The sequence below is a fragment of the Phocoena sinus genome, chromosome X (assembly GCF_008692025.1).
Source record: "Phocoena sinus isolate mPhoSin1 chromosome X, mPhoSin1.pri, whole genome shotgun sequence".
Lineage (NCBI taxonomy): Eukaryota > Metazoa > Chordata > Mammalia > Artiodactyla > Phocoenidae > Phocoena > Phocoena sinus.
In genome coordinates, this window is record NC_045784.1 from 123851334 (window position 1) to 124139691 (window position 288358).

The following is a 288358-nucleotide window of genomic DNA, read 5'->3' on the forward strand; positions in this document are numbered from 1 at the left end:
TAGGGAACGCATTTTGTTATTCATAACAAGCCCTTTTCAATCACACTTGCATTTATGCTGATGAGGTGACTTAGCATGGGGGCCCTAGATAGCCTTGGGGTGGGACTGGTCACCAGAAAAAGTGATTAGAGCGTTGGAGATTGAGCTCTATAAAAATTCTTCAACAGTGAGATTCAGAGAGCTTCTGGGTGGGTGAAGACTTTGAGGTGCTAGGAGGGAGGAGCTCTTCACCTTCTCCAGCCCTCACCCCTCACCCTATGCATTTGGTTCCATTTGAGTAGTATCCTTTATAAGAAATTGGTAAATGTAAATAAGGTGTTATTCTGAGTTCTATGAGCCATTCTAGCAAATTATTGAAAATGAGGGGTTGGCCCTGGACACCCCCAAATTTGTAGTTGGTCGGGCAAAAGTTTAGGTAGCCTGGCACCCCCTTTGTGGCTGGCATCTGTAGTGGGGGTAGTCTTCTGGGAATGAGCTCTTTAACTTATGGGATCTGATGCTAAGTCCAGGTAGATAGTGTCAGAATTTAATTCAATTGTTGGACACCCAGATGGTGAGTCATGCATGACTCCATTTATATAACATTCTCAAATGATAAAATTATGGAGCTAGAGGAACATTCATGGCTTCCAGGATCAGGGAGGTGGTTGTGACTATAAAGGGGTAGCATGAGGGCAATTTTCGTGGTGATTGAATAGTTCTGTGTCTTTATTGCCATGGTGGACTTTACACAGATTTACACGTGATGAATTGACAAAGTAGTATACTCACACTTTACACATGTTAATTTCCTGGTTTTGATATTGTGCTATAATTATATAAGATGTAACCATGGGGAGGGGCTTGGATGGTGTGAAGGTTGTGGCTGCATGGGACCTCTCTGTACTACCATTCTATCTTTGTAACTTCCTGTGAATCTGCAATTATTTCAAAATAAAAAGGTGAAAAAATCCCTCATAGTCACCATTGACTCCTCCATCACCCTTTCCACCACTGGCATCTAATTACCAAGTCTTATGCATGTCGTTATTTATATTTTTTCTCCATCCTCACTACTACTGTCTCAGTACAGGCTACCATAATTTCTTTCCTCGGTTATTACCATACCTTTCTAACTGGCTCTAGGCTTCCATTCAGGCCCTTTCCAATCAAATCCCCATTCTGGTGAAATGGTATTTCAAAAATATGTATATCCTCATAGCATGCTTTCTCATAAACTTCTTAAGATTCTTAATTGCCTACAGAATTATGTCAGTTTCGCAGCATGGCATTTAAGGTATCTCACAGCTTCCCTTTAAGCCTCATTTCCCACTCCACTGCACCAGGGGTCTTTTGTTACTAGCACACCAGGCTAATCATCCTTTCATGATCATACCCTAAACATTTGCTCAGGCTACCTCTTTTACCTAGATTCCCTTCCTTTTACTCTCACAAGCATGCTGAAAACCCAGACTTCAGCTTCTGGTCAAATATACTATTCTCTGTGATGTTTTCTTGCTTACTCAAATTTTAATTTTATTTTCAAATTAGCATTCATTTCTTTATTTAATATAGGAAACTGAGTATATTTTAGTCACTGTGCTGTAATAAACACATATGTTCCCTGATTCCAGGTAAGTCATATTTTAAAAAAAATTATTTGCACTCTGTCCTGTTTCACAAAGCATAGTTAAGCATTTCTGTAAATGTATTTATTGCAAAAAAATATCAAAATACTATGGTTGGAGCAAAGGGACTATTTGATTAGAATAGTAATAGTTGGAGTAAAATTAATATTTAAAGTGAATTGACTTCAGAGCTCTGGTAATAAAAGATGGCTTGTAAATTTGATGTCTTTTACTATCATTTTGACTGGAGGTGCTTGATGCAGATATGTTAATAGATAAATTATAATGCAATCTGGTAAATGATCTAATAGAGTTATATAGGAGGAAAGAAGCTGGAGGGGGTGAGTTACTACCTAAAAAAATCAGGATGTGTTTCTGGTTGTAGATGGCTGAATTGTTCTTTGCAAAGGGTAGGGGATGGGAGTTTAAAAGCAGAGGGAATGATGTGCATAATGGCACAGTTATAAAAGGGGAGTAAGACAAATTCAGTGTAGCGTGATTATAGGGTCCATATAGGTAAAGTGACAGGTATGGCTGGAGTTAAAACAAGGGAGAGGTTCGCTCCTGGCTGTTACCTCCTTATATACCAAATAAGGAGTTTTTATTTTATCCTTAACTTGTGTTCATGTAAGCTGTGTTTTAACTCTGTGATAACATTTACAATACTCTTGTATTATATCTAGTTGAATTCCTCTCCTTGCAAGACTGTGGAATCTTCAAAGGCAATGAACATTTCCCACTGATCTTTGTATACCCAACAATTAAAACTCACAGATGTAGAAGACAAACTTATGGTTACCAGGGAGTAAGGGGGGGAAGGATACATTGGGGGATTGGGAATGACATATACACACTATTATATATATAATAGATAACTAATAAGGACCTATTGTATAGCACAGGGAACTCTGCTCAGTATTCTGTAATGGCCTATGTGGGAAAAGAATGTAAAAAAGAGTGGATATATGTATATGTATAACTGATTCACTTTGCTGTACACCTGAAACTAATACAACATTGTAAATCAACTATACTCCAATAAAAATAAAAAAAACCCAACTCTATTGATAATGCAGAGTCTGTGATTATTGACTGGCTAAAGCAGAGTGAGCTCTGGTTCAGCTCAACTCCATGGTTTTTCTTCCCTTTGTTTATAAGCACTTTTTTTTTTTTTGGCGGTACGCGGGCCTCTCACTGTTGTGGCCTCTCCCGTTGCGGAGCACAGGCTCCGGACGCGCAGGCTCAGCGGCCATGGCTCACGGGCCCAGCCGCTCCGCGGCACGTGGGATCTTCCCGGACCGGGGCACGAACCTGTGTCCTCTGCATCAGCAGGCAGACTCTCAACCACTGCGCCACCAGGGAAACCCAACCACTTTGTTTTACTGTCTGATTCAGGAATGCGCACTGCCTGTATTAGTGAATGGTAGGCAGTGGTAAGATAAAAAGCGTCTTCACCCGTGCTGCAAACTTCCAGCTCTGCTGTGTCGCAAAGTAACACGATCCTGGTAGTTGCTATGGTAGAGAAAAGTTTCCTGCTGCAGAGCTTGTTTTTGAAACTATTTTTACAGATAACTTAGAAACTGAAATTAAATATTATTTATAACCATTATTTATTTGTATTGCAGAACTAAAAGGGTCCATGTAGACCATCTAGTCTAACCATCCAATATTTTAAAATTTGAAACTGAGTCCAAAAGAGGTTAAAAAAAATCACCTGAGTTCACGCATTTAGAGATTCTGAGTTAGGACCAAAACCCAGGACTCCTAACACTGTCCATTGCTTACTTTTAACACAAAGTTCCCTCCACTTTTTTCAGGGGAAAGCATTGCCATTTAAGATGTCACACTATTAACGTTTCTTTAACCAGTGAATCAAAATCCCCCAAAATACAGACTTTTTTAATTGGCTGAATGGCAGTCAACATTCTATTTTATAATCTTCACCCTTCATTTTTTCAAAGCAAATGAAAAATATCTACAAATAAGGATTCATATCACTTCAGAAAAATATATAATCAAACTTTTACTGCCCATCTAAAATTATGTGGTACTTACATGGGTGTCATTTTATATTAATAATTTCCCCTACTTAAAAATCTAAAATATCAAATTATATACTTTTAACTTACACTCCTCTTTCCAAAAAAAGGTTTTTGTGTGAGTGTTTGTCATTTAAAAGTCACTAAACGGTTGAGTTCAGTTACCCAGGAAATCAGCTGATTTATTACAAGGATCTGGTACTGAAGGAAATTAGGTGGTACTCAAAGGAAAATCTACATAAACCCAAGAGTCAGTGTGGTTTGTGTGTGTTATCTAGTTCACGTGTAAATTGTAACTAAGTGTTGGACTCACATCAAGAAGTGATTAAAGATCACTAAGTAACACAGTTAGAAATAGCCCTAATACAGTAAAAGAGGACAGAAGATAGCTAGGAAAATTAAGAACAGAAGATGGAAGATTAAAACATGACAGTATGTCATCTTGTTCCATGGATCTTGGATGGAAGCTGGTCGTTTACTTGGCCCAGAAGTCCTGGGTAGAAGCTTGAGGTCTCTGGTAGGGATCGTCACTCAGAGTAATCCTTGTGGAGTTTGAATACAGATTTCTCTTAGCAATCCTTTTCTGACTTGAATCCAATGGCTGACATTCTATAATATTCTCTTTGATCCTCTAAAGATTTAGTCTCTTGAGCTATAATAGGGGTTAGGATCTTAGTGAGGGCTTAGAGATGAAGTACCAGACCTCAGGATTAGCTAGAACATTTTCTTTAGCCTCCACCTTATCTCCTTTTGTATGTGCCCCTCCCTTAATAATAGCCACCTACTTAGTAAGCATTAGAGCAATCAAAATTTCTGTTATCTTTTGACCACTCTTAATTGGGGTAACTGCTGAAGACAGGAACATTAGCTGCTTCCGAAGCATTCCAAAATCGTGAACAAACCCCCAAACCCTATCTGCTACTAATGTATTTATTTACCCTCTTACCTCTAGCTAAGCAACAATCTCTTATGAGCACAGTGAGTTCTGTCATGTAGGAATATTTTGCTAATGGAAAATAGTATTTGGTTTGTGTGCTATAGGAAAGCAGAGACTGACTAATTATGACTCTGAAGTCCCAAACAAATCTACATCTCTGCCCAGTAGGTTTTCTGACTACAAGGTTCAGAGTGTTAACAGGACTGGTACAAAATCTGATGAGTCCTTTTTCTAATAGGCTTCTAACTATTCTGTAGCTTATGGTTTATGCGGGTATTGTATGAGTTTGGGTAGAGGTTTAGATAGGGCAGTCTGAACTTTCATGGGTTCAGTCCCAATAATCCTACCTGTATCAAATTATTTTGCCCACAAAAATGTCTCATACCACTTTGAGATCTTCCATTTGGGTTTGATTTATACACAAGGGTAGCAGTAAATCAGTGTGTCTAAATTAGCTATGATCTTACCATGAATAAAGGAGTTTTCAAGGATTTTGAGGAAGAGGTGATCAGGAGATCCTTTTACCTGGCAACAGTAAATCCCTTTCTATCAAGTTCGGGAATGTGGTATCATAGAAGAGGAAATAATGTGGGTTTTTTTTTGGCTAAAGATCTGAGGATGATTATTATGGACCAGAACATGGGGAATGTCCATGAATTATTAGAGATACCCCCCAGCTGAGAAGTTTGTTGACTGCAAGGGAGATGTGTAACAGTGTTAGGCTTAAGGTTTATATTATAGTGCTCACCTTATTCAGGTTGTCCTTTAATATTCTGAGAAATGTCTTCTTGTGTGTTTAAGGGTAAGGACAGGAAATTTGGTATTTTATTTCCCTTTGGAGCATCTTTGTTGATTAATCATATTACATTTTTTTCCTTTGTTTTCTTAGCTAACACAGGATAATTTTTTTCCAATATCTTTTCAGTTTAGAATTTATAACAAGTGTCTGTTTTGAGAGACTACCTCCTTCCAGTGTGTAATGACTGGGATGGGAGCATCATTCTTTTCTATATGGCCATCAATTTATTTTGAGTCACACTCTGTCTCTAGTCTAAGGCCCTTTCAAAATGTTCAGAGAGATGTTGGAGATGTGCAAAGGAGGCTGTTTCCCATTCGAATATTTGCTTGCCTTTAAATTCCTTCCCAACTTCTGGCTTAAGATACTTCACAAAAAGCGAGGTGAGAGATGAGAACATTTATGCTTCAGAGTTTATTCTGAACACTGTAAATGTGTTAAGATGCTTACCTTTGAAGTCTCCAATGGACGCATTCTTTTCTTTTCTTCCAGGACTGAATCAGAGTCCAATCTATTTTCATAAGAAAGACTGAAGATAGGCTACAAAAGATACTGTCCAATGTTTAAAGCTTTTCTAAACTTCTCTGGGAATGGATTAGGCCAAAGACTTGAATGGATAATGTCACAGTTTAAGATTAGATGATCCCTACAGACTCTTTCACACAGACTTTGTGTGAAGAAGTGCTGAACTTCACCTAAAAGTTGCAAAAATTAATGGTTTACATATATTTGTAAAAAAATGATTTGAAGTTTTTCCTTAAGAAGAAAACTTAAGACCACTTATTTGAAGACAAAGATGAAGTCTCACTTTCTAACTTGCTTTCTCATTAGTTCCTTCCAAAGTAAGATATTAAAGATGTGAATGATATTTTTCTCATAATGAGTCATCTCAGGACATTGTGTAGCTTGTGAAAAGTACAAAGGGAGAAGACATTTTAACTTTAACAGCTTTATTTTCTGTCTAACCCTCCCTAATTGAATGCTTTTCTCTTCTTGTTTTATTAAGACAAAGTACAAATCAGCACAGCTATTCAGTTTCCAATATTTTAAGATGTGACTTAACAGAAAGTATTTTGCATAGGGTTGTGTATGTATTGTGTATATACTCCAAGTTAATGTCTTTGAGTTATGTTTGAAAGAAAAGTGAATAACAAAAATTAATAATACTCTTAGTTATAACCCTAATGAGATGAGTACAGACAGTCCCCAACTTACATTGGTTCGACTTACAATTTTTCAACTTTACCATGATGCGAAAGCAATACACATTCAGTAGAAACCATATGTCTTGGGATGCTGGGCAGCAGCAGTGAGCCAGAGCTCCCAGTCAGCCACGTGATCACGAGGCTAATTGACCGATATACTTACAACCATTCTGTGCCCATGCAGCCATTCTGTTTTTCACTTTCAGTACAGTACTCAACAAATTACATGAGATATTCAACACTTCACTATAAGATAGGCTTTGCGTCAGATGATTTTGTCCAACTGTAGGTTAATGTTTAAGTGTTCTGAGCACCTTTAAGTTAGGCTAGGCTGAGCTATGATGTTTGGCAGGTTAAGTGTATTAAATGCATTTTTGACTTACTGTATTTTCAACTTAAGATGGGTTTATCAGGAAGTAACCCCATTGTAAGTTGAGGAAGATCTGAACTGGCATTGGTGTTGAGTGCCACTTTGTACTTTCCCTGTGTGTTCTGTGTATTATAGTAACAGACCCTCAAATCACTGAACTGCTCTTAAAAAGAAAGAAAGAAAGGATGAAAGAAAATGAAGGGGAACAGAATAGGCCATCCCAAAATATGCCTCTTTATCATAAGGATTATTTTGAGCTGATTATTTCCAAGAAAGAGCAGACACAGGAAAAACCCTAAAAATCAGTAGAAGTTGCCCTTTTATAAGGGATATTACATGTATAAGGGAAATCTCCATTTGTAAGGGTGTTGCCCTCTCTGTACCAGGAGGAGAGGGATGAAAAAGAGTCTAGGAACTCTTAACAATGGAGAAGGCTTGAACTTAAATCTGCGATACAACCTTACCCTAGTTCACTGTGCTCTTCCTGGTCACCTCTCATAACTGGCTCCCCCACCCCCAGTATCTTCTTTTGTCTTTAGCTGGGGATGGTATTTAAGGTGGTGGCTTGGGCCATTTCAGGGGTTACTCAGTTTTTCTGGGTCTCTCCCATGTGTAAGGAGGAATACGTGGTATTAAACTCCTGTTTGTTTTTCTCCTGTTAATCTTTTATTACAGCAGGTCTCAGCTAAGAACCTACGAGGGTGGAGGGAAAATTATTTTTCTTACTCTATAAAGGGAAGGAAGGAAGGAAAAAAGGAAAAGCGATAAAGCTTGGCATTGTGCAGCTATTTTTATAAAATCACACACAGAAAAATATGTAATGCAACTGAATGGAATAAATTTCAAAATCCTGAATTAGTATTACTAATGGGCAGAGTGGCACAGTGAACAAGTATCACATTATTCCCTTTATTGGTCCTCATGCCATTCATATTACTGAATAAATTGTTAACCCATTAATCAATCAATTGTGATTAAAATTATCAAATGATTTTTTTTCTCCACACTAATTAAAAACTGCTGGGTGAAACACTTCCATCCAGGAAAGTAACACTCTAAAAATATTATCAAATAATTTAGCTAGGCTATTTCTAGGTATTAAATTATAGGTCAAGCATTCAAAGTGAATTTTAGATTAAAATAAAGCATATTTTCCAAGCAATGACATTCATTTCTTATTTTTGAAATTTTTTATTTTAGGAATTGGAGTAGTTTCAGAGTTTTTATCTCCATTACTTGTCTTTTATCTTTTCTAATCACACGAATACATTGTTTGACCACTAGAAAATTAAATATTTTAAAATTCTTTTAAGAATTTGGTTTAAAAATTGACTGATGGCATATTATTTTTATGAAGAAGTAAACTGGCCTATCATAACTTAAAAACACACACACACAAAGAATGGCAGAACAATTTTATAAATCTTTTATCTGATATGGGACTTGAATCTAGACAATATAAAGATAATATAAAGAATTCTACAAGTCAACGATAGAAAGAAAAGTAACCCAATTCAAATATATGCAAAGGATTAGAAGTATAAGTGTATACACAGATATACAAATGTCTACTCAACACATGAAAAGGTGTCCAACATCACTGGTCATCAGGAAAATTTGAGTGAAAACCATAGTGAGATATCACTTCACACACATTAGGACTGCCATAATTAAAATGATAGATAATACGGTTTGATGAGGATATGGAAAAATTGTAACCCTCATATACTGCCAGTAACAATGTAAAATGGCACAGCTTCTGTGGAAAATAGTTTGGTGGTTCCTGAAAAAGTTAAAAATGGAGTTACTATGTGACCAAGCAATTTCACTTCTAGGTATATTTCCAAGGGAAATGAAAACTTATGAGTTATATATAAAAACTTATACACAAATGTTCATAACAACGTTATTCATAATAACAAAAAATGGAAACAACACAAATGTCTGTTCAATGGACAAATAAAATGTGGCACATCCATATAGTGTAATATTATTCATCCATAAAAAGGAATGAGGTACTGGTACACGCTATACCCTTAATGAACTTTGGAAATACAATAAGTGAAAGAAGTTACAAAAGACCGCTGGTTATATGATTTCATTTATGTAAAATGTTCAAAACAGGCAAATTTATGCAGGCAGAAAGTGTGTTATTGGTTGTCTAGTGTTGTGTAGCTTTGGGGGAAATAGGCAGCGACTGCTGATGAGGCTGGAGTTTCTCTTTAGTGTGATGAAAATGTTCTAAAATTGATTGTGGTGATGGATGTACAACTCTGTGAATATACTAAAGTCATTGAGTTGTACACTTTAAGTGAGTGAATTGTATGTATGTGCATCGTTTCTCAATAAGTGGTTATAATTTATTGTGTGTGTACTGTGGTGGGCAGAAAAGTGGCTCCCCAAATATATCCATGTCCTAATCCCTGGGATCTGTGACTGTATCACTTACATGGCAAAAGTGACACTGAAGGTATAATTAAGTTAAAGATCTTGAGATACGGAGATTATTCTGGATTATCCTTGTGAGCCCAGTGTAACCACAAGGATACTTAAAGATGGAAGATCAGAGGCTGAAATCCAAAGAATGCTGCAATGTTAGCTTTGAAGGTGGAGGAAGGGGCCACAAACTGAGCAATTGAGGCAACCTCTAGAAGCTGGAAAAGGCAAGGAACAGATTGCCTCCTAGAGCCTCCAGAAAGAATACATCTCTGACGGCACCTTGATTTTAGCCCAGTTAAGACCCATTTCAGACTTCTGACCTCAAAAGCTATAAAAGAATACATTTATGTTGTGTTATACCACTGTGTGTGGTAATTTGTTACATCGTCAATAGGAGACTGATGCAGATGCTATGTGCCAGTTTCTGTGCTGTGTTCTGGTGATACTGTGGGGGCAAGTTACCATGATAAGCTTTCTGCCTTCATGGTGCTTACAGTCTAGTAGTGACCACAAATAATTTGGAACTGGTAAAAACATTTCTTCTTCTTCTCAAGAACAATGGTCTAGTTTGAAATAGCTACTAGATCAGAGGTTCCAAAACTTTTAGGGCTCAGGGACTTTCTACAGTCTTAAAATTATTAAGAACCCCAACGAGCCTTTGTTTATGTGATTTTTCTCTTTCAATATTTACTGTATAGGAAATTCAAACAGAAAAAAAAACATTTTGAAGTCAGGTTCACTGAGGTATTATTTACATTCAGTTAGCTACATCCTTTAGAATGAATAGTTCTGAGAGTTCTGACAAATGCAAGCATTCATATAAACAGCACCACTAAAAGATAGGTATAGAACATTTCCATTACTCCAAAAAGTTTTTCTGCGGCCCCTTTGTATTCAATTTTTCCTTCCACCCCCAGTCTTTGGTAATCAGTAATATGTTTTCTATCTTTATAATTTTTCTTGTTCACAATGCCACGTAAATGGAACGATACATTGTTTTCTATCACTTGGCACAATGCATCTAATATTCATCTATATTTTTGTAAGACATAAATTTACTGTGTTAAAGTTCTATAGGTCATAAGCATGACATAGATATTACTGGACTAAAATCAAGCTATCAGTGGGGATCTGCTCCTTTCTGGAGGCTCTAGGGGAGCAGCCATTTTTGTGCCTTTTCTAGCTTCTACAAGCCATATCCATTCCTTGTCTTGTGGTCCTGTTCCTCCATCTTCTAAGCCAGCAACACTGGATCTCTCTTACCCTATCGTCACAGTTCTCTCTGGCTGCTACCAGGAAATGTTTTCTGCTTTTAAGTATCGATGATACTAGATTGGCCTGCCTGGATAATCTTGGATAATTTCCCTATTTCAAGGTCCTTAACCTTATTCACATGTGAAAGTTCCTTTTATGATATAACATATTCACAGGTTCCAAGGATTAGGACATGAACATCTTTAGAGGGTCATGTTTCCTGCCTACCACAAGTTCCTGTTTATTGCTGATTATGCTATTGTATTGATATACCACAATTGATTTAGCCAATTACCAGTTGATGGGCATTTGAGTTTCCAGTTTGGGCTTATTATGAATAAAGCTCCAATTAACATTCTGTGGATCTGCGTTTTCACCTCAATTGGGCAAATACTTAGATAATAGCTATATAATGATATTTTATTTTATTTTTTAAAAATTTATTTTTTTATTTATTTCTGGCTGTGTTGGGTCTTTGTTGATGTGCGTGGGCTTTCTCTAGTTGTGGTGAATGGGGGCTACTCTTCGTTGCAGAGTACAGGCTCTAGGCGCACAGGCTTCGGTAGTTGCAGTGCGCAGGCTTCTCATTGTGGTGTTTTTTCTTGTTGTGGAGCACGGGCTCTAGGTGCATGGGCTTCAGTAGTTGTGGCACGTGAGCTCAGTAGTTGTGGCTTGTGGGCTCTAGAGCGCAGGCTCAGTAGTTGTGGCTCATGGAGTTAGTTGTTCCGCGGCTTGTGGGATCTTCCCAGACCAGGGCTTGAACCTGTGTGCCCTGCATTGGCAGGCGGATTCTTAACCACTGCGCCACCAGGGAAGCCCCATAATGATATTTTAAAATATCACCGATCATCAGAAGGGAGTTTAAGTATTAGGAACTTTCAAGCTTACTGTGGTGGATGCAAATTTTCCAAAATTTTAATTTTCACTAAGAACTTTGAATTTTATCATTGGTAGTCTTTTTTCTTGAAGTGACAGCATGATTTGTTCATCTCCAAGGAACTGTTTGCTAAATATCCATATCTGACAAAGGCATAGTTTGTAAGCTGTTATTATCAAGTGAAAATGGTATGTCATGAAAAACTGGTTAATTTGGCTTCAAACTTAACCAATCACACAAGTGCTTTTCCTTAAGACAACCATCTTACTTCCGTATATAAGAGTAGTGTTTTATGTGTACTCCTCATGTATCATACAGAATATTAAAAATTCATGGCCTCGGGCTTCCCTGGTGGCACAGTGGTTGGGAGTCCGCCTGCTGATGCAGGGAACACAGGTTCGTGCCCCGGTCCGGGAAGATCCCACATGCCGCTGGGCCTGTGCGTCCGGAGCCTGTGCTCTGCAACAGGAGAGGCCACAGTAGTGAGAGGCCCGTGTACTGCAAAAAAAAAAAAAAAAAAAATTCATGGCCTCATGGTCAAGGCTTAATAATTTTCCTTGCTTCTTCAGGGATATATTTTTTTTTTTTTGCGGTACACGGGCCTCTCACTGTTGTGGCCTCTCCTGTTGCGGAGCACAGGCTCCGGACGCGCAGGCTCAGCGGCCATGGCTCATGGGCCCAGCCGCTCCGCGGCATGTGGGATCTTCCTGGACCGGGGCACGCACCCGTGTCCCCTACATCGGCAGGCAGACTCCCAACCACTGCGCCACCAGGGAAGCCCCAAGGATATTCTTAAATGAAACTGACTTTCTTTTTGGAGCCACTGCCTTGATTCATGCTGAGGCAGCAGCAGTTTGTCCACCACAATGAAAATGGCAAATAATGCCTTACTATTACTGAGAACATAGTTTTGACTTCACAGACCCCTCGAAAGGGTCTTAGGGATCCAAAGACGTCTATGACCACACACTGAGAATAACTGCTATGGATCAATCATTGTCCATAGACCCCTTAAAGGTAAAAGTTACTTTTTTTTTTTTTCTGCGGTACGCGGGCCTCTCCCTGCGGTGTCCTCTCCCGTTGCGGAGCACAGGCTCCGGACGCGCAGGCTCAGCGGCCATGGCTCATGGGCCCAGCCGCTCCGCGGCATGTGGGATCTTCCCGGACCGGGGCACGAACCTGTGTCCCCTGCATCGGCAGGCGGACTCTCAACCACTGCGCCACCAGGGAAGCCCGAGGTTACTTTTTTAAGGAAAAAAACTTAGAGAATTTATTTGGAAAGTAGGAAATAAAAAGCATGATTTCAATATTTATTTAGAATATGAACAAAAGTAGAAAAAATTAAACCACAGAAAAGAAGGCAGACAGTACTGAAGTTGGCTTAATGGTCATAGAGAGGTTACTTTCAAAAAGTAATGAAACACTCCGATTGACAAGTACAGAGAAACATCAGTGTACTAAAAATGTCTAATCTGTATTGTATATATTTGGCATTTCCAGTATCTACTTTAGTAACTGAGATGACATTAGGGTGATTTTATTCATTAAACATGATTCAGCTACCATTTACTGAAAAATTCAATGTAAAAAATGTGATCGGTGAGGTAATGTTACTATCTCTATTTTATAGATGAGGAATTTTTAGTTCTGGGAAGTTAATCAATTTCATAATAGGAAATGAAGTCAAATTTTAAAGCCAGGTCTGTCTTAATTGATGAGCTGGGATCTTTCTTCTATATCATGCATTCCTCCCATAATATAAATAGTAACTCTGGAAATGAAGCGGGGATAATAATAGAAGTCAGTAGTTAGATGCACATGTCAACATATTTCTGTTCCATTTTATATATAAAATATTGAATTGCACATTTTATATGAGACTCAGCCTCAATGAGCTTTTCTATGGATGTTACTTTAAATTTCTCTCATGATATCTAGTTCAGTTTGAAACCTGAGGCTTCTAATAACTGTCATTTGATTTATCCAGTCACAAATTAGTGAACTCAAAATCAATTAAGTTTTGTCACTGTTCTATCCTTAATCTTTCAAGTTTTTCCTAAGTAATTTCCTTGTAATTTATTTAGTTTATGGAAATTGCTAGTGGTGGAATTATGTTTGAGATCTCCCCCAAAGAGAACTTCATTAAAGTTAAGAACTGAGTTTGAAAAAAATTATTTACATTGTTCAGAGACATGTTGGGGCTAAATTTTCCATGCCTTCAGTTCATGTCTGGGCAACTATGGCCATGTACTTCTGACACTGGCAGAATTGGATATAACATAAATGTTTGGTTGATCCAATGTTTTGTGCTTCTTTATGATGTCCCCACATAGAGCAAAGTCAGTATTACTACAATTCATTATTCATGGATCTATGCAAACAGGCTACAGTGTATCATAGTGAATGTTTCATTCATGCCACTCTGGGCTTAAGACACAGGGTGAGGAGTTGGATGGATCAACTGAAATGACTTCCTTCCATGCTGAACACTCTAAACCAACTACAGCCTTGAGTTTCTCAGCCTATTTCTATGACTGTCACTTTCCTCTGTATCTACTGTTATCTGATTTTATTCATACCCTAAATGTGGACAGAACACAGAGCAAGGAATAGGATGACTTGAGATGTGGAAAATACTGTAATCTAGGGTACATCTTTTCTCCTTTCTGGACCTCAGTTTCCTTAGCTGCAAAAGGAAGGGATTGGGTAAAATGAACTTAAGCCCTTTCAAGCTCTGTCTCTGTGAGTGTGGAGGAAAAGTAAGGAAACGTGTGGTATAATATTCACCTACAGAATTAATCTAACTAGAGTCTAAGGAATGATACTGTAAATTTACTCTCTTTTGATAATCCTGGTCAGAATTGTGTGGTCCACTTCATGGTAAGGTCATAGAGAGACATCATTATCCTTTGAGGTCACTCATAGAGCGATTCTATATAATATGTTGAATCCAGCTAGCTATATCTAAAATACCACCAACATGAGGGATCAGTTCAGTGGATGAAAACATCAGCTTAACATTACTTTAAAAATATGGTTACCCCCCAAATTATCTGAATGGATTGATTTGTCCCTCTTTAATAGTTCTACTAACCTGATAAAGATGTAATCTCAAATTGGAAGCATCAATAAGAGCATCAAAATATTTAATGGTATTTTTTAATTCACAAAAGCTCATAAATAGTCTATAATATAGGAAATATGAGGACATTAAAGTGACTTTGAGCCAAAAGTCTGAAACAGATTAAATTATATTCAAAGGTTATGCTAACCAAATTGAGTCACTATTTAGAATATTGTCCTTCTACATTGTGCAGTCTTGGCTGCTAAAAACAGTGATAAAACACACTGTTACTGCACTGATCCAGCAAATGCCCGATTGGCCCTATGCATGCTGGGCTTTACTGCACAGCACAGTGAGTGCCTACAGTTGCCCAAAAGGCCATTTAGTAATGCGCCAGGCAGGCCTGGTTAGAGTTATTACATGACTGTGGAAAGCTCATTCTTAATGAGCTTAGCAAGGAGGCATTTTTATAACTATAACCAGTGCTTTGAAAAATATTTGTATTTGTAATAGTCTGTTCCGTATGGAAAGAAAAACTGCTTAGAGAGAAATCCAAAGGTAAATGGCTACCCGTGTTGAGGATCTCAACTGGAATATAGGAGAATGGCTACTATCTCAGGTTCCTGGGGTTGGGGGGGGAGGGGTTCTTGATATTCGACTTTTCTCACTCTCTGCTTAGCCAGAGCATTAGAAAAAAAAAAGGTACAACATGGCTCTGGTAGGGACAAGGATCTCAGCACTAAGTCAGGGAATTTCAGGGAGGTAGGAAGGTGGGAACATAATACTCCCTTGAAATGGTTTCTACACAAGGGAAGTACTGAATTAATCATACTCCACACACTGGCTCAAAGAGGGCATTTCCTGTTGTCTTTGTGGACTTACATTCTCAGGAAAACAGATCACAGCACTGCTGCAGGTTACTGTGAAAAATTTAAGAGAAGAAATTTGAGTATGTGGAAGAGTTTATTCCATAGGGCTACTAAATTCTGAATCAAAACACAAGAAGCATTACAAAGAGCAAGTTAATCTATAATCAGCGTACATAGATACACAGAAGCACGGATCAGAAGCATGAGCCTAATACAATCAAGTCTGTGCTTTCACATTTTGATGGAAATATTGCCTTTTGAAGCCATCAATGTTGTTAGCATGCTCTGCAGTGCTGTGGATGACTTTGGCATTGACTACTGGCATATAGGTACCAAGAGAAATGTGAATGTTGTCACAAATTCATATTTGTGAGTTACAACATTAAGCTGTATATTGTAGAGTATATAGAAGCCAGACTCTTCCTTCTAAGAATGTAACGCCTAAGGATGAGGATTGTGACTAAAGGGACAATGTATAGACTTAGTTGTCTAAAAAGAAAAATACAGAGTGCTACATAAGTGTTTAACAGGGAGGATGACTTGTTCTGGAGTATCAGTGAAGATCTGCTCTGTTACGGGAAGCTGACGTATATGGAATACACAATGTTCTCTGACTTCTGGTTGGGTTTGGCCAGTGGGGATACTCCGGCAAAATAGAGGAAGAGAGGATAGAAAGGTAGATACATTTATTCCTCTAGCTCCCTCCTCACATGACTGTCTTGGGTTGGTTTTGTCCCTTGACTATCCATCACTGTACTTCTCCATCTTGCTCTTACTATACAATTCTCTCCCTCCTTATCTCCTGCTCTAGTGGTGTTAGTTGCCCTAGGGTACTGCAGTCTCTTGAAGTTTCCCTACATGTGTCCACATCTTTGTAAATAGTGTCTTAGTTAAGCCCTCCTTTAATTATTCTAGTTTGGGCATGCCATCTGTTTCTTGCTGAGTCCCTGACTAATAGATGCTCTATTAAGGGTATTTAAACTGGGACGAGGAGGATGCCTAGGGGCTTCATTGGCAGAGAGAGTTGTGTGTGAAGGCATAGGAAGCAGATCAGTAATGGAGAATACTGCCAGCATGGAACCAGCATATACAGAGTCTTCAAGGCAGGAAAGAGACTGGTACGTTTTAGGCATCAAAGAAATGTCAGTATGGCTGAAGGCAAGAGAGCTGAGGGAAGAGTGATATGAGTAAACCAGAGAGAGTAGACCAGGGTTAGGAGTTTGATGCTATAAGGATTATAACCAGCTGGTTTGGACCTCAGAGGAGGAGGTAACTTTATGAGTGAATGAGTAATTGATTGTTCTCATATTATCACTAGAAAGCACAAAAGAAAATGTTCTCATTTTCCAACCCCAAGTTATAAAGGGTCAGAGAAAAGAACTGGACTCATTTTGAGAGGGTTGTAGATAAAAGACGTATCTTTGGGGAAAGTGGTATTTCACTTTAAGGTTGGAGGTGGAGAATGCTGGAGGAGATTGCTAACTGTGATGTCAGAGTGAATGACATCAGAATGTCAGGAATGGTAGGAAGGTAGGAATGAGGTTGGTTACATAGCACGTGAAGTTCATAGCAGTGTGAAGACCCGGGGAAGAATAGAGTAGAGCTCTCTTGGAGTTCCTAATTTGGATGATAGTAATGAACAACAGACAGGTGAGAAATGGTAGAATTAGTCCTAAACTAGGCCAGACCTCAAGAGGTTTGATAACTGGCAAGAATGATTTGGACTGGATCTCATTGGTTACTACTTTGTTTTACTATAAAACCAGCGAACAGTATAGAATGGATGCCAATAAGATCTAGGATACCTGGTGTAAATGAGGAGGCACAGCTTCCCTTGCCCCCTACTCTCTCACAGAGGATTTCCCAGAGTTTGGAGTTTGGTGGCCTAGTTAGTTTGACTGTAGTGAACCTAGTTAGTTTGACTGTAGTGAACCACAAATGCCGCTCCACGGCATGTGGGATCCCCCCGGACCGGGGCACGAACCCGTGTGCCCTGCCTCGGCAGGCGGACTCTCAACTGCTGCGCCACCACGGAAGCCCTAGCTTTATTCTTAAAGCCCAGGAAAACTGGGAAGATCCCACTATGCCGCGGAGCGGCTGGGCCCGTGAGCCATGGCCGCTGAGCCTGCGCGTCCGGAGCCTGTGCTCCGCAATGGGAGAGGCCACAGCAGGGAGAGGCCCGCGTACCGGAAAAAAAAAAAAAAAAAAAAAAAGAAAATAACAAATAACTTTTCAGCGTTGCTGAAAAGGTCACAATTGTGGTACTGTCCTGTTTGTCTCCAGACAGAGAAATCTAGTATTATTTCTCAATATTATTTCTCGAGTATTTCCTTACTTTGATACCAAGTTTTGATTTGATGAGATAAAATTTGAGTGTGCTTTAATATAATAATTATTTTGTATGCAATAAGTTATGCTTATGTTTTTTCTATGTGATTATTGTCATTACTCTTAAGTTTCAAGTCTTTTGTTATCTTATGGTTTTGTTTTGTGTGTGTGTGTTTGAATATTTTATCTATTTATTTTTAAAATCATTTTTAATTGGAGTATAGTTAATTTACAAGGTTGTCCTAGTTTCAGGTGTATTTGTGGTTTCATTTTTTAACTCTGTGATACAACTGGAATTCATGTTTTGAAAGGCGATTCCAATTTGATATTTTTGCTGAAATGTTGACAACTTGTCTAAGCAGTGTTCATGCAATGATCTCCCCTTTCTACATTGATTACTGATGGTCTTTTTAATCATCTATTAAATAAATTCCTGGGCTCAGATATCTTTTCATTTTTATTCATTTTCAAACTCTTCTTATGCTAGTTCCTCACTCTGTTCATTATTATAGCTTCATGTTATCATATCAGGTAGAGATAACTCCCTGCTGTTAGTCTCCTTCATGGAATTCTTTTAGCTCTTCTTACAGTTGAAATTGAGAATAGTTTTGACAGATTTAAAGAAAATAATCTTGTCAAGTTTTTATTGTGATTGTGCTAAATGCATGTAGTAATTTGGAAATATTTGGCATCCTTACAATATTCAGTTATCTTTTCAGAAATCATGACATCTTTCTTCATGTTTTCAAGTCTTCTTTTATGCTTAGTAATACCATTTTGTACTTTCTGTCATAATATGACATATGAATATTATGTCATAATATTCCTTCCCAGTTTCTTACTAAGGAATATTTTGTTGTTGTTATTTCCAGTGGGAATAGAACTGTCCTAGGAATATTTTATTTATTCTTCCAAATGTTGCACAGTTAAAGATACTGAAGGATATATCATTTCTTTCTCTGTCTACTAGAGGTGCCCAAGAAGAATCAAACAAAGCATTTGTGCATACATTAGAACATTATACGGTTGAATATACTTCAGCAGTTCATTGGTTTTCTGAGGAAGTATTTTTACATTCTCCCTGCAACAGTGATTTCACTTTTTAAAATACAAATATACTGTGAAGTTAACAGGAACATGAAAAAAAATCTTAAAGAAGAACAGAACGTCTCTCTGTCATTAACAGACTTAATCTAACTCCTTGGTGTGACAGTAATATATCTTTGCCAGGAGAAAAGCAAAGGTCCTATTATTCATTCTCTTGACAAATATTTAGAGAGTGCCTTCTGCTATGTACCTGCTACTTCTAGAGTGAGGTACTGGGGACAGAAAAGAAGGGTCATACAAATTTGAGTAGAATGTAGTTGCCACAGATATGGAGTCAGAATCTGGTGGACAAGACAGAAGCACAAGTAATATACGATACGATGTGTGGTGTTTTTCATAGAGGTAATCCAATGTGCTTTGGGATTGTCACGAAGGGAAGTATTAGTTTTGAACAGAGGAAGATCTTATATATTGATGTGACATTTGAAGGGGACTTCTAAGGTTGAGTAGAAATTTAACAGGCTGAACCTAATATGAGTGAGATTTAAAAGTAGAGAGTATTGATGCATTCATTTGCTCAACAAATATGTATTGAGTGCGTTCTGTGTGTGCCAGGCACTGGAGATATAACAATGCAAAAAACTGGACAAAACCCAAGCCCTCATTAACCTCATATTCTGATGAGGGTGACTCACATTAAACAAATATGTAATATTTTGGGTAGTAAATATTCTATAAAGAGAAGTAAACAAGATAGTGGAAAGAGAGCACTGGGGTAGGTGTGTGTATAGGTCACAATTTTAGACAGAGTGGTCGTGCAAGGACTCTCTAAATAAAGTAAAGGAGCAACGCAAGCAAAGATCTGGGGGAAGAGTGTTAGTGGACAGAAGGGATATCAAGTGAAAGGCTGATAGAAGAAAGCTTGGGAGTATATTCAGAGGATAGTAATCAGATCAGTAATTGCTTTATGGTAGTTTGGGGAGAGAATAAGAAGGGTCTTGTATGCCACACCAAACAGTTTTAATTTTTTCTCAGTTTTACTGTCATATAATTGACACATAACATTTTCTAAATTTAAGGTATACAATGTATTGATTAGATACACTTATATATTGCAAAAAATCACCACCATATAACATTAGCTAACACCTGCCTCATGCCACCTAATTACCATCTCTTTTCTGTGGTGAGAACATTTAAGATCTACCCTCTTAGCAATTTTCAATTACATAGTACAGGATTATTAACAATAATCACTATGCTTTATATTAGATCCCGAGAACTTATTCATCTTTTAACTGGAAGTTTGTATCCTTTGACCAACATCTCCCTTTTTCCCTCATCCCCAAGCCCCTGGTAACCAACATTCTAGTTTCTGTTTCTATGAGTTGGGCTTTTGTAGATTTTACATATAAGTGACATCGTAGGGTATTTGTCTTTCTCTGTCTGACTTATTTCACTAAGCATAGTGTCTTCTAAGTCCATCTATATTCTCACAAATGGCAGGAATTCCTTTCTTATGGCTGTATAATATTGTACTGTATATATATACTGCATCTTCTTTATCCATTCATCTATTGATAGACACTTAGGTTGTTTCTATGTCTTGGCTATTGTGAATAATGCTGCAATGAACATGGGAGTAGAGATAACTCTTTGAGATCTCATTTTCATTTCCTTTGGATACATACCCAGAAGTGGGACTGCTGAGTCATATGGTGGTTCTATTTTTAATTGATTAAGGAACCTCCATACTGTTTTCCATTGTGACTGCACCAACTTATGGTCCCACCAACAGTTCATGAATGTTCGTTTTTCCACACATCCTGACCAACACTTGTTATCTCTTGTCTTTTAGATGATAGCTGTTCTTACAGGTATGAGGTAATATCTCATTGTGGGTTTTTTGTTTGTTTGTTTGTTTTGTTTTTTGCAGTACGTGGGCCTCTCACTGTTGTGGCCTCTCCCGTTGCGGAGCACAGGCTCCGGACGTGCAGGCTCACAGCCATGGCTCACGGGCCCAGCCGCTCCGCGGTATGTGGGATCTTCCCGGACCGGGACACGAACCTGCGTCCCCTGCATCGGCAGGCGGACTCTCAACCACTGCACCACCAGGGAAGCCCCTCATTGTGGTTTTGATTTGCATTCCCCTGATAATTAGTGATGTTGAGCACCTTTTCATTAATTTTAAGTAATGGGAACTATGACTTGTTTAAAAGTAAAGTTTATTGGAATCCTGGTTGATAATTTGAAAGATGATATAGAAGAAGAAAAGAAGGGAGGCAAGAAATCAAGCTAGGAAGAGAGTACATAACATTGGCTAAGATGCTTTTGGCCTAAATTAGGACAATGGCTGTGGTGTGGGAGAGGAAGGGGTAGATTTGAATGTTATGCAGAAAAATTGGATAAGAATGTAGGCAGTATGAGAGCAAGGATTTTTGTTTGCTTCTATTTTGTTCATTGCAATATTCCCAAGCATCTAGAATACTGTTTGGCACATGACAGGTGTTCAATAACTATCTGTTGGATGAATGACATATGTGGTGGCTGACTAATTGTTTTGGAGGAAAATTAATGAGAAGTATGTTTGAGGGAGTAGCAGAAGATGACACTGAGGTTTTCTAGTTTTGTGATAAGGTGAAAGATGCTGCCATCGGTAAAGGTAGGCAAATCTGAGAATAGATGAACTAGGAATGTGAAGGGGCTGAGGAGGGAAAATTGTGCCTTATATCTTTTGGGGTGAAATTGCTTGGAACTGGTTGGAATTTCTCATAATCTGAGTACATTCTGTGATTCCATTGTACATCTCTAGCATGCCTAGCTGCAGTATTTCTTTCAGCATGGGCAATTTTACCTGGATAACCCTGTGATTTGCTGAGGACCATCTTAAGGTGGAGTGTAAAGAAGCAGAATAATGAGCATAAGCGGCAAGCTAAGGAGATGAACATTCCTTCCACACATTGGTGATGGTTACAAAGCTGAGAAAGAAATGAGCACCTCTAAAATGTTGGCTTTTATCCACTATGAAAACAAAATAATGTGTTTAGCTATCAAATGAGATTCCCCTGTTGATAGGCAAGGCTCCAATCCCAAGGAGGACTCAACAGCCCACTTGCATGCCAGAGTAAATGTAAGGAGAAGTTAATGCTTATCATGCTATGTGGAAGCCTTCCCCTCTAGTTTCCATAAGCCTGAGACACCTGTTAATCCCCCCACTAAGTACATCTACTTGATGTTGGATTTACTGGGAGGAGATTATGCACTGAGCTCAGAGAATAATTTAACACTTTCCACTTAGGGTTAACAATTCCTCCTGAAGAGAAACTAAAATTGTGAAAGGAAGAACCTTGGAAAGTGATTAGATCTTTCCAACCAACTTTACCTCCCCCAGTTCTTTCTCAACCAGGCACTTCTTGCCTTTGTCACACTGGGGAAAAATCTTTTAGAATTACAGTTTTATAAACAATAGCAATAAGAGATACAATTGTTGCCGAAGAAAAGCATTTTTTTCCTAAAGTATATTACTGTGTAAACTTTGATCTTTACAGATATGATGGTATGGCATCTTCTGGAGGCAGAGCAGTGGGGAAAGTGGTATGTCAGGAAGGAGAGGTGGCAGTGGAGGAGAGAGCCAATGTACAGCCTAGACAGCACCATGGCTCTGTGCTGCCCAGGCAGCTTCCCAGGCCAGCGATTCAGGCAACAGACTCCTCTGGAAACCATAAGAATACAGTACCCCCTCAAGCTTCTCCTCAGTTCCAAGGACTCCCAGGGTTTATCAAAATTCCCCGAGACAATTCACTCAAACGTTACCGTCCATTGCCAAGTTTGAACAAAGACAACCATCAAGACCATACCCAATCACCAGTCGTAAGCTATAGTCCCTTACAGCCAAGATGGTTACACTCGATGCAAGAGAACATGATGGAGTGTAAAACAACCAACTCTTATCCAGTGATGCAAGTGAGAAAGTCCCAGGTAGAGGAGGAATCCTGCAACAAATGGAAAAAAATGAGAAGACCATGTGTAGAGAAAAAAATGCCAATTCGGAGAGCACCTCAAGCCACTCCAGATCCAGTGCCTGAGAGAAGAAAAACAGCTCCCGTTAACCCTGCATATACAGTTCGAAAATCACGTGTGCCCAATACTGTCCACACACAGCCATACAGGGACAGGGTGATTCACTTATTGGCACTGAAGGACTACAAGAAACCTGAACTACTTGCTCGACTTCAGAAAGACGGCATCACCCCAAATGACGAGAACTCCCTTGAAAAACTTCTGCAGGAAGTAGCCCATCTGAATACTCAGGATTTTTCATATTCCTTAAAAGGTTATGTTTTTAAAGAGCTCCAAAGCGACTGGCCTGGATACAGTTACCTAGACAGGCAGTCATTGGAGTTAGCGCTTTCCACAAAAACAGGTCTATGTCAGAATGCTCCTGGCACCAACCACCCAGAATCTTCTGTAGATTCTAGTATAGATAAAACATCATCTCCTTCTCAGGAACAGCTTTCCAATTCAGCTGTTACTGATTTTTCAAGGAAGAAAAAAGCTAGAATATCTCACCTGACAACTAGAGTACAGTCAGCATCAAAATGTCGTTTGGATAACACCAGTGAAAAATCCACCACCCACTGAAGCTACTGCCAATCCCATCACTCCCGCATTGCCCACAATCCGCCTTCCCATTTCAAATCCTCCTCAACCTGTCCATTCCAACTGCAGTTCTTGTAACGTTGCAGAAGGACCTGAGACTCAACACCCATATATTGACAGTTTTAGTCAAAACAGTAGAATCTTTGAGCACCAGCAGGGTAAACATACTTCTTTGCCAACATTAGCCTCTATTTCAGTTCAAGTGAAGTGTCCGAAGCTCGTGGAGAAAAAACATTTGATATCTGATGAGAAGTTCTAACATACATTTATGGAACATAAAGCAAAGAACCAAGAGTACTATATTAAGATTATGGAGAAACAGAAGATAGATTGTGAAAGACAAGGTGAAGGTGCAAACCTAATTCAAGAGAAGAAGTTAAAAAGGTTTGCACTCCCTCTGGGAAGACTTGTTCAACATCTGAGCTTCCAGATTATTTGACTAACTATGTCACTATAGTGTCCTCTGAGCAACATCAGCATTATAAGCGGGAATTTACAGTAGAATATGAGGAATATAAGGCCTTATATGCCAAGATGCTGACTTTATCTAACATATTTATTCACCTAAAACCAGAAAGGAAGCACCTTTCTCCAGGCTCAAAAGAATATCAGGATATTGATTTTAAAAATCTCACTAGAATATCAGAAGCTGAAACAGAAGGATCCCACTTATTGTGTAGAAAAAACATAGATGCCAATATCTTTACAAAAAGCTGGTTCACATTAAAAACATGATAAATAATTATGACCAGCAGCGAGTGGAGTCATAGCACGAGAACAGTGCTAGGACTAGAGTAAATAAATATAAGCTTATTTATTTAAAATTTCGTATCACTTGCTCTAAGGTTATAAAGGGATGAAGCTTCTCTGTTGAAGCAGTACTACTATTGTATTTTAATTTTTCTTTCTTTTTGTTTTTATGTTTATTTTTTTAGATTTGTTTATTATTACTTTATGTTGATTTATGTTTTTTATGTTGATTTTTGTTTTTAAGTTTCTTTTTATTTATTATTATTTACTTTTCATTTCATTTTGTCTTGCTTTTCTGTACTTTCGAAACTGCTTCAGCTGTTCCCTTTTACCTACAAAATTTGTCTTCATTCCCTTTTTAAAACATACTGAGGATCCAGTGTCTTTGAATCAAAATTGTACACATTTAAAAAATAAAAGCCTGTAATGAGTTATATGAAGTGCTTCTGAATAAACACTCTTTGTTTTACACTTATGCAAATTCTTCCTTGAAACACAGATATTTAGAAATTTGTACAAAATACTATGATTCTTCATTCAGTACACATTTTCATTTCATTAAGTTTATTTGTTGTTCATGCTTGAAACTTGTTTTTATCTTAGGGAACACAAGTTATGTGGTCAAACATGCAAAGGTTTTGAACTAACAATTACAACCGTGTTGTCTCTGCAAAGTACTGCCATGTGAAACAGAAAGTATTATGTCTACAAATTTAAGTTTTTAAATGTTTTCCACAATTTGAGTATTGTCTTTAGTAAATGTTTGTTTCCACCATCCAAAAGAAAGTTAGTACATACCAGAGAATGACAGTTATGTACAATAGGAAGCCTAATGATAAAATGAACACTTAAGGACTTGAAAACCAACTTAGGAAATAGAACATTCCCAAGTCCGTTGCAGCTACCTTTGTTCTCTTATCTATCCTGTGCCCCTGCCTCCCCCAAAGTGATAAATCATCCCCCAAATTTACGTTTATCTTTCCTTTGCTATTTTTTTTCCTTTGCTATTCTTTTAAAATACTTCTACTATATTTATAAGCATCCTTAAATAGTATATTGTCCTCTTTCTTAATCTTTGTGAAAATGATGTCACATTGTATGTAGTAGTCATCTTGACTTTTCCAGCCAACCTTATGCTTCTAATTTATTTATGCTGATGTGTAAATCAGTAGCTTATTTATTTTTTGACTTACATGTTGGGTCATCATATGCCCTCAGCATAATTTAGTTGTCCATTCTCTTGTTATTAGAGATTGGGTTGTTTCTCAATTTTATTTTTTTGTTATTACAATGTTGCTGTGAACATTTTTTACACATTTACCCCTTTCCATCATCTGCTCTTATTTTCATTCTGTTTTCAACCCCATAGGAACTCATTATTGTTTTTGTATGATAGATATTTATTTAGATTTACATGAATTTTCCATTGGTTTTCAGGCTCTTCTCTATTTTCCTATTTTTTTCTTGATAGAATTATATTTTATTAAATAATAATAATACATAGTAATCATCATTATTAAATCAGCTTCCTTTTCAATATAAACCAAGTGCTTCTAACCTTTTAAGAAAACCCCTTGGGCTTCCCTGGTGGTGCAGTGGTTAAGAATCTGCCAATGCAGGGGACACAGGTTCGAGCCCTGGTCCGGGAAGATCCCACATGCCGCAGAGCAACTAAGCCCATGTGCCACAACTACTGAGCCTGCGCTCTAGAGCCCACGGGCCATGACTACTGAGCCCACCCACCACAACTACTGAAGCCCACACACCTAGAGCCCATGCTCCACAACAAGAGAAGCCACTGCAATGAGAAGCCCCTGCGCTGCAACGAAGAGTAGCCCCCACTCGCCGCAGCTAGAGAAAGCCAGCTCGCAGCTATGAAGACCCAACGCAGCCAAAAATAAAATAAATTAATAATAAAAAAGGAAACCCCTTTATTTTAATAATGCTCAGCAGATATTTGTGCTATTTCGCAAAATTTGTAGTTTTCTTCCTTCTGGGCCCAGAATCTTTGATATTAGTCATGACCAAAGGACTTGCTTTGACCAATGAAATGTGATTGGAAGTGATAGGCATCACTTCAGGGCAGAAACAGGTAAGAATCTGTGTGCAGTTCTCCATCTTCCCTGCAGTGGATGCTGGTGATGCCTCTCCCAGATCCCTTATTTTCTTATTTCTCACTGAGATGATTTTCTTTCTTCTTGAAAAGTTCCTTTTATTCTTTTATGTGGGTCTGCTGGCCATGAATCCTCTCAGTTTTTTTAGTATGTATATGCTTTTAATTGGTCTTTACTTTTGAAGAACATGTTAACTATTGAATTGAAGAATTCCAAGTTGGTGGTTATTTTCATTGGCAGTACCAGCATACATCTGAGATATTACAGGTTTGGTTCCAGACCATTGCAATAAAGCAAATATTGCAATAAAGCAAGTCACATGGATTTTTGGTTTCCCTGAGATTCAAACCCAGTTCTGTCTAACTTAACACATCTACATGAGGAAGTCTAAGCAGTCATGCTACTGAGAGAGATTCCAAGTGAGCAGGTAATCAGAAGAGTTAACAACACTCTTTGCCCTTCTAATGCATTGTGGCAGGAGACTAGGTTTTCAATTCATAACTGGAATTGAATCCTGACTCTGCCACTTTCTGTGTAACTTTGGAGAAGTTACGTAATAGCCTTGGAGATTGTTTTTCCTATCTGTATGTTGGTGTTAATAATACCTCACAGGGTGATTGTGTCTAGTACAAGGTAAGCACTCAATGAAAAAGAGCTGATCTTGTTATGATTACTTTTCCCTGTTAGATGTGGGCAACAAAAATGGGCACATATGTATTACAAATCAGTGGGCAGCAGGATTAGCTTCAAAGCTATCTGCAGAACAAGGAATATTTACTCTGGCTTGGGGTCCATAGGGAAACACTTGAGTTAGCAACATGGAAAAGATGGGCTGTTTGATGAGTTCAGGTGCGTGAGGTCTCTGAAGTCAGTATATATTTGTGGAGGAAAACTTCCCCTAGGCTCTACAGATAAAATAAGAAAAGCAGATCTTGTCCTAGTTCATGACCAAAACCTAAGCACAGCATACCAGCCAGGCATTTTCTTACGGTGTCACATCACCTTTTAGAAGCAGTATGAGAAGGTTGACAGTCCAGTTGGTTGGTGACTCAGGGGACCAGCATTCTATTTTCTTTTGCTGAGTTTCCTCAAGCAAGACATTTAACAGGGATATGTTGATATGACAGTATAGTGATAACCACATTAGGCGGAAGAGCTAGTATAGATGCATTAGCTCTGTGAGGTGGCACAAGGGATATACCATTGATAGTAGTGGTAGCTGCAGCTGTGAGATAAGAGACTATAACTGCTAAGGAACACAATATAGAGAAGAGAGTCAATGACTTGTTCTGCCCTGGGAAAGGCACCTACATTTAGGGTATAAGAGAAGGAGCAGAAGCCAGCAGAATGGCCAGATAAGGAGAATGAAAACTTCAATGGCTAGGATCCAAGCAAGAGATACAGAGAAGTCAAGATACTTAAGTTCAACTCCCCACAGAGCAGCATGAAGATGCAGAACTATGGAGATCCTGCATAACTCTGTTAGGAGCGCTGACGCCTCTGCAACATAAATCAAAATCATACATTGATTTCACTTCCAGAGACATCCAAGATACTTAATCCAAAAGGTATGAAATATCTGAATTCCACATGAAATTTTCAGTAATTTACAGTAAGTCCCCTACATATGAACAAGTTCTGTTCTGACAGCATGTTCATAAGTCCAATTTGTTCGTAAGTCCAACAAAGTTAGCCTAGGTACCCAACTAACACAATCGGCTATATAGTACTGTACTGTAATGGGTTTATAATACTTTTCACTCAAATAATACGTAAAAATCAAACACAAGATAAAGAAAACATTTTTAATCTTACAGTACAGTACCTTGAAAAATACAGTGGTACAGTACAACAGCTGGCATCCAGGGGCTGGCATCGCGGGAACAGGCAAGAAGAGTTACTGACTGGAGAAGGGAGAGGAGGTGGGAGATGGTAGAGCTGAAGGAGCGTTAGCAGTAGAAGACGAAGGGCAAGCTGCAATTTCACTCACGCCTGACGTGGATGGCACAGGTTCTGGTTCCTTGCTGGATTCAATTCTATCTACCCTCTTGAAAAAATGATCCAGTGATGTCTGGGTAGTAGCTTTTTTTTCTTGTAGATGACACAGTAGCACTGGATTGCATTCTGAACAGCTGCTGCAACCTTCGTGCACCGTTCTATGTTCAGGTCCTATGCCTCAAAAGCTAACAGTGCCTTCTCAAATAAAGAAAGTCCCCTTGCCATTTCCTGTGTCGTGAATCTCTTTGGTTCTTCAGTTACTTCTTCTTTCTCTTGTCTCTCTTCCTCCTTTCTCTGCGCACATTTACATCTTTGAAAGTTCGCAACTTGAAGGTTCCGTATGTAGGGGACTCACTGTAGTGGATGATAAATGACTATTCTTAGGTGGATTAGATACTTATGTAGTAAGAACCTGGAATGTTTTGAGACATTATCACCTCTATCTGAAGTATATAAACACGTGGAATATTCAACTGTTCATTTTTCTTCTGGTAGTTTAAGAAATGTTTCTCAGAGTAGGTGATTTTGATGGCCAAAGTGAAATTTATTTGATGTCCAGAATGTGTGTGCTGTGCTGGTTTTATATTACATAATGATAATCAATTTAAGTGGGTGATGAATCTGCTCTGTTTATCTTTTAAGTTTCAACAAACTTTCACTTCATGCTTTTTAAAAAAATAAATTTATTTATTTTATTTTATTTTTGGCTGTGTTGGGTCTTTGTTGCTACACACGGGCTTTCTCTAGTTGTGGCGAGTGGCAGCTACTCTTTGTTGCGGTGTGTGGGCTTCTCATTGCAGTGGTTTCTCTTGTTGCGGAGCATGGGCTCTAGGCACGCAGGCTCAGTAGTTGTGACTTGCAGGCTCTAGAGCGCAGGCTCAGTAGTTGTGGCTCATGGGCTTAGTTGCTCCGTGGCATGTGGGATCTTCCTGCACCAGGGCCCAAACCCATTTCCCCTGCACTGGCAGGCGGATTCTTAACCACTGCGCCACCAGGGAAGTCCCTCACTTCATATTTTTGATTAAGAAATTGTTGCTAAATTTTGGCACTATCATCTGTATGGTTTTCACTATCACCAATACAGACTACTTTTGTTGTTGTTGCTGGTGTTATATTATTGTAATGAAGCAATATATCAGAAGTGCTGAGGCCTGAGTGTGAAATGAAAAAGTATTGTTATCTAATTTACAGGAAAGAATTTTGACATAGTAGCAAGATATACACCTATTATACTCTGTGGGTCACTAGTCACATATTTGCTGTTTTCATTTTAATTTCTTTCCCCTTAAAACGAGGTACTTTTAACATTGGTCAAACATATTGCTTCTCCTATGTTTTGTAATCCTTTAAAGCATTTGAACAATATGCATGCTCTTTTTAGTCTAAGCCAACACTTCCTGTGAAAAATATAACATTAGAATTTACAAGTTAGTTAATTACTTCTTAATTTCATTTGGAGTAATCTTTGATCATAAACACAATGCATTTTTTTTCTCTTTGCACAAACACGAGTCTTTCCCAGGTATAGCTGAGGTTTAGAGTGGCACTTCTTTGTTAACCCAACAAGCTACCCCTTCAGTGGAAAGTCTGTCCTCCTCTCAAGAAGATGAGATATCAAAACCCGACTTAGAATCACCCTTCTCAGATCCATGTCCTTGTCTGCCATTTGCCTAACTGGGTGCTTACTTGACACAAAATTGGCTTTTCTCATTCATTAATGGTGTGGAACCTGAAAAGCGTGTTTCTGCATTTGCTTTTCACAACATCTCAAATTAACCTCCACTCAAAAATACAATAGAAGAGAAATAGTGATGGTCTCACCTACCTGTTTCAGTAAGACTTTTTCTCAAATAATGAGTGACTTTCAAATTGAAACCAAGTAATCTGTCACAACTAGTTCAGGAAGAATTTGTAATCACTGTCTTGAATCTTCTTATGTCTGCACTAGCTTTATTTAATAGGGGTAATTCAGCTCTGGCAGAGAGATGATAATTGGTAACCTGTGCTTCCCATGAAGCCATCAGAGAAAGTTGGTTACCTGGATACGATAGACATCTGAAACCTTTTCATCTGTTTCTCACAACAAAAGCGTATGTAAACAGTATCAAACATTTTGAACAGCTAAGCACTGTAAATTGTGTCTTTATTGGGCTTCTGATGGTATAGTGGAAAGAGCCAGTGTGCTTGGGTTTATTCCTCTTAAAGTACTTTTAAAATGACCACAATTTATAGGATCCTGTATATGTGGTTAATTCCCTAATAAGAGATTAATCAAGTCAGTAGAAGATGAATAAAGTATGCTACACAATGTTATCATTTTCTGTACGAGATCTCCATGGGACATAAAACTTTTGATACAGATCTGTAAAACTTGAAAGATAGATCTATGCAATCAATTATTTAATAGTACTGTGGCTTGGGGTTTATAGAGAAACACTTGAATTAGCAACACAGAAGAAAATCAAATGGACTGTTTGGTGAACTCAAGTGCCTGAGGTCTCTGAAGGCAACCCAAAAATGAGAAGGAAAACTTCACCTACTCTATACAGATAGAAGAATAAAAACAGGTTTTGTTGTAGTTTGTGACCAAAACTTCAGCAAATACTTCCAGCTAGGCATTTCTCACAGTGTCACATTGTCTGTTGGAAGCTGTGCGATGAGGTTGACAGTCCAGTTGACTGGGAAGCCCAGAGACCAGCATTCTATTACCTTTGCCAGATTTTCTCAAGTCATTTACCTTGCCTCTGTATCAGATTATTCTGAAATGCGTTTGAAAATAACTGCTGTTTCTAAGATATTTTTTTTTCTCCTGGCACACCCTTTCATTAAAGGTGAAGCTAGGGATAGATAGGTTTCTAACTTCCCATCTAGTAGGGATGGAGTCTTACCTCCTGCCTCCCATGTGGTCATGGCCATTTAAAAACAAGTCTCTATGTCAGGTGTGTCATTAAACTATGGCCTGTATTCCAACTCCAGACAGCTGCCTATTTTTATGGCCTATGAGCTATGAATAATTTTCACATTTTAACTGGTAACATTTTAAATGGTTACCTAAGTACCTAAATAATATCCTCAATTTTGCCTCTTTGGTCCACAAAGCCTAAAATATTTGCCCTTTGGCTCCTTTGAACTGTATTGAATGTTTTGGTACTCTTCCATGAGGGCAATTCATTATATCGAGCTTATTAGTGGAGAGTCTTTGAGACATGGTGAAAATCTTTTACAGATGAGGAAATCAAAACCTAGAGAAATAAAGTGATTTGCTTAATTTAGGGTTTCTTAATCTCAACACTGTTGACATCTTGAGCTGGATAATTCCTTGTCATGGGGGTGGGTGTGGCCTGCACATTGTGGAATGTCAAGCAGCCTCTCTGGCCTCTATTCATTAGATCCCAGTAGCAAACCCCTAGTTATGATTATGAAAAATGTTTCCAAGTATTGCTAACTGTCCCTTGGGGGTAAAATAGGCCTCAATTGCGAACTACTGGCGCAAGTCACACAGCAGGATAGCGGCAAGATTTAGGAATGGAGTTCCAGGCCTCCTGACTCCTACTCTGATGTTATTCAGCTACATCACCTTACACGTGAATTGGTACTTTGAGTGAGGGTAGATATCAAGCTAGCACCCTTAGTTTGCCAAGAGAGAACCTCCTCTAGAGTTTGGCTCGTCACATTTTGCTGTTATATTGTCCCACACCAGAAAAATGAAAACATGCAAATAGAAAAAGGGCAAGTTGACAAATGTGAGTGATTTATTGAAAAGAGCCCTGATTGTTTACAATTACTAACATGTAGTGTGTGCATCTCATTAATGACGAATATACTTAGCAGTGTATGTCTAACAAAATTAGTCATTGCAGTAAATACTCATTTCAGTATGCAAAAGTCAGATTCAATAGCTACATCATGAATACCTTCAAGTGATAAATTTCATCCGTGCTAATAATAGTTCAACAGCTTCATAAAATGCACACGATATTTTAACAATATTTATATTCAACATTTATATTCAATTTATGTTTATATTATACAATATTATATATTATGTTGTATTATATATTATGTACATTATATAATTACAATATTGTATTATATATTATGTATATCATATATATATTTATATTCAAATTAAATGTCAAACTTTTTAAGGTTTGGCAGATGACCTGTGTATCCAGGGGATGAGAATATGACACTCTGTAGGGCAACAATGTAAAAGGACTGAATGATGTGATAAATTAATATTGATTCCAGTGGAAAGATTTTTACTATATCTTAACTGAAAAGTAGGTATTAATACAGTATTATGATGGTGGTCCAGTGGTTAAGACTCCTAGCTTCCACTGTGGGGGGCACAGGTTCAATCCCTGGTTGGGGAACTAAGATCCTGCATGCTGCATGGCGTGGCCAAAAAAGAAATTAAAAAAAGTATTATGATGGGGCTTCCCTGGTGGCGCAGTGGTTGAGAGTCCGCCTGCCGATGCAGGGGACACGGGTTCGTGCCCCGGTCCGGGAAGATCCCATGTGCCGCGGAGCGGCTGGGCCCGTGAGCCATGGCTGCTGAGCCTGCATGTCCGGAGCCTGTGCTCTGCAACAGGAGAGACCACAACAGTGAGAGGCCCGCGTACCGCAAAAAAAAAAAAAAAAAAAAAAAAAAAAAAATTATGATGTAATCAATGTTCATATAATGTCTGACAGCAATATTGAGATGGTAAGGATGTGTCTTGGTGGTAAGGATAATGGCTTCTCTTTAGAATTTTTTCCTTCTATCTATGGTTTCTAACTTATCCACAATGTATTATTTTTATATTATAAATATAAGGTTCTATGGAGAGAACTAAAGTGGGGTAGAGGAGGATGGGGAGTGCCAGTCGGCGATGGAATTCCAAGTTTAATCAGGGTGGCCAGGGAAAACCTCACTGAGAAGGTGGCTTTGAACAAGACTTCAAGGAGGCATTGGAGTATGTCATGCAGCTAGCTGGAGAAATAGCGTTCTCAGGCATAGGGAAGGGCAAATGCAACAGCCACAAATGAGAAATACGTTCTGAAATGCTTGAATGACATCAGGAACAATAGTGTTTCTGAAACAAAATGAGTAAGTAGTTGTGGAAGAGAGAACACACCTAGATCACGTAAGGCCTTCTACCCATTGTAAGGAGTTTGGTTTTCCTGAGTGAGATGAAGGGATACTGGAAGGTTTCATATGGAGAAATGCCATGATCTACTTAGTTTTAGAAACATTACTCTGGCTGCTGTGTTTGGAATATACTATAAGGGACAAGAATCAAAAGAGGGACAGCAGTTAGGATGGTACCAAAATTATCCAGACAAAACATAGTGACAGCTAGGTTGAAAACAGAATTAGTGTTAGAAGTGGGGAAAATAATTAAATTCTGGATATTTTGAAGGTATAGCAAATACACTTTTCCTAATGGTTGGATGAGGGGTGTGAGAGAGTTAATAATGTCTCTAAGTTTTTGGCTTGAGAAAGGTGACAGATGGAGCAAAGATGGGGAAACCTGTGTAAGAAACAGACTTGGGGGAAAGATAGGAGCATGGTTTGGTACAAGTTATGTTTGAGATGCCATTATTTATCCAAGAGTATATATGAGTTTTGCTTTCAGAGGACAGGTCCAGGATGGAGATATGTATTTTGTAGTTATCTGTGTATAGTTATATTTAAAGCTGCAGGGATGGACAGGATCACTAAATAAGTGAAAGAACATTCTAGGAATGAGCCCTGAGGTACTCCCACCCTTGAAAGTTTAGTGAGATGAGGAGGAGTTGGCTAAGGAGACTGAGGAGAAGCGGCCAGTGGCATAGAAAGGATGCTAGGAGAGTGTGGTGTCATGGAATCAAAGTTAAGAGACTGCAAAGGGAGATGATCAAGTATGTCAAATGCTGCTGATAGGGCAAATAAGATGAGGAGTGAGACAGTGACTGGGTTTAAATACATGGAGGTTATTTGTTACATTGACTGGAATGGGCCCAAGAAAGTATGGGAGGAGAGCAATGGGAAACCTCGAGTGCAGGCAAGTCATTTGAGAAATTTTGGGGTTAAGGGAAATAGAGAAGAAGGGCTGTAGGTACAAGTAGAGGTAGGGTCAGAAGTGGTTTAAGATAATAGGAGAAATTATAGCATGTTTGTGTGCTGATGGGAAAAAGCCAACAGAAAGGAAAATTATGATTCTGGAAAGAGGGAGAATTTAAAGAGTGATGTTCTTTTCCTTAGTGTCTTGGGTAAAAGTGGAGGAGGTGACCTTGGAGTGGAACATGGACAATGTGCCATTATTAACAGGAAGAAAGGCAGAGCTTATGTGCACATTTATGGGATGTATATAATCTAGATTCTTATAACTTGTGAGGTTCTTTTCTGAACTCATCTGTCTGTCTGTCTGTCTGTCTCTCTCCCCTCCTTTATTTTCTTGTTTTCAAGCAATGCCATCAGCTGAGTAAAGGTTGAGAAGGAAGTGTTGGATATTTGAAGTGCAAGGGTAATGCACAAAATAAGTTTCTATGACAATAGGGGAAGGATTGAATTATAGAAATATCTTAAAATTGCCTGGCAGCATTAAGGGCCTGGCCTAACTTCAAAAGGTGTAGAATGGTAATCTTTCTAGGTTTCTGGGAGTGTAGGAAAACCGGATATTAATAAACAGTTATAATGTCTAAGATACTGATAGACTGTGAAATTTAAGCTAGAGGGAAATGAGGACATGAGAGGGCAAGGCATAGCGAGAAGTTACTAAGGGTAACGGGCCTTGGTGGGGAGGGGATAATTGGAGTTGGGGAACTGGACGAAGTGAACTAACTGAAAATATAGGGTGCGTAGACAAAATGGGATGTTTGAAGTTGAAATCATGGAGTGGTTACATCTTTGGTTCTGACAGGGTCTCGGGTATACCCATGGGAGTAAGGTGATAAGATAGGGCGGAAGACAAGAACATTTGGGAAGAGGAAGTCAAATAAATGAACTTTCAGGGTGTTTGAAGCATCATCCATGTGGATAATGAAATTATCAAGAATTATGGTTGGAGTAGTATTGGAGAGAGTGACAGTTAGCCAAGAGATAAAATCTCCAGGAATGATGGAGAGTGACACTGAAGTCCACAGATGGTTGCAACAGGGAGTGGTGTAGTCTGATAATATGATATTCAAAGCAAGGAGATTTAGGGATGGAGGAAGGGGAATAGAATTAAAACATTTTATAGATAGTTTGAGTGGGAGGGGGCGTGGCCATTTCCAAGGTCATTACAAAGGCAGAATGTTGACTGTTATCTGATGTCATCATCCTCCTCTAAATAACTAAAGCCAGAGGGTTAATTTTATTCACAGTTACCAAATTGTAACATTTCTTCAGATAATTAATTGATTGTTCAGCAGTCATCCATGAGTGACCTGGAAATGATTCACTAAGTGTGGAGATTTTCCTCAAAGTAGAAATATAAAAATGGAAACTGGGGGGCTTCCCTGGTGGCGCAGTGGTTGGGAGTCTGCCTGCCGATGCAGGGGACACGGGTTCGTGCCCCGGTCCGGGAGGATCCCACATGCTGCAGAGCGGCTGTGCCCGTGAGCCATGGCCGCTGAGCCTGCGCGTCCGGAGCCTGTTGCTCAGCAATGGGAGAGGCCACAACAGTGAGAGGCCCACGTACCGCAAAACAAACAAACAAACGAACAAAAAAGGAAACTAGGAATCATTAGTTTAGCTGAAGAATTTGGAAATCCAAGGGAAAGTAATTCAATTAAGATCATACTGTTAATAAGCAGCAGAGCCAACAATAGAACAGAACTGAGGTTTCTGAGTTAAGGTTGGCAGATTTAGCCAAAAAGCAAAATAAAACAAAATAAGAGCCACAATAGCTGCAACAATGACAAACAAAAAAGAAAATTGGATGACCTGCTAAATTTGGATTTCAGATAAACAATGAATTTTTTTTTTTCGTATTAGTATCTCTCAAATATTGCCACGGAACATTCTTATATTTATGTGTTGGCAACCCTGTCTTGACTCAGTTCACTTGCTTTGTCTGCCTCTGTTGCTGGTACTAGATAGTCTAGTTGTATAGGTTATGTGGGGGAGGGTTGTTATAATATAAAAAACAATTGTTTGTGTTTCCTTTGTCCTTAAGCCTGATACACTTATGGAGGCAATTAAAACAGAAAATCAGATAAGCCAAACAGATGCTGTGGTAGGTAAAGTCTTTGTTTAAAGGCTGCCTCATCAGACTAAGTTTGCATCTCTTATACGGACTGCTTCTCGTTTCTCCTTCTGATATTCTAACAATTTAAGAGCTTCCTGCCAAGAATAGTTGCAATTTCTGGGAGAAAGAGAACTTTTATTGGAAGGTCAGTCAAGCATACTAATCTTTACCATTTTCCTTGCCATGGTTGTTTGTATTTATTTAGAACCATATTATTAGCATAAACAGATATTATTTAAAACCAAGGACAATAAATGGTCACCAACTGACACTGGTTTCTATTAAACCTTTTCCTGAAACTATTGCCTGGTCTCTTTCAGTGACAGACCCTTTGGTTCCACAACTATTCAAATATTTCTAAATGACTTACCACATCATTAGAGATTACAACTCTCTCCTGGACAAAATCGATCCATTTAAATAGGAAATGATTTGTTCCCAGATTAACACAACATTAACATTTCAAATTCTTGACTAAAAATGTCAGCCTTTCACATTTTAGATGAACAGACTTGTAGTTACCAAAATGATGAGGTGGCCAAACAAATAGTGGTTGGTCTCTTGTTATTTTCCACAAATGGCATTTTAAAAATAGATATGAAAAACATTATTTCCTTGCTATTAGTTTGGCTCTGTTCCTATGCTCTACTTAATTTGAATTGGGATTAATCAGTTATTAGGCATTCTTTTTCTAAAATTCTCCCACAAATTCTCAATGTTTAAAGACATGAGATAATGTTTTAGTTTCTTAAGATATTGTAAAAATGGTGATCATTTACAAATATAAGAAAATCTCACATAAAGAAATATTCACATATTAATTAGCAAGTTGAAAACCTCCATAAAAATGAATTACTGCCTAAATTTCCCAGTGGTACTAACTTAGGGTTTTAGAAATTGATATTAGCTTTCCTAAGTTGGTAATAATTTTCCCTTTACTCCTAAGTGTATGTATTGTATCATTTATTTCTCATAATGAAGCTGTGCAATTATTTTGGATGTCAAAACCAAAGCTCAGAAAGGTAAGTAACTTGCTCAATATCATGTAGGTGGCAGAGCTGGCATACAAATTTCAAAGCTTGTGATCTGTCTGCTGTGGAGTTACGCAAACCTTTGAAAAAGAACTCAGTACTGGTAGGTGATGTGTTTTGCAAGATGCTTTCTGATTATTCTGAAAAAAATCATTATTCCCATAGACAATAACTTATTTGTATAATGCATTACCATTCTCAAAGTACTTTTATTTATACTACCATATGTACTATATACATAGGATAAATATTTACACTAACTCAATTTCATTTTAAACTCATATCAACCATCAGAGCTAGATATGGTCAGTATATATTTAGTTCAATGTTACTAATAAAGTGGCCAAGATATTAAGTGATGTTGGCAAGGTCATAGATGATGCAACAGAGCGGGGATCATATCCAGATCTCTTGTTCCTAAGGTCTTTTACCACATCATGCTGATAATGTCCTTTGGATGCCATCCTCACTTTACTTGTGTTCTGACAGATTGCACTGGGCATCCTTCTTTTGCAGATACCGTCATTCTTCCACTTGCTTTCTGCTACCCCAGGCTGGGCCTCCCTTCCATGGTGACACCCACCTTACATTAGTCAGGCTCAGACACCTTTCTCTGGGCCACCATAGCTTCTTCCAGACTCCAGGCATTGGGAACCTGCCTTGCTTGGGTCATCTAATATCTTTAGGACTGAATTGTTCTGGAAAAGAAGGAGAAAAGGAACATCTCTTAAGGGATATGATCCCTGAAAGAAGGGAATCACCCATGAACAGCCTCACTGTTACCTCTGTAGTTTGCTGAAAACACTTCCCAGTTGGCTGAAAGCAAGAGGCAGCCTTACTGGACGAATTTGTAACAAGTCAAAGTTTGTGGATGTCAGAGTGAATGGATACTGAGGGGGAAAATCTTCAGAGAGGAGAGAACTATAGAATGGGGAATCTCCCAATATGTGTTTCTCATAAAAGACATAGTTGGCTCACTGCAGACCTGCACAAAAGCAGGGCTAGGCTCCAAAGAACCAAGCAGAAGTTAGCAACTAGGAGGCTAACGACCTGAACAGAGACTCCAGCTGCTCTGTTTCAAGACATTCTCTTTCCATAATTATTTGTCTAATTTTTCTTCCCATGTGGAAGAAATAGTATATGCCTTTTACCCCTCCCATCAACCTCTGGATTTCTTAGACCATATTAATGTGATATAGCTATAAGTACTCTTATTACAATCCAATAATTATTTTTTTCATTATATGTCTCTTTAATAATTATTTTTACATTGACATAGAGCTTTATTTTAACATCTTTATTAGAGTATAATTGCTTTACAATGGTGTGCCAGTTTCTGCTCTATAACAAAGTGAATCAGTTATAATTATACATATGTCCCCATATCTCTTCCCTCTTGCGTCTCCCTGCCTCCCACCCTCCCTATCCCACCCTTCTAGGTGGTCACAAAACACCGAGCTGATCTCCCTGTGCTATGAGGCTGCTTCCCACTAGCTATCTATTTTACGTTTGGTAGTGTATATATGTCCATGCCACTCTCTCACTTTGTCCCAGCTTACCCTTCCCCCTCCCCGTATCCTCAAGTCCATTCTCTAGTAGGTCTGCATCTTTATATTCCCATCTTGCCCCCTAGGTTCTTCTCACAATTTTCTTTTTCCTTTTTTTTTTTTTTTTAAGATTCCATATATATGTGTTAGCATACAGTACTTGTTTTTCTCTTTCTGACTTACTTAACTCTGTATGACAGTCCTAGGTCTATCCACCTCTCTACAAATAACTCAATTACATTTCTTTTTATAGCTGAGTAATATTCCATTGTATATATGTGCCACATCTTCTTTATCCATTCATCTGTTGCTTCTATGCCCTGGCAATTGTAAATAGAGCTGCAATGAACATTTTGGTACATGACCCTTCTTAAATTATGGTTTTCTCAGGGTATATGCCCAGTAGTGGGATTGCTGGGTCATATGGTAGTTCTATTTGTAGTTTTTTAAGGAACCTCCATACTGTTCTCCATAGTGGCTGTATCAATTTACATTCCCACCAACAGTGCAAGAGGGTTCCCTTTTCTCCACACCCTCTCCAGCATTTATTGTTTGTAGATTTTTTGATGATGGCCATTCTGACCGCTGTGAGATGATATCTCATTGTAGTTTTGATTTGCATTTCTCTAATGATTAATGATGTTAGCATTTGTTGTAAAGCTGGTTTGGTGGTGCTGAATTCTCTTAGCTTTTGCTTGTGTGTAAAGCTTTTAATTTCTCTGTGAAATCTGAATGAGATCCTTGCTGGCTAGAGTAATATTGGTTGTAGGTTTTTCTCTTTCATCACTTTAAATATGTCCAGCCACTCCCTTCTGGCTTGCAGAGTTTCTGCTGAAAGATCAGCTGTTAACCTTATGGGGATTCCCTTATGTGTCACTTGTTTTTCCCTTGCTGCTTTTAATATTTGTTCTTTGTATTTACTTTTTGATAGTTGGATTAATATGTGTCTTGGCATGTTTCTCCTTGGATTTATCCTGTATGGGACTCTCTGTGCTTCCTGGACTTGATTAACTATTTTCTTTCCTATATTAGGGAAGTTTTCAACTATAATCTCTTCAAATATCTTCTCAGTCCCTTTCTTTTTCTCTTCTTCTTCTGGGACCCCTATAATTCAAATGTTGGTTCGTTTAATATTGTCTCAGAGGTCTCTGAGCCTGTCCTCAATTCTTTTCATTCTTTTTTCTTTATTCTGCTCTGAAGTAGTTATTTCCACTATTTTATCTTCCAGGTCACTTATCCGTTCTTCTGCCTCATTTCTTCTGCTATTGATTCCTTTTGGAGAATTTTTAATTTCATTTATTGTGTTGTTCATCATTGCTTGTTTCCTCTTTAGTTCTTCTAGGTCCTTGTTAAATGTTTCTTGCATTTTCTCTATTCTATTTGCAAGATTTTGGATCATCTTTCCTATCATTACTCTGAATTCTTTTTCAGGTAGACTGCCTATTTCCTCTTCATTTGTTAGGTCTGGTGGGTTTTGCCTTGCTCCTTCATGTGCTGTGTGCTTCTCTGTCTTCTCATTTTGCTTAACTTACTGTGTTTGGGGTCTCCTTTTCGCAGGCTGCCCGTTCGTAGTTTCCATTGTTTCTGGTGTTTGCCCCCAGTGGCTAAGGTTGGTTCAGTGGGTTGTGTAGGCTTACTGCTGGCGGGGACTAGTGCCTCTGTTCTGGTGGGTGAGGCTGGATCTTGTCTTTCTGGTGGGCAGGTCCACATCTGGTGGTTTGTTTTGGGGTGTCTGTGGCCTTATTATGATTTTAGACAGCCTCTGTGCTAATGGATGGGGTTGTGTTCCTGTCTTGATAGTTGTTTGGCATAGGGTGTCCAGCACTGTAGCTTGTTGGTCGTTGAGTGGAGCTGGGTCTTGGCATTGAGATGGAGATCTCTGGGAGATTTGTGCCGTTTGATATCACGTGGAGCTGGGAGGTCTCTTGTGGACCAGTGTCCTGAACTTGGCTCTCCCACCTCAGAGGCACAGCTCTGACGCCTGGCTGGAGCACCAAGAGCCTGTTTTCCACACGGCTCAGAATAAAAGGGAGAGAAAGAAAGAAAGAAAGGGAGGGAGGGAGAGAGAGAGAGAGAGAGGGAGAGAAAGAGAAAGGAGATAAAATAAAGTAAAATAAAGTTATTAAAATAAAACATAAAATAATTATTAAGAACAAAAATTTTTTAAGTAATAAAGAAAAAAAAAAACGGACAGAACCCTAGGACAAATGGTAAAAGCAAAGCTATACAGACAAAGTCATACACAGAAGCATATACATACACACTCAGAAACAGAGAAAAAGAGGGAAAAAAATATATATCGTTGCACCCAAAGTCCCCCTCCTCAATTTGGCACGATTCGTTGTCTATTCAGGTATTCCACATATGCAGGGTACATCAAGTTGATTGTGGAGATTTAAACCGCTGCTGCTGAGGCTGCTGGGAGGCATTTCCCTTTCTCTTTTTTGTTCGCTCTGCTCCCGGGGCTGAGCTTTGGATTTAGACCCGTCTGTGCTTGTAGGTCGTCTGAGGGCACCTCTTCTTCGCTCAGACAGGACGGGGTTAAAGGAGCAGCTGCTTCAGGGACCCAGCTCACTCAGGCCGGAGGGGAGGGAGGGGCACGGAGTGAGGGGCGGGCCTGCGGCGGCAGAGGCCGGCGTGACGTTGCGCCGTCGTGACGTTGCTCCAGCCTGAGGCGCGCCGAGCGTTCTCCCGCGGAAGTTGTTCCTGGATCCCGGGACCCTGGCAGTGGCGGGCTGCACAGGCTCCCCGGAAGGGGGGTGTGGATAGTGACCTGTGCCCACACACAGACTTCTTGGTGGGGGCAGCAGCAGCCTTGGCGTCTCATGCCTGTCTCTGGGGTCCGCGCTTTTAGCCGCGGCTCGCGCCCGTCTCTGGAGCTCCTTAAAGCAGCGCTCTCAATCCCCTCTCCTCACGCACCAGGTACGTGGGGTTTTTTTTGCCTTTTGGGAGGTCTGAGGTCTTCTGCCAGCGTTCAGTAGGTGTTCTGTAGGAGTTGTTCCACGTGTAGATGTATTTCTGGTGTATCTGTGGGGAGGAAGGTGATCTCCGCGTCTTACTCTTCCGCCATCTTGAAGGTCCTTCAAGTTGTACTCACTCACTGCCCGGAGAGAAATTCCAACAGCAGGTATTGGAGACACATCCTCTTCTTTAGCAGGTGGCAGACTGGCAACTCGTGACTGTAGGTAAGAGGCCTCAGTTCCTTGCCACATCGATCTCTCCTTAGGGCTGCTTCAGTGTCCTCATGGCACGGCAGCTCGCTTACCCAGGATGAGTGATGTGGCCCGCGGTCCCAAGGACTGTCATGGCTTCGGCTGGTGGGGCCCCTCCAGAGCCAGCAGCCTCAGTGAGGCCGCCCTCCTCTCGGGCTCCAGGGCAGTTCAGTGATGGAGGAGGGAAGAGACCCCGAGCCAGGCGTTTCAGCTCTGTGGAAACGCGGGCTCCATTCTCTGACATAGAGTCTTATAAATAATTTAAATTTAAGTTTGAAGACTAACTATAAATCTCGATGGCACTTGATAATGGTGAACTCTCTGTGCTGTTCTCTGTGTGTGGTGGGTTAAGCATTTGAGGTAAATTATCTTAAAATCATGATTCTGTATCCATGGGTCATTTATTCTAAGTGTTTTTTTTCATGTAATAAAAGTCACTCTGATTGGAATAATGGCAAATGACATGACCAAACAGTTCAGAAAGGGAGAAACACAAATAACCAGGAAGAATATGCAAAATGTTCAAGTTCATTAATTATCACTGGAATGAAACTTAAAACAACAGTTATCACGTTTAAAACATCAGAAAATATAAAGAAGAAGAATACCCAGAGTTGGCATGGGTGTGAGAAAATGGGTCCTTTTATACATTGCTAAGGGAAATGTAGATTTGTATAAGTTTTTAGAGGGACTATGTGACAATATATATCAACAATTTTAATTTGTTCATATCCATTTTTCTGGTGGGATTGTTATAAATATTGCTGCTATAGACATAGTTTATTTAACATGTACCCTTGGTTCAAGAGTTTCTTCTAGGATAGCAGTTCTCAAACACTGGTCTTAGGAACTCTTTAAATTCTTAAAAATAATTGAGGACTCCAAAGCGATATATACACACACACACACACACACATATGCACACATATATGTACACAGATACATATGTATATATACATGTGTACACCAGATTAGACAGTAAAATTGAGAAACAGATATTTCATTTCATTTGAAAATAATAAACCCATTACATAGTATAATAACATTTTAATAAAAAGTAAGCATATTTTCAAAGCAAAAAATAGTGGGAAGAGTGGCATTCTTTTACATTTTGCCAATACCTTTTAATGTCTAGATTAAGAGCAGCCAATTGGGTTCATATATCTTTTTCTGTACTCAGTCTATTGCAATATGTCATTGTGGTTGAAGTAAGTTTTTGTAATATATGCATTTAAAACAAATTTTAATAAGACTTAAACCCAAATTTTGATATGCAATATTTTTATTAACATTCAGTTTTAAATATTTTATAATTTTATTATTATTTAATTTTTGATCTATGTTTTATTTAGACCAGTGATGTCCTCAAAATAAAAGTTCAAATTAAGTGTTCCAAAATCACCAGGTGGGGAATTCCCTGGCAGTCTGGTGGTTAGGACTTGGTGCTTTCACTGCCGAGGGCCCGGGTTCGATCCCTGGTTGGGGAAGTAAGATCCCACAAGCCGTGTAGTTTGGCCAAAAAGAAAAAAAAGAAGCACCAGGTGCCCATATGAAAAATGTAGTTTTTATGTTCATTTATTTTCATGGTTCCCATTTTTCCTTGTTAATTCCATACTTTCTCATTCGTTATTTGATGCTTTTAAGAAGGTGTGGGACATTTCATTTCACAATATGTATGTGTGTCAAGTTATCACATTGTACACCTTAAACATACATATGTCATATATCAATAATATATCAGTTATGCTAGGCGGAAAAAGGAGGCATGGTGGCAGGGAATATGGTCTGTGTGGGTAGATCCAGCTTCTTTAGTTGCTGAAATGTTGGACTGAATAACCTAGCCCACAGTTGCTACAAAAAGAAATACCTTTACTATCTTTTTAATTATTAGTGTTTTTTTCTTTTAAATTTTAGAAGTTCTATTTGGCTCTTTTATAAATCCCAATAATCTTTTTAAAAAGAATATCTTCTGTTTTATGTGTTTCATTTTTATCTTTTATTTATTTAAATATAAATACACTAAATTTTATATTTTATATTAGATAATTCTATTAGGTACAGATTCTGGGCTGTCTGTAGAGATTATTGTTTCTGCTGATTCTGGTTGGAGGTAGATTATTTTCTGTTCTGTTATGTATTGGGGGATTGAAAACTCACGTAGAGTCCAGTTCTTTCTGTGGAGATCCTAGATAGTGTGAGTTGAGGATCCATATCTCTAGAAAAGTTTAGCATTTGTTTCTTCCAAGAATACCAGATTGCTACTCAACTGAGACCACCTGATGTTAATTTCTTGTCTTTTTCCCGCATATCACAGAGGGAATGTAAATTCAAGTCCCCTCACCCGTGTAAGGATTGTGCTAATGCTGTGACTTTTCATAGGATACTTCTTTTTCACCTAGACTCCAATATGAGACAAAATTTTCTTTATTATCTTCCTTTATCATCTTGTGGATTTTCCCCCCTAGTCCCTCTTCTTACTCAAGGTGTAGCTTTTTGAGAATCCCAAATTTATGCAGGGTGTTTTAGTTTGAATTCCTTACTTATGGGGCTCAAGGCTTGAATACTTTCCTTCACTTTGCTGGATAATAAAAAGCCTCTTGGTTACCCAGATAGATAGACACCTGCAGAGAGCAACGACAGTTATGACTTTGGCATCTGTTTAGTGTGCTGGTTCTCAGCTACTTCAGTTCTTCATTAATATCTTGTAAAATCAGATATACATTAAGAAGTTGTGTTTGATATTTTATCTGGCCTATATAGCTGTTTTATATTGAAGTGATTTTTAAGTTATCTAATATACTTCCAGAAAGAGCAGTCTCATAAAAATCTTTATAAAGTTGCTATTATGAGTATATTTTTCAAGGTTCTGATGAAGAAAATGCCTTCTCAGCTCCCTCTGGGGTTATAGAAAAGGTACACATGGGAAGGGCACGCAAAGCAAATCTTTTTCATTGGGTTCATTCCTCTACGTTATACAGAGGAATTTCTAGCATTTCAATTATATTTAGTATGACTACTATTACTAAGAAGTTTTATTCAACTAACTGAGAAACAGTCTTAGGTTCCTGCTAGCCTATCTGAAAAAATCCCCTTGTATTGATAATTTTATCCCAATATAAAAATGCTTTTCCTTGCTTGGTTGATCGTATTCAGAAACCATCCTCATAATTAACGTATAGATTTATTTGGATACAAATCAGAAAAGTCCGGTAATCCATGTTCTGTATGACTTCTGCTCTAGCATTAAGCTTTTAAATTAATCTCCCTAGAGAATGCTGGGATCTGCCTCTATTATTAGTCCAGGAGACAACAATGGATAGGGTTAGAGGTAAGAGGAGTACTGGCTTGTACTCAGGAGCTAACTCAAGGACAGTGTTAGTATCTGCAAGCAAGAGTATATAGACAATACTTACATTCACTAAGAGAGGCAGGGATATTTTGGCTGTGGGTTTTTGGGTTTGGGAATACTCTGAGACCTCTGTATCCACTGATATTACCGTTCCTATTATCTATATCCAACTTGTTTCTGCTCAGTGCCATAACTTTCCCAATAGAGAATTGGTGAGGCTGTGTATTTAACTGCAATTGTGATTTGGCAACTTGTGGGGTCACATTAAGTATAGGGTTTTCCTCTTAACGCTATAAATGCAAGAGACAATAGATTCATTTAGCATCATGGCCATATAAATCCTTGCCTTGATCCTAGAATTTAGGGATTTGAAAATCTTGTTCTTTTTCTATAACGTGTCCAGAGCTGTTGGAAGCAGCCACCTCCACCCCATGGTCCTTGAATTTCTGCTTATGTCCTAAAAAGTGACAACCACTCGCCCCAAATTTTACCTTCAATGATTACCACATTCTAGATGCCTGATTTAATAATCTGCTTTGTCATTGTATGCCATGGACTACTAGATGATTATCTGTAAATATTAATAGGATCTTTCACTGCATTCAGTCCACACCAAACAAAACAATTAATCCTAGCTTTTCCTATATCCCTGGGTATTTGTGACATGCAACACACTCACTGTACTGCTCTCAGTATCAGTTGATGTTCTTGGTTGCAAACAACAGAAACCAACTCTAGTTGACTTAAGCAAAATGGTCAAAGGCATTGAAAGTATACCACTTATCTTACAGAACTGACTGAGGGATAGAGAAGCAGCCTCAAAATATACACAGGAAACAAGGAGACTAGGGTTTGCCTTCAAGTGTTTTCTGCTGACAGCAGAAAACAAACTAAAAAAAGTAACAAATGACAAGTATAGTGAATAAAAACATGATTTTAAGTCCTAGTATATGTCAACAGGAATTAGTCAAGCAGTGAAGCAAGTTGTTTTAAGAAGGTAACGATGAGCATCAGGAGAACCAATCCAGAAAGGATATTAGCATATGTACAAAGTAATCAGATATAGGACACAAGATAGGAACTCAGTCCAACTTGGAAAGAGACAAATAGGAATGCACTTCCCACAAGTTAGCAAGTTCTTGTGAACAGTGTATTAGGGCTATGGCTATAACCAAATGGCAAAGCTTTGCAAGCTTACGTTCTCATCTAAGAATACCACTCTACTTTGTATGGAAAGATAAGTGATTGCATACTGAAAGTCAGAGGTAGTCTGCTTGATACCTCTCTTGGGACTCCAGCAGTTGCCCACAGCAGATACAAAAACGGAATAGCAAGAGGTTAGGTTAAGTTAGATCAGAACCATAACTTGGTTTTGATATGAAAACTTTCTGTATTACAAAGGAGCATGAAAGCACTAAGAGTTTTTATTGTATTAGGGGCAAAGCTCTGGCATTTTGGCTTTTAAATTTCATAGTCTTCCTTTCTAGCTAAGTTCTTCAAAACACATTCAAGCACTTACCCCTTAATAATTACTACCTGCTTTCCCATTTGAACTCTCTTTACCTAATTAGGTAATACCCTTAATATCTGTCATTCTCAGCACCATAATTCCCACCAATTAACCTGGAGAGGGAAAAACAGGTGAAACTATGCTCCCTTTTCTTCCTTTGTCCACTTGAACAGTTTGGTCCAATTAGAAGAGACCTTTGGGAGAAATGGTTATTCTTTGAGCTCAAAACATAATATTTGAATAGTACAGCATTGGGGGATAATAATAATTATTTCTCAACAGCTATGAACTTAATCCTCTAAAGGGCAAATATAAAACCTGTTTTTAATTGGAATATTATTTTCAGGAAGCAAAACTGAAAACCAGGTTAAGTTTAAAATCTGATTTTGAAAGCATCATTCCTGTTTCAATCTGCCAGTTTTGATATATAGGCTTGCCTGAGCATTCTGTTTGACTTTTTCAGTGTTCACTTCAAATGTCATCTTTTGTAAGATTGATATTAAAAATTTAACTTCCTTCTTGTCAAAATGATAAAAACATTTGTAAACAATAACTCAAGATTTGTCAGCTTTATCCAAAAGCAAAATTAGGATAAGGTCAGTGATTTGAGGTTTTATCTCCCTGTTGTATTTTAGGTCTTTGGAGAAGGGTAATTGGAAAAGTTTAGTTTTCTCTAGGGATAGTCAAATCTAAGGATTAAAAATTGTATGCCATAGCACTTATCATACTGTATTGGAATTACATGTGAGCTGTTTGGAAAGAAGGTGTGGAAACTAACCTTCAGTGTGGCTCCCAGTGATCCTTGCATCTTGTATTGATGCCCCTATATTATCCTCTCCCATAGAGAATCAGGGCTGACTCTCTATAACTAATAGGATATGGCAGAGTGGCAGTTTATGACTTCCAAGGCTGTCATAAAAAGCAATATGGCTTCCACATTGCTCTCCTGTCACTCACAATGGGGAAATCCAGCTGCCATGTAAGAACACTCAAGTAGCCATGTGGTGAGGATCATGTAGAGAGGAACAGTGCTCTCCTGCTCTCAGCCAGCACCGCAATTTGCCAGCCATGTAATTGAGCAAACTTGGAAACTTATCTCCCAGCCACAGTGAAGCCTTCAGATGATTGACATCTGACTGAGAAACATGGAACCACAACTGCCCAGTGAAGTAATACTGGAATTCCTGACCCAGAGAAACAATAAGTGATATAACTTCCTGTCGTTTTAAGCCACTGTGGTTTGGTGTTATTTGTTAAGAAGCAATAGAGAACTAATTAATAAGGCAATGTGTCTGACTTATTACCACGAGTTGGCAACAAATAAATGTTTTCTTTTAAGTGAATGAATGAATGTCCATAGAAGTAGAGAATCTCTAAAAAGCAATGGTAATTAGGTATCAACTTCCCAGTTAGAGGCACCTTTGGTTAGCCCTTGGGAATGTGACTCATTGGAAAAAAGGCCCCTTCTGAATCTTTCCTAGTCCATCATACACAGTTAATATTATCAATTCAAATGAAGAAGATAGTGTTATTAGTGTTCTCTTCTTGGTCTTCCTGTGTCATCAGGAAGTTTCATTGGCTAAAGTATACTAAGGTGACCTAATTTTTAGGATCCTGAATTCCTTTGTAGTTGCAAGGGTAGTTGCTCATTTTATGGGATCAAGCTGCATTTGCCTGCATTAGTCTTCTTTTCCATTATGATCATATTGTTATGCTAAAAGTTAAAACCATTTTATAAAGCAGTATTTTAGATGGGGAGAAATCTGCCCATTTTTCTTCCTCCCTTTCACCTTATGAAAGATGACCATCAATAAACCCTTTATTCTAATGGAAAATTATTCCAAAGCTATTCTAATGAGGCTGCTTATGAAATGTTACTTACAGCTTGTAAAAATCTGCAAAACCCTGCCCCATGATAGCCATTTAATAATTTTGACTGAATAAACTATTCAAAAAGCAATCAATTCTCCAACTGATGCTTTGTTTTATGTTTATTTTTCCTCCTATACTGACTAATCTTGGACTAAGTCAACTGAATTGCCTGGGATGTCTTAGTGTCACATATACACAGTATTAATGTCCGGGAGCAATAGTAATCAAAATTGGGCTCTGGTGGCATGAAAGTGCATTTTCACTGGTAGATCCGCGTCTAAACATTCCCATTTTAATTTTACTTTTTTTTCATTTTAATTTACAAAATATTTCAGATGCACAACAAAAGTAAAAAACAAATATGATCTCCATTCAGATTTAACAGATAGTAATTTTTGCCTTATTTGTATCAGATTTTTAAAAGAAAATAATGTACTAATCCAAATAATTTTTCCTTTTTTCCCCATGGAGAAGTTGTATAGCATCCCCATGTCAAGTTTTAAAATTTTACTATATATTTATGTGTGTTTATAATCAATATGTGGTACTATTTTATGTTATTTTAAAACTTATATAAGCTTGATTAAAGCTAATAAACCTAATAAAAACACAAGGCTAATAAAAACGACATTAGCCTTTATAGATAATTTTGTAACCTTGTATTTACTCAGCATTATGATTTTAGGAATTATCCGTGTTGATTCAAGTAAATCTAGTTCATTGATTTTCAGTGCCATGTATTGGTCAATATATACTAATATCACAGTTAATTTACTCATTCCTCTATTATAGATTTCTTAGATTTTCCCCTCTTTTTGGATATTCAGCCTCATTGAAACATGAATCTCATTTTCATATTTGTACCTTAAATTGTTATTGTAAGACCCTTTAACCTTTGTCAGTCTGACAGGTGAGAAATTGTATCTCAGTATTGTTTCAATTTTGTATGTTTCTGAATAATAAGGCTTTGAATGTATCATTTTTTAATGGCCATTCAGAAATTTTTTGTGACTTTCTTTAATTTTTGTTGGAGTATAGTTGATTTACAATGTGGTGTTAGTTTCTGCTGTACAGCAAAGTGAATCAGTTATACAGATACAGTAAGTCCCCTACATATGAACCTTCAAGTTGCAAACTTTCAAAGATGCAAACACGCGTTCCCACGTCCAATCACCTAAGTTAGTTCAGGTGTCTGGTGTACATTGCCACGTGTGTACATCCTCTACAAGTAGTTGTGCTTTTATGTAGTTTACTGTACAGTACTGTATAGAGTACAATAGTACAGTATCTTTATTTGAAGCCCAAGATGTCGGGAAGCAAGCGTAAAAGCAGTGGTGGTGTAGCAGTCCAGTGCTACCATGTCATCTATGATGAGAAAGAAAGAGCTACTACCCAGACATCACTGGATCATTTTTTTCAAAAGGGTAGGTAGAATTGAATCCAGCAAGGAACCAGAACCTGTGCCATCAACATCAGTCATGAGTGAAATTGCAGCTTGCCCTCCATTTCCTATTGCTGACGATCCTTCAGCTCTGCCATCTCCCACCTCCTCTCTCTCCTCCAGTCAGTAACTCTTCTTGCCTGTTCACTCAATGCCAGCCCCTGTATGCCAGCTGTTGTACTGTACTGCTGTACTTTTCAAGGGACTGTACTGTAAGATTAAAAATGTTTTCTTTATATTTTTGTGTTTGTTTTTACTGTATTATCTGTGTGAAAAGTATTATAAACTTATTACAGTACAGTGCTATATAGCTAATTGTGTTAGTTGGGTACCTAGGCTAACTTTGTTGGACTTACAAACAAATTGGACGTATGAACGTGCTCTTGGAATGGAACTCATTCGTATGTAGGGACTTACTGTACATATATCCACTCTCTTAGATTCTTTTCTCATATAGGTCATTACAGAGTATTGAATAGAGTTCCCTGTGGTATACAGTAGGTCCTTATTAGTTATCTATATATAATGACTTTCTTTATCATACACTTTGAGCTGTTTTTTTTTAAGTCTTTACTGCTTTTTATATTATTGATGGAACTAGTTTTTAAAAAATTTTTTTTGGAGTATAGGTGCTTTACAATGCTGTGTTAGTTTCTACTGTACAGCAAAGTGAGTCAGCTATACGTATACGTATATCCCCTCTTTTTTGGATTTCCTTCCCATTTAGGTCACTGCAGAGCACTGAGTAGAGTTCCCTGTGCTATACAGTAGGTTCTCATTAGTTACCTATTTTATGCATAGTATAAATAGTGTATATATGTCAATCCCAATCACAGACATAGAGAACAAAACGTATGGATACCAAGGGGGAAGTGGGGGTGGGATGAATTGATCTATTTTTAATGGGATGTTTGGTTTTTTCTTATTTATTTTTGGAACTCTTTGTATATTTTAGATAGTAATCTTTTGTTGTTTATATCATTTGCAAGTTTAATCTCCCGATCTGTGATTTGTCACTTAATGGCATGTATTCATAAACAGAAGTTTCACATTTTTTAAAAAATTTATTTATTTTTGGCTGTGTTGGGTCTTCGTTGCTGCACGGGGGCTTTCTCTCATCGTGGTGCGCGGGCTTCTCATTGCGGTGGCCTCTCTTGTTGCAGAGCATGGGCTCTAGGCGTGCGGGCTCAGTAGTTGTGGCTCTTGGGCTCCAGAGCACAGGCTCAGCAGTTGGGGTGCACGGGCCTAGTTGCTCCGCGGCATGTGGAATCTTCCCGGACCAGGGCTCGAACCCGTGTCCCCTGCATTGGCAGGCAGACTCTCAACCACTGTGCCACCAGGGAAGCCCGAAGTCTCACATTTTTATGTAGTGTTATGTATCAATATTTCCTTTGTATGATTTTTTAGTATCTTGTTTAAGAAATTCTCTACTGTGAAACAATAAATATGAAGATATTCGCCTATATTTTCTTCTGGATTTCACAGTTTTAATTTTCATATTTGTCTTTAATCTATTTAGAATTTATCTTGATATATGATGTGAAGTAGTGATCTAATTTTATCTTTTCCCATGTGAATAACGAATTATCCAAAAGTCATTATTGAATGGTCCTTGCTTTTACTATTGATTTGAAGGATATAGTAATACACAAATTTCCAAATGCACATGCAGATCTATTCCTGCCTTCATTATTTCATTGCATGTGTCTTTGTCTTCCTATTTTTGAATGAATATCTCACTGTTTAAATTGCTATAGATATATACTAAGTCTTGAATTTTAGTCGGGAGAGTTCTCTTTTTTCTTCTTTGAAATTAGGCTATTTTTGGCCCTTTATTCTTTGAATAAATTAGAAAAATTTCATCTGCAAGTGTCAGAGGAGATAAATGTACATGATTTAAGCATACTTTTCACATATAACCAGAATTCTAGATGTAGGTAGCTGCTGGCGTTGTCTCCGTAGCTTAGCAATGTCAGAGCTGGTGCCTCTATGAGTCCCTTGGTCTTTTCCTCAAGGGTGTATTGTATGTATTCCTCAAGGAATATGTCTGCCCACAGCTTCCAATATCATTTTCAAGACAGGGAGAAGTGGGGAGGGGTGCCCCCTGTGATGTGTCTCACTGGAAATCAAAAGCCTTACCAGAGCCCTTGTTAGATTTCTCTATATATACCATTGGCCAAAACAGAATCTCATGTTCAACCCTTGCTGCAAGGGAGTCTGGGAAAGGGATGTTTGGATTTTCCATTCTCTACTGAGAAAGCAGGCAAGGGAAAATGCCATGAATAGTCTGTCCTGCTCTTCCACACTAATTATTGGATCAGCTTTTCAGCCTGTGAGAAAACCTGTTGGGTGTTTTGATCGGGATTCAGAGATTGAATTTATGGTTTAATTTGAGGAGAAATGGCACATATTTATTCTCATTCTAGAACATAGATATTTATGTCTTCTCATGTTTTCCAATAAAATTTATGATTTTCTTTATAAGGAACTTGAACTTTTATTTTTAATATTCATTCCTAGTTATCTTACTGTCTTGCTGCTAATGTAATGGCATATTTAAAATATATTTGTTTTACCTTTTATTGATGGACAGGAATACTACTGATTCCTGTCTATTAGAATGTAAATTTCATGAGGGAAGGAATTCTTTTGTTCACTGCTGGGTCCTCAGTGCCTAGAACCATGCCTGGCACATAGTTTGTGTTTAATAAATATTTGTTGAATGAATGAATGAAATGATTGATCTAGTATCTAGGAACTTTTGAAGCTCTTTTTAATATAAAATGCTTTTTTGTAAATTCTCTTGTAGAAACTTTCCTGTGAACGATGATACCTTTGCTTCTTCCTTTCTAAATCTAATACAGTCAGCCTTCCATGTCTGTGGGTTCTGCATCTGCTGATATGGAGGGCTGACTGTATTTCTTTTTTTTTGTCTTATGTTATTGAGGATCTCCAGTATTATGTTGCTAATGATAATATTAGACCTTCTTCTCTTGTTTATGATTTAGAAGGGAGTGTTCCTATAGTTTCACCATTGAGGATGATGTTTACTACAGATTTTTGGTAGATACCCTTATGTTTAGGATGTTCTTTCCTTTCCATTCTCAGTTTGATGTTGTTTTTTAAAATCAGTTATCTATTGATACAATTCAAAGATTTTTTTCTGTTAATATGGTAAGGCATTGAATTAAATTAATAGATTTTCTGTTGTTGTCTTTGTATTCCTGGGCTGAAATATATTTGGCCATGATATATTATTTTTTACACATTGATGGAATCACTTTGCTAGTATTTAGAGTTTTAGGTCTATCTAATTATAATTGGGATTTACTTATAATTTTTTGTTCCTCCTGTAGTCCTTGTCTGTCCTTGAGGTTTGTTCTAACCTCATAAAATGAGTTGGAGGAGTTTCCTCTGTGTGCATGTGTGGGGCTGAAGTAGTTCACTGTAATACTCATAATTGCTAGAATATATTGTTCTTCTTTGGGTTGATCATATTATCCAGAGGAATGTTGGCAGTCATACCAACAGCAATGTCAGTGAGTGGGTGGGTTAGGGGCATATATTCTCAGCTGTGAATTTTCTAAGAACCAAGATGAAGTGGCCCATCATTTTTACCTTTTAATATGTGTAGTGTTTGAAGTTATGGGCTCTGGAAGCAGACTGTCTTCTTAATTCCCAGCTTTGTCACCTAATAGATTTGCATCTTAGTCAAATGACTTAAACTTACTATATCACAGTTTCTTCATATGTGATACAGAGAATATTATAGTACATAACTCATGAAGTGGTTGTGAAGATTAAATGAGCTGACACAATTAAAATGCTGTAATAGCCTCTGGCACATAATAATTACTCAGTGAATGTTAGTTCTCCTTCTCCATCTCTTTGACTTCTTTTCTTCTTCCTTCCCATCTTCGCTCCCTCTGCTTTCCCCCCATTTTTAGTATAGTGTGCCTATTATCAGTTGTGCCTGGTATTACACAGTCTCTTTGCTTTAGCATCTCCAGAGAGTATACTCTTCTGCCAGGTTGATGGAGGTTTAATCACCTACTTTTTGTGAAATAGGTTTATGGACCTACTTCTTTTACTGACTTTTAGTTAACTTTCAGTTTTCAGTTCCACCCATTTACTCTTACTTTGAATCCTGAAGCATTCTGGGATTCTGTGGCTCAGATAAACTGGCTTCTTGGCTTTCTGTATTGCTGGTAGCTCAAATCATCTATTCCCATTCTATATGCTTTCCAACTTTCAAAATTTTGTTGCCTCCTCTCTCTTTTGTTGTATGTTTATATCTTTTCAACTTAAAAAAAAAAATCTAGTTTTGGGGACTTCCCCTGTGGTCCAGTGGTTACGACTCCGCTTTCCAATGCAGGGGGTGCAGGTTCAATCCCTGGTCGGGGATCCCATGTACTGAGTGGTGCGGCCAAAAAAAAGTTTTGCTTTTGAATTAAGTAATACATTTAATATAGCTAACAATAGTAGAGTGATTCGGTAAAAACTCTCATTTCTTTTCTATACACACACATAGATTGCTACTTTTATTAGCTTCTTGTCCATAATTCCAGAGTTTTATTAACCAAAAATAAGCAACTATGAATGTATGCTCTTATTTTTATTTCTATTATGGAAAAGGTAGCATACATTCTAAGTATTATACTATACTATTGGACGTTGCCTTTTCTTTTTAAATCTCACATGGTATACTGAAGAGCTTTCTGTATAGGTATACAGAGAGCTCACTCATTGAATTGCTGAAGAGTACTCCATTGTATGATTGTACCACAGTTTATTTAATTATTCCCTATGGATGAACACTTGGATTGTTTCTTATTTTCCACATTATAAATAACAAAGCAGTGAATAAACATACTTTTTTGATGTCTAATTCCTGCATGCATAAATCCCCAGAGGAAAGATCCCTTCATCAAAGAGTAAATGCATTTGTCATTTGAATAGATACTTACAAATTGCCCTTCAGGGGAATTTTACTATTTTGCACTTCCATCAGCAATGCATGGGAGAATGCATGTTTCCCTAGGACTTGACAATAGAGTTATCAAACTTGTAGATTATTTGGCAATCTGATAGGTAAATTATATTACCTCAACAAAATTTTAATTTCTAATTTGTATTTATCTTATTTTGAGTGACACTGACCACATTTTTTATGTTTAGTGGCAATTTGTAATTTCTGTAACCTGTTTATTCATATACTTTCCTCATTTTTATTGACTTATCAGTGTCTTTAATACTACTTTAGGGAGATAAAAACTTTGTATGTAATATAATTTTCAGGTTATTTCCAAGTATGTCATTATCATTTGATATTGATAATTTTTTTCTATGCAGAAGTTAACAGGTGTTTTAGTAGCCTACTTCACTGATCTTTGATGACTTCTGGATTCAGAGTCATTAGGAAGGCTTTCTCCACTTTAAAGTTGTAAAGAAATTTGCCATTTTTCTTTTATATTCTCATAGTTTTCTTTGAAATATTTGGCACATGTATAGTTGATCATGGCATTTGATGAAAGAAGTGGATTCAATTTCTTTTCTTCATATAGCTGCATAACTATTTCAAAACCATTTACTAAAAAGTCATTTTTCAATGGTATTCACTGGTATTTGATGCCATTTCCATGTATATCTTTGTGTATTTCTGGAACTTTCATTCTGTTACATTGTTTTGTTTGTATGTTCTCTATATGATTTTTCATCAATGAGGCTTTATATAGTGTTTTATTATCTGGTACGGTTAATTTCCCCTCATTGATCTCCCTTTTCAGGACTTTTCTGTACTGCTGTTTTAAGTTTCTATATGAATATTACAGTCATATTAATTAACAGTCCTCTAAGCAGGAATGCCGTATTTATGATATTCAGTCTTCTCTCTTAATAACATATTATGGCAAGGGTATTATATAAAAGTTTAATTATAGATTATATATAATTATAATAAAGATAATCCTTAAAATAATACAGAACTTCCTATTAGAGGACTACAGTTAAAAAAATAGCAAGAGGTCAGGAGGACTTCCCTGGCAGTCCAGTGGGTGAGACTCCACACTCCCAGTACAGGGGTCTTGGGGTTTGATCCCTCGTCAGGAAACTAGATCCCACATGCATGCCGCAACTAAGATTTTGCATGCCGCAACTAAGAGTCCGCATGCCACAACTAAAGATCCCGCATACCACAACTAAGACCCAGCACAGCCAAAATAAATAAACATTTTTAAAAAAATAACAAGAGGTCACATAGTAAGACACACATATAGAACAAATGCCAAGCATATCTGTCATGTTATTAAATTTAATTGGGCTTAATTCACTCGTTAAGATCAAAAAAATTACATTGTGTCATAAAACGAATCCAACTGTATAATGTACATGATATTATTTTTTAAAAAATGTTATTTGAAAGGTTAAAATTAAAAGGATGGGCAAATATGTACTAAGTAAGTAGAAAAAACTCAAGTCTCAAATTCAGTGTAATTTGAGCCTTCAAAACATTAAATAAGACAAAGAAGTACAACTTATATTGCTAAAAAATGTAATTAACAGGAAAGTTTTTGTGTGTGTGTGTGTGTGTGTGTGTGCATTTTCCTGAAAATGTTCTTTATACCTTCATTCTTGCATAAAATCTCAGCTGGGTATAGAATTTTAGGAAGCCAGTTATTTTCCCTCATCTCTTTAAAAATGTATTCTTGCTTATCAATCATTGTTTTCTGACACTGTTAGTGCCATTGAGATAGCTGCTATTAATCATTCCTTTGTAAATAAACTCTTTTTTCCAGTTGCTTTTCAGTTTTTCTACTTGTTTCTGATATGCTATATTATGTTAAATGTGGATTTATTTTTATTTATCCTACCAGGACTACCTATTTTGTTTCTGCCTTCCAAAAAAATCATTTATTTCACCAATTCAGGGAAGAAAAATCATTCATTCTTTCTATTCTCTGTTTCTGGCATTTGATTAGAAGTATGTTTATTTTCTGATTCTCTCCTCTATATCTCTTAACTTCGTCGTTTACTTGTTTTCTCCCCATTATGTATTCTGGGTAACTGAATCATATGTAGTTTCCCATTTAGTGTTTTTTGTTTATCTATGTTTGATAAGTTTTTAATGTTAATTATTATATTTTTCCCATTTAAAAGATCAATTTGATTGTTTTCCTTATCTGCCTGTTATTCTTCAGTGAGATTCTATATTACAGTGGGTAAGAACACAGATTCTGTAGCCAAACTGTTTTCACCATTTACTGTGGGAACTCAGTCAATTCACTCGCTTCTCCTCTTGATTTCTCCATTACTTCAGCCATGAAATTAGGATGCAGGTGGTTTCCTGATGTAGCTAATCTCTTGGTTTATTCACTGTACCCTCCTTGTCTTTCAGCTCTTTTATCCCTTATGTAACCAATTTCCTAATTAAATTACCTTTATTTTCAATAATAGTTTCTGTTTTCTTGGATGGACTCAGCTCCTTCTGGGTTTTTAATCCCCTATTTGTTTTTATCACAGGAAATTTCCATTTCTTTCTTGTAAATTCAGCAATGCATTGCTTATAAAATTGTCTTATTCTGTTTAGTATTTCTGGATTTCTCTCATGAAAGGATTTTCAGGTTACTTTTTTTGGGCATTACTCCAGACCTGTGCATTTATACTATGTATTAGTTACCAAAGGGAGTTACTGTCATGTTATCATCAGTGTATTAGGCTCATGGAAATAAAAGGCAAATGCTTAATATATACATAATAACACTTGGTTTCTTTCTCAAGTTTAATGAATTGTTTTCTTAGGACTTACATGATTTAAATTTCTAAAGTAAATTGCTTGGCAAGTAAATCAAAGGTAACTGGTTGACTGATAGAGATGGAGGAATAATTAATATTATTAAGCTGGGATAATAGCACAACAAATGGCACAGAGTTAATTTTTTATTTACCTAGGATAGAAAAGAGTTGACTAAATTATAGATCTTATGTAACTGAGAATTGTAATCATTTTTGACCACTAGGAATTGTTAAATGTGATATGGATTTTTGTATTCATAGACATTTCAGGCCATACTTTCAGCGTAAAAATTAATCATTTTATAAAAAATATTTATTGAACAAATATAATGTGTCAGGTACTGTTTTAGGTGTCAGTGATGCATTGATGAATTATATGGACAAAAACCTCTGCCTTTGTGTGTGTGTATTTTAGAGAAGAAAAACAAATAGAGCAGGGTAAGAATATTGGGATTATTGAGAAGGGGGAGTTGGAATATTAGGTGGGGTTACCAGTGTGGGCCTTGCTGAGAAAATTACATTTAAGCAAAGACTTGAAAGAGGTAAAGGAGTAAAAGCCGTGGAGATATCTAGGAGAAAAACCTCCTACGCGTAGTGAAGAGACAAGTCAAATACCTGGATATGAGCACATGCCTGGTATGTTCAGAAATGGTAATACTGAATTGTCTTTAAGTTCTTTTAAATGGATAGCCTCATACAATTCATGAAAAGTAAAGACTGACTCTGCAGATTTGGTCATAAAGGAAGTTTGTTTACATATACAACTGATGAAGTAAAATTCATATTTTATATCAAGATGAGAAAAATTTAAACATAAAAGTTTTCTTTGCCCTTTGGATCTCCTCCCTCCCATTTAATGTATATTTGGGCACCTGCATTAACCAGACCTCCTTGGGAGACACCATTCCTTCTTAATTTCATCAAGGGTCACAGCTCCTTAGGAGATAACCTTTCTTCTTAATCTTGTAAGGGGCCATGATGACCCATGACTGACTACTCACTTTGTACATGTAGATCTGGATTGTGTAAACTGTCAATAATACATCCTTTGACGTATAACCTTTTGTCTCAAAAACTTATATAACTGTGCTTTGACCTCAAACAGGCAGGACAGTCCTCAGAGCTTTCTGAAAAACTGTCTCCCAGGTTATAATCCTCAGGTTGGCTCAAATAAAATTTTCCATTTCTTTCTTAGATCGACTATTGATTAATATTTTGTTGACACTATTAATAATTACTGCTGAAACTGTGGAGAATGGGTTGTGATTCTGACACAGTTACATATATATGAGAATTTTGTTAGAGTAATTGGGAATGAAGAACTCAAGAAGGAAAAAAGTAATTAACATGGATTGTACATAATATCAGAGAAATTAGCAAGCTAATGAAATAAAATAAAAATGTCATCCTTCTTTAAAAATTTGTTTTCATTTAACTATAGTCAAGCTTATAAGGAATATGTATGGCTTCACACCACATTACTGCTCATCACTGGCCCACAGCTTTGTCCATTATCATGTCATGAGCATGAAGGGAAGCAGTAACCAGGGCAACCTAGGGTGGCACATGCAGAGTTTATCATGATCAAAACCTCTTTTTTACTTAGTGTCCAACTATGTTCCTTGCTATCTTGACTTCTATGGTCACATAAATATGGAAGTATAAAGTATCTTCTTCCTTGTCTTGCCTGAATCTTCATACCTTAATGACAAACGTGTTTTTATTAATAAAGTCCTAGTTGTCTAATTCAACTGACTTAGTACATGTTTTTGCTAACACAAAAACATATTCAAGTATATTTGACATCGTGATTATACCACTCTCCTGTCAACAAGATCTTCTCACTACATTTATGAACCTATACATTTTCCTTTTCCAGGAAAATAAGTTTTCTCTTCTGCTCAATAGAATAGACAAGGGATTGGGGTTAGGCAATATAGACTCTACTACAATTTACATGAGTTACATTAACTAGTCATTCTGTGTGTTCATTTAATCAGTAACCAATCCACATGACTATTTCAATACAGCCCAAATTTAGCCATCTTTTTCATAAGAACATGAAAAACTTGAATAAACTCCTCTCTAAAATTCAGATCCAGTATATTTCCATTAAGAGTTATGAGGGGAGACACAGACTCTTCATTGGTCTTTGGGCAAAGAAAAATAATAGTTATCCTAAAGACATGATGAACGACTCAATTAACGGAGGAGCCGTGAGAGACTAGAGAAGAAGGTAGATGAATGCTATTTTGGGGAAACAATCAACAGGCTTGGGAGTGAGGGTGATTTGCATGTGAGGGGGAAAGAGAAGGAAGAGTTAAAGGTGAAATCCAGGTTTCTGTCTGTATAATGAGGTGCACTGGGGACTGTGATCTCTCAGTCCCCAAACAATTCTCAAACTCAATTATTCTCAGGTCCCAAATTCTAGTTTTCAGCAGCTTAGTGCCTGAGTTGACTAATCTAGTGAAATTCTGTTGCAGTTCATGTCTCAGCTGGCCTGCTCACAAAATGCACCCCTATCCATATGTAAGCTTAGAAATGTAACACTGCCGGTAGTTTGCTTGATCACTAACCCTGTGTTTCTGAAAATATCCTTTATTTAAGACTTACGTGGACTCAAGGCACCTCCGGTCAACCAGAAAATGCCTTGGACTCAAGTGCTTAGTATGTTGGTATCAACAACTAACCACAGAAAACAGGAAAAGGGGGAAAAGATATATACAGGATTTCTACCTTCAGGAGTTGGTGACTACCAGGTAGGCCTTTGTGTAATCACCAAATTAAAAATAATAACAGCAACAACAACAGTTCCCAGTAAGTTACATCCCCTGTCATTGCAGCTCTCAGTAAGTAGGACAGTCAGCCTTAGCTTAACTAAGCAAGGAAGAAAATAATCTCTTTAAAACAGTCTCTTATCACTGTGTCAGGAAACATTTGAAGTGTTAAGCCACAAAAAAATAAGTACTTTTATGTTCAAATCATCTACTCAGTAGTTCACTGCAGAAAATGTGCTATGTTAAACCACTTCTCATATACCCTGTAGACATGCTGTATCCAATACCATAGCTAAATGCTGACCAAAGAAGCATATAGAATTATTAATGTTAAGTGGGAAAATATTCCATTGTATATAGCTTGTAAAATAATCTAGCCCTTTGCTGTCAATACAGTAGCTACTAGTGACATACAGCTACTAAACACTTGAAATATGGGCAGCCCATATTGAGATGTGCCATAAATGTAAAATACACAGCATAATTTGAAGACAAATTATGAAAAAAAGGGAAAATATCTCATATTTTTATATTGAGTACATGCTTTAAATGACACTATTTTGGATATATTGGGTTAGAGAAAATAAAATATATTATTAAATAATTTCACTCATTTCCTTTTATCTTTTTTAATATGGTTTCTAGAAAATTAGAATTACATGTGAGGACACACATATTGGATGTTGCTGCGCTGTACTAATTTAGAGCATATGTCAGTTGACAGTTTTGAAATATCCTTTAACTGTCTTTGTCTCCTTTAATATCATTTTTTCCAAACTAAATTATTATGAAATATAGTTAGCCTATTGCAGTATGTCCTAAACAATTCCTCATTTAAGTAGGAAATTTGTTTGAAGTTAAATAAAATGTTCTGTCATTATTTTCTCAGATTTCAAAACATGATATTGGTAAATTTTATTAGATTCCAATTGGCATCATTGGATGATAATCATTGTGTGTGATTATCAACACACAAGAAGACAGATAACAAGCAAATAGTGGAAACACAGGGGAGATGCTCCATCTTTCCACTCAGTGCTGTATTTTTCCTCATTTTCAATTAGCACAAGCAATCTTCTTGATATAGTAGCAGTGCAACATGACTACATATGCTAAGTGATGTTGTGAATTCAGACTGTGATATTTCCCTTGGAGATTAAATTACCTTTGAAATTCTCCAGCTGAAGCAGCACGATTTTCCTTTCCACTGTGTTCTTGGCCTGGAATCCTTAGTGATGCAATTTCATCTTAGGGAAAGTGCATCTAAATGGCATCGTGGTACTCTCTGAGCTCTGCTTAAGTCCAGTATCAGCAATGATGATGAATGATTTTTGTTTTAGCCTGCCCTGCCATTCATCCAGCTGTCTTCAGGAACTACAGGCAGAAAGGGATTAGAACTACTAGTGACCTCTTTCCTTGATATCAGGCAGAGCAAATTGTCTTAGACAAAGACTTGAGTTCTGTTTTTGAGCTGGGATTTTTCTTCAGTTTGTTAAAGTTTGTGGTTAAAGATATTGTATCAGACTCATAACATTCTCTGATTTCCTCAGATATATCCCATCCTGCTAGATGAAGACTGGATCTGCAATATACTGAGTAGCCTGAAGGTAAATGAAAAGTTCCATTAATTATCTACACATTTGATTCACTCAGCTATTGTCATTTACTCATCCATCTAGAGATTTCAAGATGACAAAAATTTTCAGTTTTGATTTATTATTTTGGCTTCATTTAGATCCAGTCACTTTTTAAATTCTCACTCACCATAAGGTTGTTATGAATTGCCCCCTTTTTTTAACAGAGGGAAAAGTAAAACATTAACAGCTTCTATATTTTCAGACAACACAATTCCGTATCAATATCAAAATCTGCATGTCCAACAAAAAGCAAAATATACACTTCAAAATCAGATTGGGTAGCCCTAAATGCCCTGTGGAGTGATTCCAGGGGAGTGTGGTCCATGCAATTTCTGAATAATGCATATTAAATATAAGTAATAGTTACAAGACTTTGGGCAGTATGTAGCATACTTGTGGATAAATGCAAGTAAGATAATATTTAGAGGACATGGTGGTTATACCTAAGATTAGAATAAAGCTAAAATGGTTTTGAGGTCAAAACATTCCAATAATAGACACTTGGAAATCTTAGTCTCTCTGGTATTCATCCCAAATCGTGGGCATGTTTCTTTCTTATATGTTTGCAATGACTGAGGTTGGTTTATTCAGGAGTTCTCAAATTTATTATAACCACAGAATCTTGTTCCAGGGTTAGCAAACTTTTCCTGTAAAGGGCGCAATGTAATGCGCAAATACTTTCAACTTTGCCATGTAATCTCTGTTGCAACTATTCACCTCTGCCGTTGTAGCATGAAAGCAGTGATAATCAATACATAAATTAAAAATGGGCCTGGCTGTGTTTCAATAAAACTTTATTTACAAAAATAGGTGATGGGCTGAAGTTGGACAGTAACTGGTAGTTTGTCAAACCCTGTTTCATTCCAGTGAAATCTCACATCAAATCCCTATAAATTATAATAGTTATGAGTTGAAGTTCAAAAATACAGGTAGGTAAGGAATACCATATTCATTTCTTCTAATCATCTTCCAAATAAAAACTTCTATAATACCACTTGGCAACAAATTTTATCTCAGTAATTCTTGGATTTTAGCCCTCCCCTACCCTACGATCATATGTAGCAGCAAGACAAGGCAGTGGGTTGGACTAAGTGGGCCCCATTGTTCATATGTCATCTGTTTGTACTTGTTACCAGTAAAACTTCCATAAACAGGCTTCTTCATTCCTCACTCTGTGCTGTTTGCTGCCATGCTTGAAGCACAGATATTGGTGGAAATACTGGGAACCTCCATAGGAGCACCATGCAGACATTACTTACAATGGCTTGCCATTTTAAAACCACTTCATTGATTTATTGACATATAAAAATCTGTACATATTTAATGTACACGACTCGATTAAGTATATACCTGTAAAATCATCACCACCATCTTTGTCATAAACGTATCCATTGCCTCCCCGAGTTTCCTCCTGCTCCCTTTATCTATCCTCTTAGCAAATTTTAAGTATACAATACAGTTTCGTTAGCTATAGACACTATGCTCTACAGGAGATCTCCATACAAGTTATTTATCTTGTATGACTGAAACTTTGTACCCTTTGACCATGCCTCCCCATTTCCCCTTCCCCCCTAGCCCATGGCCTCAAGAGTTCCGAACTTAGAGTTTGACTGCAGGCAGGACAAACAGAACTTTGTGCCTTTTCATACTTCTGGGAATCTTTTCTTTTTGCCATGCTATTTTCGCTATCATTCTCACTAGAGCACTCCCTCTTCCCCAGCAAAAGTTCTTCAAATGGATCAGGATTTTACATAAGAAAAGAAACGTGGCTTCAGCCTGTTTCTGCTTAATCCTTAAGTTCACTTGAAAAGTGAATGCAGTATATAGAAGTGACAAAACAATTTACTTTCTTAAACTTCAGTTTTAGAGCAGTTTTAGTTCACAACACTATTGAGAGGAAGGTATAGAGATTTCTCATATACACCATGTGCCATGCATAGCCTTCCTCATTATCAAAACCACTCACCAGAATGGTACTTTTTTTTTTTTTAACCAAGGATGAACCTACACTGACACATCATAATCACCCAAAGTCCATTGTTTACCTTAGGGTTCATTCTTGGTGTTGTACATTCTGTGGGTTAGAAGAAATGTATAATGACATATATCCATCATTATAATATAATATAGAGTATTTTCACTACCCTAAAAATCCTTTGTGCTCTACCTGGCGACCACTGATCTTCTTATTGTCTCCAAAGTTTTGCCTTTTCCAAAATGTCTTATAGTTGGAATCATACAGTGTGTAGCCTTTTCAAATTGGCTTCTTTCACTTAGTAATATGCATTTAACTTTCCTCTATGTCTTTTCATGGCTTGATAACTCATTTCTTTTTAGTGCTGAATAATATTCTATTGTCTGGATGGATCACAGTTGATCTAACCTTTCACCTTCTGAAGGACATCTTGGTTATCTCCAGATTTTGACAAATATGAATGAAGCTGCTATAAACATCCATGTGCAGGTTTTTAAGTCTGTGGGTATAAGTCTTCAACTCCTTTGGATAAATACCAGGGAGCGCAACTGCTGGAATGTGTGGTATGAGTATGCTTAGTTCTGTAAGAAACTGCCAAACCATCTTCCACAGTGGCTGTACCATTTTGCATTCCCATCAGTAATGAATGAGCATTTCTGCTGCTCAACAATTTTGCCAGCATTTGGTTGTCAGTGTATGGATTTTGGCCATTCTAATAGGTATGTGGTGGTATCTCGTTGTTTCGATGTTTTAATAAGTTATCTTACACAATATGAAATATCGAAATAGAGTTTCTAGAATTGAAGTATCCAGCCCTGCTTACATAGACCTCTCAGCCAGCCCTGCTTACATAGAGGTTCCTAGACGTGTTCATAATCAATTGGTACATATCAAATGACCACAAACTTAGTGGTCTAAAACAATCCTCATTTATTAGTTCACAGTTCTGTAGATCAGATGTTCAGGCACCGTGTGGCTGGGTTCTCTGCTCAGGGTCTCACAAGGCTGTAATGAAGGCGTTGGTAGAGCTGTATTCCTTTCTGGATGCTCTGCTGAAGAATTCCCTTCCAAGCTCATTCAGGTTGTTGGAAGAATTCAGTTCCCTGCAACTGTAGGGCCAGTCTCTGTTTTCTCGCTGGCTATAATGTGGAGGTTTCTCTCAACATCTGGAGCATGGCTGCAACTCCTGCGATGTGGTCCCCATATGCAGGTCACAAGGCTATTTGCTTTTTTCCAGGAGCTAGTAGGAGTGTGTCTCCCTGACAGCTTGTTCTCTGAGCAATAAGATCCAGATAGAAAGGGCTAATGTGTGATTAGGTTGGGCCCATCTAGGCCACCTCCCTTTCTTAAAGTTAACTGTATAATATAATATATATATTATAATATATAATATAACCTAAATACAGGACTGGTATCCCATCATGTTCAAAGTCTCAGAGATTCTATAGGACATGTATATGAGGGGATGGGAATCTTGGAAGACATCTTAGAATTCTGCCTATCATGCTAGGGCAAACACCAGGAACCCTAGAGTTCCTCAGATCTCAGTTTGAAAATCTCCACCTTATTCGATCATGGATCATTTTTGGCAAGGGTACTAACTTATCAGGGAAAATAGATGTTACTTTTCTCTAAAGTCTACTTTGTTCACCCTCAGTTGTCATTATCTCTTATTAATCCTCAAGAATAGCAAGTTTAGTTAGAAAACACATTTTTCCAGGATTCCTAAAAGTTAAAATTTCCTCTTAGTTTACTGAAATCAGCATCTTCTCTATTCTGTTACATTTTTCATCACTAGAAATACAGCAAATTGAACATCCTGAATATGTTTTAAAATCTCTAGAATTTAGATGTTCTCTTTTCTGTAGATAGAATAAATACACCCACTTAAAGCAATGTATATTAAAGGTATACTTTTTCTCTTCCCATTCAATTTTCCTTCTCTACTTCATTTATCCATTCATTTACATTTTTCTGGGCTAAAGATACATATTCTTGAGATAGTGAGCAAGTGGGAACTAGCATAAGGATAATGTATACCGTAAAAGAAGACTCAAGAATTGAACTCAGGTGCTTGTTTCAGCAGCACAAATACTAAAATTGGAACAATACAGAGAAGATTAGCATGGCCCCTGTGCAAGGACGACATGCAAAATCGTGAAACGTTCCATATTTTTCAGCAACGTGGATGGACCTAGAGATTATCATGCTAAAGTGAAGTAAGACAGACAGATATCATATGATATCACTACACGTGGATTCTAGTAAAAATGATACAAATGAATTGATTTACAAAACAGAAATAGACTCACAGACATAGAAAACAAACTTATGGTTACCAAGAGGGAAAGGGGGGTAGGGTTAAATTGGAAGATTGGGATTGACATATGCACGCTACTATATATAAAATAGGTAACTAATAAGAACCTACTGTATAGCACAGGGAACTCTACTCAGTACTCTGTAATGGCCTCTATGGGAGAAGAATCTAAAAAAGAGTGGATATATGTATAACTGATTCACTTTGCTGTACAATGGAAACAAACACAACATTGTAAATCAACTATACTTCAGTAAAAAATTTTTTTAATTAAAAAGAATGGAACGCATGGGTGCAACAACATTTAAGAAGAGGCTGAAGAAAATGGTCCCACATAAGCTCATGCTAAATAGTGGCCAGGAACAAGTGAAAGAAGCCAAATATGCCAAATATCAACATCATCAAGTACAACAGAGAGGTCAAGTGAGTGGGGCTCCATCTACCAGCAGTCAGAACTAGAAGGATAATAGTGTCTTTCAAGAATCTGCCAGAGTTCAGTCACGAGAAGACTAGCTATCCTAGGTATTCTGAGCAAAAAGTGCTTTAATACAGGGAATTAGAGGCTTATGCAACTATTGAAAACCTGGGGTAGAAAAGAGGGCCATAGCTGATTTTTCAGGAAATCTGGAAGAAGAGGGGTTATAGGGACCTCATCACCAATAACTTCAACTGCCTTCAACCCTGAAGAAGATGATTAGTAGGCTGCCAATTTCTAAACCTCTGCCCACACATGCCACCAGAGAATAATGGCTTTTCTTTCTCGTCCACTTCCCAAATCTCATGTGAGCAGCTAGAAGAAGGAGAATATAATCCAGAATCATGGAGTCAGGTGATTCTGGAAAAGGCAGTTTCAGGATGATGGAGAGAGAAATGAGAAGGGGGTGGCCAAGTCGCCCAGTGGCAAAAGACATTGATCGAGAGGCAATTACTAACATTTTTGAGTCTCTTATATATGTTGGCACTCTCTTAGACGCTTTATATGCCTTAGCTCCTTTAATGTGAGGTAGGTATTATTATTCTTGTTGCACAGATAGCAAATCTGAGACCCAGTGGGTCAAGGTTGCTCAAGGTTACATGGTTAATAAATGCAAGAATGGTGATAGGAATCCAAGTCTGTCTTCAAAACCCCTGCATATTCCAACTGATTACCTACATTATATCCAATAAGGTAAAAGAAAACTGACAAAGTTACATAAAATGATGAAAGTTTCCAGTATCAAAATTTTAATAATGTATAATGGTCAAAGATATCTTGAACAATAACATGTACTCCATTCTGTATATTTATATTCTTGATAAGTACAAGCTTGAACATTAAATCCTTGTAAATGACAAGTGCACTCTGACAGGTCTTGCCTGTTCAGCCTACCCCACAGCTGGGACTACTGCAATTCATGTGACTTCTCCAGAGGGGCAGACCCACTAAGTTTACCCCAGTCCCTGCTTTACTGTAAAATCCTGGATCTCAGTAAACTTTTTTTAAAGGGTGCTTTTGTGATGGTACATATTTTGGTATAACTTGTTATTAAATCAGCTGCCAAAAAATTAGGATTGATTTCAGTCTTGAAAAAATCTTTTTTTTTTTTTTTTAACATCTTTATTGGGGTACAATTGCTTTACAATGGTGTGTTAGTTTCTGCTCCATAACAAAGTGAATCAGCTATACATATACATATGCTCCCACGTGCCTTTCCTCTTGCGTCTCCCTCCCTCCCACCCTCCCCATCCCACCCCTCCAGGCTGTCCCAAAGCCTCGAGCTAATATCCCTGTGCCTTGCGGCTGCTTCCCCCTAGCTATCTACCTTACTACGTTTGTTAGTGTGTATATGTCCATGACTCTCTCTCGCCCTGTCAAAACTCACCCTTCCCCCTCCCCATATCCTCAAGTCAGTTCTCCAGTAGGTCTGCGCCTCTATTCCTGTCTTATCCCTAGGTTCTTCATGACATTTTTTTCCCTTAAATTCCATATATATGTGTTAGCATACGGTATTTGTCTTTTTCTTTCTGACTTACTTCACTCTGTATGACAGATTGAAAAAATCTTTATTGTAACCTCACAAAGATAAATACATGTCTCATTTATCCAGTTTAGCTGAATATATAGATTAAAATATGTTGTGTGTCTGCAACTTGGCCACATTACATTAAGTAGACTGTAGGCCCATGATCTCTTATTGAATTTTCTTGCTTATATTATTTTATTTATTTATTTTTTAACGTCTTTATTGGGATATAATTGCTTTACAATGGTGTGTTAGTTTCTGCTTTATAACAAAGTGAATCCGTTATACCTATACGTATGTTCCCATGTCTCTTCCCTCTTGCGTCTCCCTCCCTCCCACCCTCCCTATCCCACCCCTCCAGGCGGTCACAAAGCACCGAGCCGATATCCCTGTGCCATGTGGCTGCTTCCCACTAGCTATCTACCTTACGTTTGTTAGTGTATATATGTCCATGCCTCTCTCTTGCCCTGTCACAGCTCACCCTTCCCCCTCCCCATATCCTCAAGTCCGTTCTCCAGTAGGTCTGTGTCTTAATTCCTGTCTTAACCCTAGGTTCTTCATGACATTTTTTTTCTTAAATTCCATATATATGTGTTAGCATATGGTATTTGTCTTTCTCTTTCTGACTTACTTCACTCTGTATGACAGACTCTAGGTCTATCCACCTCATTACAAATAGCTCAATTTCGTTTCTTTTTATGGCTGAGTAATATTCCATTGTATATATGTGCCACATCTTCTTTATCCATTCATCCGATGATGGGCACTTAGGTTGTTTCCATCTCCGGGCTATTGTAAATAGAGCTGCAATGAACATTTTGGTACATGACTCTTTTTGAATTTTGGTTTTCTCTCTTGCTTATATTATTAATACACAAACACAATGTTATTTTTGCTGTTGTAATTCTCAAAGCATCAAACTATTTGCATATCATTATTATTTTGATAATTTAATGACTTGTTTTTTAATGCATTTTTAATGGAACAGGAAACTTTTCATCCCAATATAAGTTATAGAAATCACAGCTAAAACTGTCTTTTAGTCAGATTGTGATATTGTTTTTCCTAAAAACTGCTTAATTTTCACAGCATTAGAACTATGGTTATATTTAGATTCCTCACTAGCTCTTTCAAAGTATATATTTCTATTTATATTTCTATATTTCTATTGATAACAACAATTTAACCTTATAAGTTCAATGAACATTTAAATTCTCTCAATTTATATTGGAGATGAAGTTGCAGACTAATTCAAACTGAATTTTAGGGATTGGAGAGATCACTGGGATCAAAAAAACCCTTGAATTAAAACAAAAAGGAGTTGACATTGAATTAGACCTATTGGTAGAAACCCCACAGAATGAGGTGAGAACCTGAGCAGTTACATAAATTTAATTGCAATATATAATGTTTATCGATACAAAATAAATCACCATACGGAAGCCTAATAAACCATAAAAGTACATTAGGTTCCACTTGATAATTATAAATGATTTTACTTCATTTAATTTTCAAACTGATTTTGTTAATTTTGACTTAATTCTGCTTTGTATGTATAACAAACCTTCAGTATCTCCTTTAATCAAAATCTGACAGCCCTATAGAGAAAAAAAGTGTGCATCAAATTCCTGATGAGTGCAATTTACAATATAAGGAGGAATAATCACATTCAGCACTTTCTTTCTAAGGAAATGACTTGGGAATTCCTTAGAAAGATCCAGTGATTTCTAAAACATGCAATGTATCACTATCTAGGCTTGTAAAGAAATAAAAGTAAAAGAGTTCCTGGTTATTCTGCAGCCTCAACTCCAGTAAAATCCCAGGTTATATTTAGCACTGAAATTTTAAATTCCTATAAGTGTTAGTAACTTTTAAATATCTCTTTTTCATGTATTTTACTAGTATAAAAATAACTCATGTGATAATTGGAGAGATATTGCACATACTGAGTTTCATTTATGAGAATATTTTCACATTCTTTTAATTTTTTTTAACATCTTTATCGGGGTATAATTGCTTTACAATGGTGTGTTAGTTTCTGCTTTATAACAAAGTGAATCAGTTATACATATGTCCCCATATCTCTTCCCTCTTGCGTCTCCCTCCCTCCCACCCTCCCTATCCCACCCCTCCAGGCGGTCACAAAGCACCGAGCCGATATCCCTGTGCCATGTGGCTGCTTCCCACTAGCTATCTACCTTACGTTTGTTAGTGTATATATGTCCATGCCTCTCTCTCGCCCTGTCACAGCTCACCCTTCCCCCTCCCCATATCCTCAAGTCCATTCTCCAGTAGGTCTGTGTCTTTATTCCTGTCTTACCCCTAGGTTCTTCATGACATTTTTTTCCCTTAAATTCCATATATATGTGTTAGCATACGGTATTTATCTTTCTCTTTCTGACTTTTTAATTTGTTTTGACATGAATTATTGTCTTGAATAAGTCTTCAATCAAAGGATGACAATCTGCATCTTGCATTCTCTCCATGAAAAATAATTATTAAGTGTGACTTTTTTATACAGACATCTCAAACAACTCAATATCAAAAAAACGAACAATGCAATCAAAGAATGGGCAGAAGACCTAAATAGATATTTCTCCAAAGAAGACATCCAGGTGGCCAACAGGCACATGAGAAGATGCTCCACATCACTAATGATAAGCGAAATGCAAATCAAAACTATAATGAGGTTTCACCTCACACCAGTCAGAATGGCCACCATCAAAAAGTCTACAAATAACAAATGCTGGAGAAGGTGTGGAGAAAAGGGAACCCTCCTACACTGTTGATGTGAATGTAAATTGGTGCAGCCACTATGGAAAACAGTCTATAGGATCCTTAAAAAAACTGAAAAGAGAGCTACCATATGATCCAGCAATCCCACTCCTGGGTATATATCCGGAAAAGATGAAAACTTTAATTCGAAAGGAAACACACACACCAATGTTCATAGCAGCACTATTTACAGTAGTCAAGATATGGAAGCAATCTAAATGTCCATCAACAGATACATGGTTGAAGAAGATGTGGTGTGGGGACCTTCAAGATGGTGGAGGAGTAAGACATGGAGATCACCTTCCTTCCCACAAATACATCAAAAATACATCTACATGTGGAACAACTCCTACAGAACACCTACTGAACACTGGCAGAAGACCTCAAACCTCCCCAAAGGCAAGAAAATCCCCACATACATGGGTAGGGCAGAACAAAAAAGAAAAAACAGAGACAAAAGAATAAGGATGGGACCTTCACCTCTGGGAGGGAGCTGTGAAGGAGGAAAAGTTTCCACACACTAAGAAGGCCCTTCACTGATGGAGATGGGAAGTGGGCAAGGAGGAAAATTCAGAGTCACCGTGGAGAGCACAGCAACAGGGGTGCAGAGGGCAAAGTGGAGAGATTCCCACCCAGAAGGTCCATGCCAACCAGCACTCACCAGCCTGAGAGGCTTGTCTCACCTACCAGGACGGGTGGGGGCTGAGAGCTGAGGCACAGGCTTCGGAGGTCATATCTCAGGTAGAGGACTGGGGTTGGCTGGGTGAACATAGCCTGAAGGGGGCTAGTGCACCACAGCTAGCCAGGAGGGAGTCTGGGAAAAAGTCTGGACCTGCCTAAGAGGCAAGAGACCATTGTTCCGGGGTGTGCAAGGAGAGGGTGTTCCATCCCTGTGTACCCACAGAGGGCAGAGCACCACCTAAATGAGCTCCAGAGACAGGCATGAGCCATGGCTATCAGCTTGGACCACAGAGATGGGCATGAAATGCTAATGCTGCTGCTGCAGTCACCAAGAATCCTATGTGCAAGCACAGGTAACTGTCCATACACAGCACCCCAGGAGCCTGTGCAGCCCTCCACTGCCAGGGTCCCATGATCCAGGGACAACTTCCCCAGGAGAACACTTAGCATGCCTCAGGATGTTGCTTTGTCATGCTGGCCTCTGCCGCCGCAGGCTTGCCCCGCATTCCAATTATAACTACCGTACCCCTACTTCCCCATGGCCTGAATGAGCAAGAGCACCCTAATTAGCCGCTGCTTTAACCCCCTCCTGTCTGGGTGGGGAACAGATACCTGAGAGTGGGTCCAAATCCAAAGCTGAACCCTGGGAGCTGTGCAAACAAAGAAGAGAAAGGGAAATCTCTCCATGCAGCCTCAGGAGCAGCGGATTACAGCTCCACAATCAACTTGATGTACCCTGCATCTGTGTAATACCTGCATAGACAACGAATCATTCCAAATTGAGGAGGTGGACTTTGAGAGCAAGATCTATGATTTTTTCCCCTTTTCCTCTTTTTGTGAGTGCGTATGTGTACACTTCTGTGTGAGATTTTGTCTGTATAGCTTTGCTTCCACCATTTGTCCTAGAGTTCTATCTGTCCATTCTTCTCAAATGCTTGTGGAACATTCTCCAGGATAGATCATATCTTGGGTCACAAATCAAGCCTTGAATATTTAAGAAAACTGAAATCGTATCAAGCATGTTTTCCAACCACAACACCATGAGAGTAGATATCAATTAAGGGAAAAAATACTGTAAAAAAATACAAACACAATGAGGCTAAACAGTATGCTAGTAAATAACCAAGAGATCACTGAAGAAATCAAAGAGGAAATAAAAAAACACCTAGAAAAAAATGACAATGAAAACATGACGACCCAAAACATATGGGATGCAGCAAAAGCAGTTCTAAGAGGGAAGTTTATAGCAATACATTCCTACCTCAAGAAACAAGAAACATCTCAAATAAACAACCTAACCTTACACCTAAAGCAATTAGAGAAAGAAGAGCAAAACAAAAAAAAACCAAAACAAAACAAGGAAAAACCCCAAAGATAGTAGAAGGAAAGAAATCATACAGATCAGATCAGAAATAAATGAAAAAGAAATGAAGGAAACAATAGCTAAGACCAATAAAACTAAAAGCTGGTTCTTTGAGAAGATAAACAAAATTGATAAACCCTTAGCCAGACTCATCAAGAAAAAGAAGAGAGGAAGCAAATCAATAGAATTAGAAATGAGAAGTAACAACTGACACTGCAGAAATACAAAGGATCATGAGAGACTACTATAAGCAACTATATGACAACAAAATGGACAACCACGAAGAAATGTACAAATTCTTAGAAAAGCACAACCTTCTGAAACTGAACCAGGAAGAGGTAGAAAATATAAACAGACCAATCACAAGCACTGAAATTGAGACTGTGATTAAAAATCTTCCAACAAACAAAAGCCCAGAACCAGATAGACGAATTCTATCAAACATTTAGAGAAGAGCTAACACCTATCCTTCTCAAACTCTTCCAAAATATAGCAGAGGGAGGAACACTCCCAAACTCATTCTACAACGCCACCAGCAGCCTGATACCAAAACCAGACAAAAGTGTCACAAAAAATGAAAACTACAGGCCAATATCACTGATGAGCATAGAAGCAAAAATCATGAACAAAATACTAGCAAACAGAATCCAGCAGCACATTAAAAGGATCATACACCAAGATCAAGAGGGATTTATCCCAGTGATGCAAGGATTCTTCAATATACGCAAATCAATGTGATACACCACATTAACAAATTAAGGAATAAAAACCATATTATCATCTCAATAATGCAGAAAAAGATTTCAACAAAATTCAGCACCCATTTATGATTAAAAACTCTCCAAAAAGTGGGTCTAGAGGGAACATACCTCAATATAATACAGGCCATGTATGACAAACCTACAGCAGACATCATACTCAATGGTGAAAAACTGAAACCTTTTCCACTAAGATCAGGAACAAGGCAAGGATGTTCACTCTTGCTACTCTTATTCAACATAGTTTTGTAAGTTCTAGGTGCAGCAATCAGAGAAGAAAAAGAAATAAAAGGAATACAAATCAGAAAAGAGTAAATAACACTCTCACTGTTTGCCAATGATATGATATTATACATAGACAATCCTAAAGATGCCACCAGAAAACTACTAGAACTAATCAATGAATTTGGTAAGGTTGCAGGATACAAAATTAATGCACAGAAATCTCTGACATTCTTATACACCAACAACGAAAAATCAGAAAGAGAAATTAAGGAAACACTCCCATTTACCATTGCAACAAAAAGAATAAAATACCTAGGAATTAACCTGCCTAAGGGGGCAAAAGTCTTGTACTCAGAAAAGTATAAAACAGTGATGAAATAAATCAAAGTTGACATAAACAGATGGAGACATTTACCATGTTCTTGGATTGGAAGAATCAATATTGTGCAAATGACCATACTACCCAAAACAATCTACAGATTCAATGTAATCCCTATCAAACTAACAATGGCATTCTTCACAGAATTAGAACGAAAAATTTTCCAATTCGTATGGAAACACAGAAGACCCCGAATAGCCAATGCAATCTTGAGAAAGAAAAACAGAGTTGGAGGAATCAGGCTCCCCAACTTCAAACTATACCACAAAGCTTCTGTAATCAAGACAGTATAGTACCGGTACAAAAACAGAAATATAGATCAATGGTACAGGATAGAATGTCCAGAGATAAACCCACAACATATGGGCACCTAATTTACAACAAAGGAGGCAAGAACATACAATGGAGAAAAGACAGCCTCTTCAATAAGTGGTGCTGGGAAAACTGGACAGCTACATGTAAAAGAATGAAATTAGACCACTACCTAACACCATACATGAAAATAAACTCCGGATGGATTAAAGACTTAAATGTAAGACCAGACACTATGAAACTCTTAGAGGAAAACATAGGAAAAACACTCTTTGACATAAACCACTGCAAGGTCTTTTTTGACCCACCTTGTAGAGTAACAGAAATAAAAACAAAAATAAACAAATGGGACAATTAAACTTAAAAGCTTTTGCACAGCAAAGGAAACCATAAACAAGACAACCCTCAGAATGGGATAAAATACTTGCAAATGAAATAGCAGACAAAGGATTAATCTCCAAAATATACAGACAGCTCATGGAGCTCAATATCAAAAAAACAAACAATCCAGTTAAAAAATGGGTGGAAGACTTAAATAGACATTTCACCAAGGAAGACATACAGATGGCCAAGAGGCACATGAAAAGATACTCAACATCACTAATTATTAGAGAAATGGAAATCAAAACTACAGTGAGGTATCACCTCACGCCAGTCAGAATGGCCATTATCAAAAAATCTAGAAACAGTAAATGCTGGAAAGGGTGTGGAGAAAAGGGAACTCTCCTGCACTGTTGGTGGGAATGTAAATTGATACAACCACTTTGGAAAATAGTGTGGAGGTTACTTAAAAACCTAAAAATAGAGCTACCGTATGACCCAGCAATCCCACTACTGGGCATATACCCTGAAAAAACCATAATTCAAAAAGAGACATGTACCACAATGTTTATTGGAGCACTATTTACAATAGCCAGGACATGGAACCAACCTAAATGTCCATTGACAGATGAATGGATAAAGAAGATTTGGCACATGTATACAATGGAATATTACTCAGCCATTAAAAGAAACAAAATGGAGTTATTTTTAGTGATGTTGGTGGACCTAAAGTCTGTCATACAGAGTGAAATAAGTCAGAAAGAGAAAAACAAATAGTGTATGGTAACGCACATATATGGAATCTTAAAAAAAAATGGTGCTGACGAACCTATTTGCAGGACAGGAATAAAGAGGTAGACATAGAGAATGGACTTGTGGACATGGGGTGGGAGGGGGAAGCTGAGGCGAAGTGAGAGTAGCATTGACATGTAGACACTACCGAATGTAAAATAGTTGGCTGGTGGGAAGCAGCAGCATAGAACAGGGAGATCGGCTCAGTGCTTTGCAATGACCTAGAGGGGTGGGATAGGGAAAATGGGAGGGAGGCTCAAGAGGGAGGGTATATGGGGACATGTGTATATGTATGGCTGAGTTGCTTAGTTGTGCAACAGAAACTAACACAGTATTGTTAAGCAATTATACTCCAATAAAGATCTATTAAAAGAAAACAATCCCTCCCTTGACTCCCCAGCTCATTCAGAGTACCAGGCAAAGTCTTCACTATGACCTGAAAGGCTCAATCATCTGGCCCTCTTCCCTACCTTACCTCTCTGAATTCTTCTATGACACTTGCTTCTCTTCCCTTAAACCATACTGATCTCCTAGCTATATTTTATTCTTATATTTGATTTTGTATTTAAAAAATTATTTTCAGTGCTCTGATTTAAATATGTTTCTTTTTCTAACTTCTTTAGCTAGTTCACTTTCATTTTTATTTTTTGAAAAAGGGCCACTTTGGCTACATCTAACAGGTTGTTATTTTGTATTTGGTCCTTTCAGTATTATCTACTTTTACATGTTTTCTAATTTCTATCCTAATTTATTTTTTACATGAATGTGTTTTTGAATTTCCAAATGTATGTTTTAATGTCATCTTTTTATAACGTCTCTAATTGGAGTGCATCAAGGTCAGAAAATCAATCTGGATGACACTAAATACATTGAAACTTGTTGCTGGGGTTGATAGCGTAATAGGAGGTTAACTTTTATAAATGTTTCACATATGTTTGAAAAGAATGAATTTTCTAATTTGGGCGTATAGGAGTAAGCTTGGAAATTTTGTTCCTCAAACATTATCAGTCCATTTGTACTTACTGTGATTTCTAATATATTTGGATTTTCTATTTTATTTTTGATTTGAACTTATTTTCATTTATATCTTATCATCTTACAATATTTTCCTTGAGTTTCTTCCTTTCTTTCTAGCCTTTATTTTAATTAGTATTTTATTTCTCTCATTTCACTTTTTCTCCCTATCTACTGGTTCTGAAAATATACAATATATTTCTACCAGTTGTTACACTAGTAATTTTAAAGTGCCCTACTTATCTTGAGTTATACAGATAGTCATTTTCTTTACCATTCTTCTCAACAATACAATATAAGGACTTTAAGTGCTTTAACTCTATTCATCATCCATCTGGGCTTGCTGTGATAAAAGAATAATAGTCTCTGAAACATACTGAGTTTTAAGTGGAATTGACTGCTGGGTAAGGCATAGAAAATCTGATCCAACGGAAGGGTCAGGCTATGGGATGGGGTCTTCAGATTAACTGTCAAAGTGTATCTCAAGAATAGTGGGAATTTACATCTAAGCATGAAGGAGGGCTATCAGCCCTTGTGAAGACTGTCTCCCAGAACAAAGACAATGGTGAGCTTAGAAAGGTGAAGAGAGATAAATTCTAGTGGTCCTGTAAGCTCATGGGGAAGTAGCTCAGCTGGATCTTGAATTTGGCACTTGGTTGATGTCAGCATTTCTGGCTGCAAGGCCGTTCCCAGGGCTAACAGTATGAAGAATTTGGCCATTGGCATGTGTATTATCTTGCATTGTTCCTGGGCCTGCAGACCCCTGGATGTATTTCTTGTTGCTTAGAGAAAGTAGGTGTTCCCTAGCCTCTCTTTGGCCAACCTATAATTATGTTACATGATGGGGGGTAAGGGTGGGGATACTCCTCTCAGAGTACGTTCAGTTGCAAGTCCAGACTGCTATCCAAAGAAGACCCCTCTGTTCAGCACAATAAAAGAAACCATCAACAAAACGAATAGGCAACTTACTGAGTGAGAGAATATATTTGCAAATTATATATCTGATAAATAGTTAATATTCAAAATATATAAAGAACTCATACAGCTCAATAACAACAACAACAAAACAAACATACAACCAGATTGAAAAATGAGTAGAGGACCTGAATGGACATTTTTCCAAAGAGAAAAATAGTTTTCTTTGCTGTGCAGAACCTTTGATGTAGTTGCATTTGTTTATTTTCCTTTTGTTGCCGTTGCCTTTGGAGGAAGATCCAAAAAAATATTGCCAAGAGCAAAGTCAAGGAGCTTACTGCCTATGTTTTCTTCTAAGAGTTTTATGGTTTCAGGTCTTACATTTAAGTCTTTAATCCATTTTAACTTAATTTTTGTGTATGGTGTAAGACAGCGGTCGACTTTCATTCTTTTGCATGTGGCTGTTCAATTTTCCCATCACCATTTATCAAAGAGACTGTTATTTCTCCATTGTATGTTCTTGCCTCCTTTGCTGTAAATTAATTGACCATAAGTGCTTGGGTTTATTTCTGGGCTCTCTATTCTTTTCCATTGATCTATTGTTTGTTTTTATGCAAATACCATACTGTTTTGATTACTATAGGTTTGAAATATTATTTGAAATCAGGGAGTGTGATGCCTCAAGCTTTGTTCTTTTTTTCTCAGGATTGCTTTGGCTATCCAGGATCACCTGTGGTTCCATACAAATTTAAGGATTTTTTTTTTCTATTTCTGTGAAAAATCCCATTGGAATTTTGATAGGGATTGCATTGAATCTGTAGATTGCTTTGGGTCATATGGACATTACTATAATATTAATTATTCCAATCCATGAGTACAAAACATCATTCCATTTATTTGTATCTTCTTCAGTTTCTTTCAACAATGTCGTATAGTTTTCAGTGTACAGGTCTTTCACCTCCTTGGTTAAAATTATTCTTGTGTATTTTATTCTTTTTGATGTATTGTAACTGGCACTGTTTTCTTAATTTCTATTTCTATTTCATTGTTAGTGTATGAATGCAGCACATTTTTTTATTATTTTTTAAAACATTTTAAAAAATAAATTTGTTTATTTATTTTGGGCTGTATTGGGTCTTCGTTGGTGCTTGCCGGCTTTCTCTAGTTGTGGCAAGCATGGGCTACTCTTCATGGCAGTGCGCGGGCTTCTCATTGTGGTGGCTTCTCTTGTTGCAGAGCATGGGCTCTAAGTGCGCGGGCTTCAGTAGTTGTGGCACATGGGCTCAGTAGTTGTGGCTCATGGGCTGTAGGGTGCAGGCTCTGTAGTTGTGGAAAACAGGCTTAGTTGCTCTGTGGCATATGGGATCTTCCTGGACCAGGGCTCGGACCTGTGTCCCCTGCATTGGCAGGCGTATTCTTAACCAATGCACCGCCAGGGAAGTCCCTACACCACATATTTTTACACATTGATTTTTTTACCCTGCAACTTTACTGAATTTCTTTATTAGTTTTAACAGTTTTGGGGTGGCATCTTTAGGTTTTCCTATATATAAAATTATGTCAGCAGCAAATAGTGATAGTTTTACTTCTTCCTTTCCAATTTGGATACTTATTATTTGGTTTTGCTGCCTAATTGCTGTGGCTAGGACTTCCAGTACTATGTTGAATAAATGTGGCAAGAGTGGGCATCCTTGTCTTAATCTTACGGGAAAAGTTCTCAGCTTTTTGCTGTTGAGTATGATGTCACCTGTGGGATTGTCATAAATGTCCTTTATTATGTGGAGGAACATTCAGTCTGTACCACTTATTTGAGATTTTTTTAAATCATAAATGGATGTTTAATTTTTCAAATGCTTTTTCTGCATCTACTGAGATCATCATATGATTTTTATCCTTTATTATGTTAATGTTGTGTTTTCATTGTAATTTGTTTCTAGGTATTTTTTGATTTCTTCAGTGATCTCTTGGTTATTAAGTAGTGTATTGTTTAGCCTCCATGTGTTAGTAATTTTTACAGATTTTTTCCTGTAATTGATATCTAGTCTCATGGCATGGTGGTCGGAAAAGATACTTGATACGATTTCAATTTTCTTAAATTTACCAAGGCTTGATTTGTGACCCAAGATATGATCTATCCTGGAGAATGTTCAATGAGCCTTTGAGAAGAATGTGTATTCTGTTGTTTTTGGATGGAATGTCCTATAAATATCAATTAAGTCCATCTCGTTTAATGTGTAATTTAAAGCTTGTTTCCTTATTTATTTTCATTTTGGATGATCTGTCCATTGGTGAAAGTGGGGTGTTAAAAGTCCCCTACTATGCTTCTGTTACTGTTGATTTCCCTTTGATGGCTGTTAGTATTTGCCTTATGTATTGAGGTGCTCCTATGTTGGGTGCATAAATATTTACAATTGTTATATCTTCTTCTTGGATTGATCCCTTGATCATTATGTAGTGTCCTTCTTTGTCTCTTGTAATAGTCTTTGTTTTAAAGTCTATTTTGTCTGATATGAGAATTGCTACTCCAGCTTTCTTTTGATTTCCGTTTGCATGGAATATCTTTTTCGATCCCCTCACTTTCAGTCTGTACGTGTCTCTAGGGCTGAAGTGGGTCTCTTGTAGACAGCATATATATGAGTCTTGTTTTTGAATGCATTCAGCCAGTCTATGTCTTTTGGTTGGAGCATTTAATCCATTTACATTTAAGGTAATTATCAATATGTATGTTCCTATTACTATTTTCTTAATTGTTTTGGGTTTGTTTTTTTAGGTCTTTTCCTTCTCTTGTGTTTCCTGCCTAGAGAAGTTCCTTTAGCATTTGTTGTAAAGCTGGTTTGTTGGTGCTGAATTCTCTTAACTTTTGCTTGTCTGTAAAGCTTTTAATTTCTCCATCAAATATGAATGAGATCCATGCTGGGTAGAGTAATCTTGGTTGTAGGGTTTTCCCTTTCATCACTTTAAATATGTCCTGCCACTCCCTTCTGGCTTGCAGAGTTTCTGCTGAAAGATCAGCTGTTAACCTTATGGGGATTCCCTTGTATGTTATTTGTTGTTTTTCCCTTGCTGCTTTTAATATTTTTTCTTTGTATTTAATTTTTGATAGTTTGATTAATATGTGTCTTGGCGTGTTTCTCCATGGATTTATCCTGTATGGGACTCTCTGCACTTTCTGGACTTTATTATCTATTTTCTTTCCTATATTAGGGAAGTTTTCAACTATAATCTCTTCAAATATTTTCTCAGTTCCTTTCTTTTTCTCTTCTTCTTCTGGGACCAGTATAATTCGAATGTTGGTGTGTTTAATGTTATCCCAGAGGTTTCTGATACTGTCCTGAATTCTTTTCATTCTTTTTTCTTTATTCTGCTCTGCAGTGGTTATTTCCACTATTTTATCTTCCAGGTCACTTATCCATTCTTCTGCATCAGTTATTCTGCTATTGATTCCTTGTAGAGAATTTTAAATTTCATTTATTGTGTTGTTCATCATTGTTAGTTTAATCTTTAGTTCTTCTAGGTCCTTGTTAAACGTTTCTTGTATTTTCTCCATTCTATTTCCGGGATTTCAGATCATCTTTACTATCATTACTCTGAATTCCTTTTCAGGTAGACTCCCTATTTCCTCTTCATTTGTTTGGTCTGGTGGGTTTTTACCTTGTTTCTTCATCTGCTGTGTTTCTTTCTCTTCTCATTTTGCTTAACTTACTGTGTTTGGGGTCTCCTTTTCACAGGCTGCAGGTTCATAGTTCCCGTTGTTTTTGGTGTCTGCCCTCAGTGTTTAAGGTTGGTTCAGTGGGATGTGTAGGCTTCCTGGTGGAGGGGATTGGTGCTTGTGTTCTGGTGGATGAGGCTGTAACTTGTCTTTCTGGTGGGCAGGTCTGTGTCCGGTGGTGTGTTTTGGGGTGTCTGTGACCTTATTGTGATTTTAGGCAACCTTTCTGCTAGTGCACGGGGTTTTATTCCTGTCTTGCTAGTTGTTTGGCAAAGGGTTTCCAGCACTGTAGCTTGCTGGTCATTGATTGGAGCTGGTTATTGGTGTTGAGATGGAGATCTCTGGGAGATTTTTGCCGTTTGACAATATGTGGAGCTGCAAGGTCTCTGGTGGACCAGTGTCCTGAACTCGGCTCTCCCACGTCAGAGACACAGGCCTGACACCCGGCCAGAGCACCAAGACCCTGTCAGCCACCCGGCTCAGAATAAAAGGGAGAAGAAAATAAATAAAAATGAAAAAATAAAATAAAGTTATTAAAATAAAAAATAAAAAGTAATTATTAAAAATAAAAAATAATTTAAAAAGAAGGAAAGAACGAAGAGTGCAACCAAACCAAAAAACCAATCCACCAATGATAATAAGTGCTAAAAACTATACTGTCAAAAAAAAAAAAGACAGACAACCCTAGGACAAATGGTAAAAGGAAAGCTATACAGACAGCATCACACACAGAAGCATACACATAGAAACTCACAAAAAAAGGAAAAGGAAAAAAATATATATATTGTTGTTCCCAAAGTCCACCACCTCAATTTTGGGATGATTCGTTGTCTGTTCAGGTATTCCACAGATGCAGGGTACACCAAGTTGATTGTGGAGATTTAATCCGCTGCTCCTGAGGCTGCTGGGAGAGATTTCCCTTTCGCTTCTTTGTCTGCACAGCTCCCTGGGCTCAGCTTTGGATTTGGCCCCGCCTCTGCATGTAGGTCGCTGGAGGGCGTCTATTCTTCGCTCAGACAGGATGGGGTTAAAGGAGCGGCTGATTAGGGGGCTCTGGCTCACTCAGGCCGTGGGGAGGGAGAGGCATGGATTGCGGGGCGAGCCTGCGGCGGCAGAGGCCGGCGTGACGTTGCACCAGCCTGAGGCGCGCCGTGCGTTCTCTCGGGGGAGTTGTCCATGGATCCCAGGACCCTGGCAGTGGCGGGCTGCACAGGCTCCCCAGAACGGGGTTGTGGGGAGTGACCTGTGCTCGCACACAGGCTTCTTGGTGGTGGCAGCTGCAGCCTTGGCGCCTCATGCCCGTCTCTGGGGTCCGTGCTGATAGCCGTGGCTCGTGCCCGTCTCTGGAGCTCGTTAAGGCGGTTCTCTGAACCCCCTCTCCTTGCGCACCAGGAAACAAAGAGGTAAGAAAAGTCTCTTGCCTCGTCGGCAGGTCCAGACTTTTCCCCGGACTCCCTCCCGGCTAGACATGGTGCACTAACCCCCTTCAGTCTGTGTTCACGCCGCCAACCCCAGTCCTCTCCCGGCGCTCCGACCGAAGCCCGAGCCTCAGCTCCCAGGCCCCGCCGCCCCGGCGTGGGAGCAGACAAGCCTCTCGGGCTGGTGAGTGCTAGTCGGCACTGATCCTCTGTGTGAGAATCTCTCCACTTTGACCTCTGCACCCCAATTGCTGCGCTCTCCTCCGTGGCTCTGAAGCTTCTACCCTGCCGCCACCCACCATTTCCACCAGTGAAGGGGCTTACTAGCGTGTGGAAACTTTCCCTCCTACAGAGCTCCCTCCCACTGGTGCAGGTCCCATCTCTATTCTTTTGTCTCTGTTCTTTCTTTTTTCTTTTGCCCTACCCAGGTACATGGGGAGTTTCTTGCCTTTTGGGAGGTCTGAGGTCTTCTGCCAGTGTTCAGTAGGTGTTCTGTAGGAGTTGTTCCACGTGTAGATGTACTTCTGATGTATCTCTGGGGAGGAGGGTGATCTCCACATCTTACTCTTCCGCCATCTTGAAGTTCTCTGCACATGGGTTTTGACAGGTCAGGTCTATGAGTGATACACTTCATTTTTACCCACATGCCATTGTCCAAAACTCAACTACCTAACTGCAAAAGCCCTAAGAAGTGTAGTATAGAAACAGTTTCATGTAGAAGAGGTGTGTCTCTGTCAGGACTAAACATGAATATAATAATCTGGAATAATGAATGAAATAAAAAATTTACAATAACAGAAAATTTAACAACAATATTAGGGTTCTAAAATCCAGGTACACAAATATCAGATTCAAAGAAAGTTACAATAAGGAGGGCTTCATGCAAGAACAAGATAAAATGACTTAGGCCAACAGCTTCTGGCCTGGGTTTGATGTCAAAATATACTTAAGAGAAAAAATAATGACTCAAACATTATTGTACTTCCCTCTACCCCAGAACACTAAAAATCTAACAGTGACAAGGGAATAGCAAGTTTCTTTCTGTAGCAAACAGAGGAAACTCATTTTAGTATTTTAGCAAAATGTTAAGTACACTGAAAGGTACTGTTGTGTCTTACAGTTTCAGTGAAAGGTTTTACTAAGGAAGACTCATAGTGGATCTGGAACTTCAACAGCAGAAAATTGTGAATCTCTTCCCTAACATTCTAACATTGACGTGATTTGGCTCTGAAGATTCCCAGTCTATGTTCAGTGTTTTTATATGCTCTGTAGAGATTTAGTCTATGGATCATTCAGCTACAGTTACAGATTCAAAGTTCATTTAATCATTAGTGCTGGTTTCCTCTATGTATTGAGGTTTTTCCAAGGGAAGAAAGGAACACTTTGAATCAGATGTTTACCCAAAGAAGAGTGTACTGCAGGTTTGAAGTAAAAAAATAAGATTTTGGTTAAGCCCAAGAGGACTGGGAAATAATAAAGCATGATTTTAACCACACTAACTGGGTCTCCATTTATTATAATGCTCTATGCTGGGAGTACATGATACAAAGATGAGTTAGACACACAAAAGCTTATCTGCCCTTCTTCTGTGCCTTGCCATCAGGCCATAGGCTGCATTTCCAGGTTCCTGTGCTATAACCAGAAGGCAGAATCCTACAGACCCTGCCTTTAATAATCATCAAATCTAAACCCACCAGTATCTGCAGTTCAAGTAGAGAAACTTGTGTACCATGAAAAGTGTACAAATAAAACTGTGGAGAAAGAGGACTAAGAAGAAAGCACAGATGAAGCAATACTGCAGTCTTGACAGACGGTATACAGAAACTAATGGCTATTTATCATAATTTTTGTTTTCCTCCTAGGCACGTAGCTGAAATACATTTCTCAGTTGCACTTGCAGTTAGGTATGGCCATATGACCATATGACAGAATTATAGCCAATGTAACATGAGAGAAAATGGTGTCCTGGACCATAGAGATTTTTTTATGAGTTCTTCCTTGTTCTTTTCCTCTTCCATCAAACTTATGACAACCACCTAGATGCACTTTGAAGCCACATGTTGAATATGGCAGAGTGGCCATCAGGCTGGGTCCATTAGTGACTGTGGAACAGAATCTCTCTCAACAACCCTAAACCACCCTCAACAGTTAAATAAATGACAAATGAACCTTTATTATGTTAAGCCGCAGGGCTTTTTTTGTTTTTTTACATATTCTGGTTCATTTAACACACACTACCTGATTCTAATGTAGAAATTGGTATCAGAAGAGAGGATCTACAGTAACAAAAGTGTAAATCTATGAGTCGTTGGCTTCATGGATAGGAAAAGATGTACTAGGCTGGGAAAGTAGACCCCCCCATGTTGTGTAAGGTCAAAACATTTGACAAAACTATCTTTTTCAGTACTTTTTAAGTTAAAAAAAAGATATATAGGCCTATATATCTAGGGTAAATGATCATCATGGGACAGAGTGCTAGTGCCAGTGTATTACTCTGAGTTAACAAGTACTTGCTACATTTAGCAAGGAGCCCAGGTATGAAATGATCTCATAGAACAGACCTGTGAACCAACCTGTTCCACTCATGCCAGGCTGATATGTAAGAAGGAAAACCTTTCCTCTCATGTAAACTGCTGTATTTGAGTCTGTTGGTTACATCAGCATAACCTTTACTTTAACTAATGGTGTGGGGGGAGGGGTGGAGAGCATGAACAAAGCCACAGAAGTAACTGAGGTGTACCAAGGAAATGTCAAGGCACTTTGCTTGTCTAGACCACAGGTTGGCAAACTATGGCTCGTGAGCCAAATTCAACTCGCTATATTTTTCTCCAGTAAAGTGTTATTGGAACACAGTCAGTCATTAATGTATTGTCTATAATAGATACTATCTATTGTATTGTTTATAACATGTTGAGTAGTTGCAACAGAGAGCATATGGTCTGCAGAGCAAACCTATTTACTAACTGGACCTTTACAGAAAAAGTTTGCTGACCTCTGGTCTAGACTGTGTATTGTAAATAATGGAGGAGAAAGGGAAATAATGGCTAAGAATATTTACTAAAGTCAATGTTGAAGGTCTTGCAAGTAAGAATGAATGGAGCAATGGGGAACTATTACAAGTATTTGGAAAGGTGTAGTGATGTCCTTAAATATTTCTAGAAATCACATTGTAAGATGACATTGACAAACTAGAGTGGCCAGAGGCCAACATGGATGTAAGTAAAGGGTTTGAAACCAGGTCATAAGTGGGAATGGTTGGAGAATCTATAAATATTCAGCCTACAGAAGAGAAGATTTAAGGTATACAGTATGTAGGTATTCAAATATTTAAAAGCCTGACTGGTGGGAAAAAATCCAATTTATTTGTGAATATCCAATTCAGTATCTCATCAGAAGGCAGTGCTCCTCTAGTACAGATACTTGAGCAGAGAGCTAAATTGAGACTAGTACAAATATACTCTAAGAATGTCTAGCACAAAATCATGCCATAAATTTTTCATGTTGAAATTCCATGTTATAATTTTCCATGAATCCACTGCAATATAACTTTCATCATCACTGTGGCTGCTCCCCTGAATTTGCTTTTGCCAAGGTTACCACTAGGAATTTTGTTGAAAAATTCATTGAATACTTTTCAATGTAAATAGGCATTTACACTATTCATGACCTGCTTTAAAAATCTTCCTGTCACTTTGATTTTGTAACACTAACCTTGTTTTTTTTCTCTCTGTGGACATTTCATGTTAATCTCCTTCAAAGGCTCTTATTTAGTTGGCCTTCAATTACATACTGGTTTTACTCAAAGGTCTGCCATAAACTCTGTCTTCATTCTACCCCATCTCTACTGGTGGTGGCTTCATATTTCTAAAAGTAGATGCTAAAGCCATATCACATCATGTTTTCAAAGTCTTTTTAAAAATTTTTGAAGTTTTACAAACAACGCAATCCAAAAATGAGTAGAAAACCTAAATAGACATTTCTCCAAAGAAGATATACAAATTGCCAACAAACACATGAAAGGATGCTCAACATCACTAATTATTAGAGAAATGCAAATCAAAACTACAATGAGGTATCACCTCACACGAGTCAGAATGGCCATCATCAAAAAAATCTACAAACAATAAATGCTTGAGAGGGTGTGGAGAAAAGGGAACCCTCTTGCACTGTTGGTGGGAATGTAAATTGATACAGCCACTATGGAACAGTATGGAGGTTCCTTAAAAAACTACAAATAGAACTATCATACAACCCAGCAATCCCACTCCTGGGCATATACCCTGAGAAAATCATAATTCAAAAAGAGTCATGTACTACAATGTTCATTGCAGCTCTATTAACAATAGCCAGGACATGGAAGCAGCCTAAGTGGCCATCGACAGATGAATGTATAAAGAAGATGTGGCACATATATGCAATGTAATATTACTCAGCCATAAAAAGGAATGAAACTGAGTTATTTGTAGTGAGGTAGATGGACCTAGAGTCTGTCATACAGATTGAAGTAAGTCAGAAAGAGAAAAACAAATACCGTATGCTAACACATATATATGGGATCTAAAAAAAAAAAGTTCTGAAGAACCTAGGGGGAGACAGGAATAAAGATGAAGACGTAGAGAATGGACTTGAGGATGTGGGGAGGGGGAAGGGTAAGCTGGGATGAAGTGAGAGAGTGGCATGGACATATATACACTACCAAATGTAAAATCGATAGCTAGTGGGAAGCAGCCACATAGCACAGGGACATCAACTAGGTGCTTTGTGACCACCTAGAGGGGTGGGATAGGGAGGGTGGGAGGGAGATGCAAGAGGGAGGAGATATGGCAATATATGTATATGTATAGCTGATTCACTTTGTTATAAAGCAGAAACTAACACACCATTGTAAAGCAATTATACTCCAATAAAGATGTTAAAAAAACATAAAAAAAATAAAAGTTGAAAAGAAAAGAATTTATGAGGCTTTAGGATTAAGTTTTCAGAAAAGTTCATCTCAGTGACTGTTCATTTACAGTTGAGTGCCCAGTTGGCTCTGTCCTTGGTGCGGGAGATCCAACAGTGGGAAAAAAAGATACATGAGTATTTGACTCTTGTGAAATTTTCATTCAACTTGGAGGGGAAGAGAAATCAACAAAAATTAGGAAAAATATGAAAACTTCAGAGAGGGTCAAGTGCTATGAAGAAAATAGGCCATGGTAATTAATTAGGGAGTAGCTGGGGAAATGACTAATTTAGATAAGGTGATCAGTTATGATTTCTTTGAGGCTTGAATAAGGAGAACCTAAGACTTTTGACCTAGGACCTGGATAATAAGAAAGAGCTAGTCAAGTGAATATCTGGGTGAATAGTATTGCCAGTGGATTGAATAGTGAGTCCAAAGACCTGAAGATGGGAATGAGCGTGGCATGTTGAAGGAAGAGAGAGGTTAAAATGTAGTTAACATTGTGGAAAGTAATACTTGATGAGACTAGAAAAATAATTGGAGCCAGAGGATGTTGTGCCTTGTAGGCTACACGTGTAGTTTGAATTATATGTAAGTGCAATGAAAAGACATTGGGAGAGTTTTTAGCATGGTTGTGACATGATATCACATTGCCTGTGTTTTTCCATTTGGCAAATGATGCAAATTATATAACTTTTTACATTGCTGCAAGGAAATTTAGATCCACAGTAAATTCTTGACCACAGGATATGGATTAGTTTATGACTACATGTATATTTATTATCTTATTCTTTTTTATTTCTGCTGTGAATTTCATTTATATGTAGCTTGTATTGTAAAATTCCTCCAAGTATTTTTGAAGAACTGATAACACGAATCATATAATATGTTCTGATTTGACATAAGAGCATTGAACTTGGATTCGGTAACCTGCATGCTATGCTGGTTTTAACATTAAATTATGTGAATTTAGGATAATCATTAAGTCTTGGAGCCTTAATGCCTTGATCCAAAAAATGAGGAAATTAACACTTATTTCTCTGCTTCTAAGGAATATTGTGTGGAGAGAAGACTGAGACTGGATATAGGCAGATATAGGCAGTGTAAAGCTATAATTATTCAGTATATATTTCTTAAGCTTTTCCTATGGGCCAAAAATTAGATATTAAAATTTGGGGATTTAAGATATACTTTTACAAAAAGGATCTGATAAAGTTATGTTAAATATAAAGTACCAAACATTTTTAATCCATGTATATTTCATATGGAAAAATAAATATTGGATGTCTTCTCAAGTTATAAATCCTTCCTAGACTTTTTTTTAATGAGGAGATTGAAAATCCTGACAAACTTGAAATTTGAATCTTGAAGAACCATTCAAGTTCAATGCTGAAATTAGGAGGAAAGTTTGAACAAGTTCTCTGTATGCCTACTCATCAGAATTACTGCTAATGGCTATGAGCAAAGTTTAGCTGATGAATTATTCAGTTTGATATCAGTCTTGTCTGTTGCCACAGACTTTTGAAACAAAGAATGCTTTGCAACTCTTAAGAATATACCTTTAGGCAATGACGGAAATATTACTTGACATCCATAGTCCATGCTTTTAAAAATTATTTAAATTTAAGTAAATTGCATACGAAACTTTTAATTCCTATAACTTTTGCATAATTTATCTTAGCTTTTTAAAAATCAAACCCTTGTGTGTATGTTGCTATGAGATACTCTTAGCTCCATGTGTACATTATTTTAACCCTAGATAGAACTGACTTTATAAATATTAACACTACAGGGGTCACTAATGAGAGGACTCCATAAAAGTCAAGTGCTCCATGAATCACATTTTGGAAGCCACTGGATTACAGAAAACTACTACCTATGCACTGATTCCAGCCTTCAGAACTGCAATGATTAATGTCTTTCCATTTTGTTCATATCAAAATTTAAGTACCTTTTCATGGCATTCCACAACTTAAGAAATCTGCTCTCCTCATACCTCCTTACACTTCCATAGAATTGCTTTGATCTCTCCACCTTTACTTTTCTCCCCATCAATAGCCACTTCTTGCCAACCTTAAAACTATGTACCATTGAAGACTCAATCTTCTCTAATATTATTTCACATGTCTGGAATACATAAATACATACATACTCCTTCCTCTGCAGTGATACAGGGCTTTGCCAACTCATTATTTATTCCATGTTTGTCCACAACCGTCATGAAAAGGGGTTGTGGCCCTGGGGAAACAACCAGTGAAGGCTGCCCAAGAATATCATCCATAGAAGGAAGCTGCTCTGTAGATACTCCTCATTGGATCCCTAGGATAGACAGAAAAAACATTAAGGTGCAGCATCTATGCCATCACTCCAAATGAGTGGGATATAATGCAGCCACCCATGTTACTGTGTCCAAGAAATGGGCCTATTTCAATTATTATAAATTCTTTGAAGATAGAGACTCTATTATTTATCTTCATATTCATATTTCTCTGCATATTATGTGGTACAAATGAGACCTTCCTACATACTTGTCGAAATGAATTGCAGTAGAGTTGTGAGACATTGCATACCATTTGTTTGTAATTTTTTCACAATATCACTGCTCATCTTTTTCATAGAAAGAAAATGAAAAGTGTTTTTTTCTGTAGGTAGACTAAGTGACAGAGGTCTCAAAATTTTCATGAAGAAATTGAAATGTATTTTTATAAAGCAATGTAGTATGCAGACAAAAATGATATTACTATAAACTTTTAGAATATCACTTATCAGAGAAACATTAGAAAGCAGTTTTGGGGGGGACCTTGAAGATGGCGGAAGAGTAAGACGCGGAGATCGCCTTCCTCCCCACGGATACACCAGAAATACATCCACACGTGGAACAACTCCTACAGAACTCCTACTGAAGGCTGGCAGAAGACCTCAGACCTCCCAAAAGGCAAGAAACTCCCCACGTAACTGGGTAGGGCAAAAGAAAAAACAGAGACAAAAGAATAAGGACGGCACCTGCACCAGTGGGAGGGAGCTGTGAAGGAGGAAAAGTTTCCACACACTAGGAAGCCCCTCCGCGGGCGGAGACTGCGGGAGGCGGAGGGGGGAGTTTCGGGACCGCGGAGTAGTGCACAGCGACGGGTGCGGAGGGCAAAGCGGGGAGATTCCTGCACAGACGATCGGTGCCGACCGGCACTCACCAGCCCGAGTGGCTTGTCTGCTCACCCGCCGGGGCGGGCGGGGCTGCGAGCTGAGGCTCGGGTTTTGGTTTTGGACGGAGCTCAGGGAGAGGACTGGGGTTGGCGGCTTGAACATAGCCTGAAGGGGTTAGTGCACCACGACTAGCCGGGAGGGAGTTCGGGGAAAAGCCTGCACCGGCCGAAGAGGCAAGAGACTTTTTCTTTCCTCTTTGTTTCCTGGTGCGCGAGGAGAGGGGTTTAAGAGCGCTGCTTAAAGGATCTCCAGAGAAGGGCGCGAGCCGCGGCTAAAAGCGCGAACCCCAGAGACGGGCGCGAGCCGCGGCTGAGGGCGCGAGCCCCCGAGACGGGCGCGAGCCGCGGCTGAAAGCGCAAACCCCAGAGACGGGCGCGAGCCGCGGCTAAAACCGCGGACCCCAGAGACGGGCGGGAGACGCTAAGGCTGCTGCTGCCGCCACCAAGGGGCCTGTGTGCGAGCACAGGTCACTCTCCACACCCCTCTTCCGCGGAGCCTGTGCAGCCCGCCACTGCCAGGTTCCCGGGATCCAGGGACAACTTCCCCGGGAGTACGCACGGCGGGTCTCAGGCTGGTGCAACATCACGCCGGCCTCCGCCGCAACGTCACGCTGCCTCTGCAGCCGCAGGCCCGCCCCGCACGTAGTGCCCCTCCTACCCCCATCCCCCAACCCCCGGCCTGAGTGAGCCGGAGGCCCCGAATCAGCGGCTCCTTTAACCCCGTCCTGTCTGAGCGAAAAAACAGACGCCCTCCAGCGACCTACACGCAGAGGCAGGGCCAAATCCAAAGCTGAGCTCCTGTGAGCTGTGAGAACAAAGAAGAGAAAGGGAAATCTCTCCCAGCAGCCACAGAAGCAGCGGATTAAAGCTCCACAATCAACTTGATATACCCTGCATCTGTGGAATACCTGAATAGACAAGGAATGATCCCAAATTGAAGAGGTGGAATTTAGGAGCGAGATCTATGATTTTTTTCCCTTTTCCTCTTTTTGTGAATGTGTACGTGTATGCTTCTGTGTGAGATCCTGTCTGTATACTCTTGCTTCCACCATTTGTCCTAGGGCTCTATCCGTCCATGACTTTTTTTTAAAAAATTCTTTTTCTTAATAATTAAGTTTAATTGTAATAACTTTATTATACTTTACCTTCGTTCTTTCTTTCTTTCCTTCCTTCCTTCCCTCCTTTAGACAACGAATCACCCCAAATTGAGGAGGTGGTCTCAGGGAGCAGGATTTATGATTTTTCCCCCTTTACCTCTTTTTGTGAAGGTGTATGTGTATGCTTCTGTGTAAGATTTTCTCTGTATAGCTTTGCTTCCAACATTTGTCCTAAGGTTCTATCCGTCCCTTTTTTTTTTTTTCTTTTTTTTTCTAAATAATTTTTAATTCAATAACTATATTATACTTTATTTTATTTTTACTGTATCATCTTTCTTTCTGTCTTTTTTCCTTCTTTCCCTCCTTCCTTCCTTCCTCCCTCCCTCCTTCCCTCCCTCCTTTCTTTCCTTCTTTGCTTCTTTCTTCCTTCCTTCCTTTCCTCCTTTCCTTCTTTCTTTACTCATACTTCTACTAATTCTCCCTACTTTTCCTCCCTTTTATTCTGAGCTGTGTGGATGAAAGGCTCTTGGTGCTCCAGCCAGGAGTCAGGGCTCTGCCTCTGAGGTAGGAGAGCCAACTTCAGGACACTGGTCAACAAGAGACCTCCCAGCTCCACATAATATTAAACGGTGGAAATATCCCAGAGACCTCCATCTTAACACCAGCACCCAGCTTCACTCAACGACCAGCAAGCCACAGTGCTGGACAACCTATGCCAAACAACTAGCAAAACAGGAACACAACCCCACCCATTAGCAGAGAGGCTGCCTAAAATCATAATAAGGCCACAGACACCCCAAAACACACCACCAGACGTGAACCTGCCCACTAGAGAGACAAGATCCAGCCTCATCCAGCACAACACAGGCACTAGTCCCCTCCACCAGGAAGCCTACACAACCCACTGAAACAACCTTAGCCACTGGAGACAGACATCAAAAACAACGGGAACTACGAAAGTGCAGCCTGCAAAAAGGAGACCCCAAACACAGTAAGATAAGCAAAATGAGAAGACAGAAAAACACACAGCAGATGAAGGAGCAAGATAAAAACCCACCAGACCTAACAAATGAAGAGGAAATAGGCAATCTACCTGAAAAAGAATTCAGAATAATGATAGTAAGGATGATCCGAAATCTTGGAAGTAGAATGGACAAAATGCAAGAAACATTTAACAAGGACCTACAAGAACTAAAGACGAAACAAGCAACGATGAACAATGCAATAAATGAAATTAAAATCACTCTAGATAGGATCAATAGCAGAATAACTGAGGCAGAAGAACGGATAAGTGACCTGGAAGATAAAGTAGTGGAAATAACTACTGCAGAGCAGAATAAAGAAAAAAGAATGAAAAGAACTGAGGACAGTCTCAGAGACCTCTGGGACAACATGAAACGCACCAACATTCGAATTATAGGGGTTCCAGAAGAAGAAGAAAGAAAGAAAGGGACTGAGAAAATATTTGAAGAGATTATAGTTGAAAACTTCCCTAATATGGGAAAGGAAATAGTTAATCAAGTCCAGGAAGCACAGAGGGTCCCATACAGGATAAATACAAGGAGAAACACGCCAAGACACATATTAATCAAACTGTCAAAAATTAAATACAAAGAAAGCATATTAAAAGCAGCAAGGGAAAAACAACAAATAACACACAAGGGAATCCCCATAAGGTTAACAGCTGATCTCTCAGCAGAAACCCTACAAGCCAGAAGGGAGTGGCAGGACATACTGAAAGTGCTGAAGGAGAATAGCCTGCAACCAAGACTACTCTACCCAGCAAGGATCTCATTCACATTTGATGGAGAAATTAAAACCTTTACAGACAAGCAAAAGCTGAGAGAGTTCAGCACCACCAAACCAGCTTTACAACAAATGCTAAAGGAACTTCTCTAGACACGAAACACAAGAGAAGGAAATGACCTATAGTAGCGAACCCAAAACAATATATAAAATGGAAATTGGAACATACATATCGATAATTACCTTAAATGTAAATGGACTAAATGCTCCCACCAAAAGACACAGATTGGCTGAATGGATACAAAAACAAGACCCTTATATATGCTGTCTACAAGAGACCCACTTGAGAACTAGAGACACATACAGACTGAAAGTAAGGGGATGGAAAAAGATATTCCATGCAAATGGAAACCAAAAGAAAGCTGGAGTAGCAATTCTCATATCAGACAAAATAGACTTTAAAATAAGGACTATTAAAAGGGACAAAGAAGGACACTACATAATGATCAAGGGATCGATCCAAGAAGAAGATATAACAATTGTAAATATTTATGCACCCAACATAGGAGCACCTCAATACATAAGGCAAATACTAACAACCATAAAAGGGGAGATCGACAGTAACACATTCATAGTAGGGGACTTTAACACCCCACTTTCACCCATGGACAGATCATCCAAAATGAAAATAAATAAGGAAACACAAGCTTTAAATGATACATTAAACAAGATGGACTTAATTGATATTTATAGGACACTCCATCCAAAAACAACAGAATACACATTTTTCTCAAGTGCTCATGGAACATTCTCCAGGATAGATCATATCTTGGGTCACAAATCAAGCCTTGGTAAATTTAAGAAAGCTGAAATTGTATCAAGTATCTTTTCCGACCACAACGCCATGAGACTAGATATCAATTACAGGAAAAGATCTTTAAAAAATACAAACACATGGAAGCTAAACAATACACTACTTAATAATGAAGTGATCACTGAAGAAATCAAAGAGGAAATAAAAAAATACCTAGAAACAAATGACAATGGAGACACAACGACCCAAAACCTATGGGATGCAGCAAAAGCAGTTCTAAGGGGGAAGTTTATAGCAATACAAGCCCACCTTAAGAAGCAGGAAACATCTCGAATAAACAACCTAACCTTGCACCTCAAGCAATTAGAGAAAGAAGAACAAAAAAACCCCAAAGCTAGCAGAAGGAAAGAAATCATAAAAATCAGATCAGAAATAAATGAAAAAGAAATGAAGGAAACAATAGCAAAGATCAATAAAACTAAAAGCTGGTTCTTTGAGAAGATAAACAAAATAGATAAACCACTAGCCAGACTCATCAAGAAAAGAAGGGAGAAGACTCAAATCAATAGAATTAGAAATGAAAAAGGAGAAGTAACAACTGACACTGCAGAAATAAAAAAAATCATGAGAGATTACTACAAGCGACTCTATGCCAATAAAATGGACAATCTGGAAGAAATGGACAAATTCTTAGAAATGCACAACCTGCCAAGACTGAATCAGGAAGAAATAGAAAATATGAACAGACCAATCACAAGCACTGAAATTGAAACTGTGATTAAAAACCTTCCAACACACAAAAGCCCAGGACCAGATGGCTTCACAGGTGAATTCTATCAAACGTTTAGAGAAGAGCTAACACCTATCCTTCTCAAACTCTTCCAAAATATAGCAGAGGGAGGAACACTCCCAAATTCCTTCTACGAAGCCACCATCACCTTGATACCAAAACCAGACAAGGATGTCACAAAGAAAGAAAACTACAGGCCAATATCACTGATGAACATAGATGCAAAAATCCTCAACAAAATACTAGCAAACAGAATCCAACAGCACATTAAAAGGATCATACACCATGATCAAGTGGGGTTTATTCCAGGAATGCAAGGATTCTTCAATATACGCAAATCTATCAATGTGATAAACCATATTAACAAATTGAAGGAGAAAAACCATATGATCATCTCAATAGATGCAGAGAAAGCTTTCGACAAAATTCAACACCCATTTATGATAAAAACCCTCCAGAAAGTAGGCATAGAGGGAACTTTCCTAAACATAATAAAAGCCATATATGACAAGCCCACAGCAAACATCATCCTCAATGGTGAAAAACTGAAAGCATTTCCACTAAGATCAGGAACAAGACAAGGTTGCCCACTCTCACCACTCTTATTCAACATAGTTTTGGAAGTTTTAGCCACAGCAATCAGAGAAGAAAAGGAAATAAAAGGAATCCAAATCGGAAAAGAAGAAGTAAAGCTGTCACTGTTTGCAGATGACATGATACTATACATAGAGAATCCTAAAGATGCTACCAGAAAACTACTAGAGCTAATCAATGAATTTGGTAAAGTAGCAGGATACAAAATTAATGCACAGAAATCTCTGGCATTCCTATATACTAATGATGAAAAATCTGAAAGTGAAATCAAGAAAACACTCCCATTTACCATTGCAACAAAAAGAATAAAATATCTAGGAATAAACCTACCTAAGGATACGAAAGACCTGTATGCAGAAAATTATAAGACACTGATGAAAGAAATTAAAGATGATACAAATAGATGGAGAGATATACCATGTTCTTGGATGGGAAGAATCAACATTGTGAAAATGACTCTACTACCCAAAGCAATCTACAGATTCAATGCAATCCCTATCAAACTACCACTGGCATTTTTCACAGAACTAGAACAAAAAAGTTCGCAATTTGTATGGAAACACAAAAGACCCCGAATAGCCAAAGCAATCTTGAGAACGAAAAAAGGAGCTGGAGGAATAAGGCTCCCTGACTTCAGACTATATTACAAAGCAACAGTAATCAAGACAGTATGGTACTGGCACAAAAACAGAAAGATAGATCAGTGGTACAGGATAGAAAGCCCAGAGATAAACCCACGCACATATGGACACCTTATCTTTGATAAAGGAGGCAGGAATGTACAGTGGAGAAAGGACAGCCTCTTCAATAAATGGTGCTGGGAAAACTGGACAGGTACATGTAAAAGTATGAGATTAGATCACTCCCTAACACCATACACAAAAATAAGCTCAAAATGGATTAAAGACCTAAATGTAAGGCCAGAAACTATCAAACTCTTAGAAGAAAACATAGGAAGAACACTCTATGACATAAATCACAGCAAGATCCTTTCTGACCCACCTCCTAGAGTAATGGAAATAAAAACAAAAATAAACAAATGGGACCTAATGAAACTTCAAAGCTTTTGCACAGCAAAGGAAACCATAACCAAGACCAAAAGACAACCCTCAGAATGGGAGAAAACATTTGCAAATGAAGCAACTGACAAAGGATTAATCTCCAAAATTTACAAGCAGCTCATGCAGCTCAATAACAAAAAAACAAACAACCCCATCCAAAAATGGGCATAAGACCTAAATAGACATTTCTCCAAAGAAGATATACAGAATGCCAACAAACACATGAAAGAATGCTCAACATCATTAATCATTAGAGAAATGCAAATCAAAACTACAATGAGATATCATCTCACACCAGTCAGAATGGCCATCATCAAAAAATCTAGAAACAATAAATGCTGGAGAGGGTGTGGAGAAAAGGGGACACTCTTGCACTGCTGGTGGGAATGTGAATTGGTTCAGCCACTGTGGAGAACAGTATGGAGGTTCCTTAAAAAACTACAGATAGAATTACCATATGACCCAGCAATCCCACTACTTGGCATATACCCTGAGAAAACCAAAATTCAAAAAGAGTCATGTACCAAAATGTTCATTGCAGCTCTATTTACAATAGCCAGGACATGGAAACAACCTAAGCGCCCATCATCGGATGAATGGATAAAGAAGATGTGGCACATATACACAATGGAATATTACTCAGCCTTAAAAAGAAATGAAATTGAGCTATTTGTAATGAGATGGATAGACCTAGAGTCTGTCATACAGAGTGAAGTAAGTCAGAAAGAAAAAGACAAATACCGTATGCTAACACATATATATGGAATTTAAGGGAAAAAAATGTCATGAAGAACCTAGGGGTAAGATAGGAATAAAGACGCAGACCTCCTGGAGAACGGACTTGAGGGTATGGGGAGGGGGAGGGGTGAGTTTTGATAGGGCGAGAGAGAGTCATGGACATATACACACTAACAAACGTAGTAAGGTAGATAGCTGGGGGGAAGCAGCCGCAAGGCACAGGGATATTAGCTCGGTGCTTTGTGACAGCCTGGAAGGGTGGGATGGGGAGAGTGGGAGGGAGGGAGACGCAAGAGGGAAGACATATGGGAACATATGTATATGTATAGCTGATTCACTTTGTTATAAAGCAGAAACTAACACACCATTGTAAAGCAATTATACCCCAATAAAGATGTTTAAAAAAAAAAAAAAAAAAAAAAAAAAAAAAAAAAAAAAAGAAAAAGTCTAGAGAAAAAGTATAGATAGCTTTAAAGCTAAGGTATCTGATATTAAGTGCAGGGCCCCATTGGTTTCCAAAATAAAAATATTCAAAATAAAAAAAAAAAAGAAAGCAGTTTTGTAAAGCACAGGTTTGAGTTGGGACAGATCTAGATTCAGGTGCTAGTTTTTCCACTTACAGGCTGTGTGACCTGGACTTGGAGTTCAGCTTCTTTAGCTGTATAATGGACACAATAATGGTACCAACCCATGAATATTTAGCTAAGATAATGCATATGACATACCAAGCACTGTAAGACTTAGCAATAATTGCTGCTTTTAGAGGAAAATTAGGTATTGGGTAAAACACTAGGGTAGAAAACTTACTAGGTCCGCTTTCACATTTAGCATTTAATTCTTAGAAAAGTTCTTAGAATCTGGGCTGGGCAGACAGAATCATGATCAATCTGACCACTACTACCTACTACCTCCTACTCTTTATTTTTCAAGTAGCTTCCTGGCAACAGGCCCCATAGAGGCTCTGTCCCCACATCCCATACCCAAATTCAGCTACCAGCAGCTTCTTTTTCTTTCCTCCTTCCCCTCGCCATACAGGCTGAGTCCTAGTCTTTATTTTCCTTTTTATCCCTCAATGCCTTGAAGATTGTAATTTAACTCACCTTGTGTTTTCATCTGTGAAACAAGGATAATAACCTTCCTGTCACCTTTGCTCAAACACACATGGTGAGAATTAATGAAATAAGGCGTAGACTCAGCTTCAGAGATAAAGTCTAAGAAATGTCAAAGTGCTTTAAGGTCTTTAGAAAAAAATAAAGTTTAATAAGTATACAGATAGCAACATTACAGCATTGATATGCTGAATTTGTTGTCAGAAAAATTATTTTGTCTTCCTAGATATGAAGTAAAAACTTCATGCATTAACTCACCCAACTTTAGCTAGAAATCACCAAATCATAGAATATTTTGAGTTGGATGGGAGCTTTGAGATCATGCAGTTCAACTCCAATGTGTTGACATGAAAACTGAGGCAGCAGTTTAGGAAAAGTACCAGGTAAATTCCCATTATGCTGTTGTGAAACAAGACAAAAAATATACTACATCAGTATTTTTCTAGGTAATTACCATGACTCAGAACCTCCCAGTGGAAGTCCTTTGACCTTAATGCAAAGTTTCAGAAAATTATTCTATCAAGAATTCCCAAATGTAGGAGAGAGAAACAGCCCTGGCATCCCATCCTTCCACCACTCTCAAGACGTCTCAACAGAACAAGAGCTGCTTTTAATAAACCTCAAAATAGAGGACAGTATGCTGATCATTTTCAGCAGTATCATCTGGACCACAGAAAGTTCTGGTTACCCAGCAAAGACTGAAACCAAACTTAGTGCAAGAAACCAAATGGAGTGCCTCGTTGTTTGCAGTCAATGACAATTACATAATATTTGGGATACCTTTTTCTCCTCAGTGATCTGTGGCTTTGGTTTAGCACGAAAGTGAAAGAGTAATGGAACTATTAATCTTCATTGCCCTAATAGTCCTCAAAGTCCTATTAGGGTAATGAAGATAGAAACTGTTCCATCTTCTTCACGTCATTATGGTCATTGAGGACCTGAGAAGCAATATCAGCCCCTCTCCACATCGGTGCTCTCTTATTTCCAACTCTAAAATGGAGAGGATTTTCTGAAGGCAAGGGGTTATGGCTTTGAAATTGACATTGATGTTTACTAGAAATTTTACACTCTAGCCTAAAACTGGCAGCAGAAACATGTCTCTCAAGGTATTCAAAACACACACCAGGGCTTCCCTGGTGGCGCAGTGGTTGAGAGTCCGCCTGCCGATGCAGGGGACGCGGGTTCGGGCCCCGGTCCGGGAAGATCCCACATGCCGCGCAGCGGCTGGGCCTGTGAGCCGTGGCCACTGAGCCTGCGCATGGGAGAGGCCACAACAGTGAGAGGCCCGTGTACCGCAAAAAAAAAAAAAAAAGAATACATATTTTGGAAGAAGCTCCTTGGTAAATGTTTAAAATACATTTAGAAACTCACTTGGTGAGATTCTATAGCTTCAAATCTGATTATAAGCAGAGACCAGGGTTATACCTCAAAAACAAAACTCAACAGAAGTTTGGGCACTCAGTGGGAAAAAGAGTATTCAGCTCCCAACATCGATAATGAATTGGGACATAGCACTGAGCAAATCTTAGGGAAATACTGAAACTTTCTCCCCACCCTCCCTCTCACTGCTACCAATTTTCGCTGTACAAGACATTTCTTCACCCAAACCCTTAGAAACTATTCACTTGATTCTTCAGATCCATAATAATCTGCTTCTCATGCCCTTCAGAGTGAGCCTCAGCTGGCCCCTGAGTAATGAAAGACAGTGGTTTTCGAGTTTGGTTTCACATTAATATCATCTGAGGAGCTTTACAAAACCCCAGCGCCTCAGTTCTACCCCAGACCAATTAAATGAAAAGCTGAGGGTAGAACCCAGACGTAGGTATTTTTGAAAGCTCTTCAGGTGATTGTAGTATGTAGCCAGGTTTAAGAATCCCTGTAATAGTGTACCTTCTGCAGGCCCCTGCCGCTTCAGAGCCTTGAAGGAATATGTCCTGCTGCCCACCATCCCCAACTCCACCTACCCCAAGTTCCTGAACCAAAGAAGTCTGTGGAGGTCTCCAAAGTGCATGGTACCTTTTGCTATTGTTTTATTGTTCAGCCAAGATGAATGCCAAATGAGAGATAATTGCTGAATTGTCACAGGATATAGACCAGGACATAGACTCAAACATGTGGAATACACCCAGTGGCCAGAGCAGATGGATATGGAAGGAAGCCAAAACTTTCTCCAAAAGTGACAGCTGGGGTTGGATTTGGGAATCATCCAGCTTTGGTTAATATCAAGCTTGAAGGTAATGATAAGCTCCCTCCGTCTCTAGGAAATAAAATCAGAGCCAGGATTACGATCAAGCAACTGAGGCACTCAACGAGGGCACAGAATTTTAGGAGCCATCAAAAACATCAGTAAATTGGACTTCCCTGGTGGTCCAGTGGTTATGACTCTGCGCTTCCACTGAAGAGAGCGTGGCTTTGATACCTGATCAGAGAACTAGGATCCCGCATGCCATGTGGCGTGGCCAAAAAAAAAAAAAAAATCAGTAAATCAAAATGCACATTATTCTAATGTAATATTTTAAAAATTTGAAATCAATGAAAAATCTATGATGGGCAAAAGTTTAAATAAATATGGGATCCAACCCTGCACTTGAATAACTCAGTCACTTCCCTTATCCTAACCCAGGCTCTGTCCGATCCTGTCATCCCAGTCCTGGCCCTGAGACAGACGCATCCAGGCCCCAAGCCCACCTAAAACCCAGAAGAGGATGCTACTCTTATTCAGGAGAAAGGTAATGGGACTCCTACCCCAGTACCTCATGAGGTGACTAGGCATGAAGTAAATTGTACGCTGAGCTTCTTTACCTATGGCTCGTCAGGAAAGCAACCATCCTTTACCCCCAAATAATCTAATGAAAGCTCACCATGATCCTCCCAATATAAATCCAAAGCCATGAAATGAGAAGAAAGGATGAGAAACCCTAGGGAAGGAATTTTCCTCAAAGCCCTGCTTGGTGTATTGGAAGGCAGTGGAAGAATGTGATTTAATGGATAGAAGGAGGCAGCTGTTTGCCTGTTGCTTGACTTTTTACAGTTAAACCTCTTGATAGCTCTGTCCCCAGATCAATAGTCCCTAAAATGATTCTCTAATGGTTAAATTCCAGGCATCCAGCAGCTTTGGGAGAGATGTAGGGATGGAAAATTTCCAAGTTCTCTCCATGGGGTACTCATTAAAATAATGACTTAAGAATGAATAAATGAGTGAATGGATGAATGGGTGGGCACCAGCTGTCTCTGCATTAGAATAAAATCTGTTGTCTACATTTTCAAGGTCACACAAAAAGATATGGTGGAGTCAGCAATGAGAACCCTGGCTTGTCAATTCCATGTTCAAATGTTATATGAAGTAAAATAAAATTACACCAGTACTATCAAGAAAAGTGTTAACAATAGATACATATTAGGAAAGAGGATTTTTGCTTTATATAATAGTTGGTTGGAAATGTAAAAGCATTTTTTATAATTAAATCTTTTCATATATTAAGAAAACTGAGATGCTGATTTAAAAAGTAGGAACTAAACAAAAATCATGCCCATATACATCAAAAATTATGATATAAACATTAAAAATTGTAATCAAAGAAATACAAAACTAAATAGTTATATATACCATTTGTTACCTATTAAATTATAAAAGATACTGATGCTCAAGGATGACAAAGTTTTATGAAACAAGAACCAAATATTGCTGGCAGAACTATAAATTAGTACAAATTTTATAAACTTATGGAAAGAAACAGCAATCTATAGCAACCTTCAAAAATTTTCAAGAAGTATGACATAGAAATTATACTTTGGTGACTATATCATAAAGAAATAATCATAAATACAAACGTATATTAATAAATAATGATGACCCTCTCAGAGTTATTGTATAATAAGAAAAAGAAAAATGTAAACATTTAACTGTAGGGAATGGAATAAAATAAATTAGAGCACATTCATGTGATCGCATAAAATGCAGGCCTTTAAGTTTTATTTGGAAAAATGTGGGAAAATGTTGATTATATAATGTAAATCGGAATAATACAGAACTGTATATCCAGTTTACTCTAAAAGAAAGACTGGAAAATTAGTGACCCTACGTGGAAAAGTTGTTATCTCTGATAGTATAAATATATATTCTAAAGTATCAATAATGAGCTTATATAATTTTTATAATCAAACATATAAATAATACATAATTTAATTGGATCCTCATAAAGGAATGGATTCCTGGATCATTATACCTCTGTTTTCTCCATATAACCTGCTGTCACTTTTCCTATGAAAATGTTTTGTGAATTGTGGTTTTACTGCCTCTATGGAGGATAAAATATTATATCTTTTATAAAGCCATAGTTGAACTACTATCTATGATATTCTCCAATTTCCTGTATCAAAATTACATACACATGACATAATATTGCTTTTTTTAAGGTAAAATGGTTTGGCTCAGGCAAGTTTCTTTGGTTATACACTGACAAAGTTTATTAAAAATGATTACATCAACATGGGGATGTAGCTCAGTGCTAGAGCACCTGCTTTGCATGTATGAGGTCCTGGGTTCGATCCCCAGCATCTCCACTTGATTTCTCCTTGTTTAATTCTTGGAAAATATGGCTAATGCAAGTGAAGATCTGAGTTTAAAAAATTATTACATCGAGATAAATATAATTAACACTGCTGTACGTTATATACGAAAGTTAAGAGAGAAAATCCAAGGAAAAATATTTGTTTTTTCTACTTCTTTAATGTTGTATCTATATGAGGTGATGGATGTTCACTGAACTTTTTGTTTGTTTGTTTGTTTGGGTTTTCTTTGGCCACACTGCATGGCATGTGGGATCTTAGTTCCCCAACCAGGGATGGAACCCACGCCCCCTGCATTGGAAGCACGGAGTTTTAACCACTGGATGGCCAGGGAAGTCCCAGATGTTCACTAAACTTATTGTGATAATCACTTCATGATATATATAAGTCAAACCATTGTTCTGTACACCTTAAACTTATACAGTGCTGTAGGTCAATTATATCTCAATAAAACTGGAAGAAAAATATTTTTTGAGCATCTACTATGTGCCTTGTACTATGTTTGGCACTGGGCATTTAATGGTAAACAAGGCATAATTAATTCTTGATATAATCAATTTTAAAGCCTATTTGAGGAGATAGATAATAAGAAAAAAACCACAAAAATAAGCAAATAATAAAAAAGTGTTGAGAAAGAATAACCAGTTGTTGTTGAGACAGGGGAAACCTACTTTAGTACTTTACACTGGATTTCCAGGAAAGACATCAGGGAATGTGTGGTATTTGTACTGAGAACAGAATGACAAACAGAAGTCTGCCATGCAAAGATCCAAAAACAGACCATTACAGGCAAAAAGAACTGCTAGTGTAAAGACCATGAGGTAAAAAGTGATTGCATATTCCAACACTATCAAGGAATCCAAGGCTGGAGTGGTTGATGAGTTATGGGGAAGAGCATACAGATATGGTTGGAAAGAGAGGTAAGGGCCAGATCATACAGGATATTGTAGCTGCTGTTAGGAGTTGGAATTTTTTGTTAAAATTGGTAAGGAAGCACTGGAAGTTTTTAAACACATAGAAGAAATTTGATATATTCTTTTTTTTTTTTTTTTTTTTTTTAAACATCTTTATTGGGGTATAATTGCTTTACAATGGTGTGTTAGTTTCTGCTTTATAACAAAGTGAATCAGCTATACATATACATATGTTCCCATATGTCTTCCCTCTTGCGTCTCCCTCCCTCCCACTCTCCCCATCCCACCCTTCCAGGCTGTCACAAAGCACCGAGCTAATATCCCTGTGCCTTGCGGCTGCTTCCCCCCAGCTATCTACCTTACTACGTTTGTTAGTGTGTATATGTCCATGACTCTCTCTCGCCCTGTCAAAACTCACCCCTCCCCCTCCCCATACCCTCAAGTCCGTTCTCCAGTAGGTCTGCGTCTTTATTCCTATCTTACCCCAAGGTTCTTCATGACATTTTTTTCCCTTAAATTCCATATATATGTGTTAGCATACGGTATTTGTCTTTTTCTTTCTGACTTACTTCACTCTGTATGACAGACTCTAGGTCTATCCATCTCATTACAAATAGCTCAATTTCATTTCTTTTTAAGGCTGAGTAATATTCCATTGTGTATATGTGCCACATCTTCTTTATCCATTCATCCGATGATGGGCGCTTAGGTTGTTTCCATGTCCTGGCTATTGTAAATAGAGCTGCAATGAACATTTTGGTACATGACTCTTTTTGAATTTTGGTTTTCTCAGGGTATATGCCAAGTAGTGGGATTGCTGGGTCATATGGTAATTCTATTTGTAGTTTTTTTTTTTTTTTTTTTTCAACATCTTTATTGGGGTATAATTGCTTTACAATAGTGTGTTAGTTTCTGATTTATAACAAAGTGAATCAGCTATACATATACATGTGCTCCCATGTGTCTTCCCTCTTGCGTCTCCCTCCCTCCCACTCTCCCCCTCCCACCCCTCCAGGCTGTCCCAAAGCCCCGAGCTAATATCCCTGTGCCTTGCGGCTGCTTCCCCCTAGCTATCTACCTTACTACGTTTGTTAGTGTGTATATGTCCATGACTCTCTCTCGCCCTGTCAAAACTCACCCTTCCCCCTCCCCATATCCTCAAGTCCGTTCTCCAGTAGGTCTGCGCCTCTATTCCTGTCTTATCCCTAGGTTCTTCATGACATTTTTTCCCCTTAAATTCCATATATATGTGTTAGCATACGGTATTTGTCTTTGTCTTTCTGACTTACTTCACTCTGTATGACAGACTCTAGGTCTATCCATCTCATTACAAATAACTCAATTTCATTTCTTTTTAAGGCTGAGTAATATTCCATTGTGTATATGTGCCACATCTTCTTTATCCATTCGTCCGATGATGGGCGCTTAGGTTCTTTCCATCTCCGGGCTATTGTAAATAGAGCTGCAATGAACATTTTGGTACATGACTCTTTTTGAATTTTGGTTTCCTCAGGGTATATGCCCAGTAGTGGGATTGCTGGGTCATATGGTAATTCTATTTGTAGTTTTTTAAGGAACCTCCATACTGTTCTCCATAGTGGCTGAACCAATTCACATTCCCACCAGCAGTGCAAGAGTGTCCCCTTTTCTCCACACCCTCTCCAGCATTTATTGTTTGTAGATTTTTTGATGATGGCCATTCTGACTGGTGTGAGATGATATCTCATTGTAGTTTTGATTTGCATTTCTCTAATGATTAATGATGTTGAGCATTCTTTCATGTGTTTGTTGGCATTCTGTATATCTTCTTTGGAGAAATGTCTGTTTAGGTCTTCTGCCCATTTTTGGATGGGGTTGTTTGTTTTTTTGTTATTGAGCTGCATGAGCTGCTTGTAAATTTTGGAGATTAATCCTTTGTCAGTTGCTTCATTTGCAAATGTTTTCTCCCATTCTGAGGGTTGTCTTTTGGTCTTGGTTATGGTTTCCTTTGCTGTGCAAAAGCTTTGAAGTTTCATTAGGTCCCATTTGTTTATTTTTGTTTTTATTTCCATTACTCTAGGAGGTGGGTCAGAAAGGATCTTGCTGTGATTTATGTCATAGAGTGTTCTTCCTATGTTTTCTTCTAAGAGTTTGATAGTTTCTGGCCTTACATTTAGGTCTTTAATCCATTTTGAGCTTATTTTTGTGTATGGTGTTAGGGAGTGATCTAATCTCATACTTTTACATGTACCTGTCCAGTTTTCCCAGCACCATTTATTGAAGAGGCTGTCCTTTCTCCACTGTACATTCCTGCCTCCTTTATCAAAGATAAGGTGTCCATATGTGCGTGGGTTTATCTCTGGGCTTTCTATCCTGTTCCACTGATCTATCTTTCTGTTTTTGTGCCAGTACCATACTGTCTTGATTACTGTTGCTTTGTAATATAGTCTGAAGTCAGGGAGCCTTATTCCTCCAGCTCCTTTTTTCGTTCTCAAGATTGCTTTGGCTATTCGGGGTCTTTTGTGTTTCCATACAAATTGCGAACTTTTTTGTTCTAGTTCTGTGAAAAATGCCAGTGGTAGTTTGATAGGGATTGCATTGAATCTGTAGATTGCTTTGGGTAGTAGAGTCATTTTCACAATGTTGATTCTTCCCATCCAAGAACATGGTATATCTCTCCATCTATTTGTATCATCTTTAATTTCTTTCATCAGTGTCTTATAATTTTCTGCATACAGGTCTTTCGTATCCTTAGGTAGGTTTATTCCTAGATATTTTATTCTTTTTGTTGCAATGGTAAATGGGAGTGTTTTCTTGATTTCACTTTCAGATTTTTCATCATTAGTATATAGGAATGCCAGAGATTACTGTGCATTAATTTTGTATCCTGCTACTTTACCAAATTCATTGATTAGCTCTAGTAGTTTTCTGGTAGCATCTTTAGGATTCTCTATGTATAGTATCATGTCATCTGCAAACAGTGACAGCTTTACTTCTTCTTTTCCGATTTGGATTCCTTTTATTTCCTTTTCTTCTCTGATTGCTGTGGCTAAAACTTCCAAAACTATGTTGAATAAGAGTGGTGAGAGTGGGCAACCTTGTCTTGTTCCTGATCTTAGTGGAAATGCTTTCAGTTTTTCACCATTGAGGATGATGTTTGCTGTGGGCTTGTCATATATGGCTTTTATTATGTTTAGGAAAGTTCCCTCTATGCCTACTTTCTGGAGGGTTTTTATCATAAATGGGTGTTGAATTTTGTCGAAAGCTTTCTCTGCATCTATTGAGATGATCATATGGTTTTTCTCCTTCAATTTGTTAATATGGTTTATCACATTGATAGATTTGCGTATATTGAAGAATCCTTGCATTCCTGGAATAAACCCCACTTGATCATGGTGTATGATCCTTTTAATGTGCTGTTGGATTCTGTTTGCTAGTATTTTGTTGAGGATTTTTGCATCTATGTTCATCAGTGATATTGGCCTGTAGTTTTCTTTCTTTGTGACATCCTTGTCTGGTTTTGGTATCAAGGTGATGGTGGCTTCGTAGAAGGAATTTGGGAGTGTTCCTCCCTCTGCTATATTTTGGAAGAGTTTGAGAAGGATAGGTGTTAGCTCTTCTCTAAACGTTTGATAGAATTCACCTGTGAAGCCATCTGGTCCTGGGCTTTTGTGTGTTGGAAGGTTTTTAATCACAGTTTCAATTTCAGTGCTTGTGATTGGTCTGTTCATATTTTCTATTTCTTCCTGATTCAGTCTTGGCAGGTTGTGCATTTCTAAGAATTTGTCCATTTCTTCCAGATTGTCCATTTTATTGGCATAGAGTTGCTTGTAGTAATCTCTCATGATTTTTTTTATTTCTGCAGTGTCAGTTGTTACTTCTCCTTTTTCATTTCTAATTCTATTGATTTGAGTCTTCTCCCTTCTTTTCTTGATGAGTCTGGCTAGTGGTTTATCTATTTTGTTTATCTTCTCAAAGAACCAGCTTTTAGTTTTATTGATCTTTGCTATTGTTTCCTTCATTTCTTTTTCATTTATTTCTGATCTGATTTTTATGATTTCTTTCCTTCTGCTAGCTTTGGGGTTTTTTTGTTCTTCTTTCTCTAATTGCTTGAGGTGCAAGGTTAGGTTGTTTATTCGAGATGTTTCCTGCTTCTTAAGGTGGGCTTGTATTGCTATAAACTTCCCCCTTAGAACTGCTTTTGCTGCATCCCATAGGTTTTGGGTCGTTGTGTCTCCATTGTCATTTGTTTCTAGGTATTTTTTTATTTCCTCTTTGATTTCTTCAGTGATCACTTCATTATTAAGTAGTGTATTGTTTAGCCTCCATGTGTTTGTATTTTTTAAAGATCTTTTCCTGTAATTGATATCTAGTCTCATGGCGTTGTGGTCGGAAAGGATACTTGATACAATTTCAGTTTTCTTAAATTTACCAAGGCTTGATTTGTGACCCAAGATATGATCTATCCTGGAGAATGTTCCATGAGCACTTGAGAAAAATGTGTATTCTGTTGTTTTTGGATGGAGTGTCCTATAAATATCAATTAAGTCCATCTTGTTTAATGTATCATTTAAAACTTGTGTTTCCTTATTTATTTTCATTTTGGATGATCTGTCCATGGGTGAAAGTGGGGTGTTAAAGTCCCCTACTATGAATGTGTTACTGTCGATCTCCCCTTTTATGGTTGTTAGTATTTGCCTTATGTATTGAGGTGCTCCTATGTTGGGTGCATAAATATTTACAATTGTTATATCTTCTTCTTGGATCGATCCCTTGATCATTATGTAGTGTCCTTCTTTGTCCCTTTTAATAGTCCTTATTTTAAAGTCTATTTTGTCTGATATGAGAATTGCTACTCCAGCTTTCTTTTGGTTTCCATTTGCATGGAATATCTTTTTCCATCCCCTTACTTTCAGTCTGTATGTGTCTCTAGTTCTCAAGTGGGTCTCTTGTAGACAGCATATATAAGGGTCTTGTTTTTGTATCCATTCAGCCAATCTGTGTCTTTTGGTGGGAGCATTTAGTCCATTTACATTTAAGGTAATTATCGATATGTATGTTCCTATTTCCATTTTATATATTGTTTTGGGTTCGCTACTATAGGTCATTTCCTTCTCTTGTGTTTCGTGTCTAGAGAAGTTCCTTTAGCATTTGTTGTAAAGCTGGTTTGGTGGTGCTGAACTCTCTCAGCTTTTGCTTGTCTGTAAAGGTTTTAATTTCTCCATCAAATGTGAATGAGATCCTTGCTGGGTAGAGTAGTCTTGGTTGCAGGCTATTCTCCTTCAGCACTTTCAGTATGTCCTGCCACTCCCTTCTGGCTTGTAGGGTTTCTGCTGAGAGATCAGCTGTTAACCTTATGGGGATTCCCTTGTGTGTTATTTGTTGTTTTTCCCTTGCTGCTTTTAATATGCTTTCTTTGTATTTAATTTTTGACAGTTTGATTAATATGTGTCTTGGCGTGTTTCTCCTTGTATTTATCCTGTATGGGACCCTCTGTGCTTCCTGGACTTGATTAACTATTTCCTTTCCCATATTAGGGAAGTTTTCAACTATAATCTCTTCAAATATTTTCTCAGTCCCTTTCTTTCTTTCTTCTTCTTCTGGAACCCCTATAATTCGAATGTTGGTGCGTTTCATGTTGTCCCAGAGGTCTCTGAGACTGTCCTCAGTTCTTTTCATTCTTTTTTCTTTATTCTGCTCTGCAGTAGTTATTTCCACTACTTTATCTTCCAGGTCACTTATCCGTTCTTCTGCCTCAGTTATTCTGCTATTGATCCTATCTAGAGTGATTTTAATTTCATTTATTGCATTGTTCATCGTTGCTTGTTTCGTCTTTAGTTCTTGTAGGTCCTTGTTAACTGTTTCTTGCATTTTGTCCATTCTACTTCCAAGATTTCGGATCATCCTTACTATCATTATTCTGAATTCTTTTTCAGGTAGATTGCCTATTTCCTCTTCATTTGTTAGGTCTGGTGGGTTTTTATCTTGCTCCTTCATCTGCTGTGTGTTTTTCTGTCTTCTCATTTTGCTTATCTTACTGTGTTTGGGGTCTCCTTTTTGCAGGCTGCACTTTCATAGTTCCCGTTGTTTTTGATGTCTGTCTCCAGTGGCTAAGGTTGTTTCAGTGGGTTGTGTAGGCTTCCTGGTGGAGGGGACTAGTGCCTGTGTTGTGCTGGATGAGGCTGGATCTTGTCTCTCTAGTGGGCAGGTTCACGTCTGGTGGTGTGTTTTGGGGTGTCTGTGGCCTTATTATGATTTTAGGCAGCCTCTCTGCTAATGGGTGGGGTTGTGTTCCTGTTTTGCTAGTTGTTTGGCATAGGTTGTCCAGCACTGTGGCTTGCTGGTCGTTGAGTGAAGCTGGGTGCTGGTGTTAAGATGGAGGTCTCTGGGATATTTCCACCGTTTAATATTATGTGGAGCTGGGAGGTCTCTTGTTGACCAGTGTCCTGAAGTTGGCTCTCCTACCTCAGAGGCAGAGCCCTGACTCCTGGCTGGAGCACCAAGAGCCTTTCATCCACACAGCTCAGAATAAAAGGGAGAAAAAGTAGGGAGAATTAGTAGAAGTATGAGTAAAGAAAGAAGGAAAGGAGGAAAGGAAGGAAGGAAGAAAGAAGCAAAGAAGGAAAGAAAGGAGGGAGGGAGGGAGGGAGGGAGGAAGGAAGGAAGGAGGGAAAGAAGGAAAAGAGACAGAAAGAAAGATGATACAGTAAAAATAAAATAAAGTATAATATAGTTATTGAATTAAAAAATATTTAGAAAAAAAAAAAAAGGGACGGATAGAACCTTAGGACAAATGTTGGAAGCAAAGCTATACAGAGAAAATCTTACACAGAAGCATACACATACACCTTCACAAAAAGAGGTAAAGGGGGAAAAATCATAAATCCTGCTCCCTGAGACCACCTCCTCAATTTGGGGTGATTCGTTGTCTAAAGGAGGGAAGGAAGGAAGGAAAGAAAGAAAGAACGAAGGTAAAGTATAATAAAGTTATTACAATTAAACTTAATTATTAAGAAAAAGAATTTTTAAAAAAAAGTCATGGACGGATAGAGCCCTAGGACAAATGGTGGAAGCAAGAGTATACAGACAGGCTCTCACACAGAAGCATACACGTACACATTCACAAAAAGAGGAAAAGGGAAAAAAATCATAGATCTCGCTCCTAAATTCCACCTCTTCAATTTGGGATCATTCCTTGTCTATTCAGGTATTCCACAGATGCAGGGTATATCAAGTTGATTGTGGAGCTTTAATCCGCTGCTTCTGTGGCTGCTGGGAGAGATTTCCCTTTCTTTTCTTTGTTCTCACAGCTCACAGGAGCTCAGCTTTGGATCTGGCCCTGCCTCTGCGTGTAGGTCGCTGGAGGGCGTCTGTTTTTTCGCTCAGACAGGACGGGGTTAAAGGAGCCGCTGATTCGGGGCCTCCGGCTCACTCAGGCCGGGGGTTGGGGGATGGGGGTAGGAGGGGCACTACGTGCGGGGCGGGCCTGCGGCTGCAGAGGCAGCGTGACGTTGCGGCGGAGGCCGGCGTGATGTTGCACCAGCCTGAGACCCGCCGTGCGTACTCCCGGGGAAGTTGTCCCTGGATCCCGGGAACCTGGCAGTGGCGGGCTGCACAGGCTCCGCGGAAGAGGGGTGTGGAGAGTGACCTGTGCTCGCACACAGGCCCCTTGGTGGCGGCAGCAGCAGCCTTAGCGTCTCCCGCCCGTCTCTGGGGTCCGCGGTTTTAGCCGCGGCTCGCGCCCGTCTCTGGGGTTTGCGCTTTCAGCCGCGGCTCGCGCCCGTCTCGGGGGCTCGCGCCCTCAGCCGCGGCTCGCGCCCGTCTCTGGGGTTCGCGCTTTTAGCCGCGGCTCGCGCCCGTCTCTGGAGTTCCTTTAAGCAGCGCTCTTAAACCCCTCTCCTCGCGCACCAGGAAACAAAGAGGGAAGAAAAAGTCTCTTGCCTCTTCGGCCGGTGCAGGCTTTTCCCCGAACTCCCTCCCGGCTAGTCGTGGTGCACTAACCCCTTCAGGCTATGTTCAAGCCGCCAACCCCAGTCCTCTCCCTGAGCTCCGTCCAAAACCAAAACCCGAGCCTCAGCTCGCAGCCCCGCCCGCCCCGGCGGGTGAGCAGACAAGCCTCTCGGGCTGGTGAGTGCCGGTCAGCACCGATCGTCTGTGCAGGAATCTCCCCGCTTTGCCCTCCGCACCCGTCGCTGTGCAGTACTTCGCGGTCCCGAAACTCCCCCCTCTGCCTCCCGCAGTCTCCGCCCGCGGAGGGGCTTCCTAGTGTGTGGAAACTTTTCCTCCTTCACAGCTCCCTCCCACTGGTGCAGGTGCCGTCCTTATTCTTTTGTCTCTGTTTTTTCTTTTGCCCTACCCAGTTACGTGGGGAGTTTCTTGCCTTTTGGGAGGTCTGAGGTCTTCTGCCAGCCTTCAGTAGGAGTTCTGTAGGAGTTGTTCCACGTGTGGATGTATTTCTGGTGTATCCGTGGGGAGGAAGGCGATCTCCGCGTCTTACTCTTCCACCATCTTCAAGGTCCCCCTTGATGTATTCTTTTTAAGTCACTTTGTCTCTTGTAGGGTAGGTGAATTGTAGCAGGAAAAGAGAAAGGGAACAATTTAGGAGGCTCTCAAGTGACCCAAATGTGATATGATTATGGCTTAGACTAAGGTGGAGAAGTGGAAATGAGAAAAGTAGATGGTTTTAAGGAATATTATTGGAGGGAAATCCAACAGTGTCTGTTGATGGATTGGAAGTATTCTGAGCCCAATTTGGTGGGGTTGGGGAACAAGTTGCCCTGAGCTATCTTCTTAACAGGTCTTGGTGGCTTACCTGGTGATGTAACCCAAACCTTCATTCTTGAGCGCTCTGAGACCTGAGTCTGGGGATGCTGCACTTGTTTATTCACAGTTACAATGGGGCAAGAGAGTACCAGGAGGTACCAGGAGAACACCTGGGATCCACACATAATCCTCTTGGCCCCAGTGGGGAAAAAGAATCCCTGCCTTAGCCTGATGATCAGGACTGCTTGTGCATGCCAGTATGGTGACTCTTCCTTTTACCTGCTGGTCCTTGGACATAATGGATACAAAGGGTCCTGGTGGCAGCCATAGCTTGCCATTACTTATGTCCCCTGGCAAGAGTGTGGCTCCTTTGTGAACTAGACCCTCCAACCCCACAGAGCCCTGAATGATGAGGACAGGAAGCACACAATTCCCCAGTGGGTCATTGAGAGTGGTGGTGTGAGGCCAAACTTGCTGCCAAACCCTTGGTTCCCAGATACATGTACCTTCATAAGGGAGACACAGTGCCATATAGAGGCCCCTGATTTAATAAATGCAGTCTAGTACACTGCATTGCAAAGGATGACATCCCATCCTTTCAGAGGATTTCTTTTGACCTGGCACTTTAGTTGTATCTTTAGACGGTAGTTCCAGTGTTCTACACAGCCAGCTGTTTCTGGATGGTGGTGTATGTGATGTGGCCAGTGGAACCTATGGTCATGGGCCCACTCCTGCACATCCTTTTCTGTGAAATGGATACTCTGGTTAGATGCTATGTTGTGTGTGGGATACCAGGCCTATGGACCAGGAATTCCATAAGCCCACAGATAGTGGCTAAGATTCTGTAAGAAGAAAAGCAAACTCATGTCTGGATGAGTATCTGTTCTTATGAAAATGAAATGCTGGCCCTTCCAGAATAGACAGGCCCAATGTCATCACCTTGCCACAATGTGGCCATTTGATCTCCCTGTGGAATGGTATCATACCAGGTGCTCAGCATTGGTCTACGTTGCTGACATGTTGGACATTCAGAGATAGCAATACCTATGTTAGTGGAAGTCCATGTTGTTGGGTTCACATGTACCTCCATGTCTGCCACCATGGACACTCCATTCAAATGCCCATTATGCTACTTCTGGGATGGCTGATGAGAAAGGCCAGTAATGTCAACTGACTGAGTCATTTCATCAACATGGTTTTCAGTGCCTCTCTGTGATGAATACTTCCTGGTGAGCATTAATGTGTGATATAAATGTTTTCATACTTCATGCCCACTCCCGTATGTCTGTCCACATGCTTCTTCCTTAAACCTCTTTGTCTTTGTCTTCTAGACTTTGTCTTTCCAAGCCCCAGATTAGAAAGCTAGTCTACTGACCCCTACCCAGGAATCTATATATTCTCACCTTAGGCCCCGTATCCCTCTACACAAAGTAGATAACCAGGTGCACATCTTACCCTTGGGATGATTTTGCTCTACTCTATCTTGTAAGGTTAGCCACTGTGAATGTGGCTATGGCTATGTTGCCACTGTCCATTTTTGCTTTTCATTCCCATAGCATGCTGATTCATCCATAAAACAAGTTCGGAGTTTTCCTCTTCTTTTTTTTTTTTTTTGGGTACGCGCCTCTCACTGTTGTGGCTTCTCCCGTTGCGGAGCACAGGCTCCGGACGCGCAGGCCCAGTGGCCACGGCTCACAGGCCCAGCCACTCCACGGCATGTGGGATCTTCCCGGACCGGGGCACGAACCCACGTCCCCTGCATCGGCAGGCGGACTCTCAACCATTGCGCCACCAGGGAAGCCCAGTTTTCCTCTTCTTCCAGTCAGTCATGCAGGAGTCCCTTGCAAGCCAAGGATGGGCACTGGTGCAACCCTTTTGGGTAACAAAAGTTCTAGGCTACCAGTTCATGCGGCTAACTTGTGCCCTCTTGTCTTGCTTGGGTTGATTGCAGGATGTACATTTCCATTCCATGATGGACTGCTTCTAGGCGTGTCTGAGTGTATAATTTGTTGAGTCCAACAGAAGGGACAGTTCTGAATGCATCTTTACTTGGTGACCCATGGTCAAGTGTTCTGTTTCTACCAGAGCCCAGTAATACTCCAAGAGTTGTTTCTTAAAAGTCATATACTTTCCGGGCTTCCCTGGTGACGCAGTGGTTGAGAGTCTGCCTGCCGACGCAGGGGACGCGGGTTCGTGCCCCGGTGCGGGAGGATCCCACATGCCGCGGAGTGGCTGGGCCCGTGAGCCATGGCCGCTGAGCCGGTGTGTCCGGAGCTTGTGCTCCGCAACAGGAGAGGCCACAACAGTGAGAGGCCTGCGTACCCCAAAAAAAAAAAAAAAAAAAAAAAAGTCATATACTTTTCTATGGATGGCATAGCCTTATTCCAGAATCCCAAGGGCTTATATTGTGAATATCCCATTGGAGCATATGCTCCAAACTGCATCCTTTCCCAGTACTTGTATCTTCAACACTATAGGGTTTATTTAATTTTGTGGCTCAAGTGACAAGGATAATGGCACTCTGGCTTAGACCTGCTCCACTGCCTTTTTGTCCTTGGGTCTGACTCAAAGCTGGTAGATTTCCATGTCCGAAGGTGTATAGGGTAGAGCAATACTCCCAGGTATGGAATTCTAGGCCTTCAGAATCCAAAGATGGCCACAAAATGGTGTGCTTCCTTCTTTGTGTTGGGGAATTCAAGATGGATACAGAAATGTGTCTTTTGCTTTGGAGGGGACATCCCAACATGTCCCTGAACACTGGAAATGTAAAACTTTCACTGAATTTGCAGGTCCCTAAAATTTATTAGGGTTTATCTCCCACCCTCTGGAGTACATGTGCCTTAACAGGACCTCCAGTCTATTTGTCACTTCTTTCCTGCCCTGTCACATCAGCATGATGTTATCAATGCAGTGGATCAGTGTGATGTTCTATGGTCCAGATTCTTCAGACTATATTATAACAGTGCAAGAAAATTAACATAGCCGTGACACATTGTAAATGAATGCTGTTGATCCCACATAAATGAAAATTATTTCTGATACTCTTTGCTAATTAGAATGTAAAAGTACGTTCATTAAATCAGTGGTGGCAAGGAATGCATCAGAGGCTTTATTAGTATGTCCTAGCAAAGATATCATGTCCAGCACAGTACCTGCAATCAGGATTACTACTTGTGATTGTATACAGTCATTCTTCAGGATCCATCCATTTCCTGCAGGTTCCAGATTGAAAAATTAAACAGAGATATAAAGGCTACCACTCCTCTATCCTTTTATTTTTTTTTATTTAAAAAAAATTTTGGAATAAAATTTATAGTTGATTTACAATGTTAGTTTCTGCTGTACAGCAAATTGAATCAGTTACACATATACATGTATCCACTCTTTTTTAGATTCTTTTCTGATATAGGCCATTACAGAATATTGAGTAGAATTCCCTGTGCTATACAGTAGGTCCTTATTCGTTATCTATTTTATATATAGTAGTATGTATATGTCAATCCCAATCTCCCAGTTTATCCCTCCCCCTTTGCCCCCAGTAGCCATAAGTTTGTTTTGTACATCTGTAACTCTATTTCTGTTTTGTAGATAAATTCATTTATATCCTTTTTTTAGATTCCACATATAAGTGATATCGTATGGTGTTTGTCTTTCTTTGTCTGACTTACTTCACTCAGTATGATAATCTCTAGGTCCGTCCATGTCACTGCAAATGGCACTATTTCATTCTTTTTAATGGCTGAGTAGTATTCCATGTATATATATGCCATATCTTCTTTATCTAGATTTTTAATGGTGTCACTGATCTCAGCCATACCCTCTGTTGTGATGGTAAGATATTGTTCTGATTTAGTATCATTTTCAGGTGATTTCAGGGGTTTCCATTTGGTCTTCCCTAATATTGATAGTTCTTACTTCACAGGCCAGGGACACAGTGTAGGGCTTACTCCAACTTTCAAGTATATCAATTTCAGTTGTGCATATGGGGACTGGAAAAATGACTACGGGTATGTTTGTAGACCCAGTGAGCCCATTGTGAGCCATACTTTAGCCAGTATTCTATTTGTTATTTGGCTTCTAAGTTACCAGTCTAGTGGGAGAAGAGAGTCTGATGACACTGACGGTCTCCATGTATCAATGTCCACTGTGATTAGTAGTACTATAAATGTCTTATTATTACCCTTTTCTCACTGTACAGTCACCTAAGTCAAAGACCCTAGGTCCTTTGGGGGAAAGACTTTGAGAATCATCATGGGATATATATTGCCATGGTATTTAGGGGTCTTCTTCCTAGGGACCTGTCCATCTCTTCAGTCACTGGATTCCAGATCTGAACATTGATTCAGGTCTAAGCAAGAGATCATGACTTTTTATTGAGTCAACTACACTCAGCCTCTTGCTTCTCCATCTTTTTTTTTTTTTTTTTTTTTTTTTTTTTTTTTTTTGCGGTACGCGGGCCTCCCGCTGTTGTGGCCTCTCTCGTTGCGGAGCAACAGGCTCCGGACGCGCAGGCTCAGCGGCCATGGCTCACGGGCGCAGCCGCTCCGCAGCATGTGGGATCTTCCCGAACCGGGGCACGAACCCTTGTCCCCTGCATCGGCAGGCGGACTCTCAACCACTGCACCACCAGGGAAGCCCCATCTTATTTTAAAAAATTTTTACTTATAGATATTAAGTGGTACCTTTGTTGGTTGCTTGTCTACTTTGCCTCTAGAGGTGCTGTGCTCAACTTATTTCTCTGACTCCCTATGGGTCAAGTGCCCTTGGCTGCCCTTCAGATCTTGTTGGTCATCATGGTATTTGTGGTATCATGGGTTCTAGCATTTACGTGCTGCAACCTGATCTCTGTTGTTTTTAGGCCCCATCATCCTCATGGATATTAATAAGTTAAGCTCCATGACTGCCTTTTGTACCATCATTCCTGGCTTGCAAAATAAAATAAGCATTGAACTCCTTAGTGATGCTGGAGCCCTTCTCTCAGCACATTCCTGATGGCCTTGGCAAATAGTATGTCCACTTGGGCCTTCCCTGGATCATAAGACTCTGATCTTCCAGATTCCCATGCCCAGTGCTAACAGCCTTTTTTCCTTCCTCCACTGTTTTCCAGTGCTAATCGGGTATTTCCATTAAGTATTGACCATAGCTTTTTCCTGGCTTCTGATAGCCCCCCCCAACAGCAAGTTTGCTCCATCCTCTGGGACCTGGCGAGAGTGTCCCATATCCAAGTCAGTATCCTCAAGTTAACAAATTATTGCCTATCCAGTCTCACATTCTGGTCCTCTTGATCAAGTACCTTCAAAATCCAATTTTAGGGGTATGACCCTGGGCCCTGCTGATTATTTTAGTTCTTCACACATATATCTTCCCTTCCTTATAGACCTAGCATATCCCCAGTCAGGTTATACTGGCATTTAAGTCTGGTTATGGGACTAGCAGCCAAGAGAGGAGGTGGGAGCAGATCCTGAGGGAGGTACCAGTTGCCTTGTGAATCTTACAACATAGCAGATGTACTAGTTCTTTTGGGGGGAGGTATGAGCTACCTTTGCAACCCTAGAAGTTCTAGGTGTCAAGTAGTTGCATACCTCAGGGTATATCTTCATGCCATGTGTCAGGACTCCAGGACTCTGATCTTTGCATAACTGACCATCTTTGGCTAACCACTGAAACATCTCTGGATCTCTGGTACTTTCACACTTGGGTCTTCAACCTGATGTTCCCCTATGTCTGCTCTTGCACTATATGTGATAAGGGCCACTTTATATGCTACCACCAATCAACAGGGGTCTCTGGCTCTCACACTAAGCTATTAATTGCTTCTTAACATCTTTCACTCTCTCACTATCCTTCTGCAGTCGTTGGATACAACTTAGCATTAACCAGCCAACTGCTATTTTGTGCACATGTACAGTATTCTCCAAATACCTACATCATTACACTAACACAAAAGTCTCCTGCACTGGGATATTTTCCCAAATCACCTGCTGAGAAATATTTTGCAATTGAGTCATCAACTTGTGCTAGGGACTACCTATGCCTTACCTACCAAACAGACCCCACCTTTTCATCTGCTGGGCAATGGATAAGCCAATACCGAAACCTCATCTTCTTGCCTGTTTCTCAGACTACCCTATTTTTGGTACCACTTTTATTAATCTGGGTCCTCTAAAAGGCAGAGTCCAAGATAGCATTAAACATGCATGGATTTTACTAGGGTAAACACTTGTGAGAAGAAATGAGGAAGGAGCTAAGAAAGGCTGAGAGATACCAGTGTAGGTTTGCCCTAGAGTGGAGGAAAGAAGGAACGAAGGAAGTTTGAGTGTAAGCACGTCAGACAGTGCAGCCTAAGGAATGTTGAGCAAGGTCATAAGGGAATTCTTAAGCCAAAGTTATCTATCAGAGGAATCCTGTATCCCCCATAAATATGCCTGCTTTAATAATCCTGTTGCACTCAGCCATTGGCTGGGAGCTGTCTGAAAAGTAAAGCCTCTGCACAAATACATGGATGGATTTCAGAGCTCAACATCTGAGCACTTGGTTAATTACACTCCTTGTAATTAGATGTCTGGGAGGAGCATTTTCATGGCTGCCATTATTGAGAAGGTTGGAGTGATGGAGAAAAGACTTGGGAGGATGAAAAGGAAATAAGCAGTCCCATGTTGAATGTTGAATATTACTTTTGAGATAAACATTAGATATTCAATTAGCGATATAGGTAGACAATGGAATATTTGAGTTTGGAATTCAAAAGAGAGATGTGGACTATACATATACCTTTGAGATTTGTGAATGTAACTGATGCTTAAAGCCATGGGAATAATGAGATCACTTATGGAAAAAAAAAAAAACAGAGGGAGATGTGGCCAAAGATAGAGTTGAGAGGAATTCCAACCTTTATAAGGAGGAGGAAAAAATAACAGACGGTGAAAAAGAGTAAGCAGTGAGGTAGAGGGAAAACCAAGACAGTACATTGTCAAAGAGGTTGAGAGAGGAGTGTGTTTCCGAAAAGAGGATGTGGTTTCCTGTGCACCTGGTTCTGAAAGATCAAGTAAGAATAGAGAAAAAAGGGTCCTCAAATTTTATAGTTCACTATGGCTCCTTTATTTCCTTCACTATCAAGAAACTCAGGGCCTATTTCTGTGCCCACTTATGACTGTGAGCAGCTATTTACTAAATACTTAATCTATGCCAAGCATTTAGCAACATCTATTGACCTGCCACAAAATGAGCAGCATCTCCTGAAGCTGAAGACCATCTTAAACTACCAGCAGTCTCCAACCTTCAGGAGACATGTGTTGTAGTAGGAAGAAGCAAAAGGCTATATGGTAAGACAAAGGAAGAGGCACATGACTCAGCTTTAACAGCTGAAAGGGAGCAGGGTCAGGGAAGACTTCCTGGAAGAGGCAAAACGTGAACTGAGTATTAAGATGGTCTCTGTCTAATCTTGTCTCATTTTGCACTATTTAAGTGTGACTAAGCCTTAAGTCATTTTGAAAGTAATCATGACACACATTATACCTAAAACAATCTCTCTAGCACCTTTTGAGTGTAGACAGTTAGATTATATGTGCAGTAAGTACAGTGGTTTCCTGAGATGGCACCAGGATGTTTGGTGCTGGCTTGGATCTTATTTTCATGGGCCACTTTTTTTTGTTTCATCAAAAACTTATTTTAAGGCAGTACGGTCAATGTCAAAATAGTCACTCCCACTGTTTCCTTCAGGAGCCTTTCACTTGGCACCACGGTGAAATGTCTCCTCACCCCAAGCTGTTCCTCCTAAAGGAAGTTAAAAATAAAAAGGAAAGTGGTTATTGAGGAAGATTCATTTTAGGAGGAAAAATAGGATCTCAATAGTGTGAACTGTGTAAACTGGGCACTGCACTGGTTCCTGTAAATGATGGACACTTACATAAGTGCCTGGAGGTCACAGGAAAATGAGTTGTTCTGTTTGTATAACTAAATGTTACCTAACCTTCAACTTCCTCCTCTTCCTTCAACAGTTAAAAGAAGGAAGAACGAAAGAACAAAAGAAAGAAAGATTAATTTATTATCAACAGTTCTTGCCATATTATTTCTCAGAATAATTTTGAAAGTTATTGCTTATGAGATACAAATGTTTATCTTATATATTTCAAATAAGAAACATAGCAAGGATGTTTACTGAGGACCAGAAACCTGGAGTATTACGGGTCCTTTTCCAACCTTCCGTCAAAACCTCTCCTATAGAGCTATACTCTTTAAGTATTTGGAAATCCCTGTGATCTCTATCCAACCTTCACATACCCTGCCTGAAGACTTCTATACCTGCCTACCATTTCTTAGATGTAACCTTAGGTCTGAAATGATTGTGGAAGTCATCAGCTTCCCCAGCGTTGGAGAACTGTAGATTGTAAACTTTGTTCTCCATTAGACTGGTTCAGGTTCCCCTGTTTTTAGCTATCGCGGCGCCCGGCCCAATGCACTCTTCTTCCTGCATTCCATCTGTTCGCTTCTTGGGATTCATCACAGAATTTTAGCTCTTGGTATTTGCCACAGGAATACCAGATCCACGAGGGCAGGGGATGTTTCTTATTCACAACTTTATCCATTTCATCTAACACAATCTGAGTACATATCATTCATTCAGTAAATATTTAGTAAATATTGGAATAGAAAAAAAGGAAGAAACTTAATTAGGATTCATCCAGTAAGGCTTCCTATCCCTGTCCATATGGAGATTTGTCTGAATTGGACACTTATTGCCATTTTTTAGACATAAGTCTAAATCTCTAAGATTCCCATCACCTAGTTATTCAATCATGTACTAAACCAGGTACTGCTGTGAAAGGACGTGCAGATGTAATTAGGTTGGTCATCAGATGATCTTAAGAGGACAGCCTGAATTATCCAGGTGGCCTCAATGTAAGTAATCACATGATATAAGTAGGAGAGGAAGGCCAAAGAAAGTCAGAGATGCATCAAAGGAAGAGGCAGGAGAGACGCGGCAGAAGGGTAAGTCAAAAGTATTCCAAAAGTGAGAAGGATTTGATGTGCCATTGCTGGTTTTGAGATGTAGGGGGCTATGTGTGAGAATGAAGAAACTTTTCTGTTCCTGGTTGGCTGAGTTGTGTTTGTTTGTTTGTTTTTAAATTATGATAGGCATTGGATTTTATCAAATGTTTGTTCTACAATGGCTCTGGTCATGTGGTTTTTCTTCTTAACCTTGTTGATATGGTGCATTACATTAATTGACCTTTCAATGTTGAACTAGTTTTGCATACCTAGAATAAAAGCAACTTGCTCATGGTAATTATTCTTTGCCACGTTCGATTTTCAAATATTTTGTTGATGAATTTGGCAGCTTTGTTTGAGATATTGACCTACAGTTTTTCTTCCTTTTCCTTTTTTTCTTTCTGTGATATTAGGGTAACCCTAGCTTCATAAGGTGAGTTAGGGAGTGATTCTTCTTCAACTTTCTGGAAGAAATTGTAAATTTGCAGTCTGTTCCTCTTTAAATATCTGGTAGAAATCTCCTGTAAACCATCTGGGCCTGGAGATCTCTTTGCAGGAGTTCTTTAATTGCAAATCAACTTCTTTAATGGTTAGAGGACTACTCCCAATTGCCTGTTTCATCTTGGTTGAATTTCAGTAGTTTGTGAGTTTGTGGTTTGCAAGAAGTTTATCCATTTCTCCTCAGTTTCCAATTTATGTGCGTGTGTTAGATTTGTTTATAACATTCCCTTATTATCATTTATATTATCCTTATGACTGCAGGATCTGCAGTGATATTACTTTTTCCATTCTTGATGTTGGAATTCTATCTTTTAAAAAATTGTTGGGCTTCCCTGGTGGCGCAGTGGTTGAGAGTCCACCTGCCGATGCGGGGGACACGAGTTCATGCCCCGGTCCGGGAAGATCCCACATGCTGCGGAGCGGCTGCGCCCGTGAGCCATGGCGGCTGAGCCTGCGTGTCCGGAGCCTGTTGCTCTGCAACAGGAGAGGCCACGGCGGTGAGAGGCCCGCGTACTGAAAAAAAAAAAAAAAAAATTGTTGGTCTCTTTAGAGGTTTGTCAATTTTACTGATATTTTTTAAAAAACAGCTTTTTTGTTTCATTGACTTTTCTCTATAACTCTTAATTTTCAATGCACTAATTTCTGCTCCTTTTGTTTACTTTCTTCTATTTGCATAGAATTTATTTTGCTCTTTCCTAATTTCTCAACGTAGGAAATTACTGATTTGAGTGTTTCTTCCTTTCTAATCCAAGGATTTAGTGTTGCAAATTTACCTGTGTGCACTGCTTTAGCTGCCTCCTATGTAATTTGATATATTGTATTTTCGTTATCATTGAGCTCTATGTATTTCTATTTTCTTTAAGAATTATTCTTTGGCCCAGGGATTATTTAGAAGTGTTGTTTAATTTTCAAGTCTTTAGAGTTTTTTCAGTTGTCTTTGACTTCTATTTTGATTCCACTGTGGTTGGAGAACACACACTATATGCCTTTCGGATCTGTTGATTGCTTTTTTTCTCATTTGTGTTGTAATTGTTTTTTCCGGGTTCTTGGGATGATGGGTAATTTTTATTTTTGTATCCTGGCTTTTTGGGATGTTGCTATAAACTGAATGTTTGTATCCCCCGGAAGTTCATATGTTGAAACCTATCCCCTGCGTGATGGTATTTGGAGGTGAGGTCTTTGGGAAGTGATGAGGACATAAGGGCAGAGCAGGATATATGCCCTTATTAAAGAGGCCCCAGAGAGATCACTCGCCCTTTCCTCCTTGTGAGAACACAGTGAAAAGACTGCCGTCTATGACCCAGGTAAGCAGGCCCTTACCAGACACCAGATCTGCTGGCACCTTGATCTTGGACTTCCTGGCCTCCAGAAAGGTGAGAAATTCTTATTGTTTATAAGCCCTCTAATCTATGGTATCCTGTCATAGCAGTCTGAACCGACTAAGAAAGATGTCGAATTCTAATACTTTGGATCATATTTAATATTTCCTCTTAGCAGGGAATTTCCCTGTTAAGGTGCAGTTCAAGGTTCTGGTGGGTGCGTGGGTTCAACTTCCCCCTGGGCGTCACCAACACCTCTGCAGCAAAAGTGGAGTCCTGACTCATAGAGCCTCATTACACATGGATGGAGTGGAAATTCCACTCACCCCTTGGCCTAGACCCCTTCACAGAAGCTGGGCACCAACTCACAATGCCCTGTTCCTTCTTTGTGGTGTAAGCTCAGCTCCACACTGGGCTCATGCCACCGAGGGAGGGGGAAGTAAAGTTGTTAAGCTCCCCTTGCAACACCTCCGTATACCTCACTGATGCTGCTTGGGTGTGGGTACTCAGTCTCTTACCCACTGGCACAAGGGTAGGGAGAAGCACAGGCATGCTGCCTAGCACTGCCTCGTACCACATTGTTCAGTCTGTCTGTTGCCACCAGTTGGGTGTGGATGTTAAGTTCCCCATTGGGCCCCACTGACACCAGCAGTGGGGGACATCGTCGTGTCCACTCTACTCACACCAGCTGTTGAGTCTTGTTGCTGCCAATTCAGGGTCGATGTTCAGCTACCTGCTGGATCCTGCTGACACCTGGGACAGGTGGGAGGGAAGAAGAGTGCTCATTTGCTCTGACTCGCGAATCCTCACGAAGTCTCCTTGCTGCTAGGTGGGAATTGAAGCGTAGCTTGCTGAATTTTGCTGACAGTCAGAGTATTACCTAATTCTACTGAGTAGGGGTTGGAAGATCAGCTCCTTACTCAACTGCACCTACACTAACTTAGCCGGGCAATCAGACCATCACCTGCTTCTAAGAATGGGCTGGATCATCAAATCTCTTGGTTTCACCAATACTGCATCACTGGGGGAACCAGGACACTTGCTGGCTGTTTCTGTGGTGTGTGGGGAAATGTTGGGAATATCGGCTTCCTGCTTAGGTAAGCTGAAACCAGAGAGGGGGTGTGCGTTTGCCATTGGTGTCTGGCTGGAGCCAGATGGGTATTGTCAAAAAGATTTTCTGTTCTTAAGCCATTACATTTCAAGTCCTTTGGCTTGGAGGAACAGGCTTTTTAAAAATCATTTTTATCTGTGCCTGTTATTGGTTTGGGTTGAAGGCTTAGGTGCCCTGTTTAGGATACATGGAAACAATAAGGAAACCAAGTGAACACACTGCCATGTCATTCCTCAAGTCTCAAAGCCTCTATGCAATCTTTTTTCAACCTTTTAAAGGCTTTTAGAGCCTTCCATTTTCCTTTTGTTGTGGGATTTTTAGTTGTCAGAGCAGAGACCTGGAATATGGGGATCTATCATCTTGGCTAGGACCACAAGCCTGTCACGGCTCCTGTCATAATCCTTGATTTTAATATCCTCATGAATGATCTTCCCAATAGCCAGCCCTCAGTTTCTTAACTTCTTCACCAAAGGATCTTGTTCTCCACCCCACCTTCACCACTCACTCCCATAATGCTATCCTAGAGAGTGTCATTGCCAGTCAACTGCCACCCCTCCATAAACTCCATTTCATAAATCTCAATCTGTGACCAACAACCCCTGTTTTTTCAGGTCACCCTCTCTGCTACACACTTTTAACCACATTTAGCCCCCATTGGGACCTCTAATCCATTGATCCTGCCACCTTTTGCTTATCCTTCACCCACCTCATGTTCTTATTTCCCTCATTCCTCGGCGTCAATTCCAAGGTCAGTCATTATAATCACTTACATGCTTATACACTCAAATTTCTTGTTCCCCTTGCCCTCTCTAGCCATCAAGGAAAAAACAAAATCCTGTTCAACTTAGACTATTCATCCACACTCATGCAGCTGAACATGGCTGGTGGAAAACACTTAATCATGCCAATGGAACTCACTTAAAAGTCATAACACCTATCCTCAAGTGCACTTTTTATGCTGCCTGGAAGTACTACCACTTTTCCATATGCTACTTCCCTATACATATTCCTACCTCACCAAGAAAAGACAAGCAATCAGAAGGCACCTTCCACAAGCCCCCAGCATCATTATCAAACTCCCTGCATCTGTCTCTCTTTTCTCCCGTTACTACAGTTGACCTTCTTTACTAGAGTAATTCCCATTCCCCTTCACTTAGCTGAGGACATACTTCCAGAAATTCTGCCCTCTCTTGAATTATCTTCCTCATTATTACGTATTTCCCTTCAGCATAAAATATGCTATAATATCTGTCATGTTTACCGAACCTTCCTTGAGACTCTATATCTCCCTCCAGCTTTTTCCAAATTGCTCTGTTCCCCCTTATATTAAAACTTCTTGAAATCATTATTTATACTTGCTGCCTACAATTTCTCTTCCTCTCAACCTGACTAGAGTGGGTTCAGGAGGGAAATCACTTGAACTTGCTCCTGTTATGGAGACCAATAGTACATATCTGTCTGTATTCACAATCCTCATTATGAAAGTTTTCAAACTCCTAGAAAAGCTCAAAGAATAATAAACATATGTGACTAAACTCACACTGAACAAATGTTAACATTTGCAGTTTTGGCTTTGGATTTTTATATATTAAAAAACAGGGCTTCCCTGGTGGCACAGTGGTTGAGAGTCCGCCTGCCAAGGCAGGGGACACGGGTTCGTGCCCCAGTCCGGGAGGATCCCACATGCCACGGAGCGGCTGGGCCCGTGAGCCATGGCCGCTGGGCCTGCGCGTCCGGAACCTGTGCTCCACAACGGGAGAGGCCACAACAGTGAGAGGCCTGCGTACCACAAAAAAAAAAAAAAAAAAAGTAGATACACAGTTGAAACCTACTTTATTACCATCCCTGATCCCTTTCTTCATCTCTGTCCAGATTTAACGGCTCTCCTGAAGCTAGATGTGCCTTCTTATCCACATTTTTAAATACATGTGTTATATAGGCATTTATACATAGAACAAATAATCCTATATTTGGTTTATGGCTAAAATTTACATAAATGTGTTACTGGGTATTCTGCATATTAGATTTTTGCAAAAATGTTCAATTAGTATGAAATTTGCCTGTGATTTTCCTTTCTTAGATTATCCTTACCTGGTTTTGTATGGAGGTTGAATTGGCTTCATAAAATGAGTCTGGCAGCTCTTCATGAGCTCTACTCTTAAACTCTAACCTGTACAAATTATTTATCCTTAGAATGTTCATTAACAATAACCTGGTGCTTTATTACAGATTTTTAAATACTAATGAAAATTTCCAATGATTATAGGTCTCATGGTTTTCTATTTCTCCTTGAGTCAGTGTTGGTAGTTCACCTTTTTCTAGAGAACAGCTTGTTCTCTTGCTGCTCTTTCCTAGATGTCCATTTGTTATGAGGACAAATTATCAGGGCTACTTCTGAGAACCCTTTACCTGAGTTACTTTTTCTCTTCCCATTTTCCTCCCACATTATCATCACTCAGGTGTTCTTAGCTTAGTCGTGTTTGATCTTAAAGCCTTTGTGTATTTATTGGAAATCTGTAATTTCCATTAATACTTACTGTCTATAAAGTTACTTAAGTTAATTTATATTGGGCTTATCACTGGTTAATGGAAAAGTTTCCTGTCAGATATAACATGGCTAAAGTTTCTGGATTAACAGTGAATAATATGTAATTAACCTCTGATATATAGAGAAACAAATGTATGTGTGGGTAAGGGAATACTCAATTAAAACAAAATTATGTACATATGTATAATACACACAGAATTCATCAGCATTACTATCAATTTGTGCAACTCAGATTAAGATATAATCAGTATCTTTTCACTATGTAAATACATCATGAAAACGTAAACACTTATGCAATGTACATTCATACCATCCTTTCAGAAGGCAATTTATATCTACTAAAACATTTGTTATAGAATATATTACAAGAGAATAGTTGAAAAGATGGACTAAATAGCTCTATGCTGCTTATACAATAAAGTGAACAAAAATTAAATATAGAACAAATTAAATTTTAGAATCATTTTCACTCCAGAATGATAAAGAACTTGTTAAATTATTTATTATTAAGGTTATATAGAAAAACAGGAAGGTGTTCATGAAATGTTATTGAACATATTTATCTTTTTACATTCTTGCAACTATTTAAATATATATATATATATAGAGAGAGAGAGAGAGAGAGAGAGCGAGAGAGAGAGAGAGAGAGAGAGAGAGAGAGAGAGAGCGAGAGCATATGGGTGAAAACTAGATGTAAGCCCATGGAAATAAAATTGCATTGGATAGGAGGGTTTATAAGTACTTTGGTAGGGATTGCCACTTAATGTAAAGGGTTGCCTTAATTAAGTTTTGGGCTATTAGCCAACCAAGAAGTTACATTTTTAGTTCAGTCTTCCTCGAGCCTCTAAGAGGTTTAATTTCAGGTGAAACCCAAGTTTATATTTTTAAATAATTCTATACTTATAGGAAAGCCTATTTCTGTACTCTCTTCAGTTACAACAGTCTGTCAGTCTCCTCTTGAACCAGTAACATACTTCCTTAATTACTGCAGCTTCATAATAAATTTTAATATCTAGTAGGACTGATATGCCCAATCACTCTCCTTTCTCAGAATTTTGCTGGGTAATCTGTACTGTTTATTTTCCACATAAATTTTACTCTCATTTTGTCAAGTTCCCAAATTGTTTAAATTTCAAGTGCTATTGCATAAAATTTGTAGTGTAATTTGGAAGAATTAGCACTATTGCTATGTGGTATCTCCCTAACCAAAAGCAAAATATGCCTCTCTATTTATTCATGTCTTCTTTTGTGTCTCTTACCTGAGTTTTATAGCTTTCTTCATACAGTATCTGTGCATTTCATATTGAGTTTACTTCTGTGTGTTTCACATTTTGTGGGTGTTAGAAATTGGAGGTTTATTTAAATTTTAAGCTAGTTATCGCTTATCAATTGTAAAACTGTTGATTTCTGTGTATTGTTAAGAAGACACTTTGATGAACACTTTTGTAGTAGTAGATTTAGTTTATTCTTTGGATTTGCTGAAAGACAAATCCTATCATCTGCAAGTGATATTAATTCAGATTATTTTTCTAATTCAGTTTCCATACTTCAATTTTAATCAGTCCTTGATCCCTTGATCTCAGTAAAATCCTGTTGATCACTAAAGTCACTGAATTGTAGAACACATGTTATTGATGTCACCACAGAGTGGCCATTAATTAAGCAGGCCATATGGTGTGCTAGGGTAGGCCAAACAGTCCTGGGTTTATGGCCAAGGATTTCTGAAACCCTATACTGCACACAAACTCTAAGATCTTATTGTGATTCTTCAATAGAGATGAAAAGCACACTGAACATGTCAATTTAACACTCAAGTGTCCTCATTTTCTATATGGTAAAAATAAAATCTTAGTGAAATATTAGTAGCTTAAAACCTGTTTAGTAAAACTTTGATATGACATCAAAAGCACAGGTAACAGAAGCAGCATAAATTAAGTAGGACTACATCAACCTTAAAAACTGCTTAGCATAGGAAAAAAATCTAGAGTGAAAAGGCAACCTATGGAATGGGAGAAAATATTTGCAAACAGTGTATCTGATAACAAATCAAATAACCTAATTAAAAATTAGGCAAAGGGCTTGAATAGACATATCTCCAAAGAAGATATACAAATGGCCAACAAGCACAAAAAAGTATGCTCAACATCACTAAGCATCAGGGAAATAGAATCAGAACTACAATGAGATGACCTCAGACACTCTCAGACACACCATATATCAGTGGATAAAGGAAATGTGGTATAAAGAAAATGTAGTATATATTACAAACACTGGGATGTTACTCAGCTTTAAAGAAAGCTTGTCACATGCCACAACATGGATGAACCTTTAGAACATTATGCTAAGTGAAATAAACCAATCGCAAAAGGACCAATACTGTATGAATCCACCTATGAGGCATCTAAAGTAGTCAAATTCATGGAAACAAAGTAGAATGGTGGCTGCCAGGGGCCGGGGAGAGGGAAATAGGGAATTGTTGTTCAACAGATACAGAGTTTCAGTCATGCAAGATGAAAATTCTTGATCTACTGTCCAATAATGTGCATAGTTAACAATTTTTAATGTACAACTAGAAGTTGTTGGGCTTCCCTGGTGGCGCCGTGGTTGAGAGTCCGCCTGCCGATGCAGGGGACGCAGGCTCGTGCCCCGGTCCGGGAAGATCCCACATGCCGCGGAGTGGCTGGGCCCGTGAGCCATGGCCACTGAGCCTGCGCGTCCGGAGCCTGTGCTCCGCAACGGGAGAGGCCCGTGTACCACACACACACAAAAAAATAAAAACTAGAAGTTGTTAAAAGGGTAAATTTATGTGTTTTTACCACAATAAAAAAATGCAGTAAAAGAAGCCATTTTTATGGAGGAATGGAAACTTTTCTCCGTGACACTCTGAAATCATTGGTAGGCTCGTTGTTTCCTTAACTAATGGCCAAATAGACAAATGGAGCCCACGTGGAAGGGAGCTAGCCAACTGCACTGGCAAGAAGAAAATAAACAGGAGTTTCAAACATTATTTTCACTGTGATTAAAAAACATTCAAGGTAGTCATTAAATATAATGAACCACCTCCTCTAGAAATGGTCTTCTCTTGGCTAATGTGATGTCATACTCCAGATTTCTCACCTTCATCAAACCTTTATCTGTCTTTCACTGATTTTTTTTCTTTTTCTGTGTCACTATTCAAAGCTCCAGGGCTACATCTTGAGCCCTCTTCATACTTTATGTTCTCTATCCTTAAGTGATCTTATCCATCTCCTTTGCTTCAGATACCATCTATATGCTAATGGATGCCTAAAGTTATCTCTGTGCTTTATCTCTTCACTGAGTTACAGATTCAAATCCAAAAGCCTTCTCAAAGGTCTCCACTTGCACATTTTATAGGGATCTCAAAAATCTACTCAGTTAATAAAGCCAGAAATCTGAGTCATCCACTCTTTCTCATTCTCACTTTCAGTCCATCGAGAAATCATGTTTGTTCTATTTCCCAAACTCACCTTCTGTCAACTCTCTATCCTCATTGTCAGCATACTAGTGCAAGCTGTAATGGTTTCAAATCTAGACGGGTCAATGTGCCCATGCCTATGGTGTACCATCATTAACTACTTCAATTATTCCTTTTAACCATTCTCTATCAGTAGCCATCTCCCCCACATCATTATTCTCTACCACTGCAATGCATGTTTTTCTTCATAGTAATTGTTTTTATTACCCCTTTCTCACTGGGTCTTAAGTTTTGCGTGGACAGAGTCTACATATGTCTTACTCAGCTTTAAAGCCTCAACATCTAGCACTGTGCCTGGGTCATAGTAAGTGTTAAATGAACAGCTGTTGATTAAAACAATAAATACTTGAGCACTTACAATATTATAACAACTGTGGGTGGTACTTCATATGTTATCTTCACCATAATGCTATGAAGTAGTCATGGAAAGAAATTTCCATTTTTAAAATGAGTGAACTGAAATTAATGTCATATGTCCACAGCCACACAGCTATAAAATATAATCTTGAAATTGAGACTTATTTGTGTTTGGTTGCAAAGCAGTTTAGAATGTACCACACTGGTATAGGATAAAACACCAGAAGTCTAGAAACAAGGTTTTGGTTTGGCAACTACCATTATACTACTTTTGTGATCTTGGGCAAGATGTGTAATCTTTCATGGCTTTCATTTTCTCAAGTACTATAATGAATCTGAACAATTATAAAGTAGTCAAATTTTATATGAACAATAACATTTATATGGTTTTATATCTTCCAGTATTTCTCTAATGCTATTCGTACTCAAGGAATGATGTCCTCTCAGCTTTATTTCATGATCCACTCAGTAGTAATATTGAAGATTGGAAATTGGACAATAGATAGACAATTGTAGTATGTTTCTGGTCCTATCAATTCCTCTTTTCATTGGAAGTTAAGGGTTTCATTTTGAACATGTAGAGAACCTTAGTTGTTTTGTTCCTTCAGATGCAAGTTTTTCATCAGGATACCCAGGTCAAAATGTACTCATATGAACAGAAAAAATCCATTAACACAAATTATATTGGAAAACAACATATATGGGCTTTTGTAAATCACCTAACATATAAATAGCAGCACAATCTTTATAATTTTTATAAAGAGTTTAGTGTGACCATCAAATGTATTTGCAGCCCCCAGTGATGTTGCTCATCATATCAGTACTGCTAACTACTTCTCTCTCTAAGGCACGAATCAGAAAATATGGTTAGCATGGCTCTTTTCTGAATCAGAGCAGAGAAAAAGAAAGCCACAACCCAGAGAGGCAAATTAAGATACTAACTAAGCCACATGAAGGATGTCTTTAACACGGCACTAAAACACTAAAGGTTACAACTTGGACTTAAAAATTTTTACCTAACCTCTGATTTTTCTGGTTATAGTAGAAAATATAGTAGAATATGACAGATTAAACAACACTATTAACTCTGCTCCTATCCTATCCAAGTTCCACTAAAATTAGAATAAAGGAAAAAAATATTCAAATACAAAAATATGGATAATATGGGTGAGAACATGATCCTGAAATTGAATTGTTTAAAAGTTAAGCAAGACGGAGAGGTAAGTGGCTACTGAATTAGCGTAACAAACACAGGTGAAAACCCTGTCTAGCAGCACAGGCTGCAAACAAGTTATCTTTCTTAGATCTGTAAGTTTCTCCACAGAAAAATGCTCCAGCCTCCTGTTTGGGGATCCAAACGTAACACTGAAGATAGTCATCAAATTATAGGGGAAGAGAGCAAAAGAAGAAGGGAACGAAAAAGAACCACAGCAACCCCAAACAATGAACAAAATGGCAATAAGTACACACCTATCGATTACTTTAAATGTAAATGGACTAAATGCTCCAATCAAAAGACACAGGGTAGCTGAATGGATACAAAAATAAGACCCATATATATTGGCTACAAGAGACTCTGTTCAGACCTAAAGACACAGACTAAAAGTGAAAGGACCTTATACTTTTTTTTCTTATTTTTAAAATATTTTTTAACATCTTTATTGGAGTATAACTGCTTTACAGTGGTGTGTTAGTTTCTGCTTCATAACAAAGTGAATCAGCTATAGATATACATATATCCCCATATCTCCTCCCTCTTGCATCTCCCTCCCATCCTCCCGATCTCATCCCTCTAGGTGGTCACAAATCACCGAGCTGATCTCCCTGTGCTATGCGGCTGCTTCCCACTAGCTATCTATTTTACGTTTGGTAGTGTGTATATATATATATATATATATATATATATATATATATATATATATATATATATATATCTCCATGCCAGTGTCTCACTTCGTCCCAGCTGACCCTTCCCCCTCCCCATGTCCTCAAGTCCATTCTCTACATCTGCATCTTTATTCCTGTCCTGCCCTCTAGGTTCTTCAGAACCATTTTTTTTATTCCACATATATGTGTTAGCGTACGGTATTTGTTTTTCTCTTTCTGACTTACTTCACTCTGTTTGACAGTCTCTAGATCCATCCACGTCTCAACAAATGACACAGTTTCGTTCCTTTTCATGGCTGAGTAATATTCCATTGTATATATGTGCCACATCTTCTTTATCCATTCATCTGTTGATGGACACTTAGGTTGCTTCCATGTCCTGGCTGTTGTAAATAGAGCTGCATTGAACAGTGTGGTACATGACTCTTTTTGAATTATGGTTTTCTCAGGGTATATGCCCAGTAGTGGGATTGCTGGGTCGTATGGTAGTTCTATTTTTATATTTTTAAGGAACCTCCATACTGTTCTCCATAGTGGCTGTATGAATTTACATTCCCACCAACAGTGCAAGAGGGTTCCCTTTTCTCCACACCCTCTCAAGCGTTTATTGTTTGTAGATTTTTTGATGATGGCCATTCTGACTGGTGTGAGGTGTTACCTCATTGTAGTTTTGATTTGCATTTCTCTAATGATTAGTGATGTTGAACATCCTTTCATGTGTTTGTTGGCAATCTGTATATCTTCTTTGGAGAAATGTCTAGTTACATCTTCTGCCCATTTTTGGATTGGGTTGTTTGTGTTTTTTTTTTTGATATTGAGCTGCAGGAGCTGCTTGTAAATTTTGGAGATTAATCCTTTGTCAGTTGCTTCATTTGCAAATATTTTCTCCCATTCTGAGGGTTGTCTTTTCATCTTGTTTATGGTTTCATTTGCTGTGCAAAAGCTTTGAAGTTTCATTAGGTCCCATTTGTTTATTTTTTGTTTTTATTTCCATTTCTCTAGGAGGTGGGTCAAAAAGGATCTTGCTGTGATGTATGTCATATAGTGTTCTGCCTATGTGTTCCTCTAAGAGTTTGATAGTGTCTGGCCTTACATTTAGGTCTTTAATCCATTTCGAGTTTATTTTTGTGTATGGTGTTAGGGAGTGTTCTAATTTCATTCTTTTACATGTAGCTGTCCAGTTTTCCCAGTAACATTTATTGAAGAGGCTGTCTTCTCCATTGTATATTCTTGCCTCCTTTATCAAAAATAAGGTGACCATATGTGCATGGGTTTATCTCTGGGCTTTCTATCCTGTTCCATTGATCTATCTTTCTGTTTTTGTGCCAGTACCATACTGTCTTGGTTACTCTAGCTTTGTAGTATAGTCTGAAGTCAGGGCGCCTGATTCCTCCAGCTCCGTTTTTCGTTCTCAAGATTGCTTTTGCTATGTGGTGTCTTTCGTGTTTCCATACAAATTTTGCAATTTTTTGTTCTAGTTCTGTGAAAAATGCCATTGGTAGTTTGACAGGGATTGCATTGAATCTGTAGATTGCTTTGGGTGGTATAGTCATTTTCACAATGTTGATTCTTCCAATCCAAGAACATGGTATATCTCTCCATCTGTTTGTATCATCTTTAATTTACATCAGTGTCTTATAGTTTTCTGCATACAGGTATTTTGTCTCCTTGGGTAGGTTTATTCCTAGCTATTTTATCCTTTTTCTTGCAGTGGTAAACGGGAGTGTTTTGAAAGGACCTTATACTTAAGGGAACTAGAAAAAGGACAAAGCCCAAAGTTAGTAGAGGAAAAGAAATAATGAATATCAGAGCAGTAGTCAAAACAGTGTGGCACTGGCACAAAAACAGACATATGGATCAGTGGAACAGAACAGAGAGCCTAGAAATAAATGCACACACCCATGGTCAATTAAGTTTCGACAAAGGAAGCAAGAATGTCCAATGGAGAAAAGACACCGCCTTCAGCAAGTGGTGTTGGGAAAGCTGAACAGCCATGTGTAAATCGATGAAATTAGAACACTCCCTCATGCCATACACAGAAATAAACTCATATTTAAGTCTCAAGTCATTTTAAGGCATGATACCATAAAACTCCTAGAAGAGAATTTAGGCAAAACCCTCTCTGACATAAATTTTTCAAGTGTTTTCCTAAGTCAGTCTCCCAAGGCAATGGAAGTAAAAGCAAGAATAAACAAATGGTACCTAATTAAACTTACAAGATTTTGCACAGCAAAGGAAACCATCAACAAAAGACAGCCTATGGAATAGGAGAAAATATTTACAAATGATATGACCAGCAAGGGGTTAATATGCAAGATGTATAAGCAACTCATACAGCTCAACATCAGAAAACAAACACAATCAAAAAGGGGCAGAAGGCCTGAATAGACATAGCCATGTTGCCTTCCAAAATGTTAATACTACTTTAAACTCTTATCAACATGTTTTTGTAAGCAAAATAGTTGATTAATAATGCTATATTCTCGAATTTGAATGTTACATCACTGATTTGACAATCTGTAGAGTCATTTTTGTTCTTTCTGGTTTTGGATGCAAATTTTTATTCCAGCACTTTTATTTGGCTTGCTTACACTCTTCTGATATCTTACCCATTTTTCTTTAATACTCTGCACGTTGAAATGACTTTTCCACCTTAGTCTCTTGTGCATGTATTTCATTTTATCACTTGCTTATCTAAGTTCCTTTTTTCTTGATTTAAAGTGATTATAGAAAGCAGGTGATCTCTAAAATTTTCTTATTAATTAGACAAAGTATTTCTCTAGCATAGGTGTGTTTTCTTTATCCCTTGACCATGAAATCTTTTCAAAGGCTCATTATTGTTTCTCTTTCATTAATTTTGAAATAATGAGTTTCATTCACATATCTGGTTTTCCATTAAACAACAGAGATTGTCTCTCTTTGATTACCCTTAGGTTCTACTTGGATGCTCCTAGCATCCTTTCTCTTTGATATTACATTGGAGTTTTGCTTGAGATACTTAGCTGCTTACCATTATTTCTGAAGTCTGGTATCCTTTAATAGCATGGTACTGCTAGACTGAGGAGGAGGTATCTTATTTCCCTCTTGCCTGGTTATCTGATTCTACAAAGGGATATTAACTTCTAGGGCCCAGCTATCTGATTCCACAAAGGAATATTAATACCTGAATACTTTGAAATAGTCCATAATTTTTCTCTCAAAGAAAGCCATGAAAGACAAACTACAACACAGATTGCCTTTTTTCCAGGATTTGTCATGTCAACACATTTGCAGAAAAAACTTTTAACTTGAGAATGCTGTAAGACATATCCTGTATGTTCTGCTGTCTATTTCATGGCATTCCAAAAACATAAAATATGGGGACATGTTAATGGTCATGATGGAGGCTAAAAGAAAAAAAGCCGTATGCTTCTTCTTCAGAAAGCAGTTCTGATATCATAGACCAGGGAGTTGCCTACTTTATTTGCACAAAGTTCCTTAGTCAGTGGATGTGTACTTAATGGAATGTAACTGGGAATCTCTTCCTGTCTTATCTGTTGTCCTGTATTATGTATGAGTCCCCCATGCCTCTTTTATTTGTGGAATTTTTTCTGGGCTCTTTCAGGACCTGAATTAATATTCTTCACTTGAATTTCTAATATAGCTTTAGATATCTATATGTGATTCTATAAATAGTTTATTTCAGAATTGGGGACTTACTTGACTGTCATCTTTATATAAAAGTCAAGGGAAATTATTTTGCAGTCAACACATAATGCATGATATCACTGCAAACATTACCATTGTTATAAAATACTTCCTGGACCAGAAGCAGGGAAAGAAAGTTTATGGAGAAACAAGTTTATGGTTAGAGCCTCATCTGTGATCTTAGGATATCTAAAGAAGTTTTTTGGAACTTGGCAAAAGGATAGACAAGTTTTCTTGGGTCGCATCTAAGACCCATTCAAGTGGTGTCTGTTCTGGACTATCATGTCTCCTTTTTATTGATATATCAGGGTTTTACAGCTTATAACCATTAGTTAGTCAAGATACCTTTTTTATTGCCATCCTTCAGATAAAGGATCTGCTCACCAAAAAGTAATATAGTCTGTATTTTTTTTTTTTTTTTTTTTTTTTTTTTTTTTATGCTGTACGCGGGCCTCTCACTGTTGTGGCTTCTCCCGTTGCGGAGCACAGGCTCCGGACGCGCAGGCTCAGCGGCCATGGCTCACGGGCCCAGCCGCTCCGCGGCATGTGGGATCCTCCCCGACCGGGGCACGAACCCGCGTCCCCTGCATCGGCAGGCGGACTCGCAACCACTGCGCCACCAGGGAAGCCCTATAGTCTGTATTTTGATTGAATAATTTGCAGGCCATCTCAAAGTAAAGTCCTAGTTTGTCGGAAAATTCTGTTTTTCAATATAAACTGAAATACTGTGCTTAGAAATTTTGGTTTATAAAATTTAGTTTCTTACAATTGCAGAAATTCTGTTTAAATAGAGGCTTGGATGACCTGCACACACAAAAGAAGTGGCTTCCTTGGTGTCACTGTACTTTCATCATAGGAGCAACTTTTTTTCTACTCTAGGCTGACCTGAATCTCCTGTTTGCTTTGAGGACATTTACTCTCTGTGGTAGAGGGTTAAGATATTTCCTTAGTTCCTGATTTTGGAGTTCTCCTTAGTTCATTTTAAGTAGCACCATTCTCTGTCAGGGCTTCCCTGGTAGTGCAGTGGTTAAGAATCCGCCTACCAAGGCAGGTGACACGGGTTCGAGCCCTGGTCCGGGAATATCCCACACGCCGTGGAGTAGCTAAGCCTGTGCGCCACAGCTACTAAGCCTGCGCTCTAGAGCCCGTGAGCCCCAACTACTGAATCCCGCATGCCTAGAGCCCGGGCTCCTCAACAAGAGAAGCCACTGCAGTTAGAAGCCCGCGTACTGCAATAAAGAGCAGCCTCCGCTCGCTGCAACTGAAGAAAGACCGCATGCAGCAACGAAGACCCAATGCAGCCAAAAATTAAATAAATAAATTTAAAAACGTTACCTATCAGAGTATATGTGAATTCTCAGACAACTTTGGAAACTAAGGAGGTATGAGTTTAGTTATTCTGCCTGCTAGTTATATTTTAGAGACAGCCACAGCATTTTATTTTTAATTATAGTATATATCAAATCCTCAGTTTTATTCAGGACATTACAGTAAAGAGACATATGTTGGGTTTATAGGTGTGGTATAATCTTATATTAGGCTTTTATAAATACTGTCTACTAAAGGGGCACACACTGCAAACATTTTCAAAATCTGCCAAGGGGCAACTAATTCACTTTCTTAAAGCTGACTGAGTACTTTAGAATAGAAGCAGATGGCCACTCATTAAACTGCAGGTGTTGGCACCAGAGAATACCTTGCACAAGTGCATACAGAGAGTAATCAGTGGTATGTATACCACAGGTCAGTCGAGCTGTACTCTAAGCACCAAAGACTTTGGCGATGCCGCCATTTCCTCCTGGCCTGTAGTTGGAGCTATAGAAACATTTTTTTACAGCTAGTTTGTACCAGTGGCTTTCTGCATATGTCAACTAATACAGTAACTCAAAGTAATTATTACTCTTGGCAGGTAGAATATTTTCTCTTTGATAATATTAAATAAGAATACATATATCATCTATCATCACAGGTGTAAATCAAATTTAGCATTTTGGAAAATAATAAGCTTATAATAGCAAAAAGTTCCATAATGGTATTATTTGGCACTATTCTAAGCAGTTTGCAAACACTAACTCACTTAATCTTTATAATACCCCAGTAGGGTAGGGGCTATTTTAATCTGTTAAATACAGATGAGAAAATCAAGGCAGAGAGAGAAATTTAGTAGTGAGGGTGAGATTTAAACCCAGGCACTCTGGCTTGAGTTTGTACTTAACCATGACATTTTGCTGCCTCTTGAAATCAAAACTGAGCCATTGATATAAATCATTGTTGAATTGTAACTTTATCATTAATTAAACAAATTGGATTTATTTTTCATGCTACATTTTTTATATTACTTGCATATATTCACTAAACATCACAAAATAATAGTTATTATTATTATCTATATAATAAGAATGTAGAGAATGTGAACCTAGTAGAAAAACGTGAGCAATAACATTGGCTCCACAGCACCCAGGATATTAGATACTGGATGGAGATGTCTTCTTTCTTGATCTCACTTTAATGGATCCTGTTTCATTATCCCTTTTTAATATTCTTGCTTCTGATATCAAGATACTAACATATCGTATTTTTAATGCACTATCAAAAGCATCACTTATTAATAGAGATTTATAGTGACTTACGGTTTACAGAGTACTTTCGTTCTAATTTTTTTCCATTTTTCTTCATAACAACCTTATTTTGATAGATGGGACAAATGTCTTTTCAGGTGAAGGCAACTGAGTTAGCATTTGAACCAAGGGTTGGACTAATTTCACTTGCCATATCCTTCCACAGTATCCTTCACAAAATAACTGGCTGCCTCTCTTCATAGCTTTCCTTTTCACCTCTTCCCTCATGGAATGGAATGATGTAACCCTGCTTACTTCGTGTATTGATATTTAAATAATCTTGCAGGAGATATACTTAAATTTCTGATTGTATTAACTGTATGTTTAAAGTACACTTTATTTCAGCATATTATTTGGCCACACATCAAAGTGCCTTGTGTGTGGGTAGTGTTCATGAAATACATGAATGAGTGAGTAGATGTATGAATGAATGGCAGTTCAAGTTGTTATCATAAATGCTTTTCAGCTAATGCTAAGTATTGAAGGGGCCCAAATCACTATTTCACCTCTTGAAATGTTAATTCTTACGCCTTTGGCCAGCTACCTCAGTTGTTTCCAAGTTTATGAATTACCTTTGTTCCTTCTCTTCAAATTGCTCTGAATTTAAAAAATTGAAGTATGCAAAATGATAGATATATCTATAGTACCACAAAATGTCAGCTACACTCTCATTTGTACATCATCTACTCAAATGATCTAGTTGACCTTTTTATTAGTGTATATGATCTCACTAAAACTAGGTTAGAAATGATGCCTACTCTTCTCAGGAATTTTTACAGCACTTCAAAATAATAGAAGGTATAGATGCTGGCACAGCATGCTTCTGACCATAGTTAGTTAATAGTAATCTGCGAAGAATGATAACAGATAGCTTAAAATGTAAAACAAAAGTACTTCATAGAAAATGCCAAGATTTCAAAAAGTTCTTTATTGCCTGCAATTAGGCAAGAGTCAACATAGATTTGGATCTAACTTCCAAGAGCTTTCTTTCTTTTTTTTTATTGTAAATTAAAAAAAAATTATTGACATATAGTTGATTTACAGTGTTATGTTAATTTCTGCTGTACAGCAAAGTGACACAGTTTATATATATATACACACATATATAGATACATATTATATATATATGTATCTATATATGTGTGTGTGTGTGTGTATATATATATATATATACTTTTTCATATTCTCCATGCTGGTTTATCAAAGGATATTGAATATAGTTCCCTGTGTTATACAGTAGGACCTTGTTGCTTATCCATTGTATATATACTAGTTTTCATCTGCTAATCTAAACTCCCAATCCTTCTCTTCCCCTCTCCCCTCCCACTTGGCAACCACAAGTCTGTTCTCTATGTCCAAGGGCTTTCTTGAGATGGAACTCAAACTATAGATACATGTGATTTAGATATAAATTTCTCAATGAAATATTATTGATTGTATATAAATCATGAGGAAATGCTTAACCTTTAGATAGAAGATTAACAAGTGAAAGTATTTAATTTCTTCATTTTTAGTTACCATTAGAATGAAATCAGTGAGTCTGACAGATGCCAGCTTTGCTTTCCATTTCTGCTATTGCATATGAGAGATGTTAAATCCTTCCACACTATGTTACCTTTTTGTATCTGTTTTTTCATTTTTCACCAAATACTTCTAATAAATGATAAAGTTATTGGATCAAGGCAAATTAAATTAAAAACTAATTTATTGTGTATGCATTTATTATCACAATATAATACACGCTTTAGATACCCTGTCACCCTATACGCAGCCTAGAAATTCCAGCATTATATTGAATGATTCTCCTACTTTATTCTGGATTTATGATGCTTGAATTTGAAATAAATGACAAAAATAACTGGATTTGTAGTAGACTGATCCTGACTCATTGAGCCCCCATTTTCCCAGCTGCAAAGTGGGGCTTTCCTATGTGTATCACAGGATTTTTATGAGAAGAAAATAAGTGCCAAGAATAACTTAAGCTCTAAAGTGCTATGAAAATGTGATGTCACTATTTAAAAGTGAAATGGTAATAAGACAACTTTAACTCCTCCAAATCAAAGATCTCATATATATATATTTTTAATATGTTAGCACCTTCAGAGCTAATACTTTTTTCTTTAATATTTTTTTTTTCTTTTTCTTCTTTTTTTTTTTTTTGGCTGCGTTGGGTGTTTGTTGCTGCATGCGGGCTTTCTCTAGTTGTGGCCAGCTGGGGCTACTCTTCATTGTGGTGCACAGGCTTCTCTTTTGTGGTGGCTTCTCTCATTGCAGAGCACGGGCTCTAGGTGCGCAGGCTTCAGTAGTTGTGGCACGTGGGTCCTACAGTGCGAGGGCTTCAATAGTTGCAGCATGTGGGCTCAGTAGTTGTGGCTCATGGGCTCTAGAGTGAAGGCTTAGTAGTTGTGACACATGGGCTTAGTTCTCTGTGGCATGTGGGATCTTCCCAGACCAGGGATCGAACCTGTGTATCCTGCATTGGCAGGCAGATTCTTAACCACTGTACTACCAGGGAAGTCCCAAAGATCTCACATTTTTAAGAGTAGTTTTATCAAGTTTTCTTTTTTAATCATAACAGTATTTTATAACATAAGTAGGTTCCACTTACACCCCTATATTTATAAATCACATTGACATCATTTTATTACTTAGAAGACAGTGGTAAAGTTTGAGTTGCTAATCAACCACTTACCTCAGTGCTTGTGAGTTCAGTCTCTAGACTCCAAGAGAAGTGTGTTCAAGTTCTAGCTCTGCATTCCTCATCTTTGTAACCTTGGGCAAGTTACTATACCCACCTTGAACCTCAGCTTTTTCATCTGTAAAATAGGACTAATAGTAGGGCCGTTTTATATCTTGATAACATGTAGGCAAACTAATTCAATACCTGAGTCAAAGTAAGTGCTTCATAGATGTTAGTTACTGATTTTTTTTTTTTACATTTGGATTAACCGGGAGGAACGTTTTGTGTTAAAGATGATGGTCAAGCAAAGGGCCCACTATTTCAAGACTATTTCTGTCTTTTTCTGTCTATTCAATACAAATTTTTATTGTTAATTATGAGAGAACTATGGGAGAAAAGATGAATAACTTAATTACTTCAAGGAATAAAATTGCATAAAACTTAATTTGCATTTGATGAACATTAAAAAGTCATCATTCAATTAGTCAATAAATTACTTAATTCAACAGGTATTAAGGGTCTACTATGTGCCATGGATGACTTTAGACACCGGAGACATAGCAGTAGACAAAACAAGTCCCTGCTTTCAAATAACTTGAATCCTAGTGGTGGGATATGACCAAATAAAGAAGTAAACATATAGTGAATAAAATGGGAATTACTAGAGAGAAAATTTAAGCAGGGTAAAGGGAAGTTATAGAATGCTTGAGGCTGGGGGAGTGCTATTTATGTTTTTAATTGCACTGAGTCCATGCCTCACCAGGAAGGTGAAATTTGAGCAGAGTCCGAAAGGAAGTGAGGAAGCTTATACCTGGGGGAGAGCACTCTAGTTAGAAGGAACAAGTGCAAAGGCTCTGTGTTGAGAATATTCTGGAACGTTAGAGGAACACAAGGTGACTGCTTGTCCTGGAGTGGACCAAACAAGGGATACCGGTGTCTTAGCAGGTGAGAATAGAATAGCAAGTATAGACAACTTTTCACGAGATTTGTCATAAAAGGGGGCAGAGAAATGAAGCAATGACTGGTGAGTGAAGTTAGGTCAAAAGAGTTTTTAAGTTATTATAGGAGAAATAATTGAACTTTCCCATGCTGATGGGAATGCTCCAGTGGGGAAGAAACATTGGTGTGAAGAGTGAAGGAAAAACTGTGGCAAGTAAGTTCTTGAGTAAGTAGGGCAAGATGGAGTATAGTGTACAAGGCGAGGAAGCAAAGATATTTGAAGGTACAAAATATCTCCACGAGCGGGCAGGAAAGAAGTCACATCCATTCGTAACCTTCTGAACTCTGCTAGTTGCTGGAGGTTCGGGCATGTAGACCGCATCCTGAAGGATGAATAGAAATTTACCTTATGGAGAAACCTTGGAAAGAATATCCTAGGCAAAAGGGACACCATGTGGAAAGATATGGAGACACGAATGAACATTATGTTTTGGAGGAAATACAATCTTTGAACTGTTTAAAGCAAATAGTATGAATGGGAATGTGGCAGGAGATAAAACTATAAGAATTGGCAAGGTCATGACATATAGGGAATTGGACATGTTTGGAAGTTTAAAAAGTACACCCTGCTTGTCTTTTAGCAAAACTCATCATTGAAATAACATAGGTTTCTATTTGTAATGTTATCTTTGGAACTCAGCACATTCTTTCCTGTATCTATCATTGTGTGATTTTATAGCATAGTAAGAGTCTTGAGATCAGATGATAAACATAGGTTTGAAGTTCTATCACTACCTGTGAGAGCTGTGAGCCTCTATATTTTCTCATCTGTAAAATGAGAAAAATTATAGTTCCAGTATGACCTACATTATACATTTATGAGGAATCAATGGGATTATACAGATAAAGTCTGAGGCAGTGCCTGGCCCACAGAAGTGATATAAATAGTTCTTACTATGTCTAATACCTATACTTCAGTAGCAGTAAACACATCAATTGCATACTTAGCTTCAATGTGGACTCCTTAGGTGCGTTTATTTCAGTGGGAGTCACCGTGTTGTTGATTAAAAAAAAAAAAAAGAAGGTATTACCATCTAAAGACCAGTAAAGCCAAGTTGCAGTTCTGCAATTACAAAAAAGGAATGGGACTTAATGTCTGAAGCTATTCATTTAATTCTCAGTTTGTTCATGAGTCATGTACTCTCAGAGTATAGTGTTATTAACTGGAGTTGTAACCAGATCAATAAAACTGAAGTTTCAAGGAACCTGGGTCATCAGGGAAAAAGCTTTGTTTTTACTAAAAGTTTCATTTTGATGGTCATCACTGCCATAACTTTCTAGTTGCACTATTTTTGGTATGTTTGATACAGTCAATTCTAGTTGCCTCCAGAAAAAACACCCATGGTATGTGCTATGCTACTGAGAGCTGCCAATGTTGCAAAACTAAATACAGTTGGTAAAACATGTATTTTGAGAATTCATGCATCAAATCCGAGCAAAACTGAATGACAGGAAATAATCAATTAGAAATTATCCACAAAAGAGTGCTTTAATTTTACATATTCTCATTATCTTTTTCATTTTAACCATATTGTGTTTACTCACATGACTTTGCATCTTTGGGTTATAACTTTCTTATAAAATTTATTTCCTCAATTTTCATTGAAGAAAACAAAATTGTTGCTTGACACTGTAGTGTACAGTTAAATAACTTTATATCAAAAAGGATTTAAAGTTGTCAACACTAAAAAACTTATGTTAAATCAATAGCATGATAGGCATATTTCAAAAGCCTACTAGGAAGGAAAATATACTTACATGTATCTTCTGAATAAACGATTAATTTTTTATTAATTTTAATGATGGTATCGAATATTATATAATGTTAATTAGACGGTGCTTAACATCAGAGTAAAATATTAAATCTAATGCTCAAATTTAGATGTTTTATTCACTTCTAATACTTTGGTACTCTCATACCATCTCTTTAATAAATCATTCCAGAATCTTTATAACAAATGGTGTCAATATTGCTGGGATAAATTTGGTAGAAAGTACATTTTTCTTCTGGAAAATTAGAATAACATAAGTCTAGAAACTTTCAATATCTCATTTTCCTTGATTATTCAAATATCACCTACAATAATTAGGCTAACTCATGTATATGTTCTTTCAGTCCCTTGAGATATGATTTGATTAGGCCAAGAGATGCCTTAAGAATAACTCTGTACCATCTTACAATCTTTTTAATGATCTTTAATTTTTTTTTCAGAACAAGCAACACTTACCTCAATAGAGAATACAAAATTAAAATAGAAAGTGATGTGTTTCTACTTCTACTTGCCTTCCATGAGAACAGTACCATCAGCTCCAAGCAAAGGCGTCTTCCTTATTTGGCAAATGAGGTTGTCCCAGTAAATTGTAGAGAGCAAGATTAAAACAAAGGTCAGTGCCTTGGGAATCTCATTGTTTAAGAAATGGATGAAAAGTCCACAAATAGGATGTAGAGACAAATGAGAGGTAGCAGGGACTGAGAAAGCTGTTGACTTTTTGTCATCAGGGGTCAGAAAATTTTTTTTTTCTGTACAGGGCCAGATGGTAAATACTTTACCCTTTGCAGGCCCATATGGTCTCTGCCACAACTATTCAACTTGGCCACTGTAGCCCAAACAAAGTCATGTACAATACGAGAAGAATGGGTATGGCTGTGGGAATAAAACTTCACATACAGGTTGAATTTGGTCCCTGGGCTATCGTTTGCTGACCTCTAAGGTAGACCGTGAATTTGTAGTGATATTAGAGAAAATCCTAGTTGTCTCTGAATGTCTCTTTTCACTTTCTTTAGTAGTAGAAACCCTGATTGTTATTTGGCCATGTAGATATCCAGAATAAATACTACATTTTAGACTACTTTGAACTTAGGTTTGGACGTATTACTAAGTTTTTGCCAACAGGGTGTAAGTAGAAATGTGATGAGCAGCTTTCTGGACATGTTCTTAAATGGAGAAGGCACAACCTATTTGCCCAACCTTCTTCCTGCTGGCTGAAGTGCAGACGTAATGGCTAGAGCTTAAGTAGCCATCTTGAATCACGAGGTTGAATTTATGGGTTTAGATTAGGAATGATTACCTCTAGATTTCATTTATATGAGACAAAGATAAACTTGCTTAAGCCACCTTGTTGTTGTCTGGGTCACCTGAAGCTGAACCTAAACCAAACAAAATCAAGAACTATTCACTATAATTGCATTTTTCTCATAATGCTCAGTATAATGCATTATAAATAGAGAGGGTAAATAGTTGGCTTGTTCCAAGGTTTGACATGTGTAAAGCAGGCACAGGGGGAGTGTAACAGCACAAGGGAGTTAAAGAGGATATCTTTGTGTGTGTATATTTATGTACATATATATGCATATTTATATATACATATATGTATGCTGCAAGTCAGAAAAATTTTCTTACATTGTGTTCTTCTTCACAATTTTAACCAACCTTCTTTTTTGCTTCTCAAGTCATTCATTTCTATTTTATCTTGATATTAGCTGACATTTTTCTTTTCTAGCTTCCTCTTTCTCTTGTGTATAAGGACCTATAGGACTAGTTTTTGTTCTATAGGCATCCCCCACAGAATGTCTTCCTGTTAAGGTTTTTCCATAGAATACTGTTTGGCTTTTAATACCCAAACTGCATGGACTGTATATATTTCTCAATTCAATGTTTCCCCCCCACCCTCGGCCACTACTTTTATCGGAAAATCTTGTATTTAGGTCACACAAACTCTTTACGATATTTTTAACATCTTTTGAATTGCATTCCAGACATGATTTGTAGAATGTCAGAGTCACATGTCAAAATCTTTAACACTACACCAAGTGTCAACAAAGGGGATGTGAGTCATGAAAGTTCTTTGTGCAAAGAGAGGCCATGTAACAGTATATACAGCAGCTATTTAAAACCGTTTAAATTGTTTGGTAATCAGCAAGTCAGGTTTTAAGCATTTCACACACCACATGATAACAGATATTTATGTTTTACCATTTTTAATCACTTTGAAGGAAGTTGGTTAGGAGCTTGGGGTTGATATGAAATACATTATATTGTTTTCCATTTGAAATGATGGAAAATAGTTCCTGGTTAGCGTTTTCAGGCCAAATTATTTTTAAGAATAGATTACTGGCATAAAGTAAGAGATGTCTGTACTTGAAGCCTCTTCATATCACAATGGTCCCTTGAACTGGGATTTAGTCTAATCAGTGTTGGATCTCCTTATCCTTCCATTTGCAAACTCACCCGTTATTTCCGGATTTTGTGGTTGAAGTTCCAGTAAATCTCGGTCTTACTACTATAGATCTAGTATTATTTCACCTGAAATTGTCTTTGTCTACATAATGTCCATAAAAACAGTTGAAATGTAGCAAGTTCAGTCAGGCTTCAGTGTGTTGTTGATTACTTGCTAAATAGCTGGTTGACTTTATTTACTTGCTTTTCACTGAAATGAGTATGTGTATAAAACCTAAAATATTGACAGTGCTGCCAGTGAAACCTATCTCTAATCTGAGGTGTGGTGTAATGCAGCCAATAACTTCTTGTGAACAAGACAGGAATGGAGGAGATGCTGCTAATATGTCTACTGTCAGAGCATATGAAACACCACAGTACTGCTACTCAAAGTTCTTGTTTGTGTGAATTACATGAGACAATGCTAGAAACGGACTCAACTCCCAGTGAAGAATAAAATGAGAAAAAAAAATCTTTCCATTCAATTCTTAGTTCTCTTTGTGTTGGATATCAGATATATAATAAACTATAATAAATCTACTAAGGAGAAAATGGCCCTCAAAGTACTATTTGTGTTTTAGCTAAAAAAAAGTCTTTCACTTTCTTAGTTCCTTCACACTAGGATCAAATACAAAATAAAAATCCTGGTGTCTTAGGTGACTTTGAAGGCAAAAAGAAAATGCTGGTTCCTAAAAATAATTCAGAGAAATGCAAAAGCATAGAATCAGCAATTAATACAGTATTTAAAGATGATCCTGTCTCACTAGTATGAATATGAGACATAAGTTATCAATTTTTGTGCAGAGACTCCTTGTATCACTAGTTTAGTTCTATAACTACTTGAACACTGTTTCCTTTAAAAAAATTATAATAATTTCTAAAGCCCAGGTCAGTGTGCAGGCTACTCCAAAACATACAAATTAAATCATTAGAGAAATTCTTATCTGAGAGTCAGGAAATAATTTCAAACTCCCACATGGAGAGCACAGTATACTTACTGTAGATTTCAATGGCATTCTCCTTTTTCCAGGTGAGATTAATAGAACTTAATTTCTGTCTTTAAAGGTGTTGCAGTTGTTATTATTATTGAATATGAAGCTACGGCAATTCTTTTTTATCGTTATAACATTTATTCTTTCCCCAGGGAGTGGAAAAATGTCCATGAAGATTTACATATGCTTTTATTTCTATTTTTGTTCCTTTGAGAATCTGGCAGTCTCTAAGGGAATCTTTAGTAGAAAGCCAGAATGTTGTTTAAAATCTTACTATAAAAAAAGATCATTGTTATTGGGTTGGTATGTAAATATCTACATTATATCACATCTTATCTTTATGAGGGTTTTTCCTCAGACACTTTGTTTTATATTTTCTTAGGTTAGAAAAATGGTAGGCCAAATAATTCAAAATATTTTAGTCAGATTGGTGGACATCCTGAGCATAAACAACCAGTGTCATGAAGTACACCTATTAATAGCCCCAAGAAGAAGTCTAAGGAAGCCAGGTAAATTTCTGGTCAAGGAGTCAGTGATGTTGATTTAAAAATGTCCCTTCTCTATTCCAGCAGATTTTTGGCATTACTGTCTATTGACTTAATATGAAAGGGTAGAGTGGAGGTTAAGAAAGTCAAGAACCCAAGATGACTCCTAGAATACCTCAGGATATTACTTAAGGAAAAAAATATCCATCAGAGCTTATTCTGTGGCTGTGCACACCCTCTCCATTGTTAACACCCTGACTGTGGTCTGTAGTCCATTTTTAATCAGTTTGTGTATATGGTGTGAGGTAGGGTTTGAGGTTGTTTTTTTTTTTTTTTTTTTTTAATCTTTTGCTATATAGATACCCAGAGGATCCAGCACTACTTACTGAAAAGGCTTCCCTTTCTCCATTGAATTACCTTGGCAACTTTATTAAAATATTTGCATGTACATGGCTGGTTCTAGTTTTGTAACCTCTATTCTGATTCAGTGATTTTTTTTTTTATTTTCCTCTCTCTCTGGACATCACTAACACATTGTCTTGGTTACTGCAGTTTGATAGTAAGTCTTCAAGTTGTATAAGTCCTCCAACTCTTCTTTTTCAAGAATTCTAGGTTATTTTACCTGAATTTCATTCTAACAAAATTTTAGAAGCAACTTGTCAATTTCTATAAAGCTTCTGGATTTTGGGGGGATGGTGGTGGTGTTGAATCTATAGATTAATTTGGGGAGAATTGATCTCTGATTATTTTGAGTTTCCAACACATGGACACATTGTACCTTTTCCAATTACTTAACTCTTCTTTCTATCTGGTATCAGTTTCAAGGACGGTTAAAGTACTTTTTGGTGCAGGTCTGCTGGTGGTATTTTTTTCAGCTATTGCTTATCTGAAAGTGTCTTTAGTCTCAAACATTTTTGGATGATATTTTTTGCTATGTATACAATATGGATTAACACCGTTTTAGTGTTTTTTATTGAAGTATAGTTGATTTACAGTATTGTGTTAGTTTCATGTAGAGTATAGTCATTCAATCTCGATACTTTCGCAGATAATATTTCATTATAGTTCATTACAAGATAATGGGTATATTTCCTTGTGCTATACAGTAAATCCTTGTTGCTTACCTATTTTATAGATAGTAGTTTCTAATAATTACATACCTCTGATTTGTCCCTCTTCCCTTTGGTAACCACAAGTTTGTTTTCTATGTCCATGAGGCTGTTTCTGTTTTGTATATATGTCTGTATTTTTTAGATTCCACATATAAGTAATAGCATATAGTATTTGTCTTTGTCTGACTTATTTCCCTAAGCATAATATTCTCTAGGTCCATCCACATTGCTGCAAATGGCAGGATATCATTTTTTCATGGCTGAGTAATATTTCATTGTATACATACCACATCTTAATCCAATCATCTGTTGATGGGTACTTAGGTTGCTTCCATGTCTTGGCTATTGTAAATAGTGCTGCTATGAACATTAGGGTACATGTAAAACTGTTACTATTTGCAGATGACATGATACTATATAGAGAGAACCCTAAAGTCTCCACCCCAAAACTATTAGAACTAATAAATGAATTCAGCAAGGTTGCAGAATACAAGATTAACATACAGAAACTTGTTGCATTTCTATACACTAATAACGAAATATCAGAAAGAGAAAGTAAAAAATCCATTTAAAATTGTATCAAGAAAATAAAATGCCTAGGAATAAACTTAAACAAGGAGGGGAAAGATCTATACTCTGAAAACTACAAAACATTGAAGGAAATTGAAGATACTTCAAAGAAATGGAAAGATATCCCATGTTCTTGGATTGGAAAATTAGTATTGTTAAAAAGGGCTATACCACTCAAATCAATCTATAGATTTAATACAATCCCTATCAAAATACCCAGGACATTTTTTATAGAGCTAGAACAAATAATCCTAAAATTTATATGGAGACACAAAGACCTGAATTGCCAAAGCAATCCTGAGAAAAGAGAACAAAGCTGGAGGTATGGCTCTTCCAGACTTCAGACACTATTACAAAGCTACAGCAATCAAAACAGTGTGATACTGGCACAAAAGCAGACACATAGGAAAATGGAACAGAATAGAGAGCCCAGAAATAAACCCGTGCACTTATGGTCAATTAATCTACAACAAAGGAGGCAAGAATGTACAAAGGAGAAAAGACAGTCTCTTCAAGTGGTGCTGGGAAAACTGGACAGCCACATGTAAAATAAAAAAAAAAATTAGAACATTCTCTCACACCATATTAAAAAAAAACAAAACTCAAAGTGGTTTAAAAACCTAAATGTAAGACCTGAAACCATAGAATTCCTATAAGAGAACATAGGCACAACACTCTTTGACATAAATTGTAGCATGCTTTCTTCAATCTGTATCCTAAGGCAAAAGAAATAAAAGCAAAAATAGGACCTCTGTCGGGGGGGCGGGGGTGAATTGGGAGATGGGGATCGACACATATGCACTATTGATACTATGTATAAAATAGGTAACTAGGGCTTCCCTGGTGGTGCAGTGGTTGAGAGTCCGCCCGCTGATGCAGGGGACACGGGTTCGTGCCTCGGTCTGGGAAGATCCCACATGGCGCAGAGCGGCTGGACCCGTGAGCCATGGCCACTGAGCCTGCACGTCCGGAGCCTGTGCTCCACAATGGGAGAGGCCACGACAGTGAGAGGCCCATGTACCGCAAAAAAGCAAAAAAAAAGGTAACTAATGAAAACCTACTGTATAGCACAGGGAACTCTATTCAGTGCTCTGTGGTGACTTAAATGGGAAGAAAATCCAAAAAAGAGGGGATATTTGTATATATATAGCTGATTCACTTTGCTGTACAGTAGAAACTAACACAACATTGTAAAGCAACTATACTCCAATAAAAAAATAAAAATAAAAAAATTATTAATAATAATTAAATTAAAAAATTGGACTTAATTAAACTTAAGTTTTTGCACAACAAAGGAAACCACCAACAAAATGAAAAGACAACCTATGGAATGGGAGAGAATATTTGAAAATGATGTGACTGGCAAGGTGTTAATATCCAAAATATACAAACAGTTCATACAACTCAGTATCAAAAACAACCCAATAAAAAATGGGCAGAAGCCTTGAATAGACATTTTTCCAAAGAAGACAAACAGATGGCTAACAGGTACATGAAAAGATGTTCAACATCTCTAATTATTAGAGAAATGCAAATTAAAACTACAATGAAATATCACCTCATACCCTGTCAGGGTGGCTATCATCAAAAAGTCTACAAATAACAAATGTTGGTGAGGATGTAGAGAAAAGGGAACCCTTGTAGACTGTTGGTGGGATTGCAGATTGGTGCAGCCACTATGGAAAACAGTATGGAGGTTCCTCAAGAAACTAAAAATAGAACTACCATATGATCCAGCAATTCCACTCCTGGGCATATATCCAGAAAAAAAGAAACTACTAACTCAAAAATATAAATACCCTTTTACTTGTAGTATTTAGATATGTCCTTTCTTTTTCCTTTGATATCCTTTATTGTGAACGATGATTGAGACATAATTTATACTTTTGTTCCCTGAATGTCTTTTTTCCCTCTGATTGTCTTCAAGTTTTTGTCTTTTACTTTGGTTTTTATCAGTTTGACTGCAGTGTGCTTAGGTGTGGGTTTCTTTGTATTTATCTTGGTTAAATTTCAGCGAACGTCTTGCATCTGAAAGTAGTTGGATTTTTACCAAATTGTGAATTTTCAACCATTATTTCTTCCAGTAATTTTTCTCCCCTTTTTTCTCTTCTTCTGAGTTTGCAATGACATGTGTTACACTGCTTAATATTTTGTGTACAGTTCATAGACTGTCTTTCTTTGCTGTTGCTTTTCTTCAAATTTGACAAATTCTGTGGCTTTGTACTCAAGCTACTGACTGTCGTTAATGCACTTTTAAAACTTGCTCAATTATCTTTTTAATATTTCAGATATTGAACTTTTCCATTCTAGAATTTATATTTGGCAGTTTTTAAACTGAAGTATAGGTAATTTATAACATATTAGTTTGAGGTGTACAGCATAGTGACTCAATATTTTTGCAGATTATATTACATGTAAAGTAATTATAAAATATTGATTGTATTCCCTGTGCTGTACAATATATCCTTATGTCTTTTTTATACATAATATTTTGTACCTCTTAATCCCCTACTCCCATCTTGCTCCTCCCTCAGCTAGTAACCACTAGTTTCTCTATATCTGTGAGTCTGTTTCTCATTTGTTATATTCGTTCATTTGTTTCAATTTTTAGATTTTACATGTGAGTGATAACATACAGTATTTGTCTTTCTCTTTCTGACTTATTTCACTAAGCATAATACCCTTATACCTTTAAAATCTCAATCTGCATTGCATCTGTTTAGTAGAGGCTGCTATTGCCTCTCACATTGACAACTGCAAAGACTATCTGGTCTCATTGATCTTGTTCTCTCCACTTTCCCATGCTGTATTCCTTGCGTAGTGCCCAATAGCCTTTATCATACCCTAGCTTACAAACTTTCAATGGTTTGTTAGCGATCTTAAAATTTCATATGCCTTATCTTGGTTTACAAAGCCCTGGACAAATTGTGAGTCTCCAACTTTCCCCTGTACTCATGGTCTATCCACATTGGCTTTTTAAAGAAATACTTTAGCACAGTTCCAATTTTTGCTTCAGAACTATCTGAAGACTCAGCCAGAAACACACTGTTGGTGTCATTGTTTCTTTTACTTTTTCTCTTGAAAAATGTCAAACTTGCAGTAAGGTTTTAAGTCTAGTACAAAGAACTCTCGTACATTAGTTGTCCAGAGACCTTATTCAACTTTTACCATCTGTCCCAATGGTATCATTTATAGGAAAAGGATTCTAAGATCATGAGTTTCATCCAGTTGTTATGGCTTTTTTGTTTCTTTAAATCTAGAACAGCTTATTTCTGAATCTTCCCTTGAGTTTGATCACCTTGATACTTTTAAGGAGTACAGGCCACTCATTTTGTAATATGTCTCTCAGATTGGATTTTCCCACTGTTTTCTTATTCTTAGATTTAGGTTATGCATATTTGGCCAGGGTCTCTGTCATAAAGTTTCTTCTTATTGCAAATAAAGTGGCAAATATCTATTTGTCTTATTATTGGTGGTGTTAACTTTTATCATTTGATTAGTCACATCATTAAGATGGAGGATGCCAGTTTTCTCCACTGTAGAGTTAGCTTTCAGTATTTTATGGGTAGATACTTCCAGACCATATAAAATCTCACTTTTTATTAAAATTTTACCCAGTAATTTGAACATTTATTGCTATTTTATGCTTGAATTATTACTATAATTGTTGCCAGATGTTCATTTTGTAATCCCATTGTTCCTTTTACATTTACTAGTTGTTCACGTTGTACTATAAGGAAGAGCTTTTTTCGTCTCCATTTCTGTATTCACTTATATTTTTTATCAGTGTGGACTCATGAATTCTATGGGTTATAATTCATTATTATCACTATTTATTATCACTATCACTATAGATCCTAGATTTAGCTTGTCTCTCTTTAAGCTGGCTTTTGACATGCCTTTTTGAAATGCCCATACCTCCAATGGCAGCTGTCTGAGACTACCCAAGAGATGACCCCCTGGATTCTACATCTAGTTGGTCATAACCCCCAGTAGTATGCCAACTCATACTACTCTGTACAAGCTGAGAGATTCTCCTCCCTACAGGTTTCCTACCATGTGAGACTATATATGTGTTTCATTTTCCTATTCTTTGGGGGATATAACAGTGCTGTAACCATGCTCAAATGCACATCTAGAGCATGCTCAAACACTGTCCCATTTTGGTACCTTCATTGCAACTGGAACACTTTTCACTCCATTCTTTTTTTTTAATATTAGTCGTTCTCTGTATTTACATTTTATAATTTCTATATATCAACACTTGTATTAAAGTTTTATTACTTTACTCAACATAATACTTGGCATACAAAAAAAAGTTTGAGAAGAGAGGAATTATGCTGTGTAATAAACAGTTCCGAGGACTAAAATTATTCCTCGATTCTTTTCCGGTAAAAGCTTTAATATGCGTATGTGTGTGTTTTAGAATCCAGCTAGTCACTGAATTACACATGAATAATTCCTATTTGAATACAAGTTATATTAAAACATTAACTCCCTAATAAAGGCACGATTGATGAGGCCTATTAATTCTCCCACCCATTTTTTTTTGGTCTGTTCCATTATCCAAAGAAGTTACTACTAACCACCAATTGCTACGGTACAGTAGTGATGTTATTGGTGCTTTCCTAGTACAGAAATTTGTATTGATTCTTCCAGTGCAGAACAAACACTACATATGCTAGAAGACTGTCAAGGTGAAGGGTCTGTTTGTGGCATTCGCTCCATTCTTGGCAAGATTATATTATACCCATCTGCCACCTGAGATTTGTCAAAGGATTCCTTGAACCCTACATTTAAAAATAGTCCTTGAGGGCTTCCCTGGTGGCACAGTGGTTGAGAATCTGCCTGCTAATGCAGGGGACACAGGTTCGAGCCCTGGTCTGGGAGGATCCCACATGCCGCGGAGCAACTAGACCCGTGAGCCACAGCTACTGCGCCTGCGTGTCTGGAGCCTGTGCTCCACAACAAGAGAGGCCGCGACAGTGAGAGGCCCATGCACCACGATGAAGAGTGGCCCCCGCTTGCCACACTAGAGAAAGCCCTCGCACAGAAACCAAGATCCAACACAGCAAAAAGAAATAAATTAATTAATAAACTCCTACCCCCAACATCTAGAAAAAAATAGTCCTTGATATCATACTTATATTAGCAACTTCATTTATTTTATGACCTCAGCACAAATTTTAATTGTAACTTACGTGCTTGTTTATTTTCTATTTCCCTCACTATACTATATATTTGGCAGAATTAATTACTGAATTGGCTGTGTATTCATTTCTGTATCTCTACCAACTAGCATAGTATCTAAACACATAGGAGGCTCTCAATAAATATCTATTAAATGAATAAAATTGTAAATTGAGGAAAATAGCCCTCAGTTTAATGGGTTGCATAACTAGCAAGTTCATTTAATTTGTTTTATATTCCCATTTATCCTTGGTATCTACTCTGTTACATTACCTAGTAAAAACTCCGTTAAATATTATTTGACATAGCTTGCATGTCCTTAGAATTGCCACTATTTCAGTTTTAGAACCTCTGTAAGACTAAGGTAATCTATAAAGAACCACATTATGTCCATGTTAAAGATACCATATTCAAAACTCAAATGTTTTGTTTCTACAGCTGTATTAGTTTGTTAGGGCTGCCATAAGAAAATACCACAAATAGGTGGTTTAGATGACAGAAATTTCTCACAGTTCTGGAGGCTGGAAATCCAAGACCAAGGTGTTGGCAGGTTTGCTTTCTCTTGAGGCCTCTCTCCTTGGTTTGTGGACGGCCACCTCCTCATTGCATCCTCACATGGACTTTTCTCTGTGTGCACACATCCCCAGTATCTCTTCCTCTTCTCATATGGGCCCAAGTTACGTTGGATTACGGCCCCACTCTTATGACCTCATTTAACCTTAATTATTTCTATAAAGGCCCTATCTCCAAATACAGCCGCATTGGGGATTAGGGCTTCAGCATATGAATTCTTTGGGACACAATTTAGTCCTTAACAGTGGCTGCTTTTGTTTTATGACGTTTTCAATATTATGCCTATGCAGAAAACATATTGATTTTTCCCAGTTCTTTGGTCAGATGAACAAGAAAACCTCCATAACACTCAGGTGGAGATGAAGGAACATTTAAATTGTTTTCAGTATTTTACATTTGGTTGGTGGTTCTTCCTGTTGCTGAGTGCAAGGAGAGTCTTCTACCACATCCTCAATTTTTTCAAACATCCCTAAATATAATTAAGGATTTTTTTTCTGTTTAGTTTATTCATTAAAAAAATTCTGACAAAAGTTCACAGATAATGTTAGCTAGTATTATGACTTTTCTCCTAAGCTGGCCAGATTACTTAAAAAATTACTAAGCCGGGCTTCCCTGGTGGCGCAGTGGTTGAGAGTCCGCCTGCCGATGCAGGGGACGCAGGTTCGTGCCACAGTCTGGGAAGATCCCACGTGCCGTGGAGCAGCTGGGCCCGTGAGCCATGGCCGCTGAGCCTGCGTGTCCGGAGCCTGTGCTCTGCAACGGGAGAGGCCACAGCAGTGAGAGGCCCGCATACCGCAAAAAAAAAAAAAAAAAAAAATTACTAAGCCAGTAGGCTCAGCTATTTATTTGAATGACATGCATTAAGAAAATAATTATACACTTTGAGTCTTTGCAAGATGTTTTGGCAGGAAATACTTGAGTGACTACTAATGTGTACAGGATTTCCTTTTGTGTTGGTGAAAATGTTCTAAACTTAGGTTTTGGTAATGGTTGCACAACTTTCTGAATATAGTAAAAACCACTGAATTGCACTTTAAAGGGGTAAATTTGATGGTGTGAATTATCTCAGTAAATATGTTTAAAAGGGCAATACCTAAGTTAACCTATTTGTTATCATTGTCAACTAGTGAGATTTATCTAATATACTGATTCAGATTAGACTTATCTCATTTTATGGAATTATTTTTCCATGTGTTAGATCTTAAGTTTCTCACTTATTCTATATCCAGTCCTCACCCCTTTGTGAACAGAATCTAAAAAGTTTTTTAAAAATTTCCATTTACTTTAATTGGGAAAATTAAAATGCAGATCAGTTATCACATCAGAATTTTGAACACTAGTCATAAGTAATTGAAAATCCAGAGGAAAAGAAAAGCTAACATATGAAGGAGTCTCCAACTTTTTGAAACTAAGAAAACTGATTTTCTTGGCTGAAAAGATATAGACCAAATCCCTAAAGTTCAACCATAACATCTAAAAACATCTTTTTCTGTCAGCTATCCCATGTCAGAAAATGTGCTATGAAAAAGAAGTAACTTTTTATAATAAGCATATCTTCTAGTACTATCCCTAAATCTATAAGGGATTTTAAATGAGTAACCATTGCTCACTGCTCATGTTTATAATTCAGTGTGTGCGTCTCAATCAGGCTTTTTCTATGACAAAAATAATGCTCTTAACTCATGGTGAGATTTAAGCACTAAAATTCAGAGAACAATGAGTTTCAAGTCTGTTTTCTAGAATTTCTTTCACTACTTTACTTGCTTTGTCCTGGTCAAGTAAAACATGTTCTGACATAAGTATTGCACTTTAATATCAAGCTGTGTTTAAATTTTTAGTTGTAAATGATCTTTGAAAGAAGCATTTTAAATAAAACTAATAGCAACTGATGTTTACCAATAGTCAAAGTTGCCTAAATTGTCTCTTCATAGTAATGGCGGAAAACCCCAAATCTGGAACTTACAGCTCTGTCTTCCTCTTGAGCAAAGTAGTAAATGCAGCTCATGTGTACTCTCTGAATCCAATAGGTTGATTTTTTTTAATGTTTAACAATTTTCTCAGTAACTTATTTATTCCAAAATATCTACATTTCCTTCTCTTGCCTCATGCAGACAGAGTCTATGATTTCCCATCCAAGTAAGGTTTGGCTATTTTGAATGAACTTTTTTTCACAAACTTGAATTGTAGTCTATTCCTCTTTGTTTTCTCTCTGAATGATACATAAGCTTGGGAAAATGTTGCTGGATTTCTCCGAGCATAAAATGCGGAGATTCCCAGAGTTCTCAGAGCTTGGTAACAATGCCTACTTCAGTCTGGCAGTGTGCCTGAGGGGCTAAGGGCCCAAGGCTGCCTTTGAAAGGAAAGACCTAGAGAAGCCAAGGAAGAAGAGAATCAGTCTATAGTTTAAATGGGGTTCCAGTTTGATCAGTTATGCTAGCCTACTGTGTCTACATGTGGTCACAGAATCTACTGAAAAGCTGATTAATCTAAAATAATAATCAGTTTTTGTCTGGCCAATCACATTAGCCATGAAATAGATCTCATTAAGTCACTATTAAAATGCATCTAATTCAGACCCACTGCAGGTTATCGTGAGGAAAATGGCATTTGAAAAAAAGGTTCTTCAAGCTGCTATGTGAAGGATGGATGGGAGGGGAGAGTGAGGGAGTCTTCTTTTTCCGTGGCTGGCCCCATCAGTGAATAGCCTTCTCAAGCTACTTTCTGCAGATGTACTGTTTCACATTCTTCTTTTTTCTACCACAACTAATTAATTATTAATGCAAGTAATAGCTTCATCTCTCAATTCAGCCCCTTAGAGAACCCAGCCTCATGGCCCTGAATATGCAGGGCTCCTTGGTAGGAAATCATATTAATGCCGATTTAGGGCTTGCAGCTTGGAGGATAAATCAGATCCTCTTTGGATTTGTTCACTCCACTCGGGCCAATAGCCTGCCTCCTCTCTTGACTGGTAACAATTCCCTGATTTGTGTTTAAAGTTTGCTACTCTACTCTAACATAAAGATATTTCTGAAAGTTCAGAAACAGGGTTTCTTTTTTGTTGCATCTGAAGTGCCATTTCCTTTAGCAAATCACAGAATGTTAGGACTGGTAGGAAATCTTAGAAATCACCTATTCCTGCACTGTACAGAAAAAATAAATCTTCAGAGAGAAGGATGGAAAGTTAGGTGCATCAAGATACGAAGGTCTTGTTTTGTTCATACTCAACAGTTTGTACTTTGTCCTGAAAGTAATCAAAGGTGATTGAGTGTCATAGTGTTTGTTTTGGTGGGGAGTAGGTCAGAGCTCAGAAAGATCATTCTGGCGGGAGTTTCAAGGGTATTTATTGGGAGAGGGTAAAACTAGAGGCTGAGGGGAGCAGTTAAGGGTCTGTTATACTATTCCTGGTGAAAAATAATGAAGGACTGAGCTAGGTCTGAGTGTCAGTATGAAGACCAGAACATAGATAAGAGCTATTGAAAAGAGAGAATTGGCAGGGTCTTGTGAATGATCGAATGTGGTGGGTGTGGGAGAAAGAGAAGCTGAATGTTATTGATTGATGGGCAAGCTGAGTAGTCATATGAGCCATTCAGTGTGATAAGGACTTACAGGCTGGAGACTTATGAACATGTTTGGCAATGTGGGTAATAATATTAACAGCAATGCTAGTAATGCTAATACCATTGGAAAATGTCTAATAGATGTGGAATTAACAGAGTTCATCAATAACAGATATGTTTGATTTATCCTCTGATCCTATAAATTATCAAATACGTTTGTCTTCTCTGTATGTTCTTTGAACGTGTTTTAAGAGACAGCAGTATTAGGGGCTACCCTGGTGGCGCAGTGGTTGAGAGTCTGCCTGCCAATTCAGGGGACACAGGTTCGAGCCCTGGTCTGGGAAGATCCCACATGCCGTGGAGCAACTAAGTCCATGCGCCACAACTACCGAGCCTGTGCTCTTGAGCCTGTGCACCACAACTACAGAGCCTGCACTCTAGAGCCTGTGAGCCACAACTACTGAGCCCACACACCACAACTACTGGAGCCCATGCTCCACAACGAGAGAAGCCACCACAGTGAGAAGCCTGTGCACCACAATGAAGAGTAGCCCCCGCTCACCACAGCTAGAGAAAGCCCACGCAGCAACGGAGACCCAACACAGCCAAAAAAAAAAAAAAAGAACAAACGAATGACTTTGAAAAAAAAAAAAAAGAGAGACAGCAGTATTAGAAAGCTGTTTAGTTCCATTTCTGCCATGACCTTTAGCAAGTCATTTCATCTCTCTGAACCTAAGTTCCTCATCTAGACATGGAGATAATAAAACAGGCTTACCTTAACTTAGTGTATGAATCATATAAAACTGATATGGGAAAGTATTTTGAAAACCTAAAAAGTTAGTACACATGCAAAAAACTTTTTTTTTTTTTTTTTTTGCGGTACGCGGGCCTCTCACTGTTGTGGCCTCTCCCGTTGCGGAGCACAGGCTCCGGACGCGCAGGCTCAGTGGCCATGTCTCACGGGCCCAGGCGCTCTGCGCCATGTGGGATCTTCCCAGACCGGGACACGAACACGTGTCCCCTGCATCGGCAGACGGACTCTCAACCACTGCGCCACCAGGGAAGCCCCAACAAACTATTTTTTAAGAAGAGAATTGAAGGTTATGTATATTCCTATCATAAAAATTTGACTTTAAGTGATCTCCCCCTTGTATACTCTTTGTGCATTGTGGAAATCCTCAAATATATTCAAAACTTTGGCAAAACATTGGCATTCTGTCAGCTGACTGTGAATGTTTCTAAGAAAGAGCATCCCTGCATTTTCATTGGAGGATTCAGTTATCATCTAGGAAACCACTGTGGGACTGCTTTGACATCCAGGAGTTTCCTTGAGTGATCTCTATGCCAGGGAAGGTATTTGTGCTGAGATAAAGAGGAGGGCATGAAATATGTAATTTTGTGGGGAAATTTCTTGCAACTATAAATTCTTTTGGTTCAAACTTATACTGTCAGGAACCCGAATGGTGGTAAGGCCTCTTCCCCCCACCCCCAAGTCAATAGGCTTGACTGGCATAATTAGGAACTACTCATAAATTTCTCAGAAGAATCTTTCTAGCTGTGATAGCTTTCATTTTGACCTGCAGTAGGATTAGAATAACATTTAGAAGATGCATCCAGATACTATGTGTTATAGGTTTGCTATGTGTTGGCTTCTATTCCTGTGAACTGTAAGGTGATCACGTGCAAGAAAGACATAAAATCTTAGATTTATAAGAGGAATATCAGAGGCCAAGACTTTAAAAAATTGATATATCTGTACAGAAAAATGAGTCCCTTGGAAGTCCTTTTAAATTAGAAGCCCTTTATTTTTACTTGAGTTATTTAAATAATGGTCCTAAAGCTAAGATAGAAAGTTCCCTCTCTGCAGAAAGCTTAATTGGAAACAGTGCTGGCCTCAGTGCCACAAACTTGATAAGGTCATACCTGGGATTCCTTCTACCTCTAAAATTCTGAGTCTTACATCTTCTCAGAATTCCTAAAACCCTCTTCTTTTTGATTTTTGTGAAGAGTAGTACAACAAAGTAGACAATTCTCTATAATGAGGTGAGGCTCAGTCCTCGATAAAACTAAAAATTCTCCGTGTTGGCATGGAAGAGAGGAAATAAAACATTTAAAGAGAGCTCATTCTCTGCTACGGACAGGCATTTTCAATAACTACATATTTAGCCATTATTGCTTTCTATGTCTTCTGTCTAGTATTAGGACCAAATAGATAATTCATTTGTCTTCAGGTGGATATTCAGGTGCTAAAGATACTTAAAAACCATCTGGGGAGGAAAGCTATGATCATGTAATAAAGATGCCCTGAGCAGTGTTATCATATGGTATTTTTGGCCAAAGGCATAAAGAAGCATAGTGATTGGGCTACAGTGGCACAGTCTGTTTTTCTACATTGTATTTCTACTTGATTAAAGCATTTCTTTCCAATTTGTTATTTCCAGGTTTGTTTTGTTTTTGTTCACAAAGAAAGCATAATAATAAATAGACTAGCATCTCTATCTTTCTAGCCTCTGTGGGACACGGCTTCATTAGCTAAATAAAAAATGTAAAGTAAAAAAAAGTAAAAAATATTAATCATCACATTCCTGCTGTGTCTTTCTCCATTACTAAATTGTTCTGGTCAGTAGTTGGTGCTCCTGCCTATGTTCATTTTGCATACAGGTATCTCATTTTGCCAGCTAATTGTGAAGAAATGTAGGTGAAAAATTTCCCACTAATTAACCTTTGCCATGTACAACATTGACCTCAGTCCTTCTGTGGCCTGTAGTAGTACAGCCCAGGGATGCTGGTTAGAAGTAGGAAAGGACAGTTAGAAAACAATGTGTATGATGTCCAATGACCCAGAAGAAGCAGTTATGCCAGTGTCAGCACTATGTGAATTACGTGTGGCTAACTGTCCAAACACTCACACTGAAATTGATTCAGTGTAGTGTGGATAATGAGAAAGGCACTGCCGTAGGCTCTTCAAGGGATACCAAGAGGTTTAAAGCAAAGTCTGGGTTCTCGTAGAGCTCACAATCTAACAAAAATCAGAAAGACAACTATAGGGCAGTGGTCCCCAACCTTTCCGGCACCAGGGACCGGTTTCATGGAAGACAGTTTTTCCACGGAGGTGAGGGGGAATGATTCAGGCGGTAATGCGAGCAAAGTGGAGCAGCAGATGAAGCTTCGCACTTTCCCACCTGCCACTCACCTTCTGCTGTGAGGCCCGGTTCCTAACAGGCCACAGACTGGTACCAACCTGTCCACAGCCCAGGGGTTGGGGACCCCTGGTCTAGGGAAAGGACATAGGGAAATTAGCTTTGACATGGGTCATATCATTGTTCTTCTGTGTGTATTTGACTGATGTCTCTTATGTCCCAACAAAAGTTTTCCCAAGGTTAGAGGAACCCACTTCTAGTCAAGGGAATCTGTGCAGCTCCTATATTGTCCAGGCCTGCTCTCCAGTTTCATCAGTGATCCAAGTTACAATGAGACAACACAGTTACAAAGGCTTCAATAAAGAACAAATTTAGAGTTTTGAGACAAGTCTTAAGGGTTGCGAAGGATTTTGACAGGCACAGATAATGACAAAGGGAGAAGGAGATCAATGGGTAAGAATGAATAGCATTAAGAAATGGAGTGTCACCAGATATTGAAGAATGAGGGAGGGTTCTGGGAATTGCAAGTGATCTAATTTGGCCACAGCAGCAGGAGATGAGCTTTTGTAGTTAGGGAGTTAACATCATTCGTGAGAGCTTAAACATGAATCCTGGCAGCAGTATAGAAGGTGGATTAAGAGTAAGGAGAGCCTAGAGGCATGGAGAGTGAGTGTAATAAGAGAAAAGAAATGCGAGCCTGTGCTGGTACAGGGGCTATGGGAATGGGGATGAGGGGCAGATGTTAAAGGCATGATGAAGGATCTGTGATGACTGGATCCAAGATGCCTTTGAAAGAGAATGTTGAAGACAAAGCTGATTTATTTTGGTCAATTTTTTCATGGCCATAATTTTTTTTTTTTTGGCTTGTTTTGGTTAGTTCTCCTTTGATGTATTTTTCCATTGTCATGGAGATTGTTCTATACTTTTGGAGATTATATAGTGAGTTTATACATGTCTGTTGTATACATCTAGCTTAATCATAAAATCTTTAAGATATATAAATGTGACATGTCATTTATATGGACATAAGACTTTCCAGTTAAAAGTAATTCTTCTCTTCTCCAACTTTTCTTTTCACCTGACAGAAGGAATGATAGAGGATTTTATAAAGGTGCTATTACAAGGACATAAAAATTGGTGGGATGCTTTGTTCTTATCTTGGTAAACACTAAAATGACTCTGCTTTACATTTCCCAAAGATATGTATGTTATAGTTAATTAGCCTGATCTCATACTCGTTCAAAAGTCTTTAAAGCAGTCATCTAATATGAGATATAAAGGGTCCTGGCTCACAGCCATCTATCAACTCCTCAAGACCCAAGTAATGGATGTTATCAGAGAACACTTAGACAATGCCATCACTACAGAGTCTCTCTAAAACAAGCACTTAGAGAAATCCCTCAACTTGTACTCATCATCTATTCCTCTGTGTCCATATTTCTCATTTAGAGTAGAGGCTCGCACCATCTACCAAATACACAAGTCAGAATCAATGAAGAAATTCCATTCCCTTCACAATCAATGAGTCACCAATTTGTCAAACTTTCTTAATATCTCTGGACTATATCCATACTTCTCCAAACCCAGTGTTCTTCCTTACTTCTGAATGTCATTTTCTGTACAACCTTCACATCCATACTCATCTCGTCCTCCTCTTGTCCCTTCTCTGTATTATATTGATTTCATTTAAAATGCATGTTATTTAAAATAAAATGCTGATTATATAGGAAATAGCTGATTGTTTTTAAGAAATTAGAAAATACAGCAACCTTTCTCAAAGCATTCAGTGAAAGAATTAAGCCCAATAGGAAATGATTGGAATAACTTTTCTCAATTTTCCAAGGACAGTACATAGTAACTACCATTCTGGAAGAATAAAAGAAATGTTTTAGAACAGGGCTAGGAAATCGCAGCCTACAGGCCAAACCTGGCCTGCTGACTGTTTTTGTAAATAAAGTTTTATTAGAACAAGCTATGCCCATTAATTTTATGAGTCTTTATGCCATTGTCTGTGGCTGCTTTCACAATGGCAGAGTTGAGTAATCGTTGTGACAGAGACCATATGACCTGCAAGATCTACAATAATTACTATCTGGCCCTTTACTGAAAAAGGTGGCTCACTTCCACTTCAGAAAATTGAGGTTGAATACTGTTTAGTGAGCTGATTGAGAGGAGCTGTCACTCAGGAAAGCTTAAAGAGAATATAAAAATCTCACATAATCATACAACCCAAATATAACCACTACTATCATTTTAATACACTTGCAGAAAAGCATTTTTATATGTTCACCTATATAATGCTAACATAGCATTAATAGCATTGAGATCACAGCATTAACCCAATTTTATCAAATTAATAGTACTGTATTTACCATATAACTTTGGGATCATAGTACTTATCAAATTTTATGTAACTGTGTTATTAGATATCTTCAATTATAATTGCTGGATCCTGTTCCATCATAGAATTTAGCAATTCTGTTAATGTTGGGTACTAAAGTGATTTCTATGTTTCTATAAACACATTGTGTTTTTAAAATTTATATAGGAGACTTTTATCAAATATTTTAAAACTTTGTCAAATGCAGTGTGGTATCCTAAATCGGATCCTGGAAAAAGGATATTAGTGGAAAAACTGATGACATATGAATGCAGTCTGTAATTTAGTTAATAGTGTTATACAAATGTTAATCTTTTAGCTTTGAAAAATATGATTATACAAGAAGTTAACTTTAGGGGAACCTTGGTGAAGAGGATATAGGCAGGAACTCTGTGCTATCTATGAATCTTATCTGTAAACCTACAATTATCCTAAAATACAAATCTTAAAATTAAAAATCTTACTTGGTCAAAGCTGTCAACTTTGGGGGGAAATTTTAAGGAAGTATAGCTTACAGGAAAGAGCCCAAGTCATAAACGTGTAGCTTGATTAATTTTCAAAAATTTAACACATGCATGTAACCACCACTCAGATCAAGAACAACATTAACAGTATCACAAAAGCCCCCCCAGTGCTCCCTCCTGGTCACTACCCTCGGCTAATGCTAACACTATCCTGATTTCTAACAGAAAATATCGATTTTGCCAGCTTTTGCAGTTTATAAAATGGAATCACGTAGCATATTTTTGTGTCTGGAATCTTTTGATCAACACTGTGAGACTTGTCCGTATCGTTGTGTTATAGTTTGTTCATTCTTATTGCTATATAGTATTCCACTGTATAAATATAGTGCAATTTATTTATATGTTGAACTATTAAAATGCATTTGAGTAAGTTGCAGTTTGGGGCTATTAAAAATACTGCTATGAATATCCATGTACAAATATCTTTTGGTTAACATATGTACATGATTCTGTAGGGTATCCATGTAGAACTAGTACTTCTGGGTCAGAGTATGCATTTGTTTGGCTTCAGTGGCTATCTCTAATGAATAACGAAAAATAGCTTTCTAAAGTACTTGTACCATGTAATCATAATGGCATCAGAATTTTCTATGACAATACTGTGATATAGAAGACAACTGAAAATGCCCTAATACTTCCAAGGTTAAGTACTTCTAACCTGGAATTGTCTACTTAGCCAGACACTCACACAAATGTGAAGGTAGATTTAATCCATTTTCAAATGTACACATCTCAAATAATTTCATTTCACAGACCCTTTGTCAGGAAATTTCTAGAAAGTGTGCTCCTCTGAAAGTAGAGATTAAACCAAGAATGAAGAATATATTAAAAAAATTAAAGAATATATCAAAGTTAACATGAGAGAGAATGGGTGATGTTGAATGAGAATCCTATAATGAGAGCTGTGCATCAGGCCTCAGAAAAAGTAACTCAGAGTGGAGCAAGTGGATGTCATTCTCTTAACAACTTAATTGGAGTATAATTGCTTTACATTGTTGTGTTAGTTGCTGCTGTATAACAAAGTGAGTCAGCTATACGTACACATATATCCCCATATACCCTCCCTTTTGCATCTCCCTCTCACTCTCCCTATCCCACCCCTCTAGGTGGTCACAAAGCACCTAGCTGATCTCCCTGTGCTATGCAGCTGCTTCTCTCTAGCTATCTATTTTACATTTGGTGGTGTACATATGTCAGTACCACTGTCTCACTTCTTACCAGCTTACCATTCCCACTCCATATGTACTCAAGTCCATTCTCTACATCTGCATATTTATTCCTGTCCTGCCGCTAGATTCTTCAGAACCATTTTTTTTTTACATTTCTTATATAAGTGTTAGTGTATGGTATTTGTTTTTCTCTTTCTGGCTTATTTCACTATGTATAATAGACTCTAGGTCCATCCACCTCACTACAAATACCTTAATTTCGTTTCTTTTCATGGCTGAGCAATATTCCATTCTATATATGTGCCACATCTTCTTTATCCATTCATCTGTCGATGGACACTTAAGTGGATTCCATGTCCTGGCTGTTGTAAACAGAACTGGAATGAACATTGGGGCTACATGACTGTTTTTGAACTATGTTGTTCTCAGGGTATATGCCCAGTAGTGGGATTGCTGGGTATTATGGTAGTTCTATTTGTAGTTTTTTAAGGAACCTCCATACTGTTCTCCATAGTGGCTGTATCAATTTACATACCCACCAACAGTGTAAGAGGGCTCCCTTTTCTCCACACCCTCTCCAGCATTTGTTGTTTGTAGATATTTTAATGATGGCCATTCTGACGGGTGTGAGGTGATACCTCATTGTAGTTTTGATTTGTATTTCTCTAAAGATTAGTGATGTTCAGCATCCTTTCATGTGTCTGTTGGTAATCTGTATATCACCTTTGTAGAAATGTCTATTTAGGTCTTCTGCCCATTTTTGGATTGGGTTGTTTGTTCCTTTGATATTGAGCTCCATGGGCTGCTTGTATATTTTGGAGATTGTCAGTTGCTTCATTTGCGAATATTTTCTCCCATTCTGAGGGTTGTTTCTTCATATTGTTTATGGTTTCCTTTGCTGTGCAAAAGGTGTTAAGTTTCATTAGGTCCCATTTTGTTTTTAATTTCCCTTTCTCTAGGAGGTGGGTCAAAAAGGATCTTGCTGTGATTTATGTCATAGAGTGCTCTGCCTATGTTTTCCTCTAATAGTTTTAGAGTGTCTGGCCTTACATTTAGGTCTTTAATCCGTTTTGAGTTCATTTTTCTGTATGGTGGTAGGGAGTGTTCTAATTTCATTCTTTTATATGTAGCTGTCCAGTTTTCCCAACACCACTTATTGAAGAGGCTGGCTTTTCTCGGTTGTATATTCTTCCCTCCTTTATCAAAGATAAGGTGACCATATGTGCATAGGTTTATCTCTGGGCTTTCTCTCCTGTTCCCTTGATCTATATTTCTGTTTTTGTGCCAGGACCATACTATCCTGATTACTGTAGCTTTGTAGTATAGTCTGAAGTCACGGAGCCTGATTCCTCCAGCTCCAATTTTCTTTCTCAAAATTGCGTTGGCTGTTTGGGGTCTTTTGTGTTTCCATACACACTGTGAAATTTTTTGTTCTAGTTCTGTGAAAAATGCTATTGGTAGTTTGATAGGGATTGCATTGAATCTGTAGATTGCTTTAGGTAGTATAGTCATTTTCACAATATTGATTCTTCCAATCTAGAACATGGTATGTCTCTCCATCTGCTTGTATCATATTTAATTTCTTTCATCAGTGTCTTATAGTTTTCTGCATACAGTTGTTTTGTCTCCTTAGTTAGGTTTATCCCTAGGTATTTTATTCTTTTTGTTGCAGTGGTAAATGGGAGTGTTTCTTTAATTTCTCTTTCAGATTTTTCATCATTAGTGTATAGGAATGCAAGAGATCTCTGTGCATTAATTTTATATCCTGCTACTTTACCAAATTCACTGAGTAGCTCTAGTAGTTTTCTGCTAGCATCTTTAGGATTCTCTAAGTATAGTATCATGTCATCTGCAAACAGTGACAGTTTTACTTCTTTTCCAATTTAGATTCCTCTTATTTCTTTTTCGCATCTGACTGCTGTGGCTAAAACTTCCAAAACTATGTTGAATAAGAGTGGTGAGAGTGATCGACCTTGTCTTGTTCCTGATCTTAGTGGAAATGGTTTCAGTTTTTAAACACTGAGAACGATGTTGGCTGTGGATTTGTCACATATGGCCTTTATTAGGTTGAGGTAGGTTCCCTCTATGCCCACTTTCTGGAGAGTGTTTATCATAAATGGGTGTTGAATTTTGTCAAAAGCTTTTTCGGCATGTGTTGAGATTACCATGTGGTTTTTATCCTTCAGTTTGCTAATATGTGTTTCACATTGACTGATTCGCGCATATTGAAGAATCTTTGCATTCCTGGGATAAACCCCAGTTGATCATGGTGTATGATCCTTTTAATGTGCTGCTGGATTCTGTTTGCTAGCATTTTGTTGAGGAGTTTTGTGTCCATGTTCAAAAGTTATATTGGCCTGTTGTTTTCTTTTTTTGTGACATCTTTGTCTAGTTTTGGTATCAGGACGATGGTGGCCTAGTAGAATGAGTTTGGGAGTGTTTCTCTGCCATATTTTGGAAGAGTTTAAGACGGATAGGTGTTAGCTCTTCTCTAAGTGTTTGATAGAATTCACCTGTGAAGCCATCTCGTCCTGGGCTTTCGTTTGTTGGAAGTTTTAATCACAGTTTCAATTTCAGTACTTGTGATTGGTCTGTTTATATTTTCTGTCTTCCTGGTTCAGTCTCAGAAGGTTGTGCTTATCTACGTACTTGTCCATTTCTTCCAGGTTGTCCATTTTTTGGGCATATAGTTGCTTGTAGTGGTCTCTCATGATCCTTTGTATTTCTGCAGTACCAGTTGTTCTCCGTTTTCATTTCTAATTCTGTTGATTTGATTCTTCTCCCTTTTTTTCTTCATGAGTCTGGCTAATGGTTTATCAATTTTGTTTATCTTCTCAAAGAACCAGTTTTAGTTTTGTTGAAAAAGCAATGACCATTTGCTTCATTGCTTTTTCATGTATTTCTGATCTGCTCTTTACGATTTCTTTCCTTCTGCTAACTTCGGGGGGGCGGTTCTTCTTCTTTCTCTAATTGCTTTAGGTATAAGGCTAGGTTGTTTATGTGAGATGTTTCTTGTTTCTTGTAATAGGATTTTATTACTATAAACTTCCCTCTTAGAACTGCTTTTGCTGCATTCCATAGGTTTTGGGTCATCGTGTTTTCACTGTCATTTGTTTCTAGGTATTTTTTGATTTCCTCTGATTTCTTCAGTGATCTCTTCGTTACTTAGTAGTGTATTGTTTAGCGCCCATGTGTTTGTATTTTTTACAGTTTTTTTTCCCTGTAATTGATATCTAGTCTCATAGCGTTGTGGTCAGAAAAGATACTTGACAAAACTTCAATTTTCTTAAATTTACCAAGGCTACATTTGGGACCCACGATATGATCTATCATGGAGAACGTTCCATGAGGACTTGAGAAGAAAGTGTATTCTGTTATTTTTGGCTGGAATGTCCTATAAATATAATGTTCTTAATTAACGTGTCATTTAAAGCTTGTGTTTCGTTATTTATTTTCATTTTGGTTGATCTGTCCATTGGCGAAAGTGGGGTGTTAAAGTCCCCTACTATGATTGTGTTACTGTCAATTTCCCCTTCTATGGCTGTTAACATTTGCCTTATGTATTGAGGTGCTCCTATGTTGGGTGCAAAAATATTTACAGTTGTTGTATCTCCTTGGATTGATCACTTGATCATTATGTAGTGTCTTTGTCTCTTGCCATATGCTTTATTTTAAAACCTATTTTGTCTGATATGAGAATTGCTACTCCAGCTTTCTTTCGATTTTCATTTGCATGGAATATCTTTTTCCATCCCGTCGCTTTCAGTGTGTATGTGTCCCTAGGTCTGAAGTGGGTCTCTTGTAGACAGCATATATACGGGTCTTGTTTTTGTATCCATTCAGCCAGTATGTCTTTTGGTTGGAGCATTTAATCCATTACATTAAGGTAATTATCAATATTTCTGTTCCTATTACCATTTTAATTGTTTGGGTTTGTTATTGTAGGTCTTTTCCTTCTGTGTTTCCTGCCTAGAGAAGTTCCTTTAGCATTTGCTGTAAAGCTGGTTTGGTGGTGCTGAATTCCCTTAGCTTTTGCTTGTCTGTAAAGGTTTTAATTTCTCCATCAAATCTGAATGAGATCCTTGCCGGGTAGTGTAATCGTGGTTGTAAGTTTTTCCCTTTCATCACTTTAAATATGTCCTGCCATTCCCTTCTGGCTTGCAGAGTTTCTGCTGAACGATCAGCTGTTAACCTTATGGGGATTCCCTTGTATGTTATTTGTTGCTTTTCCCTGGCTGCTTTTTTATTTTCCCCCTCTGGCTGCTTTTAATATTTTTCTTTGGATTTAATTTTTGATAGTTTGATTAATATGTGTCTTGGCATGTTTCTCCTTGGATTTATCCTGTATGGGACTCTCTGTGCTTCCTGGACTTGATTGACTATTTCCTTTCTGACATTAGGGAAGTTTTCAACTATAATCTCTTCAAATATGTTCTCAGACCCTTTCTCTTTCTCCTCTTATTCTGGGACCCCCTATAATTCGAATGTTGGTGCATTTAATGTTGTCCGAGAGATCTCCGAGACTGTCCTCAATTCTTTTCAATCTTTTTTCTTTATTTTGCCTTGCGGTAGTTATTTCCACTCTTTTATCTTCCAGGTCACTTATCCGTTCTTCTGCGTCAGTTATTCTGCTATTGATTCCTTCTAGAGAACTTTTAATTTCATTTATTGTGTTGTTCATCGTTGTTTGTTTGCTCTTTAGTTCTTCTAGGTCCTTGTTAAATGTTTCTTGTATTTTCTCCGTTCTATTTCCAAGATTTTGGCTCATCTTTACTATTATTACTCTGAATTCTTTTTCAGGTAGACGGCCTATTTCCTCTTCATTTGCTTGGTCTGGTGGGTTTTTATCTTGCACCTTCATCTGCTGCATATTTTTCTGTCTTCTCATTTTACTTAAGTTACTGTGTTTGGGTTCTCCTTTTTGCAGGCTGCAGGTTCATAGTTCCCGCTGTTTTTGGTGTCTTCCCCCAGTGGGTAAGGTTGATTCAGTGGGTTGTGTAGGCTTCCTGTTGGAGGGAACTTATGCCTGTGTTCTGGTGGGTGAGGCTGGATCCTGTTTTTCTGGTGTGCAGGACTGAGTCCATTGGTGTGTTTTGATGTGTCTGTGAATTTATTATAATTTTAGGCAGCCTCTCTGCTAATGGGTGGGGTTGTGTTCCTGTGTTTCTAGCTGTTTGGCATGGGGTGTCCAGCACTGGAGCTTGCTGGTCATTGAGTGGAGCTGGGTCTTAGCGTTGAGACGGAGATCTCTGGGAGAGCTCTCGCTGTTTGATATTACATGGGGCCAGGAGGTCTCTGGTGGTCCAATGTCCTGAACTCGGCTCTCCCACCGCTAAGGCTCAGGCCTCATACCCAGCCAGGGCAGCAAGACCCTGTCAGGCACACGCCTCAGTTGAAAAGGGTGAAAAAAAAAAAAAGAAGGAAAAAAACTAATAAAGTTATTTAAATAAAAAAATTTAAAAACTATTAAATAAAAAATTTTTTTGAGAACAATCAAATGAATAAAGAATTTTACCAATAATAACAAGTGCTAAAAACTAAACTAAGATAAACATATAAATCAGAAAGTAGTCAGTGGCATACCAACAAACCCCAAGTTTACAGTTGCTCCCAAAGCCCACCGCCTCAGTTTGGGATGATTCGTTGTCTATTCAGGTATTCCACAGATGCAGGGTACATCAAGTTGATTGTGGAGATTTAATCCGCTGCTTCTGAGGCTGCACGGAGAAATTTCCCTTTCTCTTCTTTGTTCGCATAGCTCCTGGGATTCAGCTTTGGATTTGGCCCCTCCTCTGCATGTAGGTCGTCTGAGGGCGTCTGTTCATCCCTCAGCCAGGACCGGTTTAAAGTACCAGCTGATTAGGGGGCTCTGTCTCCCTCAGGCCGGGAGGTGGGAAGGGTACGGAATGTGGGGCGAGCTTTCAGCAGCGGAGGCCAGAGTGTCGTTGCAACAGCCTGAGGTTCGCCATGTGTTCTCCTGGGGAAGTTGTCCCTGCATCACAGGTCTTTCACCTCCTTGGTTAAGTTGATTCTTTGGTATTTAATTCATTTTGATGTAATTTTAAATGGGATTTTTTTTTTTACTTTCTGATAACTCATTAGTGTATAGAAACAACAGATTTCTGTATATTAAATCTTGCATTCTACAATTTTACTGAATTCATTTATTAATTCTAATGAGTTTTTGGTGGAGACTAGCATTTTCTACATATAGTATCATGTCATCTACAAATAGTGACAGTTTTACTTCTCTCCTTGCAATTTCCTGTCTGATTGCTGTGGCTGGAGCTTCCTATGCTATGTTGAATAGAAGTGGCAAGAGGGCATCATTGCTTCCGAATTTAGAGGTAAGGCTTTCAGCTTTTCACTGTGGTATATGTTAGCTGTGGGTTTGTCATAAATGGCTTTTATTATGTTGAGAAGTTCCCTCTATACCCACTTTGATGAGTTTATCATGAATGGATGTTCTATTTCATCAAATGCTTTTTCTGTATCTATTGAGATGATCATGTGATTTTTATGCTTCCTTTTGTTCATGTGGTATATCACATTGACTTGCAAATTTGAACCATTCTTGGATCCCTAGAATAAATCACACTTGATCAAAGGTGACTGATCCTTTTTATATATTGATGAATTCGGTTTACTAATATTTTTTATTTTTGCATCTTTATCCAGAGATATTCACCTTTAATTTACTTTCTTTTGTAGAGTCTTTGTCTGGTTTTGGTGTCAGGGTAATGGTGGCCTTGTAGAATGAATTTGGGAATGTTTCCTCCTCTTCAAATTTTTTTGGAATAGATTGAGAAAGATAGGTATTAGCTTTTCTTTATATGTTTGGTAGAATTCCTCTGTAAAGCCATGTGTTCCTGAACTTTTGGTTGCTGGGTTTTTTTTTTTTTTTTACAAATTCAATTTCACTACTAGTGATTGGTGTGAGCTCTGATGGTCCAGACTCAGATAGTGGTCAGGACTGCTTCTGATGTGCAGCATGTATAAGCAGTGGTAATGGCTGCCCTGACCCTGCTCAGATGCCACTTTGGGTCTGAGCCACCTCTGTGTCTCAGACAAGCCATCGCCCAGTGTGGAGCTGCTTTGTGATGCAAGCTGGGCTGGAACACTCACATGGATCAGACTGTGGCACATGCTGGGATGGTCTAAACTGGCCTGCCACTTGAGCAGTTTTCAATCTGCCTGCCCTCTCCACCGTGCTTCAGGAGCAAGCATGCATGCAATCCTCAGGAGTGAAGTCCAGGCTTCCCACAGCCCTCCTGGTAATCCCACCAACCCTCCAGCCAGCCAAGGGGGCTTGTCTTCCCTATCTAAGACCCGATGGCTGGAGCTTCCAATAGGTGGCTTGAACTGCTCACTCCCCAGGGTGAGCCTCTGCCCATATAATCTCCCTTTTCCTCTGAGTCTTCTCCTAGGGGCACAGGTCCTGACCTGATCACTTCTCTTTCTTTTGTACCCGATTCCATGTGGATCTTTCTCACAGCCTTGCTTGTACAGGAGTCTGACAATTTCTGTTAGTTTTCAGTGAAAATTATTCTACATATAGATGTATTTTTGATGTCTTTGTGGGAGGAGGTGAGTTCCATGCCCTCCTATTTCACCATCTTGATCTCCTCCCCAAAATGTAATTTATATACAAAAAAAGTATAGGTCTTCCATGAAACTTAATATCTTTTGTCAGTTATATCTGCCTATATAACCAACACGCAAGACACGAAATAGAACATTTCAATTACTCCCCAAATTCCCTGGCCCCCCTTTCAGTTTGATTCGCATCTCTACAGCCAGGCAACTACTTTCTGGTTTCTTGTACTTCACGTAAATAGAATCTTACAGTATGTATCTTGGATGTGTTTGGATTCTCTCAAAGTGACATTTCTGAGGTTTATCACCATTATTCCAGGTATCAATAGTTCACTGCGTTTTATTGAAGTAGCATTCCTTTGTGTGAATTTACCACAATATATCCATTCTCCTGCTGAAGACCTCTTTTTTTTTCCTTTTGGATTATGAGTAATCCTATGCATATTTGTGTACAAGTTTTTATGTGAACATTTATTCATTTTGTTTTGGTAAATACTTAGGAGATGAATTTCTGCGTCATAGGTAGGTATATGTTAACACATTATTGACTGGGGGATTTTTGCAGAAACCAGCACCTGTGGCCGTAATATGTCTCTAGTCAAAAATGTGTTAACTTTATAAGAACTTGCCAGCTATTTTCCAAAACAGTTGTACCATTTTTCACTAACATAGTTAACTCGAGCAAGCTCCAGTTGCTCAGCATCCTTTCTGAGGTATTTTAAGTCTTTCCAGCTTTAGACATTCAAGTAGATGTACAAGAGTATCTCAGAGTAAAGTTGTATTTCACTAGAGATAAATATTCAGCATCATTTCATGTGCTCATTGGCCATCTGTATATATACTTTTGTGAAGGATTTGTTCATGTTTTTGCACTCTTTTTCTATTGAGGTTTTTGTCTTAATACTGACTTTTAAGAGATTTTTATATCCTTTACACAACTTCTAAACTATTAAATAAAAGTAAAAATCATTACATATAAATTAATCCCAAGTTAATAGGGCTTTACACAAAGCATACGCTTAAAATTAAAACAGTAGTTACCGGCCATACTGCCCCACCGCTCACAGAATTTTATCAACTCTTAGCTCTTTCTTGTATTATTTTCTTCATATATCTAAATAATATGCGTACACTGTTGTTTCTCACCAATTGTAAACACTTCCTATTTTTTGCCCTATTAGGAAAATTAAGGATTTTGTTTTCTTTCACCATAGTCAAACACTAAAACTTTCTTTTCCTGTAATAAATATATCACATTTTTATCAAGACAGTATTCAGCATTTATATTAGAACTATGTAAGTATTGTTTATGGCACACTCATAAGGTACACTGATTGCTTTTTGTTATAATTTTCTTTTAGAGTTTATAATTGCCTTATTTTTTTTACTTTGTAATTTTCTATGAAACTATCCCCCCCAATTTTTAACTACACTATAAAAATTCTTCTCAATAAGGGTAAATATATCAGGTAATCAATTAAGTGAACTTTTTTGGGGGGGCCATCTCTCCCCTAGAGAATGACATCCACCTGCTCCACTCTGAGTTACTTTTTCTGAGGCCTGATGCACAGCTCTCATTATAGGATTCTCATTCAACATCACCCATTCTCTCTCATGTTAACTTTGATATATTCTTTAATTTTTTTAATATATTCTTCATTCTTGGTTTAATCTCTACTTTCAGAGGAGCACACTTTCTAGAAATTTCCTGACAAAGGGTCTGTGAAATGAAATTATTTGAGATGTGTACATTTGAAAATGGATTAAATCTACCTTCACATTTGTGTGAGTGTCTGGCTAAGTAGACAATTCCAGGTTAGAAGTACTTAACCTTGGAAGTATTAGGGCATTTTCAGTTGTCTTCTATATCACAGTATTGTCATAGAAAATTCTGATGCCATTATGATTACATGGTACAAGTACTTTAGAAAGCTATTTTTCGTTATTCATTAGAGATAGCCACTGAAGCCAAACAAATGCATACTCTGACCCAGAAGTACTAGTTCTACATGGATACCCTACAGAATCATGTACATATGTTAACCAAAAGATATTTGTACATGGATATTCATAGCAGTATTTTTAATAGCCCCAAACTGCAACTTACTCAAATGCATTTTAATAGTTCAACATATAAATAAATTGCACTATATTTATACAGTGGAATACTATATAGCAATAAGAATGAACAAACTATAACACAACGATACGGACAAGTCTCACAGTGTTGATCAAAAGATTCCAGACACAAAAATATGCTACGTGATTCCATTTTATAAACTGCAAAAGCTGGCAAAATCGATATTTTCTGTTAGAAATCAGGATAGTGTTAGCATTAGCCGAGGGTAGTGACCAGGAGGGAGCACTGGGGGGGCTTTTGTGATACTGTTAATGTTGTTCTTGATCTGAGTGGTGGTTACATGCATGTGTTAAATTTTTGAAAATTAATCAAGCTACACGTTTATGACTTGGGCTCTTTCCTGTAAGCTATACTTCCTTAAAATTTCCCCCCAAAGTTGACAGCTTTGACCAAGTAAGATTTTTAATTTTAAGATTTGTATTTTAGGATAATTGTAGGTTTACAGATAAGATTCATAGATAGCACAGAGTTCCTGCCTATATCCTCTTCACCAAGGTTCCCCTAAAGTTAACTTCTTGTATAATCATATTTTTCAAAGCTAAAAGATTAACATTTGTATAACACTATTAACTAAATTACAGACTGCATTCATATGTCATCAGTTTTTCCACTAATATCCTTTTTCCAGGATCCGATTTAGGATACCACACTGCATTTGACAAAGTTTTAAAATATTTGATAAAAGTCTCCTATATAAATTTTAAAAACACAATGTGTTTATAGAAACATAGAAATCACTTTAGTACCCAACATTAACAGAATTGCTAAATTCTATGATGGAACAGGATCCAGCAATTATAATTGAAGATATCTAATAACACAGTTACATAAAATTTGATAAGTACTATGATCCCAAAGTTATATGGTAAATACAGTACTATTAATTTGATAAAATTGGGTTAATGCTGTGATCTCAATGCTATTAATGCTATGTTAGCATTATATAGGTGAACATATAAAAATGCTTTTCTGCAAGTGTATTAAAATGATAGTAGTGGTTATATTTGGGTTGTATGATTATGTGAGATTTTTATATTCTCTTTAAGCTTTCCTGAGTGACAGCTCCTCTCAATCAGCTCACTAAACAGTATTCAACCTCAATTTTCTGAAGTGGAAGTGAGCCACCTTTTTCAGTAAAGGGCCAGATAGTAATTATTGTAGATCTTGCAGGTCATATGGTCTCTGTCACAACGATTACTCAACTCTGCCATTGTGAAAGCAGCCACAGACAATGGCATAAAGACTCATAAAATTAATGGGCATAGCTTGTTCTAATAAAACTTTATTTACAAAAACAGTCAGCAGGCCAGGTTTGGCCTGTAGGCTGCGATTTCCTAGCCCTGTTCTAAAACATTTCTTTTATTCTTCCAGAATGGTAGTTACTATGTACTGTCCTTGGAAAATTGAGAAAAGTTATTCCAATCATTTCCTATTGGGCTTAATTCTTTCACTGAATGCTTTGAGAAAGGTTGCTGTATTTTCTAATTTCTTAAAAACAATCAGCTATTTCCTATATAATCAGCATTTTATTTTAAATAACATGCATTTTAAATGAAATCAATATAATACAGAGAAGGGACAAGAGGAGGACGAGATGAGTATGGATGTGAAGGTTGTACAGAAAATGACATTCAGAAGTAAGGAAGAACACTGGGTTTGGAGAAGTATGGATATAGTCCAGAGATATTAAGAAAGTTTGACAAATTGGTGACTCATTGATTGTGAAGGGAATGGAATTTCTTCATTGATTCTGACTTGTGTATTTGGTAGATGGTGCGAGCCTCTACTCTAAATGAGAAATATGGACACAGAGGAATAGATGATGAGTACAAGTTGAGGGATTTCTCTAAGTGCTTGTTTTAGAGAGACTCTGTAGTGATGGCATTGTCTAAGTGTTCTCTGATAACATCCATTACTTGGGTCTTGAGGAGTTGATAGATGGCTGTGAGCCAGGACCCTTTATATCTCATATTAGATGACTGCTTTAAAGACTTTTGAACGAGTATGAGATCAGGCTAATTAACTATAACATACATATCTTTGGGAAATGTAAAGCAGAGTCATTTTAGTGTTTACCAAGATAAGAACAAAGCATCCCACCAATTTTTATGTCCTTGTAATAGCACCTTTATAAAATCCTCTATCATTCCTTCTGTCAGGTGAAAAGAAAAGTTGGAGAAGAGAAGAATTACTTTTAACTGGAAAGTCTTATGTCCATATAAATGACATGTCACATTTATATATCTTAAAGATTTTATGATTAAGCTAGATGTATACAACAGACATGTATAAACTCACTATATAATCTCCAAAAGTATAGAACAATCTCCATGACAATGGAAAAATACATCAAAGGAGAACTAACCAAAACAAGCCAAAAAAAAAAAAATTATGGCCATGAAAAAATTGACCAAAATAAATCAGCTTTGTCTTCAACATTCTCTTTCAAAGGCATCTTGGATCCAGTCATCACAGATCCTTCATCATGCCTTTAACATCTGCCCCTCATCCCCATTCCCATAGCCCCTGTACCAGCACAGGCTCGCATTTCTTTTCTCTTATTACACTCACTCTCCATGCCTCTAGGCTCTCCTTACTCTTAATCCACCTTCTATACTGCTGCCAGGATTCATGTTTAAGCTCTCACGAATGATGTTAACTCCCTAACTACAAAAGCTCATCTCCTGCTGCTGTGGCCAAATTAGATCACTTGCAATTCCCAGAACCCTCCCTCATTCTTCAATATCTGGTGACACTCCATTTCTTAATGCTATTCATTCTTACCCATTGATCTCCTTCTCCCTTTGTCATTATCTGTGCCTGTCAAAATCCTTCGCAACCCTTAAGACTTGTCTCAAAACTCTAAATTTGTTCTTTATTGAAGCCTTTGTAACTGTGTTGTCTCATTGTAACTTGGATCACTGATGAAACTGGAGAGCAGGCCTGGACAATATAGGAGCTGCACAGATTCCCTTGACTGGAAGTGGATTCCATGGAGCTCAATATCAAAGGAACAACCAACCCAATCCAAAAATGGGCAGAAGACCTAAATAGACATTTCTCCAAAGATGATATACAGATTACCAACAGACACATGAAAGGATGCTGAACATCACTAATCTTTAGAGAAATACAAATCAAAACTACAATGAGGTATCACCTCACACCCGTCAGAATGGCCATCATTAAAATATCTACAAACGACAAATGCTGGAGAGGGTGTGGAGAAAAGGGAGCCCTCTTACACTGTTGGTGGGTATGTAAATTGATACAGCCACTATGGAGGTTCCTTAAAAAACTACAAATAGAACTACAATACGACCCAGCAATCCCACTACTGGGCATATACCCTGAGAACACCGTAGTTCAAAAAAAGTCATGTACGCCAGTGTTCATTGCAGCTCTGTTTACAATAGCCAGGACATGGAAGCCACTTAAGTGTCCATCGACAGATGAATGGATAAAGAAGATGTGGCACATATATAGAATGGATTATTGCTCAGCCATAAAAAGAAACGAAATTAAGGTATTTGTAGTGAGGTGGATGGACCTAGAGTCTATTATACAGAGTGAAGTAAGTCAGAAAGAGAAAAACAAATACCGTACGCTAACACTTATATATGGAATGTAAAAAAAAAAATGGTTCTGAAGAATCTAGCGGCAGGACAGGAATAAGTATGCAGATGTAGAGAATGGACTTGAGTACATGTGGAGTGGGAATGGTAAGCTGGGAAGAAGTGAGAGAGTGGTATTGACATATATACACTACCAAATGTAAAATAGTTAGCTAGAGAGAAGCAGCTGCATAGCACAGGGAGATCAGCTAGGTGCTTTGTGACCACCTAGAGGGGTGGGATAGGGAGAGTGAGAGGGAGATGCAAAAGGGAGGGTATATGGGGATATATGTGTACGTATAGCTGACTCACTTTGTTATACAGCAGCAACTAACACAACAATGTAAAGCAATTATACTCCAATAACGTTGTTTAAAAAAAAAGAAATAATGCCAATTACAGCAACGTGAATGAACCTAGAGATTATCATATTATGTGAAGTAAATAGGAGAGAGCGAGACAAATACTCTATTACAATGTATATGTGGAATCTAAAAAATCAAACGAATGTATGTAACAAAACAAACAGACTCACAGATATAGAGAACAATCTAGTCGTTATCAGTGGGAATAGGGAGGGGGGAGAGGGGCAAGGTAGTTGTATGGGATTAAGAGAGACAAGCTGCTATGTATAAAATAAGCAACAAGGATATATTGTATAGCACAGGGAAATACAGTCATTATTTTGTAATATCTTTAAATGAAGTATAACCTATAAAAATATTGAATCACTGTGTTGTACACTGAAACTAATATAATGTTATAAATCAACTGTACCTCTATAAAAATTACATTTCATTTTTTTAAAAAAATTACCATTTCTGTTTTTGTGCTACTATCACAAGTATCTTGGATTTTACTACTGTTGAACATTTAGGTTACTTATATTTCTTTTTTTTCTATTTGAAGCAATATTTGATGAAAAAGCTTTTTACTTAACTTTGAATGTTATTGTGAGGGCACAGTCCTATCTAGGAGAGAACTGCCTGTTTATTCATAATGCACATTTTAAAGAGTTTTGTTTTTTTTTTTTTTTGCTGTACGCGGGCCTCTCACTGTTGTGCTCTCTCCCGTTGCGGAGCACAGGCTCCGGACGCGCAGGCTCAGCGGCCATGGCTCATGGGCCCAGCTGCTCCGCGGCATGTGGGATCTTCCCGGACCGAGGCATGAACCCGTGTCCCCTGCATTGGCAGGTGGACTCTCAACCAGTGTGCCACCAGGGAAGCCCACACATTTTAAAGATTTTAAAAAACATGTTAGAAACTTATACTCCAGAAGATTTGAAGCCATTTTTTCTAACATATACGAGCATGCCAACAGTGATATTATTTTTTCTTATATTTGCTAAGTTCAAGAGGGCAACTGTTTTATTTTTCTATGGAATAATTCTGGTCTTTATGTCAGCTGGATCTGAATTTGAATCTTAGCTCTGCTGCTTATTTACTCCATGTCCGTGGGCAAGTTAGTTAAACACTCTAAGTTCAAGTTTCCCTATTTGTAAAATGGGACCAGTAGTGGTAGCTAACTCTTAAGGCTGCTTATGAGGATTGAATGAGATCACAGAAGTAAAGAGCCGAGTACAGGGCCAGGGGGCCAGTAACTACGTAAAGTAGCTGGGTAACGTCATATGGAATAAATTCCTTGATATTCAATTTACTAAATGAGCAATTCCCTGCAAAGTAGAAGACAAGTAACTGAAACCTGACCTACATTGGTTCACTACAGGCTTTACATTGCCAGAAGGAGGAAGGCCCAAGTTCACAAAAAAGACTGTCTTTTGGGAAGAAAAGAGAGGCATAAGTGAAGTCAGGGGCAGGGGAGATATGGCGACAGAGTCAAGAGGGAAAGGCTACTGCATTTAGCCTGCTACTGCCAAATACAACAGCAAGAGGCAGGACTAGGAGAAGTTAGAACTTAATAATTTGGTAAATTTGTCTTCCGTTAGGCTGGATTTCAATGAATTGCCTTCCAGCAAATGAGCCTGCTCCCAGGACTCAATGACTGTATACTATTTGTGCTGAAATTTGCATTTAATGATGTGGAAATTTAAACTTCAACTACAATTTTTCTTGATCACATGTTTCTCAAATTGCAAATGAGTGTGCTTATTATAACATATGAAACAACATACTCCATCTGTATGGTCCCACCCCCAAACCCATGGTAACTGCTCTACTTTTCTCCATGTTCATATGGATGTACACACATACACTTGTATACACACAACACTCATAGGCATATACACATTTTGTTTTTTATCATTCTATGCTTTAAACATGGGATCATATATTAATATGTTTCTTTCTGTCTTTGTTTTTCTTACTTAGCAAAACTTCACAAAATTCCACTGAGTCAACTTTTAAAAATTATGCATAGTAGTCCATGGTATTAGTGTACGCTAAATCATTTAGTTATTTCCCTCATTTAGAGAGTGGAAGGTCATTCCCAGCTTTGCAGTCCCATGAGAAAAGCTGCAGTAAATGGCTTTGTGTATTTATTTAGGTGCTGGAACCTTTATTTCTGTGCAACAGGGTGATTAACATCTTTGTTATGTTTTTTCACTAGATACAAGTATGTATTCTTTTGCAATTTGCAAAACACCTAAAAAGATAGGCTTTTATTTTAAAATGTTACTCATCATCATGAGTGTGTTAGATGGGGCTCCTGAGAAACAGACTCCAGGAGGGAAATTTGCATTCGGGAGGTTGACTGGGGAGGATATACAGTAGGAAACAGCACCTGTGAGGGAGGAAGGGTGGGGGCGGGATTGAGCAGAGGGAAAAGGTGAGTCGTGATGCAGTTGTAACAGATTCCTCATCTGATCCGACAAGCAGCTCTGATGCCGAGATGGCCCTTCACAGTGGTCCAGAATTAAGGCTAGGGGCCAGGGCCTTTGTACTTTTGTACTGTTCCATCATTTGATGCTGACTGCCCTTGGGGAAGAGATACAGCCTTGAGTGAGGCAACTCTTTTAGACCAAGGGCAATGATCAGAGAGGATTGCAGCTGTGAGCCATCCGCAGCCAACACTCCTGGAAGCTGGGGAAATAAGTTCCTTGGTCCTGAAGTATCTAGGCAGTGCACTATGGTATTTCCCACAGCCAGTAATTAAAAGTTCAAATGAAAACAAATAATACTTGACATTCACTGAATGCTAGATGGAGGCCAATGAGTCAAAAATCAATTGGCTGGAAGCCAATGTTTTTAAATGACCAATTCACTAAATTACGGAGGATTGCTGGGTCAAAGAGTAGGTATCTTTTTATTTAAAAGATGATGCCTGGTTTCTCAAACAGGTGTATGACTTGCATTTCCATCCACAAGGTGAGAGACCCAGAACCAGTTTATGTTGCTTCGCTGCCGGCATTTCGGTTGACTGTTTAGTAGAGTCAGGTGTGAGGCAGCAGGGAATGGCCTAACCTCTGTTAGACTGAGCATGGTAGACATGCTCAACTTAAAGATCTTGAAATCCAGTTCTTTCAAAACTACTATGTTGGCCAAATAAAACATCTGCAGGATTTGACACAAGAGCTGCTAGATTTGACCTCTGTGGTTTAAAAGGAATATATATCGTGGAACAGAAAACTGCATAGCCAAGTGAACGGAGACTTTCCTGTTTACTAACAAGGGAGAGAAAGACTGAGTCGTGCAGTCTCCTGTGATGCTGGTTTTGATTTGGGGCAGGATTAGAGTTTGGAGAGTATTGAGATCTTATGAACAACCAGTATTTTATTTTTTAAAAAAACGTTTTCCCGCAAATCTATGGAGCAGATATGTTATGATAGAACAGACACTTTCTGTTTAAATGCATTCAAATTATGCCTTTAGTAGCACTCTTCAATTAGAAAATTCTGTAGTAGAAGCACAGCTTTTCTGCCCCCCACCACTGTCTTTTTAAAATGGAAATTCACTGACCATACTTACTGAATGCTTACTGTATGTTAAGTGCCATGCTAGGACTTGGAGTTCAGTAGTGAATTAGAGGCAAAGACCTTGTATATAGTGGGGGAGACAAAAAATCAAAACAAGAGAATAAAAAAGCAATTACAAGTTGGAATAAGTGCTGTGAAGGAAACAGGCAAAATATTGAGAGACAACATTGAAAAGTTAGCATGTCACATTCTGCTATGGAGGATGGGCAGAGCAAGTAATAATGCCAGGGAGAGAGAGAGAGAATGGCTTGGTAATAAGAACATAGGTTCTGGAGCCCATCTCGATTTTGTCATTGACTGGCTTCTTATTTGTAAAGTGGTGTTACCAGTGTATACCTCAGAGAGTTGCGAGAATTAAATGTTTCCAAATGTAAAGATCTTAGGATGCTGCCTGGCACATAGTAAGAGTTCAGTAAGTTAGCTTTCCATATTATAGTTTAGAGTTGCTTGTATGAATTAACTCACCAACCAAGAATGAAATTGTAAAATGAAATGCAAAGCAAGGCAGCATTTGAAAGAGGTTGCATGTATTTATTGTACAGGGATGGTGCTTTCTGCTGTCCCATTTATCATTGTCGTCCTTGTACTTTTTGCTATAGAAATAACGAACTAAAATTTCTAGGACACACAATGCTGTTTCAAGCCTCTATGGTGTTCGCCGAGCCTGGAGTGCCTTTCTTGCCTCCATTTTTCTTACCTCTAACCTTGTGAGTCTTCTTTCAAATTCAAGGTCAGCTATCACCTTTTGCAGGAAGCCATAGCTGCCTCTCTTTCCTCCCACATAGTCTATCATACCTTCTTCTGTATGAGGCCTGCACATTGCAGAGAGTGAAATTCTGTGCTCTGACACTGATCTGTTTCCATGGCTCTCCCATAAGAAGCCATGAGCGTCTCAAGGACAGGGACTTTGTGTCACACCCATCTCCCTATCTTCACAGTTTAACACAGTGACTAATGCATATAGGCTTTCAATAATTATTTGTTGAATGAATGAGTGGATAAATGAATATTTTCATTGGCATCTTTCATAACCGCTTTTGGTTAGCTTACAGCAATTACACAGATGAGTAGGTGAATTAGTACTGCAGTAAAGAGAGAAGAAGGCAATCAAATTGCCTATGAGAAATAGTAGTACCTAGTGTTGATTGCTAGCTCTTTTACATACCATGTTTAATCTGCTTAACAACCCTATTACATAATTTTGATTATGATCCACGTTTTCAGAAATAGAAAATGAGGCTTGAAGAAGTTAAGCTCTTGTCCCAGATCATAAGCTAATAAGTGCTGGAGCCAAATACCTCTCCCAAATTATTTCTTCCTTTATTACACTATTTGAGCTTTTGCTAGCTACAGTTAAATTGTTTTAGAATCATGATATTTGAAATTTATTATGATAAATACAACGACAGAAATATTAAAGTTTTTACGGTAAAATAAATTTGAGAATACTATAGCTTCCCCTTGAGATGTACAATATACTTTAGCATGTTAAAAACTCTAAAAAGTCCTGTAGTAAAGGACTTAACTGCTTTCTTACACAGCTTCAATTGATGACATTTTTTTTCAGGAGAACACTAAAAAGGGGTTCTGGTCACCAATTCCACTGTTGGGGATGTCCCCACACATCCAACAAGCAATTCTTTGACACCAGCAGGGTGTCCTACAATTTAACTTAATTCTGACACTACCCAAAAATAGCATCATATCCCACAAGTTAAGGGCTCAGTCCTACAAGGCTGACCTCCCTTTCAGATGCCAGTGGAAAGCATAGGTCATCACCTGTGTTTCTGACCAACTGGCTATAAATCAGAGGTTCCCTCTTCGGTTTCAATTATTTTGCTACAGTGGCTCACGGAACTCAGAAAGATTTTACTTACTTGATCACCAGTTGAGTATAAAAAGGTATAACTCAGGAACAGCCAGACAGAAGAGATGTGTAGGACAAGGCATGAGGAAGGGGCATGGGGCTTGCATGCCATCTCTAGAGGCAACCTTCTCCCAGCACCTCCATATGTGCACCATCATATAAGCTCTCTGAGCCAGGTCTGTTTGGGTTTTTATGAAGGCTTCATCACCTAGGCGTGATTGATTAAATCATTGACCATTGGTAGTTGATTCAACCTCCAGCACACACACCCCCGGAAATCAGGGGGTGGACTTAAATTTCCACCCTCCATTCATGGTTGGTTCCCCTGGCACCCGGCCCCCATCCTCAGGTGCTTTCCAAAAGTCACCTCATTAACATAAGCCCAGTAGTGGGGGGAAGGAGCTGTTGTAAATAACAAGACACCCTTTTCACATTCATGGCTCTGATGCATTTGCAGGAGCTGAGAACAAGAGACCAGATATTATAACAAAAGGTGCTCCCATTGCTCTTATCGCTCAGGAAATTCCAAGGGTGTTGGGAGCTGTGAGCCAGGAACTGTAGACGAAGACCAACTATGTATGAGAAATATATGATCAAAAGATATATTTCTTATAATATTGCAAATACCAATTGATATTCAACAAAGCTAGGATTCTGAGGAATACACTTTGGGAAGTGCTCACTAATCTACAGGAATAAAGCATAGAGTTTAGTCTCAGAGGGTCCTGTATAAAATATGCTGAGTCTGTTTAGTTCCTAAACTCTTCTAGAGTCAAGAATGTTCCTGCTAAATGGAATCCTTTAAATAAAAATAATGCAGGAATAAGATCATGCTGTATGCAAAGAGGGGGTGACACTTGACGTAAACCCAATTTTTGTGTTCAGTGCTATCTGCAGAACTTTATCTGCAAAGAGAAAAAAGATGCTTACCACATCATGTGATTGGTGACGGTGATAAGAGCTCAGTGATGGGGCTTCCCTGGTGGCACAGTGGTTGAGAGTCCGCCTGCCGATGCAGGGGACACAGGTTCGTGCCCCGGTCCGGGAAGACCCCACATGCCGTGGAGCAGCTGGGCCCGTGAGCCATGGCCGCTGAGCCTGCGCGTCCGGAGCCTGTGCTCCGCAATGGGAGAGGGCACAACAGTGAGAAGCCCGCGTACAGCAAAATCAAACAAACAAATCTCATTGATGTTTTTAGTATTCATTAGTATCTGTTATTCTTTAAATTGGAATACTGGCCTATATCTCCACAAAGAACTACATAGTTTATCTTAGGCTGCATGTACATGGGACAAATGAGAGTTAAAAATCACTTAGAAAAATTCCATTAATGAAGAGAGTGAATCAGTGAAAATTTTGTAATTTGGAGACCTCTGAATTTCCTGATGAACTTTTTTTTTTTTTTTTTTTTTTTTTTGCGATGCGCGGGCCTCTCACTCTTGTGGCCTCTCCCGTTGCAGAGCAGAGGCTCCGGACGCGCAGGCTCAGCGGCCATGGCTCACGGGCCCAGCCGCTCTGCGGCATGTGGGATCTTCCCAGACCGGGGCACGAACTCGTGTGCCCTGCATCGGCAGGCGGACTCTCAACCACTGCGCCACCAGGGAAGCCCCTGATGAGCTATCTTTTAATTGAATATTGCCACATGATTTCAGGGCCTGTGTTTAGTTTTGTAATTGTGTTGGCTCCAAGTACTACTACTTAGCCTTGAACTAGCGATGAAACGTTAGGTGTGCGTTTCATATCTAAGTGATGTATTTGCACCAATGAAGGCCAAATTATGCAATGACATGTTGTACAAAGTGAGTTGAAAATGGCTTGACAGTAGAAAAATGATGGGAAGAATTGTGACATCATACAATCCTTGATAACATAGGTATTACAAAGCTCAAAGACGCAAGCCATGACAGTCAGTATCATTATATGTGTTTTACAGAGTGCTTTTGTTTCCATAGATATTATGATTTTGTTGTCATTTAATTATAAATTTTACTGTGTTTTATAGTACTATGAGTTATCAAAACAAGTTTATACTTAGCTTTGTTTATACACATTGAAGTAACATTATTATAAAAAAAGTCAGCACTGAGAATCTGATCTAAAGTAATTGATTACTGTTTTCTAAATAGAAGGTGGTGAACGATGTGAATTCTGTAACTCAGTGGTCCTCAAGTGGGAGAATTTAGAAATGTGTGGAGGCATTATGATTGTCATAAAGACTGGGGGCTGCTACAATCAACTACCCTATGACTTAGAGGACAGTGGCTAAATGTCCTGCAAGTGCACAGAATAGACTTGAAAGACACAAAATTGTCATGTCAAAAATGTCAGTAGTGCTGTTGTTTAACTCTTACCCCCTTTTGGTCACTGTGTTGTTAGAGATAAATCTTAGCCCAGCTCTAGCAATTGCATTGGACCATATGGTCTGTAAACAGTAATCCGTATATCAGGACCCTCAACATGGAGGCCACCTAAGTGGCCCTGTCCACGTCACAAATCTAAAGCCACATCAGCCTGTGCTTACAGGAAACACCTGTCTAGGGAAACCTAACATACAACAATCACAAACTTCCAGTTCAGTTTTAGCTAGTTCAACTCACCCTAGAAAACAGGACCAACTAGCCTTGTAAGGAAATCCCAACCTCCTAGCTAGTCATGCCCTGTTTCCATGTTGCCTTTTCTAATGCTCTGTAAAACTGGCTCTTGGCTCAAATCCCTCCGAAACAGTGCTCCACTGTTTGGGGGCACTGTACTCCCCCAATCCATGGATTATTTTCCCTTGAATAAAGAACATCAAATCTGTTACTCATTTGCATTATTTTTGTCATTTGACAATATGCCAGTCTGCCTCCTTGCTTTAATATCCTCCCATTCCTTTTTCCTCTTCATTCACAATTATTTATGTATACCCACCTCATTACATAAAGGACCTGAGTGTGTTAGTGTACGTGTGTGTGCATGCACCTGGTTGACTAAGCAGTTGCCTAAATTAGACTGGAATCTGTTGGTTTATATCTCTATAACTATTATTTCATTCTTTTATACTATAGGTCTTTGTGTCTATATTTGTATATAAATGTCATAATATATTTTGTCTAATAGATTATAACATTTTTCGATCCTTTCACAGCACATAGCCCAGGGTCCTTTTTTTTCCCATTTTATTTCCATATAGTATAAATGTCTTAATCTTTCTTTGCCTCAATTTTATCATCTGTAAAATGGAAAAGGGCACATACCTCTTAGGTTTGTTGTAAGGATTAAATGAGAAATAAGTGAGTACATAGTTTAGGTCAGTGACTACCGCATAAGTGGTTAATAAGATTTAGCTATATAAAGCTCCATATATTTTTTTCCAGTGAATGCATTTGGATTTTTATAGTCCCGTTAAAAAAAAAAAACCTGACATTTTAAAGCACAACAGGAAAATAGAGCTATTGCTGCAATAGAAGAAAGGGAAGCCCAGAGAAGGGTGTCACCAGTGTCCAATATTAGACACTAGTGGGTCCATTCATTTTCATGTGAATGTTTTCCCACTTTCCCACCCTTCCACCCTGGAGGTTGATAAAAGAGTTAAGGAGTGGGAAGATGGCAGAGCTAACCATCTTTGAAACTATTTTTTACATTTATTTAACATTTAAACAAGAGTTGGAGAAAGCAGGATAAGAGACCATTTATTTAGAAGTAAAACTGCATTTTATCAATATAGAAATAAACCACATTTGTTTTCTCAAAATCAAGGTAAAAATTTGTTTAAATAGTCACTATAATGTGAAGCGTAGCATGTCAATTGCAAGAACACATTTTTTTCTAAACATCTTTATTGGAGTATAATTGCTTTACAATGGTGTGTTAGTTTCTGCTTTATAACAAAGTCAATCAGCTATACAAATACATATGTCCCCATATCCGAGAACACATTTGGATTATCCAACTCAGTGGCAGCTTCAGCTAAGAAAATATTTTATGTAGATCTTTTAAAGGCATTTTTTCCCCTCCCTTAGAGGCATATTGAAATTTATCATTAATCTAGAAGAATTATGTTATTCTTGATTTAATATGCTGCTTAGCTCATTAAGCCATACTTTAAATTTATAAAGGCTGATAGTACTTACACATCCAAGTAAGCAGAATGCTCACTTTCATGTTTTATAAATTACCTGTGGAAAACTGAGTTTCTCCTTGACCTTGCCTTTTTTTGATAGACCAATTGCATAGGCCCCTAACCAGGACATTTTCAGCCCTGAAATCCCTGACCTCCCTCCTCTCACTGAATCTCTTTTGCTTTGGGAATGTTTAACCTACATCATGCTGCCCGGCTTATCTTTGTTTTAACACTGTCATTAAGAAATATCAACTCTTTAGATTAACTAGAACTCTTCAAAAAGATTTACTGTCACTTCTGTGGTTTTTCTCCTTTGATGGGAAGGCAGATAAGATAGAGGCAAGGAAGAAAAGTGAGATCCATATACAAAACAATACCTTAGCTTTTTTTCTCATTTCCATTTTTCTCTGAGATGTATTTACAGTTTGTATTTCTGGAAAGCCTTTTTCATTACATGCTGCATAAACATGAAGAATGTAGAGTGGTATCCATGCTGTTTGTGGTTGGTTTGCTCTTTATGCTTATGTTTTCTTGCCCTTGGCAAGAAATAAAAAGTGATTTTGCAGTTTTCTTCACTGCCTTTTTATGAGTATAAAAACGTACTTGTTCTTAATATTTTTCATAGATCTTTTAGTAGTGCAGTTGTCAAATAAAACCTCTCCTCTCTGGGTTGTTGATTTTATGGTCCCAACCAGAAGGTGGGTAATTTCAATCACTCGATAGCATATTAGGATTAAAGCAAAAAGGATCTTTGCATGTTTTCCAGTGTGCATTTTACATGAAACAAAGCAGAATGGATGCAAACCTTGATCGATTCCTGGTGTTTTCCTTGTCCACCATAGCTTCTGTTAGAGCTCTTAAGGAGTTTTTAAAAACTAGGCACAGAGGCTGTCATCTGCTATTGCCAAAGAACAGGCAGCCCAAAGCAAATGCCAAGAGTTTTATTGGGTTCTTTTTCTCAATTTGTTATTGCATCTGGTCTTGTTCATTGCACTACATGTCAGCTGATGCAGAGAGAGGTGACTGAAACATCTAGGTTCCAAATGGCAAAGTGGGAGGCTATCCGAAAGCATTTTATGTGTTTGTATTTGCTTCCTGAAGTTTAATGAACACAAAAGGCAGCAAGGGTTGACATAAAGCAGGCTGCAGTATGGGCTGATGGGGAATGCTTACTGCTCTGTTTTATTAGTACCAAGTGGCAGGACCACCAGAAAGGTGATGCCCATCTTTCCAACAAGTTGAAATATAATTGAGTGCCTTCTGCTGCTATATATTTCCTTTGTACTATCTTGAATTCTGCTTGGGTCCTCATCTTTGTTTGTGCGATTAGAATTCATTGTCACTCACTGTTCTTCAAACTTTGCAGTTCAGTGGTTACCCTCCACCTCAGACTAGGGGATGCCCAATAAAGAAGGAGGATGAGTCGTCTCTACAGCATAAAGGGACAAGAATATATCGGAGTTATGCTATAGACCATATAATTGCCCACGTATACCGGGGATGGGGTGGGGTTAGAAGTGATGTACAAAAACTGAAGCTCTGGGGAAAATGGACATAATGACCCTTTATCTGCCTGGATGAGGTGGACACCCAGTGGTTACATTCTTGATGATTCACATTGCGTGTTGTGGATTCCATGTGAAAATTCTCCAGGGACAATTGGCATGTGTTTCCAATGTTTAATTCAAATTTACTTACAAGATGGTTGGGGCAGACGTCACTGTCTTTTTGTGGGCTCAACTCTAAGTGATTATTTTAAAAGATGCTCCAGGAAAATCAAAGCAGGAATTTGGGGCAGTAATCCTAAACTCAGATCCTTATCTAAATGTCCAGACTTTGGGTGTGAGCAGGGTTGTCATACTGTAAAATACCTAGGCAGCGACTCAAAATAGCTCTTTTCTCATCACAGTGATGGATGTGTTAATTAACTTGATTGTGATAATCATCTCACAATATATAGGATATCAAATCATCACATTGTATACCTTAAATATATACAATATTTATGTATTATATTTATATATTTTATATATTATATAATTATGTCTCAATAAAACCAGAAAATAATTTCAGCTCATATTTAGTGGTTTTTAACCTTACAGTGAAAAATAATGGTGAATTATGATGTTAACTGTAACCTCTCTATAATTTAATGACAAATTTTGCCGAATATTGTTTTATTTTTATTTTCTCCTAAAAATAATTAAACATCTTCTGTGCTTCAATATACACGGTACTTCATTTAATCCTATAAGCCAGTCACTTTTTAAATTTAGATTCAGAGATGTCAAATAACTTTAAATATTTTTCAGGTTTCTGTCTTACATATTAATGTCTACATGAACATACGAATTCCTGGGTGCTGGGTTGAGTTCTCTGATCAATCAGCATTCTTCCCAGAAGTACCAGATACATCAAGAACAGTGAGCCATCAGAACAGAGATGGCCAAACCCGGGACCTGTTGGCATTAGGGTTCAGGGTCTCTTATCTGTGTTTCATATCAGGTGGTTTTGCTTTTTCTTATTTTAGATATTAGGGCTCAACATATATTTTGAAAAAAATAACGAACTAATAGTTGGTTAAGATTCGTAATGCCTCTCATCTCCAGAAACATAGCAAGGGGGTGCTGAAACCTGTGCTTAGTAGTATTTGCATTTACCCCTGGCTAGGGTTTTAGGGTATAGTTTTAGGCCAAACCTTATTAATGTGCAGCCTAAGTCATTTCAGGTATGAAGATCAAACGCTCAAAAGAGCAAAGACCTAGGCAGGCACTGCAGGTTCATTTGGAATAAATTGCTTTATACATCATTTTATTTGCACCATTTCAATCCTCATAGTTACGTTGTATAGAGCTGTCTAGTTTAGCCAAAATATTTCAAAACTCAGTACTGAAGAATGAGCTCATGAATCTGTATTTTTTTTTTGTATCCTGAGATTGGCTATAAAGAGCTTAGTACTTTTAAATCACTTATTTCTTTGTGGGAACAAGTATCAATTTGGACTATAAACGGGATCCATACCTTATGACTTGGCAGATTTGCTGAAATGTTGTGCATATTTATCTGAGGGCTCAGCATGGCAAGAGCTCATCTTCCAGATGATATTTAAGAGATTTAAATTACTTATAAATTACAACATGCCTAATTCTAAAAGGATTAAGATACAATATGAAAATATTTCTTGATAAGTGCAGTTAAAATGCAAAAAAATAAGAGTACGCACAAATACAAATTCATATACATGTGAGAACCTATTTTAAAAGAGGGCAGAGAGAATCAGGTTGGACTCTGGAATGAATGAAGTACAGAAACTGAGCAATCAATTTAGCAGCCCAAACAAGAAGCAGGACCCACTGGATAATGTTGTGTGATTTTCTGGTGAAAAGAAGCAAAGCTACCCAAACACCTGTTTTCTTGACACTGAATTCTAAGAAGGACATATAGGGGGATCCTTATCTTCAGATTCAGTTTTTAAATAAATACAGCAACACTCTTCAAATGGATACATCTCAAATGGATTCTCCAGAAATGGTGAATGTCACATCAAATCAGATTTCAGTGGAGTCATCTCTGTGGACCACAAGGCAAACTTGTCCGGTGCAAATATGGCTGATGGAACAACATGAAACCAGTGCTTAGAGTACCTGGAGGAAGGAGTCCATGAGATCTTCTGGTACTTTCTCTCGTGCTATGAGCCAAGGGTTCAAATTTAAGTTTGTCTTGATTAATAAGGAAGGAAGGATGGGGGAGGGAACAAAAATCCATTAAGCCGTACAGGATAAGAGAAATGGAAACTCTGCATTTCTGTCCCAAGGGTCAATACTTCTCTATAAAACTTGAGGCCCTAAGCCTTGAAAGGTCTGCTGGGGCCCAGGGTAGGCCACCCCAAAATGTGCCTCAAGGACATATTGAGTATTTTGAATTAAAGTTACTTAATAAACAGCCAATGCAGGAGAGGCACTCTGACCTGCTTTATGTCTCCCTGAAATCAGGAAATAAATCTCTCATGAAAGGTGCTCTCCCTGCATCTGGAGGTAGAAGGACACCCTTATTGCCAAAGATAGGGAATTGGGGCCAAGAAACCTATATATACAAACCACCCCAAGCCCAAACTCTGTTTAGAGTTTTCACTAATAAGGTACCCAAACCTAAGTTTCTTGGTCCTGTCAATTCCTCACAATTGTATTCTTTTCTTGTCTAAAAAGTATAAAAGCTGCCTACTTTGGCCACTTCTGAGGTTCCAAATGGGCCCTCCATATGCATGAATTGAAATTTGTTTTGCCTTGCATCAATTTTACTGTTAGTCCAGCCACAAGAACTCAAGAGGGGGAAGGGGGAAATTTCCTCCCTGACAGATCCCAGAGATGGGTTTGACTGTAGTTTGGGGACGAAAAGCCCTTTTCCGGCAGAGAATGGGAAAAAGGGTGATTTGCAAAGCAACATTAAGGATTGAAGCTGAGATTAAGAACCAAACAGACAGTAGACTAGAAACGTTAATCCAAAAGGACTGTGGAGAGAGTCATTAACTAGTGAAAGTTGACTAGATAAACACGTGGTAGGTCAGAGGAGAACAATCAGGTGCAGAACAGAGTGTGCTAGGCATTCTCTGGAAATATTGCTAGGCAAGCTTGCAAATTTACATGGAGTTCACTGGTATTTCCCATATATGGGCCACTGACTCAAAGAGAATCAATTTGGTTCATATACCACACATTAAAAATACACAGTAGTTTAACTGTATATTTCCCCTTCTAGACTGTGAACCCCATGAGGAAAGAGACAGCTTGTCTTATTTACTGCTAAACATCCATTAGGAGGCACATGGCTTGATAATTAGAAGATAACAAAAATGTTTGAAGGACAGAATTAACGTGCCTATGTTTTCTCATTTAATAATGGCTATTTATAAGGGGGAGGTGGCATTATCCCTATGTTATGGATGAGGATGTAAGACCGAAAGTTGAGATAACTTACACATCCTACAGCTCTTTATCCACTTAATAAGTAGCAGTGCCATCATTTGAACGCAGGTCTGCTTTAAGTAAAAGCCCATTAAGCAACACTGTCTCCTTACCAAGCAAACATTTACAGACTAGGCACAGGGCACTGATTGCAATGTTAGATATTGGAGATACTGCAGAGAAAAGTAAGATGTGGTCCTCAGCTTCCCAAACAGAAAAGCAGAGAGTCATACAAAAGTAAAACACAGAGCTTTTTTTAAAGATCTAAAGATAAGAAAAAAATCACAATAGATGACAGCACAAACATTTAACCCTCATGAGAGAGGATCAGAAGTTTTTGATGAGATGCTTAGATAGACATTAGAAGAATTTAAGGAGTCTGATAGCCCATGTGGACATGGGAGGTGTGGTAGGCAGAATTTTGGCCCCTGTGGCCTTCTCTCTCTCTTCTTTCTCAGTAATATGTTGAATTGCAGGCCAACATGGACTTTGCAGATGTAATTAACATTCTTATCAGTGACTTTAAAATAGGGAATTTATCCTGGATCATCTGGCCAGGCCCAGTAATAAGTATATGAGCTCACTTTTTGATCTCCATTTTGTTTACTGCATTTTGTTTTTCTGATTATGTTAGCTATATTGGTGAGTAATGCATAAATATATTTCTTATTTGTCTTTACAAAGAATCAGCTTTTGTTTTGTTAATTCTCTAGTATTTTGTTTTCTGTCTCATTTGCTTTGCCCTTAATTGTATTTTAAACCTTCTTTTCAGATTTGCTCTGTTGATATTTTTTTCAAGCTTAATTAGTTGAATGGTTTTTTAATTTTTTCCACATAGTCTAATAAAAATATTCAAAACTGTAAATTTCTCTGTAAGTTGTGCTTTAGATATATTCCACAGTTTTGACAGATACTACTTCTATTGTTCTTAAGGTCAAAGGATCTCATCATGTACATTAGAATTTATTAGTTAATGCGTGGTTTATTTGGTGTATTTTTCCTCAAGACACAGAAGATTTTTATCACGCCTTTATTATTATTCTAAGAATTTTTTTTTGTTTTAGTTATGTATTGCTACATAAGACAACCATTTTTATTATGTTGAAGATTGCTGTGGGACATCAGTTTAGACAAGTCACAGGAGGAATGGTTTGTCTCTGCTCCACAATATTTGAGGCCTCAGATTGGAAGACTCAATGACTGGGGCTGGGACGGTAGACTGTAGTGACTACACATGGGCTCTCTATTTGGCTTAGGCTTCTCACATCATGATAGCTGGGTTCCAAGAGGAAGTATCCAGAGAGCAAGTATTCTGAGGGACCTAGAGACTCAGAATCTGCTTGACTTTTTTATGACTCAGTCGAAAGGCACACAGAGTGGCATCCATGAGACTCTTTGCTGAAGCCATCCCAATCTAGCCCAGATTCAAGGAGAGGGGAAATAGCACTCACCTCTCGAATGAAGGAGTCCCTAATAATCTGTGGTCATGTTTAAAACCTGCCTCAGTCGTACCATGTTCAAAGAACTTGTTTCTGTTAAATCTTATGGTTTATATGTGCCTCATTTATTTCCCCATACGTTTATTCACAACAGTTTTCTATTTTTAAGTATATCTTTTAAAAAGCAGGATATCTTTGGTATTTTTTGTTTATTCAATATTAGAGACTCTTTTGATTGCCCCACATTAATATAGCAGGTACAGATCCATGTATCCAGGTTTGAACACTCTTTGGGTTGTGCTTTTATTTATTTCATTGCTTTTTCCATATGTATTTTGTTTTATGAGGGCTCTGAGTGGTCTCAGACTAGTGCCAGGACAGTAACTAGACATCTAGGTTCGTAAGTGCAATTGAGAGGTGCCTCCCAGCTCCAAGTCTGACTTAGCCCACCTTGATCACATCGATATCTTGGGGCTCTCCAGGACAGTGTGAAGGAAATTAGTGGCTACAAAGAGAATCATCTACCCCAGCTGATCCCCCTGCCTTGGGTTCTTTACCCTCTCCAATTTCCATTAGTCATTTCCCCTCCATTCTTAGACCCAAACACTTTCTATATGTCTCTAAGGATTTCTCACACTTTTGTTTCAGGTGTGGAGTGTAGGATTGTGTTCTGTCAATATCTTGACTTCTTCGTTGCCTCTGGTTGGGTTTGGAGAGGAAGCCCATGTTAGTTTGACATCTTGTCTCAAAGTTTTTGGTTTCGTAAAAGTATATTCATCTGATGTTTTAAAAACATACATAAATGCAGTGGTGTATTATACATTTGCTCTTCAGCTTAGAAAATCTAGTCATTATAAATGAGGGGAACTCTCCCTTGTGCATAGCACTTCGTGGATTTTATAGCATCATCATCTTCATTATTTCAGTGCTCAGAACAACACTATGACATAGTTATAGACGAATAAACTGAGAAGTTAAGTGACTTGCCTATAAATGTAGCTAATAAGAAACATTGATGAAGTTCAAATTCAGATCCTCTGACTCCACAAATTTCTTTCTACTATACCCTCTCAATACTAAGTTTAAGATCATTTCTCTGAGTCACAAGAACAGAGGCACAGATAGATTGCATGTTGAGTGAAGACATTTTTAAAAATAATTTTTAAAATATTTAATGTAAGTATAGCTATTATGCGTGACAGAAAAGACCAGCTTAAAATGATGGATTGACTATGTAGGTTTAGAAAACCAATGACAAAATAGGCATCCATCTGGTGTGCACATTTATTTTTTAAATTGAGATTTTTTGTTCAACTTTATTTTTACACAATTTCAAATTTATGGAAAGTTGCAAGTATTGTACTAGGAATTTCCTTTATTCTTCACCAAATTCACCAGTATTTCATCACATTTTCTTGCTTTCACTCATTCATTCGTTTTCTTTCTCTCTCTCTCTGTGTAAATAATACATATAGTATGTAAATATATAGTATTTATTCCCCCAAAACCATTTAAGGGATAAGTCACACATATTATGAATCATTGACCTAAATCCCTAAATACCTTAGGATGTATTTCCCAGAACAATAAACCACAGTAACACCAAAATTGGGAGATTTAACTTTGATATAATAATATTCTCTAATTTAGGAATCTGCACACCTTAGGTCTCAGGTCAAACATGGACAACTGCTGCTTGTTGTGAATAAACTTTTACTGGAACACAACCACATTTTGTCTATGACTGTTTCTGGGCTACAACAATACAATTGAATAGTTACAACAGGTACCATATGACCCACAAGTCTACAAATATTTAATATTTGATCCTTTACAGAAAAAGTTTTCTGATCCTTCTAGAATCCATAGTCAAATTTGACCTTGTCTAAATAATAACCTTCATAGTTGCATTTCCTCATTCACGACCCACCTAAGATCATTCATTGTATTTAGTTACGTTTCTTTAATCTCCTTCAGTCTACAACAGTTCCTCGTCCTTTCTTTGTATTTAATGACATTGAAATTTTTGAAGAATAAAGACCACTTATTTTGTAGAATATCTCTTTATATTGGTTTATCTGATATTTCCTCACGATAGATTTAAGTTATGCATTTGTGACAGGAATAACACTGAAAAGATGCTGTGTTCTTCTTAGTGCACCTTATCAGTAGGTATATTAGATGTCAATTTCTCTTTTGTTAGTGATATTCATCTTAATCACTTAAGTTGGTGTTTGCTAAGTTCTTCCAACATGAAGTTACTATTTTGCCATATTGACATATAGTTTTTTGGAGGATCAGCTGAGACTTTATAAATATCTCGTTCTGAACGAATTATCACTATGATGGTTAAAAAGTGATTTTTAAAAGTCCCATATGCATATTTTAATATCTTGGTAGGACGATGAAGCTCAGACCTATGCCCACAAAGTGCAGGAGAAATGTTTAAGGCCAATACTCACTAGAAGCCAGGATTCACACAGAACGCTGAGCCTTATCTTCAGTGCCTTTTTGAGTCTGAATAATGGATGTGGTATTGAAAACAGGGAACATTGTTTGGCTGACAGAATATTTATGGAGTAAAGTACTACAGGAGTGCTCAGGATAAGTTCTGAATAATATTCTTTCAGAAAATGCAGTATAGAGATTCAAATGTAAAACTATAAGATGAATAAGAAATTTCCATCAATTCAAAATGGTTCAATATAAGGCATAACTGCCTGCATGCCAGAAAGAAACAGGCCACAACATACAGGTTTGGGTGACAGTGATTTGTAGCAACTGTCCACAGCCAAATATTTCACTTATGTGAGTCTGTGGGAAACAAGTCCATTGGGCTGAGGTTAGACACAGTCTCCATGCCCTCGGTTAAGGGCAATCACTTAGACTGCCACTTTCAAAATGACTTTCTCAGGTAGTGGTAGCTGACATACCAAATGTATGAAACTTCTGATTTGACTCGAGATAAAGTCAAAACGAAGGTCATATCATCGTCCTCAAAGTCAGACTTTGTTCAGGAAGTAATTAGAAGAAGGATGATTAGGGAAGCAGGAACAGAACATTTTCTTCCAAGTGTTATTGACTTAGCATTGATTGATGTTTCTGTTCTGTCCACTCTCTGATTTTAAAAAAAGGATGAGTTGAAGGACTAATTTTGAGTATATTCATTTTCAATTTCCGTTCAGTATTGGCTTGGAATAGAGCAAATAGTGAAATGATACTGGTAAAGACAAAGAAGGGTAGCAAATGTTTTTCTAGATGGTACCAGAGGGATTTCCCAATACAGCACGAAGGAAGTAGTAGGAAAGAAATCTCACAACATATTTTATGTGATTGAAGTATCAATCTCTAGGTCTCCCCATTTAGACATTTACATAAAACATTGCAAATAGTCTTGTAACTACTGGTTTTTAGGCAATCCTATGTGTAATTTTAAGAAATTTTATTTTTAGAGTATGTCAGGAAGCTATAATTTTTGGGTAGTAATAATAATAGAATAAGTTGGCTTCAGTTATAGTATCCTAAAAAGGCATCGAATAATCACACTCTCATTATAATGTACAAATATAAGCCCTCTAAGAGAACAAAGATTAAGTGAAAGAAAAGAAAAATTATACCAGTGTTGAACCTTACCATATCTTGTCATACACATATGAAGATAAGAGCTAATGTTTGCTGAGTTGTTACTCGCATTCAACTGAATCTCATGTGTGAACTGATTTATAAATCTGTACATTCAATGGTAGGTTCTTTTCTACTGCTATTCACCACAAAAATCTTCGTTTAGCTTCTCTGCAAAGTTGTTGATGTTTTGAAGGATATATTACCTATATACATCTGGATCATTAGCTTCATAATTCTCCAAGATGCAGATTTGATAGGAAGTTAATTTTAAGTGGCAAAATGTCTAAATTATTTTAAGATTGGAAATATCTCTCCACTTCCAATCAATGAAAGTTTGCTTTTCACAATGCAATAATATATTCATTCAAAATATGTTTGAGAGCTTACTATGGAACAGAAATTTTTCTTAAAAGCTGGGGAATATATTGTATGTATTGAGGGTATTCAGGGAAGGTTTTAGGGTCACGTAGTCTGAAGTGAGAAGTGGCGAGAAAGGAAGGTTTTAAAACTAATTCAACAACTGCTATTTGGTATTAAGATTTCCATGAAAAAGCTACTTATGATGACACTTTAAAAGAAATAGTCTTCCTGTGGAAAAATAGGTTTCCAAAATGTAGATATTAATAGTTTATGAAGACTCAAGGGTATTGTATATTGCTATTTATCTTGATTTGTACCAGGATGACATAAATAGGCACCAAGTCCCAGCCAGAATTTTCTGTGGGAAAAGGGAAACACAGGAAGTGCTATAGATTGTTTTTTAAATTATGGTGATTTGAAGGACTGTATCTGCAGACAGATTGCCTGAATTCCAATCCTGGCTCTGCCATCCACTACTTGTGTGATCTTGGGTAAATATGAGAAAACGTAAAACCTCTGTGCAGTTTCCTACTCAATAAGGTTATTGGAGGATTAAATGTATGTAAAATATCGGGTTGGCCAAACCCGAACAAACTTTTGGCCAACCCAATATTTATAAAAGTGGCACATAGTAAGTACTTAGATACTAATATTACTATTAAATAAGGGAAAACTGTACATATGAGAAAATCCAGACTAAAGAATTTTCATCATTAAAGAAGAATGAATGAAAATAAGTGAACTGAAGATGCAATTCAAAAAGTGAAAAATACAAACAGAACAAAAGGAACCATGAGAAATGAATTGTTAAATTTAGCAACATAAATTATTGGATTGAAAATATAGATTAAAATCAATCCAAGCCTTGGCACATGGTAAAGATAATCAAAATGGACAATTTGTTTATGAATCAGAGAAAACACAAGATATGCTATCAGAAATTTGGAAGGGAATAAAATTATTCATAATGGTGGTGATAACTGATAACAAAAAATAATCTTGTCAATTGCTTCTGGAAAAAGTAGTTTCTTTGTTAGGAGACCAAAACCAAGTAAAAAGACCAAGTCATGTAGTTGAAGCATGGTTGCCGTGTATTTCTCTGAGGGGATGGTGATGTGAGCAGCCGGCTGACACTTGGTGAAGAAGATGGCAAAGAGGGGCATCCCTGGTGGCGCAGTGGTTGAGAGTCCGCCTGCCGATGCAGGGGACACGGGTTCGTGCCCCGGTCCAGGAAGATCCCACGTGCCGCGGAGCGGCTGGGCCCGTGAGCCATGGCCGCTGAGCCTGCGCGTCCGGAGCCTGTGCTCCGCAACGGGAGAGGCCACAACAGTGAGAGGCCCGCGTACCGCAAAAAAAAAAAAAAAAAAAAAAAAAAAAAAAAGATGGCAAAGAGGTGAGGGAGTAGGAAGCAAAGTTTAAGTGACAGTACTTGGAATAGAAACTTGAACTTGCCAAGCTTGGCAAGTTTTTGCTTCCTAACATATTCTTATGTATTTTCTCCCTGAATTCTGAAAAAAAAAACATATTACTTTTCAAAATGCCAGCCTGGCTCAGCTAGATTAAGGGAAAAAAAGGAATAGGGTTGCACCAGAGATTGAGGGGCAGAATCGCTTTTCTGGGAAATGGATATGATGGCAGAGCCCTTGTGTACTGTTGGTAGGACTATAAATTAGGGCAGCCAATATGGAAAACAATATGAAGGTTTTTTAAAAAATTAACAATAGAATTACTATATGATCCAGCAATTCTATTTCAGGATATATACACAAAAGGGTCTGTAATCAGAGTCTTGAAGATACATTTGTATACCCATGCTCATAGCAGCAGTATTCACAATAGGCAAATGATGGAACCACCCAAGTATTTATTGATAGATAAATGGTTAAAAATCTGGTCTATACATGCAGTGGGATATTATTTAGCCTTAAAAAAAGGAAGGAAATTCTGACACATTCTTACAGCATGGGTGAACCTTGAGGGCATTATACTAAATGAATAAGTCAGTCACAAAAAGACAAATATTGTATGATTCCATTTATATGAGGTAGCTAGAGTTGCTAAATTCATAGACAGAAAGTTGAATGGAGGGAGGGGGATTGAGGAGTTGTTTAATGGGTATAGAGTTTCAGTTTTACAAGATGAAAACAGTTTTGTTTTTTTTTTCTGGTACGCGGGCCTCTCACTGCTGTGGCCTCTCCCGTTGCGGAGCACAGGCTCCGGACGCGCAGGCTCAGCGGTCATGGCTCACGGGCCCAGCCGCTCCGCGGCATGTGGGATCTTCCTGGACCGGGGCACGAACCCGTGTCCCCTGCATCGGCAGGCGGACTCGCAACCACTACACCACCAGGGAAGCCCATGAAAACAGTTTTTTGAGATTGCTTGCATAAATGGATTTAATATTACTGAAATGCACACGTAAAATGGTTAAGATGACAAATTTTGTTATGTGTATTTTACCACAATTAAAAATAAAAAGCAGGAATGACTATATTAGTATCTGGTAAAGTAGACATCATAGCAAAGAGAGCTACTAAGGGCAAAGAGGAATATTACATTATTATAAAAGCATCAATCCACCACAAAGATATAACTGTCCTGAATATGTATCAACCAAACAGCAGAGTTTCCAAATACACAAAGCAAAAACTGACAGAGCTGAAAGAAGACATTGACTAAGCCACAGTTATACTTGGACTTCAAACACCTAACACTCAGCAACTGATAGAACCACTAGGCAGAAAGTCAGCAAAGATTGAATAACTGAACAAAACAATGACCAACAGGATCTAATTTATATATAGAAGAGTCAACAACAACAGAGTACACGCTTGTTTCAAGAGTCCTCAGAGCATATATTGATACCAAGATAATGTACATCCTGGGCCATAAAATGAGCCTCAACAAATTTAAGAGATTGAAATACTACAGAACATATTTTCTGAGCATGACGGAATCAAACTAGAAATATGTAAATATGAAAGACAACAGGAAAATCTCTAAACAATTGGAAATTAAACACACTTATAAATAATCCATGGGTCAAGGACAAAGTCGCAAGGAAAATTTTTTTAAAAAGACATTGAGCTGAATGAAAATGAAAAGACATATCAAAATATGTGGAATGCAGCTAACGTACCACTAAGAGAGCAATTTATAGCATTAAATGCTTACATTAGAAAGAAGGAAAGGTCTCAAATCAGAGACCTAAGTTCTTACCTAAAGAAGATAGGAAAAAAAGAAAATAAACCCAAAACAAGGAAGTAAATAATAAAGAGCAGAAATCAACAAAATTGAAAGGAAGAATAAAATAGTTTTTCCCCATTGATTTTCTCTATTCAAAACAATCAATGAAATTGACAAAACTTTGGAAAGACTGACAAAGAGAAAATTAGAGAAAACAACGACAAATATCAGAGATGAAACAGGGACTATCATCACAGATCCTGCAGTCAGTTAAATGGATAATAAGTGGATACTCTTGTTAACTGATAAATGTGAAAAATTACAAGAAATGAATCAATTCTTTGAAATACCACAAATTACCACCACCCCCCAAAAGGTTATATAGGCAATGTAATTAGTCCTATAACCAATAAAGAGATTGAATTTGTAGTTTAAGTTCTGAAAAAGAAATACCCATGTCCACATGATTTCACTGGAAAATTCTACCAAACAGTTAGAGATTATACATTGGCATTTACTCTTTATCACAAAATCAAAGAGGGTGAGGACATTTCACATCTCATTTTATGAAGCCAGGATTACCCTGATAACAAAACTACAAAGAGAGTACAAGAAGAAAGTGGAAAGAGTCACCATACCTGGTATTAAGGTTTACTATGCAGTCACAATAATGAAGACAGCATGGTGTTTGCTGAGGGATGACACATATATCAATGGAACAGAATAAAGAACCCAGAAATAGACTCAAACCAATATTCCTAACTATTTTTGACAAAAATGAAAAAGCAATTCAAGGAGTAAGAGTACCCTTTTTAACAAATTGTCCTGGAGCAATCGGACATCCATAGTTTAAAAACAAAACAAAACAAAATAACAACAAAAAAACCTTGGCCCAAATCTCATACCTTATACAGAAATGAAAAAATATCACACATTGAAATGTAAAACTATATAATCTTAGAGAAGATGCTTGGTACTTAAGACCAGGTGAAAAGTCCTTAGACACCAAAAGCATGATCCATAAAAGGAAAAAATTGATAAACTGGACCTCATGAAAATTATGACTTTTGCTTTGTGAAACGTGCTATAATGATGATGAAACATAAGCTACAGACTGGGAAAAAAATATAAATCACATTACCTGACAAAGGACTTGTATCTGAAACATGTAAAGAGCTCTTGACATTCAACAGTGAAAAAATTTTAAAATCCAATTAGAAAATGGGCTATAGCAGTGGCCCACGATAAGCAGATGGGTCGGACCTGTATGGCTCCTTTATTTCTGGGGTTATCATTTCATTGCTAAAAATGACATAAACAGAAACCAGACCGAAAAACTCCTAATAAGAGTACAAGAACTGGAGAAGGAGATGCAACGGCTTAAAAAGGAACAGGCCAACAACAAGAATTCAAATATTAGAGAAAATTCTTCAGGAACTGGAAATGCTAAGTGTGCTCTTTTTTTTTTTTTTTTTTTTTTAATTTCAGTGCTCATGACCAAAGACATGCAGCCCTAACATTAGTCTGTCTGGTCTGGACTAGGGATACCAAGGCTTTGCCAGTCAGGAGAACACAATACTACTGAACAGAAACTGAGGCTTAACCGAGACTAGACTAGGAGAAAACAGGCAGATCTCCAACCCTCACTGATGTGGGTGAACAAACAAAGACATTAAATGACTTTGGACAGGTGATTTCTCTTGACCTTTGTTTTTACTTTCCAAGGGGCAGGGATTCAGAGAATTTTAATTTGAAAGGGGTCAACGATGCTGCTAAAGAGATTCATTATGCCCACATTTCCAATCAGGTGCTCCCTCCAGACTTCTCTCTACTGGCCTGGGCCCCTGTAGAACCCAGCTTCAGTGCTAGGTTCAGCTATCATGAGCAGACTTACTGCCATTTTCCCTTTGTGCTGATTTAGATATTGTAACCATGAATTATACAGCTCAGAAATAGGACGACACATAAGATTTCAGGAACTTGTGTAAAATACATGTAGCCAACAGAGTGATTAATTTTCAGTGGACTACTCTCTCTGCTCAAGTACAGCTAGGAGTCCAGAGCCTGGGTGAGGGGAAAGGACAAGAACCTTTCTAGTTATGTCAATGTGAAGTGAGTGGCCAGGTGTTCCTTTATCGTCAAGTCCGCTGTACGATGGCTGTCTTTTTCTGATTGCCAAAGGAATGGAGAAGCCAGAGATTATTGATAAATCTGCTGAACATAGAGAAATATCCCCAGAAACCTCACTATGGTATGGCTGTAGAATTTTCTCTTGTCTTATATGACTTTAAGTTTGAAAATATCAACTGGATCTAGGATTGGGAGGTTCAGGAGTTCAGTGCTACCCACCACCGACAGCTATAGGCTAAATACACTGTTAAAACTTACATGTTGTATAGTATACTAGAAGGACTGGACTCTGTTGCCATACCCTGTGGGAAAGGACCAAAAATGGATGGAGTGATACAATAAAGAAAAGTTAATAACTCTGTCATAAGGCAGACCATTGCATTTGTAGTAGGAGTGGAAATGTACATTATAAGCCCCTAATAGATCATCCTAAATGTCAAGTATAGGAATCCTGATCCAGCATCTTGTAAGTAGGGGATGCATCGAGCATCCACGTTTATTTCATGAAGAGTAAACAAAAGCCTAAAGGGACTGTAATGAAACACAGAGGAAGAAAATATTATATATAGAAGACAACAAAGAGGCTCTGTGTTTATACAGAAACTAAAACATCATTTAACCACAGAAAAACTCACCAGGGTCTCGGAGGCAACAACCAGCTAGTGGTAGGTGGGTGTAGAAAGGAAATAATATACATACTATATATATATAGCAAGAAGTCCTAGAAATTCAGATGATCAGCTCTTAACAAAAGCCCATAAGGTCATAGTAAGGAAGGTCTTGTTGCTTAAGTAAGAAACAATTTGTTCTTTTATCACTGTCATAAAAGATTGAGATTTTTAAAAAGCAGTCGTAAAATGGAGATGTATTTCTGTGCACCTGGAAACCTGTGCCTTGTGTTCAAATTCATGAAAGCCTGATTTTGCCAGTGTTAAAAAAAAAATAGCCTATAGACATGGATAGAAATCTTAGTGAAGAGGATATACAGATGGCAAATGAGCACATAAGATGTTCAACATTTACCATCAGGGAATTGCAAATGAAAAGTTCAATGAGATATCACTATACATGAACCAGAATCACTTAAAACAATTTTTTAAATGATAACAACAAATGCTGGTGACAGTGCAAAAGACCTGGTGGGACTGTAAACTAGTATAGCCACTCTGGAGAGAAGTATGGAACTTTTTTACAAAACTCAATATGCCATTACCATATGACCCAGCAATTGTACTCGTGGGCATTTATCTCAGAGAAATGAAAACTTTAAGTTCATAGAAAAACTTATACAGGAACGATCATATCAGCCTAATTCGTAATAGTCAAAAAATAAGAACAACGAAAATGTCCTTCAATAAATGAATGGTTAAACTGTGGTACATCCATACCATAGAATACTACTCACCAATAAAGAAAGCAAAAAAAAAAATTGATACACACAACCACTTGAATATATCTCAAGGGATTTATGCTGAATGTAAAAAGCCAATCACAAAAGGTTATATGTTGAATGATTCTATTTACTTAACATTCTAATGGCAGCATTATAGACATGAAGAACAAATTACTGATTCCAGGGGTCATGGAGAGAGGGAGATAGTTGTGATTATAAATAAGTAGAATGACAGATCCTTGTGATGGAAACTTTCTGTATCTTGACTGTAGTGGTGATAATCACAGGAAACTACACAGGTGGTAAAATTGCATAGAACCATACACACAAGCACACAGACTTGTGCATGTAAAACTGCTGAAATTGAATATGGTAAACGGATCAAAACAATTTCAGTTTCCTGATTGTGATATTGTCCTATAGATATGCAAGATGTTACCACTGTGAGAAACTAGGTTAAGGGTATAAGGTATCTTTCTATTTCTTATGACTGCACATGGCTTGACAATGATCTTAATTTTTAAATAAAATTAAAGCAAGTTTGTGGCATCATTTAAATGCTACTAAACTCTCAACAAAATGACAATCATAATATTAGAAAGAAATGTAATATTGATGTACACAAGAACATTGACTATGCTGAGTAACAGAAGCTGGATAAAAATGAGTACATACTGATTCCATTTATATAAAATGCTAGAACATGTAATCTATGGAGACAGCAAGCAAATCAGTGGTTATCTGAGGATGGGGGTGCAGAGAGGGACAAGAGGAAGCAATTGTCAGGGGGTAAGGGGAGACTTATGGGGGTGATGGGTATTTTCACACTTAGAATTGTGGTAATGGTTTAACAAGTATACACATCTGACCAAACTCATTCAGCGGTCACTTTAGGCATGTGCAATGTATTATATGTTAATTATACTTCAATAAAACCACTTAAAAGGATAGTCTCTTCAGAGAAAAAACAACAACAACTTTGGAAGGAATAGAGATAAAAGATATTTGGAGGGGAGATTATGTTGTTTTAGAATTCTTTGTAGACAGCTGCCTGTACTGAAAGCAGACAGCTCTTACTTCCCTGCCCTTGGGAAGCCACTGCTCCACCTTAAGTTTCTTTAGAAAGTGGGCTGATCAGTGTTGAGTTTGTGGCTTCCATTCACCATTATTTTAGTCCTCAGGGTGCTTTCGATAACTTTTAGTAGGGTGAGATTTTTGGCCCTCTGGAGGACCTTTAGTCGCTGGCATCGTAGGGTGAGATGTAGCAAACACTTCTATGACGTAGGTGGCCTGGAAGTGATTTGTCTATTTCTTGGGATGATACTGCCATCTACACCCCTCAGACCACATAGGTTCTGGCAATGTACACTTTGTCGTGCCCCTCGTCCAGCTCCCTACCCCAAAGACAGAAACGCCAAGCCCCTTTCCACCTTGCCTGTGGGTTCAAGTGTTAAGTAGGAAATTTATCTTCGGCACTCAGCCCTGACCCATTCCTTATCCCCACTCTCTGGTTAACTGTGATTCTGCCAGTATGCCCCCCAACCTTGCAGGACTCAATGTCCCTCCCTCCTCACACACCTGCCTCTTCCCTTCCTTCCCTGCTCCCACCATGAGAGAACTCGCAGAAACACACAGAAATTTTCACAAGTTGATTTTATTTAATTAGCATCCGTGTACCCTGATGCTGTAAAATTCCATGTCTACACAGTTGGCCATTTCTCAGACCTCAGACTTGGCAGATGTTTCTGAGGTCTCTGGCCTCCCCCTGAACTTTACTGGCTCACCAGCTCTTCGCTTGGAGGGGTGTTGCTGCACAGCACTTGGTTCTGCACGGCCTCTTGGTTCTGCACGGCCTCTTGGTTCTGCACGGCCTCTTGGTTCTGCTCTGCATTATTTTGATTTTCATCCAGCCTGTGAGAAGAGCTGGAGAGTGTTTGCCCTGTAGCTTTCTTATGCTGTCTTGTAGGGTTGACAGCTTTCTCAGAAGCTTTTTTATTCAGACTCCTTTGAAGGGGTTTCCTTACGGTCCTGGCTGTCTTCAGCACCTGGAAGGACAACAGAGTGAGGTCAGAAGGACATTGGATTAGGGAGAAGAAGATGGGCTATTGTTGGAAAGGGAGACTTCATGAGAAGGGGTCAGGGCTGAGGAGGGGGTTTGTGCCAGGCAGGGAGAGGGTAGGATTCTTGGGGGAGAGGGAATCCATGAAGAAAACAGCTTGGGTAGGGTCATCTTACGTTGCCACCACGTCTAGGTCTGAGGTTATAGGGAGCCTCATTCATCCTCCTCCGTTTGGTTCTTGAGGGTTTTCGATCCATATCTGTATTAGGCTCTAGTAGCCTCCTGCACACCTCAGCTGTATTGAAGCCTACCAGTGGTCTACTCCAGGCCTACTGACCACGCTATATATACAGCTCCCCAGGACGATGAAGGGGCCATACCCTTAGCCAATGGTGGCTAAGGAGGGACTTAGCCATCACAAAGCAGCCCTTGTGACACGTCTGTTGATGTAGCTCAGACGTTTCCAAGAACCATTCCTGACACCTGGGGCGGGGTGGGGGTGGGGGATGATGATGAGGCCAGGATGGCTCAGTTAGAGAGGAGAGTCTTCCCAAGCCGAACTGCCACCCCTCCTCATATCCCTATGTTCAGTTGTGGTGGTGCACATGGTAGAGAACAAACCTTTCCTCCAAGCTATTCTCCAAGGCCACCCCTACTCAGTGGTTTATTCTGAGATCTCCCACCCTTAATTATCAGCTAGAGTTTTGGATATCTTACTTAAGATCCCTCCAAAAGCTATATGGCCGAATTTAAATATTGGTGGAGATACGAATCATCTTACAAACTAACAAAAAGACAGCTCCCATGAATAAACATCTCCCTACCTAGAGCATCTGGCATTAAAGCCTGCTGATTTTGATTAAATTATCTTCTGCCAGCTCTGCAACTTAAAGGCAGGGATTAGAATTAACTGCCCACTCATGAAGGTTGCTTTTATTTTTTCTTTTATTCTATTCTTGGACTCTGGCCATATTGTCATCATTGAGTTTGACAAGGTTCTTTCTCCTACATTTTTTCTATCTTTCTTTCATCCTAGAGTCCAACACTCATTTCCTTCCCACAATTAGGCACCTACTCGGATGTGTTTGAATCATGCCCTCGTATATGTTTGTACTCTTGTGAAACATATAGCCTTATGAAGTGTGTGTGTGTGTGTGTGTGTGTGTGTGTGTGTGTGTGTGTGAGAATATGGTGCATTGTGCCATAGACCTTGTTCTGTTTCTTACCTTATGCTTTTAAGTTCAACTTATGTAGCTATATGTATCTCTAGCTAATTGTTTCTAATGCTGCATCATATTCCATTAGAACGAATATCCCAAGTATAACCTGTCCATTCCTTCCTCTTTGGAGGGACATCTGTGTTGGCTCTCCACCCCACTGCCAGAAACATTGCTGTGAGGGGCATTCTCATTCATGGCTCCCTATGGACTTCTGCATATATTTTTCTGTAATATACGCTCAGGAATAGAATTTCTAGGTCATAGATATCCTTAGTCCGTTTGAGCTGCTAGGACAGAATACCATAGACTGGTGGCTTAAACAACAAACATTTACTTCTCACAGTTCTGGTGGCTGAAAGGCCAAGATTAGGATGCCAGCATGGTTGGGTTCTGGTGAGGGCCCTCTTCCTGCTCGTGTCCTCACATGGCCTAGCTCAGTGTGTACACACAAAGAGAGAGACAGCTATCTCCTGTGTCTTCCTCTTTTTCTAAGGGCATTAATCCCATCATAAGGCCCCCATCCTCATGACCTAATCCAACTTTAATTTTCTCCCAAAAGCCCCACCTCCAAATACCATCACATCTAGAGGACTAGAGTTTCAGCATATGGATTTTGGAGGGACACAAACATTGTCTATAAGCAATATTGTTTTCTAAATATTGCCAGGTTGCTCTCCAGAGTGACAGTAGCAGTCTGTTTTCCCAATAGAATTATATTATTACTTGTTTCCCTGCATAGTCATCAATACACAGTGTGGAAGCAACTTCTGATATGACTCCCAATAATCCCAGCCTCCTGATGTTCACATGCTTGTGTAACCCACTCTCCTTGAGTGTGGGCTGTACCTGGTGTCCTGCTTCTAATGAGTTGAATCAATAGAAGCCAGCAAAAGTCATAGGATGTGATTAACATGATTAAGTTTCCTCTGCTAGAACTTTGTTGCTGACAGTCTCTCTTGCCCCCTTGTTTTCTCATTCTGATGAAAGCATATTGTGTGGTGCTCAGTGAAGAGACTCACATATCAAGGAACAGCTCCTGAGGACCTGAGCTTTTTAGTGCAACGACCCACAAGGAGCTGCGTGCTACCAACACCCAATTAGGGAAGCAGATCCTTCCCAACTGAGATTTGAGATGAGGTGGCCTTATAAGATATGCAGAGCCAGAGGACTAGCTAAGCTGCGCCCATATTCTTGATCCATAGAAACTCTGAGGTAATAGATTCTGTTGTTTCAAGCCACTAAGTTTTGGGGTAATTTTTTACACAGCAAGTGATAACAAAGACACTTAGTATTACCCGACTTTTAATTTTAAAAAACTCTGATTGGTAAATAGTGTAATCTCCTTTCACTTCTATGATTACTAGTGATTCAGCTATTTAGATTTTCTATTCTGTAAATTGTTTTTTGGTTAATAATGTTTCTCATTCTATCGGATTTCTTCTCTTTTTCATGTTGGTTTTACCATTCCTTTGTATTTTATGGATACTAATTCTTTGTTAGTGAACTTTGATATGCTTTGGATAAATATCAAGGATTTATGTTCAATACTTGTGTTATCCTCCACATAGAGTTCCTGTACCATGTGGTATGTGGTGATATCTTTATCATATACCTTTCATTTTGAAGGGGTATTATTTCATTGGTCATGGCCTCTAGTACTAGGTTGAATGTAGAGACAATATCAGACATGGATATCCTGAAATTTATGTGCCTAATGAGTTATAGTAATTAGGAGAAGGTTTTCTGGGTTTTATTTTGTTTTATTTGCTACAGGGACTACATCATGTTAAAGAAGTTTCCTGCTATTCTTAGGTTCTGGAAAGCACTTTGTAAAAAATCATGTGTCTTTACCAAATGCTTTTGATCTCCCCATTGAGATGAGTATTTAAATTGAATGTTTTCCTTATCTTCTTAGGGTGGGGGATCACACAGACATATTTTCCTATCTTAAATCAGTCTTCTATTCCTAAGACAAATCTTACTTGATTATGATGCATTATCCTATTATCATATATTATTTTACAGTTTTGTATCTATGTTCATAAGGGAGATAGCATTTAAATTTCATTGTATGATCTGTTCTATCTCAGCTATGAAACCAAGGTTATACGAGCCTTATAAGATGGGTTGGTAAGGTTTCTCTCATTTTTTATATTCTGAAACAGCTTGTGTGAGAGGTGGAATTATCTGTTCCTTGAACATTTTGTACAATATATCTCTAAAGCTATATAGATCTAGGGCTTTCCTGTATGTGGAGCAGTGGACAAGGGTGAGTCTGATGACTGTTTTATTTCTGTAATAGTTACAGGCATTTGGATTTGTGAGATGGGCTAATTAATAATACCCATTTCTTCCCTTTCCGAGTTTGGAACCTATTGGTAGATACGTATGCATCAGAGAGACATAGATAAAGCTGACTGCAAGTTGTGACTTTAGATCTCTGGCCAAGCAGACGTGCTAATAATTCACCCCTGAATTTGCTCCACTCCTTACTACATGGCAGATCAGAATTCATCATTCAGCTGGTAGGTTGATCCTGTGAAAGGTGAGTGGATCAGAAGGGGCCGGGTGAAGCATGCCCCACTGCTTCTTACAGTTTAACCAAAGAAATCCCTGTCTCCTCCTGGCGAGAAGTGAGTGAGGCTAAATGTGTTTAAAAGTTAGACCAGAGAGAATTCCCTGGTGGTCCAGTGGTTAGGACTCCATGCTTCCACTGCAGGGGGCACGGGTTCAGTCCCTGGTTGGGGAACTAAGATCCTACATGCCACACAGCGCTGCCAAAAATAAAGTAAAATAAAATAAAAAGTTATACTAGAACAAGTAAGAGTCTCCCAAACAATTGGCCTTTTCAGGTTTTTCTCTGCAAAATGTAGCCATTTCTATTATTTCCCCCAGGAGTATGCTCATTCTTCTTGGGCTTCAAGCTTATTGGCATACAGTAATTCATAATATTACTTCGTTACTTTTTCAATTGCTATAGTATTTTTACTTTTCTCATTCATATTTTGCTTTAGTCTTGGCTCTTTTTCTCCTGATGTCTCCCGTGGTTTATCTTGTGAATCTTTTAAAGTAATCATTTCTTGATTTTATAATTATTCTTTATTTTTGGTCTGTATTTCCTCATTTGTTTATTTATATCTATTTCCTCCTTTATGGTTTCTTTCACATTTAGTCTGTTGCCCTTCATTCTAGCTTGTTAAATTGAACACAAGGCTTATTTGTCTTCAGTATACTTTTTTGAATTCTGATAAACGTATTTAGAGCAGCAGTTTTCTCACAGAGTTCTGTGTTAGCTACAAGTCACAAATCTTCTACTGCTAATTCATGTTAGGAGTATCTCATTTTTATTATTTCTCCTTTAATCCAAGGATTATTAGGTAGTATGATTTCCGTTTCTAAGCATGTTAGGTGTTTAAGCTATCCTTTAAAAGACCTAATTTTATTATAGTCAAACAACACAGCCTGTAGGATATTAACTCATTAAAGTTTTCTGAGACTTTCTTTGTAAACTTGTACATGGTAAACTTTTGAGACTATTCCTTGAGTGCTTGAAAATAATGTGTATCCTCTACTTGTGGAGGGTAAGTTTTCTCTATACCAGTTTGTACTTACTAGTTCTATTATTCAGATCCTCTATCTTTGCTTTTTCTCTCCTTCTCTTTTGGTTTCTTGTTGCCTGGCATAATGATTTCCATCTCTTCCCCTTCACCCACCATAATTCTGATGAGGACCACACTTGGTCAGCAGTCAGTGCCTCCTCCACTGACTAATCTAGTTGGACAGTTGCCTGAGCCTAAAAACTTTTCCAGGTGTCCATCTGATGGCCCTAGGCTGAACCTTCACTGCAAAGTCCCGGAACATCTGCAAGAATTAGAAAAATGTATAGGTCTCTGGACCCCTAGTGAGTGGAGGGGAAATCCCCCTACATTTGTACTTGTGGGGAGTAGAACTGAAACATTTGAGATTTCCCCCAGCTCGGAAATTTTTAATCACAGTTGATTTTGATCTCTCACACCTTTACTTTTATTATTATAATGTGAGGTTTTGGTGAACAGAAAGTGGGAGGCTTTGCTCTCTATTCAGGCAGTGGACATGTAACAACGGCTCAGTAAATGCTTGGATGAGTGAGTGAATGATCACATGAATAAGCAAATAGGCACCCGTGAGAATCCTGCTGCTGGGAAGCACTAGATGTCAACTTTCTCATCATCATCTGTGATTATTGTGTTGAATAATCCTCATTTTGTTTAAATAAGCATTTCATTAAGACTAATACATATTTATACATGCCAGTAAGCCATTGGTGTTTCTTTCCTCTGATGTCCTTATTCACGTCCCTTTCCTTGGGCCTCTTTGTCCTTAATTTCTCTATCTGTATAAAGTAATTACTCTTTAATTGTGTAAAGGTCATACTGTATTATGTAAAATTACCTTTTGTTTGTCAAATGTATCTGTCTAAAATGGTACCCAGATTCCCATTTGTCTTTTGAGAAATGTGTTCATCATCTTTCTGGCATACAGACATCCTTGATTTTTTTCTAGTAAGCTCTATTTTTTTCTTTATGGCTTATAGTTGATATGGTTTTTTAAACATATTATTGTTTGGAGCAAGTATTAGAGATTAGAAGACACTGAGGCTTATTGTTCTCTTTTGTAAAACCTTTAGCAAGCTCTTCTGGTATTTCTGATATCTTTAAGTACTTTTTGTCTTATATACATGTCTTTTATTACATTTTCCACAAGTTTTAATAGTTTATTGTTAGTGTCTGTCTTTCATGCTAAAAATAGGTAGGGAAATGACATTTCTACAACCACCATAATGCATATATGAAAGCATAGCTAATTGATGGTGCCATAATTTTCTGCTGCAGCCTCAGAATCCACTTAAAAACAGCAAAAACCTTAAAACAAAGGAGGAATATTTTTAAATGTTTAAATGTTGATCTTTACCTAACTCAGTATTTACAATTAGGTCTTTCTGGAACCTGAACTAACTTTTCGAACCCGGAAGAACTTCTAATAGTAAAATATTAATGAGTAAAATATCCTTTTTGCATGGAGTACCAAGCAATAGTCAATATAGGACTGGACTGTCAGTAATTACCTGATTAATATTTCTTATTACTGGTAAAAAAAATATATATATATATATATATATATATATATATATATATATATATATATATATATATGCTCTCTCCCTGATAAAGCAATTTCAGGATATGAGAAATCTATCTTTCTAAATATAAATCCAAGGCTGACAAAGAGAAAAACAAATACTGTATGCTATCTCATATATATGGAATCTAAAAAAAAAATAATGTTTCTGAAGGACCTAGGGGCGTGATCAGAGTAAAGATGCAGATGTAGAGGATGGACTTGAAGACATGGGAAAGGGGAAGGGTAAGCTGGGATGAAGTAAGAGAGTGGCATTTACATATATACACTACCAAATGTAAAATAGATAGCTAGTGGGAAGCAACTGCATAGGGAGACCAGCTAGGTGCTTCGTGACCACCTAGAGGGGTGGGATAGGGAGGGTGGGAGGGAGATGCAAGAGGGAGGGGATATGGGGATATATGTATACGGATAGCTGATTCACTTTGTTATACAGCAGAAACTAACACAACAATGTAAAGCAATTATACTCCAATAAAGATGTTAAAAAATATATATATATATTTTTTAAAAATCAAGTGTTTTCTGTAATATTGTACTTGCACATTTTATCTTATTTGCATCACAGTTAAATCATTTGGGGGTTGTATTGATGGGCCAGATTGTCAGAGCTTTGCCTTTCCATTATAAACAACCTTTAGAATGAAATCTCCTTTATTATATTTTTAATAAGGACCAAATGAGATTTATAGAATACATTTAATAATTTTATATTTGGGTCGGTTATTCTGCTTTTCTTTCCTTTTTTTGAAATTTAATATGGGAAAAGTGGTATTTTATAATCTTAAAGAAATCGATTAGACTGCATTTTTCAAACTTATTATCTTAGAGTGGCTTATAGTAATCCTTCACTTTAAAATCTCTTTTATGGGTATTTAATATGTTGGGATATTTTACATTTTTGCTTGAGTTCTTTCTTGATGGCAATTACTGAAAAAAAACAAATATATATATATATATATATAGTCACTGTGATTTAGGGGCCAGAAAACCAGTGTCCATGTGGGGGTAAATATAGACCACAGCTGCTTATTTTTACAAATAAAACTTTGTTGGAACATAGCTGTACACATTTACTTACATAGTGTCTGTGGTTGCTTTTGTGCTAACACAACAGAAACCTATATAGCCTACAAAGCCTAAAGTCTTTACTACCTGACCCCTTACAGAAAATGTTTACAGACCCAGTATTTTATAGATCAGAACAGTGAATCTCAGAGAAGTCCAGTAACCTGCCCAAATTCACACTAATGTGTAACTGACAGAGCTGAGACTTAGATCCAGTCTCCCAGATTCTAGGACCCCTGCTTGTAATGTATATATCATAATTCCTCATTATCTTATTGGGCTATTATTACTCTCCTATTCTCACCAGTGGTCACAGCTTTTATCTTTTCCCCCCCAAATATTGGATATTTCAGTTTATTTTCACTTTTTATAAGTCAAATCTCCAGTCAACACAACTGGTAATTTGCAAACCTGCGCAACTTTTAGTTAGTTGCCACATGAAGTCTTAACAGAAATTTCTAGATTTACCATAAAAAAGGAGCCTGCTAAGAAGATTGGCAATAGCAGAAACCAGAGTATATGAAGGCTCTGTCATACGTGCATTTTTAAAATATGGCATTACCTAGAGTTTTTTTTAAATATATATTTATAGCTAGAGTTTTAATGACGTGTACAGTAGGAAAATAAATGAACACATAAAATGCTGTTAGAGAAATTTGAATCTCCCATTGAAAAATCGATTCCATTTTACAAAAACTAGCTCTTCCCACAAGACACTGTGGTTTACAGAGGCTAACTTTTAAAATCTGCCGTCTATATCCATAAATCTATGTATCTATCCCGTGGTATATATGCATCTTGGCATGGATGTCCATGGAGTGGTCTGAAGAGTAAATGAGCTGCATAATCATGTGCACAGTGTGTTCTAATGTTTATAGGAAAATAAAATAAACACCCCATACAGGGCATTATCGTGGAATTTCTCTCCCTCCCCCGCCGACCCCCACCTTCCTCTCCCTCTCCCTCTTTCTCCTTTCCTCCCTCTTTCTCTTTCTCTTTCTTTGTATATGACAAATATGCTTCAATGAAACCCATGAGGTAGATACTGGGGGTTAAAATGGGATGTAAAGAGAAAATTATGTAGTGGGAGATTATTGTTGCATTATATGCGTTACAAACCACTACTGCATATCAACGCTTAAGGTATGATATATTACTTTATATATAAAAATTTCAATAGTAAAATATATTTTATAAATCACTTTCTTTTGAATAATAGCAAGTCTTTCAGGTTCTGCAAATCCTAAATTTCTCCACCCTTGGAAATGTGATAAATAGAACCTAATCTTATCTCTTTGATTATAGTAATGATAGAGTGTTTTGAAGTTTTCTTTTCCCACTGTAGTCTCTGTTGCTTCCAGTATCTTTTTTTTTTTTCTGCTTGTTTCTGTATTCTTCTTCGTTTTTCTTGCTTGAAGTTTTCCTCAGATGTCTGGTAATCCTTGATTGCTTATGATTAAAGATGGGGGAATAAAATGATGTTGGATGTTCTGAGTGTGTGGGTCTAATTCGTTGACTGAATTTTACTGTACAATTATCTGGATGCAATCTTTAAATCAAGGAGTGCCACATTTTTGTATCTTCATGTCATTCTTTTGTGTCTGATGAAGTTTAACTGAAAAGAGACTTCTAATCTGCTGTCTAGATGGTAAAAATCTGGCTGCCAGCGATTTGGGAGCAACATTCAATGAGAATGGAGAAAGGAGAGCCTGGAATTCTCAGCATTCAATATGCACATGGTCCATGGTCACTTAACATGCCTGTTTTTTAGGACTCATACCCTCAAGTGTGCCAGGTATTTCCAGAGAATAAACCTCCAGGTATCTGCTGGAGTAGGAGAAAGAGTTCCCTAGAGCATAGACTAAATAAGGAGATCTAGAAATATGACTGTTTTACCCTACCCCTTATTTGAGCCTCTCCCTTTCATGCCGAATTTCATAAGTACCTGGAGCTAATATTTCCTGAATCTTTGAGGATTCTGTAATATACATCTGGTTGGTTCTCAGCTTTTCCTAAGTGCTGTTTGAAATTCAGTTTTCTTAGTTCTGCTAAGTTAATTATCACTGGTTCATTTGCTTTCCAACTTCCAGAATGCTGTTGCTGTTTTATTCACTCCTGTTCTCTCTGTCCTTGTGGATCTTAGTGGAGTTTTCAGAGCAAGTGAAATTAGATGTATATATTCAGTCTACCATCTTATTTTCTTATGCCTCTGAAGTAAAGCACTAGGGATTTATACATTTATGAAACCTGGAGTAGTCTTCATGGCAGAGGTTCAGATGTATAAACTACATTTAATTTGGAAATGAGCTACGTCTGAATTCTTCAAGGAATTAAATCAAAATATATATGCAATGAAAGAAAATAGTTTTTTATTGTTTCCAGTTTGTCATTTAGCCTTTATTGAAATTGTGAAGGCTAAAAATATTTATTTTAGGGCTTCCCTGGTGGCGCAGTGGTTAAGAATCCACCTGCCAGTGCAGGGGGCATGGGTTCGAGTCCTGGTCTGGGAAGATCCCACATGCTGCAGAGCAACTAAGCCTCTGCACCACAACTACTGAGCCTGCGCTCTAGAGCCCGCAAGCCACAACTACTAAAGCCCGCAAGCCACAACTACTGAAGCCCGCACGCCTAGAGCCCGTGCTCCACAACAAGAGAAGCCACCACATTGAGAAGCCCACGCACCACAACGAAGAGTAGCCCCTGCTCGCTGCAACTAGAGAAAGCCCACACACAGCAATGAAGACCCAACACAGCCAAAAAACCCCCCAAAAAATACCACATTTATTTTATATAGGCTCTATTCTTCTGTTATCAAGTAAACAGCCTGGCTTCCTATTTATTAGGTTTGAAAAACAGTTTAAAAACTTTTAGTCCCTCTTCTGGCAGTAGGCTTGTCACTTGGAACAATTCCAAGTGTGGTAGGTATGATGATTACTTGGTAATAATGTCATATCATGCCATAAATTGAGTTTATTAGCATAGTTTGAAACCAAGAGAAGAACGAAGTTAAAGGGGCCTGGCTGTACAGTGTGACTGAACAGGACAAGGGGCACAAATGTACAATATCAAAAGGAAATTGTGTTCTGTTGGAATGAAATGAGATGGAAAATATATTCTGAACTGCAAGGGAGTAATGACAGAGTTTTTGCCATCATTGTGCTTGTTTTCTCCAGTAACACACTGCTGTTGGACTGTTGCTAGTATTTAGGTATCAAAATGATATTTCAACCTGTCGCAGGGTTTTAACAAATTACATTTAACACAACATTAGAAATTAATGAAATTATTTTTCAGAATGGGTATTCCATCCCTGAAGTCCACAAAAGATATGTGCCCACTGTATGGCGAGCAGTCCTTTAGAAGAAATAGAAATAAAACTAGGAGCTAAAATTAAAGTTCCTAATCTGAAAGAGCTTAAAATATAGGTCAGGTCCTAGAGACACAGCCTATATCCGTATATGTATATCATTTCAATGTGAGAGAAAACCATGAGGAAGCATATAGGAAAATTAAAGCCAGTAGAAGGATAGTGGATCAATTTTTAAATGACGGCTATAAATTGGCCTTATGTTTTGCAATTTTATTCATTCATTTACCAATATTGTTCATGCTGGATTCTCTGCTTGGTGGCTGGAATATAGACCTGAAAATATTAATCATTACTACTGTCTACTGAATGCTTACTATGCAACAGGACTTGTGGTAGGCAGACTATTAATATGCCCTTTCTTATTTATTCCTCACAAGAACTTTGAGTGACAGTCATTATTATCCCTGATGACTTTTCTAATATTTATCAGTTAGGGTCTCCATAAGAAACAAAGAACCTATTCAGATTAGGATCATTTGTGGAGGAGGGTAGGTTTTTATAAAGGAACTGATTATAAAGGTGTGGGTAGGATAAAGAGGAAGCTCAAAGAATACTGCAGGAAGCGGTTAGTAGTGGCAAAATTGTTACCACCCTCAGTGTGAAAGGACCTGGGCAGGGTAGGGGACTGTGTAAAGCTGGACTCCTGAAGAGGAACAGTGACAGTCTGTCTAGGGACACAACCAGTCTGGCATTAGCCACCTAGCTGAAAGGTCACCAGGGGAATACATGCTTTGATCTCACTGCCCTCCCTCCTTCAGTCTCCTCCTTGGGGTTTTTTATTGATCAAATTCAACCCCAAACTAGGTGAGCCTGTTTATGCATTTCCTATCAGTCAGCCCACTGGGAAGAAAGTTGGATGGAGGAGGGTGGAAAATAGTTTTGGAGGGATGCACATATCCAGTACATAAGGCCACACAATAAATAACAGTTACAGAATTTGAACCCAGGTATAAATGGTTCCATTGTCCATGGGTTTTTCATGAAGCATTTCAATCTTACACAGTTCTGCCTTGATAAGATCCTAATTTGGTGGGAGAGCCATTCTTGTTAACAACTACAATACTCCCACAAATGAAATAAGCTAGGTTACAAAGATAAATTAGTGATTTTAAGACACACTTACCTCTAGCTTATAAAATTCCAAAAGTTTACATTTTGCTGTGACTTTAGATTTTGCCAGGATCCTGGAGTCTACTTTAGTCTGAAGCTTCTAGAGCACTGTGACCCAGAGATAAATTAGACATCTCAGAGGGCTTAGTTTAGTATGAGATATATATATATATATATATATATATATATATGTCATATGTCTATATATACATATATATACACATATACATATATATGATATATGAGTATTATATATATATGCATATATATGTATGTATATATATGTGTGTATAAACACACACACACAAACACCTAACTACAACACCAGCGTCCCTATCTCTAGAAATTGCAAGAACAATGCCCTGTGTATCACGGAGGAGGAAATTATTAGAATATGACTGAAGGTTGGAGAAATAAGGAAAGGTTTTATAGAAGTGACATTAAAATAGGAACAAGAGAATCAGGAAGTACTCAAGGTTAACTAAATCTGAAATTCTAGAACCTTTATCGGGAAAGATCAACTCCCAGGGCATGACTAATCTATCTTTTACCTTGCAAATCTGGGACCAAAGTCTTATCTCCAAGAATTTGGTCTACTGGGGAGGGGGGCCCAGGTGGAAGAATACGGAGAATTGACTATGCATCAGGCCTATTCTAAGGTAAAGCAAAATTCTAGTGGGGACTTTTACTGCTTTTGGCAACATTTTCTCATCTTTCTTTGAAAGTATTAATATGTTTTTCTTCTGGCAAAGCCTATTTGTCATCAAGATAAAGTTTTTGTCCCCTAAAACATATTTTAGTGAACTTTATGAAACTAAAATGAAAGTAGAGGTGGAAATGCAATCTTCATTCAAGGCAGAGTACAATATCACCACATTTCATTATTCATACAAAATCTTACTTTAATTTTCCTTCAATATGTTCTTGGAATTCATCCAAAAGGTGAGATTTTAATACAGATATTAGCAGCATCAATACTTATGAATCAAACGGAAAAGGAATTCTTCTTTGATTCACTTCTAAGTCTTTGGCTAACTTATTAGCATCTCTTAATTATGGCAGAGCAAAACCGAAAGCATATAAGCAAAATACATGCTAAAAATTCTAAGCTCTGTCACTCAATGAATACGTCATTTAATTGTTCTCTGGGAATACGTTTACTTTCTTTTTTTTTAAACATCTTTATTGGAGTATAATTGCTTTACAATGGTGTGTTAGTTTCTGCTTTATAACAAAGTGAATCGGTTATACATATACATATGTTGCCATATCTCTTCCCTCTTGCGTCTCCCTCCCTCCCACCCTCCCTATCCCACCCCTCTAGGTGGTCACAAACCACCGAGCTGATCTCCCTGTGCTATGCGGCTGCTTCCCACTAGCTATACATTCTACGTTTGGTCTATGGTGTTAGGGAGTGTTCTAATGTCATTCTTTTATAGGTAGCTGTCCAGTTTTCCCAGCACCACCTATTGAAGAGGCTCTCTTTTCTCCATGGTATATTCTTGCCTGCTCTATCAAAGATAAGGTGACCATATGTGTGTGGGTTTCCCTCTGGGTTTTCTATCCTGTTCCATTGACCTATATTGCTATTTTTGTGCCAGTACCATACTGTCTCAATTACTGTAGCTTTGTAGTATAGTCTGAAGTCAGGGAGCCTGATTCCTTCAGCTCCATTTTTTTCTTTCTCAAGATTGCTTTGGCTATTTGGGGTCTTTTGTGTTTCTATACAAATTGTGAAAGTTTTTGTTCTAGTTCTGTGAAAAATGCCATTGGTAGTTTGATAGGGATTGCCTTGAATCTGTAGATTTCTCTGGGTAGTATAGTCATTTTCACAATGTTGATTCTTCCAATCCACGAACATGGTATATCTCTCCATCTGTTTGTATCGTCTAATTTCTTTCATCAGTGTCTTCTAGTTTTCTGCATAAGGTCTTTTGTCTGCTTAGGTAGGTTTATTCCTAGGTATTTTATTCTTTTTGTTGCATTGGTAAATGGGAGTGTTTCCTTAATTTCTCTGTCACATTTTTCATCGTTAGTGTATAGGAATGCAAGAGATTTCTGTGCATTAATTTTGTGTCCTGTAACCTTACCAAATTCATTGATTAGCTCTAGTAGTTTTCTGGTAGCATCTTTAGGATTCTCTATGTATAGTATCATGTCATCTGCAAACAGTGACAGCTTTACTTCTTCTTTTCTGATTTGGATTCCTTTTATTTCTTTTTCTTCTCTAATTGCTGTGGCTAAAACTTCCAAAACTATGTTGAATAATAGTGGTGAGAGTGCGCAACCTTGTCTTCCTCCCTATCTTAGTGGAAATGGTTTCAGTTTTTCATCACTGAGGATGATGTTGGCTGTGGGTTTGTCATATATGGCCTTTATTATGTTGAGGTAAGTTCCCTCTATGCCTACATTCTGGAGGGTTTTTATCATAAATGGGTATTGAATTTTGTTGAAAGCTGTTCCTGCATCTATTGAGATGATCATATAGTTTTTATCCTTCAGTTTGTCAATGTGGTATATCACATTGATTAGTTTGTGTATATTGAAGAACCCTCACATTCCTGGGATAAACCCCACGTGATCATGGTGTGTGATCCTTTTAATGTGCTGTTGGATTCTGTTTGCTAGTATTTTGTTGAGGATTCTTGCATCTATGTTCATCAGTGATATTGGCCTGTAGTTTTCTTTCTTTGTGACATCTTTGTCGGATTTTGCTATCAGGGTGATGGTGGTCTCATAGAATGAGTTTGGATGGTTCTTCTTTCTGCTCTATTTTGGAAGAGTTTGAGAAGGCTAGGTGTTAGCTCTTCTCTAAATGTTTGATAGAATTCACCTGTGAAGCCATCTGGTCCTGGGCTTTTGTTTGTTGGAAGATTTTTAATCACAGTCTCAATTTCAGTGCTTGTGATTGGTCTATTTATGTTTTCTATATCTTCCTGGTTCAGTCTCAGAAGGCTGTGGTTTTCCCAGAGTTTGTCCGTTTCTTCCAGGTTGCCGATATTATTGGCATATAGTTGCTTGTAGTAATCTCTCATGATCCTTTGTATTTCTGTAGTGTCAGTTGTTACTTCTGCTTTTTCATTTCTAATTCTATTGAGTGTTCTCCCTTTTTTTTTGATGAGTCTGGTAATGGTTTATCAATTTTCTTTATCTTCTCAAAGAACCAGCTTTTAGTTTTATTGATCTTTGCTGTTGTTTCCTTCATTTCTTTTTCATTTATTTCTGATCTGCTCTTTACGATTTCTTTCCTTCTGCTAACTTTGGGGATTTTTTGTTGTTCTTTCTCTAATTGCTTTAGATGTAAGTTTAGGTTGTTTATTTGAGATGTTTCTTTGTTTCTTATTTCTTGAGATAGGATTGTATTGCTGTAAACTTCCCTATTAGAACTGCTTTTGCTGCATCCTATAGTTGTTGTGTCAGCATGTTTTCATTGTCATTTGTGTCTAGGTATTTTTTGATTTCCTCTTTGATTTCTTCAGTAATCTCTTGGTTATTAAGTAGTGTATTATTTAGCCTCCATGTGTTTGTATTTTTTTACAGATTTTCCCCTGTAATTGATATCTAGTCTCCTAGCGTTGTGGTCGGAAAAGATACTTGATACGATTTCAATTTTCTAAAATTTACCGAGGCTTGTTTTGTGACCCACGATATGTTCTATCCTGATGAACGTTCCATGAGCACATGGGAAGAAAGTTTATTCTGTTTTTCTGGGATGGAATGTCATATAAGTATCAATTAAGTCCATCTTCTTTAATGTATCATTTAAAGCTTGTGTTTTCCTATTTATTTTCATTTTGGATGGTCTGTCCATTGGTGAAAGTGGGGTGTTAAAGTCCCCTAGTATGATTGTGTTACTGTCGATTTCCTGTTCATGGCTGTTAGCATTTGCCTTATGTATTGTGCTCCTATGTTGACTGCATAAATATTTACAATTGTTATATCTTCTTGGATTGATCCCTTGATTATTATGTAGTGTCCTTCTGTGTCTCTTGTAATAGTCTTTATTTAAAGTCTATTTTATCTGATATGAGAATTGCTACTCCAGCATTCTTTTGATTTCCATTTGCATGGAATATCTTTTTCCATCCCCCCACTTTCAGTCTCTATGTGTCCCCAGGTCTGAAGTGGATCTCTTGTAGACAGCATATATATGGGTCTTGTTTTGGATCCATTCAGCTAGTGTATGTCTTTTGGTTGGAACGTTTAATTCATTTAATTTAAGGTAATTATTGATATGTATGTTCCTATTACCATTTTCTTAATTGTTTTGGGCTTGGTATTGTAGGTCTTTTCCTTCTCTTGTGTTTCCTGCCTAGAGAAGTTCTTTTAGCATTTGTTGTAAAGCTGGTTTGGTAGTGCTGAATTCTCTTAGCTTTTTCTTGTCTGTAAAGCTTTTAATTTCTCTGTCGAATCTGAATGAGATCATTGCTGGGTAGAGTAACCTTGATTATAGGTTTTTCCCTTTCATCACTTTAAATATGTTCTGCCACTCCCTTCTGGCTTGCAGAGTTTCTGCTGAAAGATCAGCTGTTAACCTTACGGGAATTCCCTCATATTATTTGTTGTCTTTCCCTTGCTGCTTTTAATATTTTTTCTTTATATTTAATGTTTGATAGTTTGATTAATATGTGTCTTGGCACGTTTCTCCTTGGATTTATCCTGTATGTGACTCTGTACACTTCCTGGACTTGATATATATTTCCTTTCCCATATTAGGGAAGTTTTCAACTATAATCTCTTCACATATTTTCTCAGTCCCTTTCTTTTTCTCTTTTTCTTCTGGGATCCCTATAATTCGAATGTTGGTGCATTTAATGTTGTTCCAGTGGTCTCTGAGACTTTCCTCAATTCTTTTCATTCTCTTTTCTTTATTCTGCTCTGCAGTAATTGTTTCCACTATTTTATCTTCCAGGTCACTTATCCGTTCTTCTGCCTCAGGTATTCTGTTATTGATTCCTTCTAGAGAATTTTTAATTTCCTTTATTTTGTTTTTCATCATTGTTTGTTTGCTCTTTAGTTCTTCTAGTTCCTTGTTAAACATTTCTTGTATTTTCTCCATTCTTTTTCCAAGATTTTGGATCATCTTTACTATCATTACTCTGAATTGTTTTTCAGGTAGACTGCCTTAGGAATAGGTTTTAAATAATGAGAATATTTCTCTCCCAGTCCTTTCCAATATTACTGTACTTGACAATAGCAGAAACCAACCTGCAGCCTTAGTAATAGTATCTAAATAAATATGAAAACTTCTGGAAACTTACTAGGAAGCATTTTTTAAAATAGAATCAAATTAGTTTCCATGTACCTTTACAGTGGGCACAATTTTTAAGATGACTAGTTCAATACTTAACCACTTATTGTTGGGTAACTGAACCTCTTTGAAGGGAAGTGACTTCACCAAGATCATCTTGTTTGTTTTGTTGCCCTTTATTTCCAGAATTTAATATAGTGATCTGTCTAACCATCCTGGTTCATAGTTATGCAACCAGCTTAAAGTCCTCCTTCTAAAACAAATCTACTCTGCCACCTCCATAGCAGGATGTATTGATTCCACATGAGAAATGTACGTTAAATTCAGTGCCTCATTGCCTTTCCCTCTATTACTGCTCTAGTTCAAGCTACCATCATGTCTTTTTATACAATTTTGATGAATCCCTTTCAGCTACCAGGAAGGGTCAACATTTAAAAATATAAAGCACAAAGATAATATTAATTCAATCTCAACTATCCAAGCTCCTCTTTAACTGCTCACTTAACACCCAATCCAACCAACCAATCCAACTATACATCCAACTGTCTAGCAAAATGTAGTTCTCTTTCTTCCCCAAACCTGCAAATCTTACACACTTTCAAAACATATTGTTCTCTCTACCTAGGAGGCTTTTACTCTTTCTTGCCTACTGACTGTCTGTTCCATCTTTTGAGATGCTGCTCATATGTAATTTCTTCTTCAAAATCCTCTCTGCTACCCAGAGCAATGAAGCCCTGCCTTCTCTGTTTGCTCACAGCATTATGCCCAAAGTTGTACCATAAGCCTTTTCTTTTGTTGCAATATCCTTAAAGGCAGGGGACGTGTGTTACTCAACTTTATATTTCTCATGTCTACTGCCATGACTGGAACATAATAGAAGCTTTGATATTTGCAGAATGAATCATTTAATGAATTAATTACAGTCAAGGTCTAGTTGTCAAGGTCATCCTATATGAATATATTAATAAGTGGTAGCTCTCTGTTGCCATTTCCATCAGTATTACAAGGTCTGATACAAATGGATTAATTGGCCCTGGGGGAGTTTGGTCTTCAGGTTGCAGCTTTGGGGGGCATCCCTTCATTTAACAGTCTCTCATAGGGAGTTGCCAATTGATACTAGCCAATGGAGTAAGAGAATAATAAATGTCTTTCCAGTAAAATGAATTTTGATGTGCAAGGCATACAGGTGTCAACAAATTGCAGACTTACCACATTATTGCATACCTCACCTTTGGATAATGTAAGGAGGATCTGGGGAGTCTCTTCTGGACTCACCTGAGGCTGCTTATCTTGGTCTTTCAATCCGAGAGATATTAAGGGTAAAAACCTCATTCCCAAGGTGTGCTTTCTGACCTTTTAAGCATTTCCCTGTCATAATGTCCAGGGAGTTAGGGAGGGCAATATTTGAGACTCAGGATTAGCTGTAGGTCTTGCCATCTGTATATAATGATTTTTGGATAAATTTTTTCATGACTCAATTCTGTAATGAATGGAAAAGTTTACTAGATATATTAAACCATATTGTGACACCCACATACAGCTTTCTTCTTCAAATGTGACTGAATAGAAAGGACTAAATAGTTTTATTCAAAATTTGTACATTTAGTTATTGCTGGAGCATGGCGAGGTCATTCCTTCACTCACTGCTGATTTATTAATATTTTGAACCCCTACAGTATACCAAATGTTGGACCTGCACTGGATATACAGTGAATGTACAGGACTGACTGTTGGTCCCTCCCATCCTAGAACTTACAGTCTATTGAGAAAAGCAATACATGTTTATTAGGCATCCATTATGTGCCCAGAACTCCTCTTAGCAATTGGGGTAATTTTTTTAAAAAATGAAGAGGTACAAAGCATACTATAATGCCTTCAAGGAGCTTGCGGTTTGGAAGGAAAAGTGAATTAAGACACTGATCTTCATTGGTTAAATAAAGAACCATTTTATATATGCTGTGCTTCCCGAAACAGCCTCAGCCATTGTGTCAACTTTTGTGTGTCTCCCTAGATTCCTGGTACCCGTAAAAATCCACTTCGTTTCACTAAATAGAATGTTTCTTTGTGTTGCTACTCCTCACATGAAGCTGTATCTGGTATCTATTAGGGCTTGTCTTCAGACTGTACTATGAACAACATCATGTCTGAATCATGATGGTAATATAGGGGATGAGAAATATGTCTTAAAATTCTGTTCATAATTAAATAATCTTGATTAGAACAAGAAAGGATACAGCAGGCATCAGCCTCTGAATTCAGGATTTTCTTATTCTGAATATTGTCATTTTCTCTCCCTTTTAAAAAGAAAAATGCAGGCTGTCTAATGTTCAGAACTTGGAGAATGAAAATATTTGATTTAAAATAGATTGGATATCATTTTGCTTGGGTAAGCACTAACTGGCCAGATAAATGCTTGATGTCTGACCTTGCCATATCTTGTTTTCCCAAGTAAACTAAACGAATTAGACAATGAAATATGAGTTTCCCATTTCTGCTGCACTTGAACCTTTGAGGGGAGGTACCAGTGAGAAGATAGCCTTCCCCTGTCTTCTGGATGGGATGGCATGATGAAGAGGGCCATATTTTACTACTTCAGGTGATGCTTCAAGTTTCATTTTCACTCTGTCTTGTATTCTCCTATACAAAGAAGCAAATAAACAAAATTCGGGGGCCCAGCCGTGAAATGTTGGCCTAGGAGAGGTCACCAATGTAATATCCATTCTCTGACACGTGAGCCCTGAGGAAGTTTACAGTATAAATCTTCTATTTTGGGATGAGAGTAGCAATTAGGAGGATGAAGAGTTGGTACCATTTGCCTTTTCTTTTGGTTTATTATTATTATTATTATTCTTGCACCTTATAAATAAGTTTTTCCAGATTTATTTTTTAGTGAATGTGGTCAAAAGTATTTACGGTTGAACTGTGGATGGACTTAGGGAAATTGGAATAGATCGCTGTAAACTAGGTGATATCTGGAAGCAATCCAAACAGGATAGATACCTGTCACCTCCCTCAATTTTCTTCTGGAAGGTATTCATGAGAGTGGCGTCTTTGAAATTTGCAGCATTTCTGAATTATAGTGCAGGCACATTTCATTATCATAGCTTTGTCTAGAAAATTTCACTCTAGAGAAAATAGCCAGATTTTTTGTGTGTGAGGAGTGTTCCTCTGTCAATACATTTTTCCAGTCGATAGTGCCAAAAATCAGCAAAGGGAAAATCCTTGGCTTCTGTGTATTTAACTAGAGCTGTTGTGTTCATCCATTTGGTGCAGCTCCCCTATTCAGGAAAACAGCATTTACCTACCTCTCCCCAGTCTCTAAAACCTTTGGCTCTGGTTGGTTTTTGACGCAGAGGAGCTCTGGAAAGCGGGCTAGCCTTCTCCTGTTCTGTGGACCCCACCATGTGCTCGCCTCTCCTACAGATTTCCAGACCCTTCACCATTTGTCTTGTAACTAAGAGTATGATGGGTTCGCTGGGGGGGACATAAAAAGAGGAACTCAGTATCTCCCAAATTACTTTTGGGTTGACTTTATGATATACCAGTTTGGACTAAATAGAAAGTTGTGATGTCAGTTTGACAAGGAAAACTAAATTTTGCTTCAATCCGGATAATATCAGTGAATAACAAATTGTTTTTTTGCCTTTCAAATGCCTCATACAAAACAAAACAATTTGTTTTTGTAACATTAGAATCTACATAGGAGGGCAGTGTCATCTTTAGTGTGTAAATATCATGACTTTGTTCAGCTGAAGTGCTTTATGAAGGAATACATTTGTTACTTCATTGACCAAAAAGATTTTTATTTTTACTTGTAGTATTAATTTGGGGTTAGGGATCGAGAATTAAAATTCTGTTACAGATTTTAACTTCCTGAGCACACATCAAAATATGGCATTAGGCAGAATTTATAGATACATAGTTTATAAAACATTTCCAGAGAGAAGAAAAGTTTTCCTAAATAAAACAGAGCACTTTAATTATGAGAGATTTGCATCAATTTTAGTAACTGAAAGATGTTGATGCTCAATTGAAAATATTAGTAAAGAAATTTTTACTGTTCAGCTTGGGTACAAAAAATTGTCATGTAGCAATTAAGAGTGATGGTAACAAAGTCTCTGACAGGGAAGGGTTTATGTATTTTAATAAATGATACACAATTATACCCATACTTGGAGGCTATAAAATTTCTCTAATAAAAGATTACAGGTATGGTGGTAGAAATTTTGGACTCCTCATTTTGCCAGCTGTGGTCTTTCACTTAATTACTTTTTATTAATTTAAAATAAAATGAACTTATTCATGAGTATGTAACTATCCAGAAACAGTTTTTGTTACCAATTATGTATGAAAGAGCTATCAGAACTTTTTTTTAATCTCATATAACATTTAGTGATGCAAGAAACATTCCATTAGGGAATAATGAAATTGTACCTGGATCCTCTAACTTCCTTACTAACACTATACTTGTAAGAAGATACACACAATTTGTCATGTATGACAAAGGAGCAATTTGGTTTTAAAACACATGTATCAAAACAAAAAAAATCAAAGAGAATGTATATGAGGTTTAGAGAGTTTTCTGAAGACTTAAAAATCGTGCTCATTTCTTTAAAACTAGAAGGTAGAATGACCCTGAAAACTTCAGATTTTTCCATTCTATTCATATCCCTGGAAGTGTACCTGAAAAAATTACTAGTATGTTTCTATGGTTAATTAGCAGGCACTGAATGGGGGTCCAAGGAGCACTCAAACATGACCACAATATCCCCAGCCTTCTTGCATGTTCTAGATTAAACAAATAAATGTCGAGGCCTGCCATGCAGTGAAACTATCTAATAAAATGAACATATATAAGTGGCAGGATTTAGAAATGGATAAAGTCTAATCTACCTCGTTTTGAACATGAGGAAACAGCCCAGAGAATTGAAGATGGGGTTTGCTCAAGGTCACCCAGTGAGTCAGTATCAAATCTGAAGCTAATCCAGGTTTACTGACTGCCCAAACTGGGGTCTTGGCAAGAGCACGTGTTCTGCTTCAGGTGATGTTTTTGTAGCCAATGTTGCCTGGCTGCTTGCTGCGATGCTGCTTGTTTTCTATTCAGATTTTCATCATTCACCTTGATAAGGTACCTCAGATGTCTCACTGTGCAATTACCACACAGTGGTCCACAGCCTGACTATGAATCCACAGTATTGCTTGTGCACAGAGAGTCTCACCTTGGCATCAAGAAATAACTTTCCCTTAATCATGCATGATGTTAACTTGATTAGTTTGGCTCAACGTACAACGATTTTCCCCATGCCATTTTCCATGGCCTTCACTTAACCTGCACTCCAGACATGCTGGCCGACTTGACAGTTCTTGGGCTGCCATTTTCATGCCATTGTGTCATTGCTCCAGCAGTTCTCAAGCCATAATGTCTTCTCCACAATCACTTTTCTGTATTCCCGAATTCTTTCTCACTGAAAATAAGGGAAAACAACACAAATGACCCAGCAACAATATGCACAGCAAACATGAACAGTTCATTTATAGAAGAGGAAATGCAACTTGTCAATAAACATAAAAATGTTCAACCTCATTAATACCAAAGTGCAAAGGAAAGTGAAATGCCATTTCTCATCTTGGAAATCAGCAAAAATGTTTGCTAATAAGCACTATTAATGAAAAGAGGGGGGGAGTAAGCACCCCCATGAACTGTTGGTAAGTGTGTATATTTATATATCGTCTCTGGGTGAGCAATTTGGCATTATTTGTCAAAATGAAAAATGCATGAACTATTTAAATCTAGCAAAGACAATTCTAGAACTCAGATAGAAATATTCCCATGTACATTAAAGCATTGTGCTTATGTGTATATATGTGTGTGTATTCATGCAAAAATGTATACATACGTGTGGCTTAGGTCAGTTAAGTATTAACTACACACAGGATAATTCAAACTTTATGTGGAAATATCAGTTCCTTGCACTTAGGTGGTACTTTATAGAATCCAAAACACGTTCTTATTTATTTTCTCATTGGAAACTCAGGAATTGGTATCTTCTAGGCATTTTTAAAACAAAGTAAGTTTATATTCTGTTACATTCACGTGAAGTGATTTTTAGGAAAGGGAGCTGGTTAGGAGGACCCAAAGAAATACTGCTTGTGCACCTGGCTGTCTAAACCTTCACATGGGTGGTGGGGGTGAGGGAGGATGGAAGAGGATGCAAGATGGTGGAACAGGCTAGAAGACAAGGGCTGTGAATGAACAAGACAGGAAATAGACAAAAGCAGTCCCTTAGGATCACCCGCTTCTTTGCCAGACATTTCCTCTCATTCATAAAGAAATTTCCCATCTGCCTGTTTTGTTTTGAAAATGATTACCTCCCATGTACCCTTCCTCAGACCCAAGGAGCTAGACATCTGCAGAGAACCTTAAAATCAGTACCCATTCCAAAGACAGCATGGCCTGTATTTATTCTGAATGATTCTGTACATTACATGTGAACGTGTGTCATTTAATTTAATTTTATTTCATTTCATTTCATTTTTATCTATCTCCAACTGATTAAAGGAAAGCAACATCCAGGGAATGAGCTAAATTTGAACGTTTATGCTTGATAAAATATTCAATATGCCAGTAGCTGAAGTTGTTTTTTTTTCCTGAACTCAGAACAGTGCTGTGAAATCATCCTTCCATCTTTTCTAAATATCTTATTGCAAAGAAACTCTTGCCAAAACACACAACCACCAACTTTCCTCTAATTAGCCCTGACGGAATTGTTTTTAAAGTTTTAATTTCCAGGACACAGATTTAAGCTTAAGTTCTAATAATGAAAGACATGGGTTTCTTTTTTAACTTTTTATTTCCTTTGCTGACAAATGGGAAAACCCACTGTTTTCTTCAAGGATAATTTTCCAAAGGCAGAGGAGGGGTTGGAAAGCAATTGAGTTCTTCTCATGAATGGAGATCATAAAACACAAAGACAAAACATTTAGGCCTGCCTCAGAAAATAATGCCAGGTTTATGCATGAGCTCAGAGCAGTCAGAGTCACCTGCATACATGTACATGTATGTGCACCTATGTGAGCACATACATTAACACCAGTGGTGAATAGAAGAGAGGATAAAAAAATCTGTGCTAACAAGAGGCAAGTGGCTCAGTACTATAGTGTTGATAACATACCAAACACAAAGTAGGAACTGCAGAATTGGAGGATTCTGGCAGAGCACTTACTTTTTGAGAGACAGAAAGAGGAAGAGAGAAATTAGCAGTCAGGGTTATAAGATCCAGATGCCAGCTTCAGGCTGAACCTTAGATACGGGCAGAGATTCTTAATTGTCTATCCAATAAACTTTCTCTCCTGATTCCATATTATGCCACAATTTTATTTTGGATAGCAACATGACCAACTAAAAAATATTTTCCATTCTCCTTTGCAAGAAGTTGTCATGTGACAGTTCAGGCAAATGAAATAGCAGTCAAAGTCATTGGGTAGCGTTTCTGAACAAAACCGTCAAAGGGATCTGAGTCTGCTGGCACACAGATTTTTGCCCCTCCCCACTCTTTCTTCCCCCTTTCTTTCCAAAGGGAAACAAGATGGTTATAGCTGCAGTAGCTATCAATGAGATCGTGAGCTGACCTTGTGGATAGGGGACCAACTATGGGAAGCAGACCAGAAAGAAAGCCGCAGCCTAGGACATTGACTTTACAGAGCTGCTGCACGAGCCCCAGACTGCCTACCTGTAGACTCTGGAAAAAGAAAAATAACATACCATTTGTTTAATCCTCTGTGTTTCAGTTTTATGTTATTAGCAACTGAATGCAATCCCCAGCTGATTCAGAGATGTTTGAACCAGATAAGGTTTGCTAATTGAAGACTCTTCCAATTCTGAGAATGTGGGGCACTGAAAGTGTCCCTCTACTTCCACTAAAACCCACTAAGTAACACCAATCAAAATTCAGGGAGGCAGGCAAATCATCCATGTACACCACAAGAAAGTCAACAACAGCCATACCCAACAGTAATGCTTCCCAGAAAGAAATGGCCATGTACGCATGCCAGCAACCTTCGGTACTCAAAATTTTCCAGGACAAAATAATTTCTTTGAACCTATATTTACCAGACCAGTTTCCAAATGGATGAAATTGATGTGGAATAAACTGTTCCAGGATTGCTCTGAACAGTAGCACAGAGAAATGATGGCAAAGCAGAAATCAAAATTAACTCAAAGCTAGTTAGTCCTCAAATGAACTTGCCCCTGGCCTTGGTTGGTTCTTGCCCCTACACATCTCTACAGCCTAAATTTCATCATACTCTCTTCCCCCTTCCCTCCCAACACACCTTTGTCTTTAGCCACGTGAAGCTACATGTAATTAATAAAGCCTCATGCTATTTATCACCTCTATCTTTTCACACAAGCAGTTTCTCTGCTAGCCTGCCCTTTCCCTCTTTGCCCCCCTCTTCCATATAACTCATATTTGCTTTTCCGGACTCAGCTCTTGTTCTGCTTCTTCCTGAAAGCCTTCTGTTTCTATCCTTCGCATCCTATCTTCACATATAGTGGATGCTGTGTCTTCTTCATTTGCTTCCCAGGCTTACCACTCTCACAGGCCTTAGCACAGTGAGCCATCACTGTCTCCTTGTTTCTTCTCAAGTTGCTGGGAGCATGAACTATGGATGACCCATTTCTGATTACTAAACCTTAACACAATACCTAGTCCTTAGTACTCATTCAATATTTGTTGAATAAATGGATGTCATAAAATATTTTAAAATGCTTTTGATATTTTTCCCACATTCACAATGCTTGTCTAGAATTGATGTTCAGTACAATATGTCCTTAGGATAATTTGTAAAATATGTCCTTAGGGTAATTTGCTGACATAAAGTCAGGAACTAACCAAGCTTCACCATGATGCTGGATAAACTCTAAGATGATTTAGGGTTGAACACATAGAGGGATAATAATTTAATGTAGACCTTTCTTCTACATTCTAATATTTATGGCAAATTATTCTGGCGGTTTATAAATTCCCCCTATTTATTTTTCACATGTGTTTCGTATTTCAGGCCAAGCAGGCTTTGTGGTGTGAACAAATTTATCATTAGGGATTGGAAGAAGATGCCAGTTAAAGAGTTGAGCATACACATATTTATTCATTTATAGTGCATTGAGGAGGCTGGTCTTGCAGGAAATTGGCAGATTCAGTGTAACACTCTAGAGGGATGAGAAAAGAGTACCTGACATTAGCCCAACAGCACACATGGTGGACTTAACTAACTTGTCACAGCACTCTTTCACACAGAACCTATGTGTTCCCCCAGAATCTTTCCTAACATAAATCTTCAATCAGTCATTAACAATTAGAGTCAGCCTGTAGAATAAAAGCTCTTTGTTACATTTGGGTTAAATAAGGGATTATGGGGTTTGGGAATCAAGAGAATTATTAACCTGTAGATATGAATGGTATGTCTTTATCATGGCACACTTAAGTGTGTAAAAATTAAGTAGAATGAGACAAGGTAGACCACAGATTGGTCCTGAGAGATATAATTCACAGGTTTCTCTGTGTCAGCTAGAGGCATCTGTTTTCAGAATTAGGTGTGCATCAGAATCACTGGGAGGGCTTATTAAACCACAGATTGCTGTTACATCCCCAGAGTTTTTGATTTAGTAGGTCTGGGGTGGAGACTAAGAATTTGCATTTCTAACAAATTTCCAGGGGTTGATGACCCTGCTCCTACAGAGAACAAGCTTTGAGAACCACTACCATTGGTATTTCAGTTAAGGTGATTCCAGTCCGTATTTGGAAAAAGTTTAGGAGATTGCAGAAAGAAGTGAATACCCTGCAAGGCTAAACTCTGTGCTCAGCCTAGGGACAATATAAAGACATAGAAGGCATGTCCCCTCTCCTCAAAGAATGAAGTGTCTTTAGACATCTAAGACAGACTCTCCCTGGGTGATTTCATTCACACCCATAGCCTGACTGCCATTTCTGTACTGAATATTGGCAAATACGTATTTCTACTTTGGTTCACCCTCCTGAAAATCAGACTCATGTATCTAAATGCTCACTGACTTTCCCATCTGGATTGTTCGGTATATATCTTCCAGATCAGAGATGGCAAATAGGTTTATCTCCTGTGCCAACCAAAATTGATAGTAGCTGTGCTGAATTGAGAAGGATCCTGAAACCAGGTGAAGAATAAAAAAAAACAAAAACAAAAACACTGATTAATTTGTTTGTCTGCCAGGGACATAGGAGCATTTGGTGTTGTCATCTGAGTAGGAAACTATAAACATCCCCTGACCCAAATCCTCCCGTCCTCATTTTCCTCTTTCTCTTCCATCCATGAATTCAGTGAAGAGATTGGAAGGTGCCTTTTGTTCCCTTTAGGGCTAGAACCACAGCAAGTATATTCCTGGGCAAACAAACTCACTCTTACATAGTATTTAATGCAAACCATCTTGCTTTAGAATTCTTCATTCCAATCTCCTTTTACTGCGGTTTTTTTTTTTTTTTTCCAAAAGTATCTGCTCTCTCTGGGTTATGTCAAAAGGGTCGTTATGAGCTTTTTAATAGTGAATTCTGAATATCAACTCTGGATGCATCTTTATAGTCTTGCCTTCAAATTAATAACCAGTGATGAATTCTGAAAACCCATGATTTTCATCTCTACTAAATAAGCCCTGCATTGTATGAGCATAATATTCTCTGATAATGGTACCACATCAACCAAGAAACTTACTCCTTCCTTTCTCTTTCTCACCAAATCAGGTTGCAGGCTTCAGTAATGTTTTTTACCTATCTTCTCCATTTCTGCCACCATCATATTATATCACTGATTTTCTTGGTCCTTCTTGGCTACAGTCTCTTTCTCAACCAAAAATATGATCATCGATGCTCACTCCCAACCTATTTAAAACTCTTAAATTACTGTCCATTGCCTACAGTACTCTTTTTTAAATGTTCTTCTTAAAAGGCCTATAATTCTATAGAACATATGACACTTATTCTGGCTCATTAGGGGTGAGTTTCCTAGGCATGGAAGATGAAATATTTTATTCTAGGCCAAGTAAACTTGATGAGGTTGGGTAGGGGAAAATACTCAAGTGTCTAATAAAATGGTACTACTGTAAGGGCAATGGTGCCCTTGTCTCCACTTCAACCAGAGTTGATTCTTTGATCTATTTCATATATTGGATCCTGCATAAGTTTCCCCTTGGGAAGAAACACTCTTAAGAAATTCTGTAAATCTTTGGGGTATAAGACAAATCTCCAAATATATTAGGTAGTCAAGACTGTCCATGATCTAGTCCCCACCTACCTTTTCAGCATCTTACCTTACTATATTGTCTCATGTCCCTTTTAAAATAAATATAAATCCTTTCCAACACCCTTTTCCCCATGTCTTCACCTCTGTACATGTCGTTCTTTCTACCTGGAACACCATTTTTCATCTGTTATGGCCCAGAGCAAGTATCAACTTCTAGGTTAAGTCAGACACAACTTAGATCATCTGTGCTCCTATGGTGCTTTGCAAATGCTGCAAACACTCCCTTGACTCAGACACTTAAATCTCCTGGAGGTGGCAGCATCTTTGATTGCCCCAAGTCCCACCACCTTACCTGACATAGGGTAGCTGCTGCTCAGTACATGCATTAAAATGAATGAACATGAAAATAAAATTTTATTAAACATGTAATAAACAACACTGGTTTACATTCATATCATTTGATGTTTGATACATTATATTTCAGTGTCATGCAGTGGTAGAGGTGGTACCAAACTAACGGGCATTACATCCTGGCTATACACTTCTTTGGCTTTATAGCTTTGGGCAAGTTACATAACCTCTCCATACTGCAGTTTCTTCATTAATAAGCAGATAGTAGCTACCTCAAAGGAATGAACTCTTTGACACATGTAAATCACTTAGCAGAGCACCCAGCTCATCATAAGCACTCAGTATGTTAGCTAATACTATTATCTAATTTGATTGTTACATTGACTTAACATTCATTAAATATATTTTAGTCTCTCATTTCAACAATTGAGAATCTTCAGGACTTATCCAAGTCTCTCAGCTTTTTATACAATCCTATGTTAATCAAGAAAATAGCCAATGAAATGAATAGATTTTTATGCTATATTTAGAATTTTTGAGTGATGAAGATATTTTCAAAAATAATTCCGGTTACTAAGGCTATGTTTATTGTGTTCTATATTGCAGCTCATGGACATTTGTTTAAAAATCCAGTATAGAAGAAAAAGTCATTATACCTAGTCACTCATTTCAGTTTTTGAATTGCCTCCTAATTGCCTGTTTAAGCTTGATTTTAATTAGAGTATACCTTGCAACCAATAAAAATGGATTAAGTGTTCAGTACAATGACTTGACAAGTTTTTGAACCCCTGTAACTACATTGCGAAGGATGGTTTCTAAGACCTTGAGACAGACAGACTGAGTTGCAGGAGATACATCCACATCTCAGAGGGACAGAGGAAGGGTTCACAGTTGTAAGCTCTTTGTGGTAAATGCTCTAAGAAAGAGGGGCTGGGTTGAGGCCTATTGTCTGGCTTGGGCTGGAACAGACAGAAAATTCTTTTGATAGCCCTGAGTTTTTAACAAAAAAGGAACCCAGAGAGAGGGGTTTGGTTCACCCAGGGAAGGAGCCTTAGGCTGCTGGAAGCCATGTTAGGGTTGGTCATGTCTCTTAGTGCAGGGGTGCTGAGAGTTCTTTTGTACTTCTCACTTGCCTCTTAGTGTGCCTAATGGTATCTTTTGATGAAAATATACTTTTAATTTTTATGAAGTCCAGTAATACTTTTTTTCTTTTCTGTTTGAGGGGTGTGTGCGTGTTCGTGTGTGTTCCTCTCTTAGGTATCTTTGCCTACCCTAAGGTTACAAAATATCCTCAAATATTTTCTTCTGGGAGATTTATACTTCCGGGTTTAACATTCAGGTCTATGATCCAAGTCAAATTTATTTTTGTGTACGGATTGAGATTGCTGTTCTGGTGCATATTTTTTCCATGTAAACATACAATTCCCCAGTACCATTGTTTTAAAACAAACATACCTTCCCCCCATTGAATTGTCTTGACATCTTGGTATAAAGTCACTTGGCTATATGTGTGTGAGTCTATTTCTGAACTATTATGTTCCATTGATCTGTTATTTATCGTTAATCCAATACCACACTGTCTTAATTGCTACAGCTTTAGAGTAAGCCTTGAAATCTAGTAGGTTGAATCTTCTATATTTTTCAACATCATTTTGGACCTGTTAGCTCTTTTGCATTCTCAGATATTATTTTTTAAAAATTCATCCCAAAATTTTGACAAGGGTTGCATCACAGGCAAATTTTGGAAGAATGATATCCTGTTAATACTGAGACTTTCACTACATGTAAGTTTTCCATATTTATTTCACTATTCTTTAATATCTCTTAACGATGTTTGTAGTTTCCAGTGTACTGTTGTTACACATCTTCTTTAGCCAATTTCTTAAATATTTGATATCTTTTGGTGTTATTAAAAATGGTAATTTCATTTTTATTTTCCAATTGTTTGTTAAAGTACATAGAACTAAAATAGAAATAAAATAGAAATTTTATGTTGACTCCATATCAGCTGCTTTGCTAAATGAGCTCTGTACAAGTGTTTTAATTTTTAAATTTTGATTATTGAAAAATTTTTTAGACTCCATAAAGTTTTTATACATAACAAATTTTCTATGAATAACAAGAATTTTACAACTATTTTTCCAATCCTTAATTCTTGTTTTGCCTTATTGCACTGGAGAGAAGCCTAGTATAATGTTGCATAAAAATGGTGAGAGCAAACTTCTGTGCTGTGTTCCTGATCTTAGGGGAAAAGGGCTTAATTTTTTACAATTAAATTTTTAATTACAATTTATAATGCTAAATTTAATGTTCATTGTAGATTTTTCATAGATGACATAAAATTGAGGAATTTTATTCTATTCATTGTCTGCATGGCCTGTAGTGTTGTTCCCAATTTAACTTCCAAATTGCATAATTTGCGTCTTTTTTTTTCTTAATGTGACTAGAGATTTATCAATTTTGTTGAGTCTCTCAAAAAATCAGCTTTAATTTCATTGGTTCTCACTCTATTTTTTTATTTTCAATTTGTTGATCTCTGCTCTTCATTACATCCATCTGTTTGCTTTCCTTAAATTTAAGTTTCATATATTTTCTCCTGTTTTAATGTGAAAGCTCTGGTCATTGATTTGAGACATTTCTTACTTTCTAATACGAGTATTTACACCTCAAATTCCATTTAAGACATTCTTTAGCTGCATTCACATAGTTTGATATACATTGTTTTGATTTTATTCAAGTCTAAATATTTTCTGTTTTCTCATGTAATTTCTTCTTTGACCCTGGGTTATTTATTAATATTAAAATATTTTAGTATTTGTCATGTATCATTCTGTAATTTCTTTCTAGGTTAATTCTACTTTGGTCAGAGAAAGTTTATATTATTCAGTTATTTCACATTTGTTAATGTTTCTTTTATGTGAAATGAATGTCTTAAAGATTTCTTTTTCTTTTTTTCCAGCAGTTTGTTGTGTCTTGGTGTGGTTAGTTTTGGTATTTGTCTTGCTTGGTGTGCCCTCAATTTCTTGGATACATGGATTGGTTTCTTTCATTAATTTTGGAAAATTCTCAGACATTTTCCCTTTTTTGTAAAATTGACCCTTGAACAATGCAGGGGTTAGGGGCACTGACCCAAGCAGTATGAGCTTGAGTCCAAGCTCATACTGCTTGCTGCACAGAAGGGCAATTAATTGCGAGATAAGTTGTTGGGGTGAGGAATAATGACCTTTTTCAGAAAGCCAGCAGACCAAGAAGATGGTGGACTAGTGTCCCAAAGAACTACATTGGTGGGGTTTGGATGCTAGTTTCTTTAATAGAACAAAGAGGGGAAAGTGAGGAGGTAAGTGAAAAAGGTAATAAATTGTTGCAGATACTTCCTGGTTTCAGCCAGACTCCTGGAGAGGATGTGTTAATGTCTTTTTTCCTGCAGCTGTTCACAGGCATGGTCAGGATATTTCCTGTGAACTAAACAAAGGTATTTTAGCTTAAAGCTCAGGCATGGGGAGGCAGGGTTCCTGGAGATGGACCATTATGTATACTTTAAATTACAGGCAACATCCCTTTAGTGATTACCTTGTAGCAAAAGCAATAGAAAACAAAGGTTAACAGTAAAAGAAACAGATCCAATATGGAGTCAGATTTGCTCTTCCCTATTACACATGCAGTTGAAAATCCATAAGTAACTTTACAGTCAGCTCTCATATCTGCAGTTACTCCATATCCGCAGTTCCGCATTCGAGGATTCAACCAACCATAGATCGAGTAGTACTGGTTTTCAATAGTACTATAGTACTATTGAAAAAACCTGCATATAAGTGGACCTGCACAGTTCAAATCATGTTGTTCAAGGGTCAACTGTAATTATTCTACCCCATACCATTTTTCTTTTCTCCTTTTGTAATTCCAATTACACATATTTCAGAGTATTTAATATTGTCCCATAGCTTTTGAATACTTTTTCCGTCCCCCCACAACACTCTTTTTTCCCTTTTTTTTGTTTTACCATCTTTATTGGAGTATAATTGTTTTACAGTGGTGTGTTAGTTTCTAATTTATAACAAAGTGAATCAGCTCTATGTATACGTATATCCCCATATCCCCTCCCTCTTGTGTCTCCATCCCACCCTCCGTATCCCGCCCCGCTAGGTGGACACAAAGCACTGAGCTGATCTCCCTGTGCTATGTGGCTGCTTCCCACTAGCTATCTATTTTACATTTGGTAGTGTACATATGACCATGCCACTCTCTCACTTTGTCCCAGCTTACCCATGCCCCTACCCAAGTCCTCGACTCCATTCTCTAGTACGTCTGCATTTTATTCCTGTCCTGCCCCTAGGTTCTTCATGACCTTTTTTTTTTTTTTTTTTGATTCCATATATATGTGTTAGCTTACGGTATTTATTTTTCTCTTTCGGACTTACTTCACTCTGTATGACAGACTCTAGGTACATCCACCTCACTACAAATAACTCAATTACGTTTCCTTTTATGGCTGAGTAATATTCCACTGTATGTATGTGCCACATCTTCTTTATCCATTCAACTGTCGATGGACACTTAGGTTGCTTCCATGTCCTGGCTATTGTAAATAGAGTTGCACTGAACAGTGTGGTACATGACTCTTTTTGAATTATGGTTTTCTCAGGGTATATGCCCAGTAGTGGGATTGCTGGGTCGTATGGTAGTTCTATTTTTAGTTTTTTAAGGAACCCTCATACTGTTCTCCATATTGGCGGTATGAATTTACATTCCCACCAACAGTGCAAGAGGGTTCCCTTTTTTCCACACCCTCTGAGCATTTATTGTTTGTAGATTTTTGATGATGGCCAATCTGACTGGTGTGAGGTGATACCTCATTGTAGTTTTGATTTGCATTTCTCTAATGATTAGTGATGTTGAGCATTCTTTCATGTGTTTGTTGGCAATCTGTATATCTTCTTTGGAGAAATGTCTATTTAGGTCTTCTGCCCATTTTTGGATTGGGTTGTTTGTTTTTTTGATATTGAGCTGCATGAGCTCCTTGTAAATTTTGGAGAATAATCCTTTGTCAGTTGCTTCATTTTCTCCCATTCTGAGGGTTCTCTTTTGGTCTTGTTTATGTTTTCCTTTGCTGTGCAAAAGCTTTGAAATTTCATTAGGTCCCATTTGTTTATTTTTGTTTTTATTTCCATTTCTCAAGGAGGTGGGTCAGAAAGGATCTTGCTGTGATTTATGTCATAGAGTGTTCTGCCTATGTTTTCCTCTAAGAGTTTTATAGTGTCTGGCCTTACATTTATGTCTTTAATTCATTTTGAGTTTATTTTTCTGTATGGTGGTAGGGAGTATTCTAATTTCATTCTTTTTCATGCAGCTGTCCAGTTTACCCAGCACCACTTACTGAAGAGGCTGGCTTTTCTCCACTCTATATTCTTGTCTCCTTTATCAAAGATAAGGTGACCATTTGTGCATGGCTTTATCCCTGGGCTTTCTATCCTCTTCCATTGATCTACATTTCTGTGTTTTTGCGAGTATCATACTATCTTGATTACTGTAGCTTTGTAGCATAGTCTGAAGACAGGGAGCCTGATTCCTCCAGCTCCATTTTTCGTTCTCAAGATTGCTTTGGCTATTCGGGGTCTTTTGTGTTTCCATATAAATTCTGCAATTTCTTGTTCTAGTTCTGTGAAAAATGCCACTGGTAGTTTGATAGAGATTGCATTGAATCTGTAGATTGCTTTGGATAGTATGGACATTATCACAATATTGATTCTTCTAGTCCAAGAACATTGTATATCTCTCCATCTATTTGTATCATCTTTAATTTCTTTCATCAGTGTCATATAATTTTCTGCACACAGGTTATTTGTCTCATCAGGTAGGTTTATTCCTAGATATTTTATTCTTTTAGATGTAGTGGTAAATGGGAGTGTTTTCTTAATTTCATTTTGAGATTTATCATCATTACTGTATAGGAATGCAAGGGATTTCTGTGCATTAATTTTGTACCCTCCTACTTTACCAAATTCATTGATTAGCTCTAGTAGTTTTCTGCTAGCATCTTTAGGATTCTCTATGTATAGTATCATGTCATCTGCAAACAGTGACAGTTTTACTTCTTCTTTTCTGATTTGGATTCCTTTTATTTCTTTTTCTTCTCTGATTGCTGTGGCTAAAACTTCCAAATCTATGTTGAATAATAGTGATGAGAGTGGGTAACCTTGCCTTGTTCCTGATCTTAGTGGAAATGGTTCCAGTTTTTCACCATTGAGGACAATGTTGGCTGTGGGTTTGTCATATATGGCCATTATGTTGAGGAAAGTTCCTTCTGTTCCTACTTTCTGCAGGGTTTTTATCATAAATGGGTGTTGAATTTTGTCGAAAGCTTTCTCTGCATCTATTGAGATGATTATATGGTTTTTCTCCTTCAGTTTGTTAATATGGTGTATCACATTGATTTATTTGCGTATATTGAAAAATCCTTGCATTCCTGGAATAAACCCCACTTGATCATGGTGTATGATCCTTTTAATGTCCTGTTGGATTCTGTTTGCTAGTATTTTGTTGACGATTTTGGCACTATGTTCATCAGTGTAGTTTTCTTTCTTTGTAACATATTTGTCTGGTTTTGGCATCAGGGTGACATTGGCCTCGTAGAATGAGTTTGGGAGTATTCCTCTTTCTGCGCTACTTTGGAAGAGTTTGAGAAGGAAAGGTGTTAGCTCGTCTCTAAATGTTTGATAGAATTCACCTGTGAAGCCATCTGGACCTGGGCTTTTCTTTGTTGGAAGATTTCAAATCACAGTTTCAATTTCAGTGCTTGTGATTGGTCTGTTCATATTTTCTATTTCTTCCTGGTTCATTCTCAGAAGGTCATGCTTTTCTAAGAATTTGTCCATTTCTTCCAGGTTGTCCATTTTATTGGCATAGAGTTGCTTGTAGTAATCTCTCATGGTCCTTTGTATGTCTGCAGTGTCAGTTGTTACTTCACTGTTTTTCACTTCTGTTGATTTGAGTCTTCTCCCTCTTTTTCTTGATGAGTCTGGCTAATGGTTTATCAATTTTGTTTATCTTCTCAAATAACCAGCTTTTAGTTTTGTTGATGTTTGCTGTCATTTCCTTCATTTCTTTTTCCTTTATTTCTAATCTGATCTTTATGATTTCTTTCCTTCTGGTATATTCGGGTTTTTTTTTTCTTCTTTCTCTAATTGCTTTAGGTGTAAGGTTAGGTTTTTTATTTGAGATGTTTCCTGTTTCTTAAGGTAGGATTGTATTGCTGTAAACTTCCCTCGTAGAATTGCTTTTGCTGCATCCCTTAGGTTTTGGGTTGTCATGTTTTCATTGTCATTTTTTTCTAGATATATTTTGATTTCATCTCTGATTCCTTCAGTGATCTCTTGGATACTAATTAGTGTGTTGTGTAGCCTCCATGTGTTTGTATTTTTACATATTTTTTCCTGTAATTGATATCTAGTCTCCTAGCGTTGTAGTCGGAAAAGATACTTGATATGATTTCAGTTTTCTTAAACTTACTAAGGCTTGATTTGTGACCCAAGATATGATCTATCCTGGAGAATGTTCCATGAGCACTTGAGAAGAATGTGTATTCTGTTGTTTTTGGATGCAGTGTCCTATAAATATCAATTAAGTCCATCATGTTTAATGTATCCTTTAAAGCTTGTGTTTCCTTATTTATTTTCATTTTGGATGATCTGTCCATTGGTGAAAGTGGGGTGTTAAAGTCCCCTACTATGATTTCATTACTGTCGAATTCCCCTTTTTTGGCTGTTAGTATTTGCCTTATGTATTGAGGTGCTCCTATGTTGGGTGCATAAATATTTACAATTGTTATATATTCTTCTTGGATTGATCATTATGTAGTGTCCTTCTTTGTCTCTTGTAGTAGTCTTTATTTTAAAGTCTATTTTGTCTGATATGAGAATTGCTACTCCAGCTTTGTTTTGATTTCCATTTGCATGGAATAGGTTTTTCCATCCCCTCCCTTTCAGTCTGTATGTGTCCCTAGGTCTGAAGTGGGTCTCCTGTAGACAGTATATATATATGGGTCTTGTTTTTGTATCCATTCAGCCAGTCTGTGTCTTTTGGTGGGAGCATTTAGTCCATTTACATTTAAGGTAATTATCGATATGTACATTCCTATTACTTTTATTTTGCTGTACGTGGGCCTCTCACTGTTGTGGCCTCTCCTGTTGCGGAGCACAGGCTACGGACATGCAGGCTCAGCGACCATGGCTCATGGGCCTAGCCGCTCCGTGGCATGTGGGGTCTTCCCTGACCTGGGCACAAAGCTGTATCCCCTGCATCGGCAGGCGGACTCTCAACTACTGCGCCACCAGGGAAGCCCCCTATTACCATTTTTTAAATTGTTTTGTGTTTGTTATTGTAGGTCTTTTCCGTCTCTTGTGTTTCCTGCCTAGAGAAGTTCCTTTAGCATTTGCTGGAAAGCTCTTTTGGTTGTGTTGAATTCTCTTAGCTTTTGCTTGTCTGTAAAGGTTTTAATTTCTCCTTCAAATCTGAATGAGATTCTTGCTGGGTAGTGTAATCTTGGTTATAGGATTTTCTCCTTCATCACTTTAAATGTCCTGCCAGTCCCTTCTGGCTTGCAGTTTCTGCTGAAAGATCAGCTGTTAACCTTATGGGGATTCCCTTGTGAGTTATTTATTGTTTTTTCCTTTCTGCTTTCAATATTTTTTCTTGTATTTAATTTTTGATAGTTTGATTAATATGTGTCTTGGTGTGTTTTTCCTTGGATTTATCCAGTATGGGACTCTGAGCTTCCTCGACTTGATTATTTCCTTTCCCATATTAGGGTAGTTTTCAACTATAATCTCATCAAATATTTTCTCAGTCCCTTTCTTTTTCTCTTCTTCGTCTGGGACCCCTGTAATTCGAATGTTGGTGTGTTTAATGTTGTCCCAGAGGTCTCTGAGACTGCCCTCAATTCTTTTCATTCTTTTATCTTTATTCTGCTCTGCAGTAGTTATTTCTACTGTCTTATGTTCCAGGTCACGTATCCGTTCTTCTGCCTCAGTTATTCTGCTATTGATCCCATCTAGAGTATTTTTAATTTCATTTATTGTGTTGTTCATCACTGTTTGTTTGCTCTTTAGTTCTTCTACGTCCTTGTTTAACTTTTCTTGTATTTTCTCCATTCTATTTCCAGGATTTTGGATAATCTTTACTGTTATTACTCTGAATTCTTTTTCAGGTAGACTGCCTATTTCCTATTCATTTTTTTGGTCTGGTGGGTTTTTGCCTTGGTCGTTCATCTGCTTTGTGTTTCTTTGTCTTCTCATTTTGCTCAAATTACTGAGTTTGGTGTCTCCTTTTTGCAGGCTGCACGTTCATAGTTCCTGTTGTTTTTGGTGTCTGTTCCCAGTGGCTACGGTTGGTTCAGTGGGCTGTGTAGGCTTCCTGGTGGAGGGGAGTAGTGCCTGTGTTCTGGTGGATGAGGCTGGATCTTGTCTTTCTGGTGGGCTGGTCTACATCTGGTGGTGTGTTTTGGGGTGTCTGTGGCCTTATTATGATTTTAGGCAACCTCTCTGCTAATGGATGGGGTTGTGTCTCTGTCTTGCTAGTTGTTTGGCATAGCGTGTCCAGCACTGTATCTTCCTGGTCATTGAGTGGAGCTGGGTGTTGGTGTGGAGACGGAGATCTCTGGGAGATTTTCGCCATTTGACATTACATGGATCTGGGAGGTCTCTTGTGGACCCATGTCCTGAACTTGGCTCTCCCACCTCAGAGCCACAGCCCTGACGCCTTGTTGGAGCACCAAGAGCCTGTCTTCCACATAGCTCAGAATAAAAGGGAGAAGAAAAAGAAAGAAAGAAAGAAGAAGATAAAATAAAGTACCATATAATAAAGTAAACTTATTAAAATAAAAAATTATTTAAAAATTTTTTAAGTAATAAAAAAAGAAAGAAAGAAGAGAGCAACCAAACCAATAAACAAATCTACCAATTATAACAAGTGCTATAAACTATACTAAAAAAAATTGGACAGACAGAACTGTAGGACAAATGGTAAAAGCAAAGCTATACAGACAACATCACACACAGAAGCATACACATACACACTCACAAAACGAGAAAAAGGGAAAAAAATATATGTATCATTGCTCCCAAAATCCACCTCCTTCCTTTGGGATGATATGTTGTGTATTCAGGTATTCCTCAGATGCAGGGTACATACATCACGTTGATTATGGAGGTTTAATCCGCTGCTCCTGAGGCTGCTGGGAGTGATTCCCCTTTCTCTTCTTTGTTTGCACAGCTCCCGGGGTTCACCTTTGGATTTGGCCCCGCCTCTGCGTGAAGGTCGCCTGAGGGCGTCTGTTCTTTGCTCAGACAGGACGGGGTTAAAGGAGCCACTGATTCGGGGGCTCTGGCTCAGTCAGGCCGGGGAGAGGGAGGGGCACGGAGTGCAGGGCGGGCCTGCGGCGGCAGAGGCCGGCATGACGTTGCACCAGCCTGAGGCGCGCCGTGCGTTTTCCCAGGGAAGTTGTCCCTGGATCCTGGGACCCTGGCAGTGGCGGGCTGCACAGGCTCCCGGGAGGGGAGGTGTGGAGAGTGACCTGTGCTCGCACACAGGCTTCTTGTTGACGGCAGCAGCAGCCTTAGCGTCTCATGCCTGTCTCTGGGGTCCACGCTGTTAGCCGTGGCTCGCGCCTGTTTCTGGAGCTCCTTTAAGCAGCGCTCTTAATCCCCTCTCCTCGCGCACGAGGAAATAAAGAGGTAAGAAAAAGTCTCTTATCCCTTTGGCAGGTCCAGACTTTTCCTCGACTGCCTCCCGGCTAGCCGGGGGCGGGTGAGCAGACAAGCCTCTCGGACTGGTGAGTGCCGGTTGGCCCCGATCCTCTATGCAGGAATCTCTCCGCTTTGCCCCCCGCACCCCTGTTGCTGTGCTCTCCTCCGCAGCTCCGCAGCTTCTCTCCTCCACAGCTCCGCAGCTTCTCCCCTCCGCCACCCGCAGTCTCCGCCCGCGAAGGGGCTTCTAGTGTGTGGAAACCTTTCCTCCTTCACAGCTCCCTCCCACTGGTGCAGGCCCCACCCCTATTCTTTTGTCTCTGTTTTTTTTTTTCCTTTGCCCTACCCAGTTACGTGGGGAGTGTATTGCCTTTTGGGAGGTCTGAGGTCTTCTGCCAGCATTCAGTAGGTGTTCTGTAGGAGTTTTTCCACATGTAGATGTATTTCTGATATATTTGTTGGGAGGAAGGTGATCTCCACGTCTTACTCTTCCACCATCTTGAAGCTCCTCCCCTTTTTTCCCTTTTTGTGTGTACTTTTTTGTAATTTCTGTTGACCTGTCTTCAAGTTCACCAAGTCTTTCATTGGCTGCATTAAGTCTCCTGATGAGACTGACAAAGGAGTTTTTCATCTACCTTTTTGTGTTTTTTATTCTCCATTTCCACTTGATCATTTATTATAGTTTCCATATTCCTGTTGAAATTTTCCATATGATCATGCATATAGTTTACCTTTTCAGTTAGGGACTTGCTAATCAAAGTTGTTTTTTGTTTTAATTTCCTAGTTTGGTAGACCGAACAACTGAATCATACCTGGTTCTGCTTCTGTTGATTGCTTAGTTGATAATGTTTTCACTTGCTTCTTTGTTGCATAATTTTTTGTTAAATGCTGTGCATTTTATTTAGGACAGTTGGAAATAACGTTTATATTATGTATGCCCAGAAATGAGCATGTCTCTCTTTTGCTTGCTCTTCAGTGTGGAAGACTATCTGTATACTAAGTCTTTGACCTGAGTAGGGGTTTATTGTTGCTATGATGACCTTCAGTGCACCAGTCTTCAAATTCCTCCAGTGTTACTTCATATTTAGAGTACAAGCTGGGTTTCCAGAGGATTTCCTTAATGTCTGCTCCTCCTTCTGCTGAAGGTCTTTCATGTATGCCTCAAAGAAAGTCCCTTTTAACACTCTCTCAGCAGAAGATTGTTGTTGCTGAAAGCTCGCTAACCTGATGATAGAGGGTGGAGGATGTTCTCTGATATTCTGGCTCAGTCTCAGTTGCCGGCAGGTTATCTGTCTCCTTTAGTCTCATTGTGAGACCTTCTCATTGATCCTATTCCTTCCTCTGCAGTAGGGTGTCTCTATTGTTCTGAGACGAGGGTGTGTTCCTGTCCTTCCTCTAGGTATAGAGAGATTTTTCTGTTTCTTTCTCCCAGATAAAATTGGTCTTCACATATACCTGAGAGTGACAGGGCTTATTGTCATTTCCCCAGTGAATTAAGACTTGTATTCCATACGGGCAATAGAGGAGGAGGATTCCTACGGAGCTCCATAACTATTATCTCCTTTTTCTTGGTCTGATGACAAAGGAGGATTTCTCATCCTGTGCCCTGCCTCCAGTCTTTCTCATGAGAAATCTGAGACAAGAATCTGCCAATGTCTTTTCTTTGACTCACTTATGAAGGATATATTTGCTGAAGACAGCCTAGGTTAAGTTTATTTCTGCCTGTACTTTAAACATATTTACCCATTGTCCTCTGTCGTCCGTTATTTATGTTGAAAAGTCAACTGTCATTTGTATCCCTGTTCCCATGTCTGTAATCTCTGGCCACTCTTAAGAGTTGTAGTTTGCAACTCATTTTCAGTAGTTTCTCCTTTGTGGAAAATCTTGCCAATGTCAGTAAGGTAGGAAAGAAAAGATACAATTGCAGCAATAAATTGTCATTCCCAAAATCTCTGCGATGATAGCAGGGACCTTTCACCTATATGATGGTAGGGTTTCCTGAGGATGATTCATCTTTCTCCTCACACAACGTCCTCTTTCTCTGAGAGAACGATTCATTTGCTGAGAGCAGTATGCCTTGTCCCACCCTTCCTAGTATATTTCTCTACCCCTAACCCTTACACATTGCCCTCACTCTGGCCACAGAAGAGGCCCCTTCTTGACCTTTTTAATCATGGTCCTAGATTGAAAATGTGAAAAGCTCAAACATAAATCTGCAACATATACCATCATAGTGTTACTTCTATCAGAAAACCGGCCACATATCACACTTAGAAACCAGGACAGGAATACGTTTATGCAGTACATTTTTTTTTCACCTCATATGATAATCTCTCTTTTAACGTACAGGATTACTTGCAACTCATAAGGTCTGGTAGTTCCTTAGTCACAATTTAACATGAAACAACTGGGCAGATTTTCCTTAATAGTCCAGGGCAAGAGCAGTAGTGAGTGATTGTATGCTTTCCTTAGGTTGATGTTGATGTGAAATGAATTGCTGTCTCCAGAGAATATGTATATGCCGGTTGAATGGGGCCCAGGTCCTCAACTCTTACAAATACCAGACTGTATTGAAGGGAAGAAGGCCCCAGTAGTTTATTCTCACCCAACCCGTTTGGATCCCAGTCCTCTGTCTATCTCAGGGTTCAGGGAGTTCCTCGAGTTTCCTTGCTCCAGCCCAGGCAGGGTGGGGCTTGTGTCCAGTTGAGGGTTCTCCCTCCACTGGGTGGGGGTCTGCGCATGTATGGCCAGGGCATGGTATGCAGTGTGTGTTTTTAAATGATTTTTGGAAATAACAATTTTGGTGTGCCTACTCTTTCCAACCTAACATTTATTTTGGAACAACCTATTCAATGACTTCACTTCCACAGTAAATTCACGCTTACCTGAGTAGCATTAACTCCATGACCTGGCACACCTCTGGAAAGGCTCCAATTAGCATCAAGCCCACAGCTGCATTTCAGCACGGCTGCCTGCTGGTCTAAGGGGGAGCAGCCCACTCCACGATGCCTGGGGCCCCATGCTTGAGACTACAGAGCTAAACTCTCATTTTGCCTTTCATGTTCCTCTATGAAAGTTGCAGAGCACAACTTGTTGACCCCCTGATATTAGGGAAGTGAAAAATAGTGAAAAATTTTCTAAGTGAAAGGCATCTGAGGATAAAAAAAAAAAAACCCTGTTACAACAGTAGACTAGTATTTTGATTGCAAAGGCCAGAGGCCCTGCCACATTCTAATTGACATACTCTCAAATTAGATGTCTTTGCTGGATTATATAACTGCATTAATTCACCACTTCATCTTAAAATGAGTTCATTTTTGGTGAAAGATTCATGAAGGGATTAAATAGAAGTGACAACACAAAACTAAGCAAACCTTACAGTCCCAATTGCAATGCTCAAAACTAGGCCAAAGGGGAAAATACCATGTGTTTAATACCATCAAAAGACTCCCTTAATTGACCAGAGGTTTTGTTTATTTTGTTTTATTTTGGTTTCTTTGGTAAAAGTAACTTTCTGAGTTTGTCTAGATGCTCACCTTTTCTTCTGCTCTCCTAGGAGATTTAGGAGGAAGTAAACAAGGATTAGGGGCCTTAGTACATTTTAAATATCTCAGGAGACATCTTCTACCTATGGTTCAGTCTGGAAAAGTTAGAAACCAGGAAATTAAAAGGGGTTTATGAGAAATCCTTTTATTATCCCTCTTAAACATTATCTCCAAATGCATCTTCCTTAAGTCCCTGATAAGGCAAGGTGGTTTTTCTACACTTACTGGACAGAGTGGGTATGGCTGAAATTAAGAGCAGGGAAATACATCAAGCTTAAAATGTACAGGAAGGAAACAGGGCAAGGCTTTTGGTAAATACTTGAAAAGATTGTCCCTCAGTTTGAGCTTTAATTTAAGCAGAAGTTCAAATTCAGTGAGGGTTCCTTGACCCATATTTGTGAAGGAACTTGTAGAGACTCATACAGACCTAGAAGAAGAAAAATTCTCATGAAATGTTGGCAACAGTATCCTCTGCTGCCATCAACTTCTGTGTGCACTGCTGGGTTGACAGCAAAAAGGCAGTGAAAAGATAATTTGCTTTTTGCCACTCTTATTTGAGGTACATATGACTTAAGGTACCTGTATTTTTCATCAATATTTGTGGTCCTCATATCTTTTACTGCTATCTGAAACCAATTACAGAGCTGAGAATGGTTTTGTGTTTAGTTGCAGCATTCTAAAAGAGGTAACGCCACTCATACTGTTTTACCATCTCAATTTAAAATACTCTAGTGATAGTGTCAGTAGTAAATATTTCTCCTTGGAAAAATGGCTTGAAAATGAATTTTCAGTAAAACTTTCAGAGTTAGGAGAAAAGCTTAATGTAAATGTGTAAATTTAAAATGGTCAAGCAGCTGGTGATAATCAACCAATTATTCTTTAGATATGCAATTACTCTTCCACTTAGAGTTAAGCATTAAAAGATTATAGTCCCTGGGCTTCCCTGGTGGTGCAGTGGTTGAGAGTCCGCCTGCCGATGCAGGGGACATGGGTTCGTGCCCCGGTCCGGGAAGATCCCACATGCCGCAGAGCGGCTGGGCCTGTGAGCCATGGCCACTGAGCCTGCGCATCCGGAGCCTGTGCTCCGCAGCGGGAGAGACCACAACAGTGAGAGGCCTGCGTACCGCAAAAAAAAAAAATTATAGTCCCACCTTCTACTTAGAAGAGATGGTTTTATGATCCTATGAAAATGGAAAATCCTTAGTAGAGCAAAACTAAATAAAACAAAATTAAAATGGGCTTTGAAAAAATGATTGGAGTTTAGAATTTCGAATATATATATAAGGGACTTCAAAAGTTGAAGAAAAGTGGTCTCAAATGAAATTTGTCTCAAATGTTTTGGCTTTCAGAAAAATAAAACTTTTGAATTGGTCTTTATCTTAATTAAATATCAGTTACTATAAATAGCTAGTTGAACTTTAAAAAATTTCTTTCAAACAAATTTATAAATTAATATTTCGTAAGGTTATTTAAAAATTTAAAACATTCAGGTCTGTATTAATCGTACATGTACATTTGCAAATGTATATAAATTCTCTTAAAGGGTTTATCCCTGAATGCGGAAAAATAGCTTAACTCCAATTTAAATGTTACAGCAGGTTTAAAAAAATCAATATCTCATAGGAACATTTTCTAAATTAAAAACTGTAAGTCTCTTTGAAAGTATAAAATCTTATATTCTAAATATTACTTGGTCTGATTCTTATTCTGTGCCCTGAATCAAGGCTTTATCCAAGGAACACAATGCAAATAGGAACGAGTTTGCAATTTTGATATGGTTTAAAAATGAATGAAATCCAGGATAAGGTTAAAAAAATGAGTATATTTTAGGTTCTAAAATGTTGAGGTCAAATAGCAGTTTTCTGAATTAAATTCAAATTGCATTCAGCGGCTCTTCTGAGCTGCAGCCCTTCCACCTGCTTCCCACATTCCAGTTACAATCAATTCATTTTTTTCTGTTCCGTGAAGCAATTCCTCCTAGTGTCTTCCTAGGACAGAACATCCTTTCAGTGTAGGAAGCCCTTGTCAAGAAGCATTCCCAAATTAACACCATTTCTCCCATTTAGATCCTTCTTCTCCGTTGACTCAGTTTGCTTCAAAATGGCTTCCTGTAACAACAATTTACTTGGTGCCAATTATGTGCAATATTTTATAACTAGACTATGAGATCACAAGAAATAATCCTATCTTTCCACTATATCCAAGTGCCACATCCTCCATAAAGCTTTCTCTGTTCATCTATTTAGAATTACATCCTGCATTTTTTTTTCATTCTCATAGTTACTTTGCACCTCTTGTTAATGTATATTTAATTCTGCTGTGTGTTATGGTTGTTTGCATGTGTGACCCAAGTGTTTTGGGGGTTATATTTATGAAGTCAAAGTAACAAGAGTAAGCTATATTTTGCTGGTTTGTCCTTTTTTTAACCTACTGATTTCAATTCTAGACCTCTACAAATATCCTTCCCTCGATTATATCTGAAAGGATCGATGAAGTAGTTTATGGGTGCTTATAAACGAGACCTCTGTTTCTATATGATAGCTACCATATGACTTCCTCTTCCTCTCTGGCTTTTCTGCCATCAATCACCACTGCTGCTGACATGTTACAGGCTGCTCCATGTTTTCCAGAGTCCTCATTATTCTTGCGTTTTCATGTTCATAGCTTCTTCAGTTTCTTCTTGTAGCCTCCTCTAACCCAGAGCTCAGAAATGAATTTACTGAAATAGGCTAGAGAGTCAGCATGGAGACAAGCACTCTGCTATCATTGTGTATGTAGAGTTCTGGAATTCTGTTCCAACTAGACTGAAATTCAAGCCCAGCCATGTCTAAATTCAGGAAATAGTATGGCTTATACCGAAACTGGGACCGCTAATACACAACCTTATCCCCCATAGCCTTTGAACTTTATGAGAGAGAGGACACTGTCTTCTGCATCTCCACATTCACCAGCAGCCAGCACAGTATTTGGCATACAGTGCATGTTCAATAAATCTAGGTTGAATAAATGCATTCTCTCTGATAATACCTAGTGTAAAATTATACATACAATAGATTCCTATTACATATCTTTAATTAACACATAGATATAATAGTCACACCATACAGTATGATGCCTTTTAGTTAGGAAATTAATATTTTAAGACAGAAAATTATAGTTTTGTTATAAATGCTGGAGATATTGTCTCCATACTGCAATTTTGAAACCCACATCATTCTTAAGTTATTATATTTTTTCTTCACTTTCCAAGAGTTTTGACTAGAAAGCAAAGTGATCTACATTTTCTTTCTCTGTCCTCACATCTTATCCACTCTAAAGCCCACTGTAATTTGACTTGTGCCTTAACTATAACATGAAAATTGTGCTTGCCAAGGCCACCAAAATTATTCTAGTTGCTAATCCTAACAAGGCTTCATCCCTTGCCTTATTTGAACCCTTAATGGGAGTTGGCTAAGTTAACAACAATCTGTTCTTGAAAACTTGTTTCTTGGCATGAAGGATTCTACATTCTCCTATTGTTTGTTTCCTATTCTAGTCTCTTTCTGTCTCCTTCTTTGCCCATCTTTAAATATTAACACTTTTGTCCCAGGTCCTTTTCATCTTTCCAAATATTCTTCTGGTTTCTATTACCATGCATATACTGAAAAATACAAAATTTCCCACTCAATTCTCTCTTCTGTATTTCAGACATGATGGTCCAAATGCTACTGGCACTTCAGGCATACCACATTTCTTTAAGCTGCTCAAATATGCCATACTCTCTCTCCTACTAATTTTGCACATGATGTTTCTTAAGCCTGAGATGTGCTTACCCAGATAACTTTCCACCTCCTTTCTGTCTTAGTTTGCTACCAAATAATCTGTCAGCTTTTAGCTTAGATGACACTATCCCCATAAGATTGTGAATTACTTTCAGTTCACAGTATATGCCATGTTCTCCCTTGCTTTGGGGTCTTGTAATATATATGAGGTATGAAATGAATTGTACCAACTTTTTGGAGCAAAAATGCATTTTTAAATTTTTCTAACTCAAATTAAGTCTGATTTCAAAACCTGTCCTGGCTACTAGGAAATTCATTGTCAGTCATTACTTGAGCCCCTTTCCATGGGGTTTAAAATAATGCCAGGTTTACTTTGTGCTGAAAAACCATGAGAGGGACCCTGTTTTTAGCTACTGTGGTCATCCTACAAATGCTCATTATCTAAATTCATATGGCCCATTTCATATGGAAAGCACCAATATTTCTATGACAAGAACAGGTAAAGGGATCTTCACCTTAGCTGTCAAGGCCAAGGGGCTAGTGATCATTCCTGACTACATGCTATGCCCCCTGAACTCCATCCATGTATGCATATACCACTTAATCAGAGGTTCCATCACCTCTCAGGGGTGCTGTATTGGGGAGAGATATCAGTCCCCTAGCGTTTATACAAGCCCTAATCTCTGGTTCTATCCAGTGTTTCTAAGAAAAGTAACCATCTCCCTGGATTAAGGCTGTTTACTATTCCTTCACTCAAAGAACTAGCCTCCATCCTCTCCTGCTCTGAAAACTTTCATCATAATCCCTGTTGAAAGGCTTGACTGGAGAAATGTATAGAGATGCAGTGAGCTCACTTGTGTATAAACAGATATGGGCCCTGTTCTTCCAGAGCTGGGGGAAGGAGGAGTTTTATTTTTCACTTGTCCTGATATGTCCACAGGAGCCAAGAAATCAGGATGCCAATCACTCCCTACCCCCATGTACACACCTAATTATTCACACTGCTAGACCGACTGACTTCTACTGATCCTTCAGGCCCCAGTTTAAATGTCTCTTTTTTCCAGTAATCCTTCAAGGATCTACAAAAAAGCTTGGTTTCCTTCCTATGAGCTTCCATAATCCCCTGTACATCCTACATTATATACTATATATACCCCTCTGTATTGGAACTGCCTTTTTGGTTGTCTGTCTGTCCCATAAGAGTGTGAGTTCCATGAGGGCAGGAGGTATTTTTGGTTCCCTAATTATCCTCCATGCTACCAAAACATATAGCATATTAATCAAATATTTGACAAATTTCTCAGATGATATGTTACTGAATCACCTTCATGTGGAGTCCATAATGAAGCCCTTATCAGTAGCTTTTGACCAAGTGCAATTTTAGATTTATATAAATAGGGAAGATCCACTTTTCATTCACCTACTTTCTCAGGGTATCTATTAATATCAACTTTTCTCTCTCTATTGTGGTTTCTCTGGCTTTGATTATCCTCATTCTATCCTTTTTTCTTTAGACAGAGCCCTAGATTTTATACAAGGTCTCCAGAGGAATTGGGAGAAATTTTAGGTTCACAACTCAACTTGACCCCCTTTCAACCAGGGTGCAGTTGAGGAAACGCATTTTTCTTCACCAGGTACTTTTAACAGGTCCCAGACCCCATTATCCACCAATGACATGTCCTCACTCCACTTACTTCCTAGAGAAATGCCACTTTCAAAATGCGTTCCACAGTCCTTTCAGGAATCTGCAGAATTGATACAAATAAAATCAAGCCACTAAATATCTTGTGCTTAACCATTTTCTTGAGTCTAAACTTAGAGTGGACAAGTAGTTGGTTCTCCCCTGATAAGCTATTAACCAGCTGTGACCTTTAGCAGAGTCATCTCAAATCCTTGATGCTCAGTTTTCTCCTCTACGAAATGGGATAATAATAGTCCATACCCCATAGGGTTGCTATGAGGACTTAATGAGATTACAACTAAAATCGAGCACTTAGCGTAGACCTGGTACACAGTAAAAGGCCAGTGCATGGTAATTATGTAGTAATGATTTGCTCCAACTTTTCATTTCAGAGATAAAGCCTGTAAGTTCCTTTTGAAGATGCCCATGGTGAGAACTCAGTGACTGAGGCATTTAAAAAGTACCATAATTTACCCTTAGAGGAGTAACAGTAAATTCTCCAAAACATTTTCCCAGGAACTGGGGTCTGAGAAGGGAAGGCCCATGTCATTCTTTCTGGCCCAATAATAGCTTGAATCAATTATCTGCAATGCTAAGAATGTATTTTTACTCTAAGTGTTTTTACCTTAAATTCATGTCAATGAACAATAACTTGAATATATAATTCAGCACAGTATCCAAGAAATAAGGAAATGTATCCAGTGAGTGATTCCAACTGGACTGGTCTTACAGTGAGACATGGGGGCAGGGGGACAGGAACCTTTAAAGTATCTTTAAGTATCTTAAAGTATCTTTAAGAAGAATCAATATACAGGGCTCTACAGTCAATCATCTCAATTACATGATTCCAGTGTTTGCAAATACACCTTTACTGTAGTTTATCGGCCTTTGATCTTATGTGATATTCTTACAGATTCTCAAACAATTGCCAAATATCAAGGGCCATCCATGGAAGGTGATCAAGAGGCTTAGTCAATAACCAGTATTGATTTTAATAATGTTACTTACAATGACTATCTTTTACGGAGTGACTTTTATGAGCCAAGTTTGGTAATCAGTTTTGTATGGCCATTACATCTAATCTTTGTAATAATTTCATGATGTAGATATAATCATCACCATTTTACAGACGAGGAAAGAGAGGTTCAAAGAGGTTCATAAGTTTCCCACAGTCATATAGCACGTAAGGGTCTAAGCCTTAACTCAAGTCTGTCACTGTAGCCATGCTCTTTCTAGCAGTACACATTGTTTCTTGTTTTGGGACCAAGCAGGCCTTAGTTGATGGTCGCTGAAACTGCTCTGCCCAATGCAATCAAACCCTGATGTAAAAACAAAACAAAAAACCAACAAGAAAAGTACAAATGAGAATATTCAGAATATCCAAAAATTATATGTTTATGCCAGAATTTTCTTTTGCCTTTTTTTTGCTTTGCAAATACATTATTCAACAGTGCTACCTTTTAAGATTTGTTATGCAGTCTCCTCAGGAGTATTTAAGGATTTTTTGAACAGGAGCTTTATCCAGGTTGTCATCATTGTATCTCAGTCCCCTCAAGCAAATGGTCACATTGAAAGGATGGTGCAGATGACTAAAGATGCCCTGCAGCAAATTGCTGGAGGAGCCTGGCCAAGGGGACGCTGCCAGGCTTCTGATCTCTGCACATCAATGGTAGAAACAGTCTGAAAATCTTGTTAATCAAGAGGCATCCCGATACTTGTTTCATACATTATGAAGGAGACTTAGATGAGAACTTAAAACACAAACATGAATGTTTCCTGGCTTGTGCTCTGATTGCACTTATTCCTTCATTTCAACCAGAACAGCTGATTTTGGGGTTGGGGGAGGGACTAAATATCTTATCTCAGGTATTCCCAGCTTCAGCCCCTCAGAGAGGCTATACATGAACTGCACAGCCCCCTCATTTAAAATAGTCCTCTCCTCCTCTAGTAGCCATCACATCAACTGGGTTCATTTTCATGAAAGAATAATTGCTAGCAGAAAATTGGGGGGGGGCGTGTTTCTGTTCATTTTAATTTTACTTTATATTGCTTGGCTCTCCCTAATCAAACACTAGCTGCATCAGAATGATACCTTATTTGTATGTCTCTTCACTCTCTCCCTAGTTCCTAAGGAGTTGCCTGGAACACAGTGGGAGTGTAATAAGGAAGTACTGATGAAAGGGAAGCCTGCAGAAGTTCAAGCGTGTGCTGTAAGGTACAGAGTAGAGGAGCTGGGTGTGGGTGGCATTCCCAGGTTGGACAGTTATCAAGGTCTTCATTCCAGAAAGGACTTGATCTAAGCAAAACCATCAGAAGTGTATCCTCTACAGCCACCTGGATTTAATTTTTCAGACACATCTAAAGTCTACCCATGGCCACTAAGTGAAGAAAGTTCTCTGTGGCCGCCACAGCTGTTCAAAGAAGCCCTAGAACTTGCACTCTCACTTTTAGAACACAAAGGAAGGCTTCCAGAAGGTTTAAGAGATTGTTAGCCAAGGCGGAGAAGATTCTACATTTCTAAAGAGGCACAGTCCATAATTAATATTTCATCAAAAACAGTGTTTACCATAACTCAGACAATATGTGCCAAAGTGTCTAGGTTTGCATCAGTGATGACTAAAAACTGACAAAACTGAAAGCTCAAAGCTCTCCAATGGATCTCCAGTACACCTCTTACCCTGGCATCTAAAGCCCTAGATGATCTGGCTCCTTCATGCCTCTCTGACCTGATCTCCTATGAACCCTTCTCACTCACTCCACTCCATATACACTGGCTTCCTTCTTACCACTGAAAACACCAAGGTCTTTCCCAATTGAAGGAAGTTGTGCTTTCTTTTTTCTCTGCCTGGGAAGTACTCCCTTTGTCTCTACCCCACACCACTCATAATTTTGCATGGCCGATTCCTTCTCCATAATTAAGGCCTCCATTCAAACATTACATCACTGTACCTAACTGGCACAGTTTAATAACTCAATGTTAAGTAGCCATCCAATAATTCTCTATTATATTTCCATCCTCTATTTCTCTGCAAAATGTGTTGCTATTTGATATTTTTCTTAGTTATTTATGTATTTACTTGTTTATTGTTATCCTTACCTACTAGAATGTGAGCTCTGTGAGGGAAGGGCCCTTATTGGTCTGCCAGGGATCATTTCTGACTTTTCTGCTGTATCCTCAATATCTAAAATAGGGCTTGGTACATAGTAGGTTCTCAACATATATTTGTTAAGTGCTGAATGAACAGACATTTATCAGATTATGAAACCAATGAGTATATAATTACATATGTGCTGAGAAGTGCTATGAAGGAGAAACGTAGGGAGATAAAGAAAAATGCTGGTAATGCAAGATAGAAGGAGGTGACTTTAGGTAGAGGAGTTACTCAAGTGCTCTCTATGGAAGTGACGTAATAAGTTCAAATCTAGCAGATGAGAAGGATGAGACATACGGCATGTGATGGGAAGAGTTTTTGATATTTTTCTATTTCTTTTGTTGTATAATTATTTTTTACTTTTTGGTTTTAAATAATTATAGCTTTGCAGGAAGTTGCCAAGATTCTAAAGAGATTTCCTGTGTATCCTTCATTCAGTTTTCCCCAATGATTGCATGGGGAAACTGGACCTAACTAGGAAAATAACAATGGTACAATGTTGACGTATAGTCCTACACAATTTCATCACATGTATAGATTTGTGTAACCACTACCACAATCAAAATACAGAACGATTTCATCATTACAAATATCTCCCTTTAGTTTTGCTTGTCACTTTGATTTCTTACAGTCGTGTGCTTTGGTGATTTAGGGTAAGGTCACTACAAAATTGTTTTTGTCCCATAAAGGACTGTGAAGAAAATGTATCCATTCATCCCTTGTTCAACTACTTCCAATAAGGCAGGATTTGCCAGGGGATTTTGAAAGCAAGTTATTCCCTTGGGTCAGACAAACTGTGGCTTGAATCATTTAGAAGATGTTCAAAATAGCATGGGTTAGAGTAATAATTCTGTGGTTCACCTTCAATTCTTGCTGCCCTAAAATCAGCGGAGTCTTTCTTTACTACAAGGTCAGATGCAAATTGTTTCTCTTTTGTGTGAAACAAATAGATTTCATAAAACCTAACCTGAAAGTGTGCTAAGAGAATTAATTCCATTTAGAATAGCTTCTGCCTTCAGATCACCTGGATTTTTCCATTTGTTTTATTTTTTTTTCTTTTTCTATCATAGTCTCATTTGGGGACTGAATTTTAAAAAGACTTTAGAAAAACCTGACTTTTCTTTCTTGATCTACACTGATCACCTCATTACCATTATTTTTTTTTCCTCAATAACAAGGCTTGTAATTCTACTAAGCATGGGAACTAAAACCAGCAAAGGAACATTTTCCATGAGACAGTTATTTACCTGACAGTTCTGACCAACTGTCAGCCCACACTGCCTCCTTGTCCCTAGAGAAAATGTAAGCAAAGTGCCCCATGCACAATGCTTCCCAAGCTGTGGGCAGATGCTCTCTTTCAGAGACTCTAAAAAACATCTTGAAATTATGTCACCAAAAGCAGTTCAATTGCCAGTGGACCAGCTGCCGTTTTGTGTAGACAAATTTATCAGAGGGTTGAATGCTGAGAATAACCTCAAGGATGGGGACATTGTAATTATGAATTCGAAATGGAAGAATTCACAACTAAATATATCATCATAACAGAATGCATTTTGAATCTGTGTCCTCTGCTCCCCTAGGATTAAATACCACTATAACCCAAATAGGCAATTTATCTGCAGTGTCAGCCTCTAAAATAATTGTATTGAGTATCCTTGATTTTTCCTAAGTTAAAATTCAGGGGCATGCACATACACTTTTAGAATTTGAGGACAGTTGCAAAGTGGACATAGGCAAACATTTCTCACCCTAAAGATTCAAAAATCACTGCTCTGACCATTTTCACTTATATATAGCACATTATTAGCAAGTGTTCTAAAATTCTGTGTATTGGTGAGATTTCCAGTTGTCATTCGGAAGGCTGGATTAAATAGGGATTAGCACACAAAACATCAACAGTGATAAGTCATTGAAGTTCCAATGGAAAGATCCAATGTTCTACTGCATTTTTGGCAGAATTAGCAACCTTTACACCTGACATTAAAAATTCATCAGCTCGGGCTTCCCTGGTGGCGCAGTGGTTGAGAGTCCGCCTGCCGATGCAGAGGACACAGGTTCGTGCCCCGGTCCGGGAAGATCCCACATGCCGCGGGGCGGCTGGGCCCGTGAGCCATGGCCGCTGGGCCTGCGCGTCCGGAGCCTGTGTTCCGCAATGGGAGAGGCCACAACAGTGAGAGGCCTGCGTACTGAAAAAAAAAAAAAAAACAAACATCAGCTTTCACAGTTAAATAGGAATAATTTGAACATTTAAAGCTGTCTGCACCATATGACACTGTCTTTTATAATCATCTTTCTAAGAATAGTAAGAGACTTTCAATGAAAAACAAGTCATATGTGTCAGCTGAATTATGCTCTTTCTTTGTTGGTATATTCTCACAGTTTTTTTTTTATTTTCTAGTTCCTTTTTACATAAACTTCCACCAATATTCAGTTATTAGCTATATCCTTTTTTCTCTTCTCATCCCTGAGAAATTTCATCCATTGCTGTGTGTTAAGTACCATGTATGTGGTGATGATTCTGAAATATTCACTTCTAGCCCTGCTCATTTCCCTGAATCCAAGACCCAAACACTGAACTACCATCTGCACTTTTTAATTCATATATCCAGCAATCATCAAAACTTGTCTCCAAACCTTACTTCATCCCCGAACCACCCCTTTCCCAACCACTAAGCTCCTTAGCACCATAAATGTTATTATCAAAACCGATTATAACCTTCTCATCCTTCATTCTACATATACATGCAGTTAGCAAATAAATCCTTTTGGGTTGTCTTGATCGCCACTTCTTTTTTGTTTTTTTTGTTTTTTTTTTTACCCCCCAAAGCCACTTCTCAAAATCAGACTCTACTCCTTTCCTGGCAGGTTGCAGTAGTCTCGTAACTTTCTAATTTTAGTCTCTAAGCTATCATTCTTTACACAGCTTTTTGATTTATCTTCTTAAAACACAGATCTCATCAGGCTGCAGTTCTGTTCTTTTATTTATGCTCCTTAGTGCACATATTCTAATGCAAAACCTCATGTAGTCTTATCTGTCTTACAAGCCACAATTCAACTGTTTTTTCCTCCATAAAGTCTTCCCATATCCCACAACAATACATAATCTCTCACTCTCTTTCATGTGATACTTTTAAACTTGGTTAAACTTTTTATTAATTCTTGTAAAACATGAAGAAGTTTCCTGACTTAGTATTATGTGTGAGGCAAGAGGGTTGCCCTGGTGAACAATGCAGATTAGCTTCTTACTCCTTCAGAGTCTGGCATTCTACTGGTGAGATAAATAAACAAAGGAGCCCACTTTGGAAGATCCTACAATGTTGTAAAGTGCTATGACTGGGGTAAGAGCAGGGGGGCAACTTTATTTATTTATTTATAATTGAAGTATAGTTGATTTACAATGTTGTGTTAGTTTCACAGCAAAGTGATTCAGTTATATGTATATATATATATACACACACACACACACACGCACACACACACACATTCTTTTTCATATTCTTTTCCTTTATCGTTTATCACAGGATATTGAATATAGTTCCCTGTGCTATATAGTAGGTCCTTGTTGGTTATCTATTTTATACATAGTGGTATATATCTGTTAATCACAAACTCCTAAATTTATCCCTTCCCCACCCCCTTTCCCCTTTCATAACCATAGGTTTGTTTTCTATGTCTGTGAGTCCACTTGTTTCACAAATAAGTTCATTTGTCTCATATTTTAGGTTCCACATATAAGTGATATCATGTGGCATTTGTCTTTCTGACTTACTTCATTTAGCACGATAATCTCTAGTTCCAACGTTGTTGCTGCAAATGGTATTCTTTCATTCTTTTTTATGGCTAAGTAGTATTCTATTGTATATATGTACCACATCTTCTTTATCCATTCCTCTGTCAATGGACATTTAGGTTGCTTCCATGTCTTGGCTATTGTAAATAGTGCTGCTATGAACATTGCGGTGCATGTATCTTTTCAAATTAGACCTTTCTCTGGATATATGCCCAGAAGTAGGATTGCTAGATCATATGGCAACTCTATTTTTAGTATTTAAAAGAACCTCCATACTGTTCTCCATAGTGGCTGCACCGACTTACATTCCCACCAACAGTGTAGGAGGGTTCCCTTTTCTACACACTGTCTCCGGCATTTATTGTTTGTAGACTTTTTGATGATGGCCATTCTGACTGCTGAGGTGATACCTCATTGTAGTTTTGATTTACATTTCTCTAATAACTAGCGATGTTGAGCATCTTTTCATGTACCTTTTGGCCAACTTTAGATCAGATCATCAGGAAAAGCCTTTGTGAGGAAGTAACATCTGAGCTGAGACCTGAATGATAAGCAGAAGCTGGCCATGTGAAAGTAGGAATAAAAAGCATTTCAGATAGAGACAGCAGCAAGTAAAACTCCCTGAAGGTGAGGAAAAATATTTGAGGGCCAGCAAAGGACTACATACCCGAAGTGCAGTGAGTTGATATTTGGATACTTACCCAACATTTACTATGTGCAAAGTGCTGAACAAAACAAATGTTTCTTGCTCTCAAGGGGGTGTCAGTGTAATGGACCAGACTTACACTGGCCCAACAATAACACAAATATATACTAACATTGTGATGACTGCTATAGAGGAGATGTAAAGGGGGGCACTCTAAGGTGCTTGTGAGGTAACAAAATGGAGATTTTTCATTAAATTATCACATCTGTAGGGGTCAGAGGAGAGGCCTAGGCTGAAGATATTAGTCGGTCCTCAACATATAGGCAAATAATTGAAGTTTTGGTTAAAGAAAGGGCTCAAGGCTAAGGGCTGAGGAAATCCAACATTATCAGTTAGATTATAAATCTAACATTAATATTAAACATTAATAATCAGATAAAACCAACAAAGAACACCCAAAAAGGGGAAGCCAGGGAGCTTGGAGGAGAACCAGAGTAGCAGAAGCTGATAGAAATAAGAGCTCCAACAGAGAGAGAGTTAAGAACTGGCCAGTGCTCTTGAGCAGTCAACTCACAGAAGATCTGAAAAAGTAGCTACTGGACTGTGCAACAAGGAAGTCATTGGTAAAGCTTCAAGAAATCAGTATTGGTGTAGTGGTGGGGACAAAAGAGAAACTAGGGTGAGTTAAGGCGTAATGGGAGGCAATGAAGGGGACACATGATTTATAGATACTTCCTCCAGTAGCTTGACTTTAAGTAGCGGTAGAGTTTGGCAATTAAAAAAGCCTTAGGGCTTCCCTGGTGGCGCAGTGGTTGAGAGTCCGCCTGCCGATGCAGGGGACACGGGTTCGTGTCCCGGTCCGGGAAGGTCCCACATGCCGCGGAGCGGCTGGACCCGTGAGCCATGGCCGCTGAGCCTGCGCGTCCGGAGCCTGTGCTCCGCAACGGGAGAGGCCACAACAGTGAGAGGCCCGCGTACCGCAAAAAAAAAAGCCTTAATTAAAGTGATCCCAATATCGTTTGGGTAGTTATGGATTTAAACCTCTTTTTCCTTCTCTTAATTATGTGTTGTTAGATTGCCACCATTATTTTTATTTTCAACTACTATAAAACAGGTGGGTTAGACTCAATACATTTTTAAAGGCCTTGAGTTACTATTCACAGTGTTTGGGTTAGGCTTAGCGGCATGTTGAGTATACTCCGTGCTACCTCTGGTAGAAACCTGCATTCTAAATCTGTTCTGAACGTATAAAGAGGTAGGCGATCTGGAAGGGAATTGTCCACCAACCTCTCAGTGAATGTTAACTTTGGCTTTAGGAGAAATTCCTAGATTTTGCAGTGATTTCAAATGAGACCCAGAAGACTCCTGAAGGCAATCACCTGAAGACAGCTGCTCTCAAGCACAGATCTTCACCAATAGCCCCGCACCCAGGGCTTTTATTATCATCAGTTACACAGATGCACATAATGTGTTGGAGATGTAAATAATTATATTTCCCTCAGGAATTTACTTTGTGATACACACATGTTCACATACCAATATACAGTTTTGAAAAATTATAACAAGTTATCCATAATCACATTTGTAATAGTCTCTGGTGCGCTAAATCCACTATAGCAAAAGCATCTGTGCATCCTTACCTCACAGAATGGAAGATATGGAATAGACCACAGAGATCTCGCTGTCCTTTAAAGATGCTGAATCATTTTGCCTGGATCCATGGTAGAAGACATGTTACTGTAAAATACTTAAAATTTTTCTACTTATTAGACGAGGAAACTACTGTGGATTGTTCTTTTCCATAAAGAATGTCTGGAAGTAACCCCTAAGTCTTTTTCCCAGTTCCTGGACATTATATCAGTATCATGGAATCTATATCATTGTCTGTAGCCCTGCTATACACACAATTTGGATAAGTTCTCCAAAGTAATTTCATAATACTTATTTGGAAACATATTCCCATTTCTAAGTACTTTTAGGAAATCATGACGAAAAATGCTTTAATCAGAAAGTTATATTAAAACCTTAAACAGAAAGCAAGACATCAATCAGGTTAAACTTTGGATAGCCTGTATATAGACACCACGAAGTAAAATGGTGATATTTGTCTGAGAAACCCATTTAACTTACTTACCATCTTTACCATTTAATTCCTATTTGAGTGTGAGTATGCAGCCACTTCCTGAGACTTTCATATTCTACTGAAGGCCCCTTTGCTGCTGCGTTCATACTCTTGAGTATTCCCTGGACTTCACTATGTGCACCAAGCTTAGACATGGCTAGACACTTTCTCTCTCAGCTCCACTTCAGTCAGTCCATCATCTATCCTCTCTATCGCGACCAGTGTCACTAGCTCAGTCCTTATTTATGGCTAGTCAAACACAAAGGTATACATCAGCTCTCCTGAGTTCTGAAAGCGTGGCTTCTGAATACTAAAGGGAAAATCCACTGGGAAAAGATAACGTTAATTGTAATCGTGTACATTGTGCTGAATAAGTCACAAGGCAAACAGCACAGTAGCTCCTTCTCCACTGGCGTTTATAGTCTAGGATACAGAGTACACATACACACACACATATATAAATATCAATGTGTATGTATATATATAAATGTATATAAATATAAAATCTTATATGGTAACAAATCAGAACTGGAGAATAACACTAAAACCTGATGCATGTAAAGGCGAAGTGTAATACGATTTGAAGATCAAATGGAAAGAAACGATGAGTAGAGAATTCATTCACAAAAGAGAAGTGAGACTGCTTTAAGAATAACAGGGGCTTCCCTGGTGGTGCAGTGGTTAATAATCCACCTGCCAATGCCGGGGACACGGGTTTGATCCCTGGTCTAGGATGATCCCACATGCCGTGGAGCAACTAAGCTCGTGCACCACAACTACTGAGCCTGGGCTCTAGAGCCCACAAGCCACAACTACTGAAGCCCACACACCTAGAGCCCGTGCTCCGCAAGAAGAGAAGCCGCTGTGATGAGAAGCCCGCGCACCGCAACAAAGAGTAGCCCCTGTTCACCGCAACTAGAGAAAGCCGCGTGTAGCAACGAAGACCAAACACAGCCAAAATAAATAAATAAAAGAAAGAAACAAAAAAATTTTTTTAAGTAAAAATAAGATGCACACTTTACTCCTTTTTAAAATCAATATATTATGTTTTTAGAAAAGTTTGATATTTACCCCAAAAATTTAAGCAGATAGTACAGGGATTTCCCATATATCCCCTCTTTTCCTCTATTATTAACGTGTTGCATTAGTGTGGTGCATTTTGAACAATTAATGAAAACATAATACCCGATACACTTTTATTAACAAAAGTCCATGGTTTATATTGGGGTTGTCTTTTCCTGTTGTACATTCTATGTGTTTTGACAAATGCATAATGTCATGCATCCACCATTGTGGTATCAGACATAATAGTTTCACCACCCCCAAAAAATCCCTTTTGTTTCACCTATTCATCTCCATTTCACTCTTAAAACTATCACTAGTATATTAATTATTGTTTCAAGTTCAAATGAGATCAGGGTTTCAAGCCAATTGAATATGTTGATGCAAAGCAAAATTATAACATCGATGCATTTTCTTCCGTATTTTAATATATTTAAAAGGGTGTAAAATAAGTTTTAAATAAGTAATATTTTTAAGAGTATACAGAAGGCACACAAAAATGAGAGAGAATTTCAGTTAATCACTAGATATATAAGACAAATTAATTTTTCTGAGTTGCTATGACTGACAACCCACAGAAACACGTTTTGCAGGTATTCTATGCAGACACCATCTAAGGTCTCTCTGATATTTCTGCCTTATTTTCAAAAATCATTAGCATACTAGAATTCATTAAGTTAGAAGGATTACTGAACTAATTAACATATCATAAATCTAAAATAAATATTAAATTATCACGTTTATCATCCATTTTTGAGAGGATGGTTTAGACTCAATTGAATTGTGAATTTCTTGAGCAGGTGATCTAGTTGTATTCTCTCTCTTTTCCAGGTTAAACATTCATAGCAACAAGTCTAACTAGAATTTCCAGACAATTCACTTTGCTATTAAATTCATATGACCAAACTTTGTTGTATTAGGCATAACTCAATTCACAGTAGTGTATTTTGCATCTTTGATATAAGTGAGGATCTTTGATTTATATGAAACATGAAGCAAAAAGAGCAATTTATTAGCAGCTTCTGATGAAAATTTAGAAAATGTATTTCATTCTTTCCAATGGAAACATTTTTTCAGTCAATATTAGAAATCCTCCAATGGCTGAATGATCATTAATTCAATAACTGCACTCGTACACATGCCGCGCAGGACAAATTTGGAGTAAAGAAATTAAATGACCTACAGAATCGTCTTTGTAACCCACCTCCAAGTTCTGCCAAATGTATTCTGACAACAGCTTAATAATGTTTTCAATTTGCCCAGATGTACAGGCAGTTCAATTTAAACTATTCAATTTTACCAACTCAACTGACTATTTTGTACTCAATACAATTTTTTTATGCCAAGAGGGAAAAAAGATGTACAATGACAATGTGCAGTTTAAGATATAGGACTTCCTTCAGGTTTTAAGTTTTTAATTTTATTATTTTTGTATCTCCCCTAGAAAAATTTATTTTTATTGAAGTATAGTTGATTTACAGTGTTGTGTTAGTTTCAGGTGTGCAGCAAAGTGATTCAGTTATAAACATATACATCTATTCTTTTTCAGATTCTTTTCCCTTATAGGTTATTACGAGATATTGAATATGGTTCCCTGTGCTATACAGTAGGCCCTTGTTGCTTATCTATTTTATGTATAGTAGTGTGTATCTGTTAATCCCAAACTCCTAATTTATCCCCCCCAAGTGACCCCTTTGGTAACCGTAAGTTTGTTTTCTATGTCTGTGAGTCTATTTCTGTTTTGTATATAAGTTCGTTTATATCATTTGTTTAGGTTTTAAGTTTTTTAAAGTGACGGTAAGAAATGAATACAAAACCATGCCTTAAAAGAGTTGAATTATACCTATCTTTTATAGTTTAAAAATGTTTACCCCCTTATAGTCATAAGTGAAGCATGAGAATGGGAATTATCATTCATGCAAATAATGACACATACCATTTCATCCAAGGGCAAGGAAGTGTCGTTTTCTTAAGAATACAAAAATCCCCTCCTAGCTTTTGAGAGGGGCAGAGTTTCTGTGTCAAGTTTGATTTTGAATTGCTCCCTTTTTTCAGAACATGAATGTTTAAGGAACACCCAACCACTGTATTGGCAAAACTAGGAAATACCTCTTTTCATTTTTGGACCTCCTCCTAGTGCCAGTTTTTTTTTTTTTTAAATCTCATATAAGTAATGCCACTGATGTCATGAAGAAAAAATATAAGGTTTTCCATCATAAGCCTTTCATGCTTGTTCCTTCTCCCCACTCCCCTCCCTCCCTCCCTCCCTCTCTGTCTTTCTCTGACACACCCAAACAGACGCATATTTATGGCCACCCTGAAGAATCAGGTGTTAAGATTAGCCATCAGACATTTTCAAAATTACCCACAGATGTTTGACTTGGGTGCACTGGGGACTTTACTGAAAAATGTAATCTATCCCTCTATGCTTCAGAACAAAAATATGGTCCAAATTTCACTAAGGTGGAAAAGTGATTCAGTGTTTTTTTGTGTGGGTGCTCTCAAATATCCCATACCAAGTACAGTACTGGCTTCAAGTCTTTCAATGTGAACATCTCTGCTATATTTCTCCTATGTTAGAAACAAATATATATGTCTATAAGTTTTATAGTTCAGATTTTCTTGAATTTCTATCCATTAATTATTCATTAATCCAAATAGTTGAGTATCTACTATTTGTCAGGCTCTGTGAATGTGGTAGTGATACACAATTAAATATGACATTGGCCCTCCCCTTACGGAGAAAACAATCAAGTGAAGAAGGAAGACACATAAGCAAATAACTGCCCTACAATGTGACACTCAAAACATCACCACTGTGCAGTTCCCTCAGTACTTGTGGCAGCCTTGGGAATCAAAAAAATACTGTGTTTAGGGCGAAGACTAGTCTGATTTGTAGACAAAGGGAATGTTCTGTTGGATGAATAACAGGCTGAGAATTTACAGTGATAGCCGAAGCCACTCCGATATCTTATATAACCTTTTCCTTCTAAACCAATTTTAACAATAATTATAATGTCAACCTGTATCTCATTACAAGAAGTTGAAACACTGAAAAATGGCTCGGTGTTCCTTTTGTGTGTGCTCAGATATCCATACCATGTCTAAGTATCAGAGGCATCCCAGGAGTCTTGTCAGGCTTAGAAATATTTTGGCAGTAAACCCCAGTGTCTATGAGAAATGTTTGGGTATTTTGTCAATTTTGTATGAGTACAGAAGGGAGAAAAATTTCACACTGCCTGGAGGAATCTGGTACATTCACAGAGGAAGGGACTGTTCAATAATCAATTCAACAAATGTTTATTGAATACCTACTATGAACAAAGCAGAGAGAGAGAGTTAGTCATACAAAGATGAATCAGAGAGGAACTGAAAACAAAGGGAAAATAGAAAACAATAACATGATATTCCCAATACAATTACATCAATGACCATATTAAATTTTAATGGAATAAACTCACAAATTAAAAGGCAGAGATTGTCAAAATCAATACAATAGCAGAACACAACTATGAGCTATCTACAAGAGACACACTTCAAATAGAAAGATACAGGAAGGTTGAAAATAAATGGATATAAAAAGATATGCCACACAAATTGTAACCCCATGAAGGATGCAGTGGCTATATTAGTATCAGATTTCAAGGAAAAAAGTATTTCCAGGATGAAAAGAAGCAACAAAACATAATGGCCTCAAGCTAACCATGTTATGATTTCTTCAGTGCCAGAGCTGTCATTTCCCAAAGCATATTCTGAGCAACACTACCCCATTAAGCCAATCAGGAAAGAAAGGGTTTCCTGCTCAAGTAATTTTGGGACACACTTGCTTTTTATTTTGCTCCCATCCTCTTTGGACATTTATGATAAATAAGAATGAGATGCCAAGTGAATTAAGGACTCTGAGATATTCTATAGCCAAAATTAATTACCTCTGTTTAACCTGCCTTTTTCCAAACCTATGTAACCACGGAGACTTTTGTTAATTTATTTTCACGTAACACCTATTAACATCCCCTAGAATAAAACTTGGGGGAAAAATAAGTTTCTTGAGAGATCTGCATCCACATCACTCAGCATAGTGCCTGAAATATTCTGAACTATCAATGAATATTTGGTGAACAAATGTATTGATACACACAGAGATAAACAGAGACAGTGTTTTATAGAATTGTAGTTACCATTGCTTCGAGATTTTATTTTATTTTATTTTTATTTATTTTTTTTTTGCGGTATGCGGGCCTCTCACTGTTGTGGCCTCTCCCGTTACGGAGCACAGGCTCTGGACACGCAGGCTCAGCGGCCATGGCTCACGGGCCCAGCCTCTCCACGGCATGTGGAATCTTCCCAGACCGGGGCACAAACCCGTGTCCCCTGTATCGGCAGGCGGACTCTCAACCACTCTGCCACCAGGGAAACCCATCTTGAGATTTAAAAATGCCCAGTGAGTGTCCCAAAGGTTCTGTAGTGTATACAGCTTATTGACAAGATAAAAGGAAGAGAGCATTGCTATATTTTTTAAAAATTTATTTTATAGAAGTATAATTGATTTACAATGTTGTGTTAATTTCTGCTGTACAGCAAAGTTATTCAGTTATACATATATATACAGATTCTTTTTCATATGCTTTTCCATTATGGTTTATCACAGGATATTGAATATAGTTCCCTGTGCTCTACAGTAGGACCCTGTTGTTTATCCATTCTATAGATAATAGTTTGCATCTGCTAATCCCAAACTCCCAATCCATCCCTCCCCCATCCCTGCCTTGGTAACCACAAGTCTGTTCTCTGTGTCTGTGGGTCTGTTTCATAGATAAGTTCATTTGTGTCATATTTCAGATTCCACATATAAGTGATATCATTTGGTATTTGTCTTTCTGACTTACTTCACTTAGTATGATAATCTCTAGGTCCACCCATGTTGCTGCAAAGGACAGTATTTCATTCTTTTTAATGGCTGAGTAGTATTCCATTGTATATATGTATACCACATCTTCTTTATCCATTCATCTGTCAATGGACATGTAGGTCTCCACATCTTGGCTACTGTGAATAGTGGACAGCATTGCTGTATTGAACCCCCTTCCCTGCTAAGGGAAGCTGACCATCCTATCCTATAAGACCAAGATAAGACTTGTGATTAAGGCATCTTCTCTCTTTGACATATCCCAGAAAGTCAATCAAACAAGGTCATTAACCAAGGAGACTGAAAAAGTTGAAGCCCGTTTTACCAACTGCTGTGATAATTTGGGTTTTCTCAGAGACTACTAAATATGAATCTGGGTGCAGGTGTCCAGTGCTAAACAAGAGAAATGTATCAAATAGTTCATAAGAGCAAATTTTAAAAAATACAGTCCTTGGAGATTGAAGAGTCAAGAAGAGAGCAAAGGAAAAGAGTGAACCTGAACAGATTCCAGCAACAAAGGGCCAAACCGGTTTATAGCTGAGTGCTTGTGTGTGGGCACAAATAAAATAAGTCATTTAAATGCACCAAGGTGGGGTGTGGGATAAACATAAGGCTTCTTACACCATAACATATTAGATTATAATAAAATATTTTTGAAGAAAGGTTTTAACCACAGAGACCATATGGAATCTCACTTCTGGAGAAAACTGGCTGTATGAAATCTAAGTACACTTTAAAAAGTCCCTCTAGGTTATGCCTAATGGGAGAACTTTTAATGGAGAGCATGTGAGCTTTGAAAACTGTCTTTTTAAGATGGAAGGCCAACTACAATAAGAATAAATCTCTGATTAGGAATTATGGGCCAAAAGTAACAGTACTTAACAAGCTTGTCCTTCCTGACCACAGTAGCGATGATTAATAATAGGCAGAGGACATCAACAATTAAATTACTGTCAGTGAGGTAAAGACAGTTTCACCATTACAAAATGCAACAAGGGCAAAGGATAGTAGTGGGTTTCTGGCTTACCAAAAAGGAAAAAAAAATCTAAATGCAATCAGGCCCAGGCTTTGGGAGGAAGAAAGCAGGGATTGATCCCTTCACGCCACTGTGGGAGTTAAGAAGAGGATTTGTTAGGCAGGTGAGGAAGAAGTTCTTGTTACCTTTTGCTGTATATCAAAGAGAAACACCTTTTGGTGTAGGTTTGTCACTGAGCCTCAGAGCGCAAGCAAAGATGAGGGGCTTTCCCTTTTGTATTCCCCTTACCATCCTGAAGTCAGTTCTGCACAAGCTACTAGAGATAGAGGTGCATTCAGATGCCTTTCACTTGTTCATCTTTTCTCCTCGAGAACATGCTTTCAATGATAACCAATTAATGTGTTCAAGAGACTCTGTCCTTACTGCATTTCCCACCAGGGGGAAAACTATAAGTATTTATTGAGCACCTACTCTGTGACCAAGGCTATTTGGGAATAGACTTAAGGCATTATTTTATAATGATCTCCCACCTTTCTCAGAGCTCTACACATGGTGATTGTTGCCATTCAAAGGAGTGGGAAGGGAAATCTCCTTGAATTGAGACAGCTCACAACAGTGAATGTTTTGGAGCCTTTCTCGATGAACATCCAAGATAAGTAAATCATGGATAGATCTAATTCTCTACATTGTCACTATTCACCTTTGTCATTATTAAGTTCAGAGCCAGGTGATGCAGATACTACAAGATCTTTAGATTTGGCTAATAGATGTCAACTCTTACAATAACAACAGCAATATTAATAGACAATCGTTATGCCCTTTTTTACTTATTTGTTGAGGGAGTAAAAATGTGTTTGCTAACAGCTGAAACTTAACTAATGTATTTCAGAAACTTTTTTAGAAAGACAACTAGATTTGGGAGGAAATGAAATTCTGTTAACCTTTAATGAAAGACAGAATTACTGGACACAGAGCTCCTTATTCAGAGAACATTGTAGCTCAGTGAAGTTCCACGACTTCTTAACAATAAAGATAGCATAGCAGAAACTCCAGAAGTGGCATATACAAGACCTACAATGCTGATAGAAACTTTGGTCAGCTCAGGAAAAGAATATGGAAGATATTTTTGGAAGGCTTTATTTTGGAGCTATAGAGATGAATCACAAACACGTCATATGGACCAAAAAAAAGGGCAAGTTGCAGAACACATACAATTGGATACTGTTTTTTATGGAGTTTAAAAACATACAAAACAATGTGATGTATTTCTTAGGAATAAATAAATCTGTAGTAAAAGTACAGAGTAAAAAGACAATAATAAACACCCAAATCCATATAGTGGTCATTTTTGTAGGGGGTGGAGGTAACTGGTGCAGGGAATTTAACTGAATTGGCTTTTGTTTCTTAAACGGACTTTGGATACATGGGTATTTATTGTGTTCATGGCTTTATATCATCAAATGGGCTCATACATGAGTTATTTTCAAATGTATACAAAAGTAGAGGTGCTAGTAAAATGAACTCCTGTATACTTATCTTGTGTATTCAACAATTATCAAAATTTTGCCATATTTGCTTCATCTATCTTTGTTCTTTTCTAAAATGTATTTTAAAGAAAATCCCAAACAACATGTCACTTTATTTCTATATGTTGCAGTATACATATTGACAAAATATGAGCTTTTAAAAAACATAACAATGCCATCACTACTTTTACCCAAAATAATTCCTTAGTATCATGTATACCAAAAGACTATAAAGATACTTCCCCTAATTGTCTCAAAAATTCCTTTTTACAGTTAAGTTATTCAAATCAAGATGCACTTAAGGTCCACATGTGATATTTAGTTGTTAGATCTCTCATCTCTTTTAATCTAGGGCGTTCTTCCCTGCCATTTATCTTTTCATGCTATTGACTTGTTGCTGTAACTGGGTCAGTTCCTCCATGCTGTTTACTCTTCACTCTTTTTTGTATGTCTTGAATATTGTATGCTTTTAAAAATATTTAAGATGCTATTATGTTGAAAAGGTTAAGTATGGCATTCCCACAGTTGTTGGTCTTTTGAGGTGATAGAAATGGAGAAAAGTTGATTGTCTGGCACTATGCACTGTGTCTGTTTCAGAAGTATGCCTGGATCTTCTCTAGTGAGGGAAAACACTGTGCCGTGAGTGGGCATATACTTGGATATTAGTAGATGAAAGATGCCTTTCCCAGAAGCACCAAATAGTGGGAATTTGGAAGAAATAGCACTTTGTGAATAGCAGATCCTCTACCTGTCCTTTTTCTAATGATAACTAATCTTTTGATATTGACAGAAAGAAAAGAATTATTTAAATTCACCAAATATTGCTTAACACCTAATATATGACAGGCAGTATTATATATGGGGGGTGGGATATTAATAGGATGATGATTATTTATTAATAATTAATAATCATAGCTGATATTTATATGAAAAATTAACTATATATCATTATTTAATCTAATCCTCCAAACAACCATATGAGGCACCGTTGCATTTCCTATTATACAAATGAGGCTCAGAGAGGTTAAGCAGTCTGCCCAGTGTCTCACAGCTGGGAAGTGGTTGAAAAAGAATTATACCTGAAATCTATTTGGTTTGAACTCAGTCTATCTAATTCCAAAATAGAGACTTTTACACACTATACTATACTGTACTGCCTCAAATACAAGTGCAACTCCCATGTTGACTAGAACAACTAGGACCCTCTACTTCATAGCGACCGTCTTAATTTGGCCCAAACTTCAATTTAATGCCTAGTACCACAAAAAAGCTCATTCCCTCCTTCTTGCGATTTTGCTTGACTTATTTCCACATGCTTCCCTGACTTAGATTCTCTGATATTTGCAGTTTTAATCAGCTATATTTGAATAACTGTATCTTTCAGCATTTCATGTGCTCTGCTTAGGTTTTGTATACAGTTTTGTTCCTATGCCTACTCTGTCCCTCTTAACTTTGGGAATGAATAGCTACAAATATAGATGATATAGATATGGACATAGATATCGATATATATGTAAGCATTTTCCATTGAGTTCTTATCATTGGGTTTCCTTTTTGTCAGAAATAAGTAAGCTTGGCCAGTGTAAGGAGGTAGGGTTTATAGAGGGGAAAACACTTGGAGTCAGAAGCCCTGGCCTTTAGTCCTGGACCTGCCAATGTATATCTGGGAGACCTTGGAAACTTCACCTCTCTGAGTGCTGGGTTCTTTATGAATAAAGTAGGAAAATGAGAATTCCTGCAAAGGCTGTTGTGAGGTCTCTGAGGAGACAGACCTTGTAGAGTTCTAAGCTGTAAGTGTTGCATAATTTTGAAGCCAGTGAAAAGAAGGGAGCTTAACCACTCTAATCAGACTTCCAGCAACTCTGCATTCACATGTCTCATTTTGATCCGTGGAGGCTCACCTCTACTTCATACAAACTGGTAACAGTAAATCAATACTATTTCTCACTCCTTTGACTAAGAAGAGTGAAATTTCTGCTTTAAGAGAGCAAGAAGTAGGATTATCATGTAAATACTATTAGCTGACAGCACCTCTTATTAACCTCCATACTAGGAATGGTGTATGTCTCACATTATACATTAATTTCCCCAACTAATTTATTTATACTTCCTTGAAAATATTGGTACAAGCACGGAATGAGTGTGTGTGTATATATACACGTGCATGTGTGTGTGTGTGTGTGTAAATCTGGTAAATTGAGAAAATGTCAACTTGGAAAATAGACGCACAAGGAAAGCTTTATTAATGGCATTTACAAGGCTTTTTTCCTTATCAGTGTCAGTTTCTCAATCATAGGCAATAGAAGGTACTGTCATTTTAATCTTAAATTGCCTGTAAATAAAGCCATTTCAAATCTTAGGCTTTAAATAAACAGTATTGTACTAATACATTTTTTCTGTATCAATTTCCTTGATACGTAATTTATATAAAATACAGTACACCCATTTTAAGTGTACACTGTGAAGGAATTTGTCAAATACACCTGCATAATCACTACCACAATCAAGATATAGAATACTTCTTTCAGCTAAAAAGTTCCTTCCTGGGCCTTTGTGGTCAATTCCATCTCTTGACCAATGGCCCAGGCAACCAGTGATCTGCTTTCTGTCACTACAGATTAATTTTGCCTTTTCAAATTTTATATAACTAGTCATACTGTATGTCAAATTCTGTGACTGGCTTTATGCATTTAGCGTGACATTTTTGAGATTCATTCATATTGTTACATCAGTAGTTTACTTCTTTACTACTGTATTCTATTGTTTGCATACATCATGAGTAATTTTTCTATTCACCTATTGATAGTTCTTGAGTTGTTTCCATTTATTAGCTATTACGAGTAAAGCTGACATGACATTCATTTACAGGGCTCTGCATGGATATACATTTCAAGTCTCCTGGATAAATACTTAGGAGTGAGATTGTATGTGTACAAGTATGAAGTATGTGTAGTCTTTTAAGAAAATGCCAGACTTTAAAAAAGTGGTTATACCACTTTATGCCCCCACCAACAAGGTATGAGAATTCTCATCACTCTATATCTTCAGTGATAACTACCATTTTTAGTGTTTTTAATTTTAGCCATTCTAGTGGGTTTGTAATGGTATCCCATCATGGTTTTTAATGAATTTCTCTAATGACAAATGAACGTCTTTTCATATGCTTAGCAGCCATTCATGTATATTCTTTTATGAAATATCTGCTTAAATAATTACTATTTTAACTTGGTTCCTTGCCTGCTTATTACTGAATTCTATTTTTTAATATATTCTGTATATCAGTATACTGTTAGGTATAAATGTTTTACTTTTGTTTCATATTAAATAATCATCTACTTCAAGGTAGAATTTTATAGTTTTTGATTTTATGCTTTGGTATAGCATCCGTTTCTAGTTGAGTTTTGTGTATATTGTGATGTGTAAGGGTCAAGGTACAGTCTTTCATACGGGTCTCAAGTTGTTCCAGCACCATTTATTGAAAAGGCTACCATTTCCCACTGGCAACTTGGTTGAAAATCAGTTGAACATGTATATGTGGGTTTATTTCTAAACTTTCTATTCTGTTCATTTGAACTACTTAGCCATCCTTACACCAGTAATATACCATCTTGATGATGGGAGCTTAACAGTAATTCTTGCATTCAGGCAGAATAGTACTCCAATTTGGTCCTCCCTTTGAAATGTTGTTTAGCAATTCTAGGTCCTTCAAATTTTCATATTAATTTTAGAGTCAGCTTGCACATTTCTACAAAAGTATTCTTTTTCTGGACATCGTAACAATCCACGTAAAGTAATCAACAAACCTCCAGTCTCCTTAGGAACACCTTAGGTAATGCGAAGGCCAACGGCTACTGAGTACTTTTCTAACTTACAAATACTTATGATGACTTTAATCTCTACTAAGTATTTTGCAAGAGTTTTGAAATGATAACTGGGAGATTGGGTATGAAATATTTTTAAAACAGCCAAGTGTTTTGTGTGTATGTATGTGTATATGTGTGTGTATATGTATACAACACATACAAAGACAAGGAGAGAGTCAGACAGAGAGAAAGAGAGAATCAATCTTTTCAAAGAGTACATGTGAATATATTGCTGAAAAACCAGTCCTGTAGAATTTGTACCAGTTAACAAAGGGCCCATAGAAAATACACTGAAATGATGGGCATTCAAGTTTAGTAACACTTGATGGTAAGGGAAACTGTTATGCCTTTGGGCCAAATCTGTATCTCTGTGTGTGACATTGAGTTCAATTTCTCTGTGCTTCATCCTTCAGGAAAAATCACCTTAACTTACTTACGAATTCTTCTTGAAGGAATCCTAAAATTAAAAGAAATCCTATCATATTAATATGAACTGTTTCACGTTCCGATTTTGTTCAATTTTCTTTATGTATAAATCACTAGTATTTCTTAGAGTCTAGGTTTAAGTACCCACTGTTATATGTCTTTATTCTCTCTCCTATAGGCCCCCTCCACTTACAAATTAGCCAAGAAAATTCCAATTTGTATCTTATATGGTTCAGGTTCTGTCGGGTTATGCTGTAATATCCTATTAGACACAAGTGGTGCAGTGACAAGGAAGATAAAGAGGTTCTGCTCTCTGCTTTGAATGCTGCTCTTTTTATTAAGAATGTGACAGTTCAGGCTTCCCTGGTGGCGCAGTGGTTGAGAGTCTGCCTGCCGATGCAGGGTACACGGGTTCGTGCCCCGGTCCGGGAAGATCCCACGTGCCGCGGAGCGGCTGGGCCTGTGAGCCATGGCCGCTGAGCCTGCGCGTCCGGAGCCTGTGCTCCGCAACGGGAGAGGCCACAGCAGTGAGAGGCCCAGTTCGATGGACCTCTGAAATGTGAAAAGCCACTTCTAAAATCCTTTGCTTGCCCATTCTCTCTGATGTAAGATATATGTGTATGTTTTGGCTCTGAGCCAAAAGACTTAGCACTGTCACAAAGTAAACTATTTCCATAGCCATCACCATATTGAAATGTATCGATGTAAATTTTTAAGCGAAGCTTCTGTAACCCTATCTATCTTGTCATTCTTTAGTAGAAGAGTCTTGTTCCTAAAGGATGATGTTAAGTTCTATACAGCAGATGGAGTTCATGAGCAAACTCGCTCTTGTGAGGACCAAGGCTAAGGCCCTACTTTATTGTGTGAAATTAGCCATTTGACAAAGTAGAGTGCATGCAGAGTGTATCACAATCTCAGAGGTCTGTGCACTGTTTGGTGAGGAACTGTAGAGATAACCGGGAACATTCAGCTTAGAGACGACCTGTAGATAACATGATGATGGTCTTTACAAACTGTATGCGCGTCCATGTGGGAGAATGATTTGGAAATCAAAGGAGTTTATTTTCAGATACGACTAAAAGTTTTTTTGGTAATAATTAGAATAAAGCAAGGAGTTAGAATGCCATTATTAATGGACTGAGTATGGGATTTGTAGTCAGATAAAGAACCGGTATTGTATCCCGGTCCCATCACTTACTAACTTTGTGACTTAAGACAAGTTACTTGAAATGTTTGAGCTTCAGATTCCTTGTGTATAAAATGGCCTAACTGCTAGAGTTGTATTGTGAAAAGTATGTGACATAGTGTATGTGAAGCACCTGGAATGGTGCTCAGCTGATGGGACCTTCTTCCCTCTCTGTCACTGAAGGATTTCCAACTGAGTCAAATGCTCATGTGGGGAACTGAGGCAGGAACTTTCCCAGGCCTCATAAGAAACTGGACCAGATTATCTCTAAGGTTTCTTCCAACTCTGTAATTCTGACTATTGTATTTTAATTTGTATGTGATTAGTTTTGTTCTCAAATCAGTCAGTGCAAAATAATAATATGGTATATATTTCTGTGCAAAAATATTCACCTCAGAATATTTGATGATCATTAAAATGGGTAACTATAGAATGTCACAAAAATATACTCACAAACTCAGATGATTAACAACACTAAAATCCGATCACGTTTCCTCTGTATATTTATTTTAATAATTTACGCTTGACTTGTGAGTTTAGGGTGAATGCCAGAATCCATTGGTATTCAGCACTTGCAGTCAATCTCCAGCTTCAGGAAGTCATAAAGTTTAAGGCACACAGTATTAGGTCTGCTCAATTGTCCATCTGACTATTCTGACAGCAGCAAAAAGATTTGGTATGTGAAGAAATGCAAGTTGCCTTCATAAGGTTAGGAACCAAGTCTGACTCTCCTTATTCAGCTATTTTATATCTTACATCAGTGAATTGATCTAAACTTTTGCTGATCCTTTCTACATTTTTAGTCTATAAAACATTTTCATGACCAATGTCTCCAGTGCAAAGTAGTACTTTCCTTTTTTATCTACAAAAATGGCCTGCTTTCAGAATGTCCCTGGTCCTGATATTAGATTAATATGTGGATTTTAGTGGAAAACACCTCTATATTTTTTTTCGATCAAAATCAATCCTTATAGATTTATGTTTGACATTCCAGACTGAAGATTCCAAACCATTTCCAATCAGGCTGTGTTTCTGCATCTTCATGCAACATATGCCGTGTGGATAGTCATGATTTTTTTCAAGATTAAGTTTCTCTTCTTTTTTTGGCCTCTGGATTTCCTGACACTGTTTAGTATTTTTGTGGCTTCTTTGGCTGCCCCTATTTCCAGTCGTTTACCAAACATCTCTGCTGGGATGCCCTGTAGGAACCTCAGTGGTCAAATTCAGCACAACCAAGCTGAGTTCGTCTCTCTGATCTGCCTAAACCTGCTCCTCCCTCTGTATTCCCTTTCCGTCGTCCTTATGACAGAATCCTAGGATCATCTGCAACTACTCCACATATTTACCCACATAGTTCTCATTTCTGCTACTCTTCATTCCTTTCTATAGTTTCAAGTTACCATCCAGCATCATTTCACATTTTGTGTAAGACAGATCTGGTAGCAATGAACTTGATTCTTTCTTTGCCATCTCAAATCTGCTATTGAGACCATATAGTGAACTTTTCTTTTCTGTTATTGCTCCTTTTAACTATGTCTCCTTTGGACCAAGTGTTATTTTTTTAAATTAAAATGACTGAATTTTTAATAACTCCATTTTAAATTTATTTATTTTTGTTGTTGGTTCAAGATTTCTTACATTTTTAATGGTTGCTGTCCCTTTCCTTTATCTCTTTGGACATTCTAAAAATACTTAGAGATAATTTTGAGATTCTTCTATTATTTGCACCCTATTGACAGTGAATTTATTTGACAATTAAGTCTGTTACCATCTTTCTTAGAGTGTTCTTTGTGTCCTTTGGAATTTTCATTTTCAGACACATTTTCAGTAGCTTTTCTTTTGCCCGCCCCATCCCTCTGTTTAACCATCCTTATCTAAGCAGCTTTGTGGTTGCCTCCCCCTGGGCTCTGACTACCCAGGGGTCATGGCTCTTCCATCTCAGAGAGATAATGGGGAATTGGCAGGTACTGTCACTAAAACAATGAGATATGTGTCCCCTTTCTTAGACCCTGAGGATTTCTTTGTTGCCTCCAACCACATGTGTACAAGCTTTATATAAAATCAAAGAATTAAGCACTGGCTACAGCCTTTTTCAGCCTCCTTTCACAGGAAGTTCACTCTGCCAGGGACCCTGATTTCATTCAGTGAACTTGACTGAGATTTCTAGCAGCATATTCAATGTTCTCCTTCCTGTTCCCCTGTAGGCACTTAACTCCCAGCTTCCTTGATCTGCTTGAAGACCTATAGCTAGCTCAGCAGGGCCAGGGTTTCAAGACTACATAGCATTATATGTGTTTGTAATGTTTCTGGTTCACAGATATTTTTATATTATTTTTTAGCATGCTATTTTAAATTCTATGTATTTATTTTTTCAAATCTAACTTGAACTTGGACTGAAATCACAAAATGGTCATACCATAGAAGTGTCTTTCAAATCTGACCCCTTCTCTCCATATCCACTGCTACATCACATCTCAACAGTGCTACTGTAGCCGCCTTCCAACTGCTCTCCCTGCATGTAAATATCTTCTATTCCCACCTAACCTCCAAGAGCTACTTGGAGTATTCTTTCTAAAACACAGTGTTTTGCTGCCTCAAACATACTTGTAAGAAAAATCCAAATGTGTTAGCATGGACTACAAGTACCTTCACTTTCTTGCCTTGGTTCTTCACTGTCTTATCTTAGTTTCACTTCCAGTGAAACCTTCCTCTAGCTCCATAAAATATTTGTTGCCCCCACTGAAAGTTTTACTGCCCACAGCTCTTACATAATTCCTTTACCCCTGTGACACTGTGTTGATCTGAAATCTTCCAGGATTTTTCCAACTGAAATCCTTCCTCCAGTTGGAAAAATGCCTCATCCTGGCTAAATATAACTCATTTCATAAAATTTTCTCTAAACACCTCAAGCAATGTTAAGTGTTTCTTTTTCTCCATTCATAGTATTTTTCATACCTTTAACATGATACTTGGCACACTGCATTCTAATTATCCTTTTACATATTTGCCTCCTGTAACATCTTTGCAAAGCAAATACGATTTTTCTTAACATGATGGAAAGTTTTAAATGAACAACAAATTCTTTCCTCATAAATTTGATAAGGAAGTAAGTAGTCAGTTATTTTTACCTCCATGTTTACCTAGAAACCATTATAACTCAAAACACGGTGGAAAAGATTATTCTTTACTTTTGTAATGATGTCATAATTGAGGGTTGCATGCATGATCAAGAACTTGGCACCCAGGGGCTTTCCTGTAGGTCCTAACCACCAAGTTAGGTGGTTAAGATTTCGCCTTCCAATGCAGGGCAATGATCCCTGGTTGGGGAGCTAAGATCCCACATGCCCCACGGCCAAAAGACCAAAACATAAAACAGAAACAATATTGTAGCAAATTCAATAAAGACTTTAAAAATAGTCGACATCAAAAAAAATCTTAAAAAAAAAGAACTTGGTACTCAATAGTCAGAGCAATAACTATCATTATGTCCTGAATGTAAAAGTAGAGCTATAAGCTTTCATGTGTGTATCAAATAGTAAAATCACACTCTAAGTTTTATTAGACAGGCATCAGCATACAGCTAAAGTTGACTATACAAGGAGTCCCAGCACACCGTAAAGGTTTATTCAATACATAAAATTTACAACTCTACTTTGGTCATTTATTTGAACAATATTTATAGGTAAGCTATGATAAACCTAACCTAAGCATTTAATTAAGAATTATATTATTTTCTGCCTTAGAATTTAAAAGCTATCAAAGGATAACCAACTCATTGATCTTTACAGAATGTCTTCTGTCTCCATAGTTAAATTTACCAGAGTCTCAAGAGAATACAGTCAGTCATTCCATCTTTTGGAGCAATACTCCAAGTAGTTGGTAAGATAAGACGTGTTCTCAGTGATGATAACAGTTATTCATTGAGTAATTCATTTATTTATTTAGCAAATACTTATTGAATGTTTAGTGCATGCCATAAAGTGCCCTAGGTTCTGGGGTAGGACAGTAAACAGAAGAGTTACAAACAAATCCCTGCCATCGTGGAGCTGACCCTCTAGTGGGGGAGGGGAGGTGGCAAATGATGAATGAATAAATGGTTATGTTACTACACAACAAAAAAATAATAAGATGGTGATGAGCACTGTAGAGAAAAGTATAGCAAAGAAGTAGGTAAGGCAAGTCACAGAGGATTGGGGGAGATGATTTGGCATTTTAAATAGAAATGCCAGGAAGACCCTTACTGAGAAGGTGACATTATAGCAAAGTTGGAAGTCTTGGAGGGAACCAGTTATATGGATTTCTGGGGTAAGAGTGTCCAACAAAGGGAAGAGCAGTACAAAGACCTGCTTTATTTTAATTTTTCTAGCAATTATTACCTAATATACTGTACTTTTCTTATTTATTATCTCCTTTCTCCACTAGAATAAAAATTCCATAGAGGCAGAAAATTGAATCTGTTGTTTCTTTTTTCACTGCTACATCCCTAACATCTAAAACAGTGCCTGGTATATGGCAGGCACATAGTAAAAACATGATAAATATTTATTGAATGAATGAAGTGTGATATGTGTTATAATATCTGCTATGTTCTCTATTTGATAAAACCTTAAATTTTTCTCATTTTCTCTTGATGCATCGTCATCTTCTCCCTCACACTGCATCCAGAAAGGGTCTTGGGGATTAGTCCTTGAACTCGTTCTTTTCTTCTCAGCACTTACTCCCTAAGTAATCTCATCTAGTCCCATTATCTTAGATGTATGTATATATTCTTGACTCCCAATATGTATCTTCAGCTCCAGTCTCTCCCCCAGACTCCTAATTCATGTATCTAATCAACTACTTGACATTTTCATTTGGATGGCTAACAAACATCCCCAAGTTAGGATATCTATAATCAAACTCTTGATTCTTCTCACACACGATTCTCTACCAGTAAAAAGGACCTCCTTTTCTCAGGTTTCCCCCAGCCAAATTGGCATCATCCTTGACTCCTCTTTCTTTCCTACCTTGCATCCAACCTAACAGCACATAATGTTGCCTCTAATTCTAATCCAAGAAAACACAATCCCATGTGAGGGCCAGGGAAGGAGTAGTCCATTTGAAAATGGACGAAAGGTCAAAAGTGCTTCTTCTTGAAGACATGTACAAGCTTTCACTAGGATTTAAAAGATTTCCAATGAAATTTCATAGAGAACACAAATACTAAGCAGAGGCTTGTGGAAGATGACAGTGGAAAATATGTCTTAACACCAAGGGCTGGAGCCATGGCTCATGGACTTGTTGCTTGTTTACATTTGCTAGGCGGCCCACACTTGCTTTGAATTTGTACCTGAGACGTATCCAAAGTATTAAGTGATTGGATCAGAATTCTACCCTGGATCACAGTTCCACTGTCTCTGTGTTGAATGTCCAAACCAGACTCTGTTTCCTTTATGTTAATCTTTCTGTCCGTCTAGTGATCTGTTCTTCCATCCAACCATCCTCTATCTAGCTACTATTTAGTTAATGTTTACTGGTGCAATCAGATACAGAGAAGCTCAGTGTAGTGAGGACACACTATATAGACAGATATTTACTAGATCTTGGGGATACCAAGGTGAACAAGGCATAGAATTGGTGAATAAAATAGACACTATTCTTATACTCAAGGCACTCAGGGTCTAAAGAA

The 288358-nt window shown here is 38.0% G+C and overlaps 2 non-coding genes and 1 pseudogene across 2 annotated transcripts; all 3 read left to right on the forward strand.

Moving 5' to 3' along the window:
- The first annotated feature begins 66763 nt into the window (after positions 1 to 66763).
- On the forward strand, positions 66764 to 66870 carry LOC116748212. Its single transcript, XR_004348223.1, has one exon. It is a non-coding gene; the product is annotated as a U6 spliceosomal RNA (small nuclear RNA).
- Positions 66871 to 67301: 431 nt separating this feature from the next.
- Positions 67302 to 208881, forward strand: LOC116747218 (annotated as a pseudogene).
- TRNAA-UGC lies at positions 104261 to 104332 on the forward strand. Its single transcript has one exon. It is a non-coding gene; the product is annotated as a tRNA-Ala (tRNA).
- Positions 208882 to 288358: the final 79477 nt, after the last annotated feature.